Below are 202,699 nucleotides of genomic sequence, written 5' to 3' on the forward strand. Positions count from 1 at the left end.
AGTCTTAAACTTTTATTAAGATAAAATACATCACGTTTGGGACAGAAGAATTTGGCCAATTCTTCTTTTCCAAAGGGGGATGATGTAAGGCAACCCTTATGATAAGTGTTGAGTGACCATAACATCAATCATTAAATATTAACCACGTCAATTTTTTTGACCACACCAATCACTCACCATGAGGGTTACCTTCATAAACGTCACTTCGAATGACGCCAATTAATTTCGCGCATTCAACTCGTCAAGAAGCAAAAGTTTCCAGCAGCTCACATATATATATAAATACATATATATTAAATTTTCTAAGTTTGTGAACATTTTTATATTCAACAAATAAAACTTTAAAAAGACTATATTTAAAAAGTAAAGTTCATCAGTTTCTTGTTTTGGTATTAGAAGCAGTGTATGTGCGAGAAGTCTACGCAATTAGTATTGTGTGCCTTACTTAAGTTGCGTTAAAGCGTTTGGGCGATAACCTGCGTCAACTACGACGCAAGAATAAAGATGACCACGATGGTCATCTTACATGGCGACCGTGACGATGGTCGTCTTACAAAGTTAATTTTTAAAATTATTTAGGTGTTGTGACCTCAAGAAGGGCAAGGGCAAACGTAGATGTAACGTTAAAGTCTCGTTAAGAAAGAATACATTTTTCGATAAATCAAAGCTTCCCATTTTCAAAATGGTAGCTTTCGCGTATTTATGGATTAAAAACACTACCCTCGATTTCATTATGGATGAGCACACGATAGCAAAACATACGGCGGTCGATTGGAGCAGCTTTTGTCGCGAGGTGGTGTTTGATGGTATGATCATAAATAAGACTAAGATTGGCGGGACGGGGTGATTGTTGAAATCGACGAAAGTAAGTTTGGTCGTCGGAAGTACCACCGCGGTCATCGTGTAGAAGGGCAATGGGTGTTCGGTGGGGTGGAGAGGGTAACTAACCGATGTTTTATGGTACCTGTGGAGAAAAGGGACAAAAATACTTTGCTGCAAATCATAAAAGAATGGATTTTACCCGGTAGCATAGTTGTGTCCGATTTCTGGAAGGTTCGTTGATTTGATAATTATATATTTCATTCATTTATAAATATACATTTATGTATATCGTTTATAGGCATATGATTGCTTACAGGATGAGGGTTATGTACATTTTAAAGTGAACCACTCGCTCAACTTTAAAGATCCCGAAACTGGCCAGCATACAAATACGATCGAAGGGTTATGGAGGCATGCCAAGGTCTTTATGCCCCAATTCCACCGCAAAAAGCAATTCTTTTGCGGCTATTTGGCAAAATTTATTTTTTTGCGGCATTGCAAGGCTACTAATATTGACCCTTTAACAACATTTTTTAAAATGGCTGGGAACCTTTACAACCCATGCAACCCACGACTTGTAGAGGAGGAAGATGAAGATGATTATGAGGTCGATATGTCGGCGTGAGTTAAACGTAAGTTGCAAAATACTTATTTTTTAAGGGGCTATGTATGTATGAAAGTATTCTGCGCAGATATACTGTGGATAACGGTGGGGTGCAATAAAGCCATACGCAATAACGCCATACGGCTTTATTTCCAATCAGTTTGAGAAATAAAGCCATATGGCCTTATTTCCAATTACTAATGGAAATAAAGCCAGTATTAAGGTGACCAACCACCACAACAAAGGAACCGTCGTTGGCGTGATTACCAACGTATGAATGATTACAATATGGGTAGAGCAAGCTCTTGGGCTGAAGAAGCCGAAATTGATGAGCGTTACAGGAACGTTGCTGAGCAACGCCGCCGCCACCCCGACAGCCTCAACAGCAGCAGCAGCGACAACCGCAAAATAAAAGGCGTGAGAGAGGTCCTCCGCCAGCAAAACCCACCGTCGAGACACCACCTAAGGACGAAATAATGTTTCAGGGTTCTATAGCATCGTCCGTCCCATTAACATTGACAGCTAGTCATAACATAGAGTACTCGAGTTATGTTACTCCACTTGAGGAATTTTGGAAAATGTGTGTGAAAGAGGATAATCGTTTTGAGAGGCAAGTACCGTTTGCCGTTTTCCAACATGTCATGTTCGGCGCTTTGCAAATAAGAATAGCGCAATACCAACGGTTTGAATGTGGTGATTCTCTATATGCCGGCTTCGTTGATCCGGTCATCGCGTTCGGTGAAAATTTTAAGATTCCGAAAATCTTACTTGACTACCTTGATAGTGTAGCGACTTGTATTACACCATCTGGCGATAGGGTAGCCATCAACCAACCTAAGGTTTCAATACCTCAAGGTCCAATCGCTGAAGCAGATTCGAAGGCTGCTGCATCTTCTGGAAGTTTCGGTTACCTAACGGATAGTAACCATAATGTGTATGAATGTTATGCTTCACCATTCATATCACATCGGCTCATTGAGCAAACAATCGCGGCTAATGATGCGCGAAATTTCTCTGATTGGAATCCATTCCCTTCAGGCTGGTTAGCTGAGCCAGTTTTAATTACTAAGAACCTAGTCGGATACCATCGCCCGCTGCAATTACATCCCGACGCTTTAAGTCTTCTGCGTCGTATAGAGTTACATCAGAGGATCTTCAGGATTATGTGTATTGGATGTTGGTGTCAATTACATCAATCTAAAGAATATCAAGATCATACATATACTGAGTATCGTACTGCGTTATCCAAAGCTTTGGCAGAACAATCTGAAATCAAAAGACCGGATGGAGTCCTGGAATACGATACAATAGCAACGACCTATGGAACCTGGAGGAATGACATGAACTTTCGGAAAATAATTGCATCAATTGACATGCTCTATAAAAGTTTCCACACGAGAAATACAACTTGATAAGGTTTGAAACAATAAGTGCTCGGTATAGGGATTGTGCAGCCCTCTCAGCTCTGTTCAATCTTAAGAAGACTATGGGCAAAACATTAGAATCTCAGGTGTCGCTCTGGATAAACAGTCCAACTATAGCAGGTGAATTCATTAGTGGTTAAGACCGAGGAAGAGATGGACGATGGATATTCCTATTTCCCGTATATGATGGATATGGGCCTTACATTAAAGTCACATTATTCGTCTATTGTAAATCCAAACTTTTACTTCTTTTGTAACACTGCTGTAATATTACCAGAATACGCTTTACCCGCAACTAATTCTTATGCATATACCAGAATACGCTTGTATACATAATGCAGTCTTATGCAAATACAAATGCATATTCAAATCGACCACACGCAGTCATAGCGACCCTAATCAATTATATTTACCCCGGCATGAGTCTAACATCATACAGACATGCCGACATACAATGCTCAAATCTGTTTACGTTCTTCAACCCTATTTGACTGACACATTGACCAACTCGCTTAAACAGCATGACCAAACGTCAGTAACAGTTTGTCAATGTTATCTACCAATATCTAAAATTAGGTCAAATAATATGATGACACAGAATATATGTATCAAGAATGTAGATACCTTTAGTATTAGTGTAATTACGTATGTGTAAAATAGGAAATTCTGTATAAATAGTAAGGCATTTCTACAATAAAAAGAATCACTTTTTAACGCTACACATCAGCGGTACTTCTTTATTTCATTTGACTTTACATGGCGATCCTGCCAATCTGATCTTTAATTAGCAGAACATTTGCTCATAAGCAAAATTCGCTAGATCTAGTTGACCAGAGATCCTGCCAAGTTCTTTTTTTTTCTCAAAATAAATTAAAAATTAATGGCCAGTTTTGTGATCTAGACTGAATAAACGAAACTAAAGAAATTCAGTGCCCAAAAGGATGCAATTATGCGAAACATACGTAAATACATATCTCAACAAGACGTAATCCTTCATTATAAGGCTATAACAAAACAAAAGTAGAGAAAAGCAGAATACTAGACGGTCCAAGTACACGGATGTGATTATGTGTATGTAACAAGTTAATTTTTAAAATTATTTAGGTGTTGTGCTCTCAAGAAGGGCAAGGGCAAACGTAGATGTAACGTTAAAGTCTCGTTAAGAAAGAATACATTTTTCAATAAATCAAAGCTTCCCATTTTCAAAATGGTAGCTTTCGCGTATTTATGGATTAAAAACACTACCCTCGATTTCATTATGGATGAGCTCACGATAGCAAAACATACGGCGGTCGATTGGAGCAGCTTTTGTCGCGAGGTGGTGTTTGATGGTATGATCATAAATAAGACTAAGATTGGCGGGACGGGGTGATTGTTGAAATCGACGAAAGTAAGTTTGGTCGTCGGAAGTACCACCGCGGTCATCGTGTAGAAGGGCAATGGGTGTTCGGTGGGGAGGAGAGGGGAACTAACCGATGTTTTATGGTACCTGTGGAGAAAAGGGACAAAAATACTTTGCTGCAAATCATAAAAGAATGGATTTTACCCGGTAGCATAGTTGTGTCCGATTTCTGGAAGGTTCGTTGATTTTATAATTATATATTTCATTCATTTATAAATATACATTTATGTATATCGTTTATAGGCATATGATTGCTTACAGGATGAGGGTTATGTACATTTTAAAGTGAACCACCCGCTACTTTAAAGATCCCGAAACTGGCCAGCATACAAATACGATCGAAGGGTTATAGTCCGGGAGCCAGCGACATTTTTTAGTGACCAAAAGTACAAAAGCTGAAAATTTGTCCTAAGCTTTACTTGGCATCGCTAGTAAGTGAATGGACCACCAGCTGGCGCACTTCCGGGGGTGTAGCTGCGGCAGCCTCCCACACACGTAAAATAACAATAAAAAAACTAATACCGCAAAAGCTGAAATTTTGTTAATATGTTTATTATGTTATAAATAAATGAAAAAACGTGTCCAGCCGAATTTAGAGTGGGGGATTATGCTCCAGCTTTTCACGTAAAGAAGTGAAAAATATGCGCTGAGTAAACTGATACTACAAAAGCTGAAATTTTGTAAACTAATAGTTAAATTAATAATTTAAACGAAAAAAACATCCAGCTTTAAATTTAGTGGGGGAAGTGTCCAGCTGATGCAGTGAAGGATGCTGCGCACGGGTATGCGCTCGGGCGCGTGGTATCTTTGACTGCATCGGCTGGACACTTTTCCCTCACTAAATATAAAGCTGAATATTTTTTTCGTTTAACTTATTTAGTCAACTATTGTATTACCACATTTCAGCTCTTGCGGTATCAGATATCTATACTTTTCTCATTAAACACAGCGTGCAGTCCATACAGTTATTATACTCACTCATATTTTTGAATTTAAAGTAAATATTTACACATTTAAATATGTATACATAACATAAAAAGTAAATATGCGGACATAAGAGTGCCAATAGTAAATATATAGAAAGCCACTTTGCATAATACTGAGCCAAGATTGAATATGGCAGTTTTACCGAATATTATAGCCCAAGCGACCGAAACTTCTAGAAGCGGACCGCACGGCGGTGAGTCTATTGTATCTAATATTTCAAGGCTCCTTTCTCCCCACCACACCGTCCTCAGATTCGGCATAGAATTCGAGCAGATGAACAGCTGTGAACCGGCTCTATCCCCTCTCCTACTAAAATTTGGATGCTCTGTCTTTGTCTCTCCCGCTCTGCTCCGAATTTGCCAGAGTGACACCAAGCTATCCAGTGCGACCGTTGAACTTGTTCAAATCGGAGCTACCACAATGTCTAACGTACATCCCTTTTGTGTATATTGCTCTAAAAAAAGCGGAAAATTACATCTTTTTGATGCGGCCAAATTAAATAAGTGTTTATCGATATTAAAAATTCGGAAAGACGGTGATTTGACTTTCTCCAACGTTGTGTTGCCGGAACAGCCGAACAATTTTCAAAGATACCACAGCCAGTGCCATAACCGTTTTACAGCATTACCGCCTAAACAACGAGGATATGATCCCAAAAAGCAGGCATCTTTCTTTGCAGTTATATACTTAAGATATACATAAAATGAAAGGTATTGGAAATACCTATCCAACGACGTTGATAATCGGTTCAATACTTTAGAAGTAGCTTAGATTTAAAAAAAGCTTATTATGAACTTTGACCTTTAATAACTTTTGTTGTTGTTGTTTGCCCAACAAAAAAATATATCGTCGTTTCTTTTATTAATACCTATCGATCTCAATTTTTCGTTTTTTTATATAAGCATTGTCCGTATACTGCACTTGTTCCCAAAACGCCCTTTGGAGGGCATGCGAGACGATTTAAAGCACCAACAATTGATGAAGTGGCAATTGTCATTGTTGGAGACCAGTTTCAATCTCGCGATATTGTGCTACATCGAAGAAATGAAGAATTACGGCGTGTTTCAGAGCTTCACCGCAGCTATGATGCATTACAATCAGGGCTGTCATGGAATCCAAGTCGGTTTTGCGTTTTGTCGGAATTACAAGCCAATATTGATTTAAATTGGTGTCATAAAACCGTATTGGTTTTGCTCTTTTCGAATGTAAATAAAAGCGATGTTCGAATCAGCTGTTTTGCAGTGTTATCGGTGCACCGGCAATTTTGATGTTGATTTTTTGGCAAAATTTTGTAAAATTAATTGTTGTGCATTTAAACAGATATAAACAAATTTATTGAGTGGAAAATGGCATAAGCAGTCGTAGCGTTTATGTTATTGGATGAAGAAAGTTGTGGGAAGGTCAAAAGAAAAATTTTGAGAGATCGCAGCAATCCATTGGAGCTGCCAGAGACAGCGTAAGTAAAAATATTCCTTAATGTGCGTTTCTAAATATTTATATAGTGCTTGCAGTTTGACTGCATACCATACCTCACCTTCGAGCGGCGAACCCCGTTTCACTAACAGACGAGGCTCTGGCGACCCCAAGCTCTTCATGGAACTTGGGGGTGCGGAGGGAGGGATGGCCTGAAGGTTCAATGTGGCCACATAAATCGTTTCCGAGATGGTCGGGCCAGCACCTTAATGGTGCTGTGTTACCGGAGCGTATCGGATCTGTATCCGACAAAGGACCATCACATCGATAACACTCCCCAAAGCCTTCGGGGAGTAACCTAATCGCTACAACAACAACAACAACTGCATACCATCGCATAAACAAAGAGGCTTTCCGAATGGTATTGGACACCACTGAAGGACGCTTAACATGCTCGAAAGTTCTGCCAGTGCTGCAACTGGCAGCTACGTTACGATTTTTATCTGAAGGATCCTATCAAAGATCAGTTGGCAAGGATTTTAGCATGAGTGTAGGTGTCAACGATTTTAGATCATGTGCTTCGTGAAGCCCTTCGCTATATCTAGATGTTTCTCCATAAATTTAATCAAAATGCTGTTTTGCATTGAATTTTTATGCTTTTCCCTATTAAGAATGAAAATATATGTAAATTTACATTTATTTTTATAAAATAAACCTTTAGTTACTTACATTTTTAGAAAATATTCAACTGCAAGAGAAAAACAACTATGAAAAAATTTAAGCCAACAGCATTTAACTGATTGGTTTGTTTCCGATAGAAAAAACAATAAAATTGGATTCTGTGACACCTAAAACCGACACTAATTCCAATTCGAAAATTAAACCGATAACATTGGATTTCATGACATCAAAGTAATTTTTTTGTCATTAATTCCGATTCCGACAACAATTGGATTCCATGACAGCCCTGAATATCCATTTTTGCACTGGAAAGGTGACGACGGCTATCATATCAATATACGAATGATAGATCCACGAACCGGTCTTCTTGGTTTAATTTTCTGATAATGTATTCATCATAGGTCGTGACGTACAAAAAACAGTTAGTGCGATGAATTACTATTCGTATAGATTCATGATTCACCCACAAGAAGACAACTTTATTATGCGATGTGGCAAACTTTTCCACCAATACGTTGTTGACATGTATGCGAAAATTGAAGCAGAACGCCTTAATTATCTTCGATTCAATCAAGGCAAATTACGATCGGAAGAATACTTACACTTGCGAGATGCAATAGTGAATGATGGCAATGTTAATGATATCGGACGTTTAACAATTTTACCATCGACATATGTTGGCAGTCCGCGCCACATGCACGAATATACGCAAGATGCTATGTTATACGTTCGCAAATATGGTCGTCCTTACCTATTCATAACATTCACATGCAATCCACAGTGGTCTAACATAAAAAACAATTTATTTGATGGTCAGAATCCAACAGATCGACACGATATAACAACACGCGTATTTCGACAAAAAGTAAGAGCACTGATGGATTTGATTATCAAATTGCGAACTTTTGGGGAGGTGCGTTGCTGGATGTATTCGATTGAATGGCAAAAAAAAGGGCTGCCGCACGCGCATATCTTGATATGGCTGGTTCGTAAAATAACACCCGATCAAATTGATATCATTATATCAGCTGAAATTCCAGATGAAATCGGTGATTCAGAATTATTTGAAGTTATCACAAAAAATATGATCCATGGCCCTTGCGGTCAGATAAATATGAATTCGCCATGCATGATCGATGGAAAATGTTCAAAACGGTATCCAAGAGCTTCGGATACTATTACAGGGGCCGACGGATATCCGTTGTACCGACATCTTTCATTTCTTTTTTTGGTTGGTTGCTACGAAATGCAACGGGGTCTGCTAGTTTTAATATAAAAATTTATTGCTAATTCTTAAAAAATGGTATGGTGGAAAATCATATTAAATGGTATCCTAATATATTTTCAACATTTTCAGACACGGGAAAAAAATGGTGATTTACAAATGAAAATAAAGAAGCTTCGACTTCTCAAGGAAGTAAGCCGAGTACCGGCTCATGGGGAAAACGCGGTCGTGGAGGTCGAGTCGGTGGCTGGCCACCTGTTGATGTGGGCTTTCCTCAACTATGTACAGGTTTTTGTTGACGCATCACATAATAAGTGGAGCAGGTGTACAGGCCCGTGACATATATGCCGCATTCGACCAGTGACCGCGAAGAATTGTCCGATAGAGATCAAAGCGAGAACACCCACTATTCGTCAATTTACTTAGAAATAATTAAAGTTAAATTTGTAGTGCACTTTTTTTGCTAACGTAATATTCAACATAGTCACACTCGCGGAGTTTGTCTCATATACTACAAGTCCGAAAGAATATTGAGGAATATTTGTAAATGAGTCCACCATTTCATAGTGCGAGTGTTGAACATGTCCATAAACCAAGACGTACACCCCTCTGGGGATAAACCAGAAGTAACCCGGCGATGTCTATCTCGAAAGATTTGAACATTCCACACCCTAATTTAGTCGAAATATGCTCAGGAATATTTCGCCATCCTTATACAATTTGGGCGACATGAGTGCGAGCATATCGAACAACGAACTAGACCGTGATACAATGTATTTCTCTGTCCAGAAAAGCAGGAAACATTCTTAGTAATGAAACCAAAATTACTAGATCTTATTAATTATTTTATGCGAAACTAATCGCAAGTACCTAAACGAAACCAATTCACGGTTGTAGAAACTTGTTAAGTAACAAAAAGATTACGATTTAATATATTTATTATAAGCGATATAGCAATTATCAACTTGTAAATAAAAATCTGAAATCGGATTAAGTTAAAAAAAAAAAAAGAGGTAAAAGTCTAGTTGAGGCGTCGATTGCTAAAACGCGTCAAAAAATATCGAGAAAGGTGTCAAATGACGCGTATTAATCTCGAGAACAATAATCCGAAGGCGGAAAAGAAAAATTGAACCTCTTTGCGGAGATATTTGCAGCTGAAGTTGGCGATTTTCACGTGGTTGTGTTGTTTCGTACCCACAAAAAAAATTGTGAACATAAGTGTTTTGTGCGGATATAGTTTTGGTCTCCAAACCGGTGTTGGACCCACCCAGGGTAATTTTTTATAAGCGCGACCGAAGGCCGCCAACGCAGAAAGGTGTTCTGCGCAAAAATACTATGGATCCCACCCCCGGTTTCGGAGGTACCAGCGGGTCGTTTTTCGGGTTTTCGTTAATACCTTTTGAACGAGTTAAAATTTTTATTTTCCGCCTTCGGATTAATAATACTGATGTCGTAATACGCGTCGTTTGAGACCACTCTCGATATTTCTGGACGCGTATTAGCAGTCGACCCCTCAACTAGACTATTACAAAAAAAAAAAAAACAGAATGGTAAGCCTATGCGTAATTCATGTCAGACACTAAATCTGCATTTATTCACATAGAATACTAATCTTTACTTTTGGTACCATCGTTGCTGCTAAAATAAATCGCACTTCGAAAGTGGACCTGTGCGGGATTTCTGTAACTTTTTTAAGGCCGAGGCCAACTTGCCATATCCAAATAACACAGCTGAACCATCCAAACTTATGAAAATCAATGTAATTAATTGTGCATACCATAACGCCTTAGACATAACCATACTAGTAACCCAATTTATTTTTGGTATTTGTAACTTCATAACTTATAAATAATTGAGTTGGTGGTGAATTTATTTCCGCTAATTTCATTTTTGTTAGGATACGCAACTTATTATTAGTGCAATTTATAAGTGTTTTTTTTTTTTCATTTTCCTGTTTTAATATTATCACGTTTTATACACTGCTACAACAAGAACATCACGTTTTGTAGTTAACAGCCCCGACACATAAGCACTTTTTCATATAAATGAGTTTAACGCAAGCTTATGCATTATGAGTAGATTGCACGAATTTTTATGGAGAACGGTAGAGTGAGCGACATTGACACCATCATGGCCTGAAGGTTTAATGTGGCCACATAAATCGTTCCCGAGATGGTCGGGCTAGCACCTTAATGGTGCTGTGGTACCGGAGCGTACCGGATCTGTATCCGGCAAAGGACCATCACATCGATAACACTCCCCAAAGCCTTCGGGGAGCAACCTTATCGCTACAACAACAACAACACAAAATATGTCAGCAAGTATTTTTGTTGTATACGGAGAATGTTTATACCAGTGCTTTGCGAAATTTTTTATGTGAATGGGCAATGCGAAATAAGCTTCAATTGTCAAGTCTAAAGTTCTTTCATATTTACAAATGCAACATCTTGGTTGATTGTGGCGATGTTATTGGAATGCATAAGCTTCTGTTAGGCGCATCTTTATGAAAAATGTCATTGTGGCATGGCCTTTATCCACAATAATTTAGATTTTTGTCACCACGCTAGCGATACCGAAACTGAGTTACTGAATAGCACAATTGTTAAATTGTTGTTAAAAGTTGAAATTATGAAAAAACGCTGTTAAAAAAAATGAGTGAATACTTCTTTAAAATATTTATATTTTTTGAATAATCCCAAATTCATAAAAAATATAGAAGGTTTAACCAGCTCTTTTAAATAAAATTTCCATACAAATTTTGAATTAGATCTTTATAAACCTATTTTATTTTTTATGAAAATGTAATCGGTCAATTTTTCCTCCTATAAAAATAATGCATATGCCTTTGTCTATCGCTTACGATTAAAATAAGATATATTTTAAAAATAGAATACATACTTTGCATTGATTTCACGTCGTCAGTTGTGTTGGTATAAGATAGAAAGGGCTTAACACGAATTTTACAAATCTTAGAGGAAAATAATTTCTGAGTGCTGGGTAAAAATGTGTTGCTTATTAAGTCCGGTTTCGAAATTTTTACAAAGAGATGTTATAAAACGGAAGCGAATGTGAAAAACAAATATTCCAGCGCCTTTCCACAATTTACCAACATGAACGGTTTTACTTATCATTATACTTTTGTTTTAAATAAAATTGGCCTAGTAGTTTATCACATTCAATTATTATAATTCTTTAAACATACTTTTATAGTATAATCCCTTTCACACCAAACCCGTAACGGTTATATGTGCGTATGTCTTCCTCACTCCTGCGCATCTGTATATGCATGTATCTATTTATTTTAGGTTACTTACGCCATTTTTGATTGCCTATTTTTTCGGCATATATCGCATCCGGCACCGCATCACTTACTCCCTTAATTCTTTATGGTGTTGCTTTAAAGCATCGAGTTCATTCTGTATACATTCAAATTGGTTATACAATTGTAATAATTCCTCGTGGTTCATCTCCAAATTGATATCTTCACCAGTACCAGTTTTTAATTGTAACATAGCTAACGCATTTTTTGCACGCTGTTCACAGTGCGATGATATTTCTACATTTAATTTCCACGCCACATCATGTATTTCATTTGATTCATATCGTTCGCATGCTAAATTATTCATAATGGGCGTAGTTTGACGCACCCATAATCTAACAATAGCATCAATTTTTGCATCATCTTGTAATTGTAATTTTTCACGCAATTCAGAATGCAAACGCGTCGGTTTTATAACAAATGTTGTTGTACGTCGCAAAATATATGAAAATGTTTTAATCATAAGTAGGAAATCAGCACGTGGAACCCCGACTAATCGTTCTAATTCTTCCAGTGCATTTTCCGGTTCGATGGCATCTGCTGTCGCAATTGGTGCCATTTGCCGATGAACAAAATTTAATACTGTTGTAAATGTATCATACGGCAAGGCATTTATAATTTTAATACCATCTTTTGCTCTATTTAAAATAGTAAAAGAAATATACATTCATATAGTCTTACGATTATATTAATATGAAAATATAAGTGCAACAATTGTACCAGTACAGTCCCATGAACTTTGCACATGGTATATTTTAAATATTTCACTGATATTAACTTAAAACTATATCTATGCAATGAATTTCTCACCTTTCAGTAATTTTTATCCAATTTGCAGCCATTACTATAAAACTGAAAAATGTAATTAAAACAAAACGTGTTAGTCAAAGTTCAGCGACAAATTGAATGCTTTCTCGCATGCATGGAAAAGTGCCGCCGAAAAAATTTTCTGCTATATATCAAAATGGCGTACTGTCATGGCTGAATATGCTGAATAGCTGAGCAGTCTGACCAATCCTTTAAAGCCTTCCGCGATTTACAACCAGATTGACTGAATTTTTGTATGTGTGCGTGTCGGGTATTTGACGCTTGCCCCGCGACTATCAAATAAAAAGCCATTAATCAACATTTGCATTGAGAAACCGTAGTAGAGTTGTGCTTTTTCGTTCATTTCAGAGATTCGAATCTTTCGTTCTTTTTCTGATGAACGAACAAGTTGTTCTTTTTGTTCATCTGTTCTTTTTTTTTCAAGCAAATTTGATCAATGCTGCTCGCACCCGCGAAAAAAGCCAACAAGTATAGATGGGGGTGTGTATGCAGCAATGCTTTGTGTAGGTATATTTAAATGAGTAATGAATAAATAAGGTAATATATGTATATATTCAAGTTTAATAAATGTAATGATTAGTTTCTTATAAAACATGTTTTTCATAAATAGTCCATACATATATTTTTGTAGCATTGTCACACAAAGATGACCACACATATCTTTAGTGTAAGTGTCATCATCGACATTCGTGCTCACTGTGAATTTCTGCGTATGTATGTATGAATTTACAATGTTCGCGAACGAGAAGAGAGAAAGAATAACATTAGATAAAACGAGCTAAAAGAACAAATGAACTAAAAGAACAAAAAGAACAGAAATCGAAGATCTAGTTCACTTGTTCAGTTGAGAGACCCGGTCAATTGAACAAGTTCAGAACGAAATGACCCAACTCTAAACCGTAGCGTTCGGACGTGAATATTCCGTCATCGGATGATGAATTTTTTTACTTGCAACTACAGCAGTTTTATTAAATAATAAAAAAATTTAATTAAATAATAATAAAAGCTTTATATTCCATAAAGCTGCTAAACATTGATAATTTTCAATAAATTTTAATATGAATTGCTGTTCTTCCGCGCACTTGTTCATTTTGAATGTCGACACAAACTAAATACAACACTGCGTTTTGTCAATAACACCCCGCGATTATCAAATAAGCTGGCGTCAAATGAAAAAATCAAAAATTTTTGATTTTCATCAACGTGTAGCCGACAACAAATACGTGTGTCACGAAGCCACCCGACTGCACTAACACACACAAAATTCAGTCAATCTGGTTGTAAATCGCGGAAGGCTTTTAGCCACCACATCAATTTGCCATCTACCATGACGGAACGATACAAGGTGGCAGCATGGTGACATACCTACAAACATAAATAAATATTCAATGTACTTTGTTTTTGTAAATTCGATGGACAAATGTCAAAATCGTACTGCGCCGAAAGTTGATGTATCAAATCAAATAAAAAAAGGTTATGATCAGCTGTCCCATGCTGCCACCTTGTATCGTTGCGCCATGCCATCTACATACATATTCATCCACCATATCAGCTACCAAAACAACACATCATGGTGGCGTCACAATCCAATTTTGGATATAGATGCGTTCAACGCTATTTCAGACCAAATTTAAGGTAAGGCCACATTACGCTGCACTGCACTTCACTGCAAAATATGCTTTGCATGTATGCGCATGGGGCAATTCACACCTAGCGTCAGCAGCACTGCGCAACCCGGCACAGAGCGTCAAATTTGATCAACTACCCTACAAGAATACTGACTATCATCTGATTATCAGCAATGTCAACCTAACAAATCTGCGCCTCATACAAACTTTCTATCACAAACTTAAGGGGACTTGCGCAAATGTGATGTAAACAACTGTGTACGTGTGAGTTTTTGTCTCCTTCTTATATCTGCTGTCCTACAAGAAACCATGGTTCAACTATATACAGGTTGGCTCATCTGTAAAGCAACAAAATATGTCTGTTCAAATTGTCAAAATCTGTGTATTGGTGTTGGTGCGAATGGTATGGAATGGAAACATAAAACTTAACAGTTTTTGTATGTGTAAGTAAAATGTTGCCAATGTGTTGGTTTCATTTTGAGTTTGCCATCTCCTTTTGACAATCCCTTCGACCATGCAATGACATTAATAAAATCAGCTGATGAGATGAGCCAACCTGTACATAATTGAACCATGCAAGAAACGCTGATAGTTTTACTAATATACTCACACTTGTAATTGACAATGCTGATCATTGTAAACTTTACCAAGTAGCGCAACTATCAGCTGATCGCTCAAAATTTGCACACACACACAAACATCACTAATGGCCATATTACGGAAATCTTAGGGAAATTGATTAAATTTTTAAACAGACATAAAATGTAATAATTTTGGAATATATGGCATCTAGGACACCTTAATTGCAGTAATTGAAAGAAAATGTTTGCTTATACTCAAGATTTAATTACTTTTTCTAAATTTATCTTTAATATTGATGCAATGATTGATCCAATGCAACTCTGGCCTTCCTACTGTTCTTCATTTCACTCCATTCGAGTGCCTATTTTCACGGCCTGCGAGTGCCTTCCACTCTATTCGCAACATAACCTCGGATTCATTGTAAATTTTACCAAGTAGCGCAACTAACAGCTGATCGGTTAAAATTCGCACATTCACACGCACAGTTCTCGACTCAGTTTCAAAACAAAACTTCGCAACATAACCTCTACTTAAGCTGCCAAACTATATAGTAAACAATGCTCGGATTAAAGGACGAATTAATGGTGACTTATAACCAGATAAATCAGCTGATCGAACCTACCTTATGGAAAGGAATGTAATCGATTAATGGTGACATACCATAACGCTAACGCCATAGCCAATCAATTGGTTTTTGGTTTCTCGCCATATCCATAACGTAAAAATATTTGAGTTGGTGAATTTAATATTTTTTTTAGATTTTCTTCATTCTTTTGGATACGTTATGACTAAGATACTTATTTTTTGTGGAATATGTTTGTAATTTTTTGCGTTTTCATCATTTTTATGAAATTTTCACGATTTTTAGGTTAAGGCACCATTAATCGATCACATTGAGATGGTTATGGATATGGGTATGATTACGACTATGGCGTTAGGTTTAAGGAAGTTTAATTTGGCTTTAAGCTGCCAAACTACATAGTAAAAAATGATGCTGATCCTGCGATGACGTAAACATTGATACTGTTATTGTTGTAGCAGTGCTTCCCTCCACCTAACAGCCGCGACCGATCACAAATTGTCATCAATGTCCTCTAACGGGAGTCCAAGGAAACTTGCTGTTTCAACAGGGGCGGACCATAATGAAAAGGGGTGTTAGAGGCGTTGGTTCCACATTACAATTAAAGAGATGTTTGGTGTCATGTGGGGACACATTGCAACCAGGGCATACATTTTGTATGTCGGGGTTGATTCTGGATAGGTAAGAGTTTAACCTGTTACAGTATCCAAAACGAAGTTGAGCAAGAGTGACACGCGTTTCCCTGGGTAGTATGCGTTCCTCCTCCACAAGTTTTGGGTACTTTTCTTTGAGTACTGGATTCACCGGGCAATTCCTGACATAAAGGTCCGACGCCTGTTTGTGGAGTTCACCAAGGACCTGCTTGTATCTTTTCGCTTCATACGGCTGGGTTCTCAGGTGAAGTATTTCCTCAAAATGCTTACGAAGATAACTCCTTAAGCCCCTAGGCGGTGTTGGCTCATCAATCAGATGTCTGTTTCGATGTCCAGGTTTCTGGGTATTCAACGGGACCTGTTTGGTTAGCATATCATTTCTCTCCCTGATGGGGAGTATTCTCGCCTCACTTAGATATGTAGAAATTAAACAAAGGTGGGGATAGGACACCACCCTGTGGCACCCCTTGTTTAATTCTTCTGAGGTTTGATGTTTCGTTTCTAAATTGCACCGATGCCTGCCGACCACCCAGACAATTTGCGGTCCACCTTTTAAGACATGGGGGAAGGGTAGACCCTTCCAGGTTGATATGGTACGCATTTACGAGGGAAGCAGTAAGGAAGGCGGTCGGCATGATGTGTTGGTGAACAGTGGCTAGTCATTGTCGGCTGGTGCGGGTCCTTGCCGACCTTACTGTTCCTGCGCCATAAACAGCAAAAAGTTCCTATCATGCCTATCAAAACTAGCTGTCAAAAAGCGCAGAGACCGACTCAAAACGCTTGAAATTCAAAATAAAACAACATCCGGCCGAACCGGATGTCACGGACAGACCGTTGGCATTCAAAATCTAAATTCAAAAAATTCAAAAAAAAAACTGACGCAAAAAAAAATTACCGAACCGGACATGACCGGTTACTACTCTGAAATCAAAATTCAAAAAAACTGCTGAAAATAAAATAAAAGAACCAAAAGGAAAATAAACAAAAAGGGCCGAATATATAGAGGGGCGCCCCGGGTGTTGTTGCGACCCCGGTGCTATGCCCACCCTCAAAATCCATGGGCACCGACGCACCTGTATTTAGGTGGCCCCTTACCTGGTAACCCTACGTGCCTTCTAAATGATGAGAACCATCAGCATTCCCATATAAAATTTATTAATTACAATTCATTATTAATAACATATGTATGTAACTTGAAAAAAATAAGGCAAGCGCGGGCTTCTTAACAAGGGTGCTACAGCATAGGCTCCAAGCCAAAACAAGACTGCTTATAAGCGCCGTCCAAAAAAAAAAAATTTGAAGTACGAACAGCTAGGGCGAAAATTCTCTAAATTTCGAAGTTGGAATTACATTAGGACATTTTATCTGGTTGCAGTTAATCATAACTTAATCAGCCACTTTCCATAGATAAATCTTGTCTTGGCTTTAACCTTCACGTTCACCGTTTAGTCTAATGTTTCTAAGCGATTACTTATAAAAAAATGCTTTTGCCTATAATTACTATTTTTAAAAAAAAGTTTCTTTTTCTCCTTATACTTGGTTTGCTCAGAGCAAAACGTACCAGAACTTCGTTACATTAAAATTGACGAAGCAAGTGTATTTGTATGATTTGTAAATATACTTTGCTGAAGTTTAAATTTGCTATGGTTAGATATAATTTCTTTTCTTTGTTTTTGTTAACTAGCAAAAAAAAGTTAAAATATTTTCATTCAACAAAATATAATTTAGAACTATAAAGTTTGAATAGAGATTTGCAAATTTCCATGTTTGGGACTCTGCTTGGCTTTGTTGTTATTAATTTCAAGCAAAATTTATTCATTAAAAAAAGAAATTGTTTTTTTTTTTTGGTTTTTCTTGTTGTAGCCACGTATATTATTATATTATTTACTTTGCTTATGTTCGGTTAACGAATAATATATATAAAGTGCTATAGTAGAACTCATTTTTGAGTGTAACCTAACATCGAATCGGTATAATGCTAATGCGCCTAGTATAACGATAATAACATCTAATATGTACTAAAAGAGTATTTACCAAAAGCAATAAAGATAAAATTGCGATAGCAATATGTATTACGTGCACGTAAATCACTTTCGTCTTGTTGTTCGAAAGATATTGCCCGCCATAGCGATTCATATGTATATATATATATATAGCTATATATTGCATTTGAAAGGTAAGAAAAAATTTTTGAATTCAAAATCCTTTGGCAATTCGTGCATACTCGACAATCGACGAATGGCTGCTGTCGCAAAAAAAAAATTCATTAAGTTTATGGTTAAGCTTCCCAAAATGAATCGCTAAAACGTTTCACGTGATAGCGACGGCTTATTATCCATAAAATGTATAGAGCCAACTTCAAACATCTTAAGGTGACAAAATATATTCTTAAAATGATCGAAAAAAAATGTATGCTTTTTCTTTTTATGTAAAGCTAATGCTTAATACCTACCATTAGGTAAATGGAATTATACTAGTGAATTGCTGAATACAATTTTAGTCATATTTAAAGAGTTTTGATTGATATATTACATATATAAGATGCACTCTCAAATAAACGGCGTATGTTGGAATTAGTGTTAAGCGTTCTAACAGGTAAGTGCTGCTTGACCTGACTGAGACAAACTGCCTGTTTATTTGTGAACAAACCTTTAAAATGTGTAAATATATTAAACTGTGGTTGCATTCTTTAATATCGTGTCAAGTTGCAAAACATAAGTGTTCATGTAGTAATTCTTTTGGTTAGATAATTATTACAAGCTAAATTTAAATAGTGGCAATCAGTTATGCGTAACTTTTCTTCTATAATACGCTAAACTATCCTTGCATCTTTTATGTTGATAATTCTTAAAAAATGTCGTAATTTTGACAAAAAAAAAAAAATTCGATCCTTGTCGAATGGTTTACCCGGGCTATATAAAACCCTCTAAGTACCACTTGGAAGTTCTTTTAACTACCCTGCAAAAATGCTCTCGTCATTCCACGCCGTTTGACTAGTTACTATACAGTCATAGGTTATATTCTTAGTCACATTTGCATGGGCGTGGGTAAGTGTCATGACCAGAATTTCTTTGTGGGGTAATTAAATCTAAATTTATACCGTGCTGGTACTTACATGGCCGACAGAGTACGTACCATGGGTCTCTGCCGGCGTGTTGTCGCTGGTGGAGTTGACCTTGCCGGTGAAGTTGACGCTGATGTTGGTTGTGGTGCGCGGTCTTGGGCGCGCTGTGCTGGTACTGTTGGGGGTTGTTGGGGGTTATTGCGCTCTGGTCCGAGGTGATCGAGTGCACCTGGTGGCAATGAAACTTCGGAATGACTTGGTGCTAAATTTGGCTTTCGTTGTCTTACGCTGCCGCGTACTGCTGGCCCTGGAGGCGGAGGTGTTGGTTTAAGAGTCTTCTCGTAATTCGCTTGACCCTGTATTGTCCTTTATGGTCCGCAAGAAATTGCAAACGGAAGATTCCAAACTGTTCGATATTAGTTAAAAGCTTCGCCACAATTAGAAGGCGCAAAAATATTCCCAAAAATTATTTTGCCCGTGTGCTGACCGGGTAGTTGGTTGATAAGTAGGTGGGACTCCGTTAAACGCAAGCAGAGTGCAATTAATAGGAGCACTTTTACCAGTCAGTGTTGGTGGTTTTTCACTGCTGTTGGCTTATGTGTCGCTTCCTTCATTTTTCTTTATTAATTTTAATTGACTCGCTAAGGGTATTTGCAGCTTCTATTGGCCCTTTTTGTAATTTTTTCATAAAACAAATACTTTTGACACAAAGCAAGGTTCTTTTTTATGTATCTCTTCTAATTTATAATAAAATTTTTGCAAGCGACGTATAAATAAAATGTCTACCTCTTTCCATGGGCGGAACCTCATGCTAAAAGAAAATTTTTTCTCCCTAGTGATGGCCGGTCTGCCTTTTCCTTCTGTTTCGATACTTTTTTATCTCAACTTTCGCCACATCACTAGGTGTGTTCGCGTGAACACGCTCCCAAGTGGATCGTAGCCGTTGACCGTAGCAGCAGACCGTAATAAGGTCTTGCAGTATCGTGCCATGGTTGACCGTATCAAAAGCTTTTGATAGGTCTAGCGCTACGAGTACTGTTCTATGGTGGGGGTTTTTATTTAAACCGCAATTTATCTGGGTGCTGATGGTATTTAGCGCGGTGGTGGTGCTATGGAGTTTTCTGAAGCCGTACTGATGACAGGCTAGCTGCAAATTTGCTTGAAAGTAGGGGAGCGAAATGGCTTCAAGCGTCTTTGCTACTGGCGATAGGAGAGATATCGGACCATACGACTCTCCTAGGACTTTAGTAGCGGGACCACCTTGGCCATTTTCCAGTTTTCGGGTATAACTAAGGTGGAAAGAGACAGGTTGAAGACATGCGCTAAGTATTTGAAACCCTTTTTCCCTAGGCTTTTAAGCATCGGCATGGCTATGCCATCTGGGCCCACTGTTTTGGATGGTTTAGCGTGACCAATGGCATCTTCAACCTCTCTGGCGGTGATGATAATTGGTGACGCGCTGAATTTATGTTTATGTGCGCGTCTGTTGGCCATCCGTCTATCTTTGTCGACCGTAGAATGCATTACATATTGACGGCAGAAAGCGCTCGCGCATTTTTTCGAATCCGACAGCACTTTATCGCCGAAGGCGATGGAAACTTTGTCATTGTGCTTAGACGGATTCGATAGGGACTTTACGGTGGACCAAAGTTTACCCACACCGGCGGAGAGGTTAAAACCTTTTAGGTGCTCCTCCCAATTCGCCCGCTTGTGTTCATCAACAGGCAATCTGATGCGTTGGTTTATATCCCTTATTTGGGGGTCACCTGGGTCGAGCTGTCTTATAAGGTCATGTTCTCTCGCTAAATTTGCGGCCTCCGCCGGGAAGTGAGGCCGAATTTCGGCAATTCTCCCGGCGGGAATGAAACGTGACGAGGCGGATTCAATGACCTTTCGGAAAGCACGCTCCCCTTGGCGGGCATCAGTCGGGATAGGGAAGGCAGCAAAGAGGTTGTCTGTAAAAGATTTGTATTCCTCCCACTTTCCTTTTTTAAAGTTTATGAAAGTGCGTTTTTCTGTAACGATGAAGTCGGCGGCACGCTCGAACGAAATAAGTATAGGCAGGTGTTCGGATGCCAATGTTACCATCGGCTGCCAGTTGACGAAGTTTACGAGTTCTGCGCTCACGATTGAGATATCCGGCGAACTGTCACAGCTTCCTACCATACCTGTGGGGGCGTCTCCGTTTATTGTGCAGAACGTCGTGTTTTCTATTTGATCCGCCAACGTCTCACCCCTACTGTCCGCCCGCAAGTTTGAATGCCATAGATCGTGATGGGCATTAAAGTCGCCTAAGATAATGCTATTGTTGCCAGTGAGTAAGACGCTAATATTAGGGCGGTATCCACTGGGGCAACAGGTGGCAGGAGGGATGTAGATGTTGATGATTTCTAGGTTTGCATCGCCTGACCGGACAGATAGGCCTTGACGTTTTAAGACTTTGTCCCTGCGGTCGATGCCAGGATCAAATATATGGTATTGCACAGAGTGGTGTATGATAAACGCGAGGCCGCCTCCATTTCCGCTCATGCGATCTTTTCTGTGGACATTATGCCCAGAACAGGTTTGCAGTGCAGATCTTGCTGTGAGTTTAGTCTCTTGAATCGCAGCAATGCGGATGTTGTGCCGCTGCATGAAATCGACTAACTCCGTGATCTTCCCAGTTAGTCCATTACAGTTTAACTGCAGAATTCTGAAGTGCATAGGGGGAGACGTCGCCACTCTGGGAGTAAGTGACGGGTGACTACGCCTGGGTTGAGGAAGGCCAGGACGCAACTGCTGTTGTGGCCCTGGGACTGGGCGTCCTTGAGCAAGCATTGGGGTACCCGGTAGATTGGGGTTTGCGTCCTGGTAACATGGCGCAATGAACCCCGTCGGAGGGTTGCCGTCGCGGAGACCAGAACATCTAGGAAAGTGGCACCGCCCAAGGCAGGAGCTGCATTGGGCGGATGTTGCAAACATATATATTCTGTACTGGCAAACGGTGCAAACGGGGTTAGGGACTAAGAGTCTGTTTCCCTGACCTACACGATTGCTGCCGGAAAAGAGGGGGGAGAAGACGGGGGCAAGGGCTGATGCTCAGCATTGCTACCGACTCTACTAAGAAGATAGTAGTTATGAGTGGTAGCAGCTGTTTGAGTTGTTGGCGCCGCGGGGCGGGAGCAGCAGCGGGTACTCGTTGTGGCTTGCTGAGCAACTGGGCTGGTGGAAGGGGGGGGGGGTGCTAAGTCGTAGACTACGGGATGCTCTTGGACGTGAACAGCACGGAGCCACAAAAGATTTATAAAAGTTACGTGGACGTCGGGTTTTGGGATCAAGCCCAGAACAACCTGTCCGATGCAACCATCCCTTACACGAGACACACTGAACAGAGTATGACCGTCCTAAAAAGATTCTTTTCCGGCAGATGCAGCAAAGCCATTTCTCAGGACCGGGGTCAGAAGACGGACCCGGATTGTATTCGATACCTTCCCGGAGCAAGAGAATATGGAGCAGTCCCGCTGCAAGGAGCTGCTGAGAGGATGACAATTTGTGGGAGGGGATGTTGAAATATGCGTAATTTGCTTTTTTTATTATTAAATTTTTAGGAAAATTTCAATATGAATACTTTTCCAGTTAACTTCTTCGTAATTTATTGTCATTTAAATATGGGAAAACTGCTATTTTGAAGTGGCTTTAATTAAATCCAACCATGTGATATTTGAGCGGATTTTGTGCATGTACGACATTTTTCATAATTGATTGGTACTAGAAAAGTGTGTGCACACTCACTAAAGGCTGCATTCATTTGAATGTTTATTCTGTGTTGAAAAATGTTTGTATTTCATTCAATTAATTCATTCTTTCTTCGAATGAGTTAAGGAGTGCATTCTTTTTTCCCACTACTTAATGAAGAATGGGTTGATTTTTGAGCCACATTCCTTAGCAAAGAATGAATGAATGAAGAGAAAGCATTTTTAAACCAATGATTTAAAATCAAGGTGCGGAGAACGCTCAAAGTACGATCTCTCAAACAACTTATCGCTCAATTAAAATTGAGTGCTTGACATTTCTCGCGAGTGAGAAATCGAATTTGCCTACGAATGAATAAACAATCTCTCACAAGATACAACAATTTTCACAAACTAATACTATCGACAAAACTTCTTTTCAAGCGTGGTGATTCGATTTTTCGGTATCGATCGTTATTTGCGAGCGTCCACTGCAAAACTCAAATATTTTCTCGTTTCAAAAAGATCGATCGCGCGATCGATCGCGATCGTTCGTTTGAAAATCAATATGATGTTGTAAAATAAACAATCTTTTAAATAATGGTGATGCAATATATTTCAGTTTTCCCTTGATAAGTTGAATGAAAAGAATATCTTTTTTTATAAGTCATATGTGAAAAATTGAATTAACTAATTAGATAAATTGTATATAAATTAAAATTTTTTTTTTAAATGTTCTCATACATTAAGCCATAAAGGGTTATCCCCTCTTAACACAAAGAAAAGTTACTATTTTTGTAATAAGCATTTAACAAAACTGAACAATTTACTTGAATTTATTTCTAATTTATATGTATTGCGATCGTCTAGAGAAGGTCCCAAGTACATACAAAATTATCAGTAATGAGAAATTATACAAATGCATATACATATGTACATTGGGATGAGTGTTGTTATAATGAAAAATTTTTTCAAGGCATCTAAAAATATAGCCGTATAAAATTTCAAATTTTTATTTGTTGTTTTATGTTCAGAAGAGTCTCATACGGACCTTATTTTTTTCTATACAAATATAAAAAGTGTGGGTTAGTCCCGGGCAAAGCAATATCAAAAAGAGTTTTCTCAATTATACCTACATAGTTAGTTAGGGTAGTTTCGCAAACAATCTGAGGGTATTTCTGCGATGAAAAACTTAGACCCTGGGCCAATCGCATGAAAAAGTAAAATTTTGACAAACCGAAGGAAAATTTTGAAAGCTATCGTGGTGAATACGAACGTCAGAATTTTCCCTAGCCAACGAGCCAATGAGGCTAGGTAAAATATTGATAATCGCTAGGTAAAATTTGACAATTACTTTTGTGTGGTCGTGCATATATTTTGTTTCGGAAACATACGAAAAGAAGAAATGCATGTCTTTGTGGATTAGCACCTCTAAATCGAAAATTTTTCACCAAAATGGAAAATTTCTACACCTCATTTTTCCATTGAGTAAAATGTTATCGATTGGCACACAGCCTTATCAGTGAAAATTCATCTGCTATGCAGATCCCGTTCGGAGTCCCGCCAATTTATAGGTAAACTTGAAAAGAAGAACGACGCAAATTGGAAGAGAAGCTCAATATAAATCTCCTCGGAGGTAAATCGAGCCAGGTATTTATTTTTTTAGCTATTCGGATGTCCTGAACTATTTTTCACTATATGAAAAGTGAAATAAAATTTGTTTGGCACACCCTAATATACATAATCCTCTCTCAACGGAAACTTGACTTGACGGAACAGGTAAAATGACGTCAGCCAGCTTATACAAATCCTTTTCTTTTGTGGACAGATTTTTCCAATAATCAAGTATATCAGCCGCAAAAGGCTTCCTTTCGCCGTATGCTAAATTATCGAGCTTTTGGCGGATACTATCATTGCTTTCAGTTGTCAATGTACACCTGGTCATGATGTTAAACTCCTCTTCTAAAATAATGTAAGGATCATTAAGCAAACCTAGTGCAGTATCTTCTGAATCATTTCTTTCGTTAGGCGAATTGCATTCTCCATTCAAGGAATTAAGACTTGCGTTTGTTCGTAATATATGCACCTGAGGAAATGAAAATTTTTCAAACAAAAGCACATAGTTAGATTTTTTACACATACCACTGCACTTTTCTTCTGCTCATCAGTCATATACGGTGAATCTAAGAAGTTAAATCATGGATCGAGGTATATACCAGCAAGGAATGCGTCGTTGTTCATCAATATTCCTTTGGAGTTTCACAATTTTTCTTCAAATTTTCCTTGCATATGCTTGAAGGAATCATGAGCTGCAAGTTGAATTGTATGCGCAGCAGATCTAACTATGGCAAACACTGAATTTAAGCGATCGTGTACTGATTCGCAGTCGTCATCCTCGTTTTCTGAAGGAACCTCCAACCCAACATTTTGCAAGTTTGACAATTCCTGCTGGAGTAGTTGGGAGGCTTTTATCGTGTTTCTCCCGTTGTCTGATGTAGTTGAATAAATTTATGTCAGTTCAATTTGATATTCCCGTAGGCATTTTAATATTTACTCTTTTAAGAAATGTGCCGTATGCCTCTTTTTCTGTTGTATCATACCAATAGTGTTTATCACAATTTTAAAATCTTTGATGTATTGAATATTTATACCCAATATACTTTTTCCCGTTCTTGTGGCAATATAAATCTTTAAACATAACATTTTCTTGGAAAAGTTTAGTTTCAAAATATTTTTTATGTTATTTGCGATAAGGTTCGCCTGTTCAACGATATTTTTGGAATTCAAATTTAAGTTAAACTTTTTTCATAGGGTGCAATAATTTGCTTAAAATATAGTTCGTCGTCGAAAATTCGAAAGGGTATGTTTTTTTACAGTTACCAGTCCAACACAACATTTTATAAGCTCGGTTTTATTTAATTTTACACGATTTGAGCCCTTACTTGCACTTGTGGATGGTTCCACTTCACCAAAGCTATGTTTATGTATGGTCTCGTAGTGTCTTTTAATGTTTCCTAATATATGCCCTTTAAGCTCTTTTTCGCATAAAAGGCATTTTGACAATTTGGTATCTTTATTAAAGGCCACAAGTTTTGCCTTGTCAATATTCGACGTTTTCCCCATTTTTTTTATTTTTTTTATTAATATAATACTAATAAGATTAAAAGCAATCTACCACGTATATATAACTTTTTTTTCGACTGATTAAACTCAACTTTTTGCATTCGCACCGTAGGAAGAACAATCGCCATTGCTCAAATATTCGATCTCTCACGATAAATGCCAAGTTCAACGAACGTTCGTTAAAATATTTTTCGTAGTTGAGAGATCGTCGGCAATAATTTTGTGTATACACATCGAAAACGAACGAGCGTACAAAGCGATCGATCGCGGCGGAAAGGCTGCTGTGAAAAGTTGTTTATCTAGTCTCTCAAAAACGAAAAAGGTATACATATATTGTTTTGCAATCGTTCGTCCTTATAAGTATTTATCGCGAGAAATCGCGAACGTAAAATGAGATAATACGAGAAAATCATGTTTTTGAGCAATCGCGATCGTATTTTTGCGCACCCTCTTTAAAATATCAAATGATTGCACACTTTTACAGCTCTGTAGCGCTATTCACTAACTTTTAACGTATCTACATACGAGATTTTTAACATAAACACTTTCGTTTGTTATATCATACATGCGATTCACTAACTTAGTTTTAACAACACTTGTTAACTATCATTTCAATGTGGCAATGCTGGTAGTGAAATTTACGAAAAGTTCAAAGAGGAATCGAAAAAAACAATCAATTTTTTGTACGCGCCAATAATTTATGCAGCTATTTTAGCAAATGGAAGTATTTTTGATATATTTCTTATATTTAGATCATTTACTGCTTTTATTTCTCAACTCGAAAGCCATATTTTTTTAAATAAAATGTAATTTTGCACAAACCAAACGAAAGTAAACAATGTTTTAACAGCTTACACAAAATCTGCATTAAAATAGCACATGCCAAATCAACTACGTTAAATTATCGGATTTGGAGTTGGCAAAATGTTAGTGAATCGAAAAAGTGTTAAAATTTATGTTAAGCTAATTTAACTTCTCCAAATGTAGTTAAAAAAGTTAGTGAATAGCGCTACAGGTATGGATTCGCCTTGGGTATGATTGTGACGTTGCTCGCTTCTGCAACAAAAGTATTGAGCATGGGAAACTTTATCTGACCAGGCCATAATAAGACCATGGCTGACAGCATATCAAAAAGTATTGAGTATGAAATACCGGTATCAAATGTATCGAATATTGATAAAATTTTAGAGTTGCGCTTTTTCGTTCATTTCAGAGATTCGAACCTTAAGTTCTTTTTCTGATGAACGAGCAAGTTGTTCTTTTTGTATTGATCAAATTTTAGAGTTGCGCTTTTTCGTTCATTTCAGAGATTCGAACCTTAAGTTCTTTTTCTGATGAACGAGCAAGTTGTTCTTTTTGTTCATTTGTTCTTTTTTGTCAGGCAAATTTGTTCACTGCTGCTCGCCCCGCGAAAACAAGTATTGATTGGGGTGTGTATGCAGCAATGATTTTATATTTAAATGTGTTATGAATAAATAAGTTAGTATATATATATTGTCACGGATATTAGCATCACTAAATTATCCCATCACTAAGGCGATGCTAAGGCCATGCCAAGCAGTATTTACGTTAATAATCAAATCAAGTATACACATATATAGGCAGCCCAGAGAGATGTCACACACAGATGCATTTACTTATATGCCTATGTGCGCGCGAGAGACTGTAAACTACAAACATTCACATCAATAATTCAATCTTTATGTATCTACATAAACGAATAAATAATTGCCTCTACACATATGTACGTATACGAGCAGCGGAGCGGCAATGCACAAACACATGCATATATCTTATCTGAGTTGTCACAAGAGTGAGCAATAATTTGTGCACGTAGTTGTGGCTGGCGATTTTGTAGCCGAAACAACTAGTAAGTTCTGGAAATCGAAGAGCCTAGAAGTATGCAGCGTAAACTATAAAAGCGGCGCCAGCGAGTAAGAAGTAATTCAGTTTGATTTGAATTGTCAAGCAGTTACGAGTAAGACGATATCTAGCGAGCAATAGCACTATTATTTTGAAAGTCAGTTTCCTTTAAGATATCAGTTTGGTTATTAAGCTATTCGTTGCACAGTTTGAGTGTTATTGTGAAGTACTTAATAAAGGCCATTTTTCCATCATTCAATATTGGAGTTATTTATTCAACAGTTTAGTGATTCGAACTTAGCAGAGGATTGCAAATAAGAGGATTTGCAAGTAAATTCGTTACAATTGGTGTCAGAAGAGGAATTGTTGAATAAATTCCGAAGATTGGGAATACAACTTGGACATGGCAAAGTTCAGTGAATTGAAGATCCAGCAACTGAAAAAGGAGTTGGAAAACCGTGGATTAAATACAACTGGCAATAAGATCGAACTTCAAGCACGGCTACGAGAGGTAATGGAGTCGCAAGGAATTGATGTCGACGAGTTTGTCTTTTATCCTGATGGGGACGAAACAACAACAAAAATGGAAGAGAAAAACGAAACATCGCAGACAGTTACGAGCACAGACTTGAACATGATATTGGCTGCAATAACTGTTCAAACATCGACAGTGGCATCTCAGCTGGAATCGCAGGAGACACGTTTAACATCCAAGATGGAAGAACAGAAAACGTATATGTCATCTCAACTAGAAGAACAGAAAACGTATATGTCATCTCAACTAGAAGAACAGAAAACGTATATGTCATCACAGATGGAATCCCAAGAGACACGTATAACATCAAAGATTGAAGCACAAGAAACGCGTATTTCGGAAATGTCAGCACAAATTTCAGCACAGATATCATCTCAGATCTCCACACAACTAGAAGAGCAGGAAGCCCGTATATCATCTAAACTGGAAGCGCATATGGAAGAAAAACTAACCCAGTTTCATGAAGGCTTCAGTGGTCGACAGGATAAAATCGAGGCCGAGGTGGATGCTTTGAGAGGACGTATCGAGCAGTTACAACTAAATCGTCCAGCAGTTTCAGCGAGTAATCCAAAGGTAAAAACACCATCCTTTGACGGTTCTGTTCCTTTCCAGGTCTTTAAGCTACAGTTTGAGAAGACCGCAGCAGTGAACAACTGGAATGTGGAAGATAAAGTTGCAGCTCTGTTCGTGGCATTGAAAGGGCCAGCAGCCGAAATCCTACAGACGATTCCCGAAGGAGAGCGGAACAACTATGAAGCATTGATGGCTGCTGTAGAACGACGTTACGGAAGCGAGCATAGAAAACAGATATTCCAAATTGAGTTGCAAAACCGCTACCAAAAAGCAAATGAGACATTGCAGGAGTTTGCTTCAGATGTTGAAAGGTTGGCTCATCTCGCAAATGCGGACGCACCCGTGGAATACACCGAGAGGGTAAAAATCCAGAGTTTTATAAATGGCATACGAGACGTGGAAACGAAGCGAGCTACATACGCGAACCCAAAACTGACATTTGCTGAAACGGTATCACATGCATTGACTCAGGAAACTGCCGCCCTATTGAGTAAACCAGCATATAAGGCTCATCGTGTAGAAGTAGAAAGGCCAGAATGGGTAGACACAATTTTGGAAGCACTGAAGGGATCACAACAGAAAAATGCCGGAGTTATTAAATGTTTCAAGTGCGGCAACCCAGGTCATATTGCACGACATTGCAGCACCGGTGCCAATAGCTCCAACAATGTGGGTGGCCGTAAACGCAGAGCTGAAGGAGATGAGCAAATCTCCAAGTCCACTCAATCGTTAAACTAAAGCGAGTCAGCCGCAAGGGGCGACAGCTGGCTCCCTCAATTGAATGCCCCATAATCTCTATCTCACAAATTGGAAGAAGGTCAAACAATCTTACGGTCGGAGGACATGTGGATGGAAAGAAACGTTTACTGACTGTAGATACGGGTGCATCTCATTCCATCATTCGAGCGGATTTAGTCAACAAGGAGATAACACCATTGCATGGAGCAAGATTGCGTACAGCCACTGGAGAAGACAGCACGGTTCTAGGAAAAGTATCATGTGAAGTCGCAATTGGGAACGCCACGGTAGTACACAATTTTATAGTGGCAGAGATTGTTGACGAAATCATAATTGGAGTGGACTTCTTAATCGACCAGGGCATCAAGATCGACATGCAAAGCAAGACGATGCGATATAAGAACATGGATGTATCACTTAATTTCGGCTACGAGAGAGGCTACAGCAGTAAACGAGTGCTGGTAGAAGAGAGTCAGCGAATACGACCAAAATCCGAAGCAGTCATCTGGGCAAAGGTTGATGGAGATTGTGGGACAAACAAATTGTGGGTTGTCGAAGCAGCAAACAAATCAGCACTGAACATACTTGTAGGAAAAACCCTGGCTATGACAAACCAAGATGGACGTATTCCGGTAAGAGTACTCAATGAGTTCAATTCACCACTCAAACTGACTAAAGGAGCTATTTTGGGAAGATGCCAAGAGGCTGAAGTAGTTATTAACTGTGAACAGCTCCAGGAACACGTTTCAGCTAGTAATACTAATCTTTCAAATGACATCACGGCATGGACGCAGGGGCTAGGGGAAGCATATCAGAGTAAGGCAAAGCAACTGCTCCTAAAGTACGCGAACATATTTGACCAGGATGGTTCTAAACCAGGCCGCACCAACGTTGTGAAACATCAAATTGACACTGGAGATGCGAGGCCGATCCGTCAAGCTCCACGTAGTGTTCCACTGGCGAAGCGGGAAGTTGTGAGTCAAATTATACAAGAAATGAGCGACAGCGGCGTCATCGAACCATCAGCTAGTCCCTGGAGCTCACCGGTAGTACTTGTAAAGAAAAAGGATGGAAAAATGAGGTTTTGCGTGGACTACCGGAAGTTGAATGACGTTACGAAAAAGGATAGCTACCCATTGCCAAGAATTGACGACACTCTGGACTCGCTCTCTGGTACGAAATGGTTTTCCACACTGGACTTGAAAAGCGGCTACTGGCAAGTGGAGGTAAATGAGGAAGACAAAGAGAAAACAGCCTTCAGCGTCGGAGATGGTCTTTGGCAATTTACAGTAATGCCCTTTGGACTATGTAATGCACCAGCTACTTTCGAGAGACTCATGGATCAGGTATTGAAAGGACTACATTGGAAAACATGCTTGGTGTACCTGGACGACATCATCGTATTGGGCAAGAATTTCGATGAACATCTTAAGAACTTGGAGGAAGTTTTCCAAAGAATAGCTGGCGCTGGTCTGAAGTTAAGTCCCAAAAAGTGTGCGCTGTTTAAAAAGGAAGTAAATTATTTGGGTCACAAGGTAACGACAGAGGGCATATGCACTGCGAACGAAAAGATAGAGGCTGTAAAGGATTGGCCAAGACCACAGAACCTACATGAATTAAGAAGTTTCCTTGGGCTGTGCACATATTACCGCCGATTTGTACAAAATTTTTCCAGCGTAGCCCATAGCCTCCATGAGCTTACAAGAAAAAATAAAGCTTTTGAATGGAAGAAGGAGCAAGAAGTGGCTTTCCAAACATTGAAGGAGCGTTTGTGCACTGCCCCAATGTTAGCATATCCGATTCCAGGAGCAACATTTATTCTAGATACAGATGCGAGTGGATATGCTATAGGAGGCGTTTTATCACAACTGGTCGATGGACAGGAGAAGGTAGTTGCATATTACAGCCGTTCGATTGGAAAACCAGAGAGGAACTACTGCGTTACGCGGAGAGAGCTGTTGGCATTGGTAGAGTGCGTTAAACATTTTCACAAATACCTCTACGGCCAGCGATTCCGTGTCAGGACAGATCACGCAGCTTTAAAATGGCTACTGCAGTTCCGTAATCCGGAAGGACAATTGGCACGGTGGATCGAGCGACTACAAAGCTATAACTTTTCCATTGAGCATCGAAAAGGTAGTACCCATGGAAATGCCGATGCAATGTCACGAAGACCATGTAGTTTGGAATGCAAGCACTGTTCAAAAGCCGAGGCTAAAGAAGAAATTATAGACGTCCGGCTAATGACTATAACATGTACAGATGAATGGGACAAGGAACAGCTAAGAAAGTGCCAGCTAGAAGATGCAGATCTGTCACGTGTTATGCAAGGTCTCGAACGAAATGAAAGACCAAACAGAGAAGAGATGTCAGCAGAGAGTCCCATTGCGAAGTCATATTGGGCACAGTGGAACAGTTTAGAATTGATATCCGGTTGCCTTCATCGAGTATGGGAGAGTGAGGATGGTAAATACAATAATAAACTGATTGTTGTTCCCAGAAAGAGGATTCCTGATGTGCTCAGCGAGCTGCATAATGGTCCAAGCGGAGGTCATCTTGGAATCACGAAGACGCTCGAGAAGATTAAACAGAGATTCTATTGGGTTGGTTGCCGTCAGTCGGTCACTGAGTGGATTGCGAACTGCAAGGTTTGCAGCAGAGCGAAAGGGCCCAGAACACGAAGTCATGGCCAGATGAAGCAATATAACTCAGGCGCGCCATTTGAAAGGATCGCCATGGATGTCGCAGGTCCATTTCCTACTAGCAACCGCGGAAACAAATACGTACTGGTGGTTATGGATTATTTCAGTAAATGGCCAGAGGTATACCCAATCCCAAACCAAGAAGCAGAAACAGTAGCAGAAGTGGTTAAAAACGAATGGGTTGCAAGGTATGGTGTACCAATGGAGTTACATTCTGACCAAGGCAGGAATTTTGAATCAGCTGTGTTCCAAGAAATGTGCAAGAAGCTGGGCATTCGGAAAACACGGACAACTGCATTGCATCCTCAGTCCGATGGTATGGTGGAACGTTTCAATAGAACATTGGAGGAGCATTTAAGGAAAGTAGTAGACAAGTACCATAAGGACTGGGATACACACATATCATTATTCTTGATGGCCTACCGATCGGCAGTACATGACACAACGGGCCAAACTCCCGCAAAGGTAATTTTTGGCAATGACCTTCGACTGCCAGCTGATTTGAAGTATGGGATAGATGTCGATGCGGAGAGGAATGTCAAGAAATCCACTGGTGTTTTGGAAGAAGAGCTGAGAGAGATACACAATCTGGTAAGGCAACGAGCAAAGATTATGAGTGACAAGATGAAAGCAAGGTACGATAAAGCAATTAATTCGGAAGGGTTTCAGGAAGGAGATTTGGTGCTGCTATACAACCCACAACGAAAAAAAGGTTTGTCCCCAAAATTGCAGTGTAACTGGGAAGGTCCATACAAAGTTGTAAAACGAATCAACGATGTAGTGTACCGCATACAAACCATCGGTAAACCACGAACCAAAATGAAGGTGGTCCATTTGGAAAGGCTAGCAACGTTTAGATCGAGAGATTTGTCTGATCGGGACGATCAGACTTAGGTGGAGGGCAGTGTCACGGATATTAGCATCACTAAATTATCCCATCACTAAGGCGATGCTAAGGCCATGCCAAGCAGTATTTACGTTAATAATCAAATCAAGTATACACATATATAGGCAGCCCAGAGAGATGTCACACACAGATGCATTTACTTATATGCCTATGTGCGCGCGAGAGACTGTAAACTACAAACATTCACATCAATAATTCAATCTTTATGTATCTACATAAACGAATAAATAATTGCCTCTACACATATGTACGTATACGAGCAGCGGAGCGGCAATGCACAAACACATGCATATATCTTATCTGAGTTGTCACAAGAGTGAGCAATAATTTGTGCACGTAGTTGTGGCTGGCGATTTTGTAGCCGAAACAACTAGTAAGTTCTGGAAATCGAAGAGCCTAGAAGTATGCAGCGTAAACTATAAAAGCGGCGCCAGCGAGTAAGAAGTAATTCAGTTTGATTTGAATTGTCAAGCAGTTACGAGTAAGACGATATCTAGCGAGCAATAGCACTATTATTTTGAAAGTCAGTTTCCTTTAAGATATCAGTTTGGTTATTAAGCTATTCGTTGCACAGTTTGAGTGTTATTGTGAAGTACTTAATAAAGGCCATTTTTCCATCATTCAATATTGGAGTTATTTATTCAACAGTTTAGTGATTCGAACTTAGCAGAGGATTGCAAATAAGAGGATTTGCAAGTAAATTCGTTACAATATGTATTAGGCCGGGTCGATTTGTGGGGAGGCAAAAAAATCGCCCATTGCTCTGTGAAAATCATATTCTAGGGATCAAAATAAGAAACATTTTTAATTTTAATTTAATTTAAGACAGACAGAAACAAAAACGGGTTTAAATTGGAGAAAACAAAGAAAGAGATGGAGAAAATACAAAAACAATTTATATTGAAAATTTTAAACTTAGAAATAAAGGAAGCCAATATTCAAATTAAAATCATCAGTACCGATATAAGACACATTAGGGATGACCTAAAGAAGCGACTAGATGAGGACGATTTTACTTCGGTGTTGGCAAGTGAAAAACAATTTATAAACAAAATACACACTGCCACAGAGGAACACTTAAACTCAAAACTACAAGTGCATGTCAGAAAAAATTTTGAAATGTTTGGTCTAAGGACGAACGAAGAGTGGTTTATAAACGAAACCAATATACCAGTATCAGAAGAGAACCGTAGCTGATATAGTGCTGGATAAGATTCTTGACGACAGCATTGCCGAATTAAAAACTAAGGACATATATATCAAATACATAAATAAGTATGTAGATGATATATTCGCAATAATAAAAACCAAGGACGCGGAAGAAATACTAAAAACTCTAAACAGACAACATAATAAAATCCAATTTACAATAGAAAAAGAGAAAGTAAACAAAATAGCCTTCCTAGACGTTGAAATAATAAAATCAAACAATAAAATTAAAACTAATTGGTACTCCAAGGCCGTAGCATCATCAAGGATGATAAACTATCACTCCAACCACCCATGGGTGCAGAGGAAAAATACGACAATTAACTTTATTAAGAAAGTTCTAAACTTAAGCGAACAGGAGTTCATGAAAGAAAACGAACGACGAATTAAAAACATTTTATACAAAAATGCGTACCGTAATAAACTCATAGACTCATGGATTACAACAACCAAGGCAAACATACCTAACAATGCGCGAAATAATGTAAGCTTAAGAACTGAAAACGAAAAGAAAATATACACAGGCGTCAAATACATACCAGGCCTAACAGACAACAAATCAATGCAAAGCTTATAAAAGAACAACAACATAAAAATTGCACACAAACCAAACCAAACACTTAGCACAACATTTACACAAACAAACGACAAGATAAGCAAATACCAACAACACGACGTAGTGTATGAAATAAAGTGCAATGGAGCAATAGGAGAAGAATGTGATAAAATATATATTGGAACCACGAAGAGATCGTTAAACATAAGAATAAATGAGCATAAAACCGACGCGAAAAACAAAAAAACCACCACAGCTCTTGCTGAGCACCTGACTAGCACAGGCCATACAGCAGATTTTGAGAACACGAAAATTATAGATATTGAGAGAAGGGAGAAAACGAGATTAACATTAGAAGGGCTGCGCATACAACAAAAAGTAAACAAAGCGATGAATTTCAAAGAAGATGTGGATAACATAAACTGCGCCTACGCGACTGCAATCAATTACAGTGTACGAGGCAATGGACACAGTGGCTCTTTTTAAATAAGCAGAATGTTGTGTTATTTATTATTATTGTTATTGTTGTAGTCACAATTAAATTATATTTTAATGTGTGTAATTATACAAATTAATGTAAGTGAAATATTGATGAATGTTGGTTGTCGTGAAAATATTAATAATTTTCATTTTTGTTTTATGTTTTATGTTAAATAAACCAGGCTCCCTGAAGAAGATGTAAAAACATCGAAACGCGTAGGAGAACAAGGAAAAACTGTTAGGGTCTGCTGCTACGGTCTATGGCTGCGATCCACTTAGGAGCGAGTTCACGGGAACACGCCTAGCGGTGTGGCGAAGGTTGCGATAAATAAAAATATCGAAAAGAGAAAAAGATAGACCGGCCATCACTAGAAAAATTTCTTCTTTTCCCACCATGAGTTTCCGCCGACCAGACACGAAAAATTAAGAAGAAAAAAAAAGAAACCTACTACTAGAAGGAGCGAAGAAAAAAAACTACAATTGCTTGAGCCTAAGTTTTGGCGGCCCTGCGATTGCACAAAATCACACACAGCTCAAATAGAAGCTCGAAACCCGGCTGAGAAGTGTGAAGAACGCGAGTGTGAATCAAAAAGATATCTCCTACACCTGCACAATTAGAGAAAAGCAGATATCACGAAAATTGTTGCAAGAAGAATTCTATCTGGGCGCAAATAAGTTACGTTCTAGTACTTAATGTTTTTTATACTACAACAAAAAGCTAGGAGGAATCGATAGCGCAAGTACCGGCACAGTCCATTCCGGCGAACCTCTTTTCGTTTCGTCTATTTTGGGTGGTAATATACATTACAACGGGTGTGTTGTATTGGCACAAACTCAACGTGTGGAATATCCTGTTGAAGTAGGTCGGCGGGTCACAGGCACACCTGGCGAGGAAAGTACTAGTGATTCCGATTCAGATTCAGACGGCACTAGACTAGTGGTGATGAGAATCCTTGGGGTCCGAAGATAAACCCCTCTCCCTACGGTTATGAAGTACACCACCACTTTTGGGAAAGCCTCCAACACCACCCCCGCCTATCGGGCCAGCAGTACGCAGCAGCATTACACAACGAACGCCAAAATTATCACCAAGTCATCAGGATCGTAAAGGTCAACACGGAGTTCTATTGCCATCAGGTTCACTTGATCACCTCAGACAGAGCGCAACAACCAAGGACAGTACCAACACCAACCTGCAACGACAACGTTTAAAGCAATGGGTGAGTTCGTTCCAAAACGAAAGTAATATTAATTCCCAAAATAAACGCTCGCTTTTAGGCACAATAAAATTAATTTTTAGATGATTACATATTTTCGGTAATACATTTATACTTAGAGTGTTTATAAGTTGTAACTAAACATTTAAATATGAATTTTAGTATTTAAGGAGTTGTGTTTTTTTTTCTTTTAACACGCGCTCCCAGTAACATTAACGTTTAGTTTCACTACATTAGGAATTTGGTTATATGGATATATATAAAAGTAGTACATACATATAAAATTGTTGCACATTGGCGCGCGTTGACGCATTTAGGATGCTACAGTCTTAACTCTACTAGAGCGCAGTTCCAGTTGATTTATTTATTTACATACATTTGTTTTGCGTTTTCCTACTGCTAAATATTGTTGTTAAATTTGCCGAAAGGAAAGACAAAGTTAGTAAATGTGCTAAATCTTAATACATTTTCACGTTTAGAATTTCAACTAAGTTTAGAAATGTTTAAAGGAATTTCAACACATATTAGAAATGTTCGAATGTAGTTTATTGTAGCACATGCAAATGAAAATTTAAATCAGCTAGGAGCTTGCTGATACGAGAAAAGTATAATTAACGTAATTGGATACAATCGAATGAAATTATCGTAAATTGGAACTTAGAAAAGAAAAAATAAAAATTTTTACTAAATACAATCCAAGGTAAATTGGAGTTTGGAAAACTATAATTTAAAATAGATATGACATAAGGAAATCTAATTAAATCCTAACCAAAAAGGAAAATTCTAAGTTAGAAATAAGAAAATGTAATTCAAACCAAACAAAAAGAAAAAAAAAAAGGAAATTAGGATTAGGAAAACCAGGCTTAGAAAACTAAAATTCCTGATAAATTAAAACACGCAACCTAAGATAACTTGAGGAACAAAAAGGAGAAAAAAAAATTTATATATAGGCAATTTTTTTTCTGAAATAACAACATGCTATACACACACCTATGTAAAAGAACACCCACTAAACCAAATATACCAGAAATAAAAGGAACTATAATAAACTACAATGCAATTAAGCAAAATTTAATAAACTAAACGATTACAAATAATAATAATACAAATAAATTAAATAAAATACAATAAAATAAGATAAATTAAAATAAACTAAAATAGAATAAAGTAAAATGAATAAAATAAAATGAAATAAACTGAAACAAAATAAAATAAAATCAATTTCAATAACATTAATCTAAATATATCAAAAACCAAAAGCAGCCTACGATCAAACAAAATATTTTTTTTCTCTTTTTGCTTAGGGCTATCCTTAAAGCGTGTCAAATAAGTTCTTAGACGTTTCGAATAAGTTCGTAGATAAGGGCAGCTTGGTTTGCAACAAGCACTTAAAATATAATATCGGAACGGTTGTAAGGAATATATAATGAATTGCTGTAAATAAATTTTGTAATAAAATGGGAATGCTGACGTCGCTATTTATTTAGAAGGCACTTAGGGAACAGGTAAGGGGCCACCGAAATTTTAGGTGCGTCGGTGGCCATGGTTATTTGAGGGTGGGATAATGCACCGGGCGTCGCAACAAGACCCGCGGCGCCCCCTATGTATATTCGGCCCTTTTCTTTTTGTGTTCCCTTTTCTTTTTTTTTATTTTTGATCTTTTCAGCTTTTTGGTTATTATTTGATTTTCAGCTTTTTTTTTTTTTTTTTTTGATGTTGATTTTTAGAGTTAGTAACCGGTCATGTCCGGTTCGGTAAATTTTTTTTTTTTTGAATTTTAAATTTTTGAATTTTTGTTGAATTTAGATTTTGAATGTCAACGGTCTGTCCGTGACATCCGGTTCGGCCGGATGTTGTTTTATTTTGAATTTTTAAGTGTTTTGAGTCGGTCTCTGCGCTTCTGTCGGTTTTGTTTTGAATTTGACAGCTGCTAGTTTTGATAGGCATGATAGGAACATTTTTCTGTTTATGGCGCAGGAACAGTAAGGTTGGCAAGGACCCGCCCCAGCCGACAATGACTAGCCACTGTGCACCAACATATCATGCCGACCGCCTTCCTTACTGCTTCCACTGTAGATGCATAACCATAACAAAACTTAGTTTTTGTCTTTAATTAACGGCCTTAAAGCTCTGAAAATCAAAATATCTTAATTTAATTTAATTTATTTATTATTACGGCTGTTTAGGCCTAAAACTTAAACTACTAAGTACAATTCATTATTATATCATTTATTTCTATTGAATATGCTGTTGGAATGCCATGTGATTCCGATCAGCATATTTACTGGCGTAACAAACGGACGAGTCTGGGAGCCAGTCATTTAAGGAAGGTTGGAAAGGACGCGTTTCCAATCCTCCAGGGCTCCCAGCTTAAGGCAACAAAATTTGGAACTTATATTTTTCAATTATATTGGTATTTTAAGCTGTCGGAATGTATTGGTCTCCGATCAACACAGCTAAACATGTCTTTGGATGTTGGAAATTGAAGTGTACCCAATCACCCCTCTACTTTGTTTAGTAAAGACGCTGTCGGAACGCATGAAGATTCCGATCAGCACAGCTCAAAATATATTGGGAGGTTGAAAAGGACGTGTTTCCAATCCCCCTGCTCCAACTTTTGTTTGACCTTATTTTGGTTACACATCATATAATTTTATTGTTATATTAATGCTGTCGGAATGCGAGTGATCCCGATCAGCAAAAGTAAATATAGGCTGAAAATACCGAAGGAACCATACCTCTAAAACGAATTCTGATGTCACCCCCCACCCCCCCCCCCCCTTTGGGTCGTAAGGGCAAATTTTGAAAAATTCCACTTTGAAATGCCTATGTTTTTTCTTTTTGGAGTTTATTTTTCTCTTTAGAAATTTATTTAGTCAGAACATATGTAAATGAAAAAATGAATTCAACTTAGTAATAGAAAAAAAAATTTAAAAAAAATTATTAGAAATTAATTAATTTAAAACATCACTGTGATGCATTTGCATGTCGTAAACATAGTTGTGTGGGTTTTTTATTCAACCGTTTTAAAAAATGAAGGTATCATTGTGACACAATTGCAGATCGTAAAATTGCTTGTGTGTTTTTTTTAAGTCACCACAAGACACAGCAGGTAGAATTGAAATTGCCCCTACCCAAAAGTTCGACCCAAAGGGGGACATCGGAATTCGTTTTAGAGGTATGGTTCCTTCGGTAAAGTTTCTTATTTTGATCCCTAAAATACGATTTTCACAGAGCAATGAGCGATTTTTAAATCAACCCGCCCTAATATGTATAATTAACTTGAAAACAAAAAGTTACAAATTTCGGAAGATCCAGGAAATTGAAAGAGTACAGACACAAATAGAACCGAAGTCGAAGATCTAGTTCACTTGTTCACTTGTTCAGTTGAGAGACCCGGTCAATTGAACAAGTTCAGAACGAAACGACCCAACTCTATCAAATTTTGTATCCCTAATCGTACATCTCATTGTTTACTATATAGTTTGGCAGCTTAATCCGAGGTTATGTTGCGAATAGAGTGGAAGGCACTCGCAGGCCGTGAAAATAGGCACTCGAATGTAGTGGAATGAAGAACAGTAGGAAGGCCAGAGTTGCATTGGATCAATCATTGCATCAATATTAAAGATAAATTTAGAAAAAGCAACTAAATACTTGAGTATAAGCAAACATTTTCTTTCAATTACTGCAATTAAGGTGTCCTAGATGCCATATATTCCAAAATTATAACATTTTATGTCTGTTTAAAAATTTAACTTCAATTTCATTAAGATTTCCGTAATATGGCCATTAGTGATGTTTGTGTGTGTGTGCAAATTTTGAGCGATCAGCTGATAGTTGCGTTACTTGGTAAAGTTTACAATGGTACATCTGTTTTGTAGAAATAAAGTTGTTTGGCTAAAAAATAGCAATTAAATAAACAAAATGACTGCAACGCTTCGATATCGTGGCGATAAAAACAACCTCATTGAATTGGCCAAAAATTTAGATGCATTCAAAAAAGTGCCAGAAAAGTATACAGAGACAACTGAAATTGGCGGTACATGTATGTAAAATTTGTATTTGTATCCCCATTTTTCGTTAATCAAAGTACTTTTCCACGTATGTAAATATTGACGTTGGTCGCCCAGTATCCTTGCTGAGCCGTCTACTCATAATTTTTCTCATATACAATGAAGTATGCTATTACAGGGAGGCTAGCCTTGTTTATCAATTTGAACCGGATATTGATTTGGATGGAAAAGTGCAAATGCATGTGGATATCACTGTGGCTATGCCATGCCGATGTAAGTATACCTTTTTACATCTTAAACAGCAAACTCTAGTAAAAGTATAGAACAGGGGTCGGTCGCTAAAACGCGTCCAAAAATATCGATATTAACTAAAAACCTAAATACCCGCCAGCGGGGTTAGGGGTCAGAATAAACCCGCGGTAGGTATGCCTGTCGAATGAGTCGACTAAAATACCAGATTCAAGGGCCTGTGTAGCGCAACCCTTCAGGTTGCCAGCGCAATATATAGGTTCTCCAAACCCAATTGTCAACCTCAACTATCCACGGCGAATCCTTTTTCACTAACAGGCGAGGCTCTGGCGACCCCAAGCTCCTCTGGAACTTGGTGGTGGGGATGGAGGGATGACCTGAAGGTTTAATGTGGCCATATAAATCGTTCCCGAGATGGTTGGGCCAGCACCTTAATGGTGCTGTGTTACTGGGGCGTACCGGATCTGTATCCGGCAAAGGACCATCACATCGATAACACTCCCCAAAGCCTTCGGGAAGCAACCTTATCGCTACAACAACAACAAACACCTAAAAAAGACCTCGGGTTCCTGGGACTCAAGGGGTTGTGTAGCGCAATATATAGCTTCTCCAACCCAATTGTCAACCTCACCTTCGAGCGGCGAATCCCGTTTCACTAAAAGACGAGGCTCTGGCGACCCCAAGCTCCTCATGGAACTTGGGGGTGGGGAGGGAGGGATGGCCTGAAGGTTTAATGTGGCCATATAAATCGTTCCCGAGATGGTCGGGCCAGCACCTTAATGGTGCTGTGTTACCGGAGCGTATCGGATCTGTATCCGACAAAGGACCATCACATCGATAACACTCCCCAAAGCCTTCGGGGAGTAACCTAATCGCTACAACAACAACAACCTCGGGTTCCTCCGAAACCGAGGTGCGATCCATGGTATTATTGTGCAGAACACCTTTCTGCGTTGGCCACCGATGGGGGGATCAAAATTAAATCCCAGCAAAATCCTTTAGTACACTACATTTTTCCAGTGTACAACAACCACATGACAATTGCGAACTTCAACTTCAAATATTTTCCGCCTTCGTATTATTGTTGTCGAGGTCAATATGCATATTTTGACACCTCTCCCCATGTATCTGGGCGCGTATTAGCAGTCGACCTCTGTTCTAGACTTTTATCCAAATTCCATATTTATGCGTTTCTAAAATTGAAGCTCTCTCCGGTGTGGATCTTATGGATGAGACGCAACAAGATGTTTTTGCATATGGAACATTACAACGAGAGGGTACCTGGTGGGCCTTACCGGAAGGGGAACGTTTGCAATTTGAACGTATGCAGCATATGAATACTTTCCTGCGTGAAGAATATCATTCGGTTGCGGATATACTTTTTAAGAATATCATTAAAAGTAAAGAAGTGCATGCTAAGTCGCTTCAAAATGTAAAATCACTACCAGAGGAGCAGTACGATGCTTGTCGCTTGCATGGAACTTTAGGACTTAATAAGGTAAAATATTTCGCTGAGCAAAGTTTTATATTTAGAAAAGGTGGTTTAAAAATCTAAAGCAGAAGAAAGTGGTACCTTAAAGTATTTAGCGAGCTTTCTGTCGTTCCCCCAGCGGTTAGGGGGTCAGAATATACCCGCGGTAGGCATGTCTGTCGTAAGAGGCGACTAAAATACCAGATTCAAGGGGTTGTGTAGCGCAACCCTTTCAGGTTGCCTGCGCAATATATAGCTTCTCCAAACCCAATTGTCAACCTCACCTATCCCTGGCGAATCCTGTTTCATTAAAAGCCGAGGCTCTGGCAACCCCGAACTCCTCATGGATCTAGGAGGTGGGAGGGCGGTAAGCAAAGAAGGTCGCATGTGGTCATAACAAATCGTTCCCGAGATGGTCGGGCTTGGTACCGGATCTGCATCCGGCAAAGGACTATCAACATCGATAACACTCCCCAAGGCCTTCGGGGAGTGTCCTTATCGCTACAATAACATCAACAGCTTTCTGTCGTGATTAGGTGGGCTCAATCTAATGGATTGTTTATGGATCTTCATCAAACAAAAACTTTTAATATAAGCCCTACAACATTTGACGTTTCACCTGTTAATTTTTTTGCATTGTCAATATGGTCACCGCGAAGAGGAAAACTGTTGTTGTTGTAGCGATAAGGTTGCTCCCCGAAGGCTTTGGGGAGTATTATCGATGTGATGGTCCTTTGCCGGGTACAGATCCGGTACGCTCCGGTAGCAGTACCATTAAGGACGATTTATATGGCCACATTAAACCTTCAGGCCATCCCTCCGAGCCTCGTCTGTTAATGAAACAGGATTTGCCACGGATAGGTGAGGTTGACAATTGGGTTTGGAGAAGCTATATATTGCGCTGGCAACCTGAAAGGGTTGCACTACACAGCCCCTTGAATCTGGTATTTTAGTCGCCTCTTACGACAGGCATACCTACCGCGGGAATATTCTGACCCCATAACCCACTGGGGTAAGAGGAAAACTCTCCGAATACAGCTTAAAATTTCGCCCGAACCGTCTGATATGAGCATGGAGTAATCTGACTCCTTTTTCTCTAAAGATTTTTCTAGCTTTTGTAACCACTTCGATGTAGTCCCTAGATTCCGTGGACTAATTTTTAGATGAAGATCGCAGAATACTGAACCATCAAGAACTCCATTGCGTTTTGCCATCACCATTTAAATTAATTGTTGCGAAATTAATCACTTAAACCAATCGCAATGGATTTGGATTTATTGGTATTCTAAAAAAAGTAAGGCAGCCAGAGAAACATTCAAAAAAGGCTGAGTTACACCTAGAATCTACATCTCGTGCTATCTACCCATAAGTGTCACATTGTTGTGACATTTGGATGTTAAATCTCTATCCATATCTGGATCACACTTCCTTGGAACGCGAGGAATATTAAGGTCCGGTTTTCTAGTGCGAGTTAAAACTGTAGTTGACAAGGGTTTATATTCCAGTCGCCTAACACCAACACGCACTTTTTGACAATCTGAGCAAAGGTATGTTGTTGCTGTAGAGATGAGCCAACCATATAGTTAAACCATGAGTTGAAACTCGCACTGAAAAACCGGGGCAAAAAGAAAAAATCCCAACCGTTATCACTGAAAGCACTTTATGTAACTTTGCTCGTGTAAAAAATATGGACCATTGTAAATTTTACCAAGTAGCGCAACTAACAGCTGATCGGTGAAAATTCGCACATTCACACGCACAGTTCTCGACTCAGTTTCAAAAAAAAACTTTAGATTATTTAACTCAAATTTTAAAGTGAGATAATCATTACGAATTTATGTATATAGAATATATAAGGCGTTTTTGTTGTTATTAAAACAATAGTTTTATTTATATTAAAGCTTTTATCAGTTTTTTTTTTTAACTTTGAAAAAACTCCGAACACCATTCCTTCATTATATGACATTCGACTGCCTAGTCCACTGCCTTCCACTCTATTCGCAACATAACCTCTACTTAAGCTGCCAAACTATATAGTAAACAATGATATGGACTGCCCATTTTAGCTTAAAGCCAAAGTCATTGGTGCCGTATGTCGTATCGCTGTATCCGTATCGCTAACGTAATCAGCTGTTTATCGTTACGACGGTAAACCAAAACCCAATTAGTTGGCTACGATACGGTTACGACCTTAGCGGCACCATTAATCGATTGCATTGATTCTCATAAGGTTGGTCGAATCAGCTGTTATAAGGTTACTGATACGGTTACCGATAAAGCACCAATGTCTCCAGCTTAAGCCGTCAAAATGGCAAAGTGTAGTTTAAGGTATCTAGTGACTTGACATTATTCTGCACGGCCAATTGGTTGAATTCGCTTTGCCCACCTGGTATGGATTCGACTTGGTGAATACCACAGTTATTTTTGTTTTCGCCTTCGAATTCGTTGTGGCACTTTTTCGCTAGAAATTGTAAATACAACCCTGGTTATATTTAATGTATGGATTGGAAACAGCTGGGAATTATAAGTGCTGTCGCTCATTTTTGTGTTGTTGAAAACATTTGCTAAAGTGAAACGTTTCAGTGATTTCCGCGTATTAATATTTAGTGTAAGTGAAATCTATATATTTTCAAAGGACCATGATATACTATACCGATATCGTAAGAAATTGTATGAATCAACTTTGTGAGCATTGCATGGATGAGTGGCAATATCGTATACACATTCCAATTAAATTAATTGGGACGATATGGCTACACTATGAACACCATCAAAAAAGAAAGCTGCAAAGAAATGTTTAGTTAATGGTGGCATAGTTGAAAGAATTTTATTAAAAAAATATGTTTTATGCACATTTAATTTTGGCCAAAAAGGGCCCATTGGCTCGAGTATGGTTGGCTGCTCATTGGGATAAAAAGATAACAAAGGCGCATGTATTTGAAACTAATATTGAGAAATCTGTTGAAGGCATAATGCAACCAAAAGTAAAATTGGCGCTTCGTACATCGGGCCATCTATTGTTGGGCGTCGTTAGGATATATTCGAGAAAAGCAAAATATTTATTAGCTGATTGTAATGAGGCGTTTGTTAAAATTAAAATGGCATTTAGGCCTGGAATGGTTGATTTGCCAGAAGGTCATAGGGAGGCGAACGTAAATGCAATTACTCTACCAGAAGTATTTCATGACTTTGATACAGCTTTGCCTGAATTGAATGATATTGACATTGAGGCACAATTTGCAATAAATCAATCAAGGGCGGATGAGATCACTATGCGTGAAGATTATGGCGGCAGCTTGTCATTATCAATACATGATGATGGCTTTGGTGATATGGGATTTGAAGGTGATACTCCTGATTTGATACGTGGACCAATTGATGCCAATATAGATGATAAACTTTTTGGTGATGATGGAATGGCAGATGTAACATTAGTTGATGAACCCAAAATAACATTGAACGATGCGGATTTAGCTAATTCACGTCTAGATGGCGATGGTTTTGGTGATGAATTTGGACAGCCAGAACTCTTTGAAGATGATTTATTCGCCGAACCACCACCACCATTAGAAACAAGTGACAATAATAATCCAAAAGATGCTGTCAGTGCAGTACCAGCATCAGATGATGATGATGACGGCATGGATCATATGGATGTTAGACCACCATCAGTGGCATCAAGTTGTGAACACGCTTTGGAAACGCATGAAGTTGAAAAAGAAGTTCACAATAAAGATGATGCTGTCAATGAGGCTATAGATAACGCAAAAGAAGATGAAAATGCATTAGATCAGTCAACTTTGCTGCAAAATGAAGATGAAAGTTTTGCGCTTGCACCAATAGATGCCTCAGCATATAAAGGTGTAACAAAAGCCAAACGTAAACGTAAACTCATTGTTGATGAAGTCAAAAATATATCTGGCGAAGAAATGAAAGCACAATTAGCAAATACTTCCGATATTGTGACGACCTTAGATTTGGCACCACCAACAAAAAGATTAACATATTGGAAAGAAACAGGTGGTGTGGAAAAGTTGTTTTCATTGCCATCTAGAACACTTCCTGCGCGTATGCTATTCATGAATTATCATCGCCATTTGTCTTGGCATACTACATCACTTGAAGATTTCTCTATGCTTGGACCAGCGGATGTATTAGCAATAGAGCATATACAAAATGAAAACGATACAAATGCAATAAATAATAAACGGGGACGTAAAAGAAAGCATGAAACAGTACAACAAAATATTGCTGCTCCAACCGCAGATATAACAACACAAAGTCTAGCTGCACCAGAACCCGTACGTGAACTAGAACAAAGCACTGGACAAAATCAATTCTCCTTAGCTGATAATTTATTACCAAACGTTGGCGAAAGTTCATTGTTTGATAATATGCGTAGTCCAAGCGCTATGTTAGGTATAAATGATATGCAGGGTCTTGAAAATTTAAGCGCATTACACGATTTACCACCACTAACACCAGGTAATATTGGACAACCTGGCGGCATTGATGCCTCCGATGATTTCAATCATGATGATGCGGCGCCGGTTGGACCACATCATGATGGTGATCATACACCGCATCATTCTGGCATCGAAAATATCGAGAGTTTACCAAATTTACCAGCTGATCAGGTGTCGTCTATATTGCAAGAAGCTGAGAATATGCCGCTAACTACACAAAGCCAACAACAAGACGAACCACAACACGAAATGAATAAAAATCAACAACAACCACGTACCAGCGATATATCAACGGATTGGAATGATTATGATTTACCACCACTACCACCAAATCCTGCTGACGAACAATTGGAAAACGAAACTGATGAACAATTTGAAGAACGTGTTCTCAATAAGCGTGCTGCACAATTATTTTATACAGTTAAATCTCGTTTACTTAAACAAGATTGTTTGATATTATCAGCATTAACGGCGAACAATTCTAGAAAGCAGGCCGCACAAAAATTTTATTCACTTTTGGTATTGAAAAAGTTTCGTGCACTCAATATAGAACAGGCGCAACCATATACGGATATAGAGATAACAAGAGGACCATTATTTGATAATCCAAAATTATAAAAAGCATGCAAACCTTCATTTTAATTACTTTATTATGTAATAAATATATGTAACGACTGTAAATTCAATTTTAAATTATATGATTTTCATTATGTAAATAATAAATTATTTTTATATAAATAAATATTATTGTACACAAATAGATAGGCAATTCTCAAGGTCCCCTATTCGCCGTAAGTGCTATGCTTCCATCAAATTTTATAATTGGAACCATGGAACAACACAAATTTTTCAACATATCCGGTTGGCTGTAACTGCTAACACATATATTTAAAAAAAGCCAAACCGAATATATTTATATGTGTAGGTAATAAAGAATTTCAAAATTCAATTACTACATATGTATAATCTTACAATACAGGGCTATCTATTTAATGTTTGCTGATTTTTTGTTATAAACTGCTAACAAAGGTGAATTCAGTACCAGGTGTTGTTATCCCAACAGCTGCTTGCTTCTTGATTATCTTCCATACACCGACTTCGTACAACAAGGTTGCAATTAATCGAAGGGCCAACCAAACTCTATCCTGTGCAAACCGCGGAACACGCCGTAGTTCGGTTGTTCTCTAGATACGTTTATATTGATCTTTTGATCCGTAAGAACCCTTCCAATACCGTTTCCATACAAATTTGCAATTTAAAAGCTTTGCAAACCAATCCATCGATACTGATAAAAGTTCAACAGCTTAACGACAAAAGGATTTCCGTTTGTTCGAAGAAGTTTTTTTTTACAACTTCAGAACAATCGACATACGAAATATACGACCACTAAAAACAGAATTGCAGAGATTGCCACCAAGACGTAACATTTACATTTATTCGCAGTTGAGAAAAACAAACTTCTTGATGACTTCGACCTGGGCCCGTATAACCTGTTACGATCCGTCATCGAAAGTCATTTTTTAAATCGCAATAGCTCTAAAATGATGAATCGGATTCATGCCACATAACTTATTATAATTTTTAGAAATAGTTTGACAGTTGCATAGTTATCGCTTGGTTGAAAAACGGGACCTGGATACTATAAAAGATTAAACTCTTACTTATCCTCAATCAACCTCGACAATACATGTCCTGCTTCTAATGTGTCTCCATATGAATCCAAACATATTTTCAAATGGAACCAACTCTTCTAGGTTAGGTTAGGTTGCAAGGGCTGAGCTGAACACTATGGTAACAGCTCACTACTTAGGCCACCAATGGGCCAATTGTAATACCCAATACGGTCTCAAAAGAGGACCCCTACCCTGCCTAAAGCGGGTCAAACCATCTCGTGGAAATTATAAATTTTGCCAGAGCCTTTACTTCATAGCAAGAGACCTCAGCGAGGTCATGTAGAAAAGGTTTACCGAGGATAGCCACCATACGCCTACTAAGCGCTGGACAGTGACAGAGAAGGTGCTGGACGCTCTCTTCCTCTTCTGTACATCTGCAGCTGCGACAATAGTCGAAGGTCGTTACCCCCATTCTAGCACCGTGCGTGCCTATTAACCAATGCCCTGTTAGAACCCTTATCAGGGACGATAGAGCTGATTTGTTTAAAATCAGAAGCGCTTCTGTGCGCCCCTTGTCATATGAGGGCCAGGTTTGCCTGGATGTCTCACACGATGATATGGCTGACCATAGTCCATTTGCGATTCTTATAGTGCTTGTGTTCACACGAAGCCTAAAAGTGGCCATGGGTATGCCTACCGAATCATTTCCCGTAAGGATATGGTCGGTGGTGCCTTTTCTGGCCAGCTCGTCTACTCTGCAACTCTTCTAACTCCCATATCTCTTTTTCGTGGGACTTCCGTTAGAGGATATCGATAACAGTTTGTGATTGCCTGCACCTATTGGATAGGTCGAATCACGATTTTATCTTGGTGTAACTGATATAGATAGGATTGGCGGCCACCGTGGTCTGATGGTAGCGTGCTCCGCCTATCACACCGTATGCCCTGGGTTCAACTCCCGGGCAAAGCAACATCAAAATTTTAGAAATAAGATTTTTCAATTAGAAGAAAATTTTTCTAAGCGGGGTCGCCCCTCGGCAGTGTCTGGCAAGCGCTCCGATTGTATTTCTGCCATGAAAAGCTCTCAGTGAAAACTCATCTGCCTTGCAGATGCCGTTCGGAGTCGGCATAAAACATGTAGGTCCCGTCCGGCCAATTTGTAGGGAAAAATCAAGAGGAGCACGACGCAAATTGGAAGAGAAGCTCGGCCTTAGATCTCTTCGGAGGTTATCGCGCCTTACATTTATTTTTATTTATTTTTTAACTGATATAGAAATATTACATACATATATGTAATACTCCTATATTGCTAATAGAAAATGCTCGCAATGTGTTTTGAATTCGAAATCAAAACAAGACAGCCTATAAAATTTTTGTGATTGTAGCATCATAAGTGTGACAAGAAAAAATTTAAATTTAGGTACATTCTATTATGGAATATAAAAACATAAACGTTTAAAAAGCAATATATCGGCACTCTGATGTTTGGGAAAAATGAAGCGAGACGCCTTTTCAGGAAGAAAAAAGCAGAAGCAGAAAACCGTGAGTGCGAGGAGCTTGAGCTGCTAGCCACCAGGAATAACGCCCGAAAATTTTACCAAAAAATACGGCGACATACGGAAGGTTTTAAGACCGGGGCAAACTCCTGTAGGAACGAAAACGGCGACTTTGTAACTGATGTCCAGAGAATGCTTAGATTATGGAGGGAACACTTCTCAGTTTTCCTAAATGGAGGCAGCAATTCACCGCGCAGAGATGAAGCACCCGATCCCGCAATCGATGATGATGGAATATATGTCCCCCCGCCCGATTATGGCGAAGTTAGAATAGCAATAATCAGATTGAAAATCAACAAGGCCGTGGGCGCTGATGGATTGCCTGCGGAGTTATTCAAGTACGGCGGCGCGGAGTTGGTAAGGCGCATGCAGCAGCTTCTTAGCAAAATATGGGTGGAAGAGTGCATGCCCGACGGTTGGAATCTAAGTGTTCTTTGTCCAGTCCACAAGAAGGGGGATACTACAAAATGCACCAACTATCGTGGAATCCGCCATCTCAATATCGCATATAAGGTCCTTTCAAGTGTATTGTGCGAAAGATTGAAGCCCACCGTGAACCGGCTGATTGGACCTTATCAGTACGGCTTCAGACCTGGTAAAACTACCATTGACCAGATTTTCACAATGCGCCAAATCTTGGAAAAAACCCGTGAAAAAAGAATCGACACACATCACCTGTTGTTGTTGTAGCGATTAGGTTACTCCCCGAAGGCTTTGGGGAGTGTTATCGATGTGATGGTCCCTCGCCGGACACAGATCCCATACGCTCCGGTAACACAGCACCATTAAGGTGCTGGCCCGACCATCTCGGGAACGATTTATATGGCCAAGTTGAACCTTCAGGTCATCCCTCCCTCCCCACCCCCAAGTTCCATGAGGAGCTTGGGGTCGCCAGAGCCTCGTCTGTTAGTGAAACGGGATTGGCCGCTCGAAGGTGAGGTTGACAGTTGGGTTGGAGAAGCTATATATTGCGCTACACAACCCCTTGAATCCCCACACACATCACCTCTTCGTCGACTTTAAAGCCGCCTTCGACAGCACGAAAAGGAGCTGCCTATATGCCGCTATGTCTGAATTTGGTTTCCCCCCAAAACTTATACGGCTGTGCAAAATGACGTTGAGAAACACCATCAGCTCAGTCAGAATTGGGAAGGACCTCCCCGAGCCGTTCGAAACTAAACGAAGTTTCAGACAGGGTGACCCCCTATCGTGCGATTTCTTTAATTTGATGCTGGAGAAAATTATACTAGCTGCAGAACTTAACCGCACTGGAACAATATACTATAAAAGCGTACAATTACTGGCATATGCTGATGAAATTGATATCATCGGCCTAAACAACCGCGCTGTTAGCTCTGCTTACTCCAAACTGGAAAAAGAAGCGGTAAAGATGGGTTTGATGGTGAATGAGGACAAAACGAAGTACCTGCTGTCATCGAGCAAAGAGTCAGCGCATATGCGCCTTGGCAACCACGCTACTGTTGGCAGCCATAATTTCGAAATAGTAAAGGACTTCATTTATTTGGGAACCAGCATCAACACTAGCAACAACATCAGCACTGAAATCCAGCGAAGAATGAATCTTGCCAATAAATGCTACTTTGGACTAGGTAGGCAATTGAAAAGTTCTCTCGGCGAACGAAAATCATACTCTACAAGTCTCTTATCGTACCCGTCCTGCTATATGGGGCAGAAGTATGGACCATGACAACAGCAGATGAAGCGGCTTTGGGAGTGTTCGAGAGAAAAGTTCTTCGAAAGATTTATGGACCTCTACGCGTTGGCGAGTACCGAAGAAGATTTAATGATGAGCTGTACGAGCTATACGCAGACATCAACATAGTCCAGTGAATTAAAACGCAGCGGCTGCGCTGGCTCGGCCATGTTATGCGAATGAAAGATGATGCTCCAGCCAAGAAAGTGTTTCTATCGGAACCCGCCTATGGAAGCAGAGGTAGAGGGCGGCCCCCACTCCGTTGGAAGGACCAGGTGGAAAACGATTTAAACTCCCTTGGTGTGACCAAGGACTGTCATTTCAGTGTGACCCTATCTAATTTGTTTCGCCCCTCCCACAAATTGTCATCCTCTCAGCAGCTCCTTGCAGCAGGACTGCTCCATATTCTCTTACTCCGGGAAGGCATCGAATCCAATCCGGGTCCGTCTCCTGACCCCGGTCCTGAGAAATGGTTTTGCTGCATCTGCCGGAAAAGAATCTTTTTAGGACGGTCATACTCTGTTCAGTGTGTCTCGGGGATGGTTGCATCGGACAGGTTGTTCTGGGCTTGATCCCAAAACCCGACGTCCACGTGACTTTTATAAATCTTTTGTGGCTCCTTGCTGTTCACGCCCAAAGGCGTCCCGTAGTCTACGCCTAAGCGCCCCCCCCCCCCCCCCCCCCCCCACTACCTTCCAGCAGCCCCGCTGCTGAGCAAGCCACAACAAGTACCCGCTGCTGCTCGCGCCCCACGGCGCCAACAACTCAAACAGCTGATACCACTCATAACTACTACCTTCGTAGTAGAGTTGGTAGCAATGCTGAGCATCAGCCCCTGCCCCCGTCTTCTCCCCCCCCCCCCCCCCCTCATTTCCGGTATCAGTCGTGCAGGTCAGGGAAACAGACTCTTAGTCCCTACCTCCGTTTGCACCGTCTGCCAGCACAGAATATATAGGTTTGCGACATCCGCCCAATGCAGCTCCTGCCTTGGGTGGTGCCACTTTCCTAGATGTTCTAGTCTCCGCGACGGCAACCCCCCGACGGGTTTCATCGCGCCATGTTGCCAGGTCGCAAACCCAAATCAGACAAGATCAAGACAGATCAAGACTAAACTCACAGCAAGGTCTGCATTGCAGACCTGCTCTGGGTATAATGTCCACAGGAAAGACCGCGAGAGCGGAAATGGAGGCGGGCTCGCGTTTATCATACACCACTCTGTGAAATATTATATATTTGATCCTGGCATCGACCGCAGGGACAATGTCTTAGAACGGCAAGGCCTATCTGTCCGGTCAGGCGATGCAAACCTAGAAATCATCAACATCTACATCCCTCCTGCCACCTGTTGCCCCAGTGGATACCGCCCTAATATCAGGGCCTTACTCACTGGCAACAATCGCATTATCTTAGGCGATTTCAATGCCCATCATGATCTATGGCATTCAAACTTGCGGGCGGACAGTAGGGGTGAGATGTTGGCGGATCAAATAGAAGAAACGCCGTTCTGAACAATAAACGGAGACGCCCCCACGCGTATGGTAGGAAGCTGTCACAGCTCGCCAGATATCTCAATCGTGAGCGCAGAACTCGTAAACTGCGTCAACTGGCAGCCGATGGTAACATTGGCATCCGACCACCTGCCCATACTTATTTCGCTTGAGCGTATCGCCGACTTCATCGTCACTGAAAAACGCACTTTCATAAACTTCAAAAAAGGAAAGTGGGAAGAATATAAATCCTTTACAGACAGCCGCTTTGCTGCCCTCCCTATCCCGTCTGATGCCCGCCAAGGGGAGCGTGCCTTCCGTAAGGTCATTAAATCCGCCTCGGCACATTTCATTCCCGCCGGGAGAATTCCCGAAATCCGGCCACACTCCCCCGCGGAGGCCGCAAACTTAGCGAGAGAACGTGACCTTATAAGACAGCTTGATCCAGGCGACCCCAAATAAGGGATATAAACCAACGAATCAGATTGCTTGTGGATGAACACAAGCGGGCGAAATGGGAGGAGCACCTAAGAGGTTGTAACCTCTCTACCGGTGTGGGTAAATTTTGGTCCACCGTAAAGTCCCTATCGAATCCGACTAAACACAAAGACAAAGTTTCCATCGCCTTTGGCGACAAAGTGCTGTCGGATTCGAAAAAATGCGCGAGCGCTTTCTGCCGTCAATATGTAATGCATTCTACGGTCGACAAAGATAGACGGATGGCCAAAAGACGCGCACATAAACACAAATTCAGCGCGTCACCAATCACCATCACCGCTAAAGAGGTTGAGGACGCCATTGGTCGTGCTAAACCATCCAAAGCAGTGGGCCCAGACGGCATAGCCATGCCGATGCTTAAAAGCCTAGGGAAAGAGGGTTTCAAATATTTAGCGCATGTCTTCAACCTGTCTCTTTCCCACTTTTGTCATACCTGAGAAATGGAAAATGGCCAAGGTGGTCCCGCTAATAAAGCCTGGGAAACCAGCTAACATAGGTGAATCTTATCGTCCGATATCTCTCCTATCACCAGTGGCAAAGACGCTTGACGCCATTTTGCTCCATTATTTCCAAGCAAATTTGCAGCTAGGCCCTCATCAGCATGGCTTCAGAAAACTCCATAGCACTACCACCGCGCTAAATGCCATTAGCACCCAGATAAATTGCGGTTAAATCAATACCCCCACCATAGAACAGTACTCGTAGCGCTTCCCAAGGCAGTCGGTTCTATGTACCGGAGCGACTCGGGATTTTTCCCGACCAAGGACTGTCATTTCAGTGTAACCCCATTTAATTTGTTTCGTCCCTCCCACAAATTGTCATCCTCCCAGCAGCTCCTTGCAGCAGGACTGCTCCATATTCTCTTGCTCCGGGAAGGTATCGAATCCAATCCGGGTCCGTCTCCTGACCCTGGTCCTGAGAAATGGTTTTGCTGCATCTGCCGGAAAAGAATCTTTTTAGGACGGTCATACTCTGTTCAGTGTGTCTCGTGTAAGGGATGGTTGCATCGGACAGGTTGTTCTGGGCTTGATCCCAAAACCCGACGTCCACGTAACTTTTATAAATCTTTTGTGGCTCCTTGCTGTTCACGCCCAAGGGCGCCCCGTAGTCTACGTCTAAGCGCCCCCCCCATTACCTTCCAGCAGCCCCGCTGCTCAGCAAGCCACAACAAGTACCCGCTGCTGCTCGCGCCTTACGGCGCCAACAACTTTAACAGCTGCTACCACGCATAACTACAATCTTCGTAGTAGAGTCGGAAGCAATGCTGAGCAACAGCCCCTGCCCCCGTCTTCTCCCCCCCTCTTTTCCGGCAGCAATCGTGTAGGTCAGGGAAACAGACTCTTAGCCCCTACCTCCGTTTGCACCGTCTGCCAGCACAGAATATATATGTTTGCGACATCCGCCCAATGCAGCTCCTGCCTTGGGTGGTGCCACTTTCCTAGATGTTCTGGTCTCCGCGACGGCAACCCCTCGACGGGTTTCATCGCGCCATGTTGCCAGGTCGCAAACCCAAATCATCCGGGTACCCCAATGCTTGCCCAAGGACGCCCAGTCCCAGGGCCACAACAGCAATTGCGTCCTGGCCTTCCTCAACCCAGGCGTAGTCACCCGTCACTTACCCCCAGAGTGGCGACGTCTCCCCTCATGCACTTCAGAATTCTGCAGTTAAACTGTAATGGACTAACTGGGAAGATTACGGAGATAGTCAATTTCATGAAGCGGCACAACATCCGCATTGCTGCGATTCAAGAGACTAAACTCACAGCACGATCTGCATTGCAGACCTGCTCTGGGTATAATGTCCACAGAAAAGATCGCGAGAGCGGAAATGGAGGCGGCCTCGCGTTTATAATACACCACTCTGTGCAATATCACATATTTGATCCTGGCATCGACCGCAAGGACAACGTCTTAGAACGTCAAGGCCTATCTGTCCGGTCAGGCGATGCAAACCTAGAAATCATCAACATCTACATCCCCCCTGCCACCTGTTGCCCCGGTGGATACCGCCCTAATATCAGAGCCTTACTCACTGGAAACAATCGCATTATTTTAGGCGACTTCAATGCCCATCATGATCTATGGCATTCAAATTTGCGGGCGGACAGTAGGGGCGAGATGTTGGCGGATCAAATAGAAGAAACGACCTTCTGCACAATAAACGGAGACGCCCCCACACGTATGTTAGGAAGCTGTCACAGTTCGCCAGATATCTCAATCGTGAGCGCAGAACTCGTAAACTGCGTCAACTGGCAGCCGATGGTATCATTGGCATCCGACCACCTGCCTATACTTGTTTCGCTCGAGCGTACCGCCGACTTCATCGTCACCGAAAAACGCACTTTCATAAACTTTAAAAAAGGAAAGTGGGAAGAATATAAATCCTTTACAGACAACATCTTTGCTGCCCTCCCTATCCCGACTGATGCCCGCCAAGGGGAGCGTGCCTTCCGCAAGGTCATTGAATCCGCCTCGGCACGTTTCATTCCCGCCGGGAGAATTTCCGAAATCCGGCCCCACTTCCCGGCGGAGGCCGCAAACTTAGCGAGAGAACGTGACCTTATAAGGCAGCTTGATCCAGGCGACCCCCAAATAAGGGATATAAACCAACGCATCAGATTGCTTGTGGATGAACACAAGCGGGCGAAATGGGAGGAGCACCTAAGAGGTTGTAACCTCTCTACCGGTGTGGGTAAACTTTGGTCCACCGTAAAGTCCCTATCGAATCCGACTAAGCACAAAGACAAAGTTTCCATCGCCTTTGGCGACAAAGTGCTGTCGGATGCGAAAAAATGCGCGAGCGCTTTCTGCCGACAATATATAATGCATTCTACGGTCGACAAAGTTAGACGGAGGGCCAACAGACACGCACATAAACACAAATTCAGCGCGTCACCAATCACCATCACCGCTAAAGAGGTTGAGGACGCCATTGGTCGCGTTAAACCATCCAAAGCAGTGGGCCCAGACGGCATAGCCATGCCGATGCTTAAAAGCCTAGGGAAAGAGGGTTTCAAATATTTAGCGCAGGTCTTCAACCTGTCTCTTTCCACCTTTGTCATACCCGAGAAATGGAAAATGGCCAAGGTGGTCCCGCTACTAAAGCCTGGTAAACCAGCTAACATAGGAGAGTCGTATCGTCCGATATCTCTCCTATCGCCAGTAGCAAAGACGCTCGAAGCCATTTTGCTCCCTTATTTCCAAGCAAATTTGCAACTAGCCTCCCATCAGCATGGCTTCAGAAAACTCCATAGCACTACCTCCGCGCTAAATGCCATTAGCACCCAGATAAATTGCGGTTTAAATCAAAACCCCCACCATAGAACAGTACTCGTAGCGCTAGACCTATCAAAAGCTTTTGATACGGTCAACCATGGCTCGTTACTGCAAGACCTGGAAGGGTCTACCCTTCCCCCCTGTCTTAAAAGGTGGACCGCAAATTATCTGGGTGGTCGGCAGGCATCGGTGCTATTTAGAAACGAAACATCAAAGCCAAGGAGAATTAAATAAGGGGTGCCACAGGGTGGTGTCCTATCCCCGCTTTTGTTTAATTTCTACATATCTAAGCTACCTTCACCACCGGAAAGAGTCACAATCGTTTCCTACGCCGATGACTGCACAGTAATGGCCACAGGCCCAGGCCCACAGATCGATGAGCTATGCAATAAAATAAACGGCTACCTCCCTGATCTCTCCAGTTTTTTCGCCTCACGAAACCTGGCATTATCACCGACTAAATCTTCCGCGACCTTATTTACAACATGGACGTCCCAAATGTCGACCATCTTGAACATCCACGTCGATGGCTCTACGCTACCGACTGTCCTACACCCCAAAATCTTGGGTGTGACGTTTGATCAGGATCTACATTTTGGTGAGCACGCAGCCGCAATTGTTCCGAGAATTCAGAGCCGTAACAAAATCCTCAAATCCCTTGCTGGCAGTACCTGGGGAAAAGATAAAGAAACGCTCATGACTACATACAAAGCAATTAGCCAGCCGATTACGTGCTACGCGTCACCCATATGGTCGCCAAGCCTAAAAATTACCCACTGGAAGAAGCTACAGGCCTGCCAAAATACTGCTCTCAGAATTGCCACGGGCTGTCTTCTTATGTCCCCAGAACACCATCTACATAATGAGGCGAGAATACTCCCCATCAGGGAAAGAAACGAGATGCTGACCAAACAGTTCCTGTTGAATACCCAGAAACCTGGGCATCCCAACAGACATCTGATTGACGAGCCAGCACCGCCTAGGGGCTTAAGGAGTCATCTCCGTAAGCATTTTGAGGAAATACGGCATCTGAGAACACAGCCGTATGAAGCGAAAAAACACAAGCAGGTCCTTGGTGAACTCCACAAACAGGCGTCGGACCTTTATGCCGGGAATTGCCCGGTGAACCCAGTACTCAAAGTAAAGTATCCAAAACTTGCGGAAGAGGAACGCATACTCCCCAGGGAAACGCGTGTCACTCTGGCTCAACTTCGTTCTGGATACTGTAACAGGTTAAACTCTTACCTATCCAGAATCAACCCCGACATACAAAATGTATGCCCCGCTTGCAATGTGTCCCCACATGACACCAACCATCTCTTTAATTGTAATGTGGAACCAACGCCTCTAACACCCCTTTCCCTATGGTCCACCCCTGTTGAAACAGCAAGTTTCCTTGGACTCCCGTTAGAGGATATTGATGACAGTTTGTGATCGGTCGCGTCTGTTAGGTGGGGCGAAGCACTGCTACAACAACAACAACAACAACTCGTAGCGCTAGACCTATCAAAAGCTTTTGATACGGTCAACCATGGCTCGTTACTGCAAGACCTGGAAGGGTCTACCCTTCCCCCATGTCTTAAAAGGTGGACCGCAAATTATCTGGGTGGTCGGCACGCATCGGTGCAATTTAGAAACGAAACATCAAAACCAAGGAGAATTAAACAAGGGGTGCCACAGGGTGGTGTCCTATCCCCACTTTTGTTTAATTTCTACATATCTAAGCTACCTTCACCACCGGAAGGAGTCACAATCGTTTCCTACGCCGATGACTGCACAATAATGGCCACAGGCCCAGGCCCAAAGATCGATGCGCTATGCAATAAAATAAACGGCTACCTCCCTGATCTCTCCAGTTTCTTCGCCTCACGAAACCTGGCATTATCACCGACTAAATCTTCCGCGACCTTATTTACAACATGGACGTCCCAAATGTCGACCATTTTGAACATCCACGTCGATGGCACTACGCTACCGACTGTCCTACACCCCAAAATCTTGGGTGTGACGTTTGATCAGGATCTACATTTTGGCGAGCACGCAGCCGCAATTGTTCCGAGAATTCAGAGCCGTAACAAAATCCTCAAATCCCTCGCTGGCAGTACTTGGGGAAAAGATAAAGAAACGCTCATGACTACATACAAAGCAATTAGCCAGCCGATTGCGTGCTACGCGTCACCCATATGGTCGCCAAGCCTAAAAATCACCCACTGGAAGAAACTACAGGCCTGCCAAAATACTGCTCTCAGAATCGCCACGGTCTGTCTTCTTATGTCCCCAGAACACCATCTGCATAATGAGGCGAGAATTCTCACCATCAGGGAGAGAAATGAGATGCTGACCAAACAGTTCCTGTTGAATACCCAGAAACCTGGGCATCCCAACATACATCTGATTGATGAACCAGCACCGCCTAGGGGCTTAAGGAGTCATCTCCGTAAGCATTTTGAGGAAATACGGTACCTGAGAACCCAGCCGTATGCAGTGAAAAAACACAAGCAGGTCCTTGGTGAACTCCATAAACAGGCGTCGGACCTTTATGCCGGGAATTGCCCGGTGAATCCAGTACTTAACGAAAAATATCCAAAACTCGCGGAAGAGGAACGCATACTCCCCAGGGAAACGCGTGTCACTCTTGCTCAACTTCGTTCTGGATACTGTAACAAGTTAAACTCTTACCTATCCAGAATCAACCCCGACATACAAAATGTATGCCCCGCTTGCCATGTGTCCCCACATGACACCAACCATCTCTTCAATTGTAATGTGGAACCAACGCCTCTAACACCCCTTTCCTTATGGTCCACCCCTGTTGAAACGTTAGATCCCGTTAGAGGATATTGATGACAATTTGTGATCGGTCGGGGCTATTAGGTGGGGCGAGCATTGCTACAACAACAACAACAGAGGCGTTGGTTCCACATTACAATTAAAGAGATGGTTGGTGTCATGTGGGCACACATTGCAAGCGGGGCATACATTTTGTATGTCGGGGTTGATTCTGGATAGGTAAGAGTTTAACTTGTTACAGTATCCAGAACGAAGTTGAGCAAGAGTGGCACGCGTTTCCCTGGGAAGTATGCGTTCCTCTTCCGCGAGTTTTGGATACTTTTCTTTGAGTGCTGGATTCACCGGGCAATTCCCGGCACGCCTTGTTGGACGGCCATAACCGTTTAGACGGTTAATCGCCAATCTAATATCTAATCTAATCTAATATATATTATAAATGGGAAAGTTTGGATGTTAAGATGTTTGGATGTTTGGATGTTTAGATGTTTGGATGTTTGGATGTTTGGATGTTTGGATGTTTGGATGTTTGGATGTTTGGATGTTTGGATGTTTGTCCAGACGTTTGTCTTTGTGACTCAATAACGCAAGAACGGCTGGACCGATTTGGATGAAATTTTGCACACATATAGCCAATAGTCTAGAAGGATCTACTAGCTATATATTTTTCAAAAGGGGCGTGGTCCCCGCCCCCCAGGAACAGTTAAAATTTAATTATTATATTTTTTCGTCTTTGCGACTGAATCACGCCAGAATGGCTACACGGATTTTGATGAAATTTGGGACACAGACAATAGTCTACTAGCGAAATTTTTTTCGAACATGGAAAGAGGGGTGGGGGTCCCACGACCCCTTCTAGAAATTATTTTTCATAATTTTTACACATTATAACTTTACGTATACTGGCCTTCACCAATATCACAGACTCAATGTGTCAAATAATTCGAGGGCTTACAAAGTAAGCAGTGACACCCTCCGCCCGCCCCCCTTTATCTCCCCCTCTGGTGTAAAATCCATAAATTTTTATAACTCAATCTAAATTTTCTCCTAAATCAATAGTTTTTGGTATCTGGTCCATACAGAACGAGATCTAGACAATTTTGGAGGAACGATCAGTGGTCCTCTCCTCTACTTCCGCCATCCGCCCTCCATCAATTGTTTTTGTTAGCACGCTTTTATTAGCTTTACCTGTATGTTTCTCTCTAACTTTTTATTCGCTCCAATGCGCCTGCTGCCTTATTAACATGGTTTTATAATTAGCTTCACCTTATTTGTAATCCCGTAAGGGTCATATCGAGACCCTTCCGGGATCATTTCTGGATGGTTTTCGGGATCGGTCCGGGATTACGCCGGGGTAATTTCGGGACTTTTTCGGGACTATTTCGGGATCATTTGGGGACCCTTCCGGGATCATTTCTGTATAGTTTACGGTATCCGTCCGGGATCCCGTCGGGGTTATTTTGGAACATTTTCGGGACTATTCCGGAATCATTTCGGGACTATTTCGCGATCATTTGGGGACCCTTCCGGCATCATTTCTGGATGGTTTTCGGGATCCGTGCGGGATCTCGTCGGGGTCATATGGGAACTTTTTCGGGATCATTTGGGGCTCTTCCGGCATCATTTCTGGATGGTTTTCGGGATCCGTCCGGGATATCGTCGGGGTCATTTGGGGACTTTTTCGGGATCATTTGGGGGCTCTTCCGGCATCATTTCTGGATGGTTTTCGGGATCCGTCCGGGATCTCGTCGGGGTCATTTGGGGACTTTTTCGGGATCATTTTGGGGCTCATCCGGCATCATTTCTGGATGGTTTTCGGGATCCGTCCGGGATCCCGTCGGGGTCATTTCGGGACTTTTTCGCGACTAATACGGGATCATTTGGGAACCCTTTCGGCATCATTTCTGGATGGTTTTCGGGATCCGTCCGGGATCCCGTCGGGGTCATTTCGGGACTTTTTCGCGACTAATACGGGATCATTTGGGAACCCTTTCGGCATCATTTCTGAATGGTTTTCGGGATCCGTCCGGGATCCCATTAGGGTAATTTCGGGACTATTAGGGGATCATTTGGGAACCTTTCCGGCATCATTTCTGGATAATTTTCGGGATCCGTCCGGGATGCCGACGAGGTCATTCCGGGACTATTTCGGGATCATTTGGGATACCTACCGGCATCATTTCTGGATGGTTTTTGGGATTCGTCCGGGATCCCGTCGTGGTCCTTTCGGGACTTTTTTTTCGACTAATACGGGATCATTTGCGGACCCTTTTGGCATCATTTCTGGATAGTTGTCGGGATCCCGTCACGGCCATTTCGGGACTATTAGGGGATCATTTGAGGACCTTTCCGGCATCATTTCTGTATTGTTTTCGGAATCCTTTCGGGATCCCGTCAGGGTCATTTTGGGACTTTTTCGGGGCTAATACGGGATCATTTGGGGATCCTCTAGGGGTCGTTTCGTGACTTTTTCTGTTTTATTTCGGGATCATTTGGGGACCCTTCCGGCATAATTTCTTGATGGTTTGCCGGATCCATCAGGGTCATTTCGGGACCATTTTGGGATCATTTGGGGACCCTTCCGAGATCATTTCTGGATCCGTACGGGATGCCGTAGGAGCCATTTCGGGATTTTTTGTTACTTTTCCGGGATCATTTCTGGATCTGTGCGGGATCCCATCTGGGTCATTTCCGGACTATTTCGGGATCATTTTGGGATCCTTCCGGAATCATTTCTGTATGGTTTTCGCGATCCGTCGTTGATTCCCTCGGAGCCATTTCGGAACCTTTTCTGGAGTATGTCGGGGTCATTTGGGGACTTTTTCGGGATCATTTGGGGCTCTTCCGGCATCATTTCTGGATGGTTTTCGGGATCCGTGCGGGATCTCGTCGGGGTCATTTGGGGACTTTTTCGGGATCATTTGGGGGCTCTTCCGGCATCATTTCTGGATGGTTTTCGGGATCCGTCCGGGATATCGTCGGGGTCATTTGGGGGCTCTTCCGGCATCATTTCTGGATGGTTTTCGGGATCCGTCCGGGATCCCATCAGGGTAATTTCGGGACTATTAGGGGATCATTTGTGGACCTTTCCGGCATCATTACTGGATAATTTTCGGTATCCGTCCGGGATGCCGACGAGGTCATTTCGGGATTATTTCGGGATCATTTGGGATACCTACCGGCATCATTTCTGGATGGTTTTTGGGATTCGTCCGGGTCATTTCGGAACTATTAGGGGATCATTTGAGGACCTTTCCGGCATCATTTCTGGATAGTTTTTGGAATCCTTTCGGGATCCCGTCAGGGTCATTTCGGGGCTTTTTCGGGATCATTTAAGGATGGCTTTCAGGATTCGTCCGGGAACCCGTCAGGGTAATTTCTGGACTTTTCCGAGACTATTTCGGGATCATTTTGGGACCTTCCCAAGATCATTTCTGGATGGATTTCGGGATTTGTCCGGGATGCCCTCAGGGTCATTTTGGGACTATTAGGTGAGCATTTGAGGACCGTTCCGGCATCACTTCTGGATGGTTTTCGGTATCCGTTCAGATTCCCGTCGGAATAATTGCGGGACTTTTTCGGGATCATTGGGGTCCCTTCCAAAATCATTTCTGGATGGTTTTTGGGATTCGTCCGGCATCCCGTCGGGTTCATTTCGGGACTTTTTCTCGACTAATACGGGATCATTTGCGGGCCCTTTCGGTATCATTTCTGGATAGTTGTCGGGATCCGTTCGGGATCCCGTCAGTGTCTTTTCGGAACTATTGGGAGATCATTTGAGGACCTTTCCGGCATCATTTCTGGTTAGTTTTCGGGATCCTTTCCGGGTCCCATCAGGGTCATTTCGGGACTTTTTCGGCATCATTTAAGATTGGTTTTCAGGATTCGTCCGGTATCCGTCAGGGTAATTTCTGGACTTTTCCCAGACTATTTCGGGATAATTTTGGGACCCTCCCAAGATCATTTCTGGATGGATTTCGGGATCTGTCCGGGATGCCGTCAGGGTCATTTTGGGACTATTAGGTGATCATTTGAGGACCTTTTCGGCATCACTTCTGGATGGTTTTCGGTATCCGTTCAGATTCCCGTCGGAATAATTGCGGGACTTTTTCGGGATCATTGGGGTCCCTTCCAAAATCATTTCTGGATGGTTTTTGGGATTCGTCCGGCATCCCGTCGGGTTCATTTCGGGACTTTTTCTCGACTAATACGGGATCATTTGAGGGCCCTTTCGGCATCATTTCTAGATAGTTGTCGGGATCCGTTCGGGATCCCGTCAGGGTCTTTTCGGAACTATTAGGTGATCATTTGAGGACATTTCCGGCATCATTTCTGGATAGTTTTCGGGATCCTTTCGGGGTCCAGTCAGGGTCATTTCGGGACTTTTTCGGGATCATTTAGAGATGGCTTTCAGGATTCGTCCGGGAACCCGTCAGGGTAATTTCTGAACTTTTCCGAGACTATTTCGGGATAATTTTGGGACCTTCCCAAGATCATTTCTGGATGGATTTTGGGATCAGTCCGGGATGCCGTCAGGGTCATTTTGGTATTAGGTGATCATTTGAGGACCTTTCCGGCATCACTTCTGGATGGTTATCGGTATCCGATCAGGATCCCCTCGGAATCATTGCGGGACTTTTTCGGGATCATTTGGGGTCCCTCCCAAGATCATTTCTGGATGGATTTCGGGATCTGTCCGGGATCCCGTCAGGGTCATTTAGGGGTGCGTTCGAGATCCCGTCAGGGTCATTTCGGGACTTCTTCGGGAATATATCGGGATCATTTCTGGAGGGTTTATGGTATCCGTCCATTACCCCTTAAGATTCATTTCGGGACTATTAGGTGATCATTTGAGGACCTTTCCGGCATCACTTCTGGATGATTTTCGGTATCCGTTCGGGATCCCGTCGGAATCAATGCGGGACTTTTACGGAATCATTTGGGATTCCTTCCGGCATCATTTCTGGATGGTTTTCGGGATTTGTCCGGGATCCCGTCGGGGTTATTTCGGGACCTTTTCGGGGCTAATACGGGATCATTGGGGGATCCTCTAGGGGTCGTTTCGTGACTTTTTCTGTATTATTTTGGGATCATTTTGGGACCCTTTCGAGATAATTTCTTGATGGTTTGCCGGATCCATCAGGGTCATTTCGGGACCATTTTGGGATCATTTGGAGACCCTTCCGAGATCATTTCTGGATCCGTCCGGGATGCCGTAGGAGCCATTTCGGGATTTTTTGTTACTTTTCCGGGATAGTTTTTGCACCCTTCCGGGATCATTTCTGGATCTGTGCGGGATCCCATCTGGGTCAATTCCGGACTATTTCGGGATCATTTTGGAACCCTGCCGGAATCATTTGTGTATGGTTTTCGCGATCCATCGAGGATCCCCTCGGAGCTATTTCGGAACTTTTTCTGGAGTTAGTCGGGATAATTTAGGGACCCTTCCTGGATATTTTCTGGATGGTTTCTGAGTTCCGTCCGGGAGCCCGTCAGGGTAATTTCGGAACTTTTTCGGGACTATTTCGGGATCAATTTGGTACCCTTCAGGCATCATTTCTGTGTGGTTATCTGGATAAGTCTAGAATCGTGTCGTTGTCATTTCGGGTTTTTTTAGGACTACTTCGGGAACTTTTGGAAACACTTCCGGGGCGTTTCTGGATGGCTTTCGGGATCCGTCCGCGATAGCGTCGGGGTCATTTCGTGCCTTTTTCTGGATAATTTCGTTATCATTTTGGGATCCTATCAGGTTATCAGCTCATAAAGTTCTTTTTTTTACTCAATTACAAAAATAAAATGCATTAGACAGAAAAAAATTTTAAACAGATAACTTTATAAGCAGGCTAACGTGAATAGCCCACATATTTCATTTTCTCCTTGCGGACGGGGCCGCGGGTAAAGGCTAGTATATATTATAAATGGCAAAGTTTGGATGTGAAGATGTTTGGATGTTTGGATGTTTGGATGTTTGTCCAGACGTTTGTCTTTGTGACTCAATCACGCAAGAACGGCTGGACCGATTTGGATGAAATTTTGCACACATATAGCCAATAGTCTAGAAGGATCTACTAACTATATATTTTTGAAAAGGGGCGTGGTCCCCGCCCCCTAGGAACAGTTATAATTTAATTATTATATTTTTTCGTCTTTGCGACTGAATCACGCCAGAATGGCTACACGGATTTTGATGAAATTTGGGACACAGACAGTAGTATACTAGCGAAATTTTTTTCGAACATGGAAAGAGGGGTGGAGTCCCACGACCCCTTCGAGAAATTATTTTTCAATAATTTTTACACATTATAACTACGTATACTGGCCTTCACCAATATCACAGACTCAAGGGGTCAAATAAGTCGAGGGCTTACAAAGTAAGCAGTGACACCCTCCGCCCGCCCCCCTTCCTTTATCTCCCCCTCTGGTGTAAAATCTATAAATTGCTATAACTCAATATAAATTTTCTCCTAAATCAATAGTTTTTGGTATCTGGTACATACAGAACGAGATCTAGACAATTTTGGAGGAACGATCAGTGGTCCTCTCCTCTACTCCCGCCAACCGCCCTCCATCAATTGTTTTTATTAGCACGCTTTTATTAGCTTTACCTGTATGTTTCTATGTAACTTTTTATTCGCTCCAATGCGCCTGCTGCCTTATTAACATGGTTTTATAATTAGCTTCACCTTATTTGTAATCCCGTAAGGGTCATATCGAGACCCTCCGGGATCATTTCTGGATGGTTTTCGGGATCGGTCCGGGATTACGCCGGGGTAATTTCGGGACTTTTTCGGGACTATTTCGGGATCATTTTGGGACCCTTCCGGGATCATTTCTGTATAGTTTTCGGGATCCGTCCGGGATCCCGTCGGGGTTATTTTGGGACATTTTCGGGACTATTCCGGAATCATTTCGGGAATATTTCGCGATCATTTGGGGACCCTTCCGGCATCATTTCTGGATGGTTTTCGGGATCCGTCCGGGATCCCGTCGGGGTACTTTCGGGATCATTTGCGTACCTTCAAGAGATAAATTCTTGATGGTTTCCGGGATCATTACGGGACTTTTTCGGGGTCAGTTTGGGTCCTTTCCGTAATCATTCCTGGATGGTGTTAGGGATCCGTCCGGGATCCCTTCGGGACCATTTCGGGGCTATTTCGGGATCATTTGGGGACCCTATCGGCATCATTTCTGGATGGTTTTCGGGATCCGTCCGCGATCCCGTCAGGGTCATTTCGGGACTATTTCGGGATAATTTGGGGTACCTGTCGGCATCATTTCTGGATGGTTTTCGGTATCCGTCCGGGATCCCGTCGGTGTCATTTCGGGACCATTTGGGGTCCATTCCGGCATCATTTCTAGATGGTTTTCGGGATCCGTCTGGGATCCTGTCGGGGTCATTTTGGGACTTTTGCGGGATTATTTAGGGTCTCTTCCGGCATCATTTCTGGATGGTTTTCGGGATCCGTCCGGGATCCTGTCGGGGTCATTTTGGGACTTTTGCGGGATCATTTGGGGTATCTTCCGGCATCATTTCTGGATGGTTTACGAGATCCGTCCGGGATCCTGTCGGGGTCATTTTGGGACTTTTGCGGGATCATTTGGGGTCTCTTCCGGCATCATTTCGGGATGGTTTACGGGATCCGTCCGGGACCCTGTCGGGGTCATTTTGGGGACTTTAGCGGGATCATTTGGGGTCTCCTCCGGCATCTTTTCTGGATGGTTTCCGGATCCGTCCGGGATTCCGTCGGCGTAATTTCGGGACTATTAGGGGGTTATTTGGGGACCTTTCCGGCATCATTTCTGGATAGTTTTAGGGATCCGTTCGGGATCCCGATGGGGTCATATCGGGACTATTTGGGGTACCTACCGGCATCATTTCTGGTTGGTTTTCGGGATCCGTCCGGGATCCCGCCGGGATCATTTCGGGATCATTTGGGTACCTACCTTCATCATTTCTGGATGATTTTCGGGATCCGTACGGAATCCCGTCGGAGTCATTTCAGGACTTTTTCGGGATCCGCCCGTGATCCCGGCGGGGTCATTTCGGGACTATTTCGGAATCATTTGGGGTACCTAGATGGATAGTTTTCGGGATTCGTCCGGGATCCCGTCTGGATCATTTCAGGACTTTTTCGGGATCATTTGGGGTATCTTCCGGCCACTTTTCTAGATGGTTTTCGGTATCCGTCCGGGATACCGTCAGGGTAATTTCGGGACTATTTGGGGATAACTTGGGAACCTTTCCGGCATCATTTCTGGATAGTTTCCGGGATCCTTCGGGGATCCCGTCAGGGTCATTTCGGAACACGCGACTAATGCGGGATCATTTGGGGACCCTTTCGCCATCATTTCCGGATGGTTTTCGTGATCCGTCCGAGATACCGTCAGGGTAATTTCGGGACTATTTGGGGATAACTTGGGAACCTTTCCGGCATCATTTCTGGATAGTTTCCGGGATCCGTCGGGAATCCCGTCAGGATCATTTCGGAACTATAAGGGGATCATTTCATTTTTCATCTTTCTTTAAGGGGATCATTTCACCTTCCAGCATCATTTCTGTATACTTTTGGGGATCCGTCCGGAATCCCGACGGGGTCATTTCTGGCCTATTTCGGGATCATTTTGGGGTACCAACCGGCATCATTTCTGGATGATCCGGGATCCGTCCGGGATCCCATCGGGGGAATTTCGGGAATTTTTCGGGATCATTTCGGGTCCCTTCCGACATGATTTCTGGATCGTTTTCGTAATGCGTCCGAGATCCCGTCGGGTTTATTTTTTTACTTTTTCGGGAAAATGTCAGGGAATTTCGAGACTGTTCTTGGATCATTTGGGGATCCTTCAGGGATAATTTCTGGATGGTTTTAGGGATCCCGTCGGGGTAATTTCGGGACTTTTTCACGACTATTTCGGGGTCAGTTGCCCTTAAAGATCATTTCTGGGTGGTTTTCGGGATCCGTCCGGGATCCCGTCGGGGTTATTTCGCGCCTTTTCGTGACTATTTCGGGATCATTTTGGGACCCTTCCGGGATAATTTCTCTATGATTTTCGGGATCTGTTCGGGATCCCTTCGTAGTTTTTTCGCGACTTTATCTGGGATAAATTGCGGACCCTTTAGAGATCAATTCTGGATGGTTTTCGGTATCGGTCTGGGATCCCCTCAAGGTCATTTCGGGACTTTTTCGGGACTATTTCGGAATCATTTTGGGACCCCTGTCCGGGATCCCGACGGAGTTTTTTCGGGACTTTTTGCGGACTATTTCTGGATTATTTGCGGACGTTTCAGAGCTCAGTTCTGGATGATTTTCGGGATCTGTCCGGGATCCCGTCGGAGTTATTTCGGGGTAATTTTGTGACCCTTCCAGGATAATTTCTTCATGATTTTCGGGATGGGTCTGAGTTTTTCGTGACTTTCGGAACTATTTCGGGATCATTTGCGGAACCTTCAGAGATCAATTCTGGATGGTTTGTGGACTTTTCCGGGATCATTTGGGGATCCCTCCAGAGTCATTTCTGGATGGTTTTCGGGATCCCGTCAGGGTCATTTCGGGCCTTTTTCGTGAATACTATTTCGGAATCATTTTGGGACTCCTCCGGGATAATTTCTGGGCGATTTTCGGGATTTGTCCGGGATCCCGTCAGAGTTTTTTCGGGACTTTTTCGGACTATATCGGGATCATTTGCGGACCGTTCAGGAATCAAATCTGGATGGTTTTCGGGATCCGTCCGGGATCCCGTCAGCGTCATTTCGGGACTTTTCGTGACTACTTCGGGATTATTTTGGGACCCTGCCGGCATGTTTCTGGATAGTTTTCGAGATTTGTCCAGGATCCCGTCGGCATCATTTCGTGACTATTTGGTGTCATTTAGGGACACTTCCGGGATCATTTTAGGTCTCTTCGAAACCGGTAATTCAGCACACATGGCCGTGGATTTACCGCAAATTATTCGTAATTAAAATTCGGTATGTTTTATCTTTAATATATCACAGCTTTTTCGTTCTATTTTTAAATAAATCCTGTAACGAACTATTACAAGTATAATTAAAATTTTTGTAATATTTTAACCAACTAAATACCCGAAAAAGCAACACTGCTTTCATTTAAAAACTTCTTTTTGGTTTTAGCTAATTGCAGTTTCACTCCTTTGTTCTATGAGTAGTAATTCTTTCACCCCTGTCATATCAATTAATTTAACTTAGAAACAAAATGTATTTTTTTTAATTCGAAAAAAGTGTATTGTACTATTCAAGTAAGCGTGCCCATCAGCTCAGTTAGTTCTTTTTTTTACTGTATTAAAAAATAAAATACATTGACAGAAAAAATTTTTAAACAGACAACTTGATAAGCAGGCTAACGTGAATAGCACATATATTTTATTTTCTCATTGCGGACGGGGCCGCGGGTAAAGGCTAGTATTATTATAAATGGGAAAGTTTGGATGTTAAGATGTTTGGATGTTTGTCCAGACGTTTGTCTTTGTTACTCAATCACGCAAGAACGGCTGGACCGATTTGGATGAAATTTTGCACACATATAGCCAATAGTCTAGAAGGATCTACTAGCTATATATTTTTGAAAAGGGGCGTGGCCTCCGCCCCCTAGGAACAGTTATAATTTAATTATTATATTTTTTCGTCTTTGCGACTGAATCACGCCAGAATGGCTACACGGATTTTGATGAAATTTGGGACACAGACAGCAGTCTACTAGCGAAATTTTTTTCGAATATGGAAAGAGGGGTGGGGTCCCACGACCCCTTCGAGAAATTATTTTTCAATAATTTTTACACATTATAACTTTACGTATACTGGCCTTCACCAATATCACAGACTCAAGGGGTCAAATAAGTCGAGGGCTTACAAAGTAAGCAGTGACACCCTCCGCCCGCCCCCTTTATCTCCCCCTCTGGTGTAAAATCTATAAATTGTTATAACTCAATATAAATTTTCTCCTAAATCAATAGTTTTTGATATCTGGTACATACAGAACGAGATCTAGACAATTTTGGACGAACGATCAGTGGTCCTCTCCTCTACTCCCGCCATCCGCCCTCCATCAATTGTTTTTATTAGCACGCTTTTATTAGCTTTACCTGTATGTTTCTATGTAACTTTTTATTCGCTCCAATGCGCCTGCTGCCTTATTAACATGGTTTTATAATTAGCTTCACCTTATTTGTAATCCCGTAAGGGTCATATCGCCTTCCGGGATGATTTCTGTATGGTTTTCGGGATCGGTCTGGGATTACGCCGGGGTAATTTCGGGACTATTTGGGGATCATTTTGGGACCCTTCCGGGATCATTTCTGTTTAGTGTTCGGGATCCGTCCGGGATCCCGTCGGGGTTATTTTCGGACATTTTCGGGACTATTCCGGAATCATTTCGGGACTATTTCGCGATCATTTGGGGACCCTTCCGGCATCATTTCTGGATGGTTTTCGGGATCCGTCCGGGATCCCGTCGGGGTACTTTCGGGATCATTTGCGTAACTTTGAGAGATAAATTCTTGATGGTTTCCGGGATCATTACGGGACTTTTTCGGGTTTATTTTGGGTCCCTTTAGGCATCATTTCTGGATGGTCCTCGGGATTCGTCCGGCATCCCGTTGGGGTCATTTCGGGACTTTTTCGCGACTAATACGGGATCATTCGGCATCATTTCTGGATGGTTTTCGGGATCCGTCCGGGATCTCGTCGGGGTCATTTGGGGACTTTTTCGGGATCATTTGGGGGCTCTTCCGGCACCATTTCTGGATGGTTTTCGGGATCCGTCCGGGATCTCGTCGGGGTCATTTGGGGACTTTCGGGATCATTTGGGGGCTCTTCCGTCATCATTTCTGGATGGTTTTCGGCATCCGTCCAGGATCTCGTCGGGTCATTTGGGGACTTTTTCGGGATCATTTTGGGGCTCTTCCGGCATCATTTCTGGATGGTTTTCGGGATCCGTCCGGGATCCCGTCGGGGTCATTTCGGGACTTTTTCGCGACTAATACGGGATCATTTGGGAACCCTTTCGGCATCATTTCTGAATGATTTTCGGGATCCGTCCGGGATCCCATCAGGGTAATTTCGGGGGCTCTTCCGTCATCATTTCTGGATGGTTTTCGGCATCCGTCCAGGATCTCGTCGGGTCATTTGGGGACTTTTTCGGGATCATTTTGGGGCTCTTCCGGCATCATTTCTGGATGGTCCTCGGGATTCGTCCGGCATCCCGTTGGGGTCATTTCGGGACTTTTTCGCGACTAATACGGGATCATTCGGCATCATTTCTGGATGGTTTTCGGGATCCGTCCGGTATCTCGTCGGGGTCATTTGGGGACTTTTTCGGGATCATTTGGGGGCTCTTCCGGCACCATTTCTGGATGGTTTTCGGGATCCGTCCGGGATCTCGTCGGGGTCATTTGGGGACTTTCGGGATCATTTGGGGGCTCTTCCGTCATCATTTCTGGATGGTTTTCGGCATCCGTCCGGGATCTCGCCGGGGTCATTTGGGGACTTTTTCGGGATCATTTTGGGGCTCTTCCGGCATCATTTCTGGATGGTTTTCGGGATCCGTCCGGGATCCCGTCGGGGTCATTTCGGGACTTTTTCGCGACTAATACGGGATCATTTGGGAACCCTTTCGGCATCATTTCTGAATGATTTTCGGGATCCGTCCGGGATCCCATCAGGGTAATTTCGGGACTATTAGGGGATCATTTGGGAACCTTCCCGGCATCATTTCTGGATGGTTTTCGGGATCCGTCCAGGATGCCGTCGGGGTCATTTCGGGACTTTTTCGCGACTAATACGGGATCATTTGGGAACCCTTTCGGCATCATTTCTGGATGGTTTTCGGGATCCGTCCGGGATGCCGACGAGGTCATTTCGGGACTATTTCTGGATCATTTGGGATACCTACCGGCATCATTTCTGGATGGTTTTTGGGATTCGTCCGGGATCCCGTCGTGGTCATTTCGGGACTTTTTCTCGACTAATACGGGATCATTTGCGGACCCTTTCGGCATCATTTCCGGATAGTTGTCGGGATCCCGTCACGGTCATTTCGGGACTATTAGGGGATCATTTGAGGACCTTTCCGGCATCATTTCTGGATAGTTTTCGGAATCCTTTCGGGATCCCGTCAGGGTCATTTTGGAACTTTTTCGGGGCTAATACGGGATCATTTGAGGATCCTCTAAGGGTCGTTTCGTGACTTTTTCTGTTTTATTTCGGGATCATTTGGGGACCCTTCCGGCATAATTTCTTGATGGTTTGCCGGATCCATCAGGGTCATTTCGGGACCATTTTGGGATCATTTGGGGACCCTCCCGAGATCATTTCTGGATCCGTCCGGGATGCCGTAGGAGGCATTTCGGGATTTTTTGTTACTTTTCCGGGATAGTTTTTGAATGCTTCTGAAATCATTTCTGTATGGTTTTCACGATCTGTCGTTGATTCCCTCGGAGCCATTTCGGAACTTTTTCTGGAGTATGTCGGGGTCATTTGGGGGCTCTTCCGGCATCATTTCTGTATGGTTTTCGGGATCCGTCCGGGATCCCGTCGGGGTAATTTCGGTACTTTTTCTCGACTAATACGGGATCATTTGGGGACCCTTTCGACATCATTTCTGGATAGTTTTCGGGATCCGTCCGGGATCCGGACGGGGTCATTTCGGGACTATTTCGGGATCATTTGGGGTACCTACCGGCATCATTTCTGGATGGTTTTCGGTATCCGTCCGGGATCTCGTCGGGGTCATTTGGGGACCTTTTCGGGACATTTGGGACTCTTCCGGCATCATTTCTGGATGGTTTTCGGGATCCGTCCAGGATGCCGTCGGGGTCATTTCGGGACTTTTTCGCGACTAATACGGGATCATTTGGGAACCCTTTCGGCATCATTTCTGGATGGTTTTCGGGATCCGTCCGGGATCCCATCAGGGTAATTTCGGGACTATTAGGGGATCATTTGTGGACCTTTCCGGCATCATTTCTGGATAATTTTCATTATCCGTCCGGGATGCCGACGAGGTCATTTCGGGATTATTTTGGGATCATTTGGGATACCTACCGGCATCATTTCTGGATGGTTATTGGGATTCGTCCGGGATCCCGTCGGGGTTATTTCGGGACTTTTTCTCCACTAATACGAGATCATTTGCGGACCCTTTCGGCATCATTTCTGGATAGTTGTCGGGATCCCGTCACGGTCATTTCGGGACTATTAGGGATAATTTGAGGACCTTTCCGGCAGCATTTCTGGATAGTTTTCGGAATCCTTTCGGGATCCCGTCAGGATCTTTTAGGAACTATTAGGAGATCATTTAAGGACCTTTCCGGCATCATTTCTGGATAGTTTTCGGGATCCTTTCGGGGTCCAGTCAGGGTCATTTCGGGACTTTTTCGGGATCATTTAGAGATGGCTTTCAGGATTCGTCCGGGAACCCGTCAGGGTAATTTCTGAACTTTTCCGAGACTATTTCGGGATAATTTTGGGACCTTCCCAAGATCATTTCTGGATGGATTTCGGGATTTGTCCGGGATCCCGTCGGGGTTATTTCGGGAGCTTTTCGGGGCTAATACGGGATCATTTGGGGATCCTTCCGGAATCATTTCTGTATGGTTTTCGCGATCAGTCGTGGATCCCCTCGGAGCCATTTCGGAACTTTTTCTGGAGTATGTCGGGATAATTTAGGGACCCTTCCTGGATATTTTCTGGATGGTTTTTGAGATCCGCCCGTGAGCCCGTCAGGGTCATTTCGGAACCTTTTCGGGATCATTTTGGAACACCTTCAGGGATCATTTCTGTGTGGTTCTCTGTATAGTCTAGAATCGTGTCGCTGTCATTTCGAGTTTTTTTGGGACTATTCGGGGAACTTTTGGAGACCCTTTCGGGGCATTTCTGGATGGTTTTCGGGATCCGTCCGCGATAGCGTGGGGGTCATTTCGTTGCTTTTTCTGGATAATAAGGTTATCAGCTCATTTAGTTCTTTTTTTTACTCAATTACAAAAATAAAATGCATTAGACAGAAAACAAAATTTTATACAGATAATAAGCAGGCTAACGCGAATAGCCCATATATTTAAATTCCTCCTTGCGGACGGGGCCGCGGGTAAAGGCTAGTTAAGTAAATAAGTAAGATGTTTGGGAATGTACCTAGCCTTTTGTAGCAATATAGGAGTATTACATATATGAAATATTATATTTTTATACAATCCTTCATATAAACTGAAAAAAAATGGTCATAAAAATTTTGTTTTTAATCATTTCTAGTCGATCAATAACTTCTGCATTGATTGAAAATCGATAAGCTGGTATTCGGTTTCAACATATTCAATATTCAATATTCGAATACTAAAGGCTTCATAAATTGATTTTTTTTGTCATTAAAAAATTAAATTTAAGAAATAAATTTTTTGTCAAAAATCAAAGAATCAAATTATTTGCTGTAAAATGAGGTTCACGAAGCGTAGCTGGAAATGGAATTTGTTTTCCAGTTCCGAGGATGCCAAAGTGTAAAATATTGGTTGGGAGAGGTAATAGCATAACTCCACCTAAAAATTTAACTGTTAAGATTTATTAAATCTCGTCATATGGGAATAGATGGGAATGAAAAAGCGGATGAACTAGCTAAAAAGGGCGCGTCCCTTGAAGCTTGCTCCGTAGACGTCCCAATTAGACTGGGCGAAATTAAGCGAAGGCGAGGGGTGCACATGATCGACCAAGCAGGAAAGGCGTGGGTTCAAGCACGGGGCTGTAAAGTGTCGAAGATTATGTGCAGGTCTTACAACCTTAGACTAAAAAAGTTGCTTCTATCATTAAAAAGAGAGGACTGTAGACTCATGACGGGTATTCTGACTGGACACTGCCTTCTGGCGTCACATGCTTTTAAAATAGGCTTGGTCAGTGATAGCAGATGTAGGAAGTGCGGGTTGGAGGAGGAAACGATCGAGCACGTTCTGTGCTCTTGCCCTGCGCTTGCCAGGCTAAGACTCCAGCTATTAGGAGTGATACAGCTATCAGGTCTAGAAGCAGCAAGTGGCTTAAATCCTAGGGAGCTTCTAGTATTTGCCAAGAGGACGGAGTTATTTTACATAGGTCCTGGTTTTTGATAGCGTTTTTCAGTTTGGTCGTTAAAACAAACTTCTTGTAACACTACGGACTCAATCAGTCAATACATTTTATATGAAGAAAAAGTGTACATTTTAAAACTCACAGTTACTGAATAGGGTCCCAGGTATTATATTTTGATAAATCTATATTTTACTTTTCTCACGTTTGGCAATAAAAAAAGGATGTGTGGCACTCGGGGACTGCCGCGGTAAAGCTATTGCATATTATCAACTTATGCAATTATAATATTTATGCAACATTTTGTTTTCTTTGATATTAATTCAAGTTAACCTTTTTAAGCGTGGTGACCGATAAGAAAACAAGTTTTTTACTTTTATTGAATAACTGAGAAGTTAATATTCAACTTTCACTTTAACTTTAACTTTATTTTTAACTTTAACTTTAACTTTCACTTTAACTTTAACATTCACTTTAACTTTAACTTTAACTTTATTTTTAACTTTAACTTTAACTTTAACATTCACTTTAACTTAAACTATAACTTTAACTTTAACTGTAACTTTAACTTTAAATTTAACTTTAACTTTAACCTTAACTTTAACTTTAACTTTGACTTTAACTTTAACCTTAACTTTAACCTTAACCTTAACTTTAACTTTCGCTTTAACTTTAACATTCACTTTAACTTTAACTTTAACTTTGACTTCAACTTCAACTTTAACTTTAACTTTAGCTTTAACCTTAACTTTAACTTTCACTTTCACTTTAACTTTAACTTTATTTTTAAGTTTAACTTTCGCTTTAACTTTAACATTCACTTTAACTTTAACTTTAACTTTAACTTAACTTTAACTTCAACTTTAACTTTAACTTTAACTTTAACTTTAACCTTAACTTTAACCTTAACCTTAACTTTAACTTTAACTTTCGCTTTAACTTTAACATTCACTTTAACTTTAACTTTATGATTCGGGGTGGGCGTGAGCTTAGCACCTGCTAACAAGCCAACCTAATATAAACACGCGCAAGTCATTTTCTGTCAAAAATGTCTCATACTACTTGTATGAGAGCAACTCAAATTGAATTTGCTGCGTGAAAACCTAACTCGATTTCCAATTTTTGTTCTGCGTGACATTTAGATTTGACGTTTGCACACATGCTTTACATTGTCGCCACGCATGCTTATTTGGGTTAGGGCAAAAAACGCCGGTTGTTTGCGTACGCTAAAAAAACGCAGTGTGGTTTTATTAGGTTGGCTTCATGGCGGAACGATACAAGGTGGCAGCATGGGACAGCTGATTATAAACTTTTTTTATTTGAATTGATACATCAACTTCTGGCGCAGTACGATTTTGACATTGGTCCATCGAATTTACAAAAACAAAGTACATGGAATTTTTATTTATGTTTGTAGACATGTCACCATGCTGCCACCTTGTATCGCTCCGTCATGGTTGGCTTGTAAGCGACGATATATGTATACGATAAGCGATAGCACAATGACTACTTCGTGAAAATCAACGACAGCTCTTTTAGTTTAATTTCGATGGTCGTACGGTGAGGAAGTGTCGCACGCGCGCTTAAAACAGAGTACCAAAGAATGCGTGTGACACGTGTCCACCGTTCAAGCATTGAAATCAAACTAAATAAATAATTGATTTTGCTTTCGTGCTCGCTACGCGTTCGTGTTTACTAACACATTCTCAATTTGGCAACCGTGTAAATGTAGTGGTGCCCACCGCTGTTTATGGTAGAGATCCAATTTTATATATTTGGCCTGTTGCTAACACCGAATCTTTGCGAACCCTTTCGAACCTTTTAGAGCCTTTTCGGATCTTTTTTGACAAATATCCGTTACGGTTTTTTTGATTTAGTCGCCAAGCCCGCGATAAAATCGATGCAATAGCTTAAAAACTTAAATTGAAAATCTCAAAAAATCCATGAATTTTAAAACTGCTCCTACCTAAAAATATTTTCCTATCAAAAAATTACATGACATTTGAATTGTAGGTTGCCATACCAAAAATATTGTAATAGGTTAGGTTGAACTGGCCGGTCAATAAAGACCTCACATAGACTGAATGTGTTCATACTTACTGTTACCAGAATTTTTATGACGACCAAACGGAAGAACCCTAAGCAGGTGACTTATGTTATAGAACAACTCCGTCCTCTTGGCAAATACTAGAACTTTTCTAGGACCTAGCTTATTTCCTGCGTCGATATCTGGCAAATCTGCCGCCCTGAAGCCTTGACCTAGCCAGCGCAGAACAAAAACACAGAACGTTCTCAACCGTTTCTTCCTGCAGCTCTCACTTCCTAAACCTGCTGTTACTGACGAGGCCTAATTTATAAGCATGTGACGCCAGAAGGCAGTGTCCAGTTTAGTACGCCCATCGTAAGCCTTTAGTCTTCTCTCTTCAGAGATATGCGCCACTTTGGGAGTCTAAAATCGTAGGCTTTGCTCCATGATCTTGCTTTTGATCATGCTTTTGTTCACGCCTTTCATGCTTGATGGATCATATGCAACTACTGTCTCCTTTTTATTTCTCCCAAACGGATTGGGAAGTCTATCGTCGATACAGGGAGTGAGCACCTTCCTTTGTCAACTCATCGGCCTTTTCGTTACCTTCCATATATTTACGCGGCTGCAGCTTGATCACTCTTCACTGCAGCATTTTTGCTGCTTTCTTCAAGGCTATAATTTCCGTCTGAAAGACGCTGTAGTAATCTGGTAGCCCCAGGTGCATCCTAGCATCCTCTTGCATGTATACAGTGGCGTGGAAGCTATCTTCTCTCTCTCTTCTACATGGAGTAGTATACTTCCATATACTTTGTGCAATTTATTTATTTGCGGTCTTGTAGACCTAGATTAGGTACATATATGAGATCATTATCTAAATGGTGGTGCTTTGCAATAATTATATACTGATTTCGTGTACTCAATCCCTCGTAGTATATATTGTTCTTGTCGAATTCCGATCAAACAGCTGGCAGACGAAAGTTATTTCTGTTTCTTGTCTGGTAATCATGAATCTCTAATATTTCAGCAGGTAGCCTAGTCTCAGTAGTGCTCTATTTTTTTTTTGTAGGGTTACCCCTCCAAGCTTAGGCTTAGTCCAATTTCCCGACTTCAAATTCCCAGGCATGTACATTAGACTGGGTCGATTTATTAATCTATATCGTGCCATCGATTTTTCGATAGGTTTTGGGGTCAGGAAAAAAGTTCCACTAAGCATACCCAAAAAAATAATTTTCGAGCCTGCAAAATTTGAGTTTTTTAACTTTTTTTCTCTTTGATTTTTAAGGTTTCTTTCATGACCTACTTAAAAAATTTTCATTTGATTTTAAAATTTTCATGTATACCCTGTCCGATTCAAAATTGTCCGCTAAAAACTTTGGCAATAACTGTTTTTTGAAAAAAAAAAAAACATTTTCTGGGTTTTGAAGAGTGTTTTGGTGAAAAAATTTATTTTTTCGCCATTTTTTTTAAGGGTCTCCTCAGAAACGTGCAAAAGTGTTGCCGATGAAATCGAATTTGGCTCATAGTTCCTATCCCACTTAAAATTATGCGATAAAAACGTTGGCATTAACAGTTTCTTTTTTTGGTTTTTTGGACTTGTTTTGGTCGAAATCGATTTTTTTCATTTTCAAGGATCCAAATCATTTTTTATGTATATGTTTCCGTTAGACCTACCAATAAGTATACCAAAATGATCAGGGGACGAGCTAAGTTGATTTAGCCATGTCCGTCCGTCCGTCTGTCCGTTTGTTTGAACGCAAACTAGTCCCTCAATTTTTGAGATATCTTGATGAAATTTGGTAAGCAAGTATATTTTGATGGGGGATTTAACATTTGTCGGAAGCGACCGGATCGGACCACTATAGCATATACCTCCCATACAATCGATTGTTCAATAAGACGGTTTTCGCCATTTCTGCCTCATTTTAACAGCTAGCAACATGAAGTTTTACCACAAGCTTACGTATTGGGTATAGATGGTTGTCTGAAAAAATCGCCAAGATCGGACATATAAAAAAAAAAAATGCTCTTAACTCAACAATCGGTTGTATGGGATTTTTTTTTATATGTCCGATCTTGACGATTTTTCCAGACAACCATCTATACCCAATACGTAAGCTTGTGGTAAAATTTGATGTTGCTAGCTGTTAAAATGAGGCAGAAATGGGGCAGAAATGGCGAAAACCCTCTTATTGAACAATCGATTGTATAGGAGGTATATGCTAGGGTCTATGAAATAACTCCCACGAAATAAGTCCCACTTTTAAAAACGAAATAAGTCCCACCAAAAATTGCTATTTTGAAAGTGGGAGTTATTTCGTTTTTAAAAGTAGGACTTATTTCGTGGAAGTTATTTCGTTACGCGTTTTTATAAGTGGGACTTATTTCGTTTTGAATGGGAATAAATTCGTTTTGTAAAGTGGGAGTTATTTCATACGCCTAAATGCCGTTATTTGTTGCTCTTCACGTTGTTTCTCATTGAATTTCATAATGTTCTTTTTGTTGCTTTTTAAAAAAAATTTTCTACAATACATGCTTTCGAAAAGTTCCGTTATTTCTTGCTCTTTACGAAATGAATGGTATTGTTTCAAATTTGTTGTTAAGTGTGCTAGTTTACAAGACCTTATCATTATATTGATTAGTTAAGTTTGTGAGTTTCATTAGTGAACATGAGTGTGACATACGAAATAATTGCAGGGAAGAGGAGTAACAGCAAGCTTCTTTATATTTTTTTTTGAGAAACAATTATATATTAAAAAGTGCACTAAATTAGAAAAACATTTTTATGTTTGTTATGTAAAGGATTGTCCATCACGAATAATGTTATTTGGCAGCGAGTGCATTAAATCAAAAAATTATAAAGCGCACAATCACGATAATCAAGAGGCTCTGTACAAAGAACTAAAATTTTTAAATAATGTAAAAACAAAATGCGCACGTCTTAATGAAAAGCCAACTGAAAACAATTGCGCTGGAAGTATTCGCAATATTTTTGTGAATACTAGCATGGAGTAAGTACCACCCACATGATAATTATTATTTATTAAGTAAGTGAATAAAGTCTTTGCAGAAATCAAAACGAAAGCAAAAATATTGTCTTTAATAAAATACAGCGGAGTTTGCAGTATATTGCGAATAAAAATTTTAAAAATTCTCCCAAAACACCGGCAGAAGTGCAGGAAGTTTTCCAAGACGCAGTTTATGATAAATTTGGTTATTCCAAATTAAATGGAAATAAACAATGGCAGTTTTTCAACATATGCTACCAAGAAGAAGACTATGCATATTGCGTTTTTTGTTCCGAAAGAACTGTTGAACTGATGAAAGAATGCATTCCTGTTAATTCGAAAAGAAACATTTTAATTGATGGTACTTTTTCTGTACTTCCTCTAGGAAGCTTTAAACAACTATTAATCTTACATTGTGAATACTTTGGTTCGGTAATTAATTTCATTCATAACTATATATGATTTATATTATGTATACATATGTATATATTTATTATTTTTTCTATTTTAGGTATTCCCCTTTCTTTTCGTACTGATGACCAAAAAGTCTCTAAAAGCATATCAGCATTTATTTAGTTATATACAAAGGAGCATTATTGATTTGTCACAAGCAACTTTTATAACAGATTATGAAACAGGATTGAGAAGCGCAATTGAAAAAAGTTTCCCTGATTCAAAAATGTTTGGTTGCTGGTTCCATTATTGCCAGGCATTGCGTCGATTCATAACCATGAAGGACAAAAGGCTCGCTCAATATATTCGGCAAAATAAAGAAGCGTCTAGAATTTATCATAAATTTCTATCTCTCTCATTATTACCTGGAATGCACATTTCGGATAGCTTCCAACTACTAACCGAAGATTTAGGAAAATTGAACGCTTTAGATAGATTCAAATCATTTATAAAATATTTTGAGAATCAATGGATGCAAAAGGTACAATATTCCCTTTTACAGAATATTTACAAAAAGATGTTATGATTTCATTATTACAGATCGATCCACATAACTTTTCAGTTTTCGATTCTGAAATCCGCACTACGTCTGCAATAGAAGCTTACAATGGCGTCATAGGAAAAAGCATTCCAAAGAAGGCTACTTTTTTCAAATTTGTAGCATTTTTACAGATGCAAGAATTTGAAAAAGTAAGAAAAGTTGAACTATTGCTGAATACCAATGGTAGTGTGGGAAAAAAGCGTATTAAAAAGTCCTGTGTTTTGAAAGCAGATATGATTTCGAAATTCAAGAATGATCTCTTACAAGGTACTATAACTCCTTCAAAATTCCTTGACCAACTGGTGTTATCAAAAAATAATTTAATTGTACAAATGGAGCCTGATGAAGATCTTTTTGAAGAATTATCATATTTGGAAGAGGACATTGAAGACGAGTCGTTAAACCATATTGAAACCAACCAGAATACAATTAATAATAATATGTGTGTGGTTTGTTTCATAAAGCAGCCTTGTAAGCACTTGAAAATTTGCAGTGAATGCTGTCTTACAATGCAAACTCACAAAATTGATCAAACCAGTAAACTAGTATGTCCATACTGTCGTGCAGAAGTTCATAAAACCCTTCAAATATTTATCTGATAAATAAATGATTTTTTTATGGAGGGTGGCGATAGAGCCGTGAAATATAAGGCCATTATGACTTTATTTCTCATTTTTTTCTTATGCAAAAAGTTATATATTGGACATTTCGTAAAAGGGCAACCATAATTTTTTGACCTTATCTCTCATGGCTCTCCATTTTTTGTTATAAACTACTTTATACTTACTATAATAAAAAAACTTTAAAGAAATGTGTACAAATTGGTACCGAACTTAACTACTGGAAAAACAATATTAAAAAAAAATTGTTGATGAATTACGTATGTATGTGTTTTATTATATTTTTAGTAGGAATTTGGAATTCGTGTTCCACGTTTTCTAATATCACCATTACAAAATACAACTAATCCCAATGCCACGTTAAAACTATAATACCGTCTACCATGCACTGGATCTTCAAGCCATTTATAAAGGTCGATAATTTTAATCGGATGGTCCTTCCGAAACGGTTTCCATCTTAATAATAAGAACAATTGATCTGTACTTAATCCATTTACGAATCCAAACGTTGTTACTAGTAGGCGTTCTCTATACGTTACTTGACCGAAAAAAGAATTAATAATAAATTCTGGAACTCTATCAAAATTCGTAATATCCATTCCATTAAGAAGCCTTCTGCAAGCTTGCATACGATTTTTCTTTATTATTTCTCTGCTTTGATTATTCATATTATTCGACGTGTGTTTTTTTCGAAGAGCCAAATACTTCTTATTTGAAATCGCATTAAACAGTGAAAAAGTGGGACTTATTTCGTTTATGAAAGTGGGACTTATTTCATTTAAGAAATATATTATTCAAGGGGGAGTTATTTCATTTTGAGTGGGAGTTATTTCATTTCAAGTAAATTTTTAAATCATTTCATTTTGGTGGGACTTATTTCGTTTTCAAAAGTGGGACTCATTTCGTGGGAGTTATTTCATTTTTTTAAGCAATTTTTGGTGGGACTTATTTCGCTTTTAAAAGTGGGACTTATTTCGTGGGAGTTATTTCATAGACCCATATGCTATAGTGGTCCGATCCGGTCCATTCCGACAAATGTCAAATCCCCCATCAAAATATGCCTGCTTACCAAATTTCATCAAGATATCTCAAAAATTGAGGGACTAGTTTGCGTTCAAACAAACGGGCAGACGGACAGACGGACGGACGGACGGACGGACATGGCTAAATCAACTTAGCTCGTCCCCTGATCATTTTGGTATACTTATTGGTGGGTCTAACGGAAACATATACATAAAAAATGATTTGGAGCCTTGAAAATGAAAAAAATCGATTTCGACCAAAACAAGTCCAAAAAACCAAAAAAAAAGAAACTGTTTTTAAAAAACTGTTAATGCCAACGTTTTTATCGCATAATTTTAAGTGGGATAGGAACTATGAGACAAATTCGTTTTCATCGGCAACACTTTGGGACGTTTCTGAAGAAACCATTAAAAAAATGGCGAAAAAATAAATTTTTTCACCAAAACACTCCTCAAAACCCAGAAAATGTTTTTTTTTTCAAAAACTGATAGGTTGTACATGAAAATTTTAAAATCAAATGAAAATATTTTAAGTAGGTCATGAAAAAAACCTTAAAAGTCAAAGAAAAAAAGTCAAAAAACTCAAAATTTGCAGGCTCGAAAATTATTATTTTTGCTTAGTGGAACTTTTTTTCCTGAGCCCAAAACCTATCGAAAAATCGATGGCACGATATCGGTTAACTTTCGTCCATACAAATCGACCCAGGTTAATGTACATCCTGAAGTGTCTGATCTATCCGAGGGTTTATTGTTGTTAGGCATCTGCCGCCAATGATGGCGGAAACGCCATATGTATGTATATGCCATAAGTTTGACTGCGTTCACAGCATTGGTGATAAAACTCCATCCTGCGGCGTTCCTGCGTTTACAGATTTTGTTGCCTCGTATAGACCCCATTGCGATGTGATCATTCTGCAGCTTAACATGGAACCGATTCAATTTGTTAAGGCTGGATGAACTTCAATCGACTGTCCATGATTGCTCTTTTCAGGACATTGTTGAAAGCTCCGGCAATGTCCAGAAAAACACCTAGGGCATATTACTGATGTTTCAGGGCTTTCTCTATATTCATGACCACCCTATGGCATGCAGTATCGACTGACTTGTAACCATGTTAACCTGAAGAAAATAATTCCTCGTTCATATTTGATTTTATGTACACATCTATTAATCTCTCTAATAGGCCTGTAGTCTTTCGGGTGCAGATGACTCGCTTTTCCCGCTTTCGGTATGAAGACAACTCGAGCCGTTCTCCAAGATTGCGGGACGTGGTTCAGTTTTATGCAATCCTCGAAAGATTATCCTTAGCCATTCTAAAATCGTTCCACCGGCCATCTGCAGCATAAAAAAGAATATCCCATCTGGACTCGGCGATTTGAACTTGGTCAAAGTTTTTATTGCCCATTAAATTTTAGTATTTGTCACCAATCCCGGTACTTCTCGCTCCGTATTAGGATTGTAGACGTGGTTGCATAGATCTTCCGTATCATCCGTAGTGACTAAAGGGACGCATTACTACTGTGTAACCATTCCCTATCGTCCTTTTTATCAGTCCCTGGACTACATCTCCATTAGATAGGACTTTTCTCAGTCTCGCCGTTTCGCTGGAGCATTCTATGTTGACACATAAATTCTTCCATGAAACTTGCTTTGACCTGTTTATTTCACGTTTATAGATCCTCAACAGATCTCTGTATTCGTCCCAGCACTTCTCGCTTTCCGTAAATTTTGCCAGCTTAAAGATCCTTTTTACAAGCTCTGTTGAACGCAGTTGTCAGCTCCTTTAATAAGAAGTTTCTGCACTTTTCCAACTCCTCTACAGTGGTAACCACTTTTGGCTACTCCCCAATATTGTGATGATTGAAGATTTAACTTGAATGTTTCTTGTTTCGAAAAACTTGCAAGATTCAACTTTAACCGTTATAAACGATTAAACGATAACGTTAGGCGCAGTAGAGTTGCCAGATCTCGAGGCAGCAATTAAGATAGGCCCTAGTATTTGCCAAGAGGACGTAGTTATTCTATAACATAAGTCCTGGCACCTTATTGGGCTCTTCCGTTTAGTCCGGTAACACTATGGACACATTTAGTCTATGTGTGGTCTTTATTCAAGTTCAACTTAACCTAACGTTAAATCTCTTCATATGCCTAAATTTCGAATAAAGCTCAAATGGAAATATGATATAAGAAAGAGTACCTTTGATAAATAATTTTGTAGGGCCAAGTATTTTATTAAACTTTTTGTTGTTTTCTTTGGAGCCTTTCGGCCGATTTATTTCAATAAGATCTTAGTTATACGTTTTTTTAATATTAACCCTAAATTACTCTTCATTAAAACAAAACGAGTAACTAATATAAAATTTTTTTTTCAAGGTTGCCGGTGTTCTACATTTAATTGGTAATTATCAACCTTTTGTGGATATCTTCGAGGATCACTTTTTGTTCGATTTGCGTCCAATAACAGTAAACTTTACACATCGCATTAATCGTTTGAGTTTCGGCCAATATTCGGGTCGTATAGTACAACCGTTGGAAGGCGATGAAATTGTGTTGGCCGATGCCGATACGGTTATACAATATTTTCTTAAAATCGTGCCAACAGAAATACACAACACTTTTACAACGATCGATACATATCAATATTCGGTGACTGAAAACGTACGCCAATTAGGTGCGTATAAATATACTTTCATAAATACATACATACATACATATATGACAAGGTCTCTATTATGTAACTACATATAAAATTTTAACTTCTCTACTCGATATTGCACCTTTATGACACTATTTTATTTTTGCTTTGATTCCAAGCATTAAATACTGATCATAATGCAATAATAACGGCGCTGTCAACGACATAACCTCAACTTTTAGGCAGCTTAATTTGCCAGTATTAATTACAAAAGTAATAAATACAAAGTTTAGTTAATTTTTTTGTCTAAAAATCCTGGTAGCTGCTTATATAGTGTATTGGCGCATAATTAATGTTGTCGGAATGGACGGAATTTCGAGCAGCTTATCAATCTTCCAACTCTTGCTAGTCGTAGGGAAATGGTTGGTGTAATATTTATGACAAAATTACTAAATGGATCGATTTCAAGCACATTCCTTCTGAACGAAGTTAATTTTTGTGTTCCCTCTCGAACTACGAGACACTTCAAACCTCTTCTTTTGTAACAATTTATAACTAATTTCGAACTGAACGCGGCTTTACGGTGTTAGTGCCAAGATTATAACTCCCAATCAAACACATTTGATGGTTCGGACTCCCTTTTTTCTATAAAAAGGACTATTCTTATCTCTCTTAATAGTTAATGTCCAATATGTTTGTTCTTGTTTTATAACTTTAAGTAAACTGATGATATCGCTTCTGTAACTGAGCAGCTTTAGATCTCGACGCTTGACAAACCGCTGCCCATCAATGACTCGGCAATAAGAAAAAAAAAAAAATAGAAATTAATAAAAATTAATCGCATGAACAGGATTAGCATGGTTTCATTGGGCCACTTGAGGGCAGCACGCTGCTACGTCCATTAAAGAAAAAATTATAATCTGTATTTAATTATGGCTGCATTGTCTGGAGGTTGGAAAGGACGTGTTAAGAAAAAACACAAGATAAAGTAGTGAAAAAAATATTTTCGCAAAGTGTAACAAAATAGGGATTTTGATATAGTAATTTTTACAAAACATTATTATTTAAAAAAAAGTTTCAATTAAAAATTTAATATATTGTAACGAATTTAGAGAAATTCCGCTTATTTGAAACCTTCTGCTAACGTTCGAATCGCTAAACTGTTGAATAAATAACTCCAATATTCAATAATGCAAAATGGTCTTTATTAGACTACTTTGAAAGTACTTCACAATAACACTTATACTTCACAACCAATAGCGTGCTTAAATAAAAACTGATTACTGACTACACAGCTTTCGCTGCTTTTATACTCTATGTTGCCTCGTCCACCCATTTCCCCTAAGGTCTAATAACTTCGTGAACTTCGTGCTTGGTTACCAGCCATATATGTACATTAGGGCGGGTCAAATTGTATGGTGCACATCCAGTTTCTGAATCTATGGGCCATACTGAGTAATATTGTCTATGGGACCACAGGTCTGAAATGAATTTCGAGCCTCACAAATTTTGTTAGGAAATTTTATATCCCAATCCGAATCCGAATTTGACATTTATTTTCGTGTATTTTATTTGTGAGAGCCGCTATTCGGATGGGATATAAAATTTTCTAACAAAAATAGGGAGGCTCGAAATTCATTTCAGACCTGTGGTCCCATGGACAATATTACGCAGTATAACCCATAGTTTCAGAAACTGGATGTGATTTTTCAACAATAAATGTGTTCTAACATAATGTACATGTATATTTGTAGTTTATAGTCTTTCGCATAGCCATATCCGTGTGCATATGTGAGTACTACTTCGGCTGATGGTAAGTATCTCTCTGCTGCCTTGTATGTACATGTGTAAATGATGTATGATTTGTTTACGTACATACCATATATGTAATACTTCTATATCACTACTACTGAACTCTGCAGCCTGTCAAACATTACAGTACAGATATACAACGAGAGAAGGAGACAAAACCTCAAGGCTGTCGTTAAATTTTTGTAAAAAAAGGCGCTTAAATATATGTATATTTGAATAAGCCGTCTTGCTTCAATCAATTGTACATGAGGCTATTTCGTTCAAAAAAGGAAAATGAAGCTACAAAAGAAAATAAAATGTTCCACATATCAAGGGCAATTGATAGGTGAAGAAATGCCCTTACTTTCAGCGCACAAAAATAAAGGTCCGTTTGTCGCGCCATCTGTGGACGTATGTAATATTTGTATAGTGTCAGAGAAAGCTTTAAGACAAGTTCTCAAGGCATGCCCAATTGGAAATGCAAAATTTAGTTTAATAAATAAAATTTTTCAAAATACAAGTGATGCATTCTCCAATAGTATCATGGACGATCACATAGCCATCGAAAATTTATTTAGCAATGACATCTTTAATAATCACCGGACACAGCTGTGTAAGGAAGAAGTGTTTTTTGAAACGTAAAAAAGCACGGACGAAAAAGAGTGTTGAAAAAAATTTACAAAATTAATAGTATTTCAACGCCAATAGCAGCCAGTGAGTACTGGACTCATATTTTGTTTACTTCATCAAAAATTTACATCATTAATAAACTCAAAACGTTTAATGAAATGCTTTTGGGATGTATGTGTAAGTATATTTTTATACATGTATATTTGAATTTTTTTCATTTAAAAAATATGAATTCTTCGCCTTGTTTTTTTTTTTACTATTTACGTATGTAAATAATGTACTTTGTATGGCTGCAGCCCATGTTCAAATAATAAATACATCAAGCCTTATATTGTATTTGTTGGTTTTTTCATTGTTTAATCGACTAAACTGAGATTTTAAAACAATTAGTATGCAGAAGTTGGGTAAAGGGGATACTGACCCGTGCCGATGCTTAAAGGCCTAGGGAAAGAGGGTTTCAAATATTTAGCACATGTCTTCAAACTGTCTCTTTCCACCTTTGTCATACCCGAAAAATGGAAAATGGCCAAGGTGGTCCCGCTACTAAAGCCTGGGAAACCAGCTAACAAGGAGAGTCATATCGCCCGAAATCTCTCCTATCGCCAGTAGCCAAGACGCTTGAAGCCATTTTGCTCCCCTACTTCAAAGCAAATTTGCAGCTAGCCTGTCATCAGCATGGCTTTAGAAAACTCCATAGCACCACCACCACCCTAAATGCCATTAGCACCTAGATAAATTGTGGTTTAAATCAGAAACCTCACCATAGAACAGTACTCGTAGCGCTAGACCTATCAAAAGCGTTTGATACGGTCAACCATGGCACGTTACTGCAAGACTTGGAAGGGTCTACCCTTCCCCTATGTCTTAAAAGGTGGACCGCAAATTGTCTGGGTGGTCGGCAGGCATCGGTGCAATTCAGAAACGAAATATCAAAGCCACGAAGAATTAAAAAAGGGGTGCCACAGGGTGGTGTCCTATCTCCACTTTTGTTTAATTTTTACATATCAAAACTACCTTCGCCACCGGAAGGAGTTACTATCGTTTCTTACGACGATGACTGCACAATAATGGCCACAAGCCCGGGCCCACAGATCGATGACCTTTGCAACAGAATAAACGGCTACCTCTCTGATCTCTCCAATTTTTTCACCACGCGAAACCTGGCATTATCACTCATCCGCGACCTTATTTACAACTTGGACGTCCCAAATGTTGACCATTTTGAACATCCACGTCGATGGCACTACGCTACCGACTGTCCTACACCCCAAAATCTTGGGTGTGACGTTTGATCAGGATCTACATTTTGGTGAGCACGCAGCCGCAATTGTTCCGAAAATCCAGAGCCGTAATAAAATCCTCAAATCCCTTGCTGGCAGTACTTGAGGAAAAGACAAAGAAACGCTCATTACCACATACAAACCAATTGACCAGCCGTTTGCGTGTTACGCGTCCCCTATATGGTCGCCAAGCTCAGAACCGCCACGGGCTGTCTTCTTATGTCCCCAGAACACCATCTACATAATGAGGCGAGAATACTCCCCATCAGGGAGAGAAATGAGATGCTAACCAAACAGTTCCTGTTGAATACCCAGAAACCTGGGCATCCAAACAGACATCTGATTGATGAGCCATCACCGCCTAGGGATTTAAGGAGTCATCTCCGTAAGCATTCTGAGGAAATACGACACCTGAGAACTCAGCCGTATGAAGCGAAAAAACACAAGCAGGTCCTTGGTGAACTCTACAAACAGGCGTCGGACCTTTATGCCGGGAATTGCTCGATGAATCCAGTACTCAGGGAAAAGTACCCAAAACTTGCGGAAGAGGAACGCATACTCCCCAGGGAAACGCCATTCACTCTGGCTCAACTTCGTTCTGGATACTGTAACAGGTTAAACTCTTACATATCCAGAATCAACCCCGACATACAAAATGTATGCCCCGTTTGCACCAACCATCTCTTTAATTGTAATGTGGAACCAACGCCTCTAACACGCATTATGGTCCACCTCTGTTGAAACAGCAAGTTTCCTTGGACTCCCGTTAGAGGATATTGATGACAATTTGTGATCGGTCGCAGCTATTAGGTGGCGCGAAACATTGCTACAACATTGCTACAACAACCCGTTGTCACCCCTTTAATACTTTTTTTTACACACGCTACTACAATTCACTAATACTAACAAAGCCCGCGCATGCGCAGAACATATATTTGCACAGTTTCAGCAAATAATGATTGACAGAAAATTTGCACATTAGGAAGATAGGAAGGTATTGTTATAGAAGTATTATATACATATATGGTACATACAAATGGCTGCTTAGTATCGGATTAGGGATGCTAGTATCACCTAGTGATGTGAATATTCGTCACAATATGTAGGTATGCACAAAAAAAGTTTGCAAAAGTGATTCAAACACGAATCCGAATCATTTATTTTTTATTATTAATTCATATAATTTCAGATTCTGCGAAAAACAGTTACGGCTCTCCTGGCATCTACATCAAATACGATTGGTCAGCATTGAAAATTATTGTGCGCGCCGATCATGACAATCTTGTGCAATTTATAATTCGTCTATGTTCAATTATAGCTGGTATTATAGTGATTTCAGGTAAGCGATGTTCATACATACATTTGAATGTACATATATTCAATAACTCATTATTAAGTTGAGACTAGCAAAAGTTCATTTAATTGGCTTGGTATTTATTTTCCATCAAATTTAATTTCCATCAATTTTTGTTGCTTTTATGTTGTAAGTGGCTATTCGTCAGGAAAATGAAATTGAAATAATTTATTAATTTGATTTCTTCTTTAAATAAGTATATAATTAAAGCAGGGTAAAAAGTTAACAGCAATCGATTATGATGGAATTAATGTTCCCACATCCGATTATGACGACGTTAGAATGGCAATATGGATGGATTGCCTGCGGAGCTACTCAAATACTGCGAGAAGGGGGATCTTGCAAACTGCGCCAATTATCGCGGAATCAAAAAAAAAAAAAAAAACAAAAAAAAAACACATCGACAGCACGACAAGAAGCTGTCTGAACTCCCCCAGCGGGTTAAGTGGTCAGAATATACCCGCGGTAGGTATGTCTGTCGTAAGAGCAATAGACAGCTTCTCCAAACCCAGTTGTCAACCCCACCTATCCGTGGCGAGTCATGTTTCATTAACAGCCGAGGCTCTGGCGACCCCGAACTCCTCATGGATCTATCGGGTGGGAGGGCGGTATGGCCAAGAAGTTTGCATGTGGTCATAAGAAATCGTTCCCGAGATGGTCGGGCTTGATACCGGAACGTACCGGATCTGCATCCGTCAAAGGATCATCAACATCGACAACACTCCCCAAAACCTTCGGGGAGAGTCCTTATTGCTACAACAACAACAAGAACGGAATAGCGATGCCAATGCTTAAAAACTTTGGCGATGTGGTAATTAGCTACCTAACGTTAAAGGCCTTTGTCGTTCCCAAACGATGGAAAATGGTAAGGATAATTCCATTAATATAGCCTGCGAAAGCAAACGAAGGCGTGTCATATCGACCGATATCCCTGTTTTCGCCAGTAACGCATTTCTTCGAGTCCGACAAAGTTTTATCACCAAAGGCGATATATACTTTATCATTAAGTTGTACCTTATTAGGTACTAGATTTGTGTCCGCAAAGGACCATCAACATCGATAACACTCCAAAACCTTCGGGGAGGGTATCCCTTCATCAACAATAACAATACCAACTACTATTACTTTAATATATTTTAATCTTATTTTGAGTACGATTTAAAACTTAGCCATGTCGCTATCGTTTCTTATGTTAATCGTTAATCTAATTGGCACTAAGCAAACGAACTTTTGCTAGGTATCGATACCTGAGACGATAGCACTATCTTCACTACGAGTTCAAAAACGTTCTATTTAAGATATGGCATTTTCGGACTATTTTAACAGAAAATATAAAAAAAATTTACTTCCAGGCATTTTAAACACCATTTTGGTATCACTGCAACGTGTGACCATAAATACATTAGCACCGCCACTCATACAACAGCAATCTCTGAAGGATACAATTCGACGCTCATCGTCATACGATAATGCTCATCACAGAGAAGTAACAAAAACACCTGAATCGAACGCTATTAATGTTGATCTCCTACATGATTGTGCTCAAGCTGTGAATACGAAATTGATATCGAATAATCTCATAAATACAGCAAACACTATGGCCAACAGTATAAGCTTATTAGATGCGAGCATTCCATATACGACCAGTGCTGCGGCAACCTATGTTCCAATAGCTGGAGATGACAAGCAAGAAAAGTAGACATTTTATTTAAATTGAATTATTTTATTTAAAACTGCAATGCGTATATAACGAATCGCGGTCATTTATAGCCATGTAGTGTCATATATTATTCACGAGCAAAACTTGTTTTTAGAGGCAAGACAAAAATTTGTAATTAGGCAATTCACAAAGTTTCTTATGGAGTATTTTTTTAAATACGACCCCTTTGAACATTACAATGATTTGTACATATGCCTTATTTATATTTAATTACCTACATCCGTAAGAAGAGCCATCAGTAAGAAGCATTAATTTATTTATTGATTTTTAATTGTTATAAATAAATAATTTGTGTGACAATAACTAAGCACATTTGATATATATATAGTTAACTGGTCAGTCGATTAACCGAATAACGCTATTATAACAATAGTCGGCAAACGATATTCACGAAAAACCGAAAAATTACACCAGACCTCTCCGAAACCAGAGCTGAGATCTAGAGTATTTTTACACTAGCGGCCTTCAGCCCGGGTGGGCCCAACACCGGTTTGGAATCAAAACAAGTAAGGAAGGCTAAGTTCGGGTGTAACCGCACATTACATACTCAGCTGAGATCTCAAAAGCTCAATAAGAGAAAATCACCATGTAGGAAAATGAACCTAGGGTAACCCTGGAATGGGTTTGTATGACATTGGTATCAAATGGAAGGTAATAAAGAATATTTAAGAGGGAGTGGCCATAGTTCTGTAGGTGGACGCCTTTTAGGGATATCGCCATAAAGGTGGACCAGGGCTGACCCTAGAATTTGTTTGTACGATATGGGTATCAAATGAAAGGTGTTAATGAGTATTTTACAAGGGAGTGGGCCTTAGTTCTATAAGTGGACGCATTTTCGAGATATCGCCATAAAGGTGGACCAGGGGTGACTCTATAATGTGTTTGTACGATATGGGTATCTATCAAATGAAAGGTGTTAATGAGTATTTTAAAAAGGAGTGGGCCTTAGTTCTATAGGTGGACGCCTTTTCGAGATATCGCCATAAAGGTGGCCCAGGGGTGACCCTAGAATGTGTTTGTACGATATGGGTATCAAATGAAAGGTGTTAATGAGTATTTTAAAAGGGAGTCGGCCTTAGTTCTATAAGTGGACGCATTTTCGAGATATCGTCATAAAGGTGGACCAGGGGTGACTGTATAATGTGTTTGTACGCTATGGGTATCTATCAAATGAAACGTGTTAATGAGTATTTTAAAAATGAGTGGGCCTTAGTTCTATACGTGGACGCCTTTTCGAGATATCGCCATAAAGGTGGCCCAGGGGTGACCCTAGAATGTGTTTGTACGATATGGGTATCAAATGAAAGGTGTTAATGAGTATTTTAAAAGGGAGTGGGCCTTAGTTCTATAGGTGGACGCCTTTTCGAGATATCGCCATAAAGGTGGACCCGGGATGACTCTATAATGTGTTTATACGATATGGGTATCAAATTAAAGGTATTAAATAGGGTTTTAAAAGGGAGTGAACCTTAGTTGTATATGTGAAGGCGTTTTCCAGATATCGGACCAGGGTGGCCCAGAACATCATCTGTCGGGTACCGCTAACCGCTGAAAACCGCATAACTTCAACACAGGCATAACTTCAACACATAACTACATACGAATTATGTAATGTGTGGAAGATAATATATGCGAAGAAGGCAATTGGGAAAAACTTTACAACAACTAAGGCATGACGTAGCTGAATGCGTTTATAACCATTTCAACTATCGTAGGAGTGCGGGTTCGACTCCCACTCCGGGGAGAAAAGGCTTTGAAGAGATTTACAAGGTATAATCGAAACAGCTGTCGCCTTGTCCGTCCTGATGTCACGTTGTTTAAATTTTTCCCAAATTAAATAAATTATAAAATAAAAATTGCTTGAAATAAATGTTTTCATACATTTAAAGCGATACGGGCAATCCCAGGTTAACTCATATAAGTAGACAACATTTGGTTAATTCGTTGTAGTTCTATAAATAGAACAAAAACAACAACAAATACCAAGTTTCTCTGAAAACCGCCTTACAAACAGGCATAACTTCAACACATAACTACATACGAGTTATGTAATATGTGGAAGATAATATATGCGAAGAAGGCAATTGGGAAAAACTTTACAACAACTAAGGCATGACGTAGCTGAATGCGTTTATAACCATTTCAACTATCGTAGGAATGCGAGTTCGACTCCCACTCCCGGGAGAAAAGAGAAAAGGCTTTGAAGAGATTTACAAGGTATAATCGAAACAGCTGTCGCCTTGTCCATCCTGATGTCACGTTGTTTAAATTTTTCCCAAATTATGAAATAAACCGCTAATTTATTTATATATTTAATACCACGAACAGTATTCCTGCCATTATTCCAAGGGCTTTGGATTTCGCCCTGCAGAACTTTTTCATTTTCTTCTACTTAATATGGTACATGTCACACCCATTTTAAAAAGTTTCTAAAGTTATATTTTGCGTCACAAAAACCAATCCAATCACCATGTTTCATCCCTTTTTTTGTATTTGGTATAGAATTTTTTAATTTTTCGAAATTTTCGATATCGAAAAAGTGGGCGTGGTCATAGTCGGATTTCGCTCATTTTTAATACCAGGATAAAGTGAGTTCAGATAAGTACGTGAACTAAGAACTAAGATACATCGATTTTTGGTCAAGTTATCATGTTAACGGCCGAGCGGAAGGTTGACTGTGTATAAAAACTGGGCGTGGCTTCAACCGATTTAGCACATTTTCACAGAAAACAATTATCGTCATAGAAGCTATGCCCTTACCAACTTTCACACGGATTGGTAAATTTTTGTTCGACTTATGGTATTAAAAGTATTCTTGGCAAATTAAATGAAAAAGGGCGGATCCACGCCCATTTTGAAATTTTCTTTTATTTTTGTATTTTGTTGCACCATATCATTACTGAAGTTGAATGCTGACATCCATTGTCCAAAATTTTGCTAATTTTCTATTCTGCGTCATAAGGTCAACCCACCTATCAAGTTGCATCGCTTTATCCGTACTTGGTAATGAATTATCGCACTTTTTCGAATTTTCGAAATTTTCGATATCGAAAAAGTGGGCGTGGTTATAGTCCGATTTCGTTCATTTTAAATAGCGATTTGAGATGAGTGCACAGGAACGTACATACCAAATTTCATCAAGATACCTCAAAATTTACTCAAGTTATCGTGTTTACGGACGGACGGACGGACATGACTAAATGAAAGAATAGAAATACGTATTTCAGAAATTAAAATACAAAATAATTGGTCACGCCTACTTATGCAAGTCAAATCTTTAGAACATTTAAAGCTATAATAATGAATTCTGGTATGCATCTTCCAGCTTGAAAGGAGAACGGTTCCACAAAAAATGGCGAAAATCGGTTTATTTATTAAGACCCGCCTACGTTTTTAGTACAGGTTTACTATTCAAAAGGATAGATATACCACTATAGCTAAACCCGTTCTCGAAATATCTCTACCGAAAGTTAACGCAATCCTTTTCTAGAAGTTTCGATCTGCATAAGTATTTGTTTTAGGCCCGGTTTTTCAGTACAAGTTCAACTCAGTTTGTCAGTTAAACTACACTTAAACTTATTCTGCAGTTTTTCTGTATACTTTAACTGAAGTTTAAGCTGAGCTTAAGCGGCCGATCTAGCAAGGATAAACTCTAGTTAACTAACATTTATTTGCGTTCGTTCGAATTGGCGTCGAATATACCCAACAAACTTTTGGACTTGAGTACCATTAGAGCTCATGTTGATAAATAGGCATACTTCTAAAATCTCACGAGTTGTTTCGAAACAGTGGCTCAACTCGAGAATTATAGCGTACTCAGCAAAATTTTTTATAAAGCAAAAACTTCTATTAAGTTGAAAAAATATAATTCCCAACTTGTGGTTCTCTAACTGGACTCAAATGTAAGATTCCATACTACAGTATTTTCACGAAAATAAAATGAAATTATATAATTCAAAAAATTAATAAATGTTAGGCGTGATAACCTCCGAAGAGCTTTTAGGCCGAGGCTCTCTTCCAAATTGCGTCGTGTTCTTTTTAATTTTTCCTACAATTTGGCGGGACGGGACCTACTTGCTTAATTCCGACTCCGAACGGCATCTGCAAGGCAGATGAGTTTTCACTGATAGCTTTTCATGGTAGAAATACATTCGGAGTGTCGAACACTGCCGAGGGGCGATCTCGCTTAAAAAAATTTTCTACAAATTGAAAAACTTGTGTGAACCCAGGATCTTCGGTGTGGTAGGCAGAGCACGCTACCGTCACACCACGGTGGCCGCCTAATAATTTATTTTTGATAAATTGCGCCTCATTACTGCTATCAACCTCGTGTATATTTCTCACAATAAACAGCTGTTGGTTTTGGTGGTACGACATTGGAGGTTTTTTTCAACTCCATCTCAAGTCGATATGCAATGTAGGATATCAACTCGAGAAATGTGTTGAATATTCATTTGAGAACTGTACATTTCTCAAAATCTCTCGAAATTAGTATAATAATTGGAAAATATTAATGACGTTGGAGATGAAATCGAAAACTTTTAATTTTATAAAATTTCTCAAAAGTTGGATAGTGATTGGAGAATGAAGTTAGATATCAACTCGAGAACTATCTGGTTTAAGAATAATTAAGTAATGATGTTGGTTATCACTTCCAGAACTAGATATATATTTCGCTGGAGAATTTTTTTCCCATGTTTGTTGGGTAAACGAAATCCAGCTGTTGCCGTATCTACAAATTATCTAGATAATGAAAAAACCAATGTTGCCGCACAAAAAGCATACCCCATAACTGTGATTGAAAAAATGCTCAGTAGTTTAACTGATGTTTAAATTTGACTAGAGTTTAAGCTTAGCTTAACCAGCTCCTGAAAAACCGGGCCTTAATGACGCCCATTTTTATACCTTCCATGATAATGAAATGGTATATTAATTTCGTCACGAAACCCAAAATTCTAAGTCCTTAAAGGAAAATAGATAGACCCACCATTAGTATACCGAAATAATCAGGGTGAAGAGCTGAGTTGATTTAGCCATGTCCGTCTGTCCGTCTGTCTGTTTGTATGCAAACTAGTCCCTCAATTTTTGAGATATCTTGATAAAATTTGGTGAGCGGGTGTATTTGGGTGTCCGATTAGACATTTGTCGGAACCGGCAGGATCGGACCACTATAGCATATATCCTCCATACAACCGATTTTTCATAAAAAGAGGATTTTTGTCATATCTTACTCAATTTAACAGATTGAAGCTTCAAACTTCACCATATTCTTCCGTATATTGCACATATTGTTGCCTGAAAAAATTTATGAGATCGGTCGTATATATAGTATATATCCCCCACAACCGATTGTTCAGATAAGGAACTTTTCGTAATTACTGCCCTATTTTAAGAGCTAGAGGCTTCAAATTTCAGCGAATGCTTACGTATATAGCATATATTGTTGTCTGAAAAAATCATAGAGATCGGTTGTATATATAGTATATATCTCATACAACCGATTGTTCAGATAAGAAACTTTTCGTAACTACTGCCCTACTTCAAGAGCTAGAGGCTTCAAATTTCAACGAGTGCTTACACACTAATGCAGAAAGGCGTTGGACCCACCCAGGGTTATTTTTACAAATCGCGGCCAAAGACCACCAACGCAGAAAGATGTTCTGTGCAAAAAAAAAACTGTGGAACGGGCCTCATATTTCGGACCCTCTAGCACCAATTTGTGGGTTTTTGTAAATATTTTTCGACAGAAATAAAATTTTTCATTTCCGCTTACGAATCCCAAAAACGGAGATCGAAACGCGTCTTTTGATACCACCTTTGATAAGAGTTAGATGGTACATGGGCTCATAAAACGTTACCAAAAAATAAACAAAAACAATTTAAAGCCGGTAGTTAAACCTTTTTTAATTAAACAATAACAACAATTTAGTACACATTTATAGAAAAAACAACGTTTAAACGAAGGATTACATTGAATAACTTTTTGACATTATGGAGCGACATTCCGAAGTTGGACGAGGCTGGCCGAAGTTCCATTCGTCAGTCCCATTGATACCAATCACTACTCCTGGGAATCCTGTGTTAGAGTAAAATACAATTTTTGCTGTTTGGGTTTTAATCCACTTCGCACAAATATGCTCCTCAATAATATCTACAACCAGTCCAACACCACAATCATTTCCACAGCATTTTTGATAGCAGCAAGGAATCTGAATATGGCGCATAATTTTAAATAGGGGTACAGCCTTCACTCGAAAGCGTTTGCGGAAATGGTCCTTAATTTTTTTTAGTAATGAGTAAAACGCTTCCTTTCAAATCTGCAAAATAACCTCATTTTAAGCACATCATTTGTTACTTAAACATTTTCTTACTTGGTGCTTGGTAGTTCCAAGGGATTGGAATGATCACGCGAATGTTTTCCGTATTTGCGACATGTTAAGCACCAACATTTTCGCCATTATAAAATGAAAATGTGTAGAAGCAATTTAAAATTTCCCCTCAAATGGGACATTACAAATAAATTATGCAAAATGTATGAACTGACGTCTCTTATTCTATTTATTCTCTCTGCCGAAAAATAGATTTCTGCTAAGACCTAATTACTACATACGTTGTACACAGCGAAATAGTACGCTGTATTTTAAACGGCCTCCGTTTCAAAGAATGAAACTGGAGTAAAAGTTAACGGTTTTTGTTTAAAAAAAAAAAAATTAAACTGTTTCAAATGCTACAGTTTCGATTACTAAAAACTCAAGGGAACCCGCTTAAAAAAACTGAAATATTTTAGTCGGTTTAGGTTCTGAAAATGAAAGCTACAAGGCCCTGAAAAATAAGCGGGTATTTTTCTATTATTTATTTATTCATGTAAATTTATATGTATGTTGGTGTATATACATAAATACAGTAAAATGTTTGGGCTATTAGTATTTTCCATTAATTTTTCACCGTCTCAAATAGATCGGTTTTTATATTGGCAAAACTTCCACTTCGCTTATATCCGCAAATGCTTTTCAATATTTCCAAACTGGATGCAACTGTTGTATTGACATCGTGTTTAGTGCCCAAATTGGGATTAACTTCAACCAAATCAATGCCTTGTACACGATTTGTATCGCGCAATGCCTCCACAACGGAAATACCCTCACGCAATGTTAGACCAGCACAAACAGCAGTTCCTGTACAGGGTGTCACCGATTTATCCAATGCATCGACATCGAAACTTACATGAATCTTATTTTGTGGCTTCAGTGCGTCAAGTGTACGTTCGATAATTTTGGAAATTCCATACTTATCCACAGACTGAAATTGTTGAAAATAAAAAACACGAATTAGAAAATTTTGCAAAATTTGTGTTCAAATAAAATAATAAACTCATTGGTCGTGTAAGTAATTCAGCCATGATCATAAAAATCCCAATTAAAAGAAGACGGAATTGGTGCAGTGGTGGAAATGGTCAAAAAGCCTCGATTTGCGTCGAAATCCCATAGAACTTGCAACCTCAAAGTGTGATTTTTCATGCTTATTTTCAGCTTCGTTCAAGACAACCTCACCCGAAAGAGCTGATGAGCTGCTACACTAGCTTGTCACGTTAGAGGAATATTCGTCGAAGGACAAAAGTAACAGCTAAAAGAGAGATTGAAAAAGTTGAATCAAGCTGAGAAACATTCATATGTTATATAAGTTCAGTAACAAAAGGTCTTATGTACAGCTAATTTGAAGTGCTGAGGATTTGGTTCTAATAGTTCGCCGAGAACTTGAAGTGTGCTACAATGAGGTTGCAAATTCGAGTTGATTGGGCGACCGAAGTTTTTCAAGGCAGATAATTCGGGTAAAGAAATTAAACAATTTTGTATAAGACATGTGTAGTAAACGACGATCATATAACGTCGATAAGCTAAAATCCAGTATTGTTCTTAAGAAGTTCGAAATATGATCGGTTTCCGATCGTTCCCACTGCAGTCTGGCTTGTACCGTAACTTATTGGGTCCGCTTTCGCCATTACATCAGCAACTACAGGAACCGAACAACGCTGGTCTACTTCTACACTTTCCTGAACTATCCCACTCAAATCCCGAAGGCACAGCTAAATCGCGTTAAGACTGCGGAACCTAACTGGCAAACTGGTGGCCTCGGGAGATATAATTTCAAACTCCCATTCTCCTCCCACACACTGCGGCAAAAACTTAGTTCTAAAGATGTCAGCCTGGCAGAATGTGGCCATGCCTAATTTTTTGCGGTTGGGGATGGAAAATGCCGAATGCACCATTATTGCAGCAACCTGTGTCCGTACCTTGCTGTACTCTTATCGACAATAATTTGAAGCAGGTGGGTTAAGCATCGTCCTCCTCTGCATCGCCGTAAACGCACTTACGATCTTCGGTGTTTTTTATACTATACAAGTATTTTTTGAAGAACCCATGTCTAGAGTGCATTCAGGGAACGTTGTAATTAACCTCACCAAAACTTCTGCCCATCCATACATAAACAACTATGCTTAGTTTCGCTGTCCATCGGTCTCGTTGCTCCTTTTCCCATCTTTTCTAACGACTTTCAAGCGCTAATATGTCGATGGGAATTGTTCCGATAATCACTTGTAAGGCTGGTCCTGATACAGCGCGATAAGCGGAGACTACTCTCAGAGCTGCTGTTGGCTGTACAGATGTTAGAAGCTGACAGCGATTATTCTTAAATGTATTTGCCCACAGTTCGGAGTCGTATAGTAGCATGGATAGGATGATATCCATCAGCAGCTTCTTTTTACTTTCTGTTGGTCCTCCGATGTTTGCCATCAACCTGCTTAGCAGCGATATCTATTTAGGTCCCTTCTCAGTAGCATGTTGAATTTGCGCCCAGTTTGTTAGTCGGGAGTCTAACCTCACTCCTAAATAGTTGACTTCCATTTTTGATGTTATATTTCTGGAAAAGGTTTCAAACCAAACTTCTAGCGTTATAAGCCTTTGGCTCTGCTGCCAACTGGAACCCGCACGAATCTAGCCACTTCAGATCGAGCTTTATGCGTGCTTCTTCTGTGTTTCGGGCTGTAATGCTTCGGGCAATGCCGTCTACGTATACAACTAAGAATAAATCGTCGGAATGAAAATTTCATCAGAACTGATCATAAATGGGTTTGGACCGAGAATCGATCTCTGTGCTGCTTCGCATGTGATTTTCATGGTGCTCGGGCCCGCTGAAGTTTAGTATAAGGATTTTGTCACTGAGATTGCTTCTGATGATGAGTTGTAGATGTAGATAGCATGGAATTCGGAGTAGCTGCTCTAAGGCAGCCGGTATGCCTGCCCATTTCGCATTGTTGAAAGCGGTTCTTACGTCTTAGGTTGCAAGGAAAACTCGCTTGGATTTGGTATTACCTTGCCGTGCTAGTTCTACGTTATTAAAGACATCTCCGAATGCGCCTTAAGTACTTCTTCCAGGCCTTAAGGCATGTTGTCTAGGTGTTTGTCCCCCAGCTTGTTTCACAGTGTCTCCAATACGTGGTTTAGTATCCTTTCAAATAATTTTCCAGCTATGTCGAACGTGCATAACAGCGGGTATCCTGATAGTGATTTCGGATTGTACATATCCAGCATGAGCTCTGGGGCCATTTTTGCTGTTTCTTTAATGATTTCTGCTGGTATTCCGTCTTGGCCTGCTGCCAAACACAGTTCGATGCAGAATAATGGAGCGTCCTCCGCACCAATGAACAGGGACAGAGTCCGAAAACGAGCACCTCACACGAGATCAACAAGAGGCGCAGCGGATAAAAAGCTAACACTAACAGCGGTAAAACCTCTCGGCGCTGCCGTAAAGCAAATCAAACAATGTGCTGGAGAGCATTTTGCGAAGAAAGTGCCCGAGTTGTCCGAAGTCACGCAAGCAAAATAGTAACGAAGAAACTCCTATGGCGCCCACAGGCTTTGGAAAGGGAAAGGATGCAAAAAGGGACCAATGGCTCTCGTGTGAGTTATACAAAATAGTAATGAAGAAACTCGGTTGTGAACCCAGGCATTCGCGAGGATTGGATGGAAAATATTTTTGATGCTCTGTATTTTACCGACCGTAGCGTACTTTCACCGAGCGAGTCTAGAAGGCCCTCCACCTGTATCGGCGATTGAGCTAAGTGCTGAAAGCTGTTTAGAGCTATTGTTGCAAAAGCACAACAAATGCTTCCCAGGAAGATTCGTCTCCACCACATGGAAGATAGCGCAGTTGAAGGACTGTCTCACTGAGAGCACACATTTGATGTTAATAATTCTTTTGGCTACTTGAAATGGAACGACATGCCCTAAATGTCAGGGTATTCCTGTATCTGCAAAATTTAGTAAAGGATTATCTGCCTGAGAACGTACGGGGTCGAACGGACGAAATAACGCACCTATAGAGATTTGGTAGGAAAAATTAAAAGGAGCACGACGCAAATAGGAGAGAAGCTCGGCCTAAAATCACTTCCGAGGTTATCGCGTCTTACATTTATTTATTTTTATATATGTAGATTTGGTCTTGTGGTAACAACAACCAATCAGAATTCTTTAAAGGAAGTGCAGACAATAATACAGCATGAAACCACGAACTAGCACTGCTTAAATAAAATTAAGGTGTGTAATGAATGGACAAACGAACAGGAAAGGCGAAGCCTCAATGCAGACGAACACCAGCGCATGGTCTGGGATTTTCGTGGAATATACTTATTGTATTTTTTGCAGTGTATGGCAAACGAGTAGTATTTTCCAATGCACTGAGGCTGTGCAATGTGAACAGCAGCTAAAGTTTTCACATACATATGTAGAAAAAAATCATTTCCATTTTTCCACGCAACGGTTTTCATGTGTCATAAATAAAACGCCAGAATAGATTAGAAAGTGACTGCGCCGAACTGCAAATATCTGCGAATATATAAATAAACATTAGGGTGAACGTAATCAAAACAGAGTTGCATTCAAATTTAAGAAAGACTTGTCAAGAATGACTCCGATCTTTAAGTCGAGCAGTAATGGCCTAAGTGAAGGTACCTTTTGCGCAGTCGACGCCCAAGGCTTCACACAGACTGTTAGCCACATTTTAGGCATGGGTTGCTCTCTTTGCAAAAAGCAGAAAATAAGAACAAAGTTTCGCAAATGGTCACCCTAATCTACATAAATACATACATACATATAAATGTGTATATAACTTTTTTCTTTCTCAATTTATGCGTTCCACCGACCCTGTTCATTCCCCTTTTTTGTTTTGCAGCGTCGTAAAAATTAATGTTCATGTATGTGCCGGCAGATCCTGTAAGCACACCCTTTTCGCGTAAATACTACGCACCCTATGCTGTAAAAACACCCTTATTACATATTACAACCACCAGATGTGTGATCTATGTTTGTGTGCCACCCAACAATCAACGTATGCTTATGTGGATATTGTAACTGTTTTAACATTTTTCGTAGAGGGTTTTGTAGAATATACATATACCATATACACAGTGTTGTGCAAGTCAATAGCACGCATAGCTTTGACCCGACACGGGAAATTAATGAAATTTTTGGTTGCTTAATGGTTTTGCTGTTTCCATTTCGTTGCAGTATACCGGATGTGTTCTAGGACCTTCGAATTTTCTAAACGGAATGCTTTTTTTGGCGTTCAACCAAAATTATAGACCTAAAAGCAGCGAATACAGCTGAAAACCAATATATAAGTACCGGCAAAGTGCCCGACTGAAAACCGGGTCGAAGAAATCCAAAGGTTATATGCAAAATGCGGCAGTAAGCCAGAATATCTTATTGGTAAGCGTTCCTTAAGAATTTGCTCTCGGAGAAAAGAGGTACAATTACCTACAAATGGAGACATTTTTCATAACGCAAGGTGACCTAGTGCAAAAGTTGGAATTTAAGCGTGCAACATGAAGGTAACATTTTTTTCAGAAAAGAAAACAACTTTAGAAAGCACACAAACATTTTCGGCTATGCTGACTCAGAAATTTTAGCAGCGAAAAAGTGATTGAATGCGAGCTAACCATCAGGTAAAAATAAAAATTAAAGAAATAAATGGCGCGATTTACATCCGAAGAGGTTTAGGCCGAGCTTCTCTTCCAGTTTGCTTCGTGCTTCTTTAAATTTTTCCTACAAACTGCAGGACGGGACCTACATATTTTATGCCGATTTCGACCGATATCTGATGAATTTTCACTGAGAAACCTTTTATGACAGAAATACACTCACGGCGGAGGGGCGACAAAAACTGAAGTATGTAATTGTAATTGAAAAACTTTCTTCTAAATTTTCGTTGTTTTTCCCGGTATTTGAACCGCCCGGGACCTTCGGTGCGGTAGGCTGTTTGTTTGCCAACATTACATTTATGTAATTTTTTTATTTCAAATTAGGTTTTGGTTAAAGCTATAACTGCAAATTTTGTATTGCTATTTTATTGCACGCAACTATATACATATATGCACATATATCAATGATCATTTCCACACATTTGGACTACCGTGGCTTATGTGTAAATTGATCCTGTTCCTGACGTTGTCGTTATAATGAAAGTAACAACGACGCGTTGGGAAACATTTTTGTAAAAATCTAAAAATAAAACCTCACAAGCACACGCACTGATACTAGCAAACATCAAGTTACGGAAACGTAAATAGATGGAAAAATGCTTGGTTCTGACTAATCGTAAACTCCCTCGAATTTAAGCAAGAAGCCGTTGAAAAGGCCGTGCACAGTGTGCTAAGCCCGCACCCAGCATTGGGTAACAAGCGACGCCAGCTATCGTTGTTTTGCGCCAATTGGATGCACCAAGAGAGTTCAAGTCTTCCCTCCACCTGTCTCTCTCAGTTAAGTGTAGGTCTCCACATTTCTTGGTGCCAAGGCGCAAATGCGGTGATTCTCTTGGACTACAGCAAATAAATCGTCTTGTCCTCTCAGCAATTATCTATAATATATTCTACGATCGCAATTTAGATCTACTGCTTGAAACATCTTCTCCAGCATTAAAATGCAGTAATCTCACGAGAGGCAGTCGCCTTGTCTGAAGCTTCGTTTAAAATGGCTCGGAGAGGTCCTTTCCATATAAAGTTTCTTAGAAAAAATTCAGTATTTTAGAGGCCGCATGAAAGTTCCGCGTAGAAATCGTATTACTATAGGAAGTACCCTAAAGATGTGACTGCGCTTTAATCTAAAAATCTTTTCGTAATCACACATGCTTGCTGACGATCCAGAGAACCAAAATTAAAAAAATAAAACTATGAAATATTACTTAAACAAAAATTCTCATATTTCCTTCTTCACACCGAAGGTCCTGAGTTCAATTCCTGAGCAAAGCAACATCAAGAATTTAAAACAAAGTTTTTGCAATTAGAATAAAGTTTGTCTAAGTGCGGTCGCCTCTCGTTCGTGGTTTGGCAAATACTCCTAGTGTATTTCTGCCATGACTTCTCAGTGAAAATGCATCTGCCTTGCCGTTAATAGCGGACATAAAGGGTCAATTAATGGTGGCTTATCCATAACCAGATAAAACAGCTGATCGTACCAACCTTAGGGAAGTCAATGTAATCGATTAATGGTGCCATACCATAACGCTAACGCCATAACCATACCATAGCCAACCATTGGTTTATGGTTTTTCGCCATATCCATAACCTAAAAATATTTGAGTTGGTGAATTTATGACCTTCTTGTATATTTTATTTATTATTTTGGATGCGTTTTGACTAAGAGACTTATTGTTTGTGGAATATGTTTGTAATTTTTTTGCGTTTTCCTCATTTTTATGAAAATGTCAGCTGCTTAAGGTTATGGCACCATTAATCGATCACAATGGAGATGGTTATGGATACGACTATGGCGTTAGGGTTATGGAAGTTTAACTAGCTCTTAAAACATGTAGATGCAGTCACGCCAAGTTGTAGAAAAAATTAAAGAAGCACGCGGCAAATTGGAAGAGGAGCTCGGCCTAAATTTCCTCGCAGGTAAATCGCGCCAAGTACTTTTTTTTTTATACTCTACATTCTTGAATAAGTGACGTTTTATAACGTTAAAATTTTAAATTTATTTTATATGTGTATTTTACTACGAATAAGACAGAGAAGAGGCTCTGGTAAATGCCTCTTAATAAAGTATGGAAATATCTTTTTGTAAGTAAAGCCAACGTCTTAACTAGACCTAGGTGGTAATATTATAATTTTTTTTTTTAACTAATTTATGCATTTCCATCAAACAAATGTGTACAATGAGTTTTCGAAATTGATCACTGTGCACTTCTCTAAACATGCTTACATACATACACATACATTAGTCTATACTTACATCCATAGCAAATGCTCGTATGCCCAATTTATTCAGAATATACGCTTCGTATGGGTCAATGTCCCTTAAACCAATATAGGCAAGCTGATCGGCAGCCAAGCTATGAGGAAGAAATGAAAAAGAGAAACAAAATTAGATAATATTTTTTTGAAAGTGTTTTCAGGTTTCGAATACCTGCAAATAGGTCACAATATCCTGCTCAATATATACACAAATACATACATACATACATAATATATACAGATCGAGTTTAAGTGAGTTTAGTAATATAAAATGTAGCAGGTTTCTACTTCTGTTCTTTTGGTCTTAAATCCCACCTTGAATAAAAGGTCAACATGCACTAAATTCACGATTCCTTATCTCTTCAAGGCTTATTAGTAGCTCAACGATTTTGCGTTTGTATTGAATTACTGGCTGAAATAGTGCCTCTCTAGATTGGCGTACCTTCCCCTTCTAATAGTGCTTGGTCACTCAATGCTTTTAGTTCTTACGTAATACGTATGCTCACGCCTTAGGATATGATGTGGCTTGCCTCTATTAAGGCGTGTTCCCTTAATTTTTACTCAAAGATTAAAAGATAAGGGTGGCGTTATATTAAAAAGTAGACCGAGCAAGATAATGCTGAGAGCTGCGAAATATGTAGATATGCCTGTCATAGCGGGTGAAGGAGCATAAAATATTTTCGCTGTTAAGCATACCTCCCGTAAGAAGCAACAAAGTTTTTAAAATTTCTAAATCCTGAGTTCTGAGTCTGGACTCGTATATTCAGTAATGATTACTAGAGCTTCAAACCTATCTCTTAACCAGACGCGTTTCAGTTTTCTAAGTGTGAATAATCGTGATTCTCAAGTGGTACAGACTATAATGTGGAGTAATTATAGGCAGATGACAGTGCTAGCTAATCTGACGGGAAGCTCTGGAAATATTATGCGTGAGTATATGACCATTGAATGCACTACATATGCTATTACTCCAAAATCCTTAAGTTGCCGGCAGTAGATATATGTATGTGGGTAAGAAATTATAGGCTGATAGCTAAACACAAGGCCGTCTTGCCAATTTCGAATTAGACGTTGTTAATATGGCCACCGTCAGATCTGTCAGAATAACGCTCTCAGAATGGCTAGAATGTCATTTTCATAGTAAGCCGGAATTGCTCAGGACTAAAAAATTTGGTGGACACCGCTGGTCCTGGCAAAGTAACATCAAATGTTTAGAAAAAAGATTGATTGAAAGGTTGGTAGGTATGAACCTAGGGTAACCCTGGAATGGGTTTGTATGACATGGGTATCAAATGGAAGGTGTTAATGAGTATTTTAAAAGGGAGTGGGCCTTAGTTCTATAGCTGGACGCCTTTCGAGATATCGTAATAAATGTGGACTAGGGGTGACTCTAGAATGTACGAACAGTGTTCCTGCCATGATTCCAAGGGCTTTTGATTTCGCCCTGCAGAACTTTCTCATTTTCTTCTACATAATATGATAGGTGTCACACCCATTTTACAAAGTTTTTTCTAAAGTACTCTTTTGCGTCAATAAACCAAAACAGCCAAATATTTGATTTGTGCCCATTTCCTGAAACTAGAAGTTTCTGTTTATTTGTTATTCACACAATCCACTAATGCATAAATAGCGCCCACAAAACCGTCTAGATTATTTACTCCATTAGGCACTCAATAAAGCAATAATGAGATAATTAAGAATTTGTATTTTGTATGGAACATTGGGTTTATCAAGAGCTTTAATTTAGAAAACTTGGCTAAATATTTCATTAACCCTCAGTGTGAAATTGCTATAGAAATCTCTAAATTTTACGAATATGGGAAGGATGAACAGACGTTTAAGTCCAAAACCAATTAACGTCTCATTAACACTTAACACAGGATCTTGATGATGTTAGCCCTTTTAACTTCGAGCAATGTTGCTGCTCAAAACTTCGGGCACTGTTCCCCAATCTGTTTTTTTTGGCGGTATAAAATAGACAAATTAGCAGTTTCGAAACAGATAACACTAATTAGTGTGTATTCATTAGAAATACAAACAGATAAAACTAATTACTGTAGCTTTTGTACTTTTCTGTGTTTGTTCATTAAAAATGCAAACATTATATCACATGGCCTTTCTCAATTCAATAGCACAATTAACTTGTGCAAATATATAAAAAAAATCACATGGAAATTTTCTTTTGAAAACAGCCAAATATTTGATTTGTGCCCATTTCCTGAATCTAGAAGTTTCTACTTATATTTGCTTCACACAATCCACTAATGTATAAGTAGCGCCTACAAAACTTATCTTGATTTACTCAATATTTAACAAGCGTATCAAATAGTTATAATTTAAAATGAGTTTAAGAAATTATTTCGTCCTGTTGGTCGCGCTTAGCTTTCCTTTCACTTACACGAATGCGGAATTTCGCGGTGGAGGTAGCAGTTCTAGCCGTTCTGTGGTTACAGAGGATAAATCATATCTGGTGGCAGTATATCATGCCAAAAAATATGTTTGCACTGGATCATTGATCACTTTGGAATACGTGGTTACAGGTGAGGAATGCTTGAGACAAGCCCTACTGGAATTGACCACAGTTAAAGCTGGTGTAGTAGAAAGTATATATGAAGATGGGAATGTTCGCAATGCGTGTGCTCTAATGACACCCCGGGACAGTTACGAAATAGATTTAACTATAATTAAAGTGTGCCCCGCCTTTGGCCAAGATTCAGCAAGAACAATATAACTTTGCAAAACTAAATTAAAACCGGGCATGGAAATGCATGTTAATGGATGGTATTCTTTTAGTGATAAGATCTGTTCTACTGTCGAACTTATAGTAAAAAAGGAATGTTGTACTCCTTATATCCATGTGGTAAGGAAAAGTTTTACAGGAACGACTTGTGCTATATATGGTTTACAAGGTTTAGCAGATAATGGAGCACCGGGCATTGTGGACGGAGCTCTTTGTGCTGTGGCATCACGTGTGTGCTCTTCGTCAAATACATATACAAATTTATCTAAAGGAAGTATTGCTCGACACTATATAAAACTAAGAACGGGATGTTCATAAGTGTTATAAATTAAATGCTGTCTGTCATAAAATGATGTAATACTTCTGAATAAATAGTACCTATAATTTTATATATAACTAGCAGACCTGGCAGACGTTCTGCCCTAAATTTGGCCTATCTGCATTTTTTAATAAGCTTTTTCCGTCTAACTCTGCCCTCCCCCACCCCTCTTCCCTTTTTCCTGATCCTGTTATTCACTCCTCCTTCCGTCTTTTTCGCTTCATCTATCTCCATATTCGTCTCATTATATTTCTTTCTCAGTATCCTTCTACTTCTCTCTTTTCTCTTCCCTCATCTTCTTCTCATTCTTCTTCATCCCTTATTGCCTGTCCCAGAGGGTGGTATGTATTTTGTTCCATTCCCAGTCCCACTCTGAGTCTCAGTCCCGGTCCTAGTTCTAATCCCAGTCCCAGTCCGCCTCTGGTTAACTTCCCGGAAAAAAGGATCGTAAATACTAATATAGGCAAATTTATATACCAAATTTTCAAATTTTGAATTTTTTCTAAAAAAAAATCATAACTCAAGAATGGCTAAATCGATTTGGGATTTCAAAATCAACCAACCATCATCTCTCCTTCCTGTATCTTTCCTAAAAATTTCATGGCAATCTTTCTATCCGTTCTCGAGTTATGGAGTGACAATCAAAATGTACACTTCTTTTTATATATATAGACTAGCGGACCTCGTTGCACTTCGTAGCAACCAACCAAAAAAAGAAATGAAAGATTATAAATTTTTTTTATGAAATGAATGTATCAAAATTATTAATGTCAATCCAAAACATTTGGATATACAATATTTTTAGTTTGCCCATTGGAAGCGAGCACAAACAAACAATTTGGAGTTCCAACTCTTGAGCAGGCCACGTATAGCTGTCCATGTGAAAAGCACGGCTCCTCCAATTTTAATCCGCATATTTGAAGCGTTTGTCCTTGTGTCTTATTGATGGACATGACAAATGATAGACGCACTGGGAATTGCAAACGCTTAAATGCAAATGGCATGTCTGTTGGAATCAGTGGAATACGTGGTATGAGCACAATTTAATTTTTCGCTGTTCCGGTCAATATTGTCGCTTCAATTAAATTCGGCATCAATTTGTTTACTACTAATCTTGTGCCATTGCACAGTTTTGGTGCATTTAAATTCCGCAGTAAAATAATTGATGAGCCAACCTTTAAATTCAAATAATGCGGTGGCATACCAGGTGGTTCCAATGAATTCAAAAATTCAATTGGATAATTCACTGCATCATCTGCATTCATTGCGCTATCAACAGATTTATATGATGTCACTGCACCTGGCAATTTTTCTTGATTCTGATAATTGATTGCATTGACGTGTAAATTTTTTGGTGCCAGTATTGCGCGTTCTCTCAAACAATTGTGATTCCTGTAATTTTGAACAATATTTGGAAACACACTTTCATTGTTCGGCAATGTAATCAATCCATTTGTATTATCGACTCGAACTTTTCCATTGCCAATATCTAACAATTGCTTCGAGAACCGATCTGCAGATTGGTCGTTGTGGAATTGAACGCGCATATTTATGTTCAATGTCAATTTTTGCACATGTCGCCACAGAAGAGAAGACTTTAAACATGCGCTGATCTCATCCGCCGGTGTTGATCATGGAACCACAGGCAATATTTGTCGAAAATCCCCTGACAAAAATATTAATGCACCACCAAAAATTTCTTGATTCTGACGTAGATCTTGCATTGTACGGTGTAATGCTTCCAGCGATTTTTTATGCATCATTGTACATTCATCCAATAGAATAATTGCTGCTTGTTGCAAAACTTTTGCCATCGCAGAATTTCTTGAAATATTGCACGTGGGATGTTCAATCACCTGTTAATTTGAAAATAATTATATTTTAATCAATATCGATTAAATTTTAAAGTGATCAATCAATAAATATAAAGCTGGAGACATTGGTGCTTTATCGGTAACCGTATCGGTAACCGTATAACAGCTGATTCGACCAATCTTATGAGAATCAATGCAATCGATTATTGGTGCCGCTAAGGTCGTAACCGTATCGTAGCCAACCAATTGGGTTTTGGTTTACCGTCGTAACAATAAACAGCTGATTACGTTAGGGATACGGATACAGCGATACGACATACGACACCAATGACTCCGGCTTAAGCATACCTGCACATTCAACGGCAATTTTAATGCAGAGTGCACTGTTCGTCCACCATCCAATAGAGTAGCAGCGATTCCCGACGAAGCAAGTGCCAATGCAATTTTTCGTTGCGATCGAATGGCTGCCAAAATGAGTGATGTCACAAATGTTTTTCCCGTACCACCAGGCGCATCCAAAAAATATAATCCACCGACCTCATTTTGTACCGCTTGGATGATGGTATCATAGACATGTTTTTGATGGTCATTTAATTTAGGAACATTCAAATTCACAAATGTTTGCAATTCATTGGGATCATACTGTTGTTCACGTTGCAATTCTCGATCAAATAAATTATGCATTGGACGATTGGGTGGTGACAAACCTAATTGCCCTAATCCTTTATTTGCAATCGTAAGGGACATATCATCAATCGCTAACAATGCCTCATTATACATTTCCAATGAAATCAGCAAATCAGTGTTTCTTGTGTGATGACGCATTCGAATCAAATAGTCTTCTGCCATAAAATCTTTGTATTTATTCTACAATTCAAGAGGATTTGATGGAAAACATGTTTACACGATTATGGCATATAAGATACGTATTTGATGTGGAGAAGAAGCAATCGATGCATCGTGATGCGTTAAATCCCAATGCGCATCATTTTCAAGCAAACCTAATTGCTCGCATGCTTCACGATACGTCATACATAAATGACCATTCACTCTTCGCAAATGTTGAAATGAACGTGGCCCAACAACATTTACAAACAACAATCGCAAATAATAACATTCTGCATTGTTTGGATGAACTGTGTACAATCTTCCCATGGTATCTGCAAAAAAACACCCGGATGGCCATCAAGAGGTGTTCCTTGTTTACGTCGTTACCATTTCTTTGCAGTCCAAGTGAAATAATGCGTTACATCTGAATACAGCAACGTTCTGGCAAAGTTATCGCTTTCGCACAATTGAAAGAATGCAGTTAATGTTGTTGCTGGTGGTTGTGCTGCTCTCTGCTGTACATTTGCATCGGTAAAAGACACACGCTGGCCATTTTCAAGATGAACAGCCAAATGAACCACAGCAGGATATCGCTCATGAATTGGAAATGAATAAGTTATCCAAAGAGCTTCATTAGTGATAATGTAGCGCCCCATTTGATATTGTGCGGTTTCATCAATGCTATTGTCACCAGCTACTCCAAAAACAACCATATGACTGGCTTTATTCACATATTTGCAAATGTATTTAATCGATTTCACAGAATTACAGTTCTCAGCATTTATGTGAGCCTGAAATACTTTTGACAATAGTGGAGAATAAGGCACAATCCAACGATTATTAACTTCAACGTCTTGATTGCGTATTTTAATTGTTGTTGTATGGCCATTATCCTCCAGTGACCGACGTCGGTACAACGGGTATCCGTCGGCACCTGTAATAGTATCCGAAGTTAATGCTCTTGGATACCGTTTTGAACATTTTCCATCGATCATGCATGCCTAATTCATATTTATCTGACCGCAAGGGCCATGGATCATATTTTTCGTGACAACTTCAAATAATTCTGGATCACTGATTTCATTTGGAATTTCAGCTGATATAATGATATCAATTTGATCGGGTGTTATTGTACGAACCAGCCATATCAAGATATGCGCGTGCGGCAGCCCTCTCTTTTGCCATTCAATCGAATACATCCAGCAACACACCTCCCCAAAAGTTCGCAATTTGATAATCAAATCCATCAGTCCTCTTACTTTTTGTCGAAATACACGTGCTGTTATATCGTGTCGATCTGTTGGATTCTGACCATCAAATAAATAGTTTTTTATGTAAGACCACTATGGATTGCATGTGAATGTTATGAATAGGTCCGGAGGACCATATTTGCGAACGTATGACATTGCATCTTGCGTATATTCGTGCATGTGGTGCGGACTGCCAACATATGTCGATGGTAAAATTGTTAAACGTCCGATATCATTAACATTGCCATCATTCACTATTGCATCTCGCAAGTGTAAGTATTCTTCCGATCGTAATTTGGCTTAAATGAATCGAAAATAATTAAGCCGTTCTGCTTCAATTTTCGCATACATGTCAACAACGTATTGGCGAAAAAGTTTGCCACATCGCATAATAAAGTTGTCTTCTTGTGGGCGAATCACGAATCTATACGAATAATAATTCATCGCACTAACTGTTTTTTTGTACGTCACGACCTATGATGAATACATTATCAGAAAATTAAAGTCATGTCTTCTTGTTATGAAATAAATACAATACATATTAAATTGAATTCATTTAATTTTACCGGTTCGTGGATCTATCATTCGTATATTGATATGATAGCCGTCGTCACCTTTCCAGTGCAATAATGGATATTGTAATGCATCATAGCTGCGGTGAAGCTCTGAAACACGCCGTAATTCTTCATTTATTCGATGTAGCACAATATCGCGAGATTGAAACTGGTCTCCAACAATCACAATTGCCACTTCATCAATTGTTGGTGCATTAAATCGTCTCGCATGCTCTCCAAAGGGCGTTTTGTCAGCCCTTATAACGATTCTGTGATCATCAGATGGCATACGATCGAGAGCGGTTTTAAACAATCGAATTAATTCATTGTACTGATGTAAGAACGTTTGAAGTTCAGAAACAATTTGTCGCCTTGCATGCGCAGCAATTGTACAACGCCGATCCAATTCACTATTTGCATCTCCGATAAAATAGATTTGCAAAAATTGATGATCAGCATCAGGATACGGCAATAAGGATCCAGCTCGATGATAAATCTGACCTTGAATCTGTAATATTTTTTTGAAATGTAATTAGATACTCGATACGAATTCTTGAACACATCAAAAAAATTGCTGCTCAGATCGGAATTTTCATATGATATTCCGCATGAAGTAATTACCTTAAATGTCGGCATGAAATTGTCTCTTACAATTTTGGTCGCACCAAAAGAAGTCATTTGAAATGCCGCATTGTATTCTTGAATGTGAGACAAAAAATGCTTAGACGTTTGCGACGTTCCAAAAATGAATGAATGAAGTGGATCCGGGGGAGATTCAAATGCTGGTAGTCTCACTTTTCCATTAGCACAACACATACCAGGCGTTTCACCCCGAGATTTGGCTGCATCACAATGTGGACATCTCACCGTCATTCCACCAATATTGGCATGTTCACTATAATCATTTTCGGTATTGTAAGCGAAAGCAGCGTATTCCATCTCTAGCACAGCACGACGTGAAAGTCGTGTCGTTCGTCTCGATGCTGGATTTAATGGATTTGGATCTGTCGATCTATGACGACGTTCGTTTCGTAATTGTTGTACTTGGTTTTGTTGTGAGCGTTCCTCTACACTTTGCGCTCTCCTTTGATTAAATCTATAGGTAGAATTACGCGTACGTCGACCTATAGTTGATCGTCTTGTTGGTGGCATTTTGATGCATATGATGAAATTATGGAAAATATCTTTTTTAACTATGTTTTTTTGCACTGAACACACTTAAAATCACTTTTTAAATTAATAATAGTTGGAGAAATGTAGAGCGTTTTCTACATCTATGTATATGCCAAATCAATAGGCAAACGAAATTTGGTTTTTATATGGCTTTATTTTGTCGTAACTCTTTGACGATTACAAATTCAATGATCTTACATGCTAAGAAAAAATTCAATTTAGGCAGCAGAATTTATGTTTAGGAATTTTCCATGGAAAAGTCCTGCTATTTAATGTTGACAAAATAAGCGATGAGTGCGAAGAGTATATAGGCGAAGTAATATTAGTGCAGGTGAGTGTGCATTATGTTGCTGCAGTGGGAGTGGGAGTGGGAGTGAGTGGCAGTGCAGTGCATTGAGGAATATGCGATAATAGCAAAATGATAAAAAACAAGTAAGGAAGGCTAAGTTCGGGTGTAACCGAACATTACATACTCAGTTAAGAGCTGTGGAGACAAAGTAAGGGAAAATCACCATGTTGTAAAAAGAACCTAGGGTAACCCTGGAATGTGTTTGTATGACATGTGTATCAAATGGAAGGTATTAAAGAGTATTTTAAGAGGAAGTGGGCCATAGTTCTATAGATGGACGCCATTTAGGGATATCGCCATAAAGGTGGACTAGGCCTGACTCTAGAATTTGTTTGTACGATATGGGTATCAAATGAAATGTCTTAATGAGTATTTTAAGAGGGCGTGGGTCTTAGTTCTATATGTGGACGTCTTTTCGAGATATCGCCATAAAGGTGGACCAGGGGTGACTCTAGAATTTATTTTGTACAATATGGGTATCAAATGAAAGGTGTTAATGAGTATTTTAAGAGGGCGTGGGTCTTAGTTCTATATGTGGACGCCTTTTCGAGATATCGCCATAAAGGTGGACCAGGGGTGACTCTAGAATTTGTTTGTACTATATGGGTATCAAATGAAAGGTGTTAATGAGTATTTTAAAAGGGAGTGGGCCTTAGTTCTATAGGTGAACGCCTTTTTGGAATATCGTTATAAAAGTGGACCAGGGGTGACTCTAGAATGTGTTTTTACAATATGGGTATCAAATGAAAGGTGTTAATGAGTATTTTAAAAGGGCGTGGGCCTTAGTTCTATAGGTGGACGCCTTTTCGGAATATCGTTATAAAAGTGGACCAGGGTTGACTCTAGAATGCGTTTGTACAATATGGGTATCAAACGAAATGTGTTAATAAGTGTTTTAAAAGGAAGTGGGCCTTAGTTCTATGGGTGGACGCCTTTTCGGGATATCGCCATAAACGTGGACCAGGGGTGACTCTAGAATGCGTTTTTACAATATGGGTATCAAATGAAAGGTGTTAATGAGTATTTTAAAAGGGCGTGGGCCTTAGTCCTATAGGTGGACGCCTTTTCGAGATATCGCCATAAAGGTGGACCAGGGGTGACTCTAGAATTTTGTTGTACGATATGGGTATCAAATGAAAGGTGTTAATGAGTATTTTAAAAAGGAGTGGGCCTTAGTTCTATATGTGGACGCCTTTTCGAGATATCGCCATAAACGTGGACCAGTGGTGACTCTAGAATGTGTTTGTACGATATGGGTATCAAATTAAAAGTATTAATGAGGGTTTTAAAAGGGAGTGTATATTATATATATTAGTTGTATATGTGAAGGCGTTTTCGAGATATCGACCAAAATGTGAACCAGGGTGATCCATAACATCATCTGTCGGGTACCGCTAATTTATTTATATATGTAATACCACGAACAGTATTCCTTCCAAGATTCCAAGGACTTTTGATTTCGCCCTGCAAAACTTTTTCATATTCTTCTACTTAATATGGTAGGTGTCACACCCATTTTACCAAGTTTTTTTCTAAAGTTATATTTTGCGTCAATAGACCAATACAATTACCATGTTTCATCCCTTTTTTCGTATTTGGTATATAATTATGGCATTTTTTCATTTTTCGTAAATTTCGATATCGAAAAGTAGGCGTGGTCATAGTCGGATTTCGATCATTTTTTACACCAATACAAAGTGAGTTCAGATAAGTACGTGAACTGAGTTTAGTAAAGATATATCGAATTTTGCTCAAGTTATCGTGTTAACGGCCGAGCGGAAGGACAGACGGTCGACTGTGTATAAAAACTGGGCGGAGCCACGCCCATTTTGAAATTTTCTTTTATTTTTGTATTTTGTTGCACCATATCATTACTGGAGTTGAATGTTGACATAATTTACTTATATACTGTAAAGATATTAACTTTTCTTTTAAAATTTGAATTTAAAAAAATTTTTTTTAAAAAGTGGGTGTCTTCGTTCTCCGATTTTGCTAATTTTTATTAAGCAGATATATAGTAATAAGAGTAACGTTCCTGCCAAATTTCATCATGATATCTTCAACGAATGCCAAATTACAGCTTGCAAAACTTCTAAATTACCTTCTTTTAAAAGTGGGCGGTGCCACACCCATTGTCCAAAATTTTACTAGTTTTCTATTCTGCGTCATAAGTTCAACTCACCTATCAAGTTTCATCGCTTAATCCGTATTTGGTAATGAATTATCGCACTTTTTCGATTTTTCGAAATTTTCTATATCGAAAAAGTGGGCGTGGTTATTGTCCGATATCGTTCATTTTAAATAGCGATCTGAGATGAGTGCCCAGGAACCTACATACCAAATTTCATCAAGATACCTCAAAATTTACTCGAGTTATCGTGTTAACGGACAGACGGACGGACGGACATGACTCAATCGAATTTTTTTTCGATACTGATGATTTTGATATATGGAAGTCTATATCTATCTCGATTCCTTTATACCTGTACAACCAACCGTTATCCAATCAAAGTTAATATACTCTGTGAGCTCTGCTCAACTGAGTATAAAAAGCGAAGACGGTGACGTTACGTTCTACAACAAAAGCATGAATGCGTGCGATGAGTGGGAATGTGTGTTTGTATGTATGCAAATTATTAGCTTAACGAAGATATGGTGGAAAGGCAGGCGTGAACAATAGTTACCATCAGAAGAAAGTGATTGATAAACATTTGCATTTGGCCAGGTTCATCTGTTTAACATTTGTATGCTGTCAATGAAATTGACTTGTAATAGGTTGGATCGATTTTTTTCGTTAGGTCGGACCGAAATGTAAACTTTTTTTTTCAAATTTTGTATTTTTTCTAAAAAAAAAATCATAACTCAAGAATGGCTAAACCGATTTGGGATTTCAAAATCAACTTACCATAATCTCTCCTTCCTGTATCTTTCCTAAAAATTTCGTGGCAATCTGTTGAGCCGTTCTCGAGTTATGGAGTGACAATCAAAATGTACACTTCTTTTCATATATATAGATATAATTTTTTATTGTCAAATGACTGCTGACTGGAACATCGCCCTCTCTCCGCTGAAAGCCCCATTTCAGGATTTTTCGTATAAATGCCTCAGCTCACGTCCAAACATTTTAAATTTATGCAGAGGTAGCGCGTTTTCGAAATGGTGGCTGAGATAGCGTGAAATTCCACTCAGAAGTCGAAATGGCGACGTTTTTATGGTATTATCTAGAAATTGCGATTTAATAACAAGTTTTGGTTATATTCGTTGAATGTGTGATAAATTAAGTTGTTACTTTCTTTACTGACTTAAACCAAACTCATAAATTTATTTCTATTTCACCAATTATGAGTTGACGAAAAATGAATACCCTTCCCTACTCATTGAAGCACTTATCGCTTTTTATAATATTGTACAAGGTAAAATTGACATCTCTCCAACCTCCTAATCAAGGATGCCAGGCACGGTCACTATCAAATGAATTGCAACCAGGGGGTATTTTCGGAAGGGAGCTTTCCCCATACCGGACCGCTTCGAGAAGTAATGATGGCCTTACCACAGCAAGGGGCGCTGTTGTAGAGGACGGTTTTTATCGCCACTTTTAATATTGACGGACGCCGTGGTGTGATGGTAGTGGGCGCCGCCTACCTAAGATGTTGGATACACGTCCTGTGCAAAGCAATAGTTATCGTCATAGAAGCTATGGCCTTACCAAATTCCACAAGGATTGGTAAATTTTTGTTCGACTTATGGCATTAAAAGTATTCTAGACAAATTAAATAAAAAAGGGCGGAGCCACGCCCATTTTGAAATTTTCTTTTATTTTTGTATTTTGTTGCACCATATCATTACTGGAGTTGAATGTTGACATAATTTACTTATATACTGAAAAGATATAAAATTTTTTGTTAAAATTTGACTTAAAAAAATTATTTTTTTAAGTGGGCGTGTTCGTCATCCGGTTTTGCTGATTTTTATTTAGCACACATATAGTAATAGGAGTAACGATCCTGCCAAATTTCATCATGATATCTGCAACGACTTCCAAATTACAGCTTCCAAAACTTTTAAATTACCTTTTTTTAAAAGTGGTGGCCGCGCCCATTGTCCGAAATTTTACTAATTTTCTATTCTGCGTCATAAGGTCAACCCACTTACCAAGTTTCATCGCTTAATCCGTCTTTGGTAATGAATTATCGCACTTTTTCGGTTTTTTGAAATTTTCGATATCGAAACAGTGGGCGTGGTTATATCCGATTTCGTTCATTTTAAATAGCGATCTGAGATGAGTGCCCAGGAACTTACATAGCAAATTTCATTAAGATACCTCAAAATTTACTCAAGTTTTCGTGTTTACGGACAGACGGACGGACGGACATGGCTAAATGAATTTCTTTTTTCGCCCAGATCATTTTGATATATAGAAGTCTATATCTATTTCGATTAGTTTATGCCGTTATGGGGTACCGTTATGCGAACAAAATTGATATACTCTGTGAGTTCTGCACAGCTGAGTATAATAAATGAAGCCCGAATATTTCAATAGGCTTAAACTCTTAATAATTGTGACTGAATCCTGACAAACATTTTGGATATCCTACATAAGAAGAGTCTCCGCACGACAAAATCATAATTCACCGGGATGAGTAAAGTTTCATGTACGACGTAAAGTTACATTGTGAGCACTTTAGCTGAACTGTGTCTTTTAAAAAATGATAAGCCGAATGAATAAATTCAGGAATTGCATTTGAAAGAAAAGGTTCATTAGCTAGATGTTTCCAATTGGGGTCACAGCCGTGAGGTAGCGGATAAAGTGCTTGCGTACAGACAGTTCCAGACTTTCAAACGGCAGTAAAGTATCCATGGCGGAACGATACAAGGTAGCAACATGGTGACATACCTACAAACATAAATAAAAGTTCCATGTACTTTGTTTTTGTAAATTCGATGGACAAATGTCAAAATCGTACTGCGCCGGAAGTTGATGTATCAAATCAAATAAAAAAAGTTTATAATCAGCTGTACCGTGCTGCCACCTTGTATCGTTCCGTCATGAAAGTATCTTTAGCACATGTCTATCGGCATCGGCGTAAAAACTGTAGATCCCGTCAGTTTGTAGGAAAAATAATAAAATACCACACTATAAATTATAGGACGGCCCTACTCTCCTTTTATGTGTTTCGTGCCAAAGTATTAGTGCTATTATATTATATTTGAGGGTCAGTTGACAAGGAAAGGAAGACTAGCGGTTTGTTGGAATTGTTATTGTTGTAGCAGCACTTCCGTCCGTTCTCCATAAAAATACGTGCATAAGATTGGGCTAAACGCATTTACATATATGAAAAACCAGGGACGGAAAATAATAATTTTTTTTTCCGAGTCGAAAAAGTCCTGGTCAAAAAATTGTCCTAGGTGAAAATGTTTGAGTTCCTAGGTATCCCTATAGCAATATCATGTCGAATCATGCATCCCTTTTATTTTGCGAACTTTTTCCATAAAAGTCCACATATAAAAGTAAAATCTGTATTTTTATTTTTTGAGTCCGATAGAACTAGTTAAACTCGGACTTTTAAAAATAAAATAAATAAAAATCCGAAAATAATTGATCCAAATATATTTAAAGTCCAAAATTAATAGTTTTGCAAGGAATTATATTATAAAAGGAATAACAGTTTTAGCCCCTGTGAAAAACTGCTTATGTGACGGGGCTTTTATTCGCAGACAGAGATACATACATACATACTATACTACACTGTACTATAGGAAAACGACTCGCGCTGTGGAAAGACCCAAATGCTACAAAGTTTTGTCCCATACCATACCGCCGAAATGGGAGTAACAACACGTCGGCTCTCTTCTTGTTTTTCGAAGACGGGTATACTAAGTAAATACTGTCCCTACCTGTTAGCAATCTTTAGTTCGTTAATATCGACTTGCTTAAGTTTTGTCAAACATTAATAAATTTCTATTATTTTAATCTTCTTCGGGTAGGTTTTATAGTTGCAGAAAATAGATTTGTTATTAAAATATGAAAAAAAAGGAAAAACCCACAACCGTTCCAGGGTGGATTTTAGTAAATTTTGCGGAAATAAAGCCTTCGGCAGCTCGCTAATAGCAATTTTATGTAAATAAAATATTTTTGTACATACATTTGTATGTATGTATGCTTATTTATGTAGTATATGAGTGCATAAAGTCCTTATTGAATGTTAACTAAGCTACAGAAACCTAAAAAGTCAGACGAATACGTAAGACCTTAACAATGATTTCGTCCATATCTGAACTAAAAAAAAACGTCATGTAAAAGCACCCCTTTGCTTTCGTTTTTTTAATTTTATAATTATACAAGTTTGATGCTAGCATTGCACATATAAACTAGTGATGTACAGAACCACCACAACCGAGTGCTATAATGAACCGAAAAAGTGCTCGAAAGCCCACGACGCAATCGTTCCAAAAAGCAACGAAAACGGTTCATGTACATACAAGCCACGTCCGCATTTTTTATATGAGAAGTTTCATTAGATTCATAATCAAAAGAGCCATGATGCTTAAGTTTGTCATACAAGTTGTTAGTGTGTAGTTTTTAATTAGCTCAGAGTAGGTCAGAATAGTAGTGAATTGTCCTTCTTCTGACTAATCTAAATATTGACCAAGACTGCGCGCGTTTTGCTATAGGATAAGCACAAAAAGACAGTGCGGTTGGATGAGACTGTTTTCCATATAAAAGAAATTGCTTAGTAATGTCCATGTTAAAGTCTAGATACTTAAGCCACATATCATTGAAAGCAACCGAGGTAACATAAGAAAAGTTCAAGAAGCTGTATGCCATTGTGAATCAAACTAAGTGTGATATCTTCTCCATAGACGTCAAAATTCCAAAGTGATTGGATCACCTGATTTTTAATTGACTATCGCTGTCTCATTCTGTATCTCCTATAACCCGCTGAAGATATGCGCCGCCATATTGAACACCCTGTCAAAACGCTAAATAGGAGCCATATTGAACATCCTGTCAGGCAGTTGACTGATAAAGGGCTAATTAAACTTCCTTGACCCTAACGCCATAGTCGTAACCATACCCATATCCATAACCATCTCCATTGTGATCGATTAATGGTGTCTTAACCTAAAAATCGTGAAAATTTCATAAAAATGAAGAAAACGCCAAAAATTGCAATCATATTCCACAAATAATAAGTATCTTAGTCATAACGTATCCAAAACAATGAATAAAATCTACAAAAATTTATTAAAAACCAATTGGTTGGCTATGGTATGGTTATGGCGTTAGCGTTATGGCATTATGGTATGGCACCATTAATCGATTACATTGATTTCCATAAGGTAGGTTCGATCAGCTATTTTATCTGGTTATGGTTTTATGGTTATAAGTCACCATTAATGTAGCTAGACGGTTATGGGGTCAACAAAAATACTGAATTTTTGATTTATGTCAAGGGTCATCGCCACATACAGCATATCTATAGTATTAAAGCTTAACGACTGTTGTTGTTGTTGTAGCGATAAGGTTGCTCCCCGAAGGCTTTGGGGAGTGTTATCGATGTGATAGTCCTTTGGATACAGATCTGGTACGCTCCGGTACCACAGCACCATTAAGGTGCTAGCCCGACCATCTCGGGAACGATTTATGTGGCCACATTAAACCTTCATGCCATCCCCTCCCTCCCCACTCTCAAGGAGCTTGGGGTCTCCAGAGCCTCGCCTGTTAGTGAAACAGGATTCGCCGCGGATAGGTGAGGTTGACAATTAGGTTTGGAGAAGCTATATACTGCGCTAGCAACCTGAAGGGTTGCTCTACACAGCCCCTTGAATCTGGTAATTTAGTCGCCTCTTACGACAGGCATACCTAACGCGGGTATATTCTGACCCCCTAACCCGCTGGGGAAAGCTTAACGATTGGTTGGGGAAAATGCAAGATGCGCATTAATTGAACTTACTTCCTTCCACATACCCGAGTCCGAGCAAGACAGATTCGATTCTTTAAATACTTACAATCGCACACAACTAACAGATAGTAAACAAAAAATGCATTTTCAATATTGCGCGCCTCAATAAGCGCCTTGCCGACAAGGCACTTTTTAGGGTGGACGCAACTTAGCGGAATAGAGCTATTGTCCAGTATGACTGCACTACATATGGTACACACAAACCTACATACATACCTCCTTTTAGCGGTATTTTGACTTAAAAGCATGGGCCAACTGCCAGCCAACCAAAGCTACATACATTCCACGAGTCGCTGTGAGGTAAAATTTAAGTCCTTCGAAACTCTTCTGGCCCTGCATGCCACACACATGCCTACGAGTATATATAACCAGACATACATTTAGAGAATCCTTTACGGCACAATTTTCATAATTTTTTTACTCAGCGTTGGTTGTACAGGTATAAAGGAATCGAGATAGATATAGACTTCCATATATCAAAATCATCAGTATCGAAAAAAAATTTGATTGAGCCATGTCCGTCCGTCCGTCTGCCCGTTAACACGATAACTTGAGTAAATTTTGAGGTATCTTCATGAAATTTGGTATGTAGGTTCCTGGGCACTCATCTCAGATCGCTTTTTAAAATTAACGATATCGGACTATAACCACGCCCACTTTTACGATATCGAAAATTTCGAAAAACAGAAAAAGTGCGATAATTCATTACCAAAGACGGATAAAGCGATGAAACTTGGTAGGGGGGTTGACCTTATGACGCACAACAGAAAATTAGTAGAATTTTGGACAATGGGCGTGGCACCGCCCACTTTTAAAAGAAGGTAATTTAAAAGTTTTGAAAGCTGTAATTTGGCAGTCGTTGAAGATATCATGATGAAATTTGGCAGGAACATTACTCCTATTACTATATATGTGCTAAATAAAAATTTGCAAAATCGGTTGAAGAACACTTAAAAAAAATTTTTTTTAAAGTCAAATTTTAACAAAAAATTTAATATCTTTAGAGTATACATATAAGTAAATTATGACAACATTCAACTTCAGTAATGATATGGTGCAACAAAATACAAAAATAAAACAAAATTTCAAAATGGGCGTGGCTTCGCCCTTTTTCATTTAATTTTTCTAGAATACCTTTAATGCCATAAGTCGAACAAAAATTTACCAATCCTTGTGCAATTTGGTAGGGGCATAGATTCTACGACGATAACTATTTTCTGTGAAAGTGGGCGAAATCGGCCCAGTTTTTATACACAGTCTACTGTCTGCCCTTCCGCTCGGCCGTTAACACGATAACTTGAGCAAAAATCGATTTATCTTTACTAAACTTAGTTCACGTACTTATCTGAACTCAATTCATCTTGGTATAAAAAATTGCCGAAATCCAACTATGAGCACGCCCACTTTTTCGATATCGAAAATTACGAAAAATAAAAAAAAAAATGCTATAATTTTATACCAAATACGAGACAAGGGATGAAACATAGTAATTGTATTGCTTTATGGACGCAAAATATAAGTTTAGAAAAAACTTTGTAAAATGGGTGTGACACCTACCATTTTAAGTAGAACAAAATGAAACAGTTTTGCAGGGCGAAATCAAAAGCCCTTGGAATCTTGGAAGGAATACTGTTCGTGGCAATACATATATAAATAAATTAGCGGTACCCGACAGATGATGTTCTGGGTCACCCTGGTCCACAATTTGGTCGATATCTCGAAAACGCCTTCACATATATAACTAAGGGCCACTCTATTTTAAAACCCTCATTAATACCTTTAATTTGATAGCCATATCGTACAAACGTATTCTAAAGTCACCCCTGGTCCACCTTTATGGCGATATCTCGAAAAAGCGTCCACCTATAGAACTATGGCCCATTCCATTTTAAAATACTCTTTAATACCTTCCATTTGATACCCATGTCATACAAACAAATTCCAGGGTTACCCTGGGTTCATTTTCCTACATGGTGATTTTCCCTTGTTTTGTCTCAAAGCTCTCAGCTGAGTATGTAATATTCGGTTACACCCGAACTTAGCCTTCCTCACTTGTTTAATTTCTCATTTTCTATACTACTTAGCACACCTTCTCTCCTAAACAATTCGCTGTGGGGTGCTTGTAAATATCTTTTTTTAGGTCCTTTTGGCATGTTTTAGCGATCGCTTAGTGTTGTTCGAAACAATCTAGCTTCCTATTTTAAGTTAGCAGCTGTTTTTTATGTTTTTGTAAAACCTTTTGGAAAATCATAAAGTTTTGTAATAAACCTATAGAGATAAAAGCCTGAAAAAGTACGATATTCTCGTCTTTGGGACAGCAGAAATCTATGTTTGAGGTATAACTAGTGTATATGGGTTCTCCGTGTACTAGAGAAATCAGTTAAGGAATTAGGTTAGGTTGAACTGGCCGGCCCATGAGAACCGCACATAGACTGAATAAGTCCGTAGTGTTACCAGAAGTTTGTTTAACAACCAAACTGAAAACCCCTATCAAAAACCAGGATCTATGTTATGAAATAACTCCGTCCTCTTGGCAAATACTAGAAGCTTCAAGCCACTTGCTGCTTCTAGATCTGACAGCTGTATCACTCCTAATAGGTGGAGTCTTAGCCTGGCAAGCGCAGGGCACGAGCACAGAACATGCTAGATCGTTTCCTCCTCCAGCCCGAACTTCCTACATCTGATATCACTGACCAAGCCTAATTTAAAGGCATGTGACGCCAGAAGGCAGTGTACAGTCAGAATACCCGTCATGAGTCTACAGTCCTCTCTTTTTAATGATAGAAGCAACTTTGTTAGTCTAAGGTTGTAAGACCCACGCGTAATCTTCGACACTTTACAGCCACGCGCTTGAACCCATGCCTTTCCTGCTTGGTCGATCATGTGCACCTGTCGCTTCGCTTAATCTCGCCCAGTCTAATTGCAACGTCTACGAAGCAAGCTTCAAGGGATGTACCCTTTTTAGCTATTTCATCCGCTTTTTCAGTCCCATCTACACTGAAAGAAATGGTGCTAGTAAAATCAACAAATCGGTTCTGTTGTTCTTGACTTAACAGAGATTCGGTGAAATTGATCGAGTTATGGTTAATTTGACCGAGTTCTTTCTCAAGCGAACAAATTAGTTTAGTTATTTCAACAGAAGAGAAATTGTCGCTCTTAAGTTAACAAAATTCTGTAAAATTGACAGATTCCTAATCAATCTAACTGATTTTTTTGTTAACACAACTGATCTCACTGGTCATTTCAACAGTCAATACATGAGCAAATTTCTTTTACTTTGTACTTATGTATGCTGTGTACTATATTGTTACGAATATTAGCAACACTAAGGGGTACTGCCATCTCTAAGCCGATGCTAAGCAGTGACTTGATGCACATAAATAATTCAATCATTATGTCTATACATATGTACGTAGACGCAGCAGAGAAGCAATGCACAAACATATGCAGATATCTTATCTATGCAATATAATTGTGGAAGTGTCAAACACACGCGCATGAGCTGTGAGAGAAGCGTACATCTGTAGTTATAAGTATAACAGATAACCAACTAGTAGATTCCAGAACAGAAGCCACTAGAAGATGCAACGAGGAAATCAAAGAGTATAAAAGGCAGCAATAGTAGAGACGCTAAAATTAGTTTTGATTAAACACGCAATCTGTCGGGCAATAGTAGAGTTATTTATTGTAAAGTACTTTAATAAAGGCCATTTTGCATTATTAAATATTGGAGTTATTTATTCAACAGTTTACTGATTCGAACTTAGCAGAAGGTTGCAAATAAGAGGATTTGCAGTAAATTCGTTACAATTGGTGTCAGAAGAGGAATTGTTGAATAAATTCCGAAGACTTCGAATACAACTTGGACATGGCAAAGTGGAGTGAATTGAAGATCCAGCAGCTGAAGAAGGAGTTGGAGAGCCGTGGATTGAATACAAGCGGCATTAAAATTGAACTTCAAGCCCGACTACGAGAGGCAATGGAAGCAGAAGGAATTAACGTGGAAGGGTATGTCTTTCCTCTTGATGGCGAGGAGACAACAAAAATTGAAGAGAAAAATGAAACATCACAGACAGTTACGAGCACAGACTTGAACATGATATTGGCTGCAATATCTGCACAAACATCGACAGTAACATCAATGTCGTCGCAAATATCATCCCAACTGGAAGAACAAAAGACAAATATAACATCTCAACTGGCAGAACAAGAGACAAATATAACATCACAAATGGAAGAACAGAAGACACGTATTGCAGAAATGTCGTCAGAAATAACATCGAAGATTGAAGCACAAGAAACGCGTATTTCAGAAATGTCGACACAGATTACATCCAAGATGGAAGCACAAGAGGAGCGCTTATCATTGCAGGTGGCACAAATGTCTTCGCAGTTAGAAGCACAGAATACAAAAATTGTACAGGTCGAGGACAAAATGGATGCCGAGATAGAAGCTTTGAGAGGTCGTATACAGGAGTTGCAACTAAATCGCCCAGTTGTTTCAGCAAGCAATACGAAGGTAAAACTCCATCTTTTGACGGCCCTGTTCCTTTCCAGGTGTTTAAGATTCAGTTTGAGAAGACCGCAGAAGTGAACAACTGGAGTGCTGAAGATAAAGTTACTGCACTATTCGTGGCATTGAAAGGATCTGCTGCTGAAATCCTACAGACTATTCCCGAGGGAGAGCGGAACAACTACGAAACATTGCTTGGCGCTCTAGAGAGACGATACGGAACTGAGCATAGGAGACAGATATACCAAATGGAGTTACTGAATCGCTTCCAGAGGCCTGGTGAAACATGGCCAGAGTTTGCGTCGGATGTTGAAAGGCTGGCACATCTTGCAAATGCGGACGCACCCGTGGAATACACCGAAAGGGTAAAGATTCAGAGCTTTATAAATGGCATACGGGACGTCGAAACAAAGCGAGCTACATACGCAAACCCAAAGCACACATTCGCAGAAACGGTGTCACAAGCTCTGATTCAGGAAACAGCGTCGCTTCTGTGTAAGCCAGAGTTATCAAATGCTTCAAATGCGGGAAGCCCGGTCACATTGCACGTCATTGCGATCTTGGTCCTAATAGTTCCAACAATGTGGGTGGCCGTAAACGCAAAGTTGGAGGAGATGAGCAAGAGCGTGTCAGATGTAAAGAACGAAAACTTGCACCAGCTATTGAATGTCCTGTGATATCTGTGTCGCAAATTGGAAGAAAATCGAGCAGTCTTGCCGTCGAAGGAAAGCTGGATGGCAAGGAGCGTGTACTGACTATAGATACGGGCGCATCTCATTGCTTAATCCGATCTGACTTGGTCAACAGGAGAGTAAAACCGTTACCTGGAGCAAGGTTGCGTACGGTCACTGGCGAGTATAACCAAGTCCAAGGAGAAGTGGTATGTGAGGTATTAATTGGAAAGGTCATAGTTCTACACAAATTCATTGTGGCGGAGATTGTTGATGAAGTCATATTGGGAGTGGACTTCTTAGTTGATCATGACATCAGGATCGATATGCGGAGAAAGATTATGTGCTATAAGAACCAGGATATACCACTTAACTTTAGTTTGGAGAAAGGGTTCAGCAGTATTCGGGTACTGGTGGAGAAGACTCGGCAAAGACCACGGAAGTCAAAGGTAAAGGTTGATGGATCGAATGTGCCAAATAAAGCGAAATCAAAAGTACCTGCGAGAGAAACACTGGCATTGACATACCCTAATGGACGCACAAAAACGAAGGAACGAATTTCCCAGAAAGAATGCGAGGGTAGTTTCAAGCCGGGGCGCACTACTGTTGTGAAACGATACTGATTATGCAAAGCAAATCCGTCAAGCGCAAGCTCTACGAAGTAGTTCATTGGCCAAACAACAGAGTGTGAAGGAACGAACCAGGGTAATGAGTAGTACGATGAAACACAGGTACGATGAGAACAATAATTCGGAAGGTTTCTCGGCGGGAGATTTGGTACTGTTATACAACCCTCACCGGCGGAAAGGTGTTCCATCCAAATATCGGTGCAGTTGAAAAGGCCCGTACAGAGTTGTGAAGACGATCAGTGATGTCATCTACCGCATACAAGCAATTGGGAAATCACGAAATAGAAGAGTGGTACATTTGGCGATGCTAGCGGCGTTTAGATCGGGAGATTTGTCTGATAGGGACGATCAGACTTAGGTGGAGGGCAGTGTTACGAATATTAGCAACACTAAGGGGTACTGCCATCTGTAAGCCGATGCTAAGCAGTGACTTGATGTACATCAATAATTCAATCATTATGTCTACACATATGTACGTAGACGCAGCAGAGAAGCAACTCACAAACACATGCAGATATCTTATCTATGCAATATAATTGTGAAAGTGTCAAACACACGCGCATGAGCTGTGAGAGAAGCTATATACGTACATCTGTAGTTATAAGTATAACAGATACCCAACTAGTAGATTCCAGAACAGAAGCGCCTAGAAGATGCAACGAGGAAATCAAAGAGTATAAAAGGCAGCAATAGTAGAGGCGCTAAAATCAGTTTTGATTAAGCACGTAATCTGTCGGGCAATAGTAGAGTTATTTATTGTGAAGTACTTTAATAAAGGCTATTTTGCATTATTAAATATTGGATTTATTTATTCAACAGTTTAGTGATTCGAACTTAGCAGAAGGTTGCAAATAAGAGGATTTGCAGTAAATTCGTTACAATATGTATGCACATATTTACGTATGTACCTATATGGCGGCCGCCGTGGTGTGATGGTAGCGTGCTCCGCCTACCACACCGAAGACCGTGGGTTCACACCCCGGGCAAAGCAACATAAAAATTTTAGAAGTAAGGTTTTTCAATTAGAAGAAAATTTTCCTAAACGGGCCTCTCGGCACTGTTCGGCAAGCACACAGAGTGTATTTCTGCCATGAAAAGATCTCAGTGAAAACTCATCTGCTTTGCAAATTCCGCAACATAGGTACTTTCGTACAAAGCTGTCGCAACAACTTTTTTGTTCATTTGACTACTAAAACGGCCAATTACGAATCAAAGATTTGTGCGCAGTTGATTCAACATCTTGTTGCGATGGATTAAAATTGACAGAAATTTCGGTTGAATTGACCCGTATTTCAGTTGATTTTACCAGTCTTTTTCTTTCAGTGATATTCCCATATGCCCTGGGACCCAATATAGATGTATGCTTCTCCCTGTCCCAATTCTTACCATGGACTGCTTACATTCTGACATGCATTTATATGCTGCGCTATGCGAGATTATTGCTTTAATTGCTGCTTGACTGACAATATAAAAGTTAACACGATTGCAGCTTAGGCTATTCTCTTCCAGGGTTTCTACTGCTTTGGTTACGGCTACTATTTCCACTTGGGAAACGCTACAGCAATCCGGCAGCCTGTAGGATCTGTTTATTTCCGGATCAGCACAGTATACCGCAGACCCTACGCCTTCCACTCCTTTGAACCATCTGTGTACACATGTATCGCCTCGTCCGCCATTTGAGCACCCTTGCGCCAACCGTCCACCTCTATTGTGGCCTTACGATCGCCCAGTTAAGGAATTATTTTAGAGAAAGTTTTCGTAAAGTGTAGATGAACGTCCATTCTGAAAAAAAAAAATAAATATAACGCACTTGGGGAACAGGGGGACTGATAACAGCTACGGCAGCTAAGTGTTGCAGCTCAAATGAATAAAGTTCTGTACCGGACTGTAAGAAAACCTCACCCAGGCTTAATATAGGGTATCTCATTGTTAGAGAGAAGTTTAAGGACCAACACTGTTAACTGTGTATGATAGCTCGACAGTCAGAATGATGCAGACTGATTATCAATTCGCGGAGCTCTGCGTCATTTAATAAAATCACGAGTAAATTTCATGCACATTCGTCCAAATGGCGGGCGAACCGGGCATGGCAACCAGTAGCGACTTTGGGCCATGCCATTGTTGGCTCTAAACGAAAGTAGAGTTGTATATAAATGCTTATTTGTTTATATTTAACATATTGTGCGTTTCCATACGCAACCATGTTGCCGTCTTATACTTGACCTACCCTACATCGACTAAAATTTCCGTTTAATCGCGTTTGTTTTCTGATCCCGTTGCATTTGAGTACAAAAACAAATAGAAAAAGGAAAAACGGAAATGAGCCAGATTGGTTTGAACCTTTGCAACGATACAAGGTTTCATGTACTGAATCGCCATGCGGACAGCAAAAGGGCTCATATGTAGTACGTATGTACTTAAGTTCGTATGTGCAAATATACTTAAACACGCCAAACTTTAAAAAGGGTGTAAACAAATATCGTCGGAAATAAGTTATTTTGCTCTTTCTTTCTTTAGCTCTAGTTAAAGTTCCCATTCACTGGGCATACGAGACGCCGTCATATCAAATTGTTCCCGAGATGGTTGGATGGCTTCCGGAACGTACTGGATTAATATACGGCAAATGACCATCCGTGTATCTTTATAGTAAGAAGAAGAAAAATCTGATGTGCAGATCTTAAAAAACCATAGGGAAACTTGTTATCGGCAATTAGCGTGCTCCGAAGTGGGAACGGAAATATTTGTAACATTTTCAGTTACTTCTTTGTGTATCTATGCCCCTTCCAGGTTCAGCTAGCGTGTTTTAACCCAGTATCTTTACTATCCAGCAAGAAGATTTTAAACGCGTGAAACGGGATATAATTTATCTCATATAGCTAGAGGGATCCTTGCGATCTCGGGTTAACGGACCATAGGGTAAACGAGCCGATAGAACTTTTCTGCAATTTGAGTATAATATAATATTGTGGCGAACATTAGCATCACTAAGTGATACTCACATCACTAAGCGGTTATTAAATAAAGGCACAACAACAATAAAGCAAGCTGCCACTGTTGTGTACATCAAATCAATCATCAATTACCCACATACATACAAGGCAACGAAGAGATAACTCACACACAGTTGTAGTCATCAACCCAAGTGTTACTCACCCATACACACGCATATGCAGAAACATTATAAACTACAAATAGGTATACATATATGTATGTAGCTCAATTACCAAGCAGGTGATACAGCAGGTGTGATGGTGTGATGGTAGCGTGCTCCGCCTACCACACCGGATGCCCTGGGTTCAAACCCCGGGCAAAGCAACATCAACAATTTTATAAATAAGGTTTTTCAATTAGAAGAAAATTTTCTAAGCGGGGTCGCCCCTCGGCAGTGTTTGGCAAGCGCTCCGGGTGTATTTCTGCCATGAAAAGCTCCCAGTGAAAACTCATCTGCCTTGCAGATGCCGTTCGGAGTCGACATAAAATCATGTAGATCCCGTCCGGCCAATTTGTAGGGAAAATCAAGACGAGCACGACGCAAATTGGAAGAGAAGCTCGGCCTTAGATCTCTTCGGAGGTTATCGCGCCTTACATTTATTTTTTTATAGATACAGCAGTTCTAGAAAGCTAAGCGTCTAGACTTTAGTAGAAATATGCGAATAAAGCAACGGAGAGTTTAAAAGCAGCGCAAGCTGAGTAGTCAATAATCAGTTTGATTTAAGCACGCTATTAGTTGTGAAGTACTCTCAAAGTAGCCTAATAAAGCCCATTTTGCATTACTGAATATTGGAGTTATTTATTCAACAGTTTAGCGATTCGAACATTAGCAGAAGGTTTCAAATAAGCGGAGTTTCTGTAAATTCGTAACAATATAAATGGAAATTTATGGGACTCGTCTTAATTATAATCTTGTATATGATTGCAAAGTACAGAAGTATGTGGCCTTTATATTTAGAAATACGATCTTCAATTTTTAAGATAGGTCAGAGAGATATGGCTGGTACTTGAATAAAATATGTCATGCCACAGCTGAAAGTAGAATAAAATACATCAGAAAATCCTTCTTCAGAAACAACTCAGAACAGAAAGATATCAGGCCTTGTGAGTTTTTCATGTAGTTGTACTTCAGCAAATGGTATAGCCGAGTTTTACCGATATGAATCCGTCATTAGCCCGACTACCGCGCGGGCGCAACCTACGTGTCGACTCATGTTAGCTATCTCTTCTACAAAAGTTGTTTAGATATTTGTAGTGGCAGGTGTCATATCCGTGGATCAGCCAGCTTCTTGTACATCGCTACCCCGGTCATAAAAGCATAGAAGGTAGCGAAAAGGCTGATGTGTTGGCAAAGGATGTTGCAGCACTTGCTGAAACGACAATATACCCCGCATTCCGTTTGAGAGAAATCAAAAGGAGACAGGAGTTGCATCCATCCAGCAGGAAGGCGTGGGACTGCAAAATTACTAAGATCATGGGCAATGCCTACGATATTAGATTCACAAACTGGCTCATATCCTGAAGAGAGAAAACTGAAGGCTCATGGTGGGCATACTAACCGGACTCTGCCTTCTGGCGTCACATGCTTATAAATTAGGCGTCGTCAGTAGCAGCAGGTGTAGGAAGTGCGAGCTGCAGGAAGAAACGGTTGAGCACGTTCTGTGTTCGTGTTGTCAAAAGTCGAGGCAGCAATTTGGCCAACTCCCAGAAAACTTCTAGTATTTGCCAGGAGAACGGTGTTATTCTATAACATACATAAGTCCTGGCCCCTGATTGGGGTTCTTCCGTTTTGTCGTCAAACAAATTCTGGTCATATGAGTTAATCGGGGATTGCCCGTATTGCTTTAAATGTATGGAAACATTTATTTCAAGCAATTTTTAATTTTATAATTTATTAAATAATTTTGGGAAAAATTTAAACAACGTGACATCAGGACGGACAAGGCGACCTTGTAAATCTCTTCAAAGCCTTTTCTCCCGGGAGTGGGAGCCGAACCCGCACTCCTACGATAGTTGAAATGGTTACAAACGCATTCAGCTACGTCATGCCTTAGTTGTTGTAAAGTTTTTCCCAATTGCCTTCTTTTGAATATAATTCTGGTAACACTATGGACACATTCAGTTTATGTGAGATCTTTCTTGGCCGGTCAGTTCAATCTAACCTAACCCCTTTCCGCAGCGTACATTTACGCAGGTCTGCGACACCAAACGTTCGCTTTATGGACATAAAATGTGTTGGGAGAAATGTTGGCCTATAACTTGCGCTTAGTGGAAAAAATAGTCATAGGCCCGTAATCATAGTCGCTGACTAAAATACTCTTTAGTTAAAATCTTACCTAAATTAAAAATGGGTTTTGAAATTTTGGTCTGTCATAGACATATTAAACACAGTTTCAGCTAAAATAAGCATAGACAGGGTAACCGCGTGAAAAAAAGGCATTGATTGGCGCTATGAAGAATTTTTTTTAAATTATAAAAGTTCACCCTGTTCCTTACAACCATGGTTACTTGACTCCACGTATAAAATATGGTAATTTTTTACGTGACAAAAACTCTTACAATGCCACAAAAATTGTCAAAGGAGTATCTGAAAATGCGTTTTGATCATAATCTGGTGGCGGATAATTATCATTCAATTGAATTTAAAAGTTATTAGCAAACGTTTTGTAAAAATTCGCTGTCTTTTAATTGAAAATGAAAATACTTATTTAAAGAAGATTTATTTCATATCGTTCTTAAAAAATTATTTAAATCTCGCACCATAAGCGAATAAGTAGTTAAAGCGGATTTGGGCTCCTTAAAGCAAAGGAAGCAACAAGGCTATCCGCTCATACAATAATACCTCATGTTGAATAGTTTATATAGTTTGTAAGAATGTTGTAAAGAAAAGTTGTTTTCATTAAGACAGATGTGACGGCCAGAATGATGCAAATCTTAAATGTGAGGTGGTCCTAACCGTTAAAGCCGTTTAATTTAATAGACCCGAAACCGAATAGGGATATCTCTAACCTCGATACTAATAAGTATGCAGGACATTCAACGATAATCAAGTTAAATCAAATTTAGGTTTGTCTTCGCAAAATCAGCATAAATAAAGCGAGTTTAGTATAGTATAGTATAGCCATTGTACATGGACCTGCAAAGTGTAAGTCCCTTTTATTAGAAAATAATTGAACTCAAGTCGGTCATGACATAAGAGGGGTGAAAAAGGAGGGAAGTAGTACAACAGCGCCCGTACCAAGCAGATCTTAAAATTTTTTGTTGTTAGTTCTTGTTGTATTCCGTGTTTTATTTCACGCTTTCTTTTAAGAGGAATTGGAAAATTTAAAGGGAAATGTAAGACACAAAAGAAAATCCCAGCAGAATTCAAGAATTCTGTAATAATAATTCAATTATCAGAAGTCGAAAATAAGAAATTGTTCTTTTATTAGTACTGGTGAAAATTGTATCCGTTAATTCCTTTCTGTGTACAACAATATCACCAAAATTACACCAACCACATGAAAATTTTAAACTTTTTTTTTGTAAAAATCTCTTGACAGAGTAAAAGCATTACTTTGTCGCCTTCGGATTATTGCTTCCGAAATTAAAACGCGTCATACTATATATTTAACGCCAAAATCAATATAGGATGCTACTTTTCCTCAAAAGATACTAAAATATCAAAACTCACAAATAGCTATGAATGCGGAATAATCGCTTCCCAAGGCAGTCGGTTCTATGTACCGGAGCGACTCGGGATTTTTCCCGACCAAGGACTGTCATCTCAGTGTGACCCCATTTAATTTGTTTCGTCCCTCTCACAAATTGTCATCCTCCCAGCAGCTCCTTGCAGCAGGACTGCTACATATTCTCTTACTCCGGGAAGGTATCGAACCCAATCTGGGTCCGTCTCCTGACCCCGGTCCTGAGAAATGGTTTTGCTGCATTTGCCAGAAAAGAATCTTTTTAGGACGGTCATACTCTGTTCAGTGTGTCTCGTGCAAGGGATGGTTGCATCGGACAGGTTGTTCTGGGCTTGATCCCAAAACCCGACGTCCACGTAACTTTTATAAATCTTTTGTGGCTCCTTGCTGCTCACGCCCAAGGGCGTCCCGTAGTCTACGCCTAAGCGCCCCCCACTACCTTCCAGCAGCCTCGCTGCTCAGCAAGCCACAACATGTACCCGCTGCTGCTCGCGCCCCACGGCGCCAACAACTCAAACAGCTGATACCACTCATAACTACTACCTTCGTAGTAGAGCTGGTAGCAATGCTGAGCATCAGCCCCTGCCCCCGTCTTCTTCTCCCCCCCTCTTTTCTGGCAGCAATCGTGCAGGTCAGGGAAACAGACTCTTAGTCCCTACCTCCGTTTGCACCGTCTGCCAGCACAGAATATAGGTTTGCGACATCCGCTCAATGCAGCTCCTGCCTTGGGTGGTGCCACTTTCCTAGATGTTCTGGTCTCCGCGACGGCAACCTCTCGACGGGATTCATCGCGCCATGTTTCCAGGTCGCAAACCCAAACCATCCGGGTACCCCAATGCTTGCCCAAGGGCGCCCAGTCCCAAGGCCACAACAGCAATTGCGTCCGGGCCTTCCACAACCTAGGCGTAGTCACCCGTCACTTACCCCTAGAGTGGCGGCGTCACCTCTCATGCACTTCAGAATTCTGCAGTTAAACTGTAATGGACTAACTGGGAAAATTACGGAGATAGTCGATTTCATGAAGCGGCACAACATCCGCATTGCTGCGATTCAAGAGACTAAACTCACAGCAAGATCTGCATTGCAGACCTGCTCTGGGTATAATGTCCACAGGAAAGACCGCGAGAGCGGAAATGGAGCGGCCTCGCGTTTATTATACACCACTCTGTGCAATATTATATATTTGATCCTGGCATCGACCGCAGGGACAATGTCTTAGAACGTCAAGGCCTATCTGTTCGGTCAGGCGATGCAAATCTAGAAATCATCAACATCTACATCCCTCCTGTCACCTGTTGCCCCAGTGGATACCGCCCTAATATCGAGGCCTTACTCACTGGCAACAATGGCATTATCTTAGGCGATTTCAATGCCCATCACGACCTATGGCATTCAAACTTGCGGGCGGACAGTAGGGGTGAGATGTTGGCGGATCAAATAGAAGAAACGACGTTCTGCACAATAAACGGAGACGCCCCCACACGTATGGTAGGAAGCTGTCATAGCCCGCCAGATATCTCAATCGTGAGCGCAGAACTCGTAAACTGCGTCAACTGGCAGCCGATGGTAACATTGGCATCCGACCACCTGCCCATACTTATTTCGTTCTAGCGTACCGCCGACTTCATCGTCACCGAAAAACGCACTTTCATAAACTTCAAAAAAGGAAAGTGGGAAGAATATAAATCTGCAACAGACAGCAGCTTTGCTGCCCTCCCTATCCCGACTGATGCCCGCCAAGGGGAGCGTGCCTTCCACAAGGCCATTGAATCCGCCTCGGCACATTTCATTCCCGCCGGGAGAATTCCCGAAATCCGGCCCCACTTCCCGGCGGAGGCCGCGAGCTTAGCGAGGGAACGCGACCTTATAAGACAGCTTGATCCAGGCGACCCCCAAATAAGGGATATAAACCAACGCATCAGATTGCTTGTGGACGAACACAAGCGGGCGAAATGGGAAGAGCACCTAAGAGGTTTTAACCTCTCTACCGGTGTAGGTAAACTTTGGTCCACCGTAAAGTCCCTATCGAATCCGACTAAGCACAAAGACAAAGTTTCCATCGCCTTTGGCGATAAGGTGCTATCGGATGCGAAAAAATGCGCGAGCGCTTTCTGCCGACAATATATAATGCATCCAACGGTTGACATATATTGACGGAGAGCCAATAGACACGCACATAAACACAAATTCAGCGCGTCATCAATCACCATCACCGCTAGAGAGGTTGAGGACGCCATTGGTCGCGCTAAACCATCCAAAGCAGTGGGCCCAGACGGCATAGCCATGCCGATGCTTAAAAACCTAGGGAAAGAGGGTTTCTAATATTTAGCGCATGTCTTCAACCTGTCTCTTTCCACCTTTGTCATACCCGAAAAATAAAGCCTGGGAAACCAGCTAACATAGGAGAGTCATATCGCCCGATATCTCTCCTATCGCCAGTAGCCAAGACGCTTGAAGCCATTTTGCTCCCCTACTTCAAAGCAAATTTGCAGCTAGCCTGTCATCAGCATGGCTTCAGAAAGCTCCATAGCACTACCACCGCGCTAAATGCCATTAGCACCCAGATAAATTGCGGTTTAAATCAATACCCCCACCATAGAACAGTACTCGACGCGCTAGACCTATCAAAAGCTTTCGATACGGTCAACCATGGCTCGTTACTGCAGGACCTGGAAGGGTCTACCCTTCCCCCCTGTCTTAAAAGGTGGACCGCAAATTATCTGGGTGGTCGGCAGGCATCGGTGCAATTTATAAACGAAGCATCACAACCAAGGAGAATTAAACAAGGGGTGCCACAGGGTGGTGTCCTATCCCCACTTTTGTTTAATTTCTACATATCTAAGCTACCTTCACCACCGGAAGGAGTAACAATCGTTTCCTACGCCGATGACTGCACAATAATGGCCACAGGCCCAGGCCCAAAGATCGATGCGCTATGCAATAAAATAAACGGCTCCCTCCCTGATCTCTCCAGTTTTTTCGCCTCGCGAAACCTGGCATTATCACCGACTAAATATCCGCGACCTTATTTACAACATGGACGCCCCAAATGTCGACCATTTTGAACATCCACGTCGATGGCACTACGCTACCGACTGTCCTACACGCCAAAATCTTGGGTGTGACGTTTGATCAGGGTCTAAATTTTGGTGAGCACGCAGCCGCAATTGTTCCGAGAATTCAGAGCCGTAACAAAATCCTCAAATCCCTCGCTGGCAGTACTTGGGGAAAAGATAAAGAAACGCTCATGACTACATACAAAGCAATTAGCCAGCCGATTACGTGCTACGCGTCACCCATATGGTCGCCAAGCCTAAAAATCACCCACTGGAAGAAACTACAGGCCTGCCAATATACTGCTCTCAGAATCGCCACGGGCTGTCTTCTTATGTCCCCAGAACACCATCTGCATAATGAGGCGAGAATACTCCCCATCAGGGAGAGAAATGAGATGCTGACCAAACAGTTCCTGTTGAATACCCAGAAACCTGGGCATCCCAACAGACATCTGATTGATGAACCAGCACCGCCTAGGGGCTTAAGGAGTCATCTCCGTAAGCATTTTAAGGAAATACGGCACCTGAGAACCCAGCCGTATGAAGCGAAAAAACACAAGCAGGTCCTTGGTGAACTCCATAGACAGGCGTCGGACCTTTATGTCGGGAATTGCCTGGTGAATCCAGTACTTGAAAAATATCCAGAACTCGCGGAAGAGGAACGCATACTCCCCAGGGAAACGCGTGTCACTCTTGCTCAACTTCGTTCTGGATACTGTAACAGGTTAAACTCTTACCTATCCAGAATCAACCCCGACATACAAAATGTATGACCCGCTTGCAATGTGTCCCCACATGACACCAACCATCGCTTTAATTGTAAACGCCTCTAACACCCCTTTCCTTATGGTCCACCCCTGTTGAAACGGCAAGTTTCCTTGGACTCCCGTTAGAGCTCGCGGCTATTAGGTGGGGCGAGCATTGCTACAACAACAACAACAATGCGGAATAATCTTAATTAAATATATCGCATATGTGGAGCCAAGTAACCATCGCACAAATTGTGTAATTTTCGTCAGAAATATAATAATACGAATTCAAGCGATAATAAATTAGTTCCTGGCGTATATTTGCTTGTCGGGGAAGCCTTTTTTCACTTCCCTTTAAGTTCATCGCGTTTGAATAGCAAATTGTTTAATTTCTCGCTATTTTTGACAGCAGACCGACAACTTAAAATCTATTTTAAAAAATTTAAATCGCGCTCATGTCATTTTAAATTTAAAACACTTTTTTAGAGATAAAATAGTGTTTAAGTGGACTATAACAGACTTAAAATGATATTTAATTTATAACCATGTTTAAACCAATAAAACTCTATTTTATTTCGACTATGATTACGGGCCATAGTGTTTAAGTGATCCGCTTGAGAGAACATTTGATGTCCACTTAATTAGCAGCAGCATAACGACAACAAAAAAATTTAAGCAACGTAAGATAAATTCGAGCAGTCGCCAAGTGGTCTACCAAAGCGAACAATGAATACCTACATAAAAATAAATGGCGTCGCAATAGGTTGGGATAAATATTTGTAGTAACTGACGCAAAGAGTAGCCTTCCAAAATCGGCCGTTGCGCAAACAGTGAGCCAATGCATCGGGAATTTAGAATAGCGTGTGCGTATACCCTTGTGGGCCTACATCGTCATGGGCTCAAGAAGTTTTCACACGTTCCTATAGGAAACCCCTATATACGCATTTCTAAAACTGTACCCAGCAGCTGCACAAGTGTTTGGAAAACGGAAATATTGAGTGGTACGTCCTAATAGCGCTCGCAAGTCACAGAGCAGATTTTTGTTTAGGTGTTATATTGTTTGTGTAAACTTGGGTATACGGTGGTTGATTATTTGCTTATTTACATTTATATGTTTGTATGTATGAATGGACGTCGATAAATCATGACCCATAAATCGTATTGAAACGAATCGATTGAATTGATCCCATTCCGAAGATACGAATGACGTCACGTCGTTTTGTCATTGCGGCTGATTGCTTACCTAATTTGTTGTTGCTGTTCGTTGTTGTTTCTGGTTTTTCAATTCGCTCGATTTTGATCGTGTTAATTGTATTGCGTTCAATTCTACTACAAACAATGGATTGCCTTTTGTGATTTGATGTCCTTGTGCGCACGCGCTTAGCGAGCTACCCTCAAAGTAGTCCTTCAGATATTAAAATGAGGAATATTTCGTTTAAATTTTTTAGCCACAGCACTTCGTTTTCCTTTTGACTGACGCTTAACCTTACGTGCAAATCTGGTCGAGTTCAGCGAAGTGCAGCAATCGCTCTTTAAAGTCCTTTGCTGGATCATTCGATACCTCTACTGACACCAGCGTAGGAATGCCCACTATTATCACCCTCCATCATCAAAACGTCTAAAGATAACTTTGTATTGTTCACCAAAGTCACATACCCAATGTAAATATGTAAAGCGAAGACGTGGCGAATGTACAGAAAGTTTTTAGCTGCCACATCTTTTGGGAAATGTAATGATGTTGGTACTTTTGTTGTTGTTGCTATACTTCGTCCTGCTTAAGCTGGGGTCATTGGTGCCGTATGTCGTATCGCTGTATCCGTATCCCTAACGTAATCAGCTGTTTATCGTTACGACGGTAAACCAAAACCCAATTGGTTGGCTACGATACGGTTACGACTTTAGCGGCACCAATAATCGATTGCATTGATTCTCATAAGGTTGGTCGAATCAGCTGTTAAAAGGTTACCGATACGGTTACCGATAAAGCACCAATGTCTCCAGCTTTAGCCAGTACGTACTCCATATATTCAGTAATTGTCATCAACCTCTGCTAAAGGAAGTCTTAGGAAATCTATGGTTACAGCAGGGTCGCGCCAAAGTGGTGTTGGTGTTAAAAGTGTCTCTTTCGCTGAGCACGTACACAAATGTTTCGTGTCATGTCGTGAGGCTCTTCTATACGCGAGACGTATGTATTACAGTATTCACTTCAAAGTTGAACTAGAGATTCTCACTCGGGAGATACCGTTGATGTATTGGCGACAGGGAGAGAGTGGAATTATCAAGACTGCAGTTCAGTGTAATATTTTCATACCAATGAAATGATTATTTAGCAGTTCACTGTAAGCTCGGTTGCTTAATGAAAACAGATATCTCTAAGGCTCCCTCAGAGGTTCCAACAACAGTACGATTGAAATTATGTAGCGGCCGAGATTTATGCATATCCGCTTATCGCGGTGCTACAGCGCTTCATAAAATCTCCAAGTAGTGTTTCTTCCTGAAAGAAGGGGAAAATTAAGAGATACCGACGAAACTTAAAGCGAAAGAGATGAATGTGAGTCTGGTGACATTTCCGGTAATTTTTTGAAACTGTTTATTGTGCAACCAAAGAGCAGGTTCAACTTACTTAATTAGTGCTTAACCTTTTAAACGGTGTTCAACAAGTCGCGCAGGTCGCTTCACGATGGGCTAACTGGCGCCAATCGGATACAGTAAGGGAATATAAATCCATTTCCCCCTGGCCGTTCTAGCGTTGTGGGGGCCGCCCTCTTCCTCTGCTCGCGTACGCGGGTTCATTTGCATAGCATTGCCTAGCCAGCATAGCCGCTGTGTTCTAATTCGCTGGACGAAGTAATATCTGCGTTAAGCTTGTACAGTTCATCATTAAAATCTTTTTAGTTTCCTTCGCCGTAGAAGTTAATGTATTCGTCTGCCGCCGAATTTTCTGCTGAAATTTTCGGGCGCTATTCCTGGTGACTAGCACCTCAAGCTCCTAGCAGTCACGCCTTTCTGTCCCTGCTCTTTGCTTCCTGTAAACGCATGTCGATTCCCTTTTCAACTCTCAGTAGCGTTCACAAACTCGAGTCCTGTAGCGTATCTTCTCTCGATTGCAACGCGGTATTCTTTATCGTACCAGTTTTTTTCCGTGGTCGAGAGTGATAAATCTTTTTTTTTACTTGTGTTCTCAGAGAGCAGGTTTGAGAGTCGAGCTGCGAAATCATTGGCAGTCTGTTGCGAGTGCAGCTTTTCGACGACTCCCTTTTCTTGTATTTTTGTTCCTTGCTTTTAGCTGTGCAAAGGAGGGCTGCGACGAGATAGTGATCCCATTCGATCATAGGTCCTCGAATCGAGCACATTTCTAAAACACTCGAGGCATGCCGTCCGTTTATCACAACGTGGTCGATCTGATTGCTGTATTTCGATGGGGGACAGCCATGCAGCTTGATGAAAATTTGTATGCATTTTCTCGATATAACCATTAGGAGAGGTTGCGTTGTTGAGGCTGAACTTTCCGATCGTGTGGCCAAAACACCTTATTCGCCCACCCTGGCGTTCATGTTTTACCTTCACTAGGACATCAACCAGCCGGGAATCTGCATTAATCATATTACAGAAACGGATATTCGATGTGCATGCGCCCGAATCATAGTCCTTTTATTAACATTTGTAATGGTCGTGTTCAGTAAAGATTTGTCTTGTTATCCATGAATTGTTATTGTTTTTGACTGAATTGTGATTTTATGTGGGCGCACAACCCGCCCAGCGGGTGGTCGGAGTGGTCTAGCCTGGTTGTCGCCTTTTCACATCAAACGGATGTTCAGTGGCTACTCAGAGGATAATTGGCTGCAAGCGACCGGAAGTGGTGAGCTGCACGCAGAATAATCGCTCTGGCCATTTCCTGGTGAATGGCGGTCAGAAGCTTTGCCCTTTCGTGGACTTCTGCACACCGCTCCACCATACAGCACAGCAGTTCAACTACATTGTAAAAATTATTGGAGAATGAGGGCGGGCTCAAAAACTTAAGTTGGGTTTCGCTAGAGTCTTGGCCTAAACTAGATATCCCACCATCTGAATTTGAAGTGTATCCCATCTAATTAAAAGGTAAGGTAGCCCAAGGCAAGTAACCCTCTCATACAGTTCGCATCGCCAAACTAAGAGATTAAGCCCAGAGACGTCTTATAAGAATAAATTCCCATGAGCGTCTAGTCAAGTTGTCGTTGATTTACTATACAGGTACGAGGAAAGGAGAGAGACACGGACGGCTCTGTGCCGATATTGTAGTGTCACTGCGTGAAGAAAGCTCTATGATCTGGCGCCCAACATTTGCTGGTACAAGACTTATCAAAATCTTCCTGTAAATAGATATTCCAAATATAAACCACGTGCCACATGTAGCACAATATATGTACATACATCTAGCTGTGGTGATAGGCATCATACATACATAAAATGTTACAATTTCATTGTTTTGTAATTTTCTCTATTTTGCTTTGTGTTTCGTTTGCTGGCAGCGTGTTTTATATGTACTTTGTGAGGCAGGCCGTCTCATCCGGTTTTGTATGAGTCGCATGTGTGACATACTAAATATAAACCTCATGCTTCAAAGGGATTGTAGGAAATCGAGCGAACGCCGCCTCCAACACATGCACAGAATGTAAACAAAACTCGTGCGAAAGAAGAACTTTTCAACCCCTAAATGGGTTTCCACTTATTGATTACTTCAATAGTCGCTACTTAGCAACCGAAGAACCACCCCAGACTAGCGTGGGGTGTTCGCTACACCTTGTATGTTAGTCAATTTGTATGTGCACCATAAATTTTACGTGTAATTTATTGTTTATCTTCGTGTCTACGGCAACACCAGCCGCATATTGTTCGCCAAGGAAATGTAGATGCATACATATACATACATATGTACGAAAAAATATATCTTCACCCTCATCCGAACTTGCAAATATGATATGTTTGTTTCATACCGTAACGAATTCAGGGTGAAGCTATTGGGACTCACAATTTCCTGGCCCGGGTTGTGCCCCATCATTTGCGATAAAAGAATTAGAAAAACCTCTGATGAGATCATCATCTGTTGGAGAACGGAAAAGCAAGGTGAGTCCACCCTAATGATCAACAGGATCAAATCAGTCGTTCCCATGCCAGTTGGGCTAATATGTGCTTGAATAGAAATGTACAGGGTTCATATTCCGCAAAGAACTTTCAATATCTACAACAACAAAGACTCATCGATGTTAGTCGTTTCACCATATAGGGTCTACACGTGATAAGTGAGTTTCGATGTGTTATTAAAAATGGGCTTCATGTATAAACAACTGGCATATTGTGTTAACAACGTAACACACTTTTTAAGGAAATCGGGTTTTACGTGAAAATGCTCCTGAAAGAGATCGACAAAAACGAGGCGATTGTCAGTTTTTCAATTGTAGGTATGTACATGGTTAACGAAGAAGATATGCTCGGACTCGGACTGTTGTTGTAGCAGTGCGTCGCCCCATCCAATAGGTGCGACCAATCACAAATTGTCATCAATATCCTCTAACGGGAGTCCAAGGAAACTTGCAGTTTCAACAGGGGTGGACCATAACGAGAGGGGTGTTAGAGGCGTTGGTTCCGCATTACAATTAAAGAGATGGTTGGTGTCATGTGGGTTGCAAGCGTGGCATACATTTTGTATCTCGGGGTTGATTCTGGATAGGTAATAGTTTAACCTGTTACATTATCCAGATCGAAGTTGAGCTAGAGTGACTCGCGTTTCCCTGGGGAGTATGCGTTCCTCTTCCGCAAGTTTTGGGTACTGTTCTTTGAGTACTGGATTCACCTGGCATAAAGGTCCGACGCCTGTTTGTGGAGTTCGCTGAGAACCTGCTTGTGTTTTTGGCTTCATACGGCTGAGTTCTCAGGTGCCGCATTTCCTCAAAATGCTTACGGAGATGACTCCTTAAGCCCCTGGGCGGTGTTGGCTCATCAATCAGATCTCTGTTGGGATGTCCAGGTTTCTGGGTATTCAACAGCAACTGTTTTGTTAGCATCTCATTTCTCTCCCTGATGGGGAGTATTCTCGCCTCATTATGTAGATGGTGTTCTGGGACATAAGAAGACAACCCGTGGCGGTTCTGAGGGCAGTATTTTGACAGGCCTGTAGCTTCTTTCAGTGAGTGTCTTTAGGCTTGGCGACCATATCGGGGACGCGTAGCATGCAATCGGCTGGCTAATTGCTTTGTAAGTGGTAATGAGCGTTTCTTAATATTTTCCCCAAGTACTGCCAGCAAGAGATTTGAAGATTTTATTACGACTCTGGATATTCGGTACAATTGCGGCTGCATTCTCACCAAAGTGTAGATCCTGATCAAACGTCACACACAGGCAGGACCGTAGAGAGAAAATCCGGGCCCGGGACTAAACAATTTACGGGCCCCCTATAAAAAATCCACTAATACATTTGATTAACTTGAATTAATGACGTCTCATTCATGAATCATTATTAATGGATTACATCAAAAAAAAATGTTTGCCACATCAACTAAATGATTTTTGGAGCTGGCAATAAAATTAACACAGAATATTTACTATTTATACTATTTTATTGTAACGTAGAAATAAAATTGTCTTTTAGCAGCCACATATTCTTTCAAATAATTTGTTCGTGGCAAGTCCTGAAACTCGCTCTTGAGATGAACACGATCTATGAAAGTTTTTGATTCTTGAAAGGACGCTGAAAGAACGTTCTGCACTAGCTACAGTGACAGGTATAGTGCAAAAGATACGTAAAGCAACACAAATGTTGGGGAAAATCGTATACAGATTTTGAATATAAGTATGTAAATGGCATTTATCAATTCCAATGGTGACAGACCTTTATCAAAATTTGCTTCGTAAATGTGTTTCAAGCGAATTATTTCGCATTCTAAGCTTTGAGAAATGTCCGAATCATGGTACAATTACCAGGTAGAAGCATTAGCGAAAATGCAACCCTCCCGTGTATTTTGTTGTTGCCGATTGTACATAAACTGTCAATCGTTCTTTCAGTTTCTTCTGTCAAAAGTGATGGAAGAAGAAAAATGTCACATGTAATTTTCGTCAACAAAGCCAAAACAAAAAAGGAAAAAAGTTGGTTTGCTGATGAAGATGGAGGAAAAAGGCATTTATAATGGAAAATAAAGGTAATTAGCTGATTTTTAAATGATATATATTTAATTTATTGTTATTATTTATTCACATATAGCAGCTGAATCACTTCTTCAACGTTTCCAGCGCATCAACTCTTGGTAATTCTATACGACAGCATGGCACTGATAATATGCGTCCATCGAGAGAGATGTTAAAAGACGCGCATTGACCTCAACAATAATAATCAGAAGGCGGAGGTAAATTATTTTGTGTTGGACAAGAGATATTTGCAAAAGAAGTTGAAAATTTTCAATTGAAAATTTTCATGTGCGCGTTGTAATGTTGATGATATTTGGTACCCACAAAAAAAATTGTGGACATAAGTGTTTTGCGCAGATATAGTTTTGGTCTCCAAACCGGTGTTGGACCCATTCAGATTAATGTTTTATAAGCGCGGCCGAAGGCCGCCAGCGCAAAAATACTATGGATCCCACCCCGGTCTCGAAGCACTCCGGGGTAATTTTTCGGTTTTTTGGGAATATCTTTTGAACGAGCTAAAATTTTTCTTTTCCGCCTTCGGATTATTGTTATTGGATTTGGTGCTGCATGTTATCTTGAACTCAAAGAAATGGAATATGATAAGAAATTTATAGATTTTCTGTCGAAACGTTTATATGATCGCATCACTTCAAGATTATCACATGGTATATGTAATGGTGATGCAGAGCAAAGGTATAGTGGTTTATTAAATTTATTATTACTTATGGCCTTAAAAGATGTGGCGTTGTCTAGTGCCTCAGCATGTACTTCTGCATCATTGGAACATACGTGCGATTGGAACTGATGAGGATTTGGCACATAGTTCAATAAGGTATACGAGTTTACCGTACTGAATTGTTTAGTTAATTTGAAAGTAATTTATTGTTAAATTTTTATAGATTTGGTATTGGTTGTTTTACCACCATTGAAGAGGTTGATTATATTACCGATACCTGCATCAAACATGTCGAACGTTTACGTGAAATGTCTCCATTATGGGAGATGGTTCTGGAACCAATTGATTTGAAAAATACCCAATGGTCGCAAAATTAATTTTGTTTATGATATATAAATAAGGGACCGTTTTGTATTGTGTGCATCTTTTAGTGCATGTATTTATATTCCAAAGCAGTTTAATGTAAAGTGAGATACAACTTTTTAGGAATTATATTGTTCGTACTTTATCTGCCTAAGGTCGTTATTTTGTAGTATTAAAATTATATTGGGAAATGCTATTGCTAAATGTTTTTTGTAGTGGACCTTATTTTCAAGACATGTATGTATGAATACTAACGTTACTGTCTCCAAGAGATGTTGAAAATTTGGGATGAGATTGTATATAAAATGCTGAGTTGATAGTATGTTCATGAATAAGTACTGATTTATTTTAAAATTTCATGTATTTTTTAAAGTAAAGTAATTTAGTAACCTGATAAATATCGAAGATACATATATAGATAATAACGTTTAACGTTGGAAACTCGTCGTGTCGGTATTTGAGGTGCAGATTTCTTTGAAAGATATCTACTCCATGTCTTTAGATGTAATCTTTTTTAATTAAAAAAAGCCACGGGTGTGTTGAAAATTTCAAATGAGTCACTATGGCACAGAACTTTCGGGTTCAGCGCCATTGCATGGTTGTTTTGATCCAATTTTTCTTTTGGCTCCTCTGTTCGGAACCGATTTTGCTTTCGGTTTAATTTTTGGATACTAGTTCAGTTGTAGTACTGACATCAATTACGGTTCCGGGTTCTTCTTCTGGCTCTAGCCAGGAGGCTTTTGTAGCAATTTCAGCTTTAGGTTGGATCTGGTATCGGTACCTGCTACGGTAAAAGTTCGGTTTGGAATATTTCCGTTTTCAACTCCAGTATCGGTTATACTCCAGTTTTTTCTTGTCATCATATGGATGATATAAATAATCCAAAAGTAAATCTATAGCATGTAAAACATAATTGTCTAGCAATATTTTCTTTTCGCAAACTGTTTGTGGCCCTGATAAGGGTCGCTTTTCGTAGGTATAATTCTTTAGCATTTTTTTTTTCTCTTTGTTGACTAGTGGTGGCCCTGATAAGGGCCGTTTTGCGTATACTTGTATAATATATTTTCGCTCTTTGTAAACTAATGGTGGCCCTGAAACTAGGGGAGGTTACTGCTTCTGGGTTTCACGACTTATTCGTGGTACATCATGCATATCCGTTTGTGTGCTGCAGCACTTCCGTGCGAAGTATTGACCTTTCGCTCCAACGGTGTCACTTAAAAAAAAGCGAACGTGTAGAAGGGACTTTATTATTTATCCTTCGACCTTCCTTCACGTTGTAGCGGATCTTACAACATTCGGGAAACAATATTTACATCAAAGACGGTAAATATAGCGATGGAGTGGAGTTGGGCATCAAATTTGCTCTCTGAGCTCCCATAATAAGGTCACAGGCCTGAAAATGGAGCGAAAAAATTAAGCTATTTTAGGGAAGCTAACGCCACAAGCTTTTTCCCAATTTTTCCTCTTCCTTGATCTTGCGGGGTAATTCTTTACTTTAGCTCACAACTGCAAAAACTCGTGCAAAAATATCGGAGATGTCAAAAAAATGCGTTTCGGACTCAGGACGACGAATCCGAAGGCGAAAATTAAAAATTTTATTTCTGTCAAAAAATATTCCCAAAAAACTGAAAAATGGCACCGGAGCGCTCCGAAACCGGGGGTGGAATCCATAGTATTTTGGCGCAGGTAATAGTCTAGTTGAGGGGTCGACTGCTAATACGCTACCAAAAATATCGAGAGAGGTGTCAAACGACGCGTCTTGGCATCAGTATTAATAATCCGAAGGCGAAAAATAAAAATTTTAATTCGTTCAAAAGATATTAACGAAAAACAGAAAAAAGACCCGCGGGTACCTCCGAAACCGGGGGTGGGATCCATTGTAATTTTGCGCAGAACACCTTTCTGCGTTGGCGGCCTTCGGCCGCGCTTATAAAAAATTACCATGGGAGACCAAATCTATATCCGCGCAAAACACTTTTACCCACAGTTTTTTTTTGTGGGTACACAACACCATCAAAATTACAACAGCCACATGAAAATTTTAAACTTTGGAAATATATCTGGAAAGAAATAAAATTTTCAATTTCCGTTTTCGGATTCGTGGTCCTGGGTCCAAAGCGCGTCTTTTGACACCTCGCCCGATATTTTTGGACGAGTTTAAGTAGTTGTGAGCTAAAGTAAAGAATTACCTAATAAATTTTCACATCAAAAGTAAATAAACAAAAAATGTAAACATAAACAAAGTTTGACATTTTATGACCACCTTCGAATGAAAAAACATGTAAAATGCAACTCTGATGCTTTTACCTGGTTATTGTACCATGGTCCGAATTGTATTTTTCGACAAATTTTGCTGCGCTCGCCCGAACCGTAGTTTCATCCTTGTCTTCAAATTGTCACAAAAAGGAAAACGTCTCGTTTAAATTTCTCATAGCTGCAAATCGTTCAGTAATGCCAGTGATTACCGAATCGACGATCACCGAGAATGTATTATTTTTAAAATCAGACACTGGATCATCCGTAATCATCTCATTTCCATTATCTTCAAAACGTCATTTTCTCTTTCGAATGTCCGAAAACTTTGGCGAGATGTTCAATTTAATAGCAACTGTTTTGCATTCGTTTAAAATTGTTTCCCATTTTCCTGATCAACTTCAAATTAGCTAATAAAGCATCTATGTGTCGGACCTCAACATCTATGGTGGCATCTCTAGCTTCGAGGACCACGTTTCTTTCATTAATGGTAGTCAGTATTTTGAACCAAATTGAGGACAGCCAGATACATTCTAACTTGTTGATGTACTTGAGAATGGCGGTAACATCGCCGTATGCTTGCGCAGTCAAATTTGGCTTTTGGCTGAAAGACTACGAAGAGAGCTCGGTACATTTTTTTGAGGAAGTCCCATCGTTGTGGAGTGTTGCTAAAAATAGTAAAACATTTTTGTACAACTCCGAAGAAAGTAATTGCAGCCGTACAACATTCTGCAGCATCAACACCACATAAATTGAGACTGTGGGTTGCACAAGGCGAGTAATCAGCATTCGAGTTTTTGTGGAGAATGTGACGTAGTGCTCCGTTGTAAGCTCTTTTCATATGATCAATATAAATAATAGTAAAATATTTGGCTTTCTTGCCTTGATCTAATATAGTTCCCCCACGTGCTTTGCACAAATTTCTATAAACTCGCTCTGAATGTCTGGTGAAAGATAGTGAACTTGTAAAAGTTTGCGGTGCTGTTGTGAAATCCTAGCTTTCTTCAAATGATCTCTACGTATCGGATCATATTGGCTTATGAGATCTTAGATGCCCAACAAATGTCCATCGTTTCCTTCACCAAGATATATACTTTCGCCTTTGAAAGCTAGACCTCTTTCACCCAAAAATAAAATAGTGTCCAAAATCTATATAAAATTTCTTTTCACTTTTGAGTTTCAGTGATTAGCTGTTCATTGATAAGTGTATCAATTGTAGCCGCCTTTTGAATTAGATTTTGTAAAGATCGCCATTGAGCATTTAATGTGATCTTGAGTATTTTCGTGTGATGGCAGTTTATCGCATATCTTCTTCCATATCTGGAATTTCGAATATCCGCAGAACAAATTTTAGGTCGATTTAAAGTATTGGTGTTTAATAGACGACATGGTAGGCAATAAAAAGTATTGCTACTGGCACCCCACACTAACCAGTCACGCTCCACTTTCTCTCCATTTGGCAAGATTCTGTTTAACAACGAGGTAGGATATGCCTCGTGATGACAATCACGTGGAAAAATAACAGGACACTTTTGATAACCTCGACGAATTATTTCGTTGACTTCTTCAGATCGCAAAAAGTAATTATTCACGGTACCGATATCGAAGTCGTTTAAATAATCTGGACTTTGATACAGAGTTGGTGGTATTGTTGGAAGACTTTTTGAAGATGAACCTTCATCACTGTCACCACGAAAACTTTACGATTTCGGATTCATGTAAACATACATTTTTGTTTGATGTTTTTATTGTCTCCTCAGGCCCAGGAAAAAAATCATTATCAATATTCGTTGCTTTTGAAATTCGGCTTAAAATTTGCACATGGAATAACTAAAAACTCTCCTGAATTAAAAAAAATGTCTTAGTACCTCTAAATCGCAGGCCCCCTGAGAAACCCCGGGCCCGGGGGAATTCCCCCATCCCCAACCCCGCCTCCCCTTAAACTGGAAGCCCTTGCATTTACACTTCCTTGAGTAAAATTCTAGATCCGCCAGTGTTTTCTCATACCACCTTCACTTGCACGTACTTACATACTTATGTATGTATTTCATTCGCGCAGATTTTACATACAAATCGGGTTGACAACCTTTTCTTCTTTCCCCTATTTATTCTTTATTAATGAAAATTGTTGTATACCATAGTGCTAGGGCAGTATGTTGCTTGAAATCCATTTCTAACTTCCATTGTGAAGTTGTTCCTTTTATTTCATTTTCGTGTACCTGCTTGAGCACCGGAAATGTAACATTGCTGCGTCGGTGTCGTTATCAGTGTTGCCAGGTTAGCCTTTTCGAGGCTAGATTTAGCCTTTTTTTTTGCCTTTAGCCTCGAAATTTTGTGTTTAGCTTCGTGACTTTTTTCTAGCCTTTTTTACTCCGAATATATTTTTAAAAATTTCTAAAATAAAATAATTTCAATAATCCCTGTGAACACCTAATACCTAATAATATGAGTTCTCTACAAAAGATTAATTCTTTTTCTGCTGAAAATTCGTTGAAAATTTCAAAGTCAGATGTATTTGCTTACATGGAAAAAGAGAAGTATAGTTATTCTAAAAGTGAAATAGCATTAATAGAGCTGCAGTGGCGAAAACTTATAACTATACAATGGAAAAGTGTTCACTCCACCATGGAATTTTGGCGGAAGTCCGAGAACATAAAAATGTATTAAACGAACCTCCTTTTTTAGAACTTGTCGAATTCATATTTAGTTTTTTAGTATTACCACTCAGTAACGCGGAGGTTGAAAGAGTTTTTAGTGGCATGAAAATTCTGAAAACTAAATTAAGGAACAAACTAAAAATTAAAATGCTTAATGCGCTGCTTAATATTAGATGCTCGTTAAAACGCTTATCTAAATGTTGTAATGACTTTGAAATTACCTATGATCTCATATCTATGGTAAATAGCCAAACTTTATACCCAGACATAAGCTCTTCTGATTCTTCAGACGTAGAAAATTTTATATAAATAATTAGTTTGTAATATTTTTTTTATGTATATACACATATGCAATCATTTAAAGTAATTCCATGTGCTAGTCAAAGAAAATGTGCCTGATATGTTTTGAAACAGGAAAGTTATGCTTAAGTTATGTTTATAAGTTGTTTTATAAAAAAAATTTAATGAATTAACCTAAAAATTTCTGGCCTTTTTTTAGCTTCTTTTTTTTTTCTAAATTTAGCCTTTTCAAACCTTTTTTTTGCCAATCTAGCTTCCTTTTTTTTGCATCACCTGGCAAACCTGGTCGTTATATTTATTCTCTCCGTTAACGGAAATGCTGAACGCAGCAGAGTGGGGGTGTGTGCTCAAAAGAGAAAATTGTGATTATAGTTTGCTCTCAATAACCAAGGTGGTTAAATAATCTGTGCAATAGATTTGTGGTCATTGTTGCCACTCCAAAACACTTTCATGTATCAAATTTTTGATCTAATTTTTATAGCGTTTGCTTTTCTGAAATAAATTGTTGCCTAAGTCAATGGTAACGCCTTAATAGAGTTATTCCTACCCCGGAAAATTTTCAACATTTATAGTGCATGCAAAGAAAATAAATGGTTACCCCGTGTATCTGCTGATTTTCACAAACGCGCTGTCATTGATAATAAAAATTCATTAGCAATTATCATATATGTATGTAATAGTCCTATATTGCTAATAGAAAATGCTCGCAATGTGTTTTGAATTCGAAATCAAAACAAGACAGCCTATAAAATTTTTGTGATTGTAGCAGCATAAGTGTGACAACAAAAAAATTAAATTTAGGTACATTCGATTATTGAATACAAAAACAAAAACGTTTAAACAGCAATATATCGGCACTCTGATGTTTGGGAATGTACCTAGCCTTTTGTAGCAATATAGAAGTATTACATATATGGCAATTATTTCCTTCATTTAAATTTTCTTCGCTAAATATTTGTGAAGTTACGAAAATAAATTGTCAAGTTCAGCTGGTTTAGCAGAGTTGCACTGCCACACCGCCATTTTATGCAGGGTAAAATTGTAACGCTTTTGCGTTGCGAGCAGGCAACAATTTTCACAAAAGAACGTAATACCCTTAAAGGCGTTACCTGCTTTTTAGAATAGAACAAAATGTATTTACAACCCTTGCGCGACGTACATAAAGCGTAAAGGCTGCGGTACAATGACATTTTTCATATAGATGCGTTTAACACAAGCTTATGCATTCCAATAACATCGCCACAATCAACCAAGATGTTGTGTTTGTAAATATGAAGGAACTTCAGACTTGGCAATTGAAGTTTATTACGCCTTGCCCATTCATATACAAAATTTCGCGAAGTACTGTTGTAAACATTCTCCCTATACAACAAAAATACTTCCTAACATATTTTGTGTCGTATTCGATTGTTATATTGCAGTTTTCAATTGCGAAAAATATTAGAAATTTTACCAACCAGTGGGAAAAATAATTTCACTTGCAAAGTTTTCCAACACCCTTAGCCAAAGCAAATGTCAAATTCTTCTTCTTATGATTTGCTTGGAACAAAATTGGGGAGTTGGCTACTTTTCAATATCAGATGGCGCCAGAGTCGCTCATTCTACCGTTCTCCACAAAAATACGTGCAATCTACTCATAATGCATAAGCATGGGTTAAACTCATCTATATGAAAAACTGCTTATGTGTCGGACCTATAACACTTGTTCAAGAAAAGAAAACGCTATTAGTTGTATCTATTAGCAGCTAGCACCTCTACTTAAACAAAGATTTTTGAAGAATAAAGATGTTGCATGCGCGAAAAATAGTGTGAAGCAACCTTCCCAAAACTACTAGGTCACATTCACCACTCACAGCGGAATGTGTTAAAGTACCACTGTCTGTATTTGCTATTTAACAATACACTTTTTATTCAGCTAATCTGTTCAGAATTTTAATTTTTACTCTCTAAAACTCCAATCAGTGTATTTTGTGTGCTTAAATTATGTTAAAACTTGTGTTAAAGTTTGTGGTGTGGTGCAATTGACCTAGAATTTTATGAAGCTCCGCTGCTTTCCACCGACGTTCGCGCATGCATAATCTTTATTCTTTAAAAATCTTTGACTTAAAGCCCAAAATAGATTAGCAGCAGCTTTGCCAGCAGCGCTGCTAATCGTTTTTGTTGCACACTTGTGCAGCGACACGTAAGTGACGCATTTGTTTTGTGTAATTTAAAACTATTGTGTAAAAAATATCTCCGCGCAGGACTTCGTCTCTGTTTGGACATGAATTGAATGCAGCGCGTAAAAAGCCAGGGCAATTTTCAATTATTCTTTTCCTAAAAAAAGTGTAGTTATATTTACAAATTCAAAAGCATCGCATAGGGACATAACAATAATTTTCGCATATCGTCGGTACAATGCCAAAGTCACGAATGTGCCATTTTTGTTTAAACGAAATATTATGTATGTCAAATTTTGCAAAGCCAAAACAACAAATGTGCATTTTTTTGAAAAAAAAAATTAAAAAATCATTTTTCAGTAAACATTACTTTACAAAAGTAAACCTTCAAATAGTGGTTGAAAAATACAAAATTAAATCTCTATTTCTATGTCTTACGCGTTTTTCTCAACACATCAAATATGCACATTCGCGACTTTGGCACTGGACCGACGATATGATGTTGCTCTTTGAAAGTTTTTGGTTGTTTTCGTAATGAATTTTAGTCCCAGAAAAAAATGTAATGTGGCAAGAGTGTACCACGTACGTCGAAACGTCGATCATTTTGAAAAACCATACACGGCCACACCATACTTTTTTGCAGGGATGCACCTTAACGTTAAGCTAATCGTTTATCAAAAAATTTCCACCGTTTCCGTTGAAACACTTCGAAATATTATCGATAAAGAAATTATCAAGATAAATTGTATCTCGTTTTTAACCGAAACGAAAAGCTTTCGTTAACGTTAAAAACGTTAACGAAAACGTGATACTTTATGTTTGAATTGTGCTGGCAATGCTATAGCCATGGTGAAGCCGTAAGGTGGCAACAACGAGCGCACATACACACACAAACTCTATGTAATTTGTTTGTGTAATTCGTTGGTGGTAATGTCAAAAATACTCTGAGAAATGTTCGTACTGTCAAAATTCATGAGAAAAGTTGCAATCAGCTTGGATAATGCTTTCACCTTTAATGACTCCGCCATCAATCAGCTTTGCCAGCATAGTTTGAAATTAATAATCAACATAAACGATTTGATTTCGTTTTGATATGGCAGAAAACGAAACGAAATCATTTCGTTAATTTGACGATCTTAACGTTAATAAACGAAACGAAATGACTTCGTTTCGTTTATTAACGTTGATTATCGTAACGAAATGATATCGTTTCGTTGGTTAAGCATGCCTGCTTTTTTGGGACAAAAAGTAATTATTAAAAAGTGGCAAAACTACTAAAAATGGACCGAAAATTTTCAAATTAGAAACATTCAGAAGCATTGTGGTAGATAGAAGAGGATTTAAGCTGCCGCGCAACGCACAAATTTGCTTGATGGTTACCATAGCAACGGGTAGTTGTATGCGTATCGGGCGATGTCGTGCTCACACGTATTTGTTGTCGGCTTCGCGTTGATGAAAATCAAAATTTTTAGATTTTTTCGCTTGACAGCTGGTCTATTTGATCGTGGCCGACGTGGTTGACAAGCATTAATGTGTTAGTTTTGTGAGAACGTGTAATGAGCAACTTCGCGGAAGAAAAAGATTTTACGTTGCGGTTTATTGAGACCTACGAATGCTTACCAGTATTGTGGAATATAAAGTGTGAAGTATATTCCAATTGTGATGAAAAAAATAAGCAATATGATATTTTTTCATCCACAATTTTTAATTTTTTTTTATTTTCTTTCTTTTTTCCGCCAAAACAGCTGCAGTTACAAGCAATAAAAAATCGTCATCCGATGACATGTTTACGTTCCCATGCTGCGAATTTTCAATACAAATGGCGCTTGATGCTTTCTGCTTGTGTGGTGGCCGGGCAAGCGACAATCACCCGATACGCACACAACTACACGTTGCTATGGTAACCATCAAGCAAATTTTGTGCGTTGCCCGGCAGCTTTATATCAGGAGAAGGATATAACATCGATAACACTCCCCAAAACCGTCTGGGAGTGGCTTTATCGTCATCACTAGCCACAACAACAATAGGCAAAAACAAAAGAGACAAGCGGACAAAACCTAAGAACACGGAGTATTTTTCGTCCAAGCTGGCAGCCGGGCAAGCATTCGAAAAAACGAGACACAACTGCTGCTCTACTGAACTGATTCAAAGCAATGCTGCCACTTCATGGTAGATATTTAAATACCATGGTTCAATTATATGGTTGGTTCATCTCATCAGCTGATTTTATTTATTTCATTGCATGGTCTATGGGATTGTCAAAAGGAGATGGCAAACTCAAAATGAAACCAACACATTGGCAACATTTTCTTACACATACAAAACTGCTAAGTTTTATGTTTCCATTCCATACCATTCGCACCAACACCAATACACAGATTTTGATAATTTGAACAGACATATTTTGTTATTGTACAGATGAGCCAACCGTATAGTCTAACCATGTTTAAATACAAAACAAATTGTTCCAATGAGAAGTAATATTTTGCATTGTGCCCGGCGAATGTCAACTGATGTCCACAAAATATGTTTTCTTTATGATTTTTAATTTAAAAGCGTAACCTTGTATCAATTTGGGGTGACTAAAAATGGCATTATGAAATTTGATTAAAACAAAATAGTTATTTGTGAAAATTCGAAAAAAATTGCAGATTTAAAAAATTGGAAAAAATTTATAAGGAGAAATTTGCCAAAATTGTGGTAGATTCACAATTGTGTTAAAGTGGCTACTCTTTGGAAATAATTTCTATTTATTTATTATATTTCTATCCTCTCTGGCTACGTTGTCTTCGATGCCTGCGCCGGCGTTGAGTGCCGATGTTCTGCTTGGCGTGCGCGTCGAAAATCGTAGCTTCGATTCTCGTATCTATAAAATTTGTTCTTCACTTGAATTCGTGCGCTCGCCGTAAAAGTAACGCTGCTCTGGTGTTTTTGTCGTCTTATCGTGCAAATAAAATTAGAAAAAAATCAATAGCATTAACTTGGTATACACATTTAGAAGGTAGAGGAAAAAACAATTAACAGCCATAAAACAAATTAAAGAGCTTAGTTCAACATAATAAAGGAATACAAGTTATAAAAGAAAACTACATAAAGTTACATATTTTGTATACTGGGCGGATAAACTTTGAAAGAGGTAAAGTGAAATTTTATATAAATTGAAATAGAGTTTGTGTTCATGAAAAGGACGATAATGAATGGAAAAAATATAATACCAAACGTGTAGACCGATGAACATAGTAAAAACATCTCGTTTCTTATATTGAATTTGGTGAAATGATGTCAGCAAAGTTCTTTAAACTTCTTTGCTATGTCGCCAAAGTGGAAAAGTTGAAGAAAATTCAAGACGGGAGCATACAATGCATGAAAAAGGGTGTAGCAGTTTAACCATAAACCTAGTAAAAAATAGCAAGCACGACAGACACATGAATATATATTCGATTGCTTGGAAGAGTCGGCCATAGTTGCGCTGCGCACAGACAAAGATTTCCTTGGGTTCTCGAGCCAACTAGCTGTAACTTGGGCTATTATTTACCAAAGGGAAGGAACAGCAGATGAATAGACCTGTAAATATCGACGAAGCATACAAATTAGTTGGTAAAATAAAAAATACGAAGCTAATAAATAACCGCACGGTTGTGGGAATGCTAGAACAGTTGAGGAAAAGCGTTGTACATACATATTTGTAATTTTCCATTTGCAAATGGAAACTACACCTTAAAGCAAAAGTATCGCATAGATACACAAGTGCTGGGAATAGACAAAAAAAACGCGCACAGTTGTACGAAATTTACGTTAGTTTGTGTGAGAACGTGCATGTGTGGCCAGTTTTTTTTACGTCGTCCACAGTTTGGAACTAGTAAAACGACAATATTAATATTTACATGGACCTATTTTTGGTATATATACACCCTATTCTAGCGTTTTTTTTTATTAAATATCGTAACACTTATGCGTTTTAGCCCTTTCTTTTGATTAAATTTTACAAAATTCCTTATGCAATTTTGTTTTTAATTTTATTTTTAATTTACAGCAACAAATACAACTTGCAGAATTATTAATAAAGCAACGTGCCAGTGATTTTATATTAAAAAAAAGCTTCACCGGAAAGTGTGGTACCGCGCAATCGTCAGAAATTGGAAAATATTTCAGGCATATACATACATACACACCATTAATTAAAGTCAAAAGCGCAAACAAGTATAAAACAAAAAATCGATCTTAGAAACTATTGGCAACTCAGCAGCTTATCTCACAAACTTCACAAGCATACGCACGCACACACAGTGCAAACGCGTTACCAACTATACAAAGTTTTGTGAATAGTCAACGTTGACGTAGCCGTCGACAAATCGCAGCTAACAGCGAGCAGAACAAATTTACGCAAGAGCGCCTTTGTAAAAAAAAAGCTTCAAAATTCTTGCCGCAACGAGAAAACCACACGCCAGCGCAAGTGAGTATTAAATGTGATGAAGAAAATAAAACCATTTTTAGACCTACATAATTTCCCGACGCAACACCCACCCCCCTAATGTAATGGACTAGAGCAGCAGTACCGTGCAGCGTGTTGTCAAATGTCACCAACTGGCCGCTGTGATTCTTTACAACGCGTTCTTTTACTTCATTCTATTATTTGTTGCCGTTTTATTTATACCAAGCGTTATTGTACTTTTTTTTTGCTCATCTCTAGTAGTGCTTCGGTTCCATGTTCGGTTCCTTTCAAGTGGACTGAAATTGGTAGTTTCCATTCTTAAGCCGGAGTCATTGATACCGTATGTCGTATCGCTGTATCCGTATCCCTAACGTAATCAGCTATTTATCGTTACACGGTAAACCAAAATTGGTTAGCTACGATAGGGTTACGACCTTAGCGGCACCAATAATCGATTGCATTGATTCTCATAAGGTTGGTCGAATCAGCTGTTAAAAGGTTACCGATAAAGCACCAATGTCTCCAGCTTTATGCCCGAAAGCGAAAACTCAATATAAAAAACGCTCAAGAAATGATCAAGAGAAATGGGTTTGTCAAGCAGTATCTACCCTCAAGTATACCCACACGCTGTCTACTATCCTTTGATCAAACGTACTCAGGGGAACCCTGTCCTAATTCCAACTTTCGCTTACGCTAAAACTCCATCATCAAAAATCCCTAAAACAGTATCAAGATCGCAGAAAAGTATGCATCATTTAATACCATGTGGACTTAAGGAATAACCACCTAAGTTGTATGTAAAAATATAGGAGTTAGGCTATTATTCCTTGTGATCATATTGTTCTAAATGTCGCATACTTTACTGCGCACTTCGTTTTGTTTTAGATATTTTTGGTGATGAAGTTTCACAACGTTAGCGATTGTTGGAGGTTGGGGCTAATTTCGTCAAGAAATATATGTGCGTGTCATTATTTTTAGTGAAACGATTCTATAATAACGCAATAGGTTTAATACAAGTGATAACGGTGGCTGTATCGACGAGTTTTTTTTCGCACAGCCCCCAAATTTCAACATTCGCTAACGCCTAAACTCCATCGCTAAAAATATTTAATACAATATCAAGTGCGCAGGAAAGTATGCAACATTTAGTACGATGTGATCACAAGGAAAAGCAGCCCATAAATATGAATCGAAAAAGGGAGACTCAATGTTGAATGATATGCACTAGAAAGTTAAAAAAAAAAAACTTTCATATCAGCAATTCATGTTAATATTTAGGCTGTCCTAACGGAGATCCTATTGGATTAGTTGTTATCAGTGGGTCACAGACAGATGCATAAGCAAAAAAGGCAAATTCAGTACAACTCAGGTGCACGTTTTAAGACTATCGCAGTGGATCTAACTTGCTTATTACCCACAGTAAATGCTGCAGCTATAATCCATCTCAAATCAAGAAGCTGAAACAATGGGGTAGCAATGTATGGTGTTCCAATGGAGTTACAATCAATTCCGATAACTGCTTAATATTTGTTCAAATAATGAATATAGTTAAAAAAAAATAAAAAACACGTAAATATGGTGCAGTTTTAGTATCTACAATCCACTTAAGCGCCAAATACACAACACGAACATTTCCACAATCTTGTTCGCAGCTTTGGCCATACACCATACGAACTTTTGGCCGAACATTAGTTCTCTTTCAGACAGCGATGAATACGGACAACAATTGTGCTGCAGAAATATTGCTCGCTGTGGCAATTAAGCGTAAAAAAAAGAGAGAAGATTCAATAAATTCACAGAAATTTTTTATTGTCCATTTTACTTTTCCGCGCACGTCTGTTCGGTTCAGAAATTACTACGATTATGAGCTATTTCGCCATACACGCACGAACAGTTCGCGCAAATGTTCGCCAAAAATTAAAATATTTTGATTTTTGGCGAACATTTGCGCGAACTGTTCGTGCGTGTATGGCGAAATAGCTCATAATCGTAGTAATTTCTGAACGGAACAGACGTGCGCAGAAAAAAAAGGGACAATAAAAAATTTCTGAGTGAATTTATTGAAATGTATAAATCTTTGCCATCATTGTGGCAAGTAAAAAGCAAAGATTATTGTAATAGAATTAAAAAGAATAATGATTATGCGACTTTAATCGCCACAGCGAGCAATATTGCTGCAGCACAATTGTTGTCCGTATTCATCGCTGTCTGAAAGAGAATTAATGTTCGGCCGAAAGTTCGTATGGTGTATGGCCAAAGCTGCGAACAAGATTGCGGAATGTTCGCGGAAATGTTCGTGTCGTGTATTTGGCGCTTAAGAATGGGTGATGATGCCGTGCAAATAATCGATAACTGTGACAATAATCATAACATCGCATTTCTAGTGTTATTCGAATCGTTTCACAGTCGAATTCTAACCTAGTTCTCCAACCTAGTTTTCGATTCGAAATGCATTAGAGAACTACATTAGAATTCTAATGTAAAATTACAAATATTTCTCTAACGTTAGAATCTGTTTTTGCTGGGTTGTAGCGAGTTATTTAACCACTGCCGCGAGTCTTCAATAACTGCTGCTATATGGGGCTAACTCTCCTATGCGCGCCTAGCCTAGAGAGTTACAAACAAGCATGCATACACAAGTGAAGCTAATATAAGCGTGTTAAAAAGGGCTGCATCCTCAACTGTTTTGTTGATATAGAATCACTTTTTGTACATCAAATAAGTAAATGAGGGATAAAGGGGCCCCTTAAAAAAAAGCAAAACATAACAGGTTCAGAAATGAGATGTTTTGCTGAGATTTGGACATGAGTGCTATTATTCCGTCTTCTAAACATTTTATGTATTAATACACCCTTTATGATAAAACTTCGACTTTGTTAAAAAAAGTGTTACCGAGTGATTCCGGCACGACTAGGACTAGCCAACGGTTTGTAAATGGAAACGAGCAAACGGAACATTTTCTTAGATACTATTCGGTTGCTGGATAACGGATCATATCCATTCTCATTTATTATAAAATAAAATGACAATGCGTGTGATTGCACATATCCTAAATTAAAAAAATGTAGATTCTCTGTGATTAAGTTTCAAGGTAATACTTAAATCATCGTTCAATTTGCAACAGTTTAAAAAATCTAATATAAAAAAAAGAAATGAAAAGATAAAACTAAAACCCGTTTACTAAATATGCGGGTTAATACTTTACCGAAATTTCATTGACAGAAATCAACCTGACGATCCCTAATGTTGAGGCATACCATTACGCATAGATCATAATTTTATTTAGAAAAAAATATGTATGTAAATTTTTCAGAAAACTTATGTCTTTTTTCTTTTTCCCTTTTTTGTTGTTTCTTTTCTTTTATTCTTTTTTCTTATATGCTCGAAATTGTTATTCATATATATATGTGAATGACCACGAAACACCACCTCTACCACCACTGTATCCGTGCCATTTGTTTCATTATTCATATCTGTCATCCCTGGGGTCGCCTACATCCACCCTTCTTTAGTGGACTTTATGATGGCGAATGCTGGTGCCGCAGATCAATTAATGGCTCAGAACGTTACCAGTCCGGTCGCTGCCGCAGCCGCCTTAGCTGCTAATGCATCACCTGTGCAGACTGCTGCCGCTGCTGCAGCTGCCGCACAACTACAACAGCAGCAGCAGGTGCAACAGGCAATTTTACAAGTGCAACAACAGCAAACACAACAAGCCGTCGCCGCCGCCGCTGCAGCCGTTACCCAGCAATTGCAACAACAAACTGGCAATTCAAATAACCAACAAAATGGTGGTAGTAATGGTTCATCTGAGACCCGCACCAATTTGATTGTTAACTATTTACCACAGACAATGACCGAAGATGAAATACGTTCATTATTCTCAAGTGTTGGCGAAATAGAATCTGTGAAATTGATACGCGACAAATCACAAGGCTTTCTGGATCCATTGAATCCACAAGGTGGTAGCAAAGGGCAAAGTTTGGGCTATGGCTTTGTAAACTATGTACGCCCACAAGATGCCGAACAAGCGGTGAATGTATTAAATGGTTTACGTTTACAAAATAAAACAATCAAAGTGTCTTTTGCACGCCCGTCATCGGATGCCATCAAAGGTGCAAATCTATATGTATCAGGACTACCTAAGAATATGACGCAACCAGAATTGGAGGCTATTTTTGCACCATTCGGTGCTATAATCACATCACGTATACTGCAGAATGCTGGTAGCGATTCACAAACCAAAGGTGTGGGTTTCATACGATACGACAAACGTGAAGAGGCAACACGTGCTATAATTGCATTAAATGGTACAACACCATCGGGTTGTACCGATCCAATTGTAGTGAAATTCTCAAATACACCTGGTAGCACTAGTAAAATTATGCAACCACAATTGCCGGCATTCCTTAATCCACAGCTGGTACGACGCATCGGCGGCGCAATGCATACACCGGTTAATAAGGGTTTGGCACGTTTCTCACCCATGGCCGGTGATATGTTAGACGTTATGCTACCAAATGGCTTGGGTGCGACAGCGACCGCTGCAAGCGCTTTAGGTGGTGGTCCAGGTGGTGCTTATCCAATTTTCATTTATAATTTGGCACCCGAAACGGAAGAATCATCATTGTGGCAACTTTTTGGACCATTCGGTGCAGTGCAGTCTGTTAAAATTGTTAAGGATCCCACATCGAATCAGTGCAAAGGCTATGGTTTCGTTTCGATGACCAACTATGATGAGGCAGCTATGGCAATCAGAGCACTTAACGGTTATACATTGGGTAATCGTGTGTTGCAAGTTAGCTTCAAGACTAACAAATCAAAGTAAATTATCTTAATATTTATATATATATATATGTATTTTTTTGGAGAACTTTTGTAGTTGTATTTATAATAGTAGCAAAAGCAACAGCAGCAGCAAAGTAATGAGTAAAAAATTATAATAGTAGTAGTTGAACACAAGAACAAACACACGTATATACTATTAAAAGCAGAAAACAACAACAATAAGGAGCAAAAAGGTAGCCACGAATTTGCAAGACCACCAACGCCTTTATGGCGAAGAATAAGTGCATAAGAATAAATGTGCATGTACGTTAGTGTGTATGTTAATTCATTTGGTTGAAGTGAGCTGCTGGTGTTGAAGGAGAACTTGGAGCTGATACTGTTAGCATACCACATGCCACGTAGTTTAAAAGTTCTTTAAAGAAACATATATTTCTACTAGCGAATAACACAGCGTGTTTAGATTATATATAGTGGAGTTAATTTTGCTATGCAATAGCTGTACGTTGTTTAAAGTAAATACACAGCCCCCTTATTCATAAAAAATAAAAAAAGATTTATATTATAAAGCTTTTTCAAATGAAAATTCGCAAGGAAATGTCATTTTATAAAGTTTTATAAACCATTTTTATTTTTTATGATTATGGGGGAGAGCTAATAAGCAAAAGTCTAAAGCAGAAAAGTTGTGAAAAAAGAAAATGAAATCAAATGGTACCAATTTTTGAATGCAACAAAAGCACTCGAAATAACTCGGCGTGGCTTTTAAAATTGAAAATAGGGAAACTTAAAACATAATATTTTATGTTAGAATTTGCCACCTGCAACACGTTATGCGCATGCAAAATGACATATACACACGTACAAAATATGTATAGGAGATATGTACATATAAAATGGCGCATCCCAAGCCGCCGGCAATAACCACCCAACGTATGGAAGGATGCCATGTAACACCACCTCATATTGTGAAAATGTGTGTGTGCTATATATGTATGTATGTGTATGTAAGCAAGGGCAGGGGTGATTAACACATCCACTATTATCACCTTTGCTCCATATTCATATATATTTGCTTCAGGAAACATGCCAAATTAAACAAGTTTATGCATAACGAAATGAAAATATAAGGCAATTTTTTGCTTAGAATACTAATTTTTTGGAAATTTCAATTTTGCTATTTCGAATTTATAAAAAAAAAAACCCATACATATAAACATATAATGTTGCATTACCCCATGAAGTAGGTGTGGTGTGAATTTGCTGTAAACATAAGTTAAAGTCTTCAAAATAGTACAAAAAACTGTAGTGAGAAATCGTATCACTATGCCTAAAGACCAAATCAGTTAAGCAGCATTTGAAAATATGTTTTCTGTTTTCTTTGCTGCTTTTAAAAAAGCGTAAAATGAGCTGAGGAAAATTTTTTTTTATATATAAGATAACCTTTTTTTTGCATTGCGAGGAGTATAAGAACAACTTAATGCGTCGTATGTGGTATGTAAAACAAAAGCCAAACGAAATTTCGAATAAAAAAGCTGCAAAGAAATCAACACAGTCAATCTGCTACAAATTCTACCCAAAATTTAAAAGAACAGTTGTACTACTACTAATACTAATTTAAAATAAAATCGGAAAAACAATAATTAAAATAATGATGCTCAAAGAGCGCAAATTAACCAAAAACTAAAGGTTATAAAGGTAATAGACTTACTAAAAAAATTACGACGAGTACACACACGAAAATCTTCCGAAACGTAAATTAAAGAAAAATTATTTATTTAAAAAAATACATATATTTTAAAAATGTTTGTAAAGTTGACAATTTTTACGCAAAAACATGTTTGAAAATTTAATATCAAAATTGCGTATGCTTGAAATGGGCGTATATTTGTTGAGAGCTCGTACGCAGGTTTGAAGCTTGAAACACAATGCCCTGACGCCGCGAAATAAACTCGACGAACATCGCCTTGTCAAAAATAGAATCCCCATAATTACATGAAGGTGAACACAATGAACGCCAAGAGCGAAATTTACGCGGCGTCATTTTGCGACGATAGATTTATTTCTATCGTCGCCGCCGGGCGATGATGACAAACATCCCAAGGGTTGCTGCTGTTCAATTTTTTAAGTATAAAAAAAGAAAACTTAATATCCAAAAACAAAATTTTTTTTCTTTACATATAATTTTTAATTTAATTTCTTAACATTTTTGTTTTGTTTTGTTAATTTCTTATCATTTTTGGCGTGTTTTAGCAGTCAAGTGCTAAAGCAGAGAATTAAAAAAGTTTTAATTGTTTTCATCTTTACTTCTAATAATAATGGCCACTCTGAATAAACAGAGTAAATTTCGCCCGGCATTGTGTTTTAAGTAGACGAAATGTCTGGGCGTAATTTGAAAAATGTCATCGCCCGACGCGGCATTGTTTTTCAAGCATTAAGCAAAACAAGAAAATAGAACTGAATATATAAATTTATAAAATAATTTACTTAAGGAGTTTCTTTTACTATTTTCCTCGCTATCCAAATTTAAAAAAATATTTTTAATATTAGGCTAAGCAAAAGTGAAAATAAAAAATAAAACCTCAATTGTAAATCAAGCGAGCGTATAAAAGTAAATATGTAGGCGCGATATCAGTAAAATCAACGTGAAGGAGGCTGCTACAGTATTAAATAGTATAACATAAAATTTTAATATTAAATGAACCAAGATTTTGTTTAAAAATCAAAAAAAGTAATTAGGTGTAAACCCTGCGTGCGTTAGCATTGAAATACAAATTAAATTGATTTTTGCAAACATTAAAAATATTTTCACACAGCTCAGTCACGTCAGAGTAACGATATTGCTCTGCACCAACATTAACGCTGTCACAGTAACGTCACCACTCTGTACCATCAACATTACCATCACCATTCAGAAATTGACGAACGCAACTGTGATAAGCCGTGTGGGATGTGACAATGCCATAACTGAAAAGTATAGAGCGAGCAACGATAAATATACACACAAATAAATGTAATAAATAATATTCATAAAAAATTTCAAAATTTATAAAATATCAAAGATGCATATTAAGTATGTATATAAAATTATTATTTTGCAATTTTTATTATAATTGTGAATTTTAATATATTTTATGTACTAAAATATTGCAGAGCATTTGCATAGAAAAGAAACTACAAAAAACGTAATCGAAACGCACATTTCGCTGTGCATTTTGTAGATGCAGGCCGAAGAGATAGTGCGACGCAACAATGACAAACCTGTCGTTTATCATTTAAACTTCTTACGTGATTTCGCGCGCTGAATTAGGCGTAAAGTGCACGCAATACGCTGTGATGATTGGAAAAAGATTTTAAAGATATCGTTACTTTGAAAAATTTCGAACGCTGAATAAACAGTATTAAATTAACAAATTCGTTGTTGAATTAGTAAATAATGCTAATTTTCACACTATTAGGAAACTTCGCTAAATTTTTAAAACTAAATGCTGACTAACATGAAAGCACAGCTAAATTTCTCGTATTATAGAAAACGCCGAATTCAGGCTTTAAAAAGCAATGTAGTGGATTTAAGTGGCGTTGAATAATGTATGGTGAGCACATTAACTGCTTACAAAGACATTTCGTGAGTTATAAACTATGAAAACTGCATTTTTGTGAAACATAGAAAGTGCTGAACAACATGGAATGTCATATGATTTTATAATTAAAGCCACATACTGTAAAAACTCAGCTTACGCATGCGCATACAAAGGCTAATATTATAACGGCATTTTTTATTAAAAAACCATGCACTGATTTGAATTTAAACAAGTATTTGTGATGTTGAAGGTAATAGGGGATACTCAGCATTTGCTTTATAGTTTTAGCATTCAGCAGCTTTTAAAATTTGTTTAGTTTTTATTGCAAAAATGAGCGCATAACGTCATGTGTGTCATTGTTGCAACGCTGCTTTTCTCAGTCGCCCAAGTAACTTTCTAAGGCAGCCAAATAAATATAAAGGATATTTATTGTGAAATTAAGAAAGACAAAATTTGTAATGTAAAGCACAAAGTCAACCAAAAAAAAACAAATTAACGAATAATTGTTTTTGGTGTGTGAAAAATGTAGTTAAACTTTATTAGCTATAATTTGTTTAATATACATATTTATTGAATAACTTTTGTTTTTTGCATTTTCGTTATGTTTTAGCAAAACTTTAAACTATTTTTTAGTTTTTCAATATTTCAGTTCCAAAACAAAAAACACGAAATGATTGGGTATTAATTCCATGTTAAAAAACGCGAGTTTATTGTTTAATATGTTTTTTTCTGCGAATGTCCCATCCCCATTAGTTTCGTATGTAGTGCAATATATTAGCAAAAATCTTGTGTTGGTTTCTTTGTTTTAATTAGTTAACTTGAACTGTAACGCTCTGAGGTTTTTTTTTTTTCAAAAATTCGTTCACTTCAGCCACCATCAGCAAAACGTTTTTAAACAAATTTTTTAAATTTATTATTATAAATTTTCTTTTCCGCATACTGCTGTATACAATTTGTTCTGAGAGCCAGGTGGCAGTTGTGTTAACCCATTGGTAACTAAGGAGAGCGCCAACGAGCACGTGCGCGGGTTTATTAACCCAGTAGTCAGTGAAGTCTAACACTACACAAAGTAGCTTTTCGACAACACAAAATGACAGCTGGCCCTCGAACAAATAGTGATTATTTCGTTTGTACAAAAATTGATTTATCAAAATCTATACAAATATTCGCTACGCCACAGCTATTACTCTCTTATGTTTGTTGTGGTTTTTTTTTTTATTCACTTGGTTTAAATTTAAGTTATTACTTAATTGGGCAAACAAACATAATTTCTTTATATACAAAAACTATATACACGCCTATACGTATATGCATATCATAGATGTACATTTTGCGCCACCATTAAAATGGCGCCAAAATAAAAGGCGAAAGTGTTTTTTATAGCAGTGCAAAGTGCCCATCTATGTTGCACATATCTATGCGTTTATAAATTATTTATTAGCTGCTTAATTAAGCGTAATATATTTATACTTACATATTAACATACATGTATACACATATATTTATTGCTTATTTACACAATTAATATAATTCTTATATGTTCTTTATATACATTTATTAACAGACAACTTTGCTTTCAAAAAAAAAAAAAAAAAAAATACAATCATTAATGATAACAAGTTTCATCAAGAAATAAGAAAGAAAGTAAAAAAATAAGTAATAGTTTATGTATGTATATGTATTTGCGTTTTAAATATGCATATTTTTGGTAGCTATTAAGTGAGTTTTTTTTTGTTAGTTTTAGTTTTACGAATTTCAATTTGACGTGTAGCAAAATAAGCGCTGAAAAATATTTAATTACACATAAATATTTAAGCAATAAACAATGGGATCCTCTCCAGCAGCGTTCGCGCGGCAAAACTAACACCAAAATTATTGGTAATTTGTCAGTGACGTAAATACCCCACTTCGTGGTGTTTTTTTAATAGTTCAATGAAAAACAATTAAGAGAACAAAAAGCAAACTAAACCCAGAAAAAATAAGTAAAATATAAATTTAGAATGTAATTGTATTAGCACATTTTCTGTCATACCAAAAACAACACAATATGGCGGAAGTGTTAAGTTTGCCATATGCTTTGCTCGTTCAAAGAAACCATTTTTTCCTTTTCATGAATATAAAAGCATAACATGAACAATAAAAAAAAAATAATAATAAATAAAACAAGAAAGCAGGTAATGGGCGTAGAGCTAAGCGACGGGGAAAATGCATCAGAACAAATAAATTAATTAAGTTAATTGAGAAATTTAATAGGCTTAAGGGATGAAGAGAGCTTAGTTTTAGCATAGAAACATGTGTTAAGTAAATATTAAACACAAGAAAAAATGAAAACGCAAGTATACACAAAACGCATAAAACAAACAAGAATTCTAGTCAAAAATGCAAACAAAATAAAGGGAAAGGGTAAGAGAAAACCGCAAGGAAACGGCGAATAATGAGAAAGTAAAGTACATACATACATATTGCATATACAAATAAAAAGATTATCCGGCAAAGCTTATCCAGTAACTTATATAAATTTATAATAATATAAAAATGAGCGTCACTTGCAGCAACTATTTGCTTGGCAACGAAAAATACCGACCTACACGATTTTCGTTAATCGAATTTAGTGGCTGTCGATCGCTCACGATTATTTATAGACGACTCTACAGCGATGTAGTTAGATTTGGGCGAGAATCGACAGTTAATAGCGATGATTATTTAAACAAAAAAAAAAATTTTAATAAAAATGCTTGTGTCAGATTCATACTTAAGGCATTTATACCTACATACATACATATACATTATATGTATACGAAACAGATTTATTAAGAACAGCGAAAAAGAGAAGCACGGTAATTCTTAAACTTTTATTACTAATTTTGTTCAATTTTTTATGCAGAAATTACCTAATGAGATTAATATTTAGAAACAGCATCAACATTTTCGAGATTCTAAGAAAAACAAAATACTTCATGCGCGATAGGGTTAACGTATGTAACTAAATCTATATTTTCTCACTGTGTGGCATTGAATGGGGTTCTCCCATTTTTTTAATAATAATTTAAAAATGTTTTAAATACCAAATTATAGGTACGGTGTGAAATATAGCCGTATATCGGCTGTCAGTTCGAAAACGAAACTATCTCAGAATTTTTTCATAAACGTTCATCTCAGCTCAAAATGTATTGAAATTATGCTGAAAAAACACTATGGACTCATTCAGTTTATGTAAGCCAATTAAATCTATGCTGAGAAAAGCGATAGTGCGCTTTTAAACTGAGTTCTGAGATAGAATTTGAAAGCTTGCCGATATAAAGCGTTTTCGTAACTGGAGCCGAGTTATATTCCTCTCAGCAGTCGATATATTGAAAAAAAAAAAATTTAAAGCATCAATTATTAAATAAAATATGAACTATAAAATTGCAATAAAACAAAATTATAATAATTTATTGGAATTAAATAACCTTTCGATATAATAATTTGTAGAAAAGCATGAAGATAATAAAAAACAACTGAAATTAAATAAAATAATTAAAAAATTCAATAAAAAATAAACAGACGTAAAATAATAAATAAAATATTTAAAAAAGTAAAAAAAAAAACAACAATAAATAAAATAATTAAATAAATTTGAATTCAATTTTTATAATGTTGTTACAATCTTTATTTTCTATTTCAACAGAATCAACTTAGGGCTACTTTAGGCTTACACAGTGAGAAAAAATTTTTTCACAAGCGTTTCGCCTCCAAGTAAAATTTCGCACAGTAAGCAAAGATGTTTAGACAATTTTACGTTGTCTATCGCTAAAATTATTCTTGACTCATACACTATTTCTACACAGATTTTTTTTAATAATAAAAAAACAAAAATAGAAGGAATAAAAACTGCAAGACGAAAACTTTAAGCTCTATCGAGTATTACGTGGAAATTAGGTATCCAATTCCATCTTTGCCCCTCTTTTATTTTTTAATTAAAAAAGTTTTCAATTTATTCTTTATTAATGCGCAATTCAACTTGTTTCTATATTCACAATTTTTTGTTTAGTCCAATTCCATATGAAACTAAAAAAAAAAAAAAAAATGCAATGAGAAATGCGGCATTAGGAAAATATAATTCATTTCTTTTTTTTTTTTTTTCTTTGCTATATAGCGTATTGAAATTCTGTGCAATAGTGTCTACGCGGATAAAATGTGCATCTCAAAATAAAGTATAAATATTTTTTGCATACCTATTTAAAAAAATTGTCTTAATATATTTGTAGTATTTAAAATAAGCATTAATTTTAAAAAACGATAAAAACTTAACAAGAGCATGTATTAGTAAAGCGGAAAGCGAAAGCATACAAAAAATTATAAATTTGCATGCGAGCGTAAAAAAGAAAAAATTTAACAAATTTAAAACAAGTTTTTGATTGTTTTTAAATACCAATTTTCTTAATAGAGACATGCTGCATCTACATTGAAAACGAAAGTAGAAATAAGAAAAAAGCGCGTACTCACATCAAGCAAAACAGAATCAAAGGCAGAATCTATCAAGAAAGTGAAATAATAATAGTGAAAGCACTGCAAGAATGCGCTTCCTAAAGATTAAGTACAAGAAAACGTAACGAAACGAAATTATGAAAAGATTATAAACAAGAAAAAAAAACATTGAGTTTAGAAAGAGCAGTATAACATACAACAAGCAAATTTAGAGGTCAAGAATATGAGAAGTAACAAAAGACTTACGCAAAAAAAAAAATAAAAGGTATGCGGTAAGCTAAGCGACAGCATAATAAAAAAAACAAATTCGCACAGCAAACAAGCAAATTTACAAATCGACATTCAAAATAACAAAGAACTTAAAATAGAGAACGTAAATTTGGGGAACAGTTTAATGTTTTCTGTTTTTTTTTGTTTATTTAAATTGCATTTTTGATAAATTAATGTTTGCGTTGTTTTATTTAATAATATTTTTTCTTTTTAATTTGTATAATTCTTATAAGTTTTTAATAAATTTTTTTTTTTATATATTATAGCCATGTCTAGTTTGTATCAATGTTTTATGTTTGTAATTATTATTAAAGCGTAGACGGCTGGCAATACTAAACGCGTTTAACTATATCTGTTCATAAAAAATATTAAAAAAAAAAAACAAACCAATTACCAAGAGCTAATTTCGCCTCAGCTAGTTAATGCGCATAAAGCTGTAGTCTGTCTGGGCTACAATATGCATAGCTTGACAAAAAAAAATGGAGAAAAAGCGGGAAAATGGAAAATATAATAATTACTATTTGTATGGGATTTTAGTTTGTTTTTTATGTTAGGTTATAATTTTTGTTTTGTTTTTCATTTGTAACAAACAAATAACAACAATAAAAATTGTATCGAAAATAATTGTAATGCATAGATTTAATTTATTCATGTTTAACTTTATGTACTTTTGTTTGTCAATTTTAAAATGATTTGCTTTAGCCAAATTAGTTTTAATTTTCAATTAATTTTACTTTATAAACACACATTTATAATTTTACAAGTTTATGTTTATATTTAATTAAAAAAAATTGTTCACAGCAAAAAATATATAATAGCAAGTATGTATGCAAAAATGTGCTTGATAAGCCAATTTGCACTGCAAAATAAAAAAAAAAAACAACAAAAAATAAAATAACGAAACAAAAAAATGCTGCTGTACAAGGCGCTCATTGTAAGTCGGTGGTGCTCAACCAGATTTGCCAATACAATGCGTCTTCTTTTTTTTTACAAATTTTATATTATTATCAATATCAATTATTTTGCAGTTTATAATATATTTTTTTTAATATTTGATTTATATTATTACTTTTATTATACTTATCATTTAATTCAATTGTATTGTGTTTATGTTCTTCTCTCATACATATTGTCAATTTTTTTATTCTTCTTAATTTTATTCAACAAACCATTACAACCCCAAAAGCTGTCTGTCTCGTTCTGTTGTAATTGATAAAACAAATTTTTGGAAAAAATTTCAAACATGCACTTTTTGCCGTGTTTGAAAAAAGGCTAGATAAAAGCTAAAAGTTTTCAAACTAAAAATTTTCAAATTCAAGTAATCTATTAACTATGATCGACGCTTTTTATTTAAAGCTCACAGGAAAACTTTTCAATTGTAATAAAGCATATGTGTGCTAAGACTTAAGATGACCGTATTCGTTTGTCCATAACGGTTCCGTGTTTCTGTGTCCTAAACACATTGAAATATAATTGACAAAGCGCTTACACGCATTTGAAAATTTTTTAAAACTTAAAAAAAAAAAATCTTTAACAGCAAATTTTTACAAACAAAAAATTATAATACGCAAATTTTAATTACTTTTAATTTTAATTATAAGTTTGTTCTTTTATTTTAATTATATTTGTATTTCCCCACACATGGCATCAATACTTTATTGAGACAAATCAAAAGCGCCAACAAAAAAAAAAACGTTGACAACAAATTGTGTTTTTATTTCAATTTTCAACCTTTAAATAAAATATAAATTTTGATTTTTTCAATATGATTTGTTTCTTTTATTTTATCATAATTGTCGTTATCATTATCGTAATTGTACATTCATATGCTCTTATTGGTTTCATACCTTCTACCTTTTGATTTTTATTTTTGTTTATATTCTTCGATGCACACATTAAACGCGTATAAAAAATAAAAATTTATGTACACAGGTAAAAAATTAAAAACCAAAATTGTAAAATAAAAAATAACAATTATTAAATAAATTAAATCAACCATAAAAAATAAGAAAAAATAAATAAATTGCATTTAAAAGGTAAACGAAGAAATAAAAAAATATATAAAAATTATTTGTTTGAAAATCAATAATTAAAATATTAGTAATAGAATAGAATGAAAAAAATTATAATCTTAAAAATATACTTTAAAAAACTTTACTTAAAAGCAAAAAAAAAAAAAAAGAATTAAAAAAGAATAAAATAAAAAATATAACTAAAAATTGATATTAAAGAAAATGTAACCAAAAACAAAAAACTAAATAAAAAATAAAAGTAATAAAAATATAAATATAACAAAAAATTATAATAATAAAAAAAATTTAATACGCAAAAAGGTAATAAAACAAAAAATAACAAATCAGAAACGTTATGTATATAAAATTTTAATAAAAAATAAAAAAATAAATACAAATTACAGAAAATTAAATATTAAAAATAAATACGTAAAAAAAGTAATAATATAATTTAAAATAATAACGCTTCATGAACTACGCTTTCTCATACTACTTTTTTCCAGCATCACATCTCGAACAGTTTACTCCCCCTTTTCTATGCTTGGTTTTGTTTTCGGTTGTTAGTACGTTGGTTCACACATTATGTTCATTGTTTGCTTAATTTTTGTTGTATTTCATATTGTTATTTGTCTCTTTATTTGTTGTCGTTTGATTTTCGTTTGGCTGTCGTATAGTTAGTTGCCGTTTGACAAAGGTAACATTTTTGTTTGGTTTCGGTTGTCTTCGTTTTGATGTTTTTTCATTTTTATTTTCCATAAGCTATGCCGCTGTGTTGTTTCTGTTTGGTATGTTGTGAGGCGGCTCTTTCTCAACAATAGAACAATTTTTTTTAAATAAAAATCAATGCGAAATATTTCTACACATTCGCAAAATTTTCTTTGTTTCTTTTTAATGTGCTGTTTTTTTTTTTTTTTTTTTTTTTTTGTAAACCAATTAATTGCTTGTCTCATATTCAACGCTTGTGCTTTTGCAACGAACTCGCCTTCTCAAAATTTTCGCTAGGGCCTTATTCTGCAACTTGATACGAAATTAAGTGTGTGCGCGGACGCATTTACGTGTTACGTTACGTAAAACGCAATTTTCGTATTTACAATGTAGTGTAGTTTTTTAAAAGCATGTACTCTTGTATTTGAGTTTTGAATTGTAATTTAAAAAATTCTGTGAATTTTCTTTCTAGTCAAAACAGCCCGAAAAAGGCTTGTGTGTAAAATTAATTGATCTCTGTTGTGTTAAACTTAACAGTAAGCGTAAACAAAAAACATTCCAATGCTAGTCAAAATGCAAAAGCAATGCAAAGTCTGGAAATTTTATAAAAAAAATACATATATATGTATATATATAATTTTTACTTGAGTTCAATTAAGTATCTATTTAATAAATAATTCTTTATTTTTTAAATATGCATTCCAAATGATATTTTTTAGCAAATCGTGAATGTTTCCATTAAGACAGAATCAAAAAAAATATTTTTTTACTCTTGATTTATTAAAACATTAATTCTGTCTGTTTGCTTTATTGCAAATAAAAACATAAAAATAATACTCAAAAATACATTTTGATATTTTAATGCAATATTATATTAACAAGTAATATAAAAGAAAAACAACTAGTCACTAAAAAGTGATTGTTGTAATTGTGTAATAATAATAATGTAATACATCAATATCTACACCAGCAACAAGAAATAAAAAAAAAATTATTTTTTATATTTATTTCTTAAATTTAACAGACTCTTTAACTTGGACCAGTAATGATATATAATGCAATTTATCTATACACTAATATTATAAATTATGATTATTATGTATATTATTATTATTATCATCAATATTATTATTATTCTAGCACTTTTAAGCAAAACCAAAGATATAAAAATATTAATATCAAAAAACTAAAAATTAAAGTAATATTACATATAAATGTGTTTCAAAATATGATTATGAGTTTTTCTTCATTTAATTTACAAATATACAATATTGAGTATGATATTTCCTTGTAATTTCTCACTGCGCGTATTAGTTTTCGATATACATAGCCACGTTTACAGTGTTGTTTGATTTTCTTATTTGTTTATGCTTTTTCTTAAATTTTTAATTTGTTTTAAATCTTATTTCTTATTAATTGTTCAAATTTTATTTTGCACATTTTATTGAAAAATATATTTTGTGCTTTAAAGTTTTTGTTCCATTCTCAAATTTTGTTTGAAAGATAATTTTTAATATTTTTACGGGTTGTTAATTTTTTCTAATTTTTATACGATTTATGATTGGTGTATAAAGTTTCGTCCAACTCTCGAAAAATTTTTGTAAGTCCTTAAAAGAGATACTATAAAATGATCAGGACGATGAGCTGAGTTTATTTAGCCATGTCCGACTGTCTGTTTGAACGCAAATTTAACCCTCAATTTTTGACATACATGCATATTTTGATGAAATTCTGCGATCGGGTATAATTGGGTGCCCGTATAAACATTTGCCGGAGCCGACCGGATTGGGATACTTAAGCATATAGCTCCCCCCATACAACCGATACAGATAAAAGGTTTTACGTAAGTTTTTCCTAATTTTAACAGCTTGAAGCTTGAAATTTCTTAGGATATATATGTAAGGCACACGTTACTGTCAGAAAAATTTGTCTAAATCAGAGTCGTATATATAATATATACACTAGGGTGGGTCGATTTGTATGGACGAAAGTCAACCGATGTCGTGCCATCGATTTTTCGATAGAATTTGGGCTCAGGAAAAAAAGTTCCACTACGCCATTATGGATAAGTACAAGTGTGTTGGCTTCTTTCTGACAGGCACTCGCTTAAGTAAACATAACGGGAAAATCTGGGTTGCCATTGTTGTTTCGGTTGAAAACGGTCAATTAGGGTTCTGTGCAGTGACGTAAAAGATTGAAACAGGGTTTATGTAGTGACAAAAGTGTTGCTCCTGTTACACAGCATTTTAATTTTTTTCATGGCGCAAATTGTTCAGTTCAGAGTTATTGGTTTTCATGAAAATTTAATTTATTACATGGGGTTACTTCTTGTAAGTGTAAAAAGCATAGAAAACGTAGAGAGTTTTTCAAATTATTGTGAAAAACTTTTTAAACACGACAACAAGTATATCGATAAATTATTTTCTATGATTTCTGAATTTCTGTACCCATGTTCATTATATTTGTGTAATACAATAATCTGGTAACAGCATTGTTTAATGAAAAACAATGTTACACATGTGTCGCTTTATATTTTGTTAAGTTTTTCTAGACTTTTTTGACTCTAATATAAATAAATTTTGCAATGTCCGTATGTTTCCGCATTGTTGGAGGCTAAAAGTCTTCTATTATTTATATTTTCGTGGAAATATATGCAACTATTTCATCTGTAAATACTACATCGTTTTATTAAACTATCAAATGCAACTCAGCTTAAAGTACTCGTACGTACCAAAAATGCAACTCTACACCTGAGATTTGCATCAGGTGAGCGAGGCTGTTTGTAATTTTGACGTTTATTGTTTAATTGACACACTTGGTATTGTACACTATGCACTATGCATGAAAATTTTACAATCAAATGAAAATTTGTTTAGTAGGCCATTTTACAATCAAATGAAATTTTTTTAGTAGGTCATGAAGAAAACCTTAAAAATTAAAGTAAAAAAATTAAATTTCGCGGGCTCGAAAATTATTTTTTTGGGTGGGTATGCGTAGTGGAACTTTTTTTTCTTGAGCCCAAATCCTATCGAAAAATCGATGATGGCGCGGTTAATAAATCGACACAGTCTAATATACACCATACAACTTATTGTGCGCATTTTATGAATTTTTTAAATTTCATCAGCTCTATTTATGAAAGGTATGAGCACTTCGGCACAGCCGAACGCAGTCCCGTTCTTGTTTTTTATTCGTTAAAACTGTTTTCTTTTACTAATTTCCAACGAGTTTTGTTCAGGAAAATATCTTTTTTTATTCAAAGCTAAGCATTTTTAAAGATTTGTTTCTAGTTGTTTCTTTTCATTTTTTTTTTTAATTTTGTTACCATTTTTTTTAAATTTTTTATATTTTCCAGCACAAACAGCTGTGTTTTTTTCTTCCGTTGATTCCTTCAATGAATTCTTCTACTTTTTTCTAACCTTTTAACATATTTTTCCTACGTTAATTTAAATTTCATTTATTTTTCAAATTGCTTGCGCTCTAAGCAAATATGTATACAAAACAAAACTTTTCAATAAACTGCCATTTTATAGTAAATAATTTTAGTTGTTCAACTCATTTTGATTTGGTTTGAGTTGGATTCTGAAATTAATGTTATTTTAATTTTTCTTTATTTATTTTTTTAATATAAAGATTTTCTTTAAATTATATTTATTAAATATTTTTTCGATTAATATATTTTTTTAATATGTACAATTTTTGTTTATTTTTTATAGTTTTAATGTTTTTTTTTTTTAATTTTACGTATTTCATATTTTTAAAGCTTTTACTTGATTATAATTTTTTTATGTTATTATTAACTCAATTTTTGTATAAAATCTTGTTTCATATATCTTTTTGTTCAAGTTGTTATTGCTTTATTTATTTGTGGTGCTTTTCGCCAGAAATTACTTTTTTATATTATTTTTTTTTTATTTATTTTTTTTTTTTTAATATGCGATATTTTTTATTTTTTTTTTTTTTTTTAATATGCAATATTTTGTAGCATTGATTAAATTTTACACATTTTTATATTATTTTTTGCTTGATTTCTTTACATATTTCTTTTTTAACTTTTTCTTACGTTGTTTACTTTCTCCTTGTCAGTCGCTGCGTTGTTGTCACTTGGGTCCTGATCTTAGTTGTTTTCTCAAACTCCATTTATTGACTTCTGCTTTCCATTTCTTCCATTTTGTACACAATTTTGTGTTGTGTTTATACAAATTTCTTTTTACTGTTGGATTTCGTAAAAACTTTTTTTAAACTATTATCGACTTGTAAGATTTCATTATTGTACTACTTTGTGTGTGGTTTTTTTTTTTTTTTTTGTTTTTTTGTTGTTATTTAAAAATTAATTCTTTTATGATTTCCAATTTTGAACATTAATATTTCGCTTTCGTATGTAAAAAGGTCTATAGGTCTGAAATTTCCTTTGACAGCTTTGTATTTCTTGCCCATCGTCGAAAACTTGCTAGTGATATTTTTCTTATTCTATGTTGTTTTTTACATTTTGGGCTACAAATCTCACAGGTTTTTCTAAAAATTTTTTATTTGTAATAATTTTTCCACAAAATACCGAAAGCACGATTTGGCGGTAACTCGAGACTTTTACAGACTTAAAGCAACTTCGTTTTGTTTTCCAAATTTAAGTTGAACTGTTCAGTAAAAAAAAGAACCCCAGATAACATGAATGTTCGTGAGGTTGAGCACAATGGGCAGGTATTCACGTTAAACATATGCATATATTATGTGACATGGATACACCATTAGAACCTTGTTCGACGACAAGAAAATAAATCAGGAACCAGAGGCTTACTCTATCGCTATGTTGAAATCATAAGCCTTTTTTTTTTGCATTATAGAGTAAGAGCAAATACCATAACCTTTGGGATCCACCTTACTTGCTGCTTATATGTGGTCTGGGAATTTGTGCCTCTCCTAAACTTACTTGATTAAATTTAGATAATAGCAAAAAAAAAAAAAAACGTTAACAGTTCTCAAAAAATCATACTGAAAATGTCATAAAACACCAAATGCTTATCATATTTTCGTATGACATCATGTGATATCATACTGTAATGCCGTGACATATTGTAACGTGTCATATAAAATATTTGTCATTGTTATGAAATTGATCAACTACTGATCGGCTCTAGTAACATAGAAATTTCCACTGCAAGATTCCATCAATTAAGCAGCACTCTAGCAATGCTGCTGTTATTATTTGGCGGCTCGAACACGCCCAATATTGGACGCATTAGATCAAAGAGTTTATATTAAATTTAATCTATCAAATTATAACACATTATATACGGTTGATCAAGCAATATATGTATCGAGTACTGTGACTTTGGTGATGCCCTTTGACTTGGTGTTACTTAGATTTGTTATGCAGCCAAATAAGACTGATATGGATTAAATCATTTCACAGCATATATTAAATCAAATTATAATCATAAGGCCATGTCAAATTTGAAGACGTAATTTTTCATCATCGAATTGCTTATGCCATTAAATCGCAATGCGCGGCATCATAACAGAACAAATTTGAACGATATATTAGGTCGCGTCATGTAGGAACATGCAAGTGTACTATGCAACGTTTTTACCGATTTTTGCGGTATCTTTACGAAATTTGGTGAGCAGGCTGATTTCGATGTCGCATTAGATATTTGTTGAAATCGACCGGATCGGAACACCCATTTTCGGATAAGATAGTTTACGTCATTTCATCCTCTTTTTAGAATCTTGAAATTTCACAGCATGCCTTCCTTATAAGGCATTAATTGTTGTTTGAAAAAGTCCTCAAGATCGCTCATGTATATAGAATTTTTAAAATTCTGAGGATTGTTGTTCAGCTCCATTCATGAAATATATGAAGTGCCGTTGTTCTTGTTTATTTTTTTTTTTACTTTTGTGCCAGATCTTATTATTACCATCTTTTCGTGCTCTCTCTCCTGTAGTTGTTTCTTTCTTTTTATTCTTATTTGTTGAATCATTTGTTTATTTGTGCCTCTGTAACATCTGCACCACCAACAACTTCCAACGAGCTAATGGAATACATATACTTTTTTTACACCGTAACACAATTTTCTCTTTTTAAATATTTTCTTTTTAATAGTGTAAATTTTTAGTGCAATCAAAATTTTAAAGTTTTCGCAGCTGTTCTTTTTCTGCTAAAAGTAATTGAATGGGGCACAATGTATGCTCAAGGCGAATCTATACAAGTGATGGCAAAACGAATCCAACCAAATTCGACGTGCAGAAGAATGTCAAATCAAAAAAAAAAAAAAAAAAAAAATTGCATTGACTTGGATTAACTGACATCTTGTTGTACCCGGGCGTTGCTTGGAAATTATTAAGAAGAAGCAAACAGCTGATACACAGCCTTGCACTGAATTCGCCTTGGCTATGCTAAAGAAAACGCCACGAAGAAAGCAGAATAAGCAGACAACGGTATTTTCCCCACGGATTCACAAATTTGTTGTTGAGTCTAGTTTTGTAAATGTAACTGTATATTGTTAAAATGTATTGTGTATATTTTCGGTAAGTAAGTTTTATAAGTTCGTTATAATTTTTCTTAACAAAAAATAAATTTCACAGATTTTCGCTTAATTGGGTTTTAAGTATGTATGTATGTATATATTATTGTTATTTAACTTGATAATTTAATTAATAATCATTATATTGTTTTATACTCAAAATTGCGTTGCTCAAACTCTTCAACATTTTCAACCCCCAAATTATTGGTGTTTTATTTGGATGTGCTCTCCGTACTAATTGGCAACAAATCAAAAAAAAAAAAAAAAAAAGAAGCAACACTAATTATTTGCGAAAGGTCAAACTTTTTTAAACTTTTTTCGTTTGCTCAATATCAGTTGACCGTTATGCAAAAAAGAGACAGAGGAGCTCGGTTTGTATTTGCCTTTTCAATTTATTTCTATTTACTTAGTCGTACATTTTTGCAAAATATTGTATTGTAATATTTTTTAATTTAATTCTGATTTGTTTATTTACAGGTGTTTGTGTGCTAATAATTTTCACAGTTAGAAAAAAAAAAAAACTAAAAAAAAAGTATGAAACAATATGTACCAGATTATTTGAACTTCTTCTCGAACGCCAATCGCTCACGTGTCAAGTATTTAATTATTAATTATTATTATTGTATTTTTATATTTTAGTAATCTAATGTTTTTTTTTTTAAAGTTGTTTATAGTTTTTTGTAAGCAAATGTAAAAATCTTGTTTATAATTTTGTCAAATGAGAGTACGAAAACATCAACATAGTAAACAGACATATTTTGCCTGTAATTTAAGGTGTAGACAGACGTTAACAATAATGCATTTCAACTTTGAACTTAATGCAATCCGATTTTAGCGCCGTATTAAGCAATGGAAAATAGTGACAAATAAAATATATGTGATCCAGTCTATGAAAAGGTGGCTTATGACTCAAAAAAATTTTTCCACTTTTTTTTCTGGTTTCGATAGTTTTTGAGACGCTCTTTCACGCGGTGTAAACTAGAAAGTCCTAACTTGCTTAGAAGTGTACTAAAAATGTAGAGAAAGAAGAGCACAAATGAAAGACGATGAAGCCTTTGGTTGCTTCGAAGCCACTTTGGTGGCTGCTGAAGCATCCTCAGTTTTTTTTGATAGCATTTTTTCGATGGCAATGGAGCCAAAATATCGGTAAAAAACTGGTTTGTGCTTTGCCTTTTGGGCATGACTGTTCATAATGCAAAAGAAAAACTACTAAGAAACTGAAGAAATGCATTGTTTATCTTTAACAGCTGTTTCTCGCAATTTTCTTTTTGAGTCATAAGCCACCTTTTCATAGACCGCGTCACATATATATAAATAATATTATAAAAACAAAATTGATGCATATTAACATTACCATGTAAACATCAGCTAGTTGATTCGTATTAAAGTGTCGTCTGTCTAGGCTCTAAGGCAAATAAATCATTCATTTATCAATCATTTCTTATCATTAACATTAGCAATCATCACCAAACACTAACGGCCATTTTTACCATCTATAGTTAAGTTATAGCTCCGTCACATAAGCTGTTTTTTATATAGATGAGTTTAACACAAGCTTAATCATGATGTGTTGTTTGCACATATTTTTATGGAGAACAGCAGATCGAACGTCACTGGCGCCAAAATGTTTATAAAAGTGGTTCGCGAAATTTTGTATGTGAATGGGTAAGGATACATAAACTTCAATTGCCAAGTCTGAAGTTCCTTTATATTTATAAACGCAACATATTGCTTGATTGTGGCGATATTCCTGGAATGCATAAGCTTGTGTTAAACGCATCTATATGAAAATTTTCATTGTGCCGCGGCCTTTAGATTTTAGCTGTAGAATAGCAATCTATCTGATATCTTCATTTAAACCAACACAGGGCGACGAACCCCCGGTTAAATCAATAATTGTGAATATTTTGTTGAACAAAACGAAAAAATCTGTTGTGAATACACGAAAACTAGCCAAACAGCTGTCTTGTTTTCAATTTTTCTTTGGACTTAACGGAGACGGTAAGCTTCAGTTAGCATGGAGAAAACGAAAATTTTCTATAACTTATAGATAAGTGACTAATTGAAGATGGTAAAAACGGCCACCCCAAGACCGGTTTCTTAATATTCAATTAACACCTTGTTCGAAACTTAATGGAGCGTCGGCTTGAGATCGAATCGTTCACATACATACTCCTTTATAGAGTTCGATAGTTCGTACAATAAGATGAACTCAACCTTTTTGTGGCAACTTTATAATAAAAAGAAAATTTTTTATAAAACTGAACTAATTTACTCAGTCGAATAGTTCAATAAGGCGAACAAACTTAAATCTTGGCGCTAGTTTGAGGGTTTGAAAGTATTAGCAGTGAACTGATCATTGCAATGAATAAAAACCCAGCTCGCTCAAGTAAAACAGTGCTTAGCCGTAAATTGAGATAGGCGTCCTAAAATGTTGATCCGATGAAACGAAAAACATGGTCGTATGAATATAGGCGCTCTTTATCTCGTGATTCAGAAACATCACAACACAACAAATTATTGAAGAAGTTGATTTATTAAAATTTGTTCCAAAAAAGTGCAGTGCAGGATAAAGCTTAAGTTTCACTTACTGCAGATAAAAAAAAAATCGGAAATATAATCAAAATTGAATAACTGCCACGTCCCCTACACTTGTGGGCGGCAAAACTAAAAATGCAGCCATTTTAATGAAACTTGGTACATACGTTAATGCTGATCTGAAAAATGAACATGTAAACTTTGTTAGTGATCGATAAATAAATTTGTAAACCTCATTGCTTTGCCAAATAAGAGCCACACGTCAAATACAACTCTAAACGCGCTAGACTTTTACGCAAATCTGTATATGTTGCTCTAGGAAAAGCCGTGCAAACTTCGTTGTACGACTTAAATATGCGTCTCAAAAGGCATATTTCTCGATATCCGAAGTTGCTGGAATGATAGTTCTTGGCCGAATGAGGGTCCCTCCAGTGGAAAACTAGAGCTAACTATCTTAAAACCGTCGGTTAGTCGAAAACATATTCAAAAGTCAATAGCTTAATGTAGGTATGTGCAAAATTGGGACTTATTCCTTGCGTTCGGGTCCATCTCTACGCTTGACTCCAGGTTTCGGCATACCAAGCACAAAAATTAGACTGAAAAAAGTAGACCAACCCGATAAAATAATGATCATCCTAAAGAAAATCCAATGGATGTTTACCAATTGTAATTTTCTAACAAATCCTTTAGCTTTTTACTTTTGAAATTTACAATTAACTGCATTGTAACATTACGCCATTATTAAACATTTTTTTATCTAACTTGTAATTTTAAGTTTAATAAGCTACAAAAACATAGAACCTTATGATATATATAACCTCAAATTCACAAATTTGTAAAGCTCTTTAAAGTTTCAATTATTCCAAAGATAGAGTCATGACTGAATAATTTCTATAAATTTGAGGTTATAGTTTTTTATTATACATGTTTATAATTTATTTATTTATGCATTGTATTCATGGCTTAAAAGCTTAGACGCCGGCAATGATTAGAGCTAGAACGCAGTTTTATTGCTATGAACCTTTGAATACATAGAGAACGCTAAATCCAACAACAGTTTTAATTTTTTCCAAATTTAATTAAAGAATAATAAGCTCTCTCTTTTATGATCATTTAAAAACGTTTGATAGTGCGTGCACAAAAAAAAAAAAATTTCAAACAATTTAAATGTTTTTTTTCTAAAAAAAATTTTATTTTCGAAAGTTAAAAAAATTATTCAAAACGCTCAATACAGCATATTTTTGTATAAAAAATATTTTTTGAAGAACTTTTACTGCTAATTTCTTTTTATGGTGAGTTTTTAAAAAAATTAATAATTTTAGTTTAATAGCACTTGAATTAATACATTTTTCTTTATGCAACAGTAAGCTTTTAAGTTATGCCATTTAGATAAACTACATATTTTTAAGCACAAGAAAAATTGTATTATTTTAATACTAGAAAGATTTTATTTTGTTTAAAAAAATATTTTTTGCATTGTATTTATAGCGTTAATTATTTTGGGTTAATTATTTTGTTTAAGAAATGTTATTAATTTTTAAAGTTTTGTTTTTTCTTTAAAGATTTTTAAAAGAAATTTCTCGATTTGGTAAGCATGTTTAATTTATTCATTTTGATTTTTTCTTATTCAGTTTTTAAACTTTTATGCCAGTATAAATTTTTAAATTTATTTTTTTTTTTTATATAAATTTTGAATTATTTGATTTAATTTATTAAGGTTTTTTAGTGCGAAAATTTTCAATTATTTTATTAAAGTTACAGTGATTTTGTATATTACTTATCTCAATAAAAAAGTAAATGTTAAATTTATTTCCATAACATTTTTTATGCAAATCATTTTTGTAATTTTATTTTAAAAATACTTTTTTTTTATTTTAAATACAAAATTTGGGTTTTCAGAAAATATTGGTTATTGAAACTTTAATAACAAATTTTTAAATTTTTTTGTTTTTGCATTACAATTTTTTCAGATTTTTTTTATATTTTTTTCAAATATAATTTTTTGTATAGGTTAAAATACAAAATAAAAATGATGTAGCTTCCAATTAAAAATTAAACCAAACAAGTACAAATAGTTAAGTAAGTTTATTTTATATATGTAGCATATGAACTCCAAAAAGACTGAGTACAAAAAAAAATATTTTCAAGTATTGTGATGTTATTGTGATATATTGAATGTATTTTTAGTAAGTGTTTCTTTCTTTAAATAAAGTTTTAGATTTCCTTTAGCATATCAAATCGTTAGAATTGACAAAAAAAAAAAAAAATAAATGAAAAATAATTTTTAAAATAGTTTTTAAACAGTTTTTATAAATCAAAGCGTTGGTATGGTTAAGAATTTTTAAGGGAAAAACAAAAAAGTGAAAAGAATGTCAAATGCAATATTACAAGGCGAATTCAACCCAATTCACTGTGCAGAAGAATGTCAGTTAAAAAGAAAATTAGTTGTACCAAGGCGTTGTATGGAAATTATCAAGAAGAAAGAATCATCTGATGGGATAACAGCACCTGGTACTGAATTCGTTTTGGGCAATACCAAAAATGTTCAAGGTCACGCTGAAGCAAACACAAAACTTAACGCTCTGCGCATCTTTTTCACAATTCACTTGTGAGCTATAGCGAGAGGAGAATCAAAATGCTATTGATCGAGATAATGAACACGGCACACCTTAAACTTATTATCTATATGTTATTTGCCGAGAGAAGATAGCGCGTTGAAAATTTGTTTGTACGTTGATGATGTGACGTCATGTTCAGAAAGCAGTTTGCCAAAAATGTAACGAAAATAGTTTATTATTTTTTTTTTTGCCCTATTAAAAACTTTATAAAATTATGTTGAGAATTTGTTTGTATCATTCCTTTCTCATTACTTAAGAGCTCTATACTAAATTTAGTAGCTTGATATAAGTAATTTATTCCAATTTAAATAGCGGAGCTGAAGGAAGCGGGATTTTGATACGCTTCCAACAACAACAGCAATGATTAAGGTCATACGTTGCGGATGTACGCTGGCCAAATGAATCGAATTTGTATCCGACCCGGGAGAGTCTGTCACACTTTTTGAATAGTTTTGTGCTATAAAAACAACAATTAAGTTATTTCAGCTCATGTCTGCTTTGAATTGAGAATTGCTGAATGCATGATCGAATTATAATGGCTGCCAAATCGAAAATGGCCTGTTTCAGACTGCAAAGGACCGTCTAACAACAAATGTATTACATTTTCAGCTGTAATGGGGTGCTTTTGAACCGGCAGACGAAATGGCATGACATCGCATATTCTAAAATTTTTAACAAAAATATTTAGGTCTAGTGTAGCAACAACGTCAAGTTCCCAAGCGTTTACAAAAAAACTTGCTCTAAGTACAGTTTTTTTTTATTGCAACAACAAATAAAACTATTGATTTTTTTACAGAAGAAAGGGTTTTGTTTTTCAAAATCGACTGATTAGAATTAATTTTTTTAAGGAACCATCCTGCATTTAAAGTGAAAATGGGGTAAAGGAATGACATTTTACCATTGACTTATTTTTATCTTCGCGGCTGAAAGTAACGGAGTATATTGCGATGGCCAACTGCTTTTGGACTGATGGGTCTTACCAATGAGGCCAGTCCTTTTGCGGTTATAAGCCTGCTTAGTACTCTCACCTGCTACTTGCCCGAATGCCGTGTCACCGACTAGGAATAGCAAATCACTTACTGCCACTTCCTGACGCAACGCGTAAGAAATATCTGATGTAGTGTATAGCCAAACGGTATTATACGCTTACTCAAACGCATAATCCTAATATAGAGCCTGGTCGTAGTGCCACGCTATCCTTTTCTTAACTAAAGTAACAGTAAGTATTTATTTAGCAATATAAAATCGACTTACCAAACAGGCGCCGTACGTTCGAGATTTGCATGCTGCCAAAAGACGCGTAATTCTTTGAGTAAAAACGATACCGGCATACCATGTATATTACCGGATTCGGATGTGTTATGCAAGTTAATATCCGCATGTGCGTCCACCCATACAAGTGATAGATTAGGTGTGTGCTGTAAATGACCAGCGACGGAACCTTAAGCACCGGAAAGAAGAAATTAATAAAAATATGATAAGGAAGCTGTTAAGTGGTGCCAAAACAAATGTATAAGATTAAGCACTTTCACTGGTAGCCGGGATGTTGTATGGTGAGTATTTGGCGGGAGATAATCACGTTCATGACCGTAAGTACGTATGTAGTGACCGCCTTGTGTTATTGAGCCCTTGCTAATGTGATCCAATCATTATCTTAAGAGCAGGCCACAGTAAAAGTTTATGAAGCTGTTGTTGTAGCAGTGCTTCGCCCCATCCAATAGGTCTCTTCCGCAAGTTTTGGGTATTGTTCTTTGAGTACTGGATTCACTGGGCAATTCCTGGCATAAAGGTCCGACGCCTGTTTGTGGAGTTCACTGAGGACCTGCTTGTGTTTTTTTGCTTCATACGACTGAGTTCTCAGGTGCCGTATTTTCTCATAATTCTTACGGAGCTGACTCCTTAAGCCCCAAGTCTGTTGGTTTGACCAGGTTTCTGGTAATTCAACAGGAACTGTTTGGTTAGCTTCTCATTTCTCTCCCTGATGGGGAGTATTCTCGCCTCATTATGTAGATGGTGTTCTGGGGACATAAGAAGACAACCCGTGGCGGTTCTGAGAGCAGTATTTTGGCAGGCCCGTAGCTTCTTCCAGTGAGTAGTTTTTAGGCTTGGCGACCATATAGGGGAAGCGTAGCATGCAATCGGCGGGCCAATTGCTTTGTAAGTGGTACTGAGCGTTTCTTTGTCTTTTCCCCAAGTACTGCCGCAAGAGATTTGAGGATTTTATTGCGGCCCTGAATTTTCGGTAAAATGCGGCTGCATGCTCACCAATATGTAGATCCTGATCAAACGACACATCCAAGATTTTGGGGTGTAGGACAGTCGGTAGCGTAATCAAATGTTGACCATTTTGAACATCCACGTTGTAAATAAGGTCGCGGAGGATTTAGTCGGTGATAATGCCAGGTTTCGCGAGGCGAAAAAACTGGAGAGATCAGGGAAGTAGCCGTTTATTCTGTTGCAAAGCTCATCGATCTGTGGGCGTAACAGTAAAAGGTTGTGAAGCTCTCTAAGCACTATAGAGGAAAACACAGCCATCACGGCTATTTCTCTTTAACCTAGATTCTCATCGCGTGTGGTCGCTATGTCAACCTATATTTGCAAACCCCAACTCCCAAGGGAGTTATGGGTAATCACATATTCGGGGGAGAAAGCACTGCAATCTATTACTTACCAAACCCTATAGCATGATCGCCTCCAATCGTCAAAAATTGATCATTCTCCTGCAGTAATTGTTGTACCTTACGAATCAGCGCCTTATTGCAACCCATAAATTCGCCATAGTTTTTCATTTCACGATATTTAGGCGCTACTTCAGCTATGGGATCGGCTTCGAACTTCAGATCGCCATAGTCATGCACCTCCATACTACCTGTTTCAAGAAAAACCAATTGAAAATGTTGACACAAAATTTTACTTAATTGGAAAGAGGTATGCTCACCATAAGTAACCTGCTCGAGCAGCGACACCAGTCCATGCTGACGCAGCAAGGCAGGTCCTTTCTCCACACCCTCCTTGCCTTGACCTTTCGAGAAGGGCACGCCGATTATGCCTAGACGCGGCTTAGACTCGTTATTGGCATTGGTCGTAGTACTGCTACTCGTACTGTGGCGTGCGGGTTTCAATTGGCGTGTGAGTCGTGTGGCACAACGTTTCAACATTGTTTATTTCTTTTTGTTTTTTTGTGTTTTTAAATGAAGGTTATATTAAGATTTTTTTGATTTTAAAAAAAAATTTTTAATGGAACGTTTACCGAATGCACTCTGTACTTTCACGAAACTGTGTTCAGTTCAAAACGTTTGATATTTTATTTTGTCTTTACAATTCTCTCAATTTCTTTCGAAAAGTTACTTAGCGACTGATAAAGAGCTCAGAGATTAAACTCGGCTGGTGGTAGAAGTGCAGATTGTCCGCTATATACTATCGTTATGCCTTTTTTATGATAACTAAATTATAAATTAACAATGCAACCGTGCGCTGATATTTGTGGCTCGACTTATCGCCGTTTAACGTGCCGAAGGAAACATGAATGTGAAAATGGCATGCAAATTTCGTTCCGTCAGTCAATGGTAAGATTGAAGGTCAAGATTAAAAATGACGACGGTAGGTACAAAATACATAGTGAATCCCGAACATGCTAATCCCGATATTTAACTTTCAGGTATCGCCCATTCAAAACAGGTCGCATTGTCTTACCCAAAATAAAGACGAAAAGTATACCCTTTGAAAAGATTCTGTGGCGCGAATTTTGTCTAGAATGCCTAAAAATGATTTGCGTTTCAACCATCCTACAATGTTTTAATAAAGATTAGCCCGTCGTCGTGCATCCCGACACAAACCGTGCGTCCCGATATTGCACACCCATTTCTAGTCGCCACTTTTAGCAAAATCATGAAGAAGAACCGTTCATACAAGTGATAAGCATTGATAACCTCTGCGAAGCTAATGCGTTTTAGGCACAGCTTGTAACATTGGAAACGCCCATCTGAGCGAATTGATACTAGCTGAATAAAAATGAGAGCGGATTTTAGAAATCGCGAAAGATAGGTGGACTGCTGCCAAATTTGTAGACAATGGTTTAGAATTGTGAAAAATATCAGAAGACGTGTACATAAGGCTAAGTTAAAACAATCCTCACAAGCTTTTAAATTCTTGTTTTGCATTATATAACCACCTACTTAAAGATTAATAGGCAATTTGATTCAAAGTTCTAACGTTAACGGATAAGACGCTACGTGGGCTAATGAGTTTATCGATAACTATTACTGTCGATTTATATATCTCTTGAACCAAGCCAAATAAATTTTGGTTTTTGCAATAAATATGTACCCACTTGTAGATTAATCCACAATTTCACATCGAGTTCCATCATTAACCTTTAAAGGCAAAATTTTGAATTTACCGGTACACAAATGACCCAGCACCTAAATTGCCAAGCAAGACTTTCTCAACCTTTTTGTTGCCTTATATAGCTACATATTTTTAGATTAAGACTCAGCTTGATTCAGGGTTCAATAACGGTTCAAGCGCTATGCAATATATCCGATTTATTGACAATTACGGACGTGTTCACCGATTATTGTGTACATCTCGAGAACCAAGCCAAATTTCAAAATTTTTGTTGTTAAGTTCTATTGCAACCTGCTTATAGATTAAGCCACAATTTGTTTAAAGGTTCTATTGCTAACGGTTAAGGCGATAAGTGGATTAATCTGTTTTTCGATTATTACTGTTCCTTTTGTGTATATCTCTTGAACTAAGCAAAATGACAAAGTTTTTGTTTTTGTATAGTCACCCACTTGTAGACTAATCCACTTAATTTGTAATGGAGGGACATATAAAAAGAGCGAATTAGTATGTATGTATGTAATATATACACATATGTGATATATACAAGAAAGGATATGTATGTAATACATCTATTTATAAAGTATATAATATATATGCAGACCAATTCTAAATATTCTTGCGGATTCTTTTATTCCCGCGGAAAAATTCCTCCAATTCTTTTCTCCTAGGGAGAAGAATAATTGGGGAATAGGAATTTCGAGTTTTCGAAGTCAGCTGTTTTGTCAATTGAAATTTCGTTGCGCATTTCTTATTTTGTTTAAAAAATTGTAAAGTTTAATTATTGTTGCCAATTTGTTTGAAATTAAGAAATAAGGTGTAAACAATGCACATTATTGCATTTCATGTGGTATTCACTGAAATGAGTAATGAATTGGTGCCACAGCAACATCAACAGAGGAGCATAAGAAGAAGACCGGCGGGATAACACAAATCCGCCGGAGTTGCCTGCATTCATTCTGCAAAGCAATTTTCTGGCGGCCAAGTCGAGTTGAGTTCCCTTTTCGCCATATGCCAAAATCTATTTAAGCCTTCTTAAAAAATCCTTGCCCAATTTCTGGATGGCTGCATCAAATATGCGAAGATCTCTTCCGTTGCTTATGATATACTTTTCGACTTAAAATAAAGAATATTGTGGTTGTTGTTGTTGTATTAACAGTGAGAATATTGGGGTAGAATGTAAATACATATTTTAGCACAAATTTGTACAAATAAGTGTTCTTTCGTAAAATAGCCAATTTCCTTTAACTATTTTGATGCATTCCCTTCAATTTAACTAGTGAAAAAACTCCTATGAAATGGCGGAGAAATCTCCCTCTCCCTGACATTCATAATACCTACTTTTCTCCCATAACCGGTTTCCGCTTTTTCGAACATTGTTCAGAATAGGAGGAAAGGGAGAAGTGAAAAAACTCACAAGGAATTTTTATTTAGAATACGAGGAATGGGAGAAGGGGAAAAACTCGCACGGAATTTTCGTTTAGAATTGGGCTGATGTACTTACGTTACAAGCCATATGTATATTAAGCATAATAAAGCTATGCATAGTTGTTGTATTTTGTACATAAGAAAAGAAAAAACTACAAATGGTAATGAGCAGAATAATGTAAGATGTTAAACATAATATATGTTAATGTTATTGTTGTAGCAATGCTTCGCCCCACCTAAAGCGCCAAATACACGACACGAACATTTCCGAGAACATTCCGCAATCTTGTTCGCAGCTTTGGCCATACACCTTACGAACTTTTGGCCGAACATTTAAAAATTTTTTATTTTCCATTTTACTTTTCCGCGCACATCTGTTCCGTTCAGAAATTACTACGATTATGAGTTATTTCGCCATACACGCACGAACATTTGCGCGAACTGGCAAACACCACCATACACGACAGAAAAGGTCGCAGAAACATTACATAACGGGAATGTTTGCGGAAATGTTCGTGTCGTGTATTTGGCGCTTAACAGCCGCGACCGATCACAAATCCGATCACATATGTATGTTAATATATTTGTTTTTTATATATGTGACCCGGTCTATGAAAAGGTGGCTTATGACTCAAAAAATAAATTGCGAGAAACAGCTGTTTTTTTAGTCATAAGCCACCTTTTCATAGACCGGGTCACATAAACATATAGTTCATACATACAATGATGTCTCGCTGACTTATACTATTTTTATGTCTTGTATTATCATAAGAGTTACATTCCAATAAATAAAAGCGATTGTGTACTTCAAATTATGTGCGTATGTGTTTGCAAAACTTTTTTTCAATAGCGGCCGGAGTATTAAAGTAATGCGAAATAAAAAGAATAAAATAGCACTCATAAAAAAAATTGCCATCTGCAAGTCAGTCATTTTGCTGCTAGGTCACCAATAAATTCACATTTTTGCCTTAAAGGGTTAATGATGGAAGTTGATATCAAATTGTGGATTAATCTACAAGTGGTTACCTATAAACTGCAAAAACAGACACTTTGACATTTGGCTTGGTTCAAGAGATATACACAAATTTACAGTAGTTATGTGGGACATTTGGAACATATAACATCTGCCTAAAAGTATGCAACGTTCGTTTAGAGGAAGCAACAAAATTTGACACACACACCCACACGTATTAGTGAAGACTGTCTGCTTTTGTAGTTCTGTGAGCCTGGTAAAATTCATGAATGTAAATGCGAAAGACGCGAATGGAAAAAATTGTCGGCGGCGACGACGGCATATTTTGTTGATCTGTGGGTTTTATATAGTTCGTAAAGTTGCTTAGTGGATATTTTAGGTTCAATTTTTAGATGGGTCTTGCACAATAAACGATTTGAAAATGGCAGACGGTCAAAGCTGGTTATGCCATTCCTTGTTAAAAGTTTCCCATCCATTTTTTGTTTTAGTGCAGAAGATGCAAGCGCGCTTTATCAACTCCACAGTACCCTTCCAAATAATTCTGCTGCCTGCTTTCTGCCATATTGTGGTGTCACCAGCGGTGGGCTATGCCTGACCGTCGAGCAAAAGATCTGCTTTGACGACTTGGAACCCTATATGTCTTCTTGCCTTCAAAAGTCGGGTAAGTAGAAGTCGTGGGTCGAGCATCGGGTTCCTGATCCCTTGAAGATCAGTGTACAGTGCACTTTGAGTACATTTCGGCAAAGAAAAGCTTGAAAATATGCCGTTCGAAGTCGGCATAAAAACTCAAGCGTGAAATGTACAGGTGTGGATCGGTCTAAATCTCCTGAGAGTCGTCAATCCTCACATAATTGACTTTAGTTTGGGCGGTCTGAGCCAGCTAGAAATTTGAGTTAATTACTGACGGTAAGTAGCGCAATCTGGCGTGTTGTGTGGCCGCAAGTAATCTTTTCTCTTCCGACCTTCTTTGCAGTGTGCCAAGTCGTAAGGAGACGAAGCCGCAGTATGTATGCGTATTTCGGAGTACCCGATTTAAATTCTCACTGATGTATGCAGCTTCTACACACCGGTACAATTACAAGCTGTGGTCAATTTTGAGGCCAGCAGCTCGTTTAGTAAATTTGGAAATCGTATTCACCGATCCCGAAACCTATTGTTGTGCTGAGTTTGGTAGCCACTATTTAACATAAACGCTTTAGCCACTTCAATGCTAGGAAACAGGCAAGCGTTTCATTCTTATCTTATGACGCTGTAAGGGCTTAGCAACCCAACCAAAATGTTAAGTACCACAAAAGTAGTACTTGAGCTTAATAATTGCAACTACCAGAAATTGATAGACCGTTACATACACTACAAGAGGAACTCGTTCAACTGTTTTGCAAGTTCATCTCCATTGTCTACAAAAAATGCTCCAAAGCCGTAATAAACTCCTCAGTAAATGCAATGGTTTATTGGAATCTTATGGTATTGGGCCCACACGTGAGTGCATATCCACAGCCCCAAGCATCCAGTCACTTTTGTTATATCATCATCCTTTGCCTTACAATACTGTAGGTGGCCTTAGGGGCTCGATCCACATATATATGCATATGACGACTTTTGTACCTTAAGTTTTTTTTATCCCCTGATCCCGATGAATATTTTGCACTTAAACAAAAGAAGTACCATCAAAAATTCCTACTTTTCCAAGAGCTTTTTTTAAATAATTTATGGCAGGGGACCCTTTTCCAACTATTCCACAGCGGTATCAGCGGTATTTGCCAAAATAACTCCACACAGAACCGAAACGTCAGTATAACTAAAACATCCCTTGGCGGCTAATTTTTATTCGCGTTTTTCGTTTTTCTACATTGATGAATTTACCAGGCTCGCAGAATTGCAAAAGCAGACAATTTTCACTAATACGTGTGGGTGTGTGTGTCAACTTTTGTTGCTCCTCTAACTTAAAACGACTATTGCATACTTTTAGGCCGATGTTACAAGTGCAAATGACTCAGATGACTACTGTAAATTTATGTATATTTGTTGAACCAAGCCAAATGACAAAGTTTTTGTTTTTGCAATATATAGCTACCTACCTCTAGATTAGTCCACAATTTGATATAAAGTTCCAACTTCAACCCTTCAAGGTCAAAATGGAGTTTATTGGTACACAAACGACCCAACAGCTTCATTGCCCTTTATCTTTTGAACCAAGCAAGACTTACTTAACTTTTTTGTTACCTTACATAGCTACGTATTTTTAGATTAAGATAGAATTGGTTCAAGGTTCCATCATTAACGGTTCAAGTGTTGCGAGAGATATCTGGTTTATCGATAACTACTGGCGACTAAACAGAATAATATGTATACCTCTTCAACCAAGCCAAATTTCAAATTCTTTTGTGTTGCATTGTATAGGTTTCCACTTCGAGATTAATCCACAATTTGATTCAAGGTTCTATCACTAACGGTATAGGCGCTAAGTGCATTAATCGATTATTACTGTTCCTTTTGTGTATAGCTCTTGAACTAAGCAAAATGTTAAAGTTTTTGTTTTTGTAGTAGATAGGCACCCACTTGTAGACTAATCCACTGTTTGATACAAACTTCCATCCTTAACCCGTCAGGGCAAAAATGTGAATTTAGCGGTACAGAAGTTACCCAGCACCTAAATCTATTGAACCAAGCAAGATTTTCTAAACTTTTTTTCGCGTTATATATCTTTCTGCTCGTAGATTACTTCACAATTTGATTCAAGGCTCCATCGATAACAGTTCAAGAGATATATACAAAAGGAACAGTAATAATCGAAAAATCGATTAATGCACTTAGCGTTTTAACCGTTAGCACTAGAACTTTTAAACAAATTGTGGCTTAATCTATAAGCAGGTTGCAATAGAAAACAACAACAAAACATTTTAAATTTGCTAGGTTTACGAGATATACACAATAATCGGCATAGTCGTCACTAGTTGTCGAAAAACCGGTCATTGTGTATATCTCGAGAAGCAAGCGAAATTCCAAAAAAATAGTTTTCCCAGTATATAGCTAACCTCTTGTAGATTAATCCACAATTTAAGGTGAAGCTTCATCATTAACCCTTAAAGGCAAAAATGTGAGTTAATGGGTACTAAAATGACCCAGCACCTAAATTGTTCTATATCTCTTGAACCAAGCAAAATTTCAAAATTTTTGTTGTATCATATAGCAACCTACTTGTAGATTAATCTAGAATTTGATATAAAGCTCCATCATTAAGCATTGAAAGCAAAAATTTGAATTTACCGGTACACAAATGACCCAGCACCTAAATTGCCTTATATCTCTTGAACCAAGCAAGAGTTTTTCAACTTATTTATTGCCTTATAAAACTACATATTTGTAGATTAAGACTCAGCTTGGTTCGGGGTTCTATCATTAACGGTTTAGGTGCTACGAAATATATTCGATTTATTGACAACTACGAACTTCTATACCGTAAATTTGAGCCACAATTTGTTTAAAGGTTCTATTGCTAACGGTTAATGCGCTAAGTGGATTAATTGGTTTTTCGAAAACTCCTGTTCCTTTGTGTATGTCTCTTGAACCATTAACGATGGAAACTTGAATCAAATTGTAACTTCCACAAAAAATTAGAGAGGGTTATGCAATGCTTAGCATAACGCGAGTCTTGAAAATAACCCTGACGGCTGCACTGTATGCCATTCTGCACATTCTACCAGTAGACCTGGTGGCGCAGAGTATAGCGTTTACAATTGCAATCAGACTCAATGCCTTGGGCAGCTTGAGCGCAGACCATGCGGCCATATTAGCATAGCGTCCTCAAATATTGGCCGAACAGACTACCAAGTGCCCTACCTGCGCTTCTACGGGTCTCTTAGAGATGAAACGGGAAAACGAGTTTCTTATATTTTTACAGTACAAAACAAATTTTTATTGTTTTTTTTTTTTTTTTGTCTTTTCTGCTAATAAATATGCATATATTTCAATATTGATTTCTGCGTTAAAAAATCACTTCAATGCTAAAAAATACATTGCACAGTTATAATTTTTACATAACAATAATTTAAAAAGCATATTGCAAAATCGCCCATCATAATGACAATGCATATTGCTTTACTTACAAAAATTTATTATTTACTTTGTGTTTTTTAATATTTAATTAAAATGCACTTTTTTTTATTTTTTCAAATATTATTTTTGTAAATATCTTTTGTAAACTATTTTAATCTAACATAATATCATATCTGTTATTTTTATGTATATAAATATTATGTAATTTGTGTTAATTTTTGTAACGTAACATTTGTTTATATATTGCCTTATTTGATTGTTTAATTGCACAGTTTAAATGAATGAAAATTCACTAAAAAAATTATTATGCTGAAAAAACACGCAATGAACTGCATACTACAAATATATGTATTTAATTTATTTCTAATATTACATACAATAAAACCAAGGCGAATTCAGTGCAAGTTGGTGTTATGCAGTTGTAGCGATAAAGACACTCCCTGAAGGCCTTTTGGAGTGTTATCTTATCAGCTGATTGCTTTTTTTTGATAAAATTTTCAAGCAACGCCTTGGTGCAACAAGATGTCAGTTAATCGAAATTAATGCAAACTTTCTTTTGATTTTTCTGCACGGCGATAAAAAAAAATGTCAATTCGGATACGCAGTTTCTTTGTTATCAAGCGGGACTTTTATTTTGGCCTTAAAAAATGAAAGTCCTGATTTAACTTTTATTTCCGGACTTTTATTTTTAAAAGTCCGAGTTTTACTAGTTCTATCGGACTCAAAAAATAAAAATCCGAAAATAATTTTTATCTTGATCCAAATATATTTAAAGTCCAAAATTAATAGTTTTGCAAGGAATAAGGAATAAAAGGAATAACAGTTTCCCCCCTGCTTTGAACATCATGTCAGGCAGTTGAGGGATATGTTATCACACTTGCTTTGTACACAATGCTTTGAACCTTCAAACGTCACCTGTCAAAATTTCATGTCATTTCATTAATTTGTTTACAACATATATGTAATACTCCTATACTGCTACAAAAGGCTGGGTACATTCCCAAACATGAGAGTACCGATATATTGGTGTTTACACGTTTTTGTTTTTGTATTCAATAATCGAATGTACCAAAATTTATATTTTTTCTTGTCACACTTATGCTGCTACAATCACAAAAATTTTATAGGCTGTCTTGTTTTGATTTCGAATTAAAAACACATTGCGAGCATTTTCTATTTGCAATATAGGAGTATTACATATATGGTTTACAAATTCAGCGATTTATGTGAAGCAACTTTTGTTATTTTTGAAAATATAGATTCAAATCAATAGCGTGTTGATTTATCATTACTTTTTAATGAGAAAAAATTATGAGACAGTTACTCTACGCAAAAAATTCTATAAAGATATAAAAATAACTTGTGTATCATATTTAACAGGAATGCTTGGGTATGAAAAAGCGATTTTCCAAATGAGTGCTGCGTTTGTGTTGCAAGTCGTTCGTAAAAATGGAAAAATTATGTGAATTAAAGTTTGAATTGCTGCCAAAACTGAAGCGTATTTTGAGCGCCTTGACAAATCGTACTACAAAAAAGATATCGAAATGTTATAGAAGCGTTGGACCGTTTGTAACACTCTCATAGGATCTTGATGAATAACGTAGAATTTCGCCAAAAAAATTGTGTTGTTTCTTATTTAATGCAAAGACTTTCTTACTCACGTGGTTTAACGTTTTCTGTTTTTTTTTTACTGTTAAAAAATATTTCTTTTTTATCTACCTTAATACTCACACACATAGAGTTCGAGCTTATTTAGCCAATTAATAAACATAATAATTTTTTCTAAATTAATAAAATTTATCTAAATTTTAATTTAAAAAAATTTAAGGAAAATTCAGAATTTATTTTTGTACTGGGAAAACTAAAATTAATTGCACCATTATTTACTTAAGGAAAATTGTTTAAAGTAAATCTGTACTTTTTATAAAGCTTCGTTTAAATGTTTTTGAATTTTTTTGTTTTTTTTTTGCTTGGAAAACAGATTAACATTGGAAAAAATATACAAATACAAAAACAAAAGTTTTAGGTTTGATATTATGTGCTCCGAAGAGTTAACAATGCACTATAGTTTTTTGTGAGTATACATATTTTTATAAGTTAAAAATGTTTTCAAAAATCAGGATGAACAAATTGTTATAAGGTTTTAGCCAGTTTTCGCAACAAATTTAAAAAATTTTTTTTCTTAAGCTTTTTTTATATTTTTTCAACTCCTTAAATCAGCGAAAAGCCAAAGATTTTTGAAACCAAACCAACTCAGAAAATTGTTGTTATACAAAAAGCTTAAATTTTTTTGTCTTTTAATAACGGAATTTATTGACATATTATTAGACAGTCAGAAAAAGTTCAAATATTTTTTTTTGTAGATTTGTTCGGAAAATGAGATATAGAATTTGAGTATATTTTCATGAATCGTTAAAAATAATTAAAAAAAATGCCCAACACATTTTTCTTATGAATTAGGCTAGATATCTTTTATTTAGTTACCACGTATATCTTTCTGAGATAAAAGACTTCAAAAGTAGTATTTCGATAGTAATTATTTCGTAAAGCTGCCACATAGCAAAATACGCTCTTTTATTTGCATAAAATAATTTTTTACTTCACTTTCAGTCTTTGTTTGGCAAACAAATAAACAAGTATATATGTACATAAACTTATGCTTAGTATTCGTAATCAATCGCAAATTTCAAAATTGGTATTTTTATAAGCTCAAGCCAATAAGTGTTTTATAATTTTTTATTCCGCTCCATCCTTATGTACATACAAACATATATATATATAAATATTTTTAGATTATTGAGCAATAGCAAATATTTTTAAAAGTTAAAAAAAAGTATCCCTGTTCAAATATTTTTAATTACGAAATTTTTTACAATTTTTTGCTTTAAAAAAAGAAACTCAACATTAAATTTTTTGCTGAATTTCGGTTTCTGTGGCAGTATTTATTCTTTAGAATAAAATTTTTTTCGTAAAATAAAGATTTATACATTTCTATTTTACAAAATTATAAGAACTTATGATACAAATATATAGCGGCATTTCTTCACTTCTTCTTCTTGGCTGCCATTGCACCCATTTGACATAAACTGCAATTGGGCATTTTTTTTTGAAACCGCGCTACCATATCTTTAAAAGTAAACGTCCCAAAATGATAATTTTATTTGCAATTTTACTTGCCTATTTCATATAATGAAAGAATGTGAAAAACGTCTTAAATATGTACTGATTGTTTGATGTATAGGAAAAGTTACTACGTCAGACTTAAATCCCCTTTGAACGAGCGGATTTGTGGTCTACTTGTTTAACGTTCAACAAGCTGTTCGAGGTAGGTATTGATGCCAACATCAGTCCAAGAACGTACCCCCACCGCATCTGTCGGAAGATGTACCTTTATCGTTCGTATTCGCTTCAACAAAACGGTTGCTTCGAACTTGACCCTACCGTAAACATACACAATAGTTTCTTTGATCTTAGGTCATTGTGAAGGCAGGCAGCCAAACCCCACAGCTGGTGGCTGGCATGCGTGCAATTGTGCAAATTGTGTCGCTGACAACGGACACAGTTTATGTCAAATATGTCAAAGTGGAATTAGCTTGTTTTGTTGTACATGTAAGGACGTATTACTATACATTTTTTTTTTTTCGTATGTATGGATGCATTAGTAGATGTAATCTTTTGTAACCGAGTTGCCAAAAACAAGGTATTTCTTATAAAATTTATTTTAGCGGCCGGTTTGGTGTTTTCTG

General features: G+C 38.2%; 5 protein-coding genes and 1 pseudogene across 10 annotated transcripts in view; 3 read left to right on the forward strand and 3 right to left on the reverse strand.

The window, feature by feature from the left end:
* The window catches only part of Vlet (Valette), a 23,503-nt gene extending 9,711 nt beyond the window's left edge, over positions 1-13,792 (reverse strand). The window contains exons 1-3 of one of the 2 annotated variants that reach the window (XR_010952193.1): positions 13,654-13,792; positions 12,688-12,977; positions 11,873-12,515 (exon numbers count right to left, since the gene is read on the reverse strand). Coding sequence is in view for 1 of the 2 variants with exons in the window: in XM_067779766.1 (XP_067635867.1) it covers positions 11,927-12,515; positions 12,688-12,719 (621 nt within the window). In the remaining variant the exon portion in view is untranslated. Of the gene's footprint in view, positions 1-9,455; positions 12,516-12,687; positions 12,978-13,653 lie in introns of those variants that run through there. The other variant, XM_067779766.1, reaches the window with a different exon arrangement.
* Positions 13,793-40,671: 26,879 nt separating this feature from the next.
* LOC137248854 (endoplasmic reticulum-Golgi intermediate compartment protein 2) lies at positions 40,672-93,392 on the forward strand. Of its 4 annotated transcripts, none has more exons than XM_067779767.1 (10): positions 40,672-40,870; positions 40,956-41,111; positions 42,293-42,585; positions 80,838-81,046; positions 81,097-81,475; positions 81,555-81,977; positions 82,037-82,186; positions 86,053-86,350; positions 91,205-91,354; positions 92,722-93,392. In XM_067779767.1, the coding sequence occupies exons 1-10, from the start codon at positions 40,750-40,752 to the stop codon at positions 93,066-93,068; spliced, it is 2,526 nt and encodes an 841-aa protein (XP_067635868.1). In that variant the 5' UTR covers positions 40,672-40,749; the 3' UTR covers positions 93,069-93,392. The 4 variants fall into 4 exon arrangements, with proteins under 4 accessions (XP_067635868.1, XP_067635869.1, XP_067635870.1 ...); XM_067779768.1 differs by having other exon boundaries at positions 81,106-81,475; XM_067779769.1 differs by lacking the exons at positions 80,838-81,046; positions 81,097-81,475.
* Positions 45,086-47,766, forward strand: vtd (RAD21 cohesin complex component verthandi). The gene has a single exon (XM_067779772.1). The coding sequence runs from the start codon at positions 45,399-45,401 to the stop codon at positions 47,640-47,642; it is 2,244 nt and encodes a 747-aa protein (XP_067635873.1). The 5' UTR covers positions 45,086-45,398; the 3' UTR covers positions 47,643-47,766.
* Positions 93,393-99,929: 6,537 nt separating the features above from the next.
* On the reverse strand, positions 99,930-191,668 carry arg (arginase). The gene is made up of 5 exons (XM_067779775.1): positions 191,091-191,668; positions 190,824-191,021; positions 189,407-189,593; positions 107,372-107,471; positions 99,930-100,388 (listed from the first exon to the last, which is right to left on the reverse strand). The coding sequence occupies exons 1-5, from the start codon at positions 191,308-191,310 to the stop codon at positions 100,023-100,025; spliced, it is 1,071 nt and encodes a 356-aa protein (XP_067635876.1). The 5' UTR covers positions 191,311-191,668; the 3' UTR covers positions 99,930-100,022.
* Positions 110,654-116,030, reverse strand: LOC137247540 (uncharacterized; annotated as a pseudogene).
* elav (embryonic lethal abnormal vision) lies at positions 159,110-175,527 on the forward strand. 2 transcript variants are annotated; one of them, XM_067779773.1, is made up of 3 exons: positions 159,110-159,362; positions 160,260-160,679; positions 164,171-175,527. In XM_067779773.1, coding segments are annotated over exons 2-3 (1,317 nt in total). In that variant the 5' UTR covers positions 159,110-159,362; positions 160,260-160,678; the 3' UTR covers positions 165,487-175,527. The 2 variants fall into 2 exon arrangements, with proteins under 2 accessions (XP_067635874.1, XP_067635875.1); XM_067779774.1 differs by having other exon boundaries at positions 164,204-175,527.
* Positions 191,669-202,699: the final 11,031 nt, after the last annotated feature.

This window comes from Eurosta solidaginis, chromosome 4, assembly GCF_040869045.1.
Source record: "Eurosta solidaginis isolate ZX-2024a chromosome 4, ASM4086904v1, whole genome shotgun sequence".
In the NCBI taxonomy this organism is placed as follows: Eukaryota; Metazoa; Arthropoda; class Insecta; order Diptera; family Tephritidae; genus Eurosta; species Eurosta solidaginis.

Bases quoted from the DNA above. Each gene is read 5' to 3' on its own strand.
- LOC137248854 (XM_067779767.1), top strand. From the start codon at position 40,750: ATGACTGCAACGCTTCGATATCGTGGCGATAAAAACAACCTCATTGAA. The intron at 40,871-40,955 runs GTATGTAAAATT...TTGGTCGCCCAG, and splicing joins AACTGAAATTGGCGGTACAT to TATCCTTGCTGAGCCGTCTA. The intron at 82,187-86,052 runs GTAAGAAAAGTT...TTTTTTTTCAAG, and splicing joins AGATGCAAGAATTTGAAAAA to GTTGCCGGTGTTCTACATTT.
- arg (XM_067779775.1), bottom strand. From the start codon at position 191,310: ATGTTGAAACGTTGTGCCACACGACTCACACGCCAATTGAAACCCGCA. The intron at 189,594-190,823 runs GTAAGTAATAGA...CCGGTGCTTAAG, and splicing joins CGATCATGCTATAGGGTTTG to GTTCCGTCGCTGGTCATTTA. The intron at 107,472-189,406 runs GTAAGTCGATTT...TCTTCCTCATAG, and splicing joins GAACGTACGGCGCCTGTTTG to CTTGGCTGCCGATCAGCTTG.
- vtd (XM_067779772.1), top strand. From the start codon at position 45,399: ATGTTTTATGCACATTTAATTTTGGCCAAAAAGGGCCCATTGGCTCGA.